The sequence below is a fragment of the Hyla sarda genome, chromosome 4 (genome assembly GCF_029499605.1).
Source record: "Hyla sarda isolate aHylSar1 chromosome 4, aHylSar1.hap1, whole genome shotgun sequence".
Classification (NCBI taxonomy): Eukaryota; Metazoa; Chordata; class Amphibia; order Anura; family Hylidae; genus Hyla; species Hyla sarda.
This window is the reverse complement of record NC_079192.1, coordinates 341,664,452-341,952,809: the sequence shown is the minus strand read 5'-3', so window position 1 is coordinate 341,952,809 and position 288,358 is coordinate 341,664,452. Positions and strand designations below refer to the sequence as shown.

The following is a 288,358-nucleotide window of genomic DNA, read 5'->3' as shown; positions in this document are numbered from 1 at the left end:
AAAGTTAAGCATATTTTTAAATTACTTCTATTAAAAAATCTTAATCCTTCCAGTACTTTTTAGCTGCTGAATGCTACAGAGGAAATTCCTTTCTTTTTGGAACACTGATGACATCACGAACACAGTGCTCTTTGCTGACATCTCTGTCCATTTTAGCAACCATGCATAGCAGATGCATAACAGATGCATAGCAGATGTATGCTAAGGACAGCATGGTGGCTCAGTGGTTAGCACTGCTGCCTTGCAGTGCTGGGGATTTGGGTTCAAATCCTACTAAGGACAACAATAAATAAATAAAGTGTTATTATTATAATAACGTCAGCAGAGAGAACTGTGCTCATGATGTCATCAGAGAGCATTCCAAAAAGAAAAGAATTTCCTCTCTAGTATTCAGCAGCTAATAAGTACAGGAAGCATTAAGATTTTTTAATAGAAGTAATTTACAAATATGTTTAACTTTCTGCCACCAGTTGATTTAAAACAAAAAAAGGTTTTCACCGGAGTACCCCTTTAACTAAATTATTGGAAGAAGCCTGATATATTGTAGAGAAATGCACATGTGAATGAATGGGTTATACATTGCTTTGAAATGTAGTTTGAGAATCATCTGTATGTCATGCATGATTGACCTGTGTGTTAATTTAGCTTCATACTGAATGGTTAGAAGATCTATTTTTGTTAAACTGCTGCTTGTGTAGTGTTTTAATCAAATGTGCGCTGTAACTCTCATTTAACAATAAGATTCCCAATCTGCCCAAGGACTATGCACTATTCAACATTGTAAATTAAGTTCTTTGGAGATAATAACTTTTAAATTTAATGAAATTACATAAGTACTGTACTTGAAAAGGAATAAAAATGTCCTTCTGGTGAATGAGTGCAGTCACATTATTGTTTAAATATTTCTCCAAAAAATCTTATTTTCAGTTTTCCCCTGAGTCTTTAATACGCTCCTCTAAATTTGAATGCAAGATAAGGTTTTGAGAAATGTGACACGACAATAGGTTGGCAAGTCAACTTTTAGTTAGACATGTACTATGTCTAATGTACTAATAAAACTTCAATGTGCAAATTGTATTCACAAAATCGGAGGTACAAACATGAAACAAAGAGAGTTATTAACTAATGTGTTTTTGATGTTTTGGTTTGGGGGTTTTGTGGCTAAATTTAGGCATGTGCCCAAAAAACCTTTAAACCCAACAATAACTCCATTTCTCCAAGAAAAAAAAAACCTGATAAGAGGGGTGCGGATGCCCATGGAAAGGAGGCATTGTCCCAAATAAATCGGTGTGCCCCCAACATATTTGCTAAGGTTTCCACTAAAATGTGTTAAATTTGAGCTCTGGAAGGTCCAACAGTTTTGAACTGTTGTAAAAAAAAAAAAAAGGCAAAACGTAGAAAACTACACTCCTCTTTTAGTAAATCCTCCCCAATGTGTGTAAAGCAAGGCAGAACATTTGGACATTGATTGTTTTTTTTTTTTATTTAACAAAAATGTTGTTTTTTTTCTTGAAACAAAAGAAAACTGAGATGTTATGTTGTATGTTAAAGATGTTTTCCAGGCAAATAAAATACTTTTTCATATACCTCCCTATGCACTTAAAAAGACAGCATACTTATGAGGGCCTAGACTGTTAACATTGTCAGTAAGCTCAGTTCTTCATGAGGAGGGCAATCAGGTTGATAGCCTGTTGAGAACATTGGTGACCACTTATTGACAATTCATTGACTGCCCACTGTCACCATTGATCAATTGTCAACAAGATGGAAGCCTGAACACATCCATTTGATGATTGTGTTTCTCTTACAGAAGACAGACCCAGCAGTATACATGCCTGCACTCAACACAATATTTTACTTTTATTTCCCACCCTGAGAACAGTAAAACATAGGGCATTTTTAACCTGTCCCCAGTGGGACCCTAGCATCCTTCCAAGATCTCTGTTACTGACCTGTTACTGAAGTATCCAGATGGAAATGTGTGCCAATAATGCAGCATAACTCTATGTTGAATTGTTTTCCATAGAAGTCCTACTCAGTTAAAAAAAAATTAAAAAAATAAAAAAAACTGATCAGCTCCTCCAATTTTTTTGTGTTTTTTTTATTTTGTGTTTGCAAGACTTAATAAGTATCACAGTATTATGTGAGGGCATTTGGAGCTATGTGCTAGAAAAAAGGGTGTGGCACACCAACCTCTATGAAGAGATGACTATACGGAGATAATGTAAGTATTGGCAAATCTACACATGACACCTTCTGGATCCTTTAAGAAATCCCATTGTAAAATCATAGGGATAAATATGGAGTTTGCCTCCTCCTTTTCAGTTATAACAGCCTTAAAGTTTTTGGGTACATGGTCTACAAGATTTTGAAATTCTTACCCATTCATTTAGAAGAACATTTGTTTATTTGTGGTTAAGAGGGCCTGACTCTTAACCCCTTAACGACCACGGACATAAATGTACGTCCTGGTTTGGCTGTACTTCACGCACCAGGACGTACATTTATGTCCTGTGTATGACCGCGAGCATCGGAACGGTGCTCGCGTCACACACGGCAGGTTCCAGCTGCTAGCAGCAGCCGGGGACCCGCCGGCAATGGCCGACATCCGCAATCACGTGGATGTCTGCCATTAACCCCTCAGATGCAATCTGAATCCATACAGATCACAGCATCTGCGGCAGTGCGGTACTTTGAATGGATGATCAGATTGCCCTCAGCGCTGCCGCGGCGATCCGATCATCCAGCATGGCGGCCGGAGGTTCCCTCACCTGGCTCTGGCCATCTCCCGGGGTCTTCTGCTCTGGTCTGAGATTGAGCAGACCAGAGCAGAAGATCACCGATAATACTGATCAGTGCTATGTCCTGTGCATAGCACTGAACAGTATTAGCAATCAAATTATTGCTATAGATAGTCCCCTATGGGGACATAAAAAGTGTTAAAAAAAAGTTGAAAAATGCCATTCCCCAATAAAAATTTTAATTGTCAGTTTTTCCCATTCTACCCCCAAAAAGCGTAATTTTCCCCCCTAAAAAGCGTAATTAAAAAATAAATAAACATATTTGGCATTGCCGCGAGCATAAATGTCCGAACTATCAAAATATAATGTTAATGATCCCGTATGGTGAATGGCGTAAATGTAAAAAATAAAAAAAGTCCAAAAATGCAGCTTTTTTTGTCACATTTTATTCAAAAAAAGAATAAAAAATTTATCTAAAAGTCTTATATATGCAACTGTGGTATTGATAAAAAGTACAGATGAAGGCACAAAAAATTAGCCCTCATACCACTCTATATATGAAAGATTTTTTTTAAGCAGTACTTAACCCCTTAAGGACCGGGGTTTTTCCATTTTTGCATTTTCGTTTTTTGCTCCTTGCCTTTAAAAAATCATAACTCTTTCAATTTTGCACATAAAAATCCATATGATTGCTTATTTTTTGCGCAACCAATTCTACTTTGTAATGACGTCAGTCATTTTGCCCAAAAATCTACGGTGAAATGGAAAAAAAATCATTGTGCGACTAAATTGGAAAATAAAATGCCATTTTGTAAATTTTGGGGGCTTCCGTTTCTACGTAGTACATTTTTCGGTAAAAATTACACCTTATCTTTATTCTGTAGGTCCATACGATTAAAATGATACCCTACTTATATAGGTTTGATTTTGTCGTACTTCTGGAAAAAATCATAACTACATGCAGGAAAATTAATACGTTTAAAATTGTCACCTTCTGACCCCTATAACTTTTTATTTTTCCGTGTATGGGGCGGTATGAGGGCTAATTTTTTGCGCCGTGATCTGAAGTTTTTAACGGTACCATTTTTGCATTGATAGGACTTATTGATCGCTTTTTATTCATTTTTAAATGATATAAAAAGTGACCAAAAATGCACTATTTTGGACTTTGGAATTTTTTTGCACGCACGCCATTGACCGAACGGTTTAATTAATTATATATTTTTATAATTTGGACATTTCCACACGCGTTGATACCATATATGTTTATTTTTATTTTTATTTACACTGTGTTTTTTTATGGGAAAAGGGGGGTGATTCAAACTTTTAATAGGGGAGGTATTAAATGATATTCATTCACTTTTTTTTTCACTTTTTTTTTGCAGTGTTATAGCTCCCATAGGGACCTATAACACTGCACACACTGATCTTTATCATTGATCACTGGTTTCTCATAGGAAACCAGTGATCGATGATTCTGCCGCATGACTGCTCATGCCTGGATCTCAGGCACTGAGCAGTCATTCGGCGATCGGACAGCGAGGAGGCAGGTAGGGCCCTCCCGCTGTCCTGTAAGCTGTTCAGGATGCCGCCATTTCGCCGCGGCTATCCCGAACAGCCCACTGAGCTAACCGGCAGCTTTTACTTTCGCTTTTAGCCGCGCGGCTCATCTCTGCGCGCTATTAGCGGCGCGTACCGGCTTCACTATGACGCCGAGCCCGCCGTGATATGATGCGGGGTTACCGTGTAACACCGCGTTATATCACGGGAGCAGGACCAAGGATGTACCGGTACGTCCTTGGTCCTTAAGGGGTTAAATATACAAAAATATAAAAGTATCTAGCCATGGGTATAATTTTAATCGTAATGACCGACAGAATAATGAACACATGTCATTTCTACCGTAAAGTGTACAGCGTGAAAACAAAACCCTCCAAAATGTGCAAAATTGTGGTTTTCATTTAAATTTTCTCCCCAAAAATTTATTGGGGGGGTTCGCCGTAAATTTTATGGTAAAATGAGAGGTTTCATTTCAAAGTACAATTGGTCACGCAAAAAAACAATCCCTTATATGGGTCTGTAGATGGAAATATAAAAGAGTTATGGATTTTAGAAGGAGAGGAGGAAAAAACCAAAACGCTAAAATATAAATTGGTCTGGTCCTTAAAGGGGTTATCCAGGGAAAAACTTTTTTATATATATCAACTGGCTCCGTAAAGTTAAACAGATTTGTAAATTACTTCTATTAAAAAATCTTAATCCTTTCAGTACTTTTGAGCTTCTGAAGTTAAGGTTGTTCTTTTCTGTCTGTGTTCTCTGATGACACGTGTCTCAGGAAACACCCAGTTTAGAAGCAAATCCCCATAACAAACCTCTTCTTAACTGGGCGGTTCCCGAGACGCGTGTCATCAGAGGGCACTTAGACAGAAAAGAACAACCTTAACTTCAGAAGCTCATAAGTACTGAAAGGATTAAGATTTTTTAATAGAAGTAATTTACAAATCTGTTTAACTTTCTGGAGCCAGTTGATATATATATATATAAAAAAAGTTTTTTCCTGGATAACCCCTTTAAGGTTAAAATGGGCTTGGTCCTTAAGGTGTTAAAGGGGTTATTTTGGAATATTGCTTTTTACATTAACCCTCTTAAGGACCCAGCCAATTTTCACTGTAGGACCCGGCCATTTTTTGCACATCTGACCACTGTCACTTTAAGCATTAATAACTCTGGGATGCTTTTACCTTTCATTCTGATTCCTACATAGTTTTTTCGTGACATATTCTACATTATATTGGTGGCAAAATTTTGTCGATACTTGCATCATTTCTTGGTGAAAAATTCAAAAACTTTATTTTACATTTTTACAAGGGGTAATAGGAGAAATGCCTCCCAAAATATGTTACTCATCTCTTCTGAGTATGGAAATACTCCATGTGTTGACGTCAAGTGCTCTGCTGGTGCACTACAATGCCCAGAAGAGAAGGAGTCACGTTTGCAAATTTTGCTGAAATGGGGGGCATGTCGCATTTAGGAAGCCCCTGTGATGCTAGAACAGCAAAAAAAAAACACATGGCATACTATTTTGAAAACTACACCCCTCAAGGCACGTAACAAGGGGTACAGTGAGCCTTAACACCCCACATGTGTTTGATAAATGTTCATTAAGTGGGATGTGAAAAGGAAAAAAAATATTTTTTTTACACTAAAATGCTGGGGTTATCCCAAATTTTTCATTTTCACAAGTGGTATTAGGATAAAATGTCACCATTAATTTGTAAGTACATTTCTTTGGAGTAAGGACATACCTCATATCTGGACATTAGGAGCTCTGTGGCTTCACATCCGTCTCTGAGGTGCAGGAGCGCAGTCAGTGGCCTTGAGCTTCTGTATTGCTGCCTACGGAGCCAGAACAGTGGGACCCACCCCTTAAAGAGAGGCATTACATGGGGTAAATAACTGGGGTACACTAAATAACTAAAATGGGGTAAAGTGGGATGTAAAATCATAAAAAAGGCTATGTTTCCAGAATGATGACTCAGAGCATAGCCAAAAATAAAAAATATGCCCACCCCAAAACCTATGCTCTGAATCATCATTCTGGGAATGTGATGTGTGTGGCCGTCCCTAACCTGTTGCCTCAAATGCGCACCCGCTCAGGTGGAGAGAGAGCGCTGCGCATTTGAGGCAACATAAAAAAGTCCCCGATGATAGTGACTCAGTGACCCATGACCGATTTTTGGAAAAAATATCGTTTTTCTAAATTTTTTATATGAAACATTTTTTGGGGCAATTTAGTGGTTTATGGGGTTAAAACTTGGAATGTACTCTGGACTTCGTACATTGGGGTCAAATTATGGAATATTAAAATGAAGTGGGACATTTTTTTACTGCATGGAAGTGTGATACTCCCTGAAGCAGTTTTTAATGCAGAGGCCCGGATGATCGGGGCAAGTGTCACATTGAGTGGTGATGTCCTTCCATATCCCCCTCTTGTAACACACTCTGCATCTTTTCTGGGTTCGTCCCTTCTTTCCAGTGTGGGTGACTTCACCTGGAAAGTGTTGGCCTGGGACGATCCTGGCACCTATAACTTCAGTTCCTTGGGAAGTCCGACCTGCTCGTTCCTGGTTGCCAAAGATCAGGACCTTTAGGACTTCTTCTTGGAACTGAAGGAATGTCCCTGTGTTGCCAGCGTACTGGGACAGTACAAAAGAGTTGTACATGGCAACCTGTACCATGTAGACCGCAACTTTTTTGTACCATACCCGTGTTTTACACAAGAAAGATCAACTCCCCCCATATACCGATTGTAGTCCAGAATACAAATGGGCTTGCGTACCTTGCACAGGCACAGGTGAGCTGCCGTTACCATGAATTGTGGTCAGCATAAGGACATCCCTATTATCCTTATACTTGACCAGCAACAGGTTTTCATGGGTAAGGGTACGGGACTCACCCTTGGGAATGGGTGTCTGGATAAAATTTAGAGGGAGACCTCTCTGTTTTTTCAGCACGGTCCCACAAGCGGACGTGGATCTGGCGGCAAGGGATGTGAACAGAGGGATGCTGGTATAAAAGTTGTCCACGTACACGTGGTAACTCTTATCCAGCAATGGGTGCACAAGGTCCCAAACGAGTTTCCCGCTAACACCCAGAGTGGGGGAACAATCTGGGGGTTCAATATGGGAATCTTGTCCCTCATATACTCTAAACTTTTAAGTGTACCCGGAGGTACTCTCACAAAATTTATAGAGCTTCACTCCATACTGCGTCCGCTTCGAGGGAATATACTGGCAGAATATGAGTCTCCTCTTAAAACTGATAAGAGACTCATCTACCGAGAGCTCCCTGAGCGGTACATAGGCCTCCAAAAATTTGGCTCCAAAGTGATCGATGAGCGGACTCACTTTGTAAAGCCGGTCATAGGTGGGATCACCTCGGGGTGGACATGCCTCATTATCTGCATAATGAAGGCATTTCCGAATGGCCTCGAACCGCTTCTGTGTCATGACCATACTGTAAAGTGGGGTCTGGTATGTCCCCGCTCCAGTACTGCCTGACACTTGGCTTTTTGACCAGGCCCATATGCAGCAAGAGGCCCCAAAATGTCCTCAATTCTGCTTCATCAATGGCGTACCATTCATTGGACCTGGCCAAAAAAGAATCAGGGTGGTGGGTGAAGAACTGCTGGGCGTACAGATTAGTCTGCTCCACCATGTGATTGACAAAGCTGTCACTGAAAAAATAACTGAAATAGTATATTTCAGTGAATCCAGCCGTGTCAATCCGGATTCCGGAGTCGCCAACAAACTCTGGAATCCGTGGCTGATAAGCCTCTGGGGGTCTCCAGACAGGTTTACCAGAAGGGGGCTCTGGTACACTTGGCTTGGGGGCCGGACTCCTAGTACGAGTGGCATTGTCGCTCGTACTAGTGCCAGCCACTGGGCCACTTTCATGGGGGGCGCGTGGCCTCGCCTGGCAGCATCTGTACAGGGGACTCATGATCATTACTAGATGATGAGGAGGACGAGGAAGAACACAGGAATGTAGGATCTTCCTCATCCTCACTGGCAGATTCGGAGTCGGAGGCAAGAAAAGCGTATGCCTACGCCGACGAAAATGCCTGGCGAGCCATCGCCTTTTTTCTTCGGTGGCGGCGGGGGGAGGGGGGAGTTATGTAGTGTGTGCTTGGTGTGACTGTAACTGTATGGGGGGGAAAGAAAGCGCTGCAGCCCCCAAAAAATGGGGGTCCAAATGCAGCGCCCTGAACCCCTAATAGGACCTTGGTAATGCTGAAAAATGTATTGCGGGCCCTTGGGGACCTATTAGGGGGTCAGGGGGGGGTTTACTTTATTTTTTTTTTTTTTTTACACTCACTCCTACCTTTCCCTGGATTATATTCTTTCCCTGCTCTCTCCCTGCAGATCTTCTTCCCTGAGGGGGCTCTGGCACCTTTGAGCAGCTCTGCCCGCCGACTGAACTCAGTAAACTGGCAGAGCTGTGAAAAGATGCTGTTAACTCCTCCCCGGGGATTTGCTGCGATCACCAACATGGGGGGTCTGATGACCCCCCTTGGCATTTGCACGGGATGCCTGCTGAATGATTTCAGCAGGCATCCCGGTCCAGTCCCCGCCCAGCAGGTGGCTGGGACCAGAATTCCCACGGACATACGGACAAACTACTTTCTTTCAGTCACAAGATCTGCTCCGCTTCCTCATAAACAACTCCCTCCCTGTTTGCAGTCTGACCACAGAGAAACACAAAGGGAGAAGCTGATTGGCCAGAGATGATACACATAACAATAACTCCTCCCATCACAATAACTAATCAATTAACTCTGAATGCTTTGCACAAATGTAACCAAATGTGTGTATGCATTAAAAAAGCCTATTTGACGAAAGCCCATCCTCCATTCTACTCTGCTCCTTGTCGTCCCCTCCCCCTCCCCCGTGTAAGGAATTTCCTGTCCTGGCCAACACCTGAAAGCCTTCCAAAAAATCTAACTGAAGGACCATACCTTATATGGTATGCCAAGGCTAAAAACACCTCCCTAGTGAGGGCGGGAACTTATGCTAATTGCAATGGGTATAAAACCTGGACGACTGTCTAATAAAGCTGGAAGTATTTAAAACTGACATGGCTCCGTTTGATTTACTTTGGTGCATATATTCTGATAACGAATTAAGACAGGGATCAGATAATTACTAGGTCACGAATCAAACCCATATCACTTTTGGCACCTGAACAGGGACTCTGGGTTACAGTACCGTGATGCAGTCGCGGAATACAAGGCATTAAGTTGGACCAAAGAGAGATGGGACACAGACAGAAGCTGATCATCTCCAAGAGTACGGTAGGACAACTGTCTTGTACCTAGCCAAAGTGCCACTGTCTCCCCCTTTGGTTTATCTTGGTGCCTTAAGACGACTGTCTTGCGACCAACAAAGGCAGGTAACCTCTTGCCCAGAGTCTGTTAACTGAACCTGTCATAAAGTAATTATCTGCTACCCGAGTGTGCATGAAGTGTGAGATAGTGAATAAGGGGGATCATAAGAGGAACTGGCACTGTGTCTCTCGGGGAATTGAGTTTTGGTGGAAACTGATGGTCCAGAGAGAGGATATTAGTGGATTTTGGCGCAGGTTGCCGGTTATAATGTCATAAGAAGACACTGCGGGAAGGCATGTCTAGGACAGAGTGTATACCAGAGGGTATGACACAGGACTCACTGAAAATAACATGTTTTTGGGATTTGGGACCCGTCCCATTGCAACTGATTGTATATGTGTCATCTCATGTCATGTCTTAATGTGTCCCTGGATTAATGTTAGCTATTTTAGAAGAAGAGAGGGAGTAGATCTTTCCTTTCTTTCTAGTACCAGACTTAATTAAAAAGGCAGAACTGCATTTAAATGTGTCTGTTAATTGAACCCTAATGTTTTAGAGATATTCCTAAGAAAAGGAGGGGTTGAGAGTGGTTTGTTGTTTGCAGATAGCAGAGCAGTTTGTGCAGCAGCTGGAGGTCCCACAAATGGGTACCACCTTGAATAGCACAAGGGGGGCCTGTGGGCCAGATGTTAGACAGTAAGAAGCAAAGGTCACAGAGCTGCAGTTTAGAATGACCTCACTGGTAGAGTTGTTGAAAGGAAATAGGAAGGGGGGCCAGACTTGAGGGGGATAAAGTGTGAAGCACGTAGCTGCTGCACAAATGTCAAATGGGTGACTGAGCTGTAGGAAAATCAGCAAAAATGCCAAGGGAAGGATGTATGAGTGTGCAAAGATGGGAAATGTATAGAGATGGTAATGAAAGCTGGAGAAACTGAAAAAGTGTGTGTGTAAAGGGATAATTAGAAGGTATGATGTTGTAGTACCCTCTGAAATTTCAAAACTGTGTCTGTGTTGTAAGTTAAGTTGTTAAGTAGGAGTGCCTAATTATCTCCTAAAGAATGTTCCTTAGTGGTATTGGATATAGCAGTTTGAGTAGACAAATAACTCCACAAGTTAATGATATATACAAGTGATAAGACAAGTAGTGTTGAGCTGCATAGGCCATATTCAAATTAGCTAATATTCGCGAATATATGGACGAATATTCGTCATATATTCACTAAATTCGCATATTCGTAATATTCTCGTTTTATTTTCGCATATGCGAAAAGTCACGTATGCGAAAATTTGCATATGCTAATTTTCGCATATGCAAAAATTCGCACGCCAGTCTCACACAGTAGTATTACAGCCTTCTTTACACCACACAAGCTGGAAGCAGAGAGGGGTGATCACTGTGATGGGCACTGTGAAAAAAAACAACAATATTCGTAATTACGAATATAAAGTGCTATATTCGCGAATATTCGCGAATTCACGAATATGCGATATTCGCGAACAACACTAAAGACAAGTAAAAGAGGAGCAGATTGTTGTTAGCAGCTTGATAGGATGAGAGAGAGAAACAAAATGGAGTCTCAGGGTTTTGATAGATACTAGAGAAACAAAATGGAGACTCAAGGTTTTGATGGAAAAGCATGTGGTGAGTGAAGAATGGACTATGAATATTAAGACAGTTGAAAGTTTGTAATATACTGATGGTCGATGGAGCTCTATATGCGGTATTCATATGCAACAGTGTGATTCTTGAGAAAAAAATATGATTTGCTTTGGTTAAATTGTAATCATCTGAACAGTTATAATTATAATCAAAACAATTAGGTAATTAAATTAACACTAATAGAGATGAGTGAACTTGTGAAAAATTCAAATTCAAAATTCAAATTTGGTTCGATCCGAATTTATTCGCAGCGAATCTATATTAAAAACGGCTATTTCTGGACTACAGAGAGCTGTGTTCTAACACGCATATGGAGTGTGCTGGGGTAGTGAAATAATACTGTTATTCAGTATGACATGCAGATTACAGGCATCACATTTAGAATTACTGCCTCAGAGCCTGGAGGTGGCATCAGTATGAGGAGACCATATAGTGCCTGAATGACATAGCATGGAAGTGTTGGCAGCATGAGGAGACCATATAGTGGCTGAATGGCACAGAGTGGAGGTGTTGGCAGCATGAGGAGACCATGTACTAGCTGAATGACACAGCATGGATGTTACGTTATGCGCTCCGGCCACACACGCTCGCTGTGAGCACATGGTTCGGTGGGGCTGGGATTCGCATCGTAGGACGCGCCCACATGCGAATGCCAGTACTAATGTTGCTCGCGAATATTCACAATGCAAATTTTATTTGTGAATATCGCATATTCGCGAATATTCGCGAATATAGTACTATTATATTCGCAATTACGAATATTCATTATATTTTTTTTCACAGTACACATCACAGTGATCATCCCTCTCTGCTTCCAGCTTGTGTGGCGTAAAGAAGGGTCTAATACTACTGTGTGAGACTGGTGTGCGAATTTTCGCATATATGAATTTTTGCTTATGCTAATTTTTGTATATGCAAATTTCCGCATATGCGAATATTTGCATGTGCGAAAGTAAAATGCGAATATTACGAATATGCGAATTTAGCGAATATATGACGAATATTCGTCCATATATTCGCGAAATATCGCAAATTCGAATATGGCCTATGCTGCTCAACACTACCCAGTACGTCACTCACCAGGTGCTTCTCTTGCCCCCGCCTCTCTGCTCCAGGCACGCGTGTCCCAGTCCCCTAGGTTGCACGTGCCAGAGCTTTAAGATTTAAAGGGCTAGTGCGCCCATTAGTGTAGTACACCTGTGGCTCATTGATAAATTCCTCCTCCTCCCACACTTCCCTGCCGGATCTTTGTTGCCTTGTGCCTGAGAGAAAGCATACCTGAGAGTTGCATCGCAGTGTATCTGATCCTTTGCTCTGTGACCTGACCTTGCTCCTCTGCCGCCTGCCTACTGACCTCCTGCTATGTCCTGACTACGCTACTGTGCCGCCTGCCCTGACCTTCTGCTATCCTGAGTACGAGCTGCCTTATCCCTCCTGTGCCTCGCATCTCCTCAGCTGCCTGTGTGGTCAAGCTGTGCCAGGGGTAGCATGCCTGGGCGCGGCCTGCCACAGCAAGTCCATCCCGCTTTGCGGCGGGCACCTTAGACTCCGCTCCCTATTACGGTCCGAGTGATCTGACACATAAGTCCAGCGGATCCACATCCACCGTTGTTCCTGTCTTTTGAAACGTGAGTATTACAGTAAGATCCGGCCATGGATTCCGCTGAGGGACCCCTGCCGGAAGTCGTGGATCTTCCCTCCATTGTGGTACGTCAGTCTCAACAATTGGCTCAGCAACTTACTCGACTGTCTGCTATGATACAACAGCTTTTGGCCTTGCAACAGCAGCAGAACCTGCAACCTGTCCCACTCCCTCCTCCAGCTCCTGTAGCTACATCTACCATTACCCTCTAAATATGAAAGTGATTCCAAGTCATACAGAGGCTTCGTTACACAGTGCTCCATGCACTTGGAGCTCATGTCTCAACTGTTTCCGACAGAATGTGCTAAGGTGGCCTTTGTTATTAGCCTACTGTCCGGAAAAGCCCAGGCGTGGGCTACACCCCTTTGGGGTGGCAGTGATCCGGTAGCTTTCAACTTGACGGCTTTTCTGGCCGAATTTCGCTGTGTCTTTGAGGAGCCCACACGTGCCTCTTCTGCTAAGACGAATTTGCTGAACCTATGTCGAGGGAATTCTTCTGTTTGTTACTACACAGTTCAATTCCGTGCTGTAACCTCAGAACTAGCATGGAATGATGAGGCCTTGTCTGCCACATTCAAAAAAGGACTGTCAAGCATTATTAAACCCCTTAAAGACCAAGCCAATTTTCACCTTAAGGACCAGAGCGTTTTTTGCACACCTGACCACTGTCACTTTAACCCCTTAAAGGGGTACTCCGGTGCTTACACATCTTATCCCCTATCCAAGGGAAAGGGGATAAGATGCCTGATCGCGGGAGTCCCACAGCTGGGGACGCCCGTGATCATGCTCCTGGCACCCCGTTTGTAATCAGTCCCCGGAGCGTGTTCGCTCCGGGTCTGATTACGGTCGACCGCAGGGCCGGCGGCGTGTGACGTCACGTCCCCGCCCCCGTGTGACGTCATGCTCCGCCCCTCAATGCAAGCTTACGGGACCGACCCAATATGATGCGGGGACACCGCATGACCCCGCGGCATATCGCGGGAGCCAGCGGAGGACGTAAATATACGTTATTCATCGTTAAGGGGTTAAGCATTAATAACTCTGGGATGCTTTTACTTTTCATTCTGATTCCAAGGTAGTTTTTCCGTGACATATTCTACTTTATGTTAGTGGTAAATTTTCGTCGATACTTGCATAATTTCTTAGTGAAAAATTCCAAAATTTGATGAAAAAATTTAAAATTTAGCATTTTTCTAATTTTGAAGCTCTCTGCTTGTAAGGAAAATAGACATACCAAATAAATGATATATTGATTCACATATACAATATGTCTACTTTATATTTGCATAATAAAGTTGACATGTTTTTACTTTTGGGAGACATTAGCAGTCTTCAAATTTCAACAGCAATTTTCCACAAAATTTTCAAAATCTGAATTTTTCAAGGACCAGTTCAGTTTTGAAGTGGATTTGAAGGGCCTTATTATTCGAAATACCCCACAAATGACCCCATTATAAAAACTGCACTCCTTAAAGTATTCAAAATGACATTCAGTAAGTGTGTTAACCCTTTAGGTGTTTCACAGGAATAGCAGCAAAGTGAAGGAGAAAATTCAAAATGTTCATTTTTTACACTCGCATGTTCTTGTAGACCCAGTTTTTGAATTTTTACAAGGCGTAATAGGAGAAAAAGACCCCCAAAATTTGTAACCCAATTTCTCTCGAGTAAGGAAATACCTCATGTGTATGTCAATTGTTCAGCAGGCGCAGTAGAGGGCTCAGAAGGGAAGGAGCGATAATTGGATTTTGGAGAGTGAATTTTGCTGAAATGGCTTTTGGGGGGCATGTCACATTTAGGAAGCCACAAATGTGACAGAACAGGAAAAAAAACACATGGCATACTATTTTGCAGTTTTTTTCCCCCAAATGGACCATTTTTACAAAGGTTAATGGGAGAAAATGCCCCACAAAATTTACAACCCCATCTCTTCTGAGTATGGAAATACCCCATGTTAGGACGTAAAATGCTCTGCGGGTGAACTACAATGCTCAGAAGAGAAGGAGTCACATTTGGCTTTTGGAAAGCAAATTTTGCTGAAATGGTTTTTGGGGGGCATATCGCATTTAGGAAGCCTTATTATTTTGGAAACTACACCCCTCAAGGAACGTAACAAGGGGTACAGTGAGCCTTAACACCCCACAGGTGTTTGACAACTTTTTGTTAAAGTCAGATGTGTAAATGAAATGAATAATTTTTTCACACAAATGCTGCCCCCATGGTGCCAGAACAGTGGACCCCCCCCCCATTTGACTCCATTTTGGAAGCAACATCCCTCACGGATGGGGGTGTATATGTAGTGTTTTACCCTTTATTTTGTGTTAGTGTAGTGTAGTGTTTTTAGGGTACATTCACACTGGCGGAGGTTTATGGTGAGTTTCCCGCTAGGAGCTTGCGCTGTGGCGTAAAATTTGCCACAGCTCAAACTTGAAGCAGGAAACTCGCTGTAAATTACGTACCCTGTAAATTCACATGGGGGGAACATCCAGCTGTTGCAAAACTACAACTCCCAGCATGCACTGACAGACCGTGCAAGCTGGGAGTTGTACTTTTGCAACAGCTGGAGGCACACTGGTTGGAAAACCTTCAGTTAGGTTCTGTTACCTAACTCAGTATTTTCCAACCAGTGTGCCTCCAGCTGTTGCAAAACTACAACTCCCAGCATGTACTGATCACCGAAGGGCATGCTGATGATATAGTTATGCAACAGCTGGAGGTACGCAACTACAACTCCCAGCATGCCGAGACAGCTGTTTGCTGTCTGGGCATGCTGGGATTTGCAGTTTTGAAACATTTGGAGGGCTACAGTTTAGAGACCACTGCGCAGTGATCTCCAAACTGTGGCCCTCCAGATGTTGCAAAACTACAAATCTCAGCATGCCCAGACAGCAAACTGCTGTGTGGGCATGCTGGGAGTTGTAGTTTTGCAAGATCTAGAGGGCCACAGTTTAGAGACCACTGCACAGTGATCTCCAAACTGTAGCCCTCCAGCTGTTGCAAACCTACAAATCCCAGCATGTCCAAACAGCAAACGGCTGTCTGGGCATGCTGGGATTTGTAGTTTTGCAACAACTGGAGGGCTACAGTTTAGAGACCACTGTATAGTGGCCTCAAACTGTAGCCCTCCAGATGTTGCTAGGCAACTGCTCACCGGCTTCCGTAGGAGCCATGTCATTGCCACCGCCGAGGATCGTCACCGGGGATCTTCGCCGAGGGTAGGTGACCTCCGGCGCCGGTCACCGACGGTTCCCCTGCTCTGCCCGGAGAGCAGTGGGTGGGCAGAGCGGGGCAACCGAACGTTAACCCCCCCCCCCGCCCCCGTTCTGCCATTGGTCAATCGCTTCTGATTGACCAATAGCAGGGATAGGAGGGGTGGTACCCCTGTCACCTCTGTCATATCCCTTCAGGAGCATCGTGGGTGTCTTGGACAACCCCGATCCCCCTTATTTTCCGGGTCATCCGGGGTCTCTGGAAACCTCCGGTGTGAATATACCGGTGATTTGCGGCGATCGCTGACATGGGGGGGTCTCATGACCCCCTTGGGCATATGCACGGGATGCATGCTGATAGATATCAGCATTCATTCCGGTCCGGTTCCCGTCCGACGCGCGTCGGGGACCGAAATTCCCACGGGTGTACCTGTACGCCCTTGGTCCTTAAGGGGTTAAAGATGCCCTGGCTGCTCGTGATCCTCCTTCTTCTCTGACTGAACTTATCCACCTGGCCACACGTATTGATGTGCGTTTTGCTGAGAGGCAGGAAGAACTGCTCTTAGAGAGGGAACACAGAGATATCCTCACATGACACCCTTGTTTCAACGTCCACCTCTACAGTTTCCTGTGCCTGTTGCCGAAGAGGCTATGCAAGTGGATAATTTCCGTCTTGCGCAACAGGAGAGATCACGACGACGCAGTGAGAATTTGTGCTTGCATTGTGCTAGCCCAGAACACTTCCTCAAAGACTGTTCTGTTCATCCACACTATCTAGGAAAACGCTCGCACCTAGGGCACGCAGGAGAGGTGTCCCTAGGTGTGAATACCACCTCTCCTCGCTTGACCATTTCTTTACAAGTCTTTGCTTCTGCCAAGTCTTCCTTCAGCATGACTGCGTTTTTGGATTCGCAGGTGACTTTATTGATGCCTTTTTCGTCCACAAATATCATCTTCATGTTACTCAGCTTGCCAAGCCTTTAGTCATCTCCTCTGTTTATGGACAAAATTTGGACTGTATGGTGCTATTATGTACTGAGCCTATTGTCATGCAAGTGGGTGTCTTGCATAAAGAAAACATTGATTTCTATGTATTGCCTCACTGTACTTCTGAGCTTCTTCTTGGCCTTCCTTGGCTCCGACATCACTCTCCGCAACTAGATAGGAGAACTGGAGAAATTATTCGCTGGGGACAGTTCTGTCAAAATCTTTGTCTCAGTCCAGTCCAGCCTAAAGTGGTTTCTCGTCCTCTCCTTTGTCTGGTCTGCCTCCACCTTACCAAGATTTCTCTGACGTATTCTGCAAGAAACAGGCTGAGTCTCTTTCTCCACATCGTCCCTACAACTGCCCTATAGATTTTCGGCCTGGCACCACTGCTCCTCGTGGACGGATATACCCTCTATCGGTTCCTGAGACCAAAGCCATGGCTGAGTATATCCAAAAAGGATTTATCCATAAGTCCTCTTCTCCTACTGGAGCTGTTTTTTTCTTTGTAGGTAAGAAGGATGGCTCACTCTATCCATGCATTAACTACAGGGGACTTAACAAAATCACGGTCAAGAACCATTACCCTCTACCTCTTATCTCAGAACTTTTTGATCGTCTACGTGGTGCCAAGGTCTTCTCCAAGTTGGACAAAAGTGGAGCGTATAACCTATTCGTATCCGCAAGGGAAATTGATGTAAAACGGGCTTCAATGCTCGTGACGGACATTTTGAGTATCTCGTAATGCCTTTTGGTCTCAGCAATTCTCCAGACGTTTTTCAAGAGTTTGTCAATGATATCTTCCGTGATCTTCTCTACACCTGTGTTGTCGTATACCTAGTAGTGTTCCTCGCAAATATTCGCAATGCGAATATTCGCGAATATAGCACTATATGTTCGCAATTACGAATATTCATTTTTTATTTTTTATATTCTTTTTTCACAGTACACATCACAGTGATCATCCCTCTCTGCTTCCAGCGTGTGTGGTGTAAAGAAGGATCTAATACTACTATGTGAGACTGGAGTACGAATTTTCACATATGCATATTTTCTTTTTATGCAAATTTTCGCATATGCAAATGTACACATTCTTGTATGCTAATTTTCGCATATGTGAATTTTAGCATATGCGAAAATAAAACGCGAATATTACGAATATGCGAATTTAGCGAATATATGACGAATATTCATCCATATATTCGCAAAATATCGCGAATTCGAATATGGCCTATGCCTCTCAATACTAATACCTAGATGACATCCTGATCTTCTCTTCCAAATTAGAGGAGCATCGTACTCATGTTCGTATGGTTCTTCAGCGACTATGGAAGAATCATCTCTACGTCAAATTGGAGAAATGTCTGTTCGAGAAGTCTAGTCTTCCCTTTCTTGGCTACATTGTCTCTCATCGGGGCCTGCAGATGGAACCAGATAAATTGTCTGCAGTATAGGAGACGCCTCGTCCTTCGGGCCTACGTGCTATTCAACGCTTTCTAAGATTTGCTAACTATTATCGTCAATTTATCCCACATTTTTCCTCCTTGGTTTTTCCAATTGTGGCTCTCACTAAGAAGGCTTCTCATCCTAAGTCTTGGCCACAAGAGGCTGAAGAGGCCTTCTTCCGTTTAAAGTCTGCGTTTGCCTCTGCTCCCGTGCCTACAAGACCAGATCCGGAGAAGCCCTTTGCTTTGAAGGTTGATGCCTCATCTATTAGAGGGGATACCATTCCATGCCATGGGCAAGCCTGTTACTTGTGCGTTCTTCTCCAAGACTTTCTCTCCTGCTGAGAGGAATTACTCCATTGGAGATATTGAACTCCTTGCTATCAAGCTAGCTTTGTAGGAATGGCGACAGTTATTGGAAGGTTCTTCTCATCCGTCAGCATCTACTCTGACCATAAGAATCTTCTATACCTTCAGTCTGCTCAGCGTTTGAACCCCCATCAGGCAAGGTGGTCACTGTTTTTTTCAAGGTTCAAGTTCTTCATCCACTTCCGTACAGCAGACAAGAACATCAGAGCAGATGCTCTCTCCAGGTCCCCTGACGTCATTGGTTTGCACTCCACGCCTAGGCATATTACTCCTCCTGACCGTGTGATTCCTGCCACTCCTGACGAAATTCAGCAACTTCCTCTGGGAAAATCCTTTGTGCCCGCCAGATTGAGATGCAAGGTACTGAAATGGGGTCATTCTTCCTTGACAGCAGGACATCCTGGAATACGCAAGACTGTACTTCTAATCTCCCGGTACTACTGGTGGCCCCATCTTGAACATGATGTTTCTGATTTTGGTGGTTCCTGTGAAACGTATGCCCGTGACAAAACCCCTCAACAGAACTCCATTCTGGAGAATCCCTGGTCCCATATTGCCATGGATTTCATCACCGATTTCCTACCATCTCATAATAACACTGTCATTTGGGTAGTTGTAGATTGGTTTATCAAGATGGCTCAATTCATTCCTCTACCAGGTCTTCCTTCTGCTCCACAGCTGGCAAAGTACTTCTTGCTGCATGTCTTTCATTTACATGGACTTCCTCAGCATATCGTTTTGGATCGTGGTGTGCAGTTTGTCTCTAAGTTCTGGCGAGTCCTTTGTAACATCTGGACATCAAGCTGGACTTTTCCTCGGCCTACCACCCTCAGTCCAACGGTCAGGTGGAGAGGGCTGATCAAATCCTTGAGACTTATCTTCAGCATTTTGTTTCAGCTCGCCAAGACGATTGGGTCGACCTTCTCCCCTTGGCTGAATTTTCTTATAATCATAAGGATTCCGAATCCACAAGGTTGTCTCCCTTTTTTGTTTTCTACAGACTCCATCTCATTTCTCCTTTTCCTCTCCCAGTTTCCTCCGGTGTGCCTGCTGTTGATGAGCTGGTCCGTGACTTCTCCAACATCTGGCAACAGACCCGACAGTCGTTATCCCAGGCAAGCTGAAAAAAGTAGAAGACCTCCTCTGTCCTTCTCTCCTGGTGACATGGTGTGGCTTTCATCCAAGGGCATCCGTTTCAAAATACCCTATTACAAGCTTGGACCTTGCTACCTTGGTCCTTTCCAGATTCTACAAAAAATTAATCCTGTCTCCTACAAACTCCGTCTACCTGCTATGTTACGAATTCCCAATTCCTTCCACGTCTCTCTCCTCAAGCCTCTTGTCATAAACCGGTTTGCTCAAAAGAATCTTGTTTCTGGTTGACTGGGAAGGTTATAGTCCTGAGGAGAGAACTTGGGAGCCTGAGGAGAATATCCTGGACCGTGACCTTCTCAGGAGTTTTCTGAGTCGTAAAAGGAGGGGGAAACCAAAGGGGGGTATTGTTACGTTATGCGCTCTGGCCGCATCTGTGAGTGCATGGTCCTGTTACCTGCTGCTGCCGGCAGGGCTGGGATTCGCATCGCGGGATGCGCCTGCATGCGAATCCCAGTCCATCACTCACCAGGTGTTTCTTGAGCCACCGCCTCTGCCTCTCTGCTCCGGTGCGTGTGTCCCCATCCCCTAGTGCATGCACGCACCAGAGGTTTAAGATTTTAAGAGGCCAGTGTGTCCATTAGTGTAGTACACCTGTGGCTCATTGATAAATTCCTCCTCCTCCCACACTTCCCTGCCGGATCTTTGTTGCCTTGTGCCTGAGAGAAAGCATACTTGAGAGTTGCCTTGCAGTGTATCTGATCCTTTGCTCTGTGACCTGACCTTGCTCCTCTGCCGCCTGCCTACTGACCTCCTGCTATGTCCTGACTACGCTAATGTGCCACCTGCCCTGACCTTCTGCTACCTTGACTATGAGCTGCCTTATCCCTCCTGTGCCTCGCATCTCCTCAGCTGCCTGTGTGGTCAAGCTGTGCCAGGGGTAGCGACCTGGGTGCCGCCTGCCGCATCTAGTCCATCCTGCTTTGCGGCGGACTCGGGTGAAAACCAGTGGCACCTTAGACTCCGCTCCCTGGTACGGTCCAAGTCACCTGCCCCACAGGTCCAGCGGATACACATCAACCAGTGTTTCTGTCTTCTGAAAACATGAGTGTTGCAATGGAGGTGTTGGCAACATGAGGAGACCATATAGTTGCTTAATGACACAGCCTGGAGCTGGCAGCAGCATGAGTAGACACTAGGGCTTCACAATCCCTAAGATTAAAAAATGAATTTTGAAATTTAAATTGAAGATTTATGCTAGCTAATGCTACCATAGAAATCTTTAGCCCCAGGCCCAGCAGCATGATATATTGGCTGGATCACACAGCCTGGAGGAGGCTGAAGCATGAGGAGACCATATAGTAGCTGAATGACACAGCCCGGAGTTGACTGAAGCATAATGAGACCATTGAAGTTTAAGATTTTTAAATAGAAATTTAAGACTTTGAATTGAGGATTTTGAAATGAAAATGGAAACTCCCAACTTTTAGTATCCCGGGCCCCAACATGTGGATACAAAGGACCAAGTCTAACAAGGAGTCACATGTCACATGGCAGCACAACGACAGAGCCTGGAGGTGGCATCAGTATGAGAAGACCATAGAGTTGTTGAATGACACAGCCTGGAGCTGGCAGCAGTATAAGTAGACACTAGGGCTTCACAATCCCTAAGATTAAAAGATGAATTTTGAAATTTAAACTAAAGATTTATGGTGGCTAGTGCTACCATAAAAAATGTTTAGGCCCAGCAGCATCAGTAAACCATATATTGGCTGAATAACACCGCCTGGAGGGGGCTGAATCATGAGGAGACCCTTTAGTGGCTGAGTGGCACAGCCTGTAGGTGGCTGAAGCATGAGGAGACCATACAGTGGCTGAATTTTACAGCCTGGAGGTGGCTGAAGCATGAGGAGAGACCATATAGTATCTGAATTGCACAGTGTGGAGGTGTTGGCAGCATGAGGAGACCATAATCTGGCAGAATGACACAGCCTGGAATTGGAATTTAAGGTAATCTCCCAGGCCCATCAGCATCAGTAAACCATATAGTGGCTGTATGACACAGCCTGGAGTTGGCGGCAGATGAGGAGACAATAGGGCCTCACGATCTCTAAGAATAAAAGATGAATTTTGAAATTTCCATTGAAGATGTATAGTACCTATTGCTACCATAAACATATATAGGTAATGTCGTAGGCCAAGCAGCATCACTAAAGCATTTAGTTGCTGAATGACACAGACTAGAGCTGGCAGCAGCATGAGTACACAGGAGGGCTTCACAACGCCTAAGATTAACCCCTTCAGGACGGAGCCCATTTTGGCCTTAAGGACCGGAGCGTTTTTTGCACATCTGACCACTGTCACTTTAAACATTAATAACTCTGGGATGCTTTTAGTTATCATTCTGATTCCGAGATTGTTTTTTCGTGACATATTCTAATTTAACATAGTGGTAAATTTTTGTCGATACTTGCATCCTTTCTTGGTGAAAAATCCGTAAATTTGATGAAAAATTTGAAAATTTTGCATTTTTCTAACTTTGAAGCTCGCTGCTTGTAAGGAAAATGGATATTACGAATACATTTTTTTTGGTTCACATATACAATATGTCTACTTTATATTTGCATCATAAAATTGATGAGTTTTTACTTTTGGAAGACACCAGAGGGCTTCAACGGTCAGCAGCAATTTTCCGATTTTTCACAAAATTTTCAAACTCAGTATTTTTCAGGGACCAGTTCAGGTTTGAAGTGGATTTGAAGGGTCTTCATATTAGAAATACCCCATAAATGACCCCATTATAAAAACTACACCCCCCAAAGTATTCAAAATGACATTCAATCAGCGTTTTAACCCTTTAGGTGTTTCACACGAATAGCAGCAAAGTGAAGGAGAAAATTCACAATCTTCATTTTTTACACTCGCATGTTCTTGTAGACCCAATTTTTGAATTTTTACAAGGTGTAAAAGGACAAAATTTTTACTTGCATTTGTAGCCCAATTTCTCTCGAGTAAGCACATACCTCATATGTCTATGTAAAGTGTTCGGTGGGCGCAGTAGAGGGCTCAGAAGGGAAGGAGCGACAAGGGGATTTTGGAGAGTACGTTTTTCTGAAATGGTTTTTGGGGGGCATGTCACCTTTAGGAAGCCCTTATGGTGCCAGAACAGCAAAAAAAAACACATGGCATACCATTTTGGAAACTAGACCCCTCGGGGAATGTAACATGGGATAAAGTGAACCTTAATACCCCACAGGTGTTTCACGACTTTTGCAAATGTAAAAAAAAAAAAAAAAATTACCTAAAATGCTTGTTTTCCCAATTTTTTTTTAAAAAGGGTAGAAGCAGAAAATACCCCTAAAAATTTGAAGCCCAATTTCTCCCGATTCAGAAAACACCCCATATGGGGGTGAAAAGTGCTCTGCTGGCGGACTACAGGTCTCGGAAGAGAAGGAGTCACAGTTGTCTTTTTGAAAGCAAATCTTGCTCTGGGGGCATGCCGCATTTAGGAAGCCCCTATGGTGCCAGGACAGTAAAAAATCCCCACATGGCATATCATTTTGGAAACTAGACCCCTCGGGGAACGTAACAAGGGGTTAAGTGAACCTTTATACCCCACAGGTGTTTCACGACTTTTGCATATGTAAAAAAAAAAAATTTTTTTTACCTAAAATGCTTGTTTTCCCAAAAATTTTACATTTTTAAAAAGGGTAAAAGCAGAAAATACCCCCCAAAATTTGTAACACAATTTCTCCCGAGTACGGCGATACCCCATATGTGGCCCTAAACTGTTGCCTTGAAATACGACAGGGCTCCAAAGTGAGAGCGCCATGCGCATTTGAGGCCTAAATTAGGGACTTGCATAGGGGTGGACATAGGGGTATTCTACGTCAGTGATTCCCAAACAGGGTGCCTCCAGCTGTTGCAAAACTCCCAGCATGCCTGGACAGTCAACGGCTGTTCGACAATACTGGGAGTTGTTTTGCAACAGCGGGAGGCTCCGTTCTGGAAACAGTGGCGTACCAGACGTTTTTCATTTTTATTGGGGAGGGGAGGGAGGCTGTGTAGGGGTATGTGTATACGTAGTGTTTTTTACTTTTTATTTAATTTTTTGTGTTAGTGTAGTGTAGTGTTTTTAGGGTACAGTCGCACGGGCGGGGGTTCACAGTAGTTTCTCGCTGGCAGTTTGAGCTGCAGCAGAAAGTTTGCGGCAGCTCAAACTTGCAGCCAGATACTTACTGTAATCCTCCGCCCATGTGAGTGTACCCTGTACGTTCACATTGGGGGGGACATCCAGCTGTTGCATAACTACAACTCCCAGCATTCCCGTTTGCTGTCGGTGACTGCTGAGAGTTGTAGTTTTGCAACAACTGTAGGCACACTGGTTATGTATCACTGAGTTTGTGACCTAACTCAGTGTTTCACAACCAGTGTGCCTCCAGCTGTTGCAAAACTACAACTCCCAGCATGTACGGTGCATGGTGTACGGTGACTGCTGAGAGTTGTAGTTTGCAACAGCTGGAGGCACACCGGTCGTGAAACACTGAGTTAGGTAAAAAAAAACTCTGAGTTTCACAACCAGTGTGCCTTCAGCTGTTGCAAAACTACAACTCTCAGCAGTCACCGACAGCCAACGGGCATGCTGGGAGTTGTAGTTATGCAACCAGCAGATGCACCACTACAACTCCCAGCATGCACTTTAGCTGTTTGTGCAAGCTGGGAGTTGTAGTTATACAACAGCTGAAGGTACACTTTTCCATAGAAAAAATGTGCCTCCAGCTGTTGCAAAACCATAAGTCCCAGCATGCCCATAAGGGAATGCTGGGAGTTGTGGTGGTCTGCCTCCTGCTGTTGCATAACTACAGCTCCCAGCATGCCCTTTTTGCATGCTGGGAGCTGTTGCTAAGCAACAGCAGGAGGCTGTCACTCACCTCCAACGATCCACGCCGGAGAGTCAGTCCCTCGTCGTCACCGCCGCCGCCGCTGCTCCTGGGGCCCCGATCCCAACATTGACGCCGGGGATCGGGGTCCCCAGCACCCGGGGTGCACGTCCCGCACCCGCTCACGTCCTCCGGAAGAGGGGCGGAGCGGGTGCGGGAGTGACACCCGCAGCAGGCGCCCTGATTGGTCGGCCGGTTATCCGGCCGACGAATCAGGGCGATCGTGAGGTGGCACCAGTGCCACCTCACCCCTGCGGGCTCTGGCTGTTCGGGGCCGTCAGAGACGGCCCAGAACAGCCAGTAATTCCGGGTCACTGGGGGCATAATGACCCCCCTGGGCGATATGCCGGGATGCCTGCTGAACGATTTCGGCAGGCATCTGGCTCCGGCTAGCGGTGGGGGCCGGAATTCCCACGGGCGTATGGATACGCCCTCGGTCCTTAAGGACTCGGGATGCAGGGCGTATCCATACGCCCTATGTCCTGAAGAGGTTAAATTATGAATTTTGAAATTTCCATTGAAGATGTATGCCACCTAGTGCTACCATAAACATATATAGGTAATGTCCTAGGCCAAGCAGCATCACTAAACCATGTAGTTGTTGAGTGACATAGACTGGAGCTGGGTGAAGCATCAGTAAACCATATATTGGATGAATGGCACAGCTTGGAGGTGTTGGCAGCATGAGGAGACCATATAGTGGCTTAATCAGACAGCAGGAAGGTGTTGGCAGCATGAGGAGACCATATAGTTGCTGAATAACACAGTCTGGAGTTGGCAGCAGCATGAGTAGACACTAGGGCTTCACAATCCCTAAGATTAAAAGATTCATTTTGAAATTTAAATTGAAGATTTATGGTAGCTAGGGCTACCATAAAATTTTTTAGGCCTAGGCCCAGGCCCAGGCCCAGAGGCATCAGTAAACCATATATTGGCTGAATGACACAGCCTTGAGGTGGCTGAATCATAAAGAGACCATATAGTGGCTGAATGGCACAACCTGGAGTTGTCTGAAGCATGAGGAGACCATATAGTCTCTGAATGGCACAGCCTGGAGTTGGCTGAAGCATGAGGAGACCATATAGTGTCTGAATGGCACAGCCTGGAGTTGGGAGAAGCATGAGGAGACCATTGAAATTTAAGATTTTTAAATTTAAGACTTTGGAATTGAAATTGAGGATTTAATTCCCAAGTTTTAGTGTCCCGGGCCCCGGCGTGTGGGTACAAAGGACCAAATTTAACAAGGATTCACATGTCACACGGCAGCACAATGACAGAGCCTGGAGGTGCCATCAGTATGAGGAAAACCATATAGTGGCTGAATGACTGCCTGGAGTTTGTGGCAGCACAAAGAGTTGCTGAATGGCACAGCCTGGAGTTACCTGAAGCATGAGGAGGCCATATAGTGGCTGAATGACACAACCTGGAAGTGGATGAAGCATGAGAATACCATATAGTGGCGGAATGAGACAGCCTGGAGGTGGCAGCAGCATCAGGAGTTCTGAAAGTGACCCTAATGCAGAGGAATTACTGAAACTGGGGACCAGCACCTTAATTATGTTTTGCAGTATCCATGGCAGCACAATGAGAGAGCCTGGAGCTGGTAGCATCAGCATGAGGACACCATAGAGCAGCACAATTAGAGAGCCTGGAGGTGGCAGCATCAGCATGAAGAGACCATAGAGCAGCACAATTAGAGAGCCTGGAGGTGGCAGCATCAACATGAGGAGGCCATATGGCGGCACAATGACAGTGCCAGGAGGTGGTAGCATCAGCATGAGGAGACCGTATGGTGGCACAATGAGAGAGCCTGAGGGTGCCAGCATCAGCATGAGGAGACCATAGAGCAGCACAATTAGAGAGCTTGGAGGTGGCAGCATAAGCATGAGGAGAACATATGGCAGCACAATGAAAGAGCCTGGAAGTGGTGGCATCAGCTGAGCTTTCTGACTGATATGGGCAACTAATCAACTTTTCCTCTGGACAGTTTTTATTAAATCTCCCCCAGAGTCTCTGCATCACCACATAGGAAATTTAATCCACCATAACACCCACACTAGGTCTCCTGTCTATGAGTTGTCCGGGTTCACTTCTCCTTTAGTCCTCTCTCAGTATTTTAGTAATCCAGCATGAGAAACACTGTACTGTACAATAACAGGCACAGGTCCTTGTGATACCAGTGTGTATGTGACCATTTGTGGTGCATAGACCTCCTCTTGGAAACTGGCACAATCTGTTGTTAATGCAACTGTATTTATAGGTGGCACCTCCACTTGCAAAAAGGAGTGCAAGTTAGTGCCTTCCAAAGCAAGTGGTCCCATTTGCCAGGTCAGTTTACCTCATGGAAAGAAACCCTCTCTCATGATAACTAATAGGCAGATAAAGGGACAACAGTTACACCAATGAAGTAAGACTTTGCATAGAAACTTAGGGAACTCAGTCAAAAGCATAAACATCTCACCATTAAATTGACAGTAAAGAAATAACAAACACATCACTTTTACATCAGATAATAAGTACAACATCAGTTCAACATCTACAATATCTTCTGTACATTATAATAATAATGCAAGTTTCTTGTGCCTTGCCACTTGGCCACTTGGAGCTTGCTCATATACTCGCACATAATACTGTCATCTAAGGGCATATCTAATATGTATCGAATATTGTCACAGATATTTAGCAACAACATTGTCCATAGCATCTTGTCCAAGATGATCTCTGAATAACATAAGGTGGCTTAACTTGAGCACATAGCATGAGATAAACAGGTGAACTAATTATTTTGGTAAGGAGTCCTCCAGTCCCCTAAGACTGCTGTGACCACCCCCTAAAGTAGGGTGTGCAGCAAGTTTACAGCTCTTTCAGTAAAGAAGCCTTCTTGCCCAATGTTAATTAACTGACATTATTTTACCCTTTGCTCCAAGTTACTCCGCGCCTCTTAACTCCAGAGCATCCTTTCTAAAAAGCAATGACCAAATTCCAGAAGTAAACATGAGGCCAAATGAATTCTATGCAAAGCCGTACTATGGAAATGTCCATCGGATTCCCGAAACGTTTGTTTAGACCACTGAATGTTTGACAGTGCTTTCAAAACTGTTGTGTGTAAAAAAATCACTTTTGTTTATTGTACGACTGCATTATCTACGGTACCTGACAAGATGGTAATAAATAGATGTCTTTGTGACAAAGTAAAGACCACAAGGGCACCAAGAACAATAAATATTGGCAAGACAACAAGGCAAGAAATAAAACCCTGCCAGTGATTAATAGGAGCCCTGTATCCTCTCACCTTTCCGCAGAGGCAGCATACCATAACCTGCACACGCTGCTAAGCTCATTCTGCAAACCTTCCTCACACTGCATAAATCGACTGACATTCTATAATGTTTTAGCTGCGTTAGGGAAAGGAACAGTCTTAGCCTAAAGAATAATGCAAGAGGCAGCCATTTCTAATTGCTCCCCTGGCCCCCAGCAAGCAAGGACCGCATTACGCAGCATGCATTCTGAGACGTTAATCAACTTTCTGGGCTTGAGAAAGAGCTGTATAAGCAATACTTACTTTATTTGCAGATAGTCTGTAACATAAGGCAAATGTAAGTTCTTTCTATGATAATGCAGACAAGCAATTCCACCCAAAATGACTGTTAATGTTTTGTACAACTGGTATCATCAATTCTATTCAAATATCTATAACATCTATGTGTGGTTACTATTATTCTTCAGACTAAGCCTGTTCTATTACAACAACTAAGACTGTTGTTTACATACAACAGATGATTTATATATTGTAAATTTTCATTGCACAGTGATAATATTTTGTGCAGCACATTACGACTACCAACATACTACAAATTATACCCTGCATAAAGAACAGGGGAAGTGGTACTGTGCAGTGTCCATGTATAAGTAGATAACTTTGTGGTATGGTGGGGTGTGAGGTGCAGGGCAGATATAATAACCCAAGGGGCAGATGGCAATAAGCCCTTGTGTTCATGAAACCATGGCGTGGTTTATCCTTGACCACCTGAAGGTATACCGCTGGATCCTGGGCTAGGCACAGGAACAATGAAGACACCGACGCCAAGTTGCGGACAGCGGTAAAGTGAGGATAGACAGTTGTTACAGTCTATGCAGTACAGCCAGGGCCCAATGAGGTGACCAGTGACACAGAGACCTCGCAGGTTTGCTGGGACTTGTAGTTGGACTGGAGAATTTAATGCAGGCCACACTGGGTAGACAGATGACTTTACTTGACTGACTTTTGACTGACAGGACAATGACTTTATCTTACTTGCACTTGACTTGAGGCCTCCACTACTCTGGACACACACTCTAGGCACGACTTGACTCGACCTCAGCAGGAAGCAAGAGAGCGAAGCTAGCTCCACCCAGGGCTTATATGGGGAAGACTAGCAGAGAGCCCATAGGTCACTCTGGGGGTCAGCTGGTCACTGGTACCCCATGGGTAACAATCACATGGTACGTTTTTTATTAAAGGTATAACACATCTTTTAAAATCTAACATATACAAATTGGCAAACCACTACCGGGGGCCCTGGGGACATAGTAACATAGTTCATAAGGTTGAAAAAGGACCAGAGTCCATCAAGTTCAACCTATATCCCTAATGAGTCCCTACTGAGTTGATCCAGAGGAAGGCAAAAAACCCTCATACTAGAGGTAAAAATTCCTTCCCGACTCCAAATATGGCAGTCAGAATAAATCCCTGGATCAACGTTCTGTTCCTATAAATCTAATATACATAACCAGCAATATTCTTACTCTCCAAAAATGCATCCAGACCCCTTTTTACAGAGTTCACCATGACCACCTCCTCAGGGAGAGAATTCCACAGTCTCACAGCTCTTACAGTAAAGAACCCCCGTCTGTGCTGGTGTAGAAACCTTCTTTCTTCTACACGTAGAGGATGCCCCCTTGTTATAGATACAGTCCTGGGTATAAATAGATCATGGGAAAGATCTCTGTACTGTCCCCTGATATATTTATACATGGTTATTAGGTCTCCTCTAAGCCTTCTTTTTTCTAAACTAAATAACCCTAATTCTGATAATCTTTCTGGGTACTGTAGTCCTCCCATTCCTCGTATTACCCTGGTATCTTTCTTGTACACTGGTGCCCAGTACTGTACACTGTATTCTATGTGTGGTCTGACTAGTGATTTGTACAGCAGTAGAATTATTTCCTTGTCGTGGGCATCTATGCCCCTATTGATGCATCCCATGATTTTATTTGCCTTGGCAGCAGCTGCCCAACACTGGTCACAACAGCTAAATTTACTGTTAACTAAAACTCCCAAGTCCTTTTCCACATCAGTTGTCCCAAGTGTCCTCCCATTTAATACATAATCCCAGCCCGGATTTTTCCTCCCCATTACATTTATCAGTGTTGAACCTCATCTGGCACTTCCCAGCCCAAGCCTCCAACCTATCCAGATCCATTTGTAACAGTGCCCTGTCCTCTATTGTGTTTACCGCTTTACAGAGTGTAGTATCATCTGCAAAGATTGCTACTTTACTATTCAACCCCTCTAAAAGGTCATTAATAAATATATTAACCCCTTAAGGACATGCGCCATAAATGTACGGCACTGATAAGAAGTACTTAGCGCACAGCGCCCTACATTTATGGCGCAGCTTTCCTGGATCACCGCGTCTCCGGACACGGTGATCGGAATGGGATGTCCGCTGATATCTATCAGCAGCCATCCCGGCATATCGCCCAGGGGGGTCCTGAGACCCCCCCCCCCATGTCGGCGATCGCGGCAAATCGCACGGCAATTCAGACCTGCGATTTTCCGCCATTCCGGGTCAACCGGGTCTCTGGTGACCCGGAAAAAAAGGGTGAATGGGACTGTCCAAGACAGCCCCATTCACCCATACCCAGCAGGAGTGAGGTGGCATGGGTGTAGCCTCATGATCACGTGACTGATCGGTCCGAATAACCGACCTGCTGGGCGTTGATCGGGATGGCGATCAGAGCGGAGATCGGCACCGGCAGGGGTCTCCTACCTTTCCCTGGTCCGGTGGGGGTCCCCTCAGGATCGTGGCGGCGACAGGAGCAGCAGGATCAGTCCCTGCAGCAAGATATAGCGGTGGCAAGATACGCCGGAGGTGAGTCCTGTTCCCCTCCTACTGTTGTTTAGCAACAACTCGCAGCATGCAAAGCCAAAGGACATGCTGGTAGTTTTAGTTTTGCAACAGCTGGCATTCCAACTACAACTCCCAGCATGCCCTTTGGTAGTCTGTGCATGCTGGGGGTTGTAGTTTTGCAACAGCTGGAGGCACATTTTTCTATGAAAAAGTGTGCATTCACTGTTGCATAACTACAACTCCCAGCATGCACAGACTACTAAAGGGCACGCTGGGAGTTGTAGCAGTGTGCCTCCAGCTGTTGGCAAAACTACAACTCTCAGCATAACCTTTGACTGTCAATGCATGCTGATTGTTGCAGTTTTGCAACAGCTGGAGACACATTGGTTGTGAAACCGAGTTTGTTACCTAACTCAGTGTTTTGCAAACAGTGTGCCTCCAGCTGTTGCAAAAATACAACTCCCAGCATGCACTGAGACTGTACATGCTGGGAGTTGTAGTTTTGCAACAGCTGGAGGCACACTGGCTGTGGAACACTTAGTTAAGTAACAAACGTTCAGTGTTTCGCAACCAATGTGCCTCCAGCTGTTTCATAACTACAACTCCCAGCATGCATGGTCTGTCAGTGCATGCTGGGAGTTGTAGTTTTGCAACAGCTGGAGGTTTGCCCCCCTCCCCCATGTGAATGTACAGGGTACATTCACACGGGTGGGCTTACAGCAAGTTTGCTGCTGCAAGTTTGAGATGCTGCAAATTTTCCGCCACAGCTCATACTCCCAGCTCAAACTCACTGTAAACCCAACCGTATGAATGTATCCTAAAAACACTACACTACACTACACTAACACATAATAAAAAGTAAAACACTTCATATACATATACCCCTACACAATCCCCCCCCCCCCCCCCAATAAAAAAAAGAAAAAGCCTTGTACGGCAGTGATTCCAAAACAGAGCCTCCAGCTGTTGAAAAACAACAACTCCCAGTATTGCCAGACAGCCACTGACTGTCCAGGCATGCTGGGAGTTTTGCAACAGCTGGGGACACCCTGTTTGGGAAACACTGCCGTGGGGTATTTTTGTGGCCAAATCCCCAATCTAGGCCTCAAATGCACATGGCGCTCTCTCACTTCGGAGCCCTATCGTATTTCAAGGAAACAGTTTAGGGCCACATATCTCTGAATCTCTGAACTCAGGAGAAATTGTATTACAAATTTTGGGGGGCTTTTTCTCCTTTTACCCATTATGAAAAGGTAAAGTTGGGGTCTACACCAGCATGTTAGTGTAAAAAATAATAAATGTTTACACTAACATGCTGGTGTTGCCCCATACTTCTAATTTTCACAAGCGGTAAAAGGAAAAAAAAGACCCCCAAAATTTTTTATGCAATTTCTCCTGAATACGGAAATACCCCATATGTGGGCGTAAAATGTTCTGCGGACGCACAACAAGGCTCAGGAGTGAGAGTGCACAATGTAAATTTGAGGTCTAAATTGGTGATTTGCACAGGGGTGGCTAATTTTACAGGGGTTCTGACATAAACGCAAAACAATAAATACCCACATGTGACCCCATTTTGGGAACTACACCCCTCACGGAATGTAACAAGGGGTATAGGGAGCCTTAACACCCCACAGGTGTTTGACAAATTTTCATTAAATTTGGATGTGAAAATGAAAAAAAAAAAAAATAATTTCACTAAAATGCTGATGTTACCCTACATTTTTCATTTTCACAAGGGAGAATAGGAAAAAAGGCATACTACAATACTCAGAAGAGAAGGAATGCCATTGGGATTTTGGAGAGAGAATGTGTCCGAAATTGAAGGCCTTGTGTGTTTACAAAGCCCCCATAGTGCCAGAACAATGGACCCCCCAACATGTGACCCCATTTTGGAAACTACACCCCTCATATAATATAATAAGGGGTGCAGTGAGCATTTACACGCCACAGGTGTCTGACAGATTTTTGGAACAGTGGTCCGTGAAAATGAAAACATTTATTTTTCATTTGCACAGCCCACTGTTCCAAAGATCTGTCAAACGCCAGTGGGGTGTAAATGTTCACTGCACCCCTTATTACATTCTGTGAGGGGTGTAGTTTCCAAAATGGGGTCACATTTACACGTTTACAAAGCCCCCGTGGTGCCTGAAAACGGGGTTACGTTTACAAAGCCCCCGTGGTGCCTGAACAGTGGACCCCCCGGTCCACTGTTCAGGCACCACGGGGGCTTTGTAAATGCACATGGCCCCCGGCTTCTCTTCCAATCATATTCTTTCACCAAACGCCCAATGTCGCTCCTTCTCTTCTGAGCATTGTAGTTTGCCCAAAGAGCACTTTAAATCCACATATGGGGTATTTCCATTTTCAGAAGAAATGGGGTTACACATTTTGGGAGGCTTTTTCTCCAATTACCCCTTGTGAAAATGAAAAATTATGGGTAACATCAGTATTTTAGTGAAAAAAATCAATACTTTAATTTTCCTGTCCAACTTTAGCGGAAATTTGTCAAACACCTGTGGGGTGTTAAGGCTCATTGTACCCCTTGTTACGTTCCTTAAGGGGTGTAGTTTCCAAAATAGTATGCTATGTGTTTCTTTCCACTGTTCTGGCACCATAGGGGCTTCCTAAATGCGACATGCCCCCCAAAAATCATTTCAGCAAAATTTGCTTTCCAAAAGAAAGATGTGACTTCTTCTCTTCTGAGCATTGTAGTGCACCAACAGTGCACTTGACGTCCACACATGGGGTATTTCCATACTCAGAGGAGATGGGGTTACAATTTTTGGGTTACATTTTCTGTTATAACCCATTGCAAAAATGTAAAATTTGGGGCAAAACCAGCATTTTAGTGAAAAAACTAAAATTCATTTACACATCCGACTTTAATGAAAAGTCGTCAAACACCTGTGGGGTGTTAAGGCTCACTGGACCCCTTGTTACATTTTTGCTGTTCTGGCACCATAGGGGCTTCCTAAATGGGACATGCCCCCCAAAAACCATTTCAGAAAAACTTACTCTACAAAATCCCATTGTCGCTCGTTACCTTCTGAGCCTTGTAGTGCACCCACAGAGCACTCGACATTCACCTATGAGGTATTTCCTTACTGCAAATTTTGGGGGCTTTTCATCCTTTTACTCCTTGTAAATTTTCAAAAACTGGGTCTACAAGAACATGAGAGTGTAAAAAATGAAGATTTAGAATTTTCTCCTTAATTTTGTTGCTATTTCTATGAAACACCTAAAGGGTTACCACACTTTCTGAATGTCATTTTGAATACTTTGGGGGTGCACTTTTTATAATGGGGTCATTTATGGGGTATTTCTAATATGAAGACCCCTCAAATCCACTTCAAAACTGAACTGGTCCCTGAAAAAATTCAGATTTTAAAAATTTTGTGAAAAATTTTAAAATTGCTGCTGAACTTTGAAGCCCTTTGATGTCTTCCAAAAGTAAAAACATGTCAACTTGATGATGCAAATATAAAGTAGACATATTGTATTTGTGAATCAATATATAATTTATTTGGAATATCCATTTTCCTTACAAGCAGAGAGTTTCAAATTTAGAAAAATGCAAAATGTTCTAAATTTTTATGACATTTTGGGTTTTGCACCATGAAAGGATGCAAGTAACGACGAAAATTTACCACTGTGTTAAAGTAGAATATGTCACGAAAAGCAATCTCGGAATCAGAGTAATCAGTAAAAGCATCCCAAAGTTATTAATGCATAAAGTGATAATGGTCAGAATTGCAAAAAAGGGCTGCGTCCTTAAGGTGAAAAAGGGCTCAGTTCTTAAGGGGTTAAATAGAACAGGACCCAAGACTGACCCCTGTGTTACCCCACTAGTAACAGTCACCCCATCAGAATAAGTACCATTAATAACCACCCTCTGTTTCCTATCTCTGAGCCAGTTACTTACCCACTTACACCCATTCTCCCCCAGCCCAATCCTTCTCATTTTATGTACCAACCTTTCATATGGCACCATATCAAATGCCTTGGAAAAATCCAGGTATGCGACATCCAGCAATTCCCCTTGGTCCAGTCTGGAGCTCACCTCCTCATAGAAGCTGATCAGGTTAGTTTGACAGGACCGATCCCTCATAAATCCATGCTGATATGGAGTCATACATTTATATTTATCAGTATACTCCAAAATAGCATCTCGTAGAAAACCCTCAAACAATTTACATACAACAGAGGTTAAACTAACAGGCCTATAATTCTGGGGTCACCTTTTGTCCCCTTTTTAAATTTTGGCACCACATTTGCCATGCGCCAGCCCTGGGGGACAGTCCATGTTACTATAGAGTCCCTGAATATTAAAAATAGGGGTCTGTCTATTACATTACTTAATTCAATTAGAACACGGGGGGTGTATGCCATCTAGTTTTACTCTCTATGTCAATGAGTCTTTCTAATGCTTCCTCACTGCCGTCCTTTCCTGCCCTGTCAGGCAGTGTCCTGGACACTGAGGGACACTGCCTGACAGGGCAGGAAAGGTGCAGGACAACACCATCCCGTATTGGGCTACCACAAACTCCCCTCTTAATTACAGTCACCCTTGATGTTCAGTCCTGGAGGACGGTGGACCAAAGTGACCACTAGGGCCAATGACAGTTCCTGAGGATTTTTTTTTAACACAATGTCCTTTCCAGGTCTAATGACAAACAGAAATGAGTCCATGTGGCATGGTGAATGTCTATACATCCTCTTAAACATATTGGTCATAAGGTCATATTACGGGGAATCATGACCTTGTAATTGTTTTCTTTACACTCTCCAACAACAATATGCATAACAATGATATGAGACTTTTCGGATTGGGCAGCCAGAGGCTATTTACCCAATACTGCGGTCCCTTGGTTTTACACACTTCCCCCCAGAACTCTATACATATCACTCTAGACCAGTGTTTCCCAACCTTTTTCGGGTCGGGGCACACCTCGAAGAAAAAAAAAATTCGGCGGGGCACCGCTACAGAGGTTGACGAGCAAAAAAAAATAAAAAAATAAAAGGGGGGAAATGGTAAAAAATGCAATTCACTATATCTATTTATCAGTGGGTATGTAGTTTAAAGTGCTGCCTTATACAGCAACTCTCCAATGACGTCTTCTCTAATTTGCAATGTTGCCTTCTCTTCTCCATTTGGTCCGGGCCATCATCACGATTTCTTCCACACACAATTCTTCACCGTTAAACCTGCAAAACAAATCTATTAGGCGCCAAACTTTTTTTTAAATGGGTGACAGAGGGGTGTAGAAGAGTGTACATGGGTGACAGAGGGATGTAGAGGGGTGGACATGGGTGACAAAGTGGTTTAGAGGGGGTGTAGAGGAGTGTAGAGAAGCGTACAGAGGGGTGTAGAGGAGCATACATGGGTGACAGGGGTGTAGAGGAGTGGACAGAGGGGTGTAGAGGAGCATGGGTGACAGGGGTGTAGAGGAGTGGACAGAGGGGTGTAGAGGAGCATACATGGGTGACAGGGGTGTAGAGGAGCGGACAGAGGGGTGTAGAGGAGCGGACAGAGGGGTGTAGAGGAGCGGACAGAGGGGTGTAGAGGAGCGGACAGAGGGGTGTAGAGGAGCGGACAGAGGGGTGTAGAGGAGGGGACAGAGGGGTGTAGAGGAGCGGACAGAGGGGTGTAGAGGAGCGGACAGAGGGGTGTAGAGGAGCGGACAGAGGGGTGCAGAGGAGCGGACAGAGGGGTGTAGAGGAGCGGACAGAGGGGTGTAGAGGAGCGTACATGGGTGACAGGGGTGTAGAAGAGTGGACAGAGAGGTGTAGAGGAGTGGACAGGGGTGCAGAGAAGTGGACAGAGAGGTGTAGAGGAGTGGACAGGGGTGCAGAGGAGTGGACATGGGTCGACAGGAGGGTGAACATGGGTGACAGATGGATGACAGAAGGGTGGACGGGGATGACAGGAGGGTGGACGGGGATGGACATGGGTGATGGGGGGTGAACGGGAGTGAAAGGGATGACAGCAGGGTGGACAGGGGTGACAGGAGGGTGGACAGGGGTGACAGGAGGGTTGATAATGGCGAACATGGGTGACATGGGTGAAAGGAGGGTGGATGGGAGTGAAAGGGATGACAGGAGGTGAACATGGGTGACAGGAGGGGGTGAACATTGGTGTGAACAGGGGTGACAGGAGGGTGGTGAACATGGGTGACAGGAGGGTGGATGAGGGTGAACATGGGTGACAGGGGTGACAGGAGGGTGGATGGGAGTGAAAGGGATGACAGGAGGGTGAACATGGGTGACAGGAGGGTGAACATGGGTAACAGGAGGGTGGATGAGGGTGAACATGGGTGACAGGGGTGACAGGAGGGTGGATGGGAGTGAAAGGGATGACAGGAGGGTGAACATGGGTGACAGGAGGGTAAACATGGGTGACAGGAGGGTGGATGAGGGTGAACATGGGTGACAGGGGTGACAGGAGGGTGGATGGGAGTGAAAGGGATGACAGGAGGGTGAACATGGGTGACAGGAGGGGGTGAACATGGGTGACAGGAGGGGGTGAACATGGGTGACAGGGATGACAGGAGGGTGAACATGGGTGACAGGAGGGGGTGAACGGGAGTGAAAGGGATGACAGGAGGGTGAACATGGGTGTGAACAGGGGTGACAGGAGGGTGGACAGGGGGGGGGCTGGATATGGATGACGGGGGGGGTGAACATGGGTGACAGGAGGGTGCACAGGAGTGAAAGGGATGACAGGAGGGTGGACAGGGGTGACAGGAGGGTGGACATGGGTGACAAGGGGGGCGGACTGGGTGACGGGGGGGCGGACTGGGTGCTGGGTGACAGGGGGGGGCGGACTGGGTGACGGGGGGGCGGACTGGGTGACGAGGGGGTGGACTGGGTGACAGGGGGGACAGACTGGGTGACAGGGGGGGGGCGCAGACTGGATGATGGGGGGCAGACTGGGTGACAGGGGGGGTGGACAAGGGTGACGGGGGGTGGACATGGGTGACAGGGGGGGACATGGGTGACAGGGGGGTGGACATGGGTGACAGGGGGGGTGGACATGGGTGACAGGGGGGGGTGGACATGGGTGACAGGGGGGGTGGACATGGGTGACAGGGGGGGGTGGATATGGGTGACAGTGGGGGGTGGACATGGGTGACAGGGGGGGGTGGATATGGGTGACAGGGGGGGGTGGACATGGGTGACAGGGGGGGTGGACATGGATGACAGGGGGGGGTTGGACATGGGTGACAGGGGGGGTGGACATGGGTGACAGAGGGGGGTGGTGGACATGGGTGACAGGGGGGGTGAACATGGGTGACAGAGGGGGGGGGGCATGGGTGACAGGGGGGGTATACGGTGGACCCGGGTGATGGGGGGGTTGGACAGGGTTGAGAAGGGGTAACAGAGGGGTGGAAAGGGTACAGTACCTTAAGTAAGCCGGTCCGCGCATCTTGCAGGTCCACGGCAGGCACGGGAGTCCGGCGCAGGTGAAGATCGTTCCGCCCCAGGGACCCATTTTCGGCTCACTGTGTCGCAAGGTAGAAGGGGGAGGGGGACGCAGGGGACGCAAGTGGGAAGGGGGAGGGGGACGCAGTGGGAAGGGGGATGCAGGGGACGCAGTGGGGAGGGGGAGGGGGACGCTGTGTGCGCAGTGCGCACGCAGGCTTCCCTTCCCCCCTGCGCCGCCAGTCATAAGCGCGCAGGCCGAGCCGGGATATTTAAAAAAAAATCAATACAAAAAAAATAAATTACAGCAAAATCCCGCGGCACCACGACCAGTGGCGAATGGCACACACGTGTGCCGTGGCACCGCGGTTGGGAATCACTGCTCTAGACATTAGTGTTACTTTGACATTTCGTTACCTCTGTCAATGAACGTGTTTTGTATAGCTATCAGGAATACCTTCTAGCCAGTATCCTAGACACTTGGACAGGAAGAAATGTTAGACATATATACATACATTTGAAACTTGTGGACTGGGACTACAAATAATGTTACAGTCCAAACTGATATATTTACAGGTATGTGGACTACTTTTACCATATGACTGGACAAGGTGTGGTCAGATTTTAATGTGAGTAAATCTTTGTACCTTGCTGGTAGTTGTCATGGTGGTGAGGTGATAGCTATGCATTTCCTGACTGGATCAGGATTCCTCCCCCATATATTGCCATGAACAAATACACTGTACACTTTTGCCATTTCTATACAAACACATTATGCACATTTTAATTACATCAAACCAATATCAGTATTTACTCGAGCTAGAATTTTGGGCAAAATATATAAATTTATTTATACAGATTTTCATGGTAGCGCTCTACAGCTCAGGTACATTTTGGAGTTCTCAGTAAAGGGTCATGGCTGAAAGCCGGGCAGGAACACTTACGCATTTGGTTACAAGTAAACTTCTTGACAAGTTTGTCAGGAACTTCTTGAACATTACAGGAATCTATAAACAACAACAATGTTTTCTAAACACAGTTAGTCTCACAACCCAATAGTGGTAAACATCTTTTAATCTTCAAATACTGTGGCCTGGCAACTTTCCATCCCAACCACGACGGTCACCTTGCTTTCTAGGCTGGGACATGTACCTAGGACCACAAGACTGTGCCCCCTCCATAAGGGCTGACATGAGTATCCCACGACACATGGGACAAACTAGATTCAATTATGGTTGTGCTCATGGTGACCACCACTTGAACAGCAGCAGCTTGCGCCACTGGGGGATCACATATAGGTGCTTGTTGGGCCGACCAAACCTCCTCCTCAGCAGGAGTAGACTGAGGCACTTTGGTTGGTGCCCATTAGTTAGGCCCATCCTCCTCGACAGCAGGAGTAGGCCTGGGCACATCTGAAGAAGACCCTCGACGCATATATCTGGGGTCCATAACAGGTGACTAAGGATACCATTCTTCTTGGACGACTTTCCCCTTGATGCTTGGTGGCAGGAGACCAAATGAATCTGAGTCCCAATCTTCAGAGGGGAAATTGGCAAAGGGGATATGCGTAGGATTATTGGATTGGTGACGGCTGCTGCCCATTCTCCTCACAAGCTCTGTACAGGTGTGCATTCTACAATCTCCCCACTCTCTAGGGAGTGTAGAGGTGGAGGGAGGTAGTCTCTCTTCACTGCTCTTTTGTTGACTAGAATAGTACCACCATTGTGGCAGTCCATTAATGTGCCATACCTCTCCACCCTGTGGAATTTGATGACTGTGGCTCTCCGCCACTCTAGGGGTGGCTCTCCCTCTTGGGGTTGTACTAGCCTTCTGATGTACAAGGCTTCAAGGCTCTTAGTGTCCTGCTGCTGGACTTGCGGACTTCATAAGGCATGTCTTGGGGACCATACTCTCTTCTCCTCTGCGCCCTTAATTCTTCCATGATGGCAGACACTTCAGCCTCCTGTTTAGCCTTCTTGGCCTGCGCAGTAGAGACAGAAGGATATGACTGTCAGGGACCGACCAGGGGACAGGGAGAGTGAGCCCGAAACTGACCCTAAAACAGCTCTCCCTGTCTACTTGCCCATCCACTCTAATCAGTGGATTGACAACTGGGCGTCGGTTCCCATCCTGAACTAAAGTGCAGGGGCCTTATAAAAACACATGCTAATAAATAGTTGGTCACAAACCAGAAACATAACAGGAACATAGAACTCTATAATATAAAGTTTAGAGGACACAGATCAGAGAGTTAGTACAGAGAACAGTGGACATGAACAGAGGACTCAGTGGTTGTGAACAGAGGACACTATAGATAAACGGTCATGAACAGAACTACAAAGATCTGAATAAAACGAATAAACATATAGGGGGAGATTTATCAACGGATCTAGAGAGTTTTTTCCTGTCTAAATTTGTCGCACAGAAAGTCGCAGTCTAAATATGTGCAACTTTTTAGCGACTTTTGCTTTAGAGGATTTTTAGAACATCCTTCTAGTCTATTTTAGACGGAAAAATGCATTGGTGCTGAATTTATCAAAAGCGACTTTTCAGCGACAAGTCACATCGGCTGAAAGTATGCTGAAATGTCAGACCATGCTGGAGCAGGTTTAAATACAGTCTAAAGCATTTGTGGTCAGGACTTTGCACCGTGCATGGGCTTACCTGTTATCTCCTGCCAAGGCCACCTGCAAGAAACTAGATTTACCAAGACCTAACACAAAACTCTACTTATAACATAGAACAGCGGTTGAGGTGTGCCTGAAAACCGCGTCGAGGGTCCGCCTATAGAGGGCATTCCCTTATGTATGGTGATGAAGAAAAGGGTGAGGAGGGTGGGTTTCGCCAACCCAGCATACGCCCAGAGGGAGGGGCCGATGGATGTTAAATAGCCAAAGCCCCTCCCACAAATTCAGCCTGATAGGCTTCCCACTTGTAGTCAGGACTTTGCACCGTGCATGGGCTTACCTGTTATCTCCTGCCAAGGCCACCTGCAAGAAACTAGATTTACCAAGACCTAACACAAAACTCTACTTATAACATAGAACAGCGGTTGAGGTGTGCCTGAAAACCGCGTCGAGGGTCCGCCTATAGAGGGCAAAAATACACCACCAGTTAGGGTAATTAAGTATCATTTATTTATAATGCCAAAAATTGAAATGCCTCTGCCATTTCCCTTGAGGGATCTGGGACATAAGTGGTATATGCATCAGAACGCCACCTCCCCAACTTCTGGATGACATGTACAGGCACCTTGTGCCTGGAGGCCGCCGATGCTGCTCCTATGCGGAATGAGTGACCTGAGAACTCTCTGGGGTTGTGTCCTAAATTGCCAAGCAGCGTGCGGACATGCGATGTGAAAAGAGAAGTGGTAAGAGCACCCCCACCGAAAGGCAACAGTGGCGACTCCGGAGGCTTATCATGGAGGAACTCAACCAGTTGTGCCAACACCGCCACCGGGCACCAGTTGTTGCCTGAAGGAAAATACTTAACCACCGGCCCCCACCTGCAAGTTTTTGTGACAGACAGTGAAACTTCGAACCAAGAACCCTGCCACCTTAAATGAGCCTTCTGTGGATGTGTCGCTCCCCGCCTGACACATGAAAATTCACCCGGCCGGAAGAAGCCATAAAAGGCTAGATAAATGGCAGATTTGATTATCAGACTGCGCTCGAAGCCAAACGGGTTATTGGCTAATGCGTCAGACATGGCTCGGAACAGCTCGCCGCTGACCGGTTTCCTGAGAGGTGGCGCTGTGGTGCTACGAGCCACCACCCCTCTGAGCGCAGCCTTGACAGCCTGAGATGATAGGATAGATAGCCTGTCTGGGTGGGATAAAGAAATGAAATGCTGAATGCCCGAAAGGTAAGATTTAATAGTGCTATGAGACAGGTGCAGAGAAGAGTGGCAGAAACCGATGAAAGATAGAATGATAGTGGTGTCGTAAGAAAAGGGGATGCTATGTTGCGACAGATATGACCTGAAGGTGTCGTGTGCTGCATGATAGGCCTTTCTGGTATTGGGGGCTAAGGCGTCCGACATTAACTCCCGGGCCACCTGTGTGTAATAATTCAGTCCAAGATTAATTGTGCCAGGCAAGGGGGTTGTGTTCCTACTGGTTCTGCTTGCGGAGCCACATGTGAAAAGAGACGGAAATTAGCTTTGGACAGAGCTTCTGCGGCCGTGTTGTCTACCCCCGGTATGTGTCTGGCTACAAAATTGAAGTTGTGTTGTAAGGACACCCAGACTAGCCTGCGCATGAATGACATGACAGTAGCATGCCTGGAACTGCCCTTGTTGACTATGGCCACTGTCGCCTGATTGTCACACTGAAACTCCACCGTCTGCCCTGACCACTTGTCGCCCCATGTCACTGCAGCTGCTACAATGGGGAAAACCTCAAAAAGTGCCGAAGTGCTGCTGAAGCCTGCCAGAGCCAATACCTGCTTGGACCATTGGCCCGCCATCCACCTGCCGCCCCACACTGCACCATAACCGGTGGAAGATGATGCATCGGTGCAGATCTTGGGGGACAACTCGGAGGCTGGCGGGACAAACATAGCCGTCCCATTCCATTGTGCCATGAACCTATCCCACATGTTCAGGTCAGCCAGGGCTTGGCAATCTAACCAAACCCTACTGTGTTGATGCGGGACACCATGCAGCAAAGACAATATTCTGGATACGAACGCTCTGCCCTGCGGAATTGCTCGCATAGCAAATGCCAGCATTCCCAGCAAGCTCTGCAACTCGCCCTTGGTTGTGACCTGGGAGACCGTGTACTTGTGGATAGTGTCTCTGATACGGTTGAGTTTGTCAGTGGGCAAGCTGACTTGCATTGCGACTGAATCTAGGATTACTCCCAGAAAGGTGAGACACTTAGTTGGACCGACCATTTTCTTGGGAGACACTGGCACCCCAATATCAGTGAACAGTTTCAGCAATCTGACCAACTGGTCCGGCTCTTCCCTCGGGCGACTGAGCAGAAGAAAGTCATCCAAGTAATGGATGACCTAGCTGCATCCAGAGACATTAACCAGCAGCCAGTGCAATGCCTGGGCCAGTTGGTCAAACAGCCACGGGCTGCTCTTGCATCCGAAAGTCAACTTGGAAGCAAAATAATATGCCCCCTGCCATTTGAGCCCAAACCATTGCCACTGGTCCCTGTGCAATGGCAGCAACTTGAAGGCATCAGTGATATCCGCCTTCGCCATCCAAGTCCCTGGGCCGAGCGCCAAGATGACCTGAATAGCCTGGTCTATGGAAGAATAATGCATGCTAAACTCCTCGGATGGAATGAGAGAGTTGATACTGGGGACAAGTGACCCATGAGGAGCCGACAAGTCAAATATCAGTCTCTTTTTCCCATTGAACTTGCCTGTTACCACCCCTACCGGACTGACCCTCCAAGACCTGAATGGAGAAACTAACAAGGGGCCCATCATATAACCTTTCATTAGCTCAGCATTTATTAATTCAGTGACAACAGCGGGATCATTTACGGCAGACAGCAGATTGTCGCATTCAAATGTGGCCTGCGGCAGTGTGACCATGCCGGCGTGGAAGCCTCTATCAAAACTATTGATCAACCATTGGACCCAATCTGGGTCCGGGTGATCCGCGAGCAGAGCGGCCAGGACTGGGGTACGTACCCCGCCTAGTCATGCTGGCCCTTTCTGCCTACATGCAGAGCCCGGATGTGCCCTGAAGCAGTAGAAGCAGACGTGTAATAACCTGCAATTGCTGAAATTGCACGAAGACATGTTATAGTTGTTACAAATTTGTGAGCCTCCGAGATAGTGTACTGGACGGCCCAACTTATCCACGGAAGGTGTGGACCTGCTGAAACTGTCCGTGGAAGTGGACGGTCTGGTGGCGCCCTGCTCGGCCTGTTGAGCCAGCCCTACACACCACGCCGTAGTATGCGTGATTGATTGACAGGCGGCACATGCGGGGAATTTGAGATTTGCGAAGTGGCTGCAGAACATCTGTAAATCTTCGATGCTCCAGTCCGTGAGGTACCCATCTTGGCTGAAGGCCGCCTCTGCCATGGCTGAGAAACTTCTATGATAATCGTAGAAATGGGTACCACCGTATTTGTATGCGTATTCAGTAACCCTCAGCAAATACAGGTCGAGCTCCTCTCTGCGCTCCGGCCTGGCTGAGCATATCACCTCCCTGTATTTGCTGAAGGCAATCACAAACTCGTGGATATTTAGCTTCCGTTTCAGCCTGGTGTCCTTACTTTTAAGGACAACAGATAAGTCAGCGCACGCTACCGTTCTAGTGTCCTCAACGTCGAAGGCAGATAGCAACAGGGCCGCCAAATTGATGTCCTTCCCTTCCAGTATGTCCTTTCTCAGGGCCGCTGGGACAAAATGGACTGGTGCCACAAAATAAATCCCCTAGGGGTTTCTGGGCCAATTTAAGTTCCACAAAACCTACTTGGGGAATAAATCCCCTCAGGATTAACCCTGACTAGAAATCCCCCATAAAAATTAACTTTTAATTGTACTCATTAAAATAGTGTCCAAACTAGAAAGTTACACATCTATTGCTTCTATTAACAGTGGTGTTTAAAATTATCAGTACTGTATCCAGTTAATTCCTATAATTTCATACAAATGCCTGCTGTGCAGACTATTGGTTTATCGTTACTGTCTAGTGTACCGCGGTGCCGTGCTGCAGCTTGGGCACTCGGTGTACTAACTAGAAAAGGTTTCTGGTACAGTCTGTGATTAAAACATTAATCCTCTCTTCTAAACGTTTTCGCCATTCTGAATGGCTTTCTCAAAGAAATGAGGCATGTCAGACTCACGAGTTTAGCAGGTATTTATAGACTTACCAATTACCATAGCTAATTGTTCGGCGTTCTTTACAGCCAATCACACATCGTAGTATCTCTGATGTCACTCCCTTTCATGATGCCTCTCTAACCAATCAAATTGCGTCCTTAGCGCATGCCATTAATCTTTTTATTTTCGGGCCGAAGACGGACTCTCTGCGCAAACTCGAGTTTCCGCGCAGGTCCGCGAACTTAGAAAAAAGTTGTGAATCTTTATATTGTGCTTTGCGCATGACCGAGTAACTACCCTTATATTCGGACTTAGTTTATTTTTTAGTCCTTCAACTGCGCATGTTTTTAAACTTAGATTAATTCCTAAGCTTTTCCATTTACTGCGCATGATTTTAGACTTTGTCTCATTCCAAACTAATTGATGGCATTGCGCATGTTTTGAATCTTAGATCATTTTACAAATCAGGATGTTATTTTTATGCGATTATTTTTTACATATATATGAATTAATTTGTTGATTTTTATTTATTATGCCACATTTAGCCCACAGTAAAAATCTAATTGAATATGTATTAAACAAACATTTTTTATTATTTCATAGATGATCTTTAAACATAAATTGATTGATAGATTGAAAGATTCACAACTTTTTTCTAAGTTCGCGGACCTGCGCGGAAACTCGAGTTTGCGCAGAGAGTCCGTCTTCGGCCCGAAAATAAAAAGATTAATGGCATGCGCTAAGGACGCAATTTGATTGGTTAGAGAGGCATCATGAAAGGGAGTGACATCAGAGATACTACGATGTGTGATTGGCTGTAAAGAACGCCGAACAATTAGCTATGGTAATTGGTAAGTCTATAAATACCTGCTAAACTCGTGAGTCTGACATGCCTCATTTCTTTGAGAAAGCCATTCAGAATGGCGAAAACGTTTAGAAGAGAGGATTAATGTTTTAATCACAGACTGTACCAGAAACCTTTTCTAGTTAGTACACCGAGTGCCCAAGCTGCAGCACGGCACCGCGGTACACTAGACAGTAACGATAAACCAATAGTCTGCACAGCAGGCATTTGTATGAAATTATAGGAATTAACTGGATACAGTACTGATAATTTTAAACACCACTGTTAATAGAAGCAATAGATGTGTAACTTTCTAGTTTGGACACTATTTTAATGAGTACAATTAAAAGTTAATTTTTATGGGGGATTTCTAGTCAGGGTTAAAATGGACTGGTGACACCCTTGGTGGCCCAGAGCGCCTACCTGGGTTGCCTACCGGAACAGGGGCAGACATCTGTGTAGGCGTTGGTGCCTGCAATGCTGCTGGAGCTGGGGGCCCCTGAATGCCCCTTCTCTCCAGAGCATCCAGCCTGCCCAACATGGAAGTCATCATTGCATGCAGTTCATAGAGGGTGGACTGGCCCGAGGTCCCCTCCTGACTGTCGCCAGCCTTCTGATCCGCCATGAGGAGTTTGTACAACTCTGCTTTTCGGGCGGTTGCTGGAAATGGAATTGCCCTCTTGCGCAACTCCTCCATCAACTTGGGGATCGTCCAAGCCCTGAAAGCTGCAGAGGAGGGCGTCCCTCGCACGGAGCTTCTAGCTGGTGTATCAGGGATGGACATCGGGTCCTCTATGTCTGACACGTGAGACATGACCTGTCCGGGCCGTAACGGGTGCCGGGGAAAAAACGGTAATCGTGAGTCACCAGATATGAGAAACGTTTACCCCCCTTGCTGAGTACTGACTGACCTTACCACCACTGTAACACAACAGTAAGACGCCTGAAACGAACAGCAAATCGACTGTAACCCTGCAAACAACCGAATACATACTTAATGTTAGCTTACAGCTGCAGACTGCCCGTGCAATGTGGCCGAACCCAAGAGTGCTGACCGTAGTGCCAGTGCGACCCAGAGTACCACCTGAATAGTTTGAAACGAGGCCTGACCGTGTGTCTGACCGAGAACGTGTGCATGACGCGTATAGTCATGAATAATTAAACCGTGAACACCTCCTGACTGCGAGTCAAGATTACAGTGTGCACCGTTTCTAACTAACTAGCGATGGCTCTGAAGACGTGTCAGCAACCACCGCAGGCAAGTGGTCACCCTTGAGGAAGAGTCAAGATCGCAGTGACCACTACCCGTGTAAACGAAATGCTCTGTATGCGTGACAGTAGCAATGACGCCTTGAACCCTATCTGACATGTCGAGTCAGATATACAGTGATTCAGGGCCTATGTGTAACAGCAGCAGTGCGTAACATTAACTAATGTAACAGGAGTATTAAGCATTTGACTGAAATGACGTGAACTAGCGTTTGCTAGCCAAAGTGATGACCACCGTGAAACGTAAATAAATAACATGAACAACCGCCGTACGGTTGGTACTGACCGTAGCCAAGTTTGCAATGACCAGGAACGTAACGACCACCTAACTGGATACAGCCCACCTAATCTGCAAGAGAAACTAACAGTGTACTAACCATATGGTTTACGCGCCACCTACCACCTCTGACCCATACATGCTGACACCCCCTAGCCCCCCCCCCCCTATGCCTGAAACTACCCCAACCCCACTAATTACTTGACTACCCCAAGCCTCTGACCCGGTACCCCGATATGCATGACCACCCCCCCCCTAAACCGAAGCCACAGTAATATGGATTATCGTATTATTAACTTTACAAGCTGCCCCTTGTCTGCGACAGTGCATGTGTCAGGAACTGTGGCCTGACACCGGTGCACCATAAGCCAGCCCCTTATTACTGCATGGTACCAATACACTCTATAAGCCTAACACATTTCCTCACACACACATTTTTTTTTTTTTTCAGCGCCACATGCTGGCCATCCGTGGAGCTATACCGCCGGCTCACTGGCATGCTGTGACTCCGCCCGTTCAGAGCCCCGTGTTACACGTGAGACGCCGGCACAGGGAGACCCACGTGGGTCGCGTCTCCCCGCGCCTGCCATGCCGCCAGCTGCCGCTGGATCCAGAGGCCGTGTTCACTGCGGCCAGCCCGGGCACACGCTGCACCGGCGGACCGCCGCCTACATAACACGCTGGGTGCCGGAGCCTGCCCGCCAAACGAGGGGAGCAATAGCAACAGACCAGGGCCCCAGTAAAAGAAACCTGCCGGTCACCCGGCACTTACCTGCACCACCACACACCTGACCCAGCGTACGCAACGAAAGAACCCCCCGCAATTTCGCCAACCCAGCATACGCCCAGAGGGAGGGGCCGGTGGATGTTAAATAGCCAAAGCCCCTCCCACAAATTCAGCCTGATAGGCTTCCCACATATCCCGAAGTCCGTGCACAGAATTTATCAAGAGCCGTGCACCTCTTGATAAATTAGGCACACAATAGACCAACCTAACACTCTGTAGTTTGGTCTATATTGATGCGGATATAGACAGCTTTGATAAATCTCCCCCATAGAGTTCAAAACACCAGACAGGAAACCGGATAAGACTGAACATACTCCAGAACAAAACAGGAATAAGCTTAATCCCCTAGAAAACCTCCGGTAGACACAGGAATAACAGTACCCTCTGAGCCCCCACGGACAGGTAAACGGGATCTATCGCTAATCAGGAATAATTGCAATATCTCCAAACACCTCCAGTAGACACGGAGTCACCATGGACAGGTAACAGGGATGCCAAGTTACAACTCAGAAAAACGGATACAACAGGATATAATTATAGAACACTGTTAACACTGAACACAAGACAGGAATAGCAATCCCTCCGAACACCTCCAGTAGACAAGGATTCCCCATGGAGCGGTAACAGGGATCTAACATAGGACACTGTTCACACTGGACACAAGACTGGACACTCCACTAACGAAGTAGCCATTAATAATAAATCCAAATAGACTACTGGCCAGCGGCACACTCCACAGTGTGGTCAGAAGCTGACCCAGTAGGAAAACAGAAATATAGAGAAAACACAGTGTGAACATACACATAGCAAAAAGAACATACAAATCCTAAAACCGAAAAATCCACTATAAGCATGCCACCTAACCATGGTTAAAACCAGAAAATACAAAGTGCATGCTAAGACAGAGATAGTAGATTAAAAGTTCAAATAAAGAGTGTTTCACCAAGAGCTCCCAGCAGCATGTCTAGTATGTTAGCAAGTCAGGATGTAATGAAGGCTAGACTGGGATGACTTTAAATATACATACCCTAGGAGCTATTGGCTAAAATGCCAAAGGCTATTAACTATTCCCTGACCAGGGAACATAAAACTGTTCACACACAACCAAACCAATAGCTGTGTGTGAACACAGGCCAATACAGACATGACCGTGACTTTCCTGGCAGTGGTAGGAGATGATCCCTCATGAACTGGATAAGTGCCGGCTCGTCGCCAAATAACCACTTGGGTAGCGGTGGTGACTGGGGACATGCTGGGGGCTGCAGGACCTGGGGCACTGGCTCTGGACTGGGGGTAGATGGAGGGGTAGAAAACGTGGGGTACTCACTTCCGTGTAGATCACCGCCCAGGATCCCCAGGTCTGATGGTGGGGTGACAGCCTCACCGGCAACAGCTCTCGTGAATACTTTGGCGTACCTTCCGCCAGGGTTGCAGGCCAGTCTCCATTGTCCTCTGGCAGCGGGACTTGATAGTAGGGTCCCTCGGCTCCAATGAAGATCTTCTGGAGACGGCCCGCTAAGTCTTCAAACATGTGTGTCACGGCGACTCTCCGGGACTCCGGCGCCATTTTGGGACGCTCTGCACATGTAGTCTGCTGCGCATCTGCCAATTTCTTTCTCTCACCTGGAACATCCGCAAGACTGGTGAGGTCTGGCTCCACTCTGCTCCGCTCTGCTTCTTATTCCAGCAAAATTGCCGGACGGAACTTCATCATCAACAGGGCCCGGGACCGGAAGTGACTCAGCAGTGTGTACTCTTCTTCCACCCCCTGCCAACAAGGGGCGGACCTTTAAAGTTTCACTTGGGACTAGGTACTATGACTTGACTTCCATGCCCGGGGGCGGGATGCTGGCCATGGCGGGATCCTTTTGCTGTTCTTCTAACAGTTTAAACCTTTCAGGTATATCTTGGAACATAACATTGCTTCAGTACGAATTTTGCACATAATGTTCACTACTTCAGGGTTATCCACCATAACAGTCTTTTCTTCACTTCCCCCTGTATTTCATAAGTGCTGCAAGTAAAACACTTTTCATAGACAAAGTCCCGTACGCTTTCTGGTGCAAACTTTATTCGCATCACCATGCTATTCTTGTAGACAATACTGGACACAGTTCAGACTAGGGGAGAGGACTTGTGGCATAAGGCACACACCAGTATCCTGTTTGTGACACCAAAAGTTGTGGTATGGCAGGGTGTGAGGTGCAGGGCAGATGTAATTACCCTCTAGGCAGATGGCATTAACCCCTTGTGTTTGTGACACCAGGGCGTGGTTTATCCTTAACCACCTGAATGTATACCTCTGGATCCTGGGTTAGGCACGGGGGCAATGAAGACACCAACACCAAGTTATGGACAATCATAGCTTTATTGACAGTAGACAGGTTTGCTGGGACTAGTAGTTGGACTGGAGAATTTAGTGCAGGCCACGCTGGGTAGACAGATGACTTGACTGACTTGTGACTAACAGGACGGTGACTTTATCTTACTTGCACTCTACTTGTGGCTGCAGGACTTGACTTGAGGCCTCCACTACTCTGGCATGACTTGACCTTAGCAGAAAGCCAGAGAGCAAGGCTAGCTCCACCCAGGGCTTATATGGGGGAGACTAGCGGAGAGCCAATAGGTCACTCTGGGAGTCAGCTGGTCACTGATACCTCCTCAGTAACAATCCCATGGTACATTTAATTAAAAGGTATAACACATCTTTTAACCTCTTCAGGATGCCGGGCGTGTGCATACGCCCTGCATCTCGAGTCCTTAACCTCTTCAGGTCCCAGGGCATATGGATACGCCCTCACACCCTGGCGTTTTCCGGTCCCTGCAGCGCGCCGGGCAGAGATTGGAAGCGGATGCCTGCTGAAATGCTTCAGCAGGCATCCAGGGCAAACGCCGAGGGGGGCCATGTCTGCCCCCCATGTCGGCGATCGCCGCAAATCATGAGGGAAATCGCCCCTGCGATCTGCAGCGATACCGGGCTGATTGGGTCTCTGGGACCCGACCGCCCGGTAATTTAGCATGATCCCGGTTGTCACAGACAGCCAGGACCATGCTGAAGTATAAGAGCGAGGTGGCAAGCCTGCTACCTCCTCCTATCCCCTGCAATTGGTCGGTTAGCTAACCGACCAATCGCAGGGGGGGGGGGCGGTTACTTCCTCCCGCCCTGCCCGGCCCCTGGAAGTCCGGAGAGAACAGGAGGAAGACCGGAGGATGCGGCGGGGGACGGGGGAGTGCTGGGACCCGGCCCCGGTACTTACCTCGTCCCTGAAGACCCGGATCCCGGCGGCACAGACGGTGACGGTGGCGACAGGTGAGTGGATCTTCGGCAGCGTTGCGGGACCTTTGCAGAAGTCCAGACCGCCGTAAAGCGATCTGGACTGCTCCATCTGGTCCCCTTACACTACAACTCCCAGCATGCCCAGACAACCCTTGGTGTCTGGGCATGCTGGGAGTTGCAGTTTTGCAACATCTGGAGGTCCACAGTTTGGAGACCACTGTGTCCTTCCAGATGTTGCAAAACTACACATCCTCAGGATGCCCTTACTATCCAGGCATGCTGGGAGTTGTAGTTCTGTAACATCTGGCCCTTCAGATGTTGCAGCACTACAACTCCCAGCATGCCTGGACAGTTTTGGCATACTGGGCGTTGTAGTTTTGCAACATCTGGAAGGGCACAGATTGGGAATTACTGCATTAGTGGTCTGCAAACTGTAGTCCTCCAGATGTTGCAAAACTACAACTCCAAGCATGCTGGGAGTTGTAGTTCGGCAACATCTGGCTCTAAAGCATGCTGGGAGTTGTGGTTTTGCAACAGCTGGAGGTCCCCCCCACCCCTGTGAATGTCCAGCGTACATTCAAATGGGCAGGGGGCTTACAGTAAGTATCAGTAAGTAAGTTTGCGATGCAGCAAATTTTGCGCTGCAGCTCAAACTTGCAGCGGGAAACTCGCTGTAATCCCCCGCCCGTGTGACTGTACCCTAAAAACACTACACTACACTACACTAACACAAAATAAAATAAAAATTAAAAAACACTACATATACACATACCCCTACAAAGCCCCCCTCCCCAATAAAAATAAAAAACGTCTGGTACGCCACTGTTTCCAAAATGGAGCCTCCAGCTGATGCAAAACAACAACTCCCAGTATTGCCGGACAGCCGTTGACTGTCCAAGCATGCTGGGAGTTTTGCAAAAGCTGGAGGCACCCTGTTTGGGAATCACTGGCGTAGAATACCCCTATGTCCACCCCTATGCAAATCCCTAATTCAGGCCTCAAATGCATATGGCGCTCTTACTTTGGAGCCCTGTCGTATTTCAAGGCAACAGTTTAGGGCCACATCTGGGGTATCGCCGTACTCGGGAGAAATTGCCTAACAAATTTTGGGGGGCTTTTTCTCCTTTCACCCCTTATGAAAAGGTGAAGTTGGGGTCTACACCAGCATGTTAGTGTAAAAAAAAAAAATTTTTACACTAACATGGTGGTGTTGCACTATACTTTTCATTTTGACAAGAGGTAAAAGGGGAAAAAAGCCCCACAAAATTTGTAATGCAATTTCTTCCGACTACAGAGATACCCCCTATGTGGGCGCAAAGTGCTCTGGGGGTGCACAACAAGGCCCAGAAGGGAGAGTGCACCATGTACATTTGAGGTGATTTTCACAGGGGTGGCTTATTGTTACTGCGGTTTTGACAAACGCAAAAAATAAAAAATAAAACACATGTGACCCCATTTCCGAAGCTACACCCCTCACGGAATGTAATGAGAGGTGCAGTGAGAATTTACACCCCACTGGTGTCTGACAGATCTTTGGAACAGTGGGCTGTGCAAATTTAAAATTTTGTACAGCCCACTGTTCCAAAGATCTGACAGACACCAGTGGGGGGTAAATGCTCACTGTACCCCGTGTTACTTTCCTTAAGGGGTCTAGTTTCCAAAATGGTATGCCATGTGAGTTTTTTTTTGCTGTCCTTGCACCATAGGGGCTTCCTAAATGCGACACGCCCCCGAGCAAAATTTGCTCTCAAAAAGCCAAATATGACTCCTTCTCTTCTGAGCATTGTAGTTTGCCCGTAGTGCACTTCAGGTCAACTTATGGGGTACCTCCATACTCAGAAGAGATGGGGCTACAAATTTGGGGGGGTATTTTCTGCTATTAACCCTTGAAAAAAATGTGAAATTTGGGGGGAAACATGCATTTTAGTGATTTTTTTTTTACATATGCAAAAGTCGTGAAACACCTGTGGGGCATTAAGGCTCACTTAGTTCCTTTTTACGTTCCTCAAGGGGTCATGTTTCCAAATTGGTATGGCATGTGTTTTTTTTGCACCATAGGGGCTTCCTAAATGCAACATGCCCCCCAAAAACCATTTCAGAAAAACGTACTCTCCAAAATTCCCTTGTCGCTCCTTCGCTTCTGAGCCCTCTACTGCGCCCGCCGAACACTTTACATAGACATATGAGGTATGCCCTTACTCGAGAAAAATTGGTCTTCAAATACAAGTATACATTTTCTCCTTTTACCCCTTGTAAAAATTCAAAAATTGGGTCTACGTGAACATGCGAGTGTAAAAAATGAAGATTGTGAATTTTCTCATTCACTTTGTTGCTATTCCTGTGAAACACCTAAAAGGTTAAAACGCTGACAGAATGTAATTTTGAATACTTTGAGGGGTGCAGTTTTTATAATGGGGTCATTTGTGGGGTATTTCTAAGATTAAGACCGTTCAAATCCGCTTCAAACCTGAACTGGTCCCTGAAAAATAGTGAGTTTGGAAATATTGTGAAAAATTGGAAACTTGCTGCTGAACTTTGAAGCCCTCTGGTGTCTTCCAAAAGTAAAAACTTGTCAATTTTATGATGCAAACATAAAGTGGACATATTGTATATGTGAATTTAAAAAAATGTATTTGGAATATCCATTTTCCTTACAAGCAGAGAGCTTCAAAGTTAGAAAAATGCGAAATTTTCAAATTTTTCATCAAATTTTGGGATTTTTCACCAAGAAAGGATGCAAGATACCAATAAATTTTACCACTATGCTAAAGTAGAATATGTCACGAAAAAAAATTTCGGAATCAGAATGATAACTAAAAGCATTCCATAGTTATTAATGTTTAAAGTGACAGTGGTCAGATGTGCAAAAAATGGCCGGGTCCTAAGGTGTAAAATGGCTGGGTCCTTAAGGGGTTAAGGACGTGGGGCATATGCATACGCCAGTGGGAATTCCGGTCCCCGCCGCTATGCCTTCTGCATTCGGACCAGGATGCCTGCTGAAATCATTCAGCATGCATCCCGGCACATCGCAGAGGGGGGTCCTAAGACCCGACCCCCCCCCCCCCCCATGTCGGCGATTGCAGAAAATTGCAAGTCAGTTCATCCATGTGATTTTCTGCTATTCCGGGCTGATCGGGTCTCTGATGACTCGATCACCCGGAAAATAGGGATGATCGGAGCTGTCAATGACAGCCCCGATCCTCCTGAGGGATAGTAGTGAGGTCGCAGTGCTGCGATTTCCTCCTATCCCCTGTCATTGGTCAGAACTGATTCTGACCAATGGCAGCGCAGGACACTGGGTTGCCATGGAAGGGGGCAGTAAGCGATATTTACTGCTGCTCTTCCTAGTGGGTGCTAAACTGCAACTCCCAGCAGGCAACTCTGGGCATGCTGGGAGTTGTAGTTTTGCAACATCTGGAGGGTCACAGTTTGGAGACCACTGTTATAGTGGTGCCCAAATGGTAGCCCTCCAGATGTTGCAAAACTACAACTCTCAGCATGCCTTGACTGCCCAGGCATGCTGGGAGTGTAGTTCTGTAACATCTGTCCCTCCAGATTTTGCAATTTTCATGAAATTTTAGAAAATTACTTCTCTACTTTGAAGCCCTCTAATTTTTTCAAAAAGTAAAAATATGTCCATTTAGTGATGCCAACATAAAGTGGACATATTGTATTTGTGAATAAAAATAAAATGTATTTGGAATATCCATTTTTCTTACAAGCAGAGAGCTTTAAAGTTAGAAAAATGCTAAATTTACAAAATTTTCATGACATTTTGGGATTTTTCACCAAAAAAGGATGCAAGTAATGACGATAATTTACCACCAAAATAAAGTAGAATATGTCACGAAAAAATATTCTCAGCATCAGAATATTCGGTAAAAGCGTTTTAGAGTTATTAATGTGTAAAGCGATGGTAGTCAGAATTGCAAAAAAGGGCTCAGTCCTTAAGGTGAAAAAGGGCTGCGTCCTTAAGGGGTTAATATCCAACATATAAACAAATGGGGAAACAACTACAGGGGGCCTGGGGACACTGAGGGACACTGCCTGACAGGGCAGGAAACTTACAGGGCAACACCATCTTGTATCGGGGCCACCACAACATGAATTATACCCAGCTTACAGGACAGGGGAAGTGGTACTGTGCACATAAGGGCACATACTGGTATGAGCAGTATTTATAGACACAGAAAATGAGCAGACAGTGAGAATTAAAACCAGCATACAGGACATGGGAGGTGGTACTTTCGGAAACCACCTTTCTGAGAAGACCATTCCATTATCCAGACCAGATTTCATGTGGCAGATTTTTAACCCAACATAAATTATGTGTAGGGGCCATGTTCTTTAAAAAGACCATCCCCATAGAAAACCATTTTTTTGATACAAAAATACAACCAGCAAAATGGACATGAGAAGTGGTACTGTGCAGTATACACATACACAGATTGAAGGGCACATATTGAGAATTATATAAAGCATAAAGGACAAAGGGAGTGGAGTCCATGTTTACATAATAAAGCAATGCACGGCAAGACCAGTATTACTGTGCAGTTTTCCAATATACAGAATAGAGCAAATTATGCTAATTACACTAAGCATGCAGCCCTCTATAGAACCATTCTCCTGTAAGTGGTACTGTGCAGTATTTATAGATAGAAATTATGAGCAGATACTGAGAATTAAACCCCATAGTGCACGTGCCCCAGAAGAAAAGAAGATATTAAGAATCTGATACTAAAAATGATACCCAACATAAATTACTAGAGAAGCGCTACTGCTAAGTGTACATAGAGAATAAGAGCACATAGTAAGATGTTATACCTGGCATATTGGACTAGAGAAGTACTACTGTGCAGCGTACATAGAGAATAAGAGCACATAGTAAGATGTTATACCTGGCATATAGGACTAGAGAAGTACTACTGTGCAGCGTACATAGAGAATAAGAGCACAAAGTAAGATGTTATACCTGGCATATAGGACTAGAGAAGTACTACTGTGCAGCGTACATAGAGAATAAGAGCACATAGTAAGATGTTATACCTGGCATATAGGACTAGAGAAGTACTACTGTGCAGTGTACATAGAGAATAAGAGCACATAGTAAGATGTTATACCTGGCATATAGGACTAGAGAAGTACTACTGTGCAGTGTACATAGAGAATAAGAGCACATAGTAAGATGTTATACCTGGCATATAGGACTAGAGAAGTACTACTGTGCAGCGTACATAGAGAATAAGAGCACATAGTAAGATGTTATACCTGGCATATAGGACTAGAGTAGTACTACTGTGCAGCGTACATACAGAATAAGAGCACATAGTTAGATGTTCTACCTGGCATACAGGACTAGAGAAGTACTACTGTGCAGTGTACATAGCGAATAATAGCACATAGTAAGATGTTATACCTGGCATATAGGACTAGAGAAGTACTACTGTGCAGTGTACATAGAGAATAAGAGCACATAGTAAGATGTTATACCTGGCATATAGAACTAGAGAAGTACTACTGTGCAGTGTACATAGAGAATAAAGAGCACATAGTAAGATTTATACCTAGCATGTAGGACTAGAGAAGTTGTACTGTGCAGTGTACATAGAGAATAAGAGCACATAGTAAGATTTATACCTAGCATGTAGGACTAGAGAAGTTGTACTGTGCAGTGTACATAGAGAATAAGAGCACATAGTAAGATTTATACCTAGCATACAGGACTAGAGAAGTGGTACTGTGCAGTGTACATAGAGAATAAGAGCACATAGCAAGATTTATACCTAGCATATAGGACAAGAGAAGTTGTACTGTGCAGTGTACATAGAGAATAAGAGCACATAGTAAGATTTATACCTAGCATATAGGACTAGAGAAGTTGTACTGTGCAGTGTACATAGAGAATAAGAGCACATAGTAAGATTTATAACTAGCATACAGGACTAGAGAAGTGGTACTGTGCAGTGTACATAGAGAATAGGAGCACATAGTAAGATTTATACCTAGCATACAGGACTAGAGAAGTGGTACTGTGCAGTGTCTGCAGCAGTGCTTTCCAAACTGGGTGTTGCCAAACCATACAGTCCCACAGTCAGTAGCAGCTGCCACTAGTCACTGTTCTTAAGTGACCATGGCCTCCTGCCTGATCTGAACAGGCAGCTGGGGCCAAAGCCACTTTTAATCAGTGGGCACATGAGTTGATAAAGAAGGGAATAAGATGGCACAGGTCATGATTAAGTGGTGAAATGAAATAGCACATGTGGTGATGAAGGGGGTAATGAAGTAATGCGGGGGTGTTGAAATAGCAGAGGGGGTGATGAAATGGCACAATGGCATAGCAGTCACATTTGTAATGCTGATACTAATATTTAAGATACTGTATATGTAGTTTACTATTGTGGCACGGTGGAGCTTCCTTACCATTGGTCTCTCCCCCAGGGCAATGTAGGACGCACAACATGATATGTGCATTGGGTGGTATGGTGAGGAGTGGGTCACAGAACTATGCATGTGCTTCTTATCTAAAGTGCTTCTTAAGTGTGATATCAAGAATTATACCAGAATTGAACCAGAAGGGAACAAAAGGGAACTAACTCAACATTATAACTACAAAAGTAAGTCACTCTTTTCAGAAAAAACAAAAACCAAACATGCACACACTTATTACTTACATCATTACGATACATTTTCTCTTCTATCCCCCACCGATTTCTCCGGTGGACTCTACATACATCTGTCCATGCCTCCTTCCCTCACCTATGTATTGCTCGCATATACTGCTCACCATCATAAACCACTCAAAGTCACCTCATTCCATGGTACAGCACAGAAGTCGCTTCATCACTTCACCCAGCCATCTGCTCTCCCTTTTCTTTCTTCTGCTTTAGCTGCTGGGGACATTGCTCCTAACCCTGGCCACCTTTCACTAACATTTGCTCTACACTACCTGCCTCTTGCGGAACCACTACAAACTTTAACTGCGCTCTCCTAAACTCTCGATCTGTGTGCAATAAGCTCACCCAGATTCATGACTTATTTCTCACTAATTCTCTTAATCTGCTGGCTCTCACAGAAACATGGATACAACCTTCTGACACTGCTTCTCTCGCTACTTTATCTTATGGTGACCTTCACTTTTCCCATAACCCCAGATCTGACACCAGGCATGGTGGAGAAGTTGGGGTGCTTCTAGCCCCACAATGCACTTTTCAAGTCATCCCCCCATTACCTTCACTCACGTTTCCCTCTTTTGAGGTCCACACCCTCAGGCTCTTCTGCCCATTGTCTCTCAGAGTGGTGGTCATCTATTGTCCTCCTGGTTCTCCCCAAATGTTTCTGGACCATTTTGCCACCTGGCTCCCTCACTTTCTTTCCTCAGAAACACCTACACTCATCATGGATGATTTTAATATCCCCATTGATACCCCAATCTCCTCTTCTGCCTCTCGGCTTCTGTCTCTAACCTCCTCCTTTTCCCTTTCACAGCTTACTGACTCTCCCACACACAAGGATGGGAATACACTGGACTTGATCTTCTCTAGACTTTGCTCTGTCTCTAAATTCACTAATTCTCCTTTTGAGCTCTCTGACCGCAACCTTCTCTCTTTCTCTATCAGTAACTCCTATCCTCTTCCGGACACTCCAACCTTGTACACTTACAGAAACCTGCGTGCCATAAACACTAGTCAATTTATAGACATTCTACAATCTTCACTATCACCAATCTCTTCTCTCTCCTGCCCTAATCTAGCAGCCAAACATTACCATGACACCCTAAAGTCTACCCTGGATCAAATGGCACCCTCTAAAAAATGAACCTCCCGACACAGACGGCAGCAACCCTAGCACACGCTAACAACCCGCTTTCTCAGGCGATGCTCTAGGTGTGCTGAACGTCTGTGGAGGAAAACTAAAACTTCTTCAGACTATCTGCACTATAAATTCATGTTTAAATCCTATTACTCCGCTCTTCATCTCGCCAAACAAACATATTTTACCTCCTCATCTCCTCTCTGTCTAACAACCCAAAATGCCTTTTTGACACGTTCAACTCTCTCCTTCAGCCTAAAGTACAGACCCCAATCACTGATCGCTGTGCTGAAGACCTGGCCAAATACTTCAAAACTAAAATCGATGACATTCGTGATGAAATCCTCTCCCAGTCCCCTAAAAGTTCTGATCCAATTCCCAGCCACATCTCCTCTTCATCACTCTCAGTTTTTGAGCCTGTAATGGAGGATGAGGTTTCCAGGCTCCTCTCCTCCGCCCGCCCCACTACCTGCTCTAGTGACCCCATGCCTTCACACCTCATCCAGTCTCTCTCTCCTGCTATCAGCTGTCACCTAACTAAAATCTTTAACCTCTCCCTCTCTTCTGGGGTCTTTCCCTTCTCTTTCAAACACTCTATCATAACCCCACTATTGAAAAAACCATCTCTGGACCCATCCTGTGAAGCCAACTAACGACCCGTGTCAAATCTCCCCTTTATCTCCAAGCTCCTGGAACGCTTGGTCTACTCCCGCCTTATCCGCTATCTCTCCGAGAACTCTCTCCTTGACCCCTTACAGTCTGCTTTCCACTCCCTTCACTCCACAGAAACAGCCCTAACCAAAGTTACTAACGATCTTCTGACGGCCAAATCAAATGGCAATTTCTCTTTGCTGATTCTATTTAACCTCTCTGTGGCTTTTGACACTGTAGATCACCAACTACTCCTCTGGTTTTCCTCCTATCTCTCTGGCCGCTCCTTTAGCGTCTCGTTTTCTTGCTCTACTTCTCTTCCCCTTGCTGTCGGGGTTCCCCAGGGATCGGTCCTGGGTCCTCTACTCTTTTCACTCTACACATCCCCCATTGGAAAACCAAACAGTAGATTTGGTTTCCAGTACCACCTCTATGCTGATGACACCCAACTCTATACCTCTTCCTCCAACATCACCCCTGCACTCCTACAGAATACCAGTGACTGTCTCTCTGCTGTCTCAGACATCATGTCCTCTTTATATCTGAAACTAAATCTTTTGAAAACAGAACTTCTTGTTTTTTCTCCATCAACTGATACTGTACCTAACCCTGACATTTCCATCTCGGTATGTGGTATTACCATAACTGCCAGGAAGCAGGCTCGCTGTCTTGGAGTTATACTTGACTCTGATCCGTCTTTCACACCCCATATTCAGTCCCTTTCACACTCTTGTCACCTGAATCTCAAAAACATTTCCAGAATCCGCCCGTTTCTCACTACTGAAACTGCTAAAACTCTCATTATTGCTTTGATTCACTCCCGCCTCAACTACTGTAACTCTTTACTAATAGGCCTTCCTTTCTCCAAACTCTCTCCTCTTCAGTCCATCCTTAATGCCGCAGCCAGACTCATCTTCCTCTCCAGCCGCTACACCGAAGCCTCCTCCCTGTGCCAGTCACTACACTGGTTACCAATTCAGTCCAGAATACAGTACAAAATCCTTAGTCTCACACACAAAGCTCTCCACAATGCACAATGCAAACCTCCCTACATCTCCTCTCTCATCTCCGTCTACCATCCTACACATTCTCTCCGATCTGCTAATAATCTCACACTAACATCTTCTATAATCCGAACTTCTCACTCCCGTCTCCAAGACTTCACTTGTGCTGCACCGCTTCTCTGGAATGCTATACCTCAATCCCTCAGATTCAACAACAACATCCATAGTTTCAAACGTGGCCTGAAAACACATCTCTTCAGCCAGGCCTATAACATTCTCTAATTGGCCTCAACATATCCTCAACATATCCCCACAACTCTTGTTTGAATAGCTATTGTGTAATATTATGTCTGATACTTGTCTTTGTTTGTACCCCATAATTGTAAGCGCTGCGGAATCTGTAGGCGCTATATAAATAAAATTATTATTATTATTATGTGTAAAGAGGGTGTCATGTAAATGAAAAGTTGGAAAGCTCTGGTGTAGATATACAGAATAAGGGCAGACATTGACATACATGGCACACACACATTAGTGCTTTAGATGGCAACATAATATAGTCACTTTTAACCTTTGAAATGTTTAAAAGGCAACAAGAATTTACTCTGTAACTTTAAAGGGGTACTCCGCCCCTAGACATCTCATCCCCTATCCAAAGTATAGGGGATAAGATGTCAGATCGCCGCGGTCCCACTGCTGGGGAGCCCTGGGATCCCCGCTTCGGCACTGCGCTCTCATTACAGTACAGAGCGAGTTCGCTCTGCACGTAATGATGGGCAGTACAGGGGCCGGAGCATCGTTATGTCACGGCTCAGCCCCTCGTGACATCACGGCCCGCCCCTTTCAATACAAGTCTATGGGAGGGGGCGTGGCGGTCATCACGCCCCCTCCCATAGACTTGCATTAAGGGGACGGGCCATGATGTCACGAGGGGCGGAGCCATGATGTCACGCTGCTCCGTCCCCCGCATCGCCCGTCATTACACACAGAGCGAACTCGCTCTGTGCTGTAATGAGAGCGGGGTGCCGCAGCGGGGATCCCAGGGCTCCCCAGCAGCGGGACCGCGGCGATCTGACATCTTATCCCCTATCCTTTGGATAGGGGATAAGATGTCTAGGGGCGGAGTACCCCTTTAAGAAAAGTAAAAGTTGTGTCTGTGCAGAGAAGCCACCCACCTTTCCACAGTCTGCAATGTTACTGCCCACTGGCTATAGATGGAGGAGGGCAGGAGTGGATAGCTCAGAGTTCACTCCTCGCAGTATCATAAAAGGGGATCAGATGCTGTGCCATTGCATGTTTTAAAATTTTAGGTGGCGGCATACCAATTCAACTAAGCTACTGATATGCTTTAAAAGTTATCACCTGATATATTAATTCTCAGTAGTGCAATATTTTGAAAAACTCATTTTTTTTATTTTTTTTAAATCAACTGGTGCCAGAAAGTTCAACTGCTTTGTAAATTACTTCTATTAAAAAAATCTTAATCCTTCCAGTACTTATTAGCTGCTGAATACTACAGAGGAATTTCTTTTCTTTTTGGAACACAGAGCTCTGTGCTGACATCACAAGCACTGTGCTCTCTGCTGACATCTCTGTCCATTTTAAGAACTGCCCAGAGTAGGAGAAAATCCCCATAGCAAACATAGGCTGCTGTGGACAGTTCCTAAACTGGACAGAAATGTCAGCAGAGAGTACTGTGCTCAAGACGTAAGCAGAGAGCACTGTGTTTTAAAAAGAAAATAATTCAGTAGCTAATAAGTATTGGAAGGATTAAGATTTTTTAATAGAAGTAATTTACAAATCTGTTTAACTTTCTGGCACCAGTTGATTTAAAAAAAAAAAAAAGTTTTCTACCGGAGTACCCCTTTAAAATAGTAGCGTGAGTCTAGTTGCGCATCTGTGTAAAAAGTATTTTTGCTGGGTATATATCAATATCCCAGTGAATCTGTGCCAGTTTATCCTTTTTCATAGCAGCCCATGGCCCAGCACAAAAATGTTGCAATTATAAGATGAAGCAGTGTTGAATTGAGCTATCCATATTTATGTAAGGTAAGGGATATCTATACTGCCCTGAACAACTTAAAACTAAGAACATACAGTATGTTGCACATTATTTATACATTATTCTGGGTAGATACTAATAACAGCCCAGTATATAGATACTATCTAGTGTTGTGGTATACAGGTTCCATAGTGGTTTTAATGTGTTGGTTTTCAGCGTCATAAAAGAGCGCATCGAACCCACAGGCCCTTTCTATGGATCATAACAATCCCTGATATTGGGGGTTTATTCTAACCACTAGCGGAGTACCCGGCGTTGCCCGGTTTTTCCTTCCTAATCCTTGTCGTGGAGGAAAATCAACAGAGGAAGCTTTTGACTTTATATCCCGTCCTCATATATTGTTGTCATATCCCAACCCCATATCCCGTCCTCATATCCCGACCTCCTATCCCAACCTCCTATCCCAACCTCCTATCCCGACCTCTTATCCCGACCTCCTATCCCAACCTCCTATCCTGACCTCCTATCCTGTCCTCCTATCCCGGCCCTCCTATCCCGTCCTCCTAACATGTCCTCCTATCCCGACCTCCTATCCCGTCCTCCTATCCTGTCCTCATATCCCGACCTCCTATCCCTACTTCCTATCCCGACCCGTATATGTGTACCCGGTATTGAAATATCTCCAGCCGTACAGAAGTTATGTGGGAACATACATTTCCCATTGATTTGCATGGGACTTTAAACAAAAACCCAGACACTCACAAATTGGGGTAGTTAAGGGTTAAATTAACTATCCTATATTTTCAATGGACATATCAGTAACATGTGACCAAGTATTATCGAAATATCTCCAGCCATTTGGAAGTTATGCAGTAACATATATTTCCCATTGACTTGTATGGGACTTTAAACATAAACATCGCCCCTGGCAAAAGGGGGTGAGTAAGGGTTAAATCACCTATCCTATGTTTGTTGTTGGCATATAAGTAACGTGTGCCAAGTTTCATATTAATATCTTTAGCCGTTTGGACGTGATGCTGGAACATACACACATACATACACACACACATACACACGTTGAGTTTTATATATATAGATTCTTTATGGGTCATAACAACCTCCAGGCAAAAATATTTTGTTAGACCAATTTTATTAGACCAATTAAAAAGTCATTTGGACCAAAAAATAAATAAAAATAGGTATGTATATTTATTTACACCAAAGTAAAAAAAAGCCAAATGGCATTAAGATGATAAATTTAAAATACGAAGGTAAGTGATCAGCGCAGGTGGTGGAGCTGATGTTGGCAGGGCAGCAGGCGGGCAGTAAAATGCTAAGCTTGCCCTAAAAGACTAGCCTTAGACCAACCTTCTTGGCAAGTGTTGCTTCACCCTGAGAAGGGCAGCCCCACATAAGAACCTGACCCAAATGCACCCTATTTCACCCTGTATGACCTCCCATAGTTTTTACAGGGTAAATAGGGTGCATTAGAGTCAGGTTCCTGTGTGGGGCCACCCTTCTCAGGGCGAAGCAACACTTGCCAAGAAGGGGGGTCTAGGGCTAGTAATTTAGGGCAAGCATATCATTTCCCTGCCCGCCCTCTGCCCTGCCAACATCAGCTCCACCACCTGCCCTGACCACCTTTTTTTTTTTTTTGGTCCAAAGGACTTTTTAATTGGTCTAATAAAAGTTAATTTTTATAATGCTTTTCCTCAGTAATATTTTTGCCTTGATTTTGATGTAAGGAATTCTATTCTGATTCGGGCACAGCATTCCAATTACCAATTGCTGTATACCATTATCATGACAACCTCTGATGTATATTAAAATAACCTCAAGGCCTGAGAAAAAGGTGAGTAGTCACTGGCAATTTCATGAGCCCTCATCACAGAGACTTAGTGTGACAAGCATTATATTATATTCCACTTCAGATCACTTTACGTGTTTCAAGTGGTTATGTCTGTATGCTACCACATTATTGACCAAGGGAACAACAGTTGGAGAGAAGGTGTTATAATAATCCTCCTCCACTATAACGTTATAATGAGATATAATATTCCATTATGTCCCTTTACAGCAGTCATTGAGCAGCTCCTGCATAATTAAAACGGTCCACAATGTACAGTAATTCCTAAAGACACTAATATGTACAGCGATATACAGGAGTGCAGGCTAAATTGTAACCCTCTGTAATCCTGGTAGCAAGCCACCTAAGATGATAGGCTCAATTAGCCCCATAGCTGGTGGACCCTTGCATCCTATTCAGCTGTCTTCACAGGTGACATGAATAGAAAAAATATGGAAAAAGGTAAGTCCCATGCAGCTTGCATGGAGACCTAAAATCAGCTAACCAGTCCTGGAATTAGTGCTGGAAATAGAAGAAAGGAATGTCCAGAGAGGATGCGCAGGTAAAAACGTGATTAATGTGAATACACAGGGTACGGGAGAAGCAGCAGTGATGCATTTCGAGTGCTATTGGCCCTCTAAGTCATACAAAGAGTAGAAGACAGATTTATTGAAGAATCATGTAAGTGAGAGAACCTCCCTCTCACATTAATCCTTTACAATCCAAAAACATAGACTGATACACAGCCACCGTATAAAGTGTGCTAGAGATTCCTATTACAAATTAAAAATTACATGAATAAAAATATAAATATCATTCAATGCCATCTTATCTGAATACTGCAAAGGAAAACAAGAGATCGATGAGCCTGAATGTCTATGAAAATGTTGGCCTAAAAATTATAAACCAGTAAATCAGAAAGCATGCGCTTGTGCATGAAGTGCACCTACCAGAATGAGGAACGTAATTACTTGAAAAGCAATGCACTTGAAAAGCAATAATTTCATTATTATTTTTAATTATTAATAACTCACATCTGGATAATGATACACATAAACAGACAAATAATTCCCCAGACAAAAAATACAGCAAACTTGAAAAGATGTAATGTTAAAAGTGTAGCATCACATCTTGACACATGTTCAAACCTCGAGGAGCCCTCATCCAAATTTGAGAATCCAAAAAATCTAAATATTTCCCAATATGCGGAGATCTCCTCCTTTTTCAATGCCACACACTTGCAATAAAAATGTATCTCCGGAGTGGCATTCTGTGCAATGCCTGGATACTGTGGAAATGGCTCTAGAGGCTAAGTGAGGGATGTCAGACAAATGTTTCCATTGCTAACTTTCAAGAAATTGGACATGCATCTCACTTATTGGACTCAGAACTGCAGATGTTACACGAAATCAAGTAAGCGACAAACTGCATGTTGCCATTATAATTAGGGATGAGCGAATTGAATCTGACGAATCCGAATTCGTTATGAACATCAGGAAAAATGTGTTTCCCATCAAATCCGAATCGCCACGATTCGATCGTACAAATCTTTTCATTAAACTCCATTTCATGCGGTCCAGGCTCCAGGGCATCTAAAATGGCGTATCCACATGTGAGGACATGGGGCAAAGAACTCTGGGAAGGCGGCAAGGCGGGTAGGCGGGATGACCCTGAATCACATGCAGCCTGTCAGCAGCCAGCCACCCCTGTGATGTCACAGCCCTATAATGTATATTCAGCAGCCATCTTGAGGCCAGTCACTTCAGCGTTTTATTTCAGAGAGAGCGCTTCACTGCAGGGAGAGATAGAGCATTGTGTGCATTGCACAGAAAAACAGCTTTACAGCAGCGATTTAGCACAAGCCCAAATCACTGCATAAAAGGAGAGAGAGAGAGAGAGAGAGAGAGAGAGAGAGAGAGAGAGAGAGAGAGAGAGAGAGAGAGAGAGAGAGAGAGAGAGAGAGAGAAAGAGAGAGAACGAGAGAGAACACTTTTGGGTGTAATACACAGCGACTCCACTGCTTCAGTGGTGTACAGCAACTCTAAAGCTTAAAGAGGCCAGTCAGGCAGAGCAGTAAAAGCCATTATCACCTGCTATTACTTCCTAATACAGTGGGGATGAAAAGTTTGGGCACCCCAGGTAAACATTTGTATTAATGTGCATAAAGAAGCCAAGGAAAGATGGAAAAATCTCCAAAAGGCATCAAATTACAGATTAGACATTCTTATAATATGTCAACAAAAGTAAGATTTTATGTCCATCATTTACACTGTCAAAATAAAAGAAAACAAAAAAATGGCATCTGCAAAAGTTTGGGCACCCTGTAGAATTTATAGCATGCACTGCCCCCTTTGCAAAGCTGAGACCTGCCAGTGTCATGGATTGTTCTCAATCATTATCTGGGAAGACCAGGCGATGTCAATCTCAAAGGTTTTAAATGCCCAGACTCCTCTGACCCTGCCCCAATAATCAGCACCATGGGTTCTTCTAAGCAGTTACTTAACAAATACCCCCTAGAGGATCTACGGGCACTTAATTATCAAGCAACAACTTTGGAGATATATGTCCCCTCAGGGAAACCCTGATTAGAGACCCTCTATGGTCTAAAACTTAACTTTTAATCAATTTTCAAATAAAAATTTTTGTGCTCGAATTTACCACTAGGTGGCAGTGTGTGCTTTAAAATTGCAGTCCCTATTTGTAGTGATTTTTATCGCATTCTATGAGGATGTATCCGATCACGGGGCTCTGTTTGCAGCACTCTGCTCTGACACCGTCTACAGACATAGTGTCATAGCGCTCCGTGATCAATCCACATTATGGGTACGGGGACTGAGCTAAAAACTTTCCTCCTCTGTCTCAACGTTTCGCTAGTTAGGTCTAGCTTTTTCAATACTCTTGTCTAGAAATCTGAAACTGAAAATAGTTGACGCTCACAAAGCTGGAGAAGGCTATAAGAAGATAGCAAAACGTTTTCAGATGTCAATATCCTCTGTTCGGAATGTAATTAAGAAATGGCAGTCATCAGTGAACAGTGGAAGTTAAAGCAGGATCTGGAAGACCAAGAAAAATATCAGACAGAACAGCTCGCAGGATTGTGAGAAAAACAATTCAAAACCCACGTTTGACGGCACAATCCCTCCAGAAAGATCTGGCAGACACTGGAGTTGTGGTACACTATTCCACTATAAAGAGATACTTGTACAAATATGGTCTTCATGGAGGAGACATCAGAACAAAGCCATTTCTACAGCCTCACCCAAAAAATCAGCGTTTGAACTTTGCAAATGAACATATAGACAAGCCTGATGCATTTTGGAAACAAGTTCTGTGGACCGATGAGGTTAATATTGAACTTTTTGTCCAGAATGAGCAAAGGTACGTTTGGAGAAGAAGGGGAACAGAATTTAATTAAAAGAACCTCTGTCCAACTGTTAAGCATGGGGGTGGATCAATCATGCTTTGGGGTTGTATTGCAGCCAGTGGCACAGGGAACATCTCACGAGTAGAAGGAAAAATGGATTCAATAAAATTTCAGCAAATTTTGGATGCTAACTTGATGCCATCTGTGAAAAAGCTGAAGTTAAAGAGAGGATGGCTTCTACAAATGGATAATGATCCTATACAAACCTCGAAATCCACGGGGGATTACATCAAGAGGCGTAAACTGAAGGTTTTGCCATGGCCTTCACCATCTCCTGACCTCAACATAATTGAAAATCTATGGATAGACCTTAAAAGAGCAGTGCGTGACAGACAGCCTAGAAATCTCAAAGAACTGGAAGACTTTTGCAAGGAAGAATGGGCAAAGATACCTCAAATTGAATTGAAAGACTCTTGGCTAGCTACAAAAAAGCGTTTACAAGCTGTGATACTTGCCAAATGGGGCAGTACAAGATATTAACTTTGCAGGGTGCCCAAACTTTTGCAGATGCCATTTTTTTTGTTTTCTGTTATTTTGAAAGTGTAAATGATGAAAATAAAATCTAACTTTTGTTGACATATTATTAGAATGTCTAATCTGTAATTTGATACCTTTTGGAGATTTTTCTATCTTTCCTTGGCTTCTTTATGCACATTAATACAAATTTTTACCTGGGGTGCCCAAACGTTTGATCCCCCCTGTAACATGGGTATCATTTTAATCAAACTGACCCACAGAATAAAGAAAACATGTCATTTGTACAGTAAAATGTACAGCGTGAAAACAAAACCTTCCAAAATGCGCTAAATTGCAGGTTTTCTTTTTAATTTCCCCACATAAATAAAACATTTTTGGTTGCGCCATACATTTTAGGGGGAAATGAGTGCTGTCATTACAAAGTTGAATTGGTCATGCAAAAAATAAGACCTCATATGGGTCTTTGGATGGAAATATCAAAGAGTTATTATTTTTAGAAGGCGAGGAGGAAAAAACGAAAATGCAAAAATAAAATTGCCATGATCCTTAAAGGGGTACTCCACTGGAAAACATTTTTCTTTAAATCAACTGGTGCCAGAAAGTTAAACAGATTTTTTAATTACTTCAATTAAAAAATCTTAATCCTTCCAATACTTCTCAGCTGCTGTATGATCCACAGGAAGTTATTATTTTTTTTAAATTTCCTTTCTGCCTGGCCACAGGGCTCTCTGCTGACACCACTGTCTATTTTAGGAACTGTCCGGAGTAGGAGAAAATCCCCATAGCAAACCTATCCTATTCTGGACAGTTCCTAAAATGGACAGAGGTGACCGCAGAGAGCACTGTGGTCAGACAGAAAGGAAATCCAAAAAGAAAAGAGCTTCCTGTGGAGCAAATAGCAGCTTATAAGTACTGGAAGGATTAAGCTTTTTAAATAGAAGTAATTTATAAATCTGTTTAACTTTCTGGCACAGGTTGATTTAACCTCTTAAGGACCAATGACGTTGTGGAACGTCATGGCACCCTGGGCTTTAAGGACCAATGACGTTCCACAACGTCATGGCATTTTCCGGTCTCTGCCGCTCGCCGGGCAGAGATCGGAACTGGATGCCTGCTGAAATCCTTCAGCAGGCATCCAGGGCAAACGCCGAGGGGGGCCATGTAGGCCCCCCATGTCGGCGATCGCCGCAAATCGCAAGGGAAATCGCCCTTGCGATCTGCGGCGATACCGGGCTGATCGGGTCTCTGGGACCCGACCGCCCGGTAATTTCGCATGATCCCGGCTGTCACAGACAGCCAGGACCATGCTGGAGCCTAGGAGCGAGGTGGCAAGCCTGCCACCTCCTCCGATCCCCTGCGATCTGTCGGTTAGTTAACCGACCAATCGCAGGAGGGGGGGCGGTTACTTACTCCCGTCCTGCCCGGCCCCTTGAAGTCCGGAGAGGACGGGAGGAAGACCGGAGGACGCGGCGGGGGACGGGGGAGTGCTGGGGACCGGCCCCGGTACTTACCTCGTCCCTGAAGACCCGGATCCTGGTGGCAGAGACGGCGGCGGCGGCGACAGGTGAGTAGATCTTCAGCCGCGGTCGGGCCCTTTACAGCAATGCACGTCGCCGTAAAGCGACATGCATTGCTGTAAAGGGACCCTGTAAACTACAACTCCCAGCATGCCCAGACAGCCCTTGGCGTCTGGGCATGCTGGGAGTTGCAGTTTTGCAACATCTGGAGGTCCACAGTTTGGAGACCACTGTGCCCTTCCAGATGTTGCAAAACTACACATCCTCAGCATGCCCTTACTGTCCAGGCATGCTGGGAGTTGTAGTTCTGCAACATCTGGCCCTTCAGATGTTGCAGAACTACAACTCCCAGCATGCCTGGACAGTTTTGGCATACTGGGAGTTGTAGTTTTGCAACATCTGGAAGGGCACAGATTGGGAACCACTGTATTAGTGGTCTGCAAACTGTAGTCCTCCAGATGTTGCAAAACTACAACTCCAAGCATGCTGGGAGTTGTAGTTCGGCAACATCTAGCTCTAAAGATGTTGCCGAACTACTACTCCCAGCATGCCTGAGAATGCTGGGAGTTGTGGTTTTGCAACAACAGGAGGCACACTGGTTGGGAAACATTGTCTGTTTCCTAACTCAGTGTTTCCCAACCCGTGTGCCTCCAGCTGTTGCAAAACTATAACTACCAGCATGCACTGATGGACTGTGCATGCTGGGAGTTGTAGTTTTGCAACAGCTGGAGGTCCCCCCCCCCCCCCCCCCCCCACTGTGAATGTACAGGATACATTCACATGGGCAGGGGGCTTACAGTGAGTATCAGGCTGCAAGTTTGCGATGCAGCAAATTTTGCGCGGCAGCTCAAACTCGCTGTAATCCCCCGCCCATGTGACTGTACCCTAAAAACACTACACTACACTAACACAAAATAAAATAAAAAGTAAAAAACACTACATATACACATACCCCTACACAGCCCCCCTCCCCAATAAAAATGAAAACGTCTGGTACGCCACTGTTTCCAAAATGGAGCCTCCAGCTGTTGCAAAACAACAACTCCCAGTATTGCCGGACAGCCGTTGACTGTCCAGGCATGCTGGGAGTTTTGCAACAGCTGGAGGCACCCTGTTTGGGAATCACTGGCGTAGAATACCCCTATGTCCACCCCTATGCAAGTCCCTAATTTAGGCCTCAAATGCGCATGGCGCTCTCACTTTGGAGCCCTGTCGTATTTCAAGGCAACAGTTTAGGGCCACATATGGGGTATCGCCGTACTCGGGAGAAATTTCTTAGCAAATTTTGGGGGTCTTTTTCTCCTTTCACCCCTCATGAAAAGGTGAAGTTGGGGGTCTACACCAGCATGTTAGTGTAAAAAAAAAATGTTTTTACACTAACATGCTGGTGTTGCCCCACACTTTTCATTTTGACAAGAGGTAAAAGGGAAAAACGCCCCCCAAAATTTGTAATGCAATTTCTCCCGACTACGGAGATACCCCATATGTGGGCGCAAAGTACTCTGGGGGCGCACAACAAGGCCCAGAAGGGAGAGTGCACCATGTACATTTGAGGTGATTTGCACAGGGCTGGCTGATTGTTACAGCGGTTTTGACAAACGCAAAAAAAACAAAACCTCACATGTGACCCCATTTCGGAAACTACACCCCTCACGGAATGTAATGAGGGGTGCAGTGAGAATTTACCCCTCACTGGTGTCTGACAGATCTTTGGAACAGTGGGCTGTGCAAATTAAAAATGTTGTACAGCCCACTGTTCCAAAGATATGACAGACACCAGTGGGGGGTAAATGCTCACTTTACGCCTTGTTTCGTTCCTCAAGAGGTTTAGTTTCCAAAATGGTATGCCATGTGGGGGTTATTTTGCTGTCCTGGCACCATAGGGGCTTCCTAAATGCGACATGCCCCCCGAGCAAAATTTGCTCTCAAAAAGCCAAATATGACTCCCTCTCTTCTGAGCATTGTAGTTTGCCCGTAGTGCGCTTCAGGTCAATTTATGGGGTACCTTCATACTCATAAGAGATGGGGTTACAAATTTTGGGGGTATTTTCTGCTATTAACCCTTGCAAAAATGTGAAATTTGGGGGGGAAACACACATTTTAGTGAAATTTTTTTTTTTTTTTACGTATGCAAAAGTCGTGAAACCCCTGTGGGGTATTAAGGCTCACTTTATTTCTTGTTACGTTCCTCAAGGGGTCTAGTTTCCAAAATGGTATGCCATGTGGGTATTTTTTGCTGTCCTGGCACCATAGAGGCTTCCTAAATGCGACATGCCCCCGAGCAAAATTTGCTCTCAAAAAGCCAAATATGACTCCTTCTCTTCTGAGCATTGTAGTTCGCCCGTAGTACACTTCAGGTCAACTTATGGGGTACCTCCATACTCAGAAGAGATGGCGTTACAAATTTTGGGGGGTATTTTCTGCTATTAACCCTTGCATACATGTGAAATTTGGGTGGAAACACACATTTTAGTGACATTTTTAAAACATTTTTTTTACATATGCAAAAGTTGTGAAACACCTGTGGGGTATTAAGGCTCATTTTATTCCTTGTTACGTTCCTCAAGGGGTCTAGTTTCCAAAATGGTATGCCATGTGGGTATTTTTTCCTGTTCTGGCACCATAGGGGCTTCCTAAATACAACATGCCCCCCAAAAACCATTTCAGAAAAACGTACTCTCCAAAATCCCCTCGTCGCTCCTTCGCTTCTGAGCCCTCTACTGTGCCCGCCGAACACTTTACATAGACATATGAGGTATGTGCTTACTCGAGAGAAATTGGGCTACAAATATAAGTATACATTTTCTTCTTTTACCCCTTGTAAAAATTCAAAAATTGGGTCTACAAGAACATGCAAGTGTAAAAAATTAAGATTGTGAATTTTCTCCTTCACTTTGCTGCTATTCCTGTGAAACACCTAAAGGGTTAAAACGCTGACTGAATGTCATTTTGAATACTTTGGGGGGTGCAGTTTTTATAATGGGGTCATTTATGGGGTATTTCTAATATGAAGACCCTTCAAATCCACTTCAAACCTGAACTGGTCCCTGAAAAATTGTGATTTTGGAAATTTTGTGAAAAATTGGAAAATTGCTGCTGAACTTTGAAGCCCTCTGGTGTCTTCCAAAAGTAAAAAATCGTAAATTTTATGATGCAAACATAAAGTGGACATATTGTATATGTGAATAAAAAAATTTTTTTGGGGAATATCCATTTTCCTTACAAGCAGAGAGCTTCAAAATTAGAAAAATGCAAAATTTTCAATTTTTTCATCATATTTTGGAATTTTTCACTAAGAAACGATGCAAGTATCGACAAAATTTTACCAATAACATAAAGTAAAATATGTCACGAAAAAACAATCTTGGAATCAGAATGATAGGTAAAAGCGTCTTAGAGTTATTAATGCTTAAAGTGACAGTGGTCAGATGTTCAAAAAACGCTCTGGTCCTAAGGTGTAAAATGGCCTGGTCCTTAAGGGGTTAAAAAAAAAAAAGTAGTTTTCCAGCGGAGTACCCCTTTAAGGCCAAAATGGGCTTGGGCCTTAAGGAGTTGAATATAAAAATATTTCTGAAGCGCACTGATGTAAACTACAGACTTGATCTGCAATGTGAGAATGACCCCTTATGCATAAATTCCTGCTATTAAATTTATTGCACCTTTCCAAATTACTTTATTTATTTTTACTCTTCTATTAATATAAAGCAAAAATTGGTTGATGGTTTATTTACAGGACAACTACAGTGGTATGACACTTATCCACTTATCCCCTATCCACAGGATAGGGAATAAGTGTTTAATTGCGGGGGTCTGACCGCTGGGACCCCCAGCAATCTCCCTAACGGGGCGCCGCCATTAGCGCTCATGGTGAGCGCTAAGGCGCGTAGCTTCAACCTAGAGGTCGACTGTGACGCCCCTTCTCCTCCCTGTCCCCATACAGTTCTATGGGGGAGACAGGGAGGCACGAACGCTGCCTCCCCGCCTCTCCCATAAAGATGTATGGAGGAGGCGTGCCGGCTGCAGCGTCATGCTGCGGTCGGCAAGCCCCCTGCATGGGACAGCCGCGGCCCCGTACAGGAGATCACAGGGGGTGCCAGAGGTCGGACCCCCCGCGATCAAACACTTATCCCCGATCCTGTGGATAGGGGATAAGTGTTACTCACTCTGCAGATGTCCTTTAATCATAATATCATGGTATTATTGGGGTATTTTGTGGGAATGTATCTAAATTCACTTAAATCATGGTTTTGGGAATCAACTCGAACTTTAAATACATTTTTATGTCTTTCTGATCATTTTTGATTTATAAGCTATATTTTATGTCAGCATTTTTGGCTTTATGTACACAAATATTTTTTGCAACATGTTTGGAATATGTCCCATAGGACTGTGCAAATAAATTACATTCTGATCCACAAAGTCAGCAGTAAAAATCCAATAAGCACCCCATGGGGAAAATAACAGTCTATTTATCCTATTGATTTCAGAACCAGTGTAACTTTCATTTGCAAATATATACATTTTTTTTCAATAAGTCTATACAAATTGACCTAAAAATAGTGCACTTTCCGGCTAATTGCTTTCATACAGGGATAAAATCAATACAAATGAACTAGAAGGGGTAGTTTAAAAAATAGAGTAAAAAGAGTATAGAGACTACCAACAAACATACAAACCAATGGTAGTGTGGTGAGAAGTGAACTAAAAATGCTCATAATGAATAATTTCCAGTTTCATAGGTCTCTTGGGTCCAGCCTTCATTTTAGGCCAATTTTGTACCTGAGTAAAATGCCACTAGTGTACCCGTATGTTAGATATCCCTCATTTTGTAGGCTTTTCACCCTAAGGTTTTAGAAGATTTAACCACATATTTACATTTTTTCATGCTCTTTTTTTTTGTCCATCGGGGAAGAAAATGTTAGGTCAAATGGGGCAGTCCTGACATCCATTTGTTATGACAGAAGTGGACACATTCAGGGCATTAATGGACAAGACTAGTAGTCACCACAATCCAGATTTAGCTAACATTGCAAAAGCAAATCCCCAGTATATTCTGTTTAGATCAGTGTTTCCCAACCCAGTCATCAAGGCACACCAACAGTCCAGGATTTTAATTTTTCCCTGTTCTACTCCAATGGAGTAACTGAAAAGACCTGGAATGTTGGTGTGCCTTGAGGACTGGGTTGGGAAACACTGGTTTAGAGGAGCAAATAAGGATATTGAAAGACAACAATATAAGATTGATTACATATTGTGCTGTGGTGAGCCTGCCTGCTCTTACTGAGGCCACATACTTAGAACTGATCACAGAGCGGAATAAGTGGGCATCGGGCTAACAGACATATAATTTAGCGACTGCATTTAGTATTAAAATAGGTCTAACTCTGGCAGAGACATCAGAGTTTTCCCCTGGGGAGCATGACAACTGGCATAAAGTATTTCATTTCTGGACTAAAACTTTACACAGATAATTAGTCAATATAACTTATGATTGCAGCAGGTTTCAGGAGTGAGACCCAAGGTTATCTTGCTTTCACCTCTCAACCTCTCCTTTACATACAGGGCTCTGTATAACTCACACAAAGAGGGACAGAGAAGCAAAGGGGAGCAAGGAGGCATGCCAGGCTGTGGCACTTGAGCAGCTCAGCCCACCTCCTTGACACATGGCTGATGAATAAAAAGACAACTACTACCCAGGAAAGGTACAGTTTGCTTTTATACCTTAACAGTTTTCTAATTATGTTACAATAGACATATTCACTTTAACCCCTTCCCGCTACATGACGTATGCATACGTCATGAGCGAGTTCCCTGTTAACCCTTCAGACGCGGCGATCAAAGTTGATCGCCGTGTCTAAAGTGAAAGTAAACTTTGCTGGTTAACTCAGTGGAGCTGTTCGGGACCGCCGCAATGAAATCGCGGTGTCCCAAACAGCTTGCTGAAAGGCTGGAGGGTCCCTACCTGCCTCCTAGCTGTCCGATCGCTGATCGACTGCTCCGTGCCTGAGATCCAGGCATGAGCAGTCAATCGGCGATAACACTGATCAATGCCCGGCTGTTGCCAGGTAGTGACCTGTGTAGAAGATCAGTGTGTTATAGCCCCTTATGAAAATAAAGTGTTAATAAAGATCATTTAACCCCTTCCATAATAAAAGTCTGAATCACCCCCCTTTTCCCAATAAAAAAATAAAACAGTGTAAATGCAAATAAAAATAAACATATGTGGTATCGACGCGTGTGTAAATGTCCTACCTATAAAAATATATCATTAATTAAACTGCACGGTCAATGACGTACACGTAAAAAAATTCCAAAGTCCAAAATAGCGTATTTTTGGTAACTTTTTATACCATAAAAAAGGGAATAAAAAGCGATCAAAAAGTCCAATCAATACAACAATGATACCAATAAAAACTTCAGATCACGGCGCAAAAAATGAGCCCTCATAATTCCCCATATGCGGAAAAATAAAAAAGTTATAGGGATCAGAATAGGACATTTTTAAACATATACATTTTCCTGCATGTAGTAATGATTTTTTCCAGAAGTACGACAAAATCAAACCTATATAAGTAGGGTATCATTTTAACCGTAAGGACCTACAGAATAAACAGAAGGTGGAATTTTTACCGGAAAATGCACTGCCTAGAAACGGAAGCCCCCAAAATTTACAAAATGGCATTTTTTCTTCAGTTTTGTCGCACAATTATTTTTTTTTCTGTTTTGCCGTGGATTTTTGGGTAAAATGACTAATGTCACAGCAAAGTAGAATTGGTGGCGCAAAAAATAAGCCATAATATGGATTTTTAGGTGCAAAATTGAAAGCGTTATGATTTTTAGAAAGTGATGAGGAAAAAATGAAAATGCAAAAACGGAAAATACCCTGCGTCATTAAGGGGTTAAGCATATATTGTAAATATCATTGGTGTTTCCGCTTGCAATTTCCTCACAACACACAGAGCTTCATAATATTCTGACAATTTCTGTTTGTCTTTCTACTGTAAAACATATGTATATCTGCTGCGATCACAACAGAGCATTGGCTCAGGAAAGATGACAGCCCCTTTATCCATTTACAGAAACTAGAATACATTTTTTTTTTTTAAAACAATTAGAAAATAAAAACTGATTGGAAATACAACTAATGCGTTTTTAATTTGTAAATACAATGTAGATGATTTATTCTCTTTATGTATAGCTGCACAATGCTTGACAAATAATTGTTCAAACTGGGAGTATTACTTTGTTATATTTTTACTTTTAAATTAGTTTGCATTGTTTCCTGGGGAAATATACTCCAAGAAAATAATTGAGTTGGATAAAACAAATTATCTGGAAAAACAACCAGGAACTATTACTGAGTGTCCAGAGAAATACATAAAAACCATTAAAAGCAATTACTCAGCTTGGCCTTGTAAACAGCTTCTACAACAAAAGAAACTTAGCCCACTACAGGGCTTCTGTTTGAGCTTCTCGGTTTTTCCCAAAAAATTTTAATCATCACATCACAGAATTGTTACATTTCTATATTTATTTATGCTTTCCTGAAAATACTTTTCATTCAGCTGAAAAATGCAAAAAAATCACTGTCAAAAGCAGTGATTGTTTTGACATAGGAAAAATATAGGAAACTTTACAGCTCACCCAATCTGTCGACAGGCTCTTAAAGGGGTACTCCGGCGCTAAGACATCTCATACCCTATGCAAAGGGTATATGGGATAAAATGCCTGATCGCGGGGGTCCCGCAGCTGGGGACCCCCGTGATCTTGCACGCAGCACCCCATTACAATCAGTCCTGTGTGATGTCACGCTCCGCCCCATCAATGCAGGCCTAGGGGAGGGGGCATGACAGTTGTCACGCCCCCTCCCATAGGGTTGCATTGAGGGGGTGGAACGTGACATCACACGGGGGCAGGGCCGTGACATCACAATGCTACGGCCCCGTGATCGCCAGTGATCAGACCCAGAGCGAACATGCTCCGAGGACTGATTGTGATGGGGTGCTGCGGCGGGACCCCTGCGATCAGGCATCTTATCCCCTATCCTTTGGATAGGGGATAAAATGTCTTATCACCGGAGTACCCCTTTAAATCTTCTTTCCTCTATGTGCATGGGTAACACACAGCCATATGTGGTAACACTCACATGGGAAGATAACACATGATCCTTTATTGTTTTCTCTTTAAAATTCTGTCCACTGGACAACAAAAAAATATACAGCTAAAAACACTGACCCGTTTTGTCACAATCTTTTTTCAAGGAATGATTTTTACAACCTCTGACTCCGAAAATATACAAACAATAACTCCACCCATAATCACCACCCATAATCACATTAGCACCTGTGTAGCACCAAGCCTCCTACTACTATTAACACTTTAAAACCTGGACTACATCTATGTATCTATAAAACATCTCCCTGCATACAACCAACCTCCTCTTAATATGTTATCTGAATGAGGATCTTGTTTTAAAAAAGGTAAGTATTACTGTATGATATTTTTCATTCTGGAATACTCTTTACTAAATCTAGTAGAAAAAAATCAGTGGTTTAATCTCACTACCTGTATTTTCCTGTTCAATGTTCTGTTTATTTATTTGAGAATCCGCTTGTTCTGTTAATGCTGCTTATGACTCCCTAAAAAAAAAACAGCTTTGGCAATAGCATTTTTTGTATTTGTGATCAGACCGAATGGGTAACCCTGTTCCCCTAAACGTGAATCAATGTGCATACATTCCTCTTCAAAGTCCCCCCTGGCTGTCCTGTAAGTAGTCCCCTGGGCGGGGTCATATACTTACCGTGGCCGGGGTCCCGCCCACTCATCTTGATTGACACTTTCTAAACCTGTCTCACAGTGCTGTCTTTTGTACTCTGGCTCTATTCTGATGTCACACATTCAAATGCACAATTTTTTATTATGGGTATTGTAAATTGATCATTGAATTGATTAGACAATTGTCAAATTATAAATTGTTCACTTGTATTATATAAATTATAAATTGTTGTTTCCTCTTAAAATAACACAATGTAAAGTATAGAGTGCATAGCCTGTAAAATCGTTGAACCCCTAAGGACTCGGGGGTTTTCTGTTTTTGCAATTTCGTTTTTTCCTCCTTACCTTTAAAAAATCATACTTTTTAAAATGTTGCACCTAAAAAAACATATGATGGCTTATTTTTTGCGCCACCAATTCTACTTTGTAATGACATCAGTCATTTTACCCAAAAATCTGTGGCAAAACAGGAAAAAAAATCATTGTGCGACAAAATTAAAGAAAAAAACGTCTTTGTAAATTTTGGGGGCTTCCGTTTCTACACAGTACATTTTTCGGTAAAAATGACACATTATCTTTATTCTGTAGGTCCATACGATTAAAATGATACCCTAAATATATAGGTTTGATTTTGTCGTACTTCTGAAAAAAATCATAACTACATGCAGGAAAATGTATACGTTTAAAATTGTCATCTTCTGACCCCTATAACTTTTTTACTTTTCCGCGTATGGGGCGGTATGAGGGCTCAGTTTTTGCACCATTATCTGAAGTTTTTAGCGGTATCATTTTTGAATTGATTGGATTTATTGATTTTTCATTATATAAAAAGTGACAAAAAATACGCTATTTTGGACTTTGGAATTTTTTTGCCCATACGCTATTGATGTGCAGCTAAATTAATTATATATTTTTATAACTCTGAAATTTCTGCATGCGGCAATACCACACATGTTTATTTTTATTTAGGTTAGGTTTCCACTTTTTTGGGGGAAAAAACGCTGCGGCCAGATGTTAGCTGCAAGTCAATAGTAAACTGCAAAATGCCAAATACACTTGGCGTTTTTCAGTTTGGCTTTTTTTTTTCATCCTTTTTGCGTTTTTGGGCTCCTTGGCAGTTTTTAAAAAATGACCTCTTGTCGAGACATTGGCGTTTTTTCGGGAAAATCTTGGCGTTTTTCTCCCATAGAAGCCTATGGGAGTGAAAAAACGCCAAGAAAAACGCCAAGAAAAACGCCAAGAAAAACGCCATGTGGGTTTTAAATTTGGTGTTTTTTCAGGCGGTTTTTATTCTCTTTTGGACTTTAGCGATCCAAAAAAGTGTTGGAGATACACTTTTTTTTTTAATTAAAATTTGTAGGGTACCATTAAAAAATAATAATAAAAAAGATACAGAAGTGTTGGAAACATTTTTGTATCTTTTTATAACAACATTTTAATTAATTTTTAAACAGGGATCAATTTATGTGTGCAGGTAGGGCACTAAATAATAAAAATGTAGCGTGTGTGTGTGTTTCACTTTTTTTTTTAGGTAGTACTACTACTCCCAGCATGGAACACACTGTTCTATGATAGGAGTAGTAGTTACCTGTACTAATTGACAGATTGCCAGGGTCCTGTATAATGTATAGATGCGGCCGCTCTTCTATGGTCTTCTGAACTGGCGTATATATACACATATTCATATTTCCTGCAGAGAGCTGTGATTGGTCAGATGGTTCCAGCCAATCCCAACTCTGTGGGAAATAGGAATATGTGTATATATACATCAGTGCAGGGGACCATAGAAGAGCAGCCGCCCGTATCTATACATTATACCGGAGCATCACAGCGGGTGTCAGGAGGAGTGACACTCGCTGCGATCTGTCTATTAATGCAGGTACTACAGCTCCCAGCAGAGTGTGCTCCATGTTGGGAGCAGTAGTGCCTGCAGTAAGGGACAGATCACAGCGGATGTCACTCCTCCTAACACCTGCTGCGATCCTTTCGCCTTTCGCCATCAGCTGTTCTCAGGGCTACAGAGCCAGGAGATCAGCTGATGCTGAGCAGTAGATATACATTGTATACCTACTGCCCAGCAAGAACTTACAGTGAGCCTGCAATGTGTATACAGTATTCACATTGCTGGCTCACTTAAACCCTTGCTGAGCTGTGCGCTAAGCCAGCCCAGCAAGGAAAGAGTTAACTTACACTGGACAGTGTAGGTTAACCCTTTGGGCGGTATACACTATATACAGCCAGGGCAGGCCTTAGGTGTTCAGGCACCCTGTGCGAGCTAACCTTGTGGCGTCCCCCCCCCCCTTATTACCCCATAAACATAAACAAAGAGGAAACAAATCTTTGTAAGGCTGCATTCACATCTCGTTTTGTACATACGGGCGCCGGATCCGGCTTGGGGAGGGGCAAACAGGGCGCTCCCGTACCCCAGCTGGATTAGCCTGTGACTACATTTACTTTAATGAGCCGACTGGAGTCAAACGGTGACTCCGGTCAGCTCAGTTTTGACCCGTATGCAATTTTGGACCGCACCTAAAACCGTAGTATATTACGGTTTTAGGTCCGGTCCAAAACTGCATACGGGTCAAAACTGAGCTGATTGGAGTCACCGTTTGACTCCGGTCGGCTTATTAAAGTAAATGGAGTCACGGGCTGATCCGGCTGGGGTACGGGAGCGCCCGGGTTGCCCCTCCCCCTCCCGGTTCCGGCGCCCGTATGTACAAAACGAGATGCGAATGCAGCCAAACAAATATATATATTTTTTAATATTTAATCATTCCCCTGCCCCCTTAATCAGTCCCATGTCCCCCTTCACCAGTCCTCTGCCCCCCTTAATCAGATGCAGTATAGTTCCCCCACATTAGGTGCAGTATAGTTCCCCCACATTAGGTGCAGTATAGCTCTCCACATTAGGTGCAGTATAGTTCCCCCACATTAGGTGCAGTATAGTTCCCCCACATCAGGTGCAGTATAGCTCCCCATATTAGGTGCAGTATAGCTCCCCACATTAGGTGCAGTATAGTTCCCCCACATTAGGTGCAGTATAGTTCCCCCACATTAGGTGCAGTATAGTTCCCCCACATTAGGTGCCATATAGTTCCCCACATTAGGTGCAGTATAGCTCTCCACATTAGGTGAAGTATAGTTCCCCCACATTAGGTGCAATATAGTTCCCCACATTAGATGCAGTATAGTTCCCCCACATTAGGTGCCATATAGTTCCCCACATTAGGTGCCGTATAGTTCCCCACATTAGGTGCAGTATAGTTCCCCCACATTAGGTGCAGTATAGTTCTCCACATTAGGTGCAGTATAGCTCTCCACATTAGGTTGGCAGTATGGTTCCCCACATTAGGTTGGCAGTATAGTTCCCCACATTAGGTGCAGTATAGTTCCCCACATTAGGCGTAGTACAGTTCCCCACATTAGTTGCAGTATAGTTATCCACATTAGGTGCAGTATAGCTCCCCCACATTAGGTGCAGTATAGTTCCCCCCCCACATTAGGTGCAGTATAGTTCCCCACATTAGGTGCAGTATAGTTCCCCCACATTAGGTGCAGTATAGTTGCCCCACATTAGGTGCAGTATAGTTCTCCACATTAGGTGAAGTATAGCTCTTCACATTAGGTTGGCAGTATAGTTCCCCACATTAGGTGCAGTATAGTTCCCCCACATTAGGTGCTGTATAGTTCCCCACATTAGGTGCTGTATAGTTCCCCACATTAGGTGCAGTATAGCTCTCCACATTAGGTAGGCAGTATAATTCCCCCACATTAGGTGCTGTATAGTTCCCCCACATTAGGTGCTGTATAGTTCCCCACATTAGGTGCAGTATAGCTCCCCCACATTAGGTGCAGTATAGCTCCCCCACATTAGGTGCAGTATAGTTCCCCACATTAGGTGCAGTATAGCTCCCCACATTAGGTGCAGTGTAGCCCCACATTAGGAAGAAGCAGGTTCCCCACATTAGGTAGTAGCAGGTTCCCCACATTAGGTATTAGCAGGTTCCCCAAATTCGGTAACATTGTCGTTCCCCCATCCCCCCCCCCCAAACACAGACAGACAACCACACATGCACACAGACAGACACCCACACATGCACACATACACATAGACAACCTTACCTGTCTTGCGCTGTGCTTCTCTTCTCTCCGGCGGCCTGACGAGTGACTCACTGACGTCCTGTGCGGGTCTGCGGAGGGACGTCACATGCGCAACGTCCCTCTTCAGACTCGGGCCGGCCAGCCAACTGGAGACGTGGAGGAGGGCGGGGTAAGTGAAGCCTTCCGGTGTAATGAAGAAAACTGTGCCCCTTAAGTGGAATGTGACCCTCCGCACAGGGACACAGTTGAGGGAGGGTAGTGGGAATGTAATGAGAGGGAGCGGCCAGCAAAGCAGAAAACTGTGTCCCTGTGCGGAGGGTCACATTCCGCTACAGGGCACAGTTTTCTTCATTACACCGCCATTTAGCGCTGCTTGCCCGAAGCAGGGCTAAATCCCTGGTGTCGGGCAATACAAATTATATATACTTGGTGCAAGCTGCGTCGGCCATCCGGCACCCCTGTTGCTATGGCGCCCTGTGCAGCCGCACAGCTCGCACACCCCTAAGGCTGGCCCTGTATACAGCTATCTATAAATAGGTTTAGGTAGACATTGCATTATGGGCGCTCTCCCCTGCAGAGAGCGCAAAAAATGTCCTAACTCTTTTTTTTGTGTTTTTTCTTCTCGTTTCAGATCTGTGTATGCAGAGGATTATGACGGATTCGATGGATTACGAAGGATGAACTTTATTTTTTTTATTTTTATAAAATGGTTAACGAGGGCTGTGGGGGAGTGTTTTTTAAAGTAAAATAATTTTTCCAATGTGTTGTGTTTTTTTTTATTGAATATTCAGGCTTAGTAATGGAGGCTGTCTAATAGACAGAATCCATTACTAAGTCAGGGCTTAGCGTTAGCCCCAAAAACAGCTGGCATTAACCCCCATTTATTACCCTGGTACCCACCGCCACAGGGGTGCCGGGAAGAGACGGTGCGAACAGGCCCGGAACATCAAAAATGGCGCTTCTGGGCCTAGGCGGTAACAGGCTGGCGTTATTTAGGCTTGGGAGGGCCAGTAACAATGGTCCTCGCCCACCCTGATAACGTCAGGCTGTTGCTGCTTGGTTGGTATCTGGCTGATACTGACAATAGGGGGAACCCTATGCATTTTTTATTTTTTTTATTTATGAATAAAAACGCATAGGGTTCCCTGTATATTCAGTATCAGCCAGATACCAACAAAGCAGCAACAGCCTGACATTACCAGGGTGGGCGAGGACCATTGCTTCTGGCCATCCCCAGACTAAATAATGCCAGCCTGATTCTGCTTAGGCCCAGAGGCGCCATTTTTGATGCTCCAGGCCTGTTGGTACCGGCTCTTCCCGGCACCCCTGTGGCGTTGGGTACCGGGGTAATAATTGGGGGTTAGCGCCAGCTGTTTTTGGGGCTAACGCTAAGCCCTGGCTTAGTAATGGACTCCGTCTATTAACTAAGCCTGAATATTCAATTAAAAAAATACACAACATATTGGAAACATTATTTTATTTATTTTAAAAAATCAAGTTCATCAGTCGTAATCCTCTGCATACACGGATCTGAGACGAGAAGAAAAAAAAACACAAAAAAATGGGTTAGGACATTTTTTGCGCTCTCCGCAGGGGAGAGCGCCCATAATGCAATGTCTATTTAAACAGTGAGCCTCCAATTGGTGCAAAACTACAACTCCCAGCATGCCCAGACAGCCTTTGGCTATAGATAGCTGTATATTCTGCATACCGCCCAAAGGGGCTATAGGAGCAGGGAGTCCTGTCAGTCTGGTGATAGGATTCCTGGCTCCTGTATAGTATACACGGGTACACCATGCCCCCCTGTATACGGCCGGGGGAGGTGAGTATTGATGCTATACATCTCATCTCCTTACACTCTGTGGACCGGGCGCTCAGCATCCGACCCACAGAGTGGTACCCTTAAGGCAGTGGAAAAACTGCCACAGGGGACAAATTTGGCTGTTTCCACACACCAGGAAAAACGCCAGAAAAACTGCCAAAACTCAGGAAAAACCTGTGGCAGTTTTTCTGGCGTTTTTTTAGGTGTACAAAAAAACCAAGTGGAAACCTAGTCTAATAGTAGAAAAATGGGAAGGAATAATAGAAAGAAATATGGTCGTAAACTACGAAGTCAAGATTTTTGGACCACGGAGTCCGACACTAGCGCCTCAGATGAGGCGTCTAGGGAAACTACAGGGGGAGCTTTGAGTATGCCTGGGCCCCCTTTAGATGGAGGTCGAGATGGGGTAGAAAAAGAAAAACCCAGAGCAAAGAAGTATCGTGGAAGGAGTAAGTTATGAGAATATTGTAGAGAATCTTACCGCTGTCATTTTCCGCGGAAATACTCTTAAGAGCCCTATCAAAAGGTCTGAATTTTGGGTTGATTGAGAATTTTGATTTGACATCCTTTGAAGTTGAGTTATTTAGGGCCGTTAGGAAAGTTAATTTAGTTTTTTGCTCACCATGTCAATAAGCCTTCATTGAATCCGACTGAATGTGACACACCTTGCAAAATAGGTAATTTGGGATTTAGCCCAGTGAGTGGTTTTGATATGGAAGATCTGAGATTTACAAATATGCTTGCAGAATTAGCAGCAGGGGAACAGAGATAGGAGGTTGATGTCTCTGAGTCTTCAGATTGTGGGAAATGTTTTACTGGAGGCAATCCCTCAACTTTTTTAACCCACCCCTGTTACCTGGAAGCCCTATAGACTTTTTTTTCAAGGCTGTTAAAAAAAATAATAATATTAAAGGGGTTATGCAGGAAAAAACTTTTTTTAAAATATCTACTGGCTCCAGAAAGTTAAACAGATTTTTAAATTACTTCTATTAAAAAATCTTAATCCTTTCAGTACTTATGAGCTTCTGAAGTTGAGTTGTACTTTTCTAAGTGTTCTCTGATGACACCTGTCTTGGGAACCGCCCAGTTTAGAAGCAAATCCCCATAGCAAACCTCTTCTAAACTGGGCGGTTCCTGAGACACGTGTCATCAGAGAGAACTCAGACAGAAAAGAACAACTCAACTTCAGAATCTCATAAGTACTGAAAGGATTAAGATTTTTTAATAGAAGTAATTTACAAATCTGTTTAACTTTCTGGAGCCAGATGATATATAAAAAAAAGTTTTTTCCTGGATAACCCCTTTAAAGCTCTTATCTATCCCCAAGCCACTAGCAATATTTCCCCTGAACAGATGGAAGGTCTCATTTGGATTGCTAAACAGGATGAATTCATTGTTTCTAGGGCAGACAAGGGAGGCAGCGTGGTGGTGTGGACTTCCTTACAGTATGACACAGAGGTAGTTCGCCAATTACAGGATTGTGGTACTTATGAAAAATTGGAATCCAATCCCACTCCCAGGATAAAAGAGAAACTTAGGTCTTTTTTGAGGAGTAATTTTGAGAAAGGGGTGTTAGATAGGAAGCTAGCTGAATGCCGTATACCTATACACCCCATGAGCCCAAGGTGGTACCTCCTCCCTAAGGTTCACAAGGCCCAAACTCACCCCCCAGGTCGTCCGATCATGGCAGGGGTGGGTTCTGTGACAGACTACCTGTCCAAATTTATGTATCGGGCTTTGAGACCCCTTCTGAATGAAATGCCATCTTATGTTAAAGGTACTGGCGATATCTTTAAAATTTGTACATTAGTGATGAGCTTCATAGGTCATATTCGAATTTGCGACATTTCGCATTGCGACATTTCATGAATATGTGGATGAATATTCATCCTATATTCGCGAATTTTGTATATTCGTTCAATTTTTTTTCATGCGAAATTCGTAATGACATTCGTAACATGTGCATGCACGATTATATCTTTCAACCAACTACTTTCCTATTGGTTGCTAGGGATGTTGCTAACCTCTGACAAATGTATTTGCATCCTTCTCATTGACCCAAAATCTAAAAGAAGGGAGGGATCAGTGTCCTCATGAAGTGCAGATATTCGTGAATTTTTGCATATTTGCCTTCTTTGGACTATAAGCTGGAAGCAGGGAGGGATTATACAGTACAAATCTCCATAGCAAACCTCTTCTAAACTGGGCGTTTCCCGAGACACGTGTCATCAGAGAGCACTTAGACAGAAAAGAACAACCTTAACTTCAGAAGCTCATAAGAACTGAAAGGATTAAGATTTTTTAATAGAAGCACTTTACAAATCTGTTTAACTTTCTGGAGCCAGTTGATATATAAAAAAAAATGTTTTTCCTGGAATACCCCTTTAATTCCAAGAGTGGATTTCTGGGGCGTGACTATGTGGTTAAAGAACTTATCACTTGTCGAAGCTCTTTTGTAGTTTACTATATGGTATGCAGTTGAAAGACAGAGAGACAGCTACGAGTTAGGATACGTGAGCACTTCTACTCCATAAATAAAGGCAGAGGATCTCCCCGATTTGTGCAACATACGCAAGAAATACATAAAAGTAGTTATAGAGACCTGAAGTTTGGGGACCTAGAGATTATTGATGGGTGTTCCAGAAGGATAGATAAGAGTTGGCTATTATCACAAGCGGAAGCCCTTTAGATATTGCGGTTAGACGCACGGGGCCCACTTGGGTTAAATGATAGGGTGGCTATGTCTCCTTTTCTATGAACATTTATGATGTTCTAGTATATTTCCGCTAATGTTTGCTTTATTATGCACTATGTTAAGGTGTTAGGTTTATTTTCCTTACTGGTATTTGCGGTAGGTCACATGATCACAGCATTGCACTATTTACCTGCACAGCGCAATGATGTTAACGAGGCCGGAGGAAGCGCACCACGCTGCGTGAAACTGCCGGCAGTCGCCTCTGAGCACCCCACGCCAGCCATGCCTGTCCGTCTGTGAGAGGTCCTGAGAAGAAGTCAGATGACCTTTACTTTTGCGGTGATTGCAGGAATTCCTTCACGCTCTGCTATTGTATATTATTTAATGTGGCCTCCTTCAGGAGGCGAGCAAGTTCTTTATCCAATTTGGAAAAAGAATCCTCATTGATGCTACAATAATAGTTTGAATCTTGAAGAATTTTTAATGCCTCTTGGTTATGTTCGAAATAATATTGTAGAACTCTTTATCTGCAGGGTGGATAACTATGTTCTCATTATTTTTCAGCTGGTTCATTGCTTGTTTTTCTAGTGAGGGAGCCTTCTTTGGAGGTCTGTATTTTATGCATGGATATTTTATTGGAATCTTGTGCTACTAGGTCATGGAAGGTTTTTATATGGTGACCTTGACTATGAAAGGGATAAAAAGTTGAGGTGGGTTTGATGTTCAAATGTATCTGATTTTAGCCCTTGGGGGGGGGTGTATGGTAGTTGGGGTGTTGTTTCGGTAGATGAGGGGTTAATGTTAACTCTATATAGTTCGTGACGCCAGGCTAAGGGCTAGTATGCTGAGGTAATTCTCCGGCCTATTGCCGCCCTTCCCAGTAACGATAGGTGCATGCATAAAATGACTGAAGGTCCACAAGGTAGTTGAACTTGAACTTGGATAACTTTACTTAAATGCTTGCGGTACATCCAATGAACAGTAACAGTCTCTGGAATACAGTCTTTATCTAGTGCAATGACTGACAGTTGTTGCGGACCTTGACTTCTCATAAAAGTCTCTGAATTAGGGAATATTGCGAAGATCCGTCCAGATTTAGGGGATAGATAAGGTCCGGTGATCTTGCAGAGTGTTTAGGGATTGACTCACAGTTTAGCAGATATCAGCCGTCGCCACAAGGCTCAGGCCTAAACACACTGATGACAGCAGCGCAGATCCTTCACCATCAACAGCCCACGAGGAAAGAGAGTGAGCAATGGCCGCCGCTCCCTTATATGGGCAGGGGCAGGGCCGTTTTTACTGGTCCAATCAACTGTCACTCACCGTTACAAGGAGTGATGGGAGCTAAACGTCACAAGGGCCTCCAAAGGTCCTTAAGCCTTAGAGTTCACCTGGTCACGTGACCCACAGGTCCTGTTACACTATGCACAGGTAATTAACCATCTATATACACTTGTACAATCATATATATATATATATATATATATACACAAATCCTAAGAATTATTAGATAACTAATACCTAGAGGTGACTAGGGGCGGGCTAGTTAAGAAGAACCCCGACGTCCTAGGGACTCTGGCTATGGGGACTTATATATAAAGGTACCAGATAGGATGCGGTACCGGGACACCACAAACCCCCTTACTTAAGATAAGTCGACCTCGACGCCTGTCCTCTAAGACAGAGGGACTAGGACTAGAACAGGATGATCTATAAATTTGCTATACATCCTAAGTAAACATTGAACACATTTACACTCTCTGATACTCTTACTAGTATCTGGACTAGACAATAGAAATCTATCTAGACATTGGTGCTATCTAGACATAAACGCTATCTAGACATTGGTGCCATCTAGACATTAACGAAGCTATCTATCCTTTAGTTTCTAGCGTCTTAAAGGGTACCTCTCATCAAAAAAACTTTTGATATATTATAGATTAATGTATGCAGAATAACTTTACAATTGCATGTTATTAAAAAAAAATATGCTTCTCTCTATTTAATTTTCCACTTTGAAGAAATGACCACTAGGGGTCTCCCTACCAGTCCTGGCAGCAAGTATTTCAGACTCATGCTGGAGTCCTAAACACTACGAGCTGCCAGTCTGCTTTGTTCACAAAGGAGAACACTCAGAGCTGCCAGCCTGCTTTGTTCACAGCCTGTTTGGCTGTGAACAAAGCAGGCTGGCAGCTCTGAGTGTTTAGGACTCCAGCATGAGTCAGAAATGCTTGCTGACAGGACTGATCGGGAAAAATACAATAGAAAGAAGCATATTTTTCATTAACATGCTATTGGAAAGTTATTCAACATTCATTAATCTAAAATATATCAAAAGTTTATTTGATGAGAGGTACCCTTTAAACATTCTATTAAACTTACTATACATTTTAAGGCTTACTAGACAATTAGGCAGCTATCTGACATGTGGTTGCTAGCTCCTAAGACATTTTATTAGCTCTCTACACATTTTTATGAGGCTAAACTGAACATTAGTACAGCTCTCTATACCTTTAGTTTCAAGCTGACTAGACAATTTTATTATCTCACACATTTTATTCGCCAACAATAAGTTACCTGTTAGTCACGAAAGGTTATACTGGCTTGCCGAAAGCTAAGTCACAGTAAGGGTGGCTGCTAGGGTCTATCGGCTACACGCTACATACCCCTAGAGCACTTTCACATAACCTAACTAGGTTACTTTAAGAATTACGTGTTTAATTCTATATTCGCAAGAGCACCTACTGGCCAGGCAGAGCATCTCACACATGCAATGAAGTAGAAGAAGAAGTGTACCTAACAGTGGCAGGAATTGGGTATCAATATGCTACAATTCCTAAGTGTTTTCTTAAGTGAGATATTTACTTTAGTATATATACTAGAGAAACTTGAGGAGTAATTTAGAGTACTGAAAAGTGATAGGCAGAGCATTGAAGTGGGTAACCAAAGGTACTATGTGTGTAAGTACCAAATGTGAGTCCTGGTACCTTATGGGTAGTTTGCCCTGTGTAGTCCTTTGAGACTGCCGCAACACCACGTCCGAGTCATCCGGAGTTCCCTCACTTGGGGTTTCTTCAAGAGCTTCAGTCCCTGAGGGACCAGCTGGAGGGCTGGAAACAGAAGCAATATCTTCGGTGGGACTGGGGGATTCTCTTAAGACAGGTGGAGTAGTGGCAACAATACTTGGAGCAGTCATTGGAGCAGGACTGATGCTTGGTGTAGCAACCAATGGTGGTTGACAGGTAGCAACACCTACTGGCAACTGGCTAGGCGGTACGGCTACAGGCAACTATCTGGGTGGAGCAACCAGTGGCGGCTGGCTGGATGGAGCTGGGAACAGTATACCCCAATACATGGTATGCTGCTGTGATGGGAACAAAGGAATGTCCATAGTGGGATGAATTCCTTCCCCTGGCACATATTCTCTCATTGGCCTTGTTGGAGGTGGAGTAGAAGTAGCAAGAGGAACAGAAGGAGTAAGAGGAGATGAGCCAAGCACATCTTCTTTCAGACACACTTTTATCCTGTTCCTGTGGACCACCTGTGGCTCGAACCCGTCTTTCTGTATCTCGTACACGTCCGTTTCGGGATAAGGGACTGCAGTAATGGTGTATGGCTCCTTTTCCCACAAGGAGTCCAGTTTATGGGTTCTAGGAAATTTTCTGAGCCACACTTTATCTCCAAGCTGTAAGGGCTGAGCCGAAGCGTGTCGATTATAATATTTCTGCTGGCGTTCATGAACTTCATCCATTTTCTTCTCAACAATGTCCTTGGCTTCCTCAATTCTTTGTTGATGCTCTGACACCCAACCTTGGGAAACCTGAGGAGATTTGTTGAAAGGTGCCTGTAATCCGAAGGTTCGATCCTTTGGCAATTGGCCGTGTCGGCCCATCATCAGGAAAAAAAGGTGTGTACCCCGTAGAGCAGTGGACAGTGTTGTTGTAAATTTCTAGGAGTTCAGGCTACAACTGAGGCCACTCTTCGTGCTTTGAAACAGAGGCAGCTCTAAGCATTTGGATGAACACTTGATTGATCCTGTCGCAGAGCCCATTCCCCTGGGGATGGTAGGCCGTTGTCCGGAGCTTCTTGCAATCATGCAACTGGCAAAGTTCCTGGAACAACTGGGCTTCAAAGGCGGTTCCCCGATCCGTGAGGACCGATTCGGGACACCTTAGAGGTTGGATCCAATGTCGATAGAAGAGCTGAGCGTCAGTCTTGGCGGTAAGATCCTTGACAGGGACCACAACCACCCACTTGGAATAATGATCCACCATGGTAAGAGCATGACAATAGCCAGATCGAGTGGGGGCCAGCTTCACATGATCCAAGGCAACAATTTGATTCAGCCTTTCTGTACAGATGGGATGTAAAGGGGCTCTTGCGTCCCTTCGGGGGTTCTTTATCACGTTGCACACGGAGCACTCGGCACACCATTTCTCGATGTCTCCCCGCATCCCAATCTAGTAAAATCTCCTTCTGACGGTGATCTCTGTTTTATGGACCCTGAAGTGTCCGGATTGATCATGATAGGCATTCAGGACCATGGCTGCATCTCTTCTGGGAACCAAATTCTGGTGTATGCTGTCTCCGGAAACTGGGTCCAGGGAATTTCGGTAGACCAGCCCTTTGTGCAGGAACAGACGATTCCTCTGCCGCCACAGACGCTTTAACTCGAAATCCCCGTGGGCCTTGCGCACCCGAGTGGGCACTTTCTTGTGGAGGCAATAGTCTAAGAGGTCCCCGATAACCAAGCTTTCATCCTGAAGTGTCTTCCAGGTGGATAGATCTTCAGGGGCTTTGGGAGATTCAGGTCCATCACCCGCCTGGGCATTTAGAGCACTCTGGCTCACGAACCTTCGGTAGAAGGGAGGCATTTTCACATCTTCCCACACATCTTCAGCTGGAGGTGCTTCTCCCGGGGCCATGCAAGAAAGTACATCCGCATTAACATTGGTTTTGCCGCTGCGATACTTAATGTTGAAATCAAAGTTGGCTAACCGAGAGGCCCAACGCTGTTCCAGCGCTCCCAACTTAGCAGAGTTCAAATGGGCCAAGGGGTCGTTATCAGTGTAGACCGTGAAAGGGGTAGCAGCCAGATAGTCCTTAAACTTCTCAGTAATGGCCCAGATCAGGCCAGAAGTTCCAGTTTGAAGGAGCTATAGTTGGCATCATTCTTCTCAGCACCTCGGAGATGCTGGCTGGCATAGGCAATCACCCTCTCCTTGCCATCTTGCACTTGAGATAAGACCGCCCCCAGACCTTCAAAGCTAGCGTCTGTGTACAAACGGAACGGCAGGCTGTAATCAGGATACGCCAAAATGGGGGATTCCGTGAGGAGGTACTTCAGGGCTCGAAAGGCATCTTCTTGTTCCTCAGCCCACTGTATGGGGAGCCTCCCATTATAATTATCACGGGCAGTCCCTCTCAGTAATTCGGTTAAGGGTCCAGCAATTTGAGCAAAATGAGGGATGAAGCGCCGGTAATATCCAGCAAATCCCAGGAAACTTCGGACGTCTCGCACCGTCCTGGGTGTAGGTCACTCCTTCACAGCACTCACTTTCTCTAGATCAGGCTGGACTCCTTGATCACCAACGACATGTCCCAGATAGTGTACTTGTGGCTTTAGCAAGTGGCATTTGTAAGGTTTAACCTTGAGTCCATGTTGGATAAGGACTTGGAAAACTTCTTTCAGGTGATCCAGGTGTTCCATCAGGTTAAAAACATAGGATATCCATGGACATATGACACACAAAAAGGAAGAAACTGACGCGTTTCGAGCCTAATCATCTGGCTTTTAGTCGTAGCACGACTAAGAGCCAGATTAGGCTCGAAACGCGTCGGTTTCTACCTTTTTGTGTGTCGTATGTCCATGGATACCCTATGTTTTTAACCTGATGGATTAAAAGTCAAGTTTTACGTATTTTTCCCCTCTCAAGTGGAGCAGCTGGAGGTCCGTGCTTTTTTGCCCTTTCCTTGTTCATTCCATTCCGGGACCCGGCCCGCTGTTTGCCTGCCCTGCTCTCCGCACCTTACAGGACTTCTGATCTTCCAGCATTGCAGTGTGGTGCAATGCTGAAATAATTTTTCTTCCTTTTTTTCATCTCACATTATTCATGCCTAAAATGAAATCAGCTGCCCCATCGTCCCTAACATTGGTGACAATCACACCCTGCCTTTCTAGGACTTGCTTTCACACCTGCACTGTGGGCTTTCAGTAGCCATGCCTGGGTACTGGTTTCCCGTTCCCTGCGATTACTCTAAACTCCGCTTCCTGAGGTTCACACTACCTTTCTGGGCCCCAATACTTATAGAAAAACCCCTGCGGAATAGTGGATACCTGAGACCCCGTATCTATCAGAGCTTGTAACCGGATACCTTCAACCATCACCTATACATAAGGACAAGAAGCTACATACATAGACAGTCCCTTCTTGTCACTGGTTGATTCTGGACCTTCAGCCGCTACTCCTGGGGTGCGGTCCTAGACCCCAGGGGATGCCCGTTTAAAGCCCAGCATTGGCTCTTCCAGTGTCCATTCTTCTTACAATAACTACAGACGGGTCTCTGACTCCCAGGTTATTTCACAGGAGGGGTACTAGGTGGACCAACAAGGCAAGGGTCAGCCTTCTTAGATGGTGGTGTTGCAGATCTAGGAGGATTTGGCCGTACAGCCATCTCTTTAAAGGCCTTGGCTAACTGTACAATGTCCTGTTTGATGTCTTGTAAGTCAGCTGTCCAAGGGCTAGAATAAGGTGTTGACGGGGCAGATTGAGAAGGGACAGGCGGCTGGGGTGAAGGCCCCGGAGATTCGGTAGCGGGAACACTAGTCTCTTCTGTCTGAGGTCCCCACTCTTACTTTAACCGCTAGTCTCTTAAAAGCTGGGAAAGCCATGTCGGGATTTTGCACGGCCAGCATCCTAAGTTGGGCCTTGTCCCATTTGTTCAGTGCCCCTTCTATAAAACGGTCCATCAGTACTCGATTGCCCTGATCGGGCGTGATGCCATCCAACTTCTGTACCGCCTCTAATGCGCTTTGTAAAGCTACTGCATATGCTCTGAGGGTCTCACCCGGCTTCTGACTTCATTCATCTAGTCTGAGGCGTACCTCTGAGGGAGAATGAGATTCAAACACTTGAGAGAGTCCTTCAAAAATCTGTCCCACTGTGGCTTTATCAGCCGCCGGCCAGGTACGCAATTCCTCCAAGGTGGGTCCCTGGAGCTGTCCCAGGAGCAGCTGTATCTGTTGGTGAGAGGGTAATGCATAAAATCCGAAGAGGCTGTAAAACTTTTCTTTAAAGTCTCTAAATGTAAAAGGGTCACCATTGTTGGTGGGAAGCACAGGATTCCCCAAGAAGACAGGCGCAGCAACAGGGGCTCCCAACACATAGGGAGAGACTGGAGGTGGACTTGCTGGGTCCTGCGCCACCGGTGATGGAGGTCTTGCTGGAATCACAGGTAGAGTACGTCTTTGTGAAGTAGAAGGTGTTGGTGAAGGTGGCAACACCCTTCTGACTTGGGTTGGAGACCCCATTGGTGGGGCCACTGGAGCATCACCCCCTTGCTGTTCCGATGGGGGCTGTGGGGCTGCAGGTTCTGACATTTCTGTATTTGGTATGCTGGCCCTTTAAATAGATCTCGAATTCCCAGGTCTCCAGAAGATACGTAGTTGTTCTCTGATCTGGAACTTGAGAGCGTAGATTTCAAATTTGAGGGTGGTGACTTGGAACTCAACAGCTTTTAATTGAAATTTGAGTGCGTTGATCGGCAGCTGAAGTGATTCTATATAGGACTTCAATTCAGCAATCTGGTGTCTCAAAGTCCCGTACTGTTCCGGCTCATTACAGCTTCCAACCCATTGTCGCACTCTGCGCCTTTTCCCGCGCTGAACTTCCTCTCTTTGTCAGTCTCCGGCCCTAGACTCCAACAAAATGGCCACCACGGCACTGAGGGTTTCGGTGGGCGGGGTCTCTGGATCACGTGCACAGGGAGGCCCCGCACTAACTTCAGTACTTTCTTTAACAGCTTGTAGCTCCGCTGTGCTATTTTACATGCGCACTTCCTCCACACAGCACCGTGTGCACAACCCCTTACTCCTGAGTATAAGTCACAGTACATGAATAAAGTTCGCTTTCTGGGGGGGAGTACACTTTCACTAGTGGCAACTGTAGTAGGCACACACCCGAATCCTGTTCGTGCAATGCCAAAAAGGCTTTGGGGTAGCCCTTGGGGGGTGTATGGTAGTTGGGGTGTTGTTTCGGTAGATGAGGGGTTAATGTTAACCCTATAGTTCGTGATGCCAGGCTGAGGGCGAGTATGCTGAGGTAATTCTCCGGCCTATCGCCGCCCTTCCCAGTAACGATAGGTGCATGCATAAAATGACTGAAGGTCCACAAGGTAGTTGAACTTGAACTTGGATAACTTTACTTAAATGCTTGCGGTACCAATGAACAGTAAGAGTCTCTGGAAAACAGTCTTTATCTAGTGCAATGACTGACAGTTGTTGCGGACCTTGACTTCTCATAAAAGTCTCTGAATTAGGGAATGTTGCGAAGATCCGTCCGGATTTAGGGGATAGATAAGGTCCGGTGATCTTGCAGAGTGTTTAGGGATTGACACACTCACAGTTTAGCAGATATCAGCCATCGCCGCAAGGCTCAGGCCTAAACTCTCGGATGACAGCAGTGCAGATCCTTCACCATCAACAGCCCACGGGAAAAGAGAGTGAGCAATGGCCGTCGCTCCCTTATATGGGCAGGGCCGTTTTTACTGGTCCAATCAACTGTCACTCACCGTTACAAGGAATGATGGGAGATAAATGTCACAAGGGCCTCCAAAGGTCCTTAAGCATAAAACCATAGACCCGCAGTCCTGTTACGCTATGCACAGGTAATTAACCATCTATATACACTTGTACAATCATATATATATACAAATCCTAAGAATTATTAGATAACTAATACCTAGATGAGAGGTGACTAGGGGCGTTCTAGTTAAGAAGAACCCCGACGTCCTAGGGTCTCTGGCTATGGGGACATATATATGTGGTACTGGATAGGATGCGGTACCGGGACACCACATATCCCTAAAATTTAAGTGTTGTCATTATTACGCTCAACTGACCCTGGTTGATGTGATGCCATAATGAAATGTCTTTGTTGGGTAAGTTTGCGTGTGAACCTACTGTATATAGGTCCAAAAACAATTCGAATTTATCAGGTTGGTTTGATGGTCTGTAGTAGAGATGAGTGAATCGAAGCTGATGAAACCGAAATCGTTAGGAATTTCATGAAAAATTTGATTTGCAAAGAATGCGAATATCGCCGTGGCTCTACCGCGCGAATTGCTTCATTAAACTCCATATAGTGCGGTCCAGGCTCCAGGGCATCTAAAATGGTAGATCCACATGTGATGACATGGGGCAAGGAACTCTGGGAAGGCAAGGCGGTAAGGCGGGATGACCCTGAATGACATGCAGGATGTGGCCTATCAGCAGCCAGTCACCCCTGTGATGTCACAGTCCTATTTAACCGAGAGCCATATTGCGGACAGTTACTTCATTCATTACACTGCACAGAGATAGTTCAGACAGCCTGTGTATGTGTGTTGCACAGAAAAGTTTTTTCCAGCAGTGTTTCACCTCCTAGTTACATCAGCATTCTGATGGACAGAGAGCAGTGCTTTTTTCCACTAAAAATGATTTTTACTGCAGCCATTAACCTCCAAGTCACCTTCTACAGCATTGTAATACAGAGAGGGGCAGAGAGCTGTGTGTTGCCTCATACATTTCAAGAAGCTGCCTCAACTTCATAAACCTTAGCAGAGGAGGCAGGGATAATCTTTCTGCTCAATTCTGTGTCTTTGCTCCACAACAAATCATCTGCTGGTTATACTAGTCTGTAGACAGTATAATACCCAGCAGTCCATTCCTAATTGTCTTTCACAGAGTGCAATTTTGGGTTTAGTACACAGCTTTTGTGTGCTCCAGCACTGTTGTGTACTGCTGGTGTGCAAAAATATGTTTTTTTTAAGCATACTGTAGCGTATTTTTCTGCCCTCCTAAGTGCATGCCACATTCCTACATCTAAGTAGTGTACTATGTTGTACCTGTTAATCTGTCAAGGGCCTATATACTGTGAAAGGACAGCCAAAAGTAGCCACCTGCTGCTGTTCTAGACAAATACTGTTTTAAGCGTAGTGAAGCTTATTTTACTCCCCTCATATACGCACAAAGTATGTCAGGCAGAGAAGTGCCAGGACATGCACAGAGGAGTGGCAGAGGTCGCAGCAGACAAGGGGCAAATGGTAGTAGGAGTCACAGCGAGAGGCCTGATCTCCTGGTATCAACTAGCTGTCGAGTCTTGACCAGCAGCCCATCTGCTGTCATTGATTGGTTAACACGGTCATCCACTTCATCACAAGTGACATCTGATACCCCCAGTCAACAGTCAGTGGGTTCCTCAGACACAACCCTCAGTTGGCATGGCCCAGGAGCAGTCCCTGTCCTCCCATCGCCTCTGTCATATGCTGTTCCCTCCCCTAAAGAAGTATCTTATGCTGTTGGTTCAGCTCCACTATTGAGTGAGGACGATCTAATAGAGGACAGTCAGCAGCTACTGCCCAGCCAAGAAGGGGAAAAGACATCAGCTGCTTCCTTCGCTAGGCGGGCAAGTAGTGATGAGGAGAGTGACGTGGGAGGCAGTGTTGCCAGCATTCAGGGTCCTGAAGCAGACACTTTTGAGGAACCTGATGAGGACATCAGTGACATGCAGACATAACTCGATGATGATGAATCCGATCGCACTTGGGAACTGGGTGCAGAAGGGGCTTCTTCATCATCAGAAGAAGAGGGTTGCAAGTGGCCCAAGGTTGCAAGGTAGTAGCATGATTGGTAGTCAGCATGGTGGCAAAAGTGGAAAATCTGTAGCCAAACCTGGCCAGGGGAGACCACCTGCTTCGCCTACTTTCCCAGGAGGTAGTGGAACAGGGGTTCCTAGAGACGGCAGCAGTAGCAGTCAATTAGTGCAGACTTTTGGTGAGAAAATCAGCTACTCGGCGGTGTGGCAGTTTTTCCGGCAGCATCCGGAGGAGGTTAACATTGCCACATGCAATATATGTCAGCAGAAGGTGAAGCGTGGCCAGGGTCCAATGTTGGCACCATGGCCAACATCAACATATACTTTGCCACCATAAAGCGGCCTGGGAGTACCGTGGCTCCGATGTAGTGGCCCAGCCTGCTGTGTGTCATACCCTCCTGTTGCTCCAGATGCTTCTGCTCCTCCTACTTTTAATCAATCCATCGGCAAAGCCATGTCCAAGAGACCACAGTATGCGCCCACTCATCAAACGGCGGAGAGACTGAATGTGCTCTTGTCTAATTTGCTGAAGCTGCAGTCCCTCCCTTTTCAAGTGGTGGCTCTGCACCTTTCAGAGAACTGATGGCTTGTGCCCAGCCGAGGTGAAGAGTGCCAAGACGTAATTTCTTTGCGAAAAAGGCAGTACCAGCCCTGCACAATTTTATGGAAGAGAAGGGGGGCCAGTCCTCGAGCCTGTCAGTGTGTACCAAAGTGCACGGCAGCACCAATGTCTGGAGCTGTAACTATGGTCATGGACAATACATGTCCTTTACGGATCACTTGGTGAATGTGGGTCCTCCACAGACACAACACCAACTTGGACAGGTTACGCCACTTCCTCCTTCATGCTCTCAGGCCGTTGGTCCTGTGACGGTGTGTGACTCCGCCTCCTCATCCTCCACTGTGTCCTCAGCCTCCACTGTCCAGACAAGTCTCAGTGCCCTTCAGCATACCATTTGTGTAGGGCACGGCGGTGTCACACTGTTCTTCACATGGTTTGACTTGGCGAACGGAGTCACACAGGAGGAACTGCTAAAAGTCATTCATAAAGAAATCGGAGCATGGCTTACTCCACAAAAACTGGAAATGGGAACCATGGTGACTGACAATGGGAAGAACATCTTGACTGTGCTGCGACTGGGAAGGCTGAGCCATGCGCCCGGCATGGCACACAAGTTCAGTCTGGTTGTCAAGCTGTTCCTGAAGTGTTCCCCCCATTTGCAAGACATCCTAACAATGGGAAGGAAACTTTGCATGCACTTCAGCCACTGTATGCCGCAAAGCACACCCTCGTGCAACGTGAGAACGGTGTCCCCCGACATAGTCTGATTTTTGATGTTGCCACATGTTAGAATTCCACCCTCCATATGTTGGACCGACTGTACGAACAGAGAAAAGCCATCACCAATTTATTGATGATCAAAGCGGATAGGGAGACTCCGCAGTGTAACTTCAATGTGAACCAGTGGCAGTTCATACATGACACCTGCCGTTTGCTCAGGCTCTTTGATGTAGCCACAATTGATGATGTCATTCCACTGCTTCATTTCTTACACGTGTTGGAAACTATGGCTGGTCAGGGCACTGGAGACGTTTCGCCTACATCTCACGGCCACATTAGCCCTGTGGGGGGCTGATTTGGAGGAGGAGGATGAGGGGCACAGTGGAGCACAGTTTAGGTTTCACAAATGAGCAGATTTTCGAGTAATCTGACAGGAGAGGAGGAGCAGGAGCAGCCAGAGGAGCTAGAGGGTTATGAGGAAGGTGGGACAGAGGACCCAGACACACCATGGCAGTATGCAGTGGAGATGGAGGCAGGGAGTCTCTCTGAGTCCCTTGCACAAATGGCACGATGCATACTCACTTGCTTGCGTAGTGACAGCCAAATTGTCAACTTTCAGCAGCAGGATGACTTCTGGCTCTCCACCTTATTGGACCCTCCCCACCGCCACAAAATAGGGGCCTTTTTTACACCCACTGAGAGGGAGGACAAACTGACCTACTACAGAGGCATCCTATGTAGTCAGTTGGCCGATGCCCTTCAGCACTATCGTCCATCCTCTCGCAGGTCTGAATCAGGGGACCCCCTGCACTCAACCTCCACTGCCATGGCTGCTGGGGAGGGGTGGGGTTGCAGGAGCAGTACCAGCTCCATCAGCAGCAGCCTGGGTCTACAGTCGCTGATGAGTACCTTTCTTCACTCGCATAGTGAAGCAACTCATCAGCAGCAGATAGACCTGGAGCAGGACCAAAACCATCAGGTGGTGGCATACCTTGATATGCCCATGCCAACACTTCATGAAGATCTGCTGGACTTCTGGGCAGCCAAAGTTGATTTGTGGCTTTAACTAGCAGAGTATTCCCTAGAAAAGCTGTCCTGCCCGGTCAGTAGTGTGCCATTAAAGCGGTTGTTTAGTGCTGCGGGGGCAATAGTCAGCCCAAGGAGAACTCATCTGTCCACGAAAAATGTAGAGAGACTGACCTTTGTGAAGATGAATCAGGCATGGATCAGCTAGGATTTCCATCCACCAATGCCTTATTCATCAGAGTAGATTGACCATGGTGCCACACCAACACTTCACAAATATGGATAGTGCCAAACAGATTTAAGGCGCTGCTCCCCAGTTACAAACATTCCTCCACATCAGACCTTTTTTCACCCACCTTCATCACCGGATACTGATATTGCCACCCACCGCACCTCTCTATCACCGGGTCACTTTGAGGACTCCTGATGATGCTGCTGCCACCTCCAGGCTGTGCCATTCAGCCACTATATGGTCTCTTAATGCTTCATTTCCTCCAGGCTGTGCCATTTAGCCACTATATGTTCTCCTCATGCTTCAGCCAACTCCAGGCTGTGCCGTTCAGCCACTATATGGTCTTCTCATGCTTCAGCCGCCTTCAGGCTGTGCCATTCAGACTCTATACGGTCTCATGCTGCCACAAACTCCAGGCTGTGCCATTCAGCCACTATATGGTCTCATCATGCTTCACCCCCTCCAGGCTGTGCAATTAAGCCACTATATGTTCTCCTAATGCTTCAGCCACCTCCAGGTTGTGCCATTCAGACACTATATGGTCTCCTCAGGCTGCCACAAACTCCAGGCTGTGCCAATCAGCCACTATAGGTTCTACTTATGCTGCCGCCAACTCCAGGTTGTGCCATTCAGCCACTGTATGGTATCCTCATGCTTCAGCAAACACCAGACGGTGCCATTCAGCCAATATATAGTCTCCTCATGCTTCAGCCAACTCCAGGCTGTGCCATTCAGATACTATATAGTTTCACCACCTTCAGGCTGTGCCATTCAGCCACTATATGTTCCACTCCTGCTGCAGCCAACTCCAGGCTGTTCCATTCAGCTACTATATGGTCTCCACATGCATATCCATATACATATATCCATTTACATATATTGTAACCACACGCCTGGGCCCAGGACATTAAAACTTTGAAGTGTGATCTTACATTTCAATTTCAAAATTTTCAATTTTAAAATTCATCTTTAAATCTTAAGGATTGTGAAGCCCTATTGTCTCCTCATGCTGCCGCCAGCTCCAGGCTGTGCCATTCAGCCACTATATGGTTTACTGATGCTGCTGGGCCTGGGACATTACCTCAAAATATTTTATGGTAGCACTAGCTACCATAAATCTTCAATTCCAATTTTAAAATTCATCTTTTAATCTTAGGGATTGTGAAGGCCTATTGTCTACTCATGCTGCCACAAGCTCCAGGCTGTGCCATTCAGCCACTATATGGTTTACTGATGCTGCTGGGCCTGGGACATTATCTAAAAATATTTTATGGTAGCACTAGGCTGTGTCACTGTGTCACCACATGGTCTCCTTATGCTGTTGGCACCTTAAATTAACCTTTTACATTTTTTAAAATCTTCAATTCAAATTTCAAAAATATCTTTAATCTTCTCTATTGTGAGGCCCTATGGTCTTGTTAGGCTGTTGCCACCTCCAGACTGGGTCATTCTGCCACTATATGGTCTCCTCGTGCTGGCACCAATCCCAGGCTGTGTCATTCTGCCAGATTATGGTCTCCTCATGCTGCTGCTACCTCTAGGCTCTGTCATTGTGCCGCCATGTGAGTCCTTGTTACATTGGGTTTTGTGGTCATACAGTATTAGTTCAAAGTAAACACCAGGACATTAAACTTGGGAATCTAATTTAAATCTTAAATTTTATTTAAAACAATTTATGTAATCTTTTCAAGACTGAAGCCCTATGGTCGTCTACATCATATTATCTGTGGAATTATCACAAGAATCCAATGGAACAGCTTGGAGCGATAACAATGAACTATAACTGATGAAATGAAACATTCGCACTTTCATAGACAGGGGGGCAATGAGAGGCAGGGGCTGGAACAGGTGCTTCATCAGGCTGATGATGCCTGATGAAGCAGTCTATCTGTGAAACGCATTGCATCATGGGTGAATAAACCTCAGATCCCTTTACTTGTGTGTCCTGCGCTTTGAATCCCTTCGACATGTTGGAGGTCCTATTCTTTTGTTACATTGATTTGGGGAGTCAGGGTGATTGGAACACAGAACTCAATGCTCTTTTAACTTATTAATTGTATCTCTAATTTCCAGTAGGTGTGCATGTATTTCCACAGGGGTGGGGGGTTGGGTTAATAAATGTGGTTTTACAGTCAGACAGGTTAGTATAAGTGCAGTTTCATGATTTACTATAGTCTCAGTGCTTGGACTCGGCGTCCAAGGTGTACTTCGTTTGCATTGTCGCTCTGTTTGTATTGTTGGAAGCTTGAACAGCTAGGATTATTTATATTTAAATTTTTATGCGTGACAAATTTTCTATTTGGAGCTGTGGTAGATCTTTGTGAGGAGTGGGGCTTAAAATTTCCGTGTTTTTTAGGCTGATCAGGGATTTTTTGTATGTAATGCTATACATTATTTTTAGATGTATGTGGTTGACCCGTGGTTGGTGTTTTTGCTGGTGATTTTTTTTACTTGGGACACTGTGTTCCTCGATGTTGGTAATTTATCAGTGGCTCTCTTGTTCCATGTTCTGTATACACCATTTAGTCTGTCTGATCTGCCCCGTTGCAATTTATTAGCCTTAGAGGCTATTATATCAACCTGAGCTCTGCTTATTTTTTCAGCTATACCTTGACTGAGTCTATTATAATCTTTATGAGAAATTAAATAGTTTAATTGTATGATAATATTTTGCAGCTCTTCATTAATGTTATCTGTTAGTTTACCTCTCTTTTTACAAATCTCCTGCATAAGGATATTGGCACACTCATTCTGTGCCACGTCGCAATTTGCAAAAAATCCGGGATCATCTTTAAACATGGGATCAACCAGCAACTCAGACATATACAGTAGATGTTTAAAAAGTCAATGTCAATACTGTGCCATAGTTCGTCATGAAGAAAATCATCTAGTTTATGGAAAAGTGTTGCCAGTTTCCTGAGAGTCTAATGGCAATGATTTTTTTGTGTAATGAGAGATTAACCTGGTGCGGTTCTGCATTCTCATTGTTAAATATTCCTTGCTCTGGAAAGTTGGGTTAATTGCACTAGAAGAACAATCAGAAAAAGGAGGGAGGATCCATTGCCCTACCTCCCCATAGGTAGATGGATAGTTAGTTAAGTGGGTAGGATAAGCCCCTCCCCCCAAAAAAAAATATATAAAAAAAAGTAAATAACTTACCTTACTGATCATGCCCACGCAGAGCTGTTCCGTCGGATCCAGTAACTTCTGTGTCAGGGTGCATTCACACGGAGTAATTCAAGAGGAATTTACTCAAGTAAATTCGCAGGCAATTTGCGTGGAATTTGCGTGCAATTTGTGCGGACATGGCTGAAGAACCCTTCACTTCTTTCTCCTCCATGTCCGTGCACAATTCCGTGCGCAAATCTGTGCGCAATTTTTTCCGCCCGTAAATTTTTCGGCATGAATTACTCTTCATTTACTCCGTGTGAACGCACCCTCATAGTGTAGGTGGCGCGATGCACAAGGTCCTGATACGAGTGTCTGGACCTTATGTGTTAGTATGGTTGAGCGGCCACAGGGCCCTGGAACCGCCCCCCTCCTTTATTCTCCCATACTCGAAACACTTGAAGTGTCATCCATAAAGCACAGTTGATAGCTGTGGATCCCAGAACCTTGTGATCAGTTTAGAAGATGATAATCCTTTAAATAATAGTTTAAAATATTCAAGTAATATACACACAAACATATAAACATATAACTGGGTAGCCAGAGAGAATTGCTATATTATACTCTTCTTCTTTATCCATTTTGACTTTTGTTATATGAACCATCCAGTATATCAAATACATTGCAAAATAGCAGTTTTAAAACAAAAGGCAAATATACCAAAACATAGACGCTTACAGTTCATGCTGCAAATGAGGAAGTGGTAAAGGAAATGTGCTGCTGGCTTTTTCTGAGAACTGAGAACCAGTAATATGGAGGAAGTAGTGACTATTCTAGAAGATGTATCAGCCTACTGTTCATACTGAAAAATAACAAGTCAGTGTCCTGGGCACCACTAGGCACTTTATCCTTCATGACCGAACAGCTAAAGCAATTCTGGATCATACAAAACAGATAAAGAACTGGGATTTATTAATGTATAGTCTGCTATGAACTAAACTCCAAGGCTATTTCGTCAACAAGAAAACAAATGGATTTTCGAAAGGTGCCGTCATGTGCTGAAGTGAGCTCCTGGAGCCCTCTAGCCCTCGTTGATTATTTCAGAGTGGTAAGTACCTTATGAGTATTAATAATGTTACTGTAGTTGACAAGACTATTTTATCTCACGGCACTGTATCACTCTAGATAAAAGTAGTAAACTAGTTATTTAGAACATTGCATGAAGCTTTATAGCTAGAAGTATGTATCCAAATCAGTAGGTACAGACAAGTCATGATACTAAGTGATAAAAATTAACATATCTCTTTATTTTTTATTTTTTTAGTGCAACCTTAAGGATTGTGAAAAGGTTGTTAAAAAGCAAGGAATTGATGGAAAAAGGTTTTTGGTAAGCTTCTAACCTAGCATGCTTTTATAAGTCAAATGCAATAGAACCCGACAACTTATGTATATACTTTAACATCATTTATATTACAAATATGTACCAGCCTGGTGCAAGGCCTGACTTTCCTGGCATACACCAGATATATATCAACACACCATTATTTTGCTGTATAGACGAGCATAGTCAGCTATACTATTCTCTACACAGGGTTAAAGTAAAAACTTTAACATACATTCTGTATATGATTTCTTATTGCTTCTTAATCAGAGGGCTCACACAGAGATGAAATCAGGGGGTATGGACTCCGCCATGACAGTTGTTAAGGCTCTTGATGCTATGAAAAAACATTTAAAGGAGAATTGTTGTTTCATAAAATTATTTATTTATAAAATCTTTCAAATAATCTGCTCTGTGCAGACATCTATGCCTCATTCGGTCTATTTTTGCATATTTGTGAACTTAGACTTTAGGTCTTCAAACAAAATTCAATTTAACACAAGAAACTGTTAAAGATCTTTCGCCTCTCATGTAGCCTTCATACTGCATTGCCAGGGGACTTCTGTTTTTACATCCTGGGAGCTTCTCTGTTGATGTCTGAGTTAAGTAGACTAATGTTTATAGCTGTTGAGACTTTTGACACTAAAGATCATTTTAATAATTGAACGCAAAAATAAAAAAATGTATAAAAAGCAAAAGTCTATATTACCATTACTTTTATTAAAGGACAACTGCAGTGGTAAACATTTTTATATGCCCATGCCTGGGCCTCAAAAATAAACAAAATAAACTTATACATACCTTCCTACGAGCCCCCGTTGGTCCAGCCTCACGGTCCGGCAGTGCCGACGTCATTCCACTTCCTGGGGACGGGGACACTGCAGAGCCATCGGCCTATCACCGGCTGTGGCGATGTCCCGCCCCGGTCGGTGATAGGCTTAGCCAACTGTCCTGTAAGGACCTCTGGCCGACTTCTTACATGACAGTGGGCTCAGCCTATCACCGACCGGGGCGGGACATCGCCACGGCCGGATGATACGCCGGCGGCTCTGAGGCATCCCCATCCCCAGGAAGTGGAATGACGTCGGCACTGCCGGACCGTGAGGCCTGTGCCGGACCAACAGGGGCTCGTAGGAAGGTATGTATAAGTTTATTTTTGAGGCCCGGGCACGGGCATATATAAATGTTTACCACTGCAGTTGTCCTTTAAGTAAAAAGATTAAAGTGAAAGGATGACAGGATTACTGTGAAAGGATTAGAGGATACTTGTAATTTCACATTGCTATTTATGTTCATTGGGGGAGATTTATCAAAGGATTTAGACAGTTTTTTCCTGTCAAAAATTGTCAAATAAATATGGGCCATTGTTCCAGAAGTCTTACAGTTTGTTCAGATGCAACCTAACTATTATTGCAGGTTTTTTTGCTGGTAACCCTTCCAAACAACCATACTTTTTTTTTTTTTCAAATTATACTGTTATGATCTTGAATATTTAAAATGCTAACTGAGGTTTGTAGAGTCTGATATGTAGCCCTTGTTTTACAATTTGTATGAACATTGCATGGTCTGTCGGACCTTAGTATGACAAATTTGCAGTGATGTCCACTCCTGGAAGGTTTTTAGTTGTCTTGAAAGTTTTTCCACTTATAAATTATCTTTTCTACTGCAGAATTTTGGACATGTTTAAAATGGCTGTAAAATCCTTCCCAGATTAATGGTCAACTACAATTGCTTGTCTGAGATCACATTCTGTATATTTGGCCATTGGGCTAACACATGCCTAAATGTTCCAGAACAGCAAGCTGGCAATTATTCTGCTATAAAGGGAACCAAGCATTAGTTTTTACCATATGTAACACTTGGCGACACATTATACTGTATGTGGTAAACTTTTCATCCTCACCATTTCTGGGGAACATCTAACTTTGTAAGTCTCCCCCTGTAATTAGTCCCCAGGGTGGGGAACTATACTTACTTAGTCCCAATGTGATACTCCCTCGGCATGATTGACAGCCCATGTCATGGCTCTGTTCCCTAAGCAGACAGAGCAATGACACGGACTGTCAATCACACCAAGGGGGCGTCACTATGGTTGGAGTGACCGGACTAGGTAAGTATAGCTTCCCACCCAGGGGACTACTTACATGGCAGCAGGGGAGACTTACAAAGTTCATATCCTCACCATCCCTGGGGGCAGAAATGTCCCAAGAATGTTGAGAATAATGAAGATTTTACCATATGTAATGCGTTGCCAAGCATTATATATGGTAAAAAGTAATGCTTGGTTTCCTTTAATAGAGATAGTCACACTTGCTGATGATCAATTAATCAAGGGAATTTGATTAGCAGCACCTGGCAATTACTTACCCTCTTAATTTCTATGAAAGAAGTAAATGTGTACTTAATTTTTCACACACTGATTCTACCTTTTGACCAAATTTTTGTTACATAGATAATAAAAGGGTATATTTTGTCATGTGTTCTTCATCTGAGGTTTTATATACCTAATTTTAAGATCTTCTACGGGGCAGATTTTAATTCTTTTATGTCTTGATATGTAAAACCATAAAATTGAAAGAGGGTGTGCTTTTTTTTTACTGTATGTCATTAGAAACATGCTTTTTGCTTATAGCTGATATCTGGTTATATTGTACTGAAAGCACAATATAACCAGATATGTTAAGAGGGAAAATAATGTGATGAGTAAAAATATATAGCGATAGGTGGCAAGACTATAGGATTTTTGCAAAGTATTTTACTCTTGGCATATATCAAAGATTACTTTTTTTAGTAAAATTTAAATTGAATTATTTGAGTGCCAGTGAAAACCAGCAACCTATAGGCATGAACCATAAGCTAGGTTACTATAAAATGTTCAACAACTACTAAAACTATAAGTAAAATAAAAAATAAGCAACAAAATATGCACATAAACCGATCGATTACTTAATTAGTGCAAAAAACATAATTCAAACATGTCAATGGCCTAAAAATCATCAATGTAAATACTCCATCACAGAGATAATTTCCTAAATAATGAAGAGTTATTAACCCCTTAACGACCACGGACGTAAATGTACGTCCTGGTTTGGCGGGACTTTCCACTTCCCGTTCCGATGCTCGCGTTATACAAGGCAGGTTGCGGCTGCCGGGGACCCACTCGTAATGGCCGATATCCGTGATCGTGCGGATGTCCGCCATTAACCCCTCAGATGGCGTGATCAATACAGATCACGGCATCTGCGGCAGTACGGTAATTTGAATGGATGATCGGACCGCCCGCAGCGATCTGATCATCCAGCATGGCAGCCGGAGGTCCCCTCACCTGGCTCCGGCCGTCTCCCGGGGTCTTCTGCTCTGGTCTGAGATCGAGCAGACCAGAGCAGAAGATGACCGATAATACTGATCAGTGCTGTGTCCTATACATAGCACTGAACAGTATTAACAATCAAAGGATTGCTATAGATAGTCCCCTATGGGGACGTAAAAAGTGTAAAATAAAAGTTGAAAAATGTAAAAAAAAAAAGTAAAAAAAAAAAGTGAAAAATACCCTCCCCCAATAAAAATGAAAATTGTCAGTTTTTCCCATTTTACCCCCAAAAAGTGTAAAAAATTTTTTTAATATACATATTTGGTATCGCCACGTGCGTAAATGTCCGAATATCAAAATATAATGTTAATTATCCCGTACGGTGAATGGTGTAAACGTAAAAAATTTTAAAAGTCCAAAAATGCTGCTTTTTTTTTCACATTTTATAAAACAAAATTAATAAAAAATGATCTAAAAGTTTTATATATGCAAATGTTGTATCGATAAAAAGTACAGATGACGGCGCAAAAAATGAGCCCTCATACCACCCTATATATGGAAAAATTAAAAAGTTGTAGGTGGTCAAAATAGGGCGATTTTAGATTACTGATTTTGTACAAAAAGTTTTAGATTTTTTTTAAGCGGTACAAAAATATAAAAGTATCTAGCCATGGGTATCATTTTAATCATATTGACCCACAGAATAAAGAACACATGTCATTTTTACCGTAAAGTGTATAGTGTTAAAACAAAACCCTCCAAAATGCGCAAAATTGTGGTTTTCATTTAAATTCCCTCCCTAAAGAAATGTTTTGGGGGTTCAACGTACATTTTGGGTTCATTACAGAGTACAATTGGTCATGCAAAAAATAAGCCCTTATATGGGTCTGTAGATGGAAATATAAAGGAGTTATGGATTTTAGAAGGCGAGGAGGAAAAAACGAAAACGCAAAAATAAAATTGGCCTGGTCCTTAAGGTGAAAATGAGCTTGGTCATTAAAGGGTTAAAATACCAGCAACAAATCACAGTGCAGCTTTCATTTTTTCAAGAGTTAAATAGGAAATAAAAGATGCATTGTGAATGGTTATTATTGGCAACAAAGACCATTTCAACAGTTTCATAATCTTCCCAAATATATCTACTTCCTGTGTCCTACCTGTTCACTTCCTTTCTCAGTTGGGTTTAGTTTTGGGTCCACTCTTGATTTTCTCTGTATGCAACTTTAGCTGCAGATATATTCAAAAAAGAAAAAGTACAGAGAATTGTGCCATTATATGGTTTTAAAGGTGAAGATGATAAAAGGGTCTCACCATATTGTGTTGCTCTTGCAGGAACAACACTGTTTATAGCTTTTAAAGTAGACCGGAGTTCTTTTTTCTGGGTCTGGGACAGTGGTTCTTAACCTGGGTTCGATCGAACCCCAGGGGTTCGGTGAGTCAGTCTTGGGGGTTCGGCAAGGGAGGACTGCCGTGTGTTTTTGCCTCAGCACATCCCTGTGTTCCGTAAGATGCTTTCGGAACACATGGACGCCTGACGTCCCTTGCGTGCGCCCATGGCAACGGAGTGCGGAGGAGCGGAGAAGAAGCAAGGACGCCCGCTGGCAGTTGGTAAGTGTTTACCAGCGGCACGTCAGCTTCGGTGTTCCGACCACCGATCCTCCGGTCCTGCTATGGCCGGACCAGAGGAGCGATGGTCGCAACACTGAAGTGGGGCAGTACACAGGCATACACCCTCCAGCCATACTGTATGGCTGGAGGCTGTATGTCTGTGGGGGAACTATACTGCCAACGTAATGTGGGGGACTATTTTGCACCTAATGTGGGGAACATACTGCCAGCCTAATGTGGGGGAATATATTGCACCTAATGTGGGGGGACTATACTGCCGGCCTAATGTGAGAGACTATATTGCACCTAATGTGGGGGAACATACTGCCAGCCTAATGTGGGGGACTATATTGCACCTAATGTGGGGGAACATACTGCCAGCCTAACGTGGGGGACTATATTGCACTTAATGTGGGGGGACTATACTGTACCTAATGTGGGGGAACATACTGCCAGCCTAATGTGGGGGACTATACTGCCAACCTAATGTGGGGGAACTATACTGCCAACCTAATGTGGGGGAACTATACTGCCAGCCTAATGTGGGGGAACTATACTGCCATCCTAATTTGGGGGAACTATACTACCAACCCTAATGTGGTGGAACTACAACCTAATGTGGGGGGGGACCTATACTGCCAACCTAATGTGGGGGGAGCTGTGCTGCGTACTTAAAGGGGTAGTCCACTAATAAGATATATAATTGTGCATAGGAATTTGTTCATAGTTTTTTTTGTTTTTTTTAACTATAGTCCGGCCCTCCAATGGTCTGAGGGACCATGAACTGGCCCCCTGTTTAAAAAGTTTGAGGACCCCTGCATTAGGGCCTAATGTGTGGGTTAACACTGCCTGTAAATATTCATTATGTTTTTGTGTGAAAATCATGTTTTCATGGTTTTGTTCTTTGTTCTTAATGGTTTTGTTCATTTTGTGCACCTATGTATAAATATATGCTTAAATATATACCTCCTATGTTTTGAATTTGAAAAAATCATATTTTATTTTTCCAATTAAGAGGGTTTCGGTGAATGCGCATATGAAATTGGTGGGATTCAGTACCTCCAACAAGGTTAAGAACCACTGGTCTAGGATCTGCTGGCCATCGGTTCAGGGTTCGTTGTACCAACACAACTTCAGTTGGGCAGATTATCAACAGGTTTGGCTTCTAGTATCATCTTAAGGCTGATATACATCTTTCTGGGACTAAAGAACACTAGGGACTGCAGACATCTCCTGTTAACATTTCAAACTTATTGTTTCTAAAACCGAGCTCCTTTTTTTCCTTCATCTTCTCCACCTTACCATGATGGGGAAATTTATTATAAGCTACAAGCTTCATTTACACAAAAATGTATGATTTCTGGCTAGTTTATGTGGCACTCATAACTTTTTAGTATGTGTGGGCCTTAGCTGGAAGGGTCATGATGACCTCACATGGCCGAGAAGTTGGTATAAATTATTGCTGATACCTATTCCAGTTCCTAGCTGGCACAGATTTCAGCATGTGACACACAGTAACAAATGTAGCAAAATTATTAAAATGCCTTAACCTTTACCTTAACACTCTACCATAAAAATAACTTCTACATTTCTTTGATTATTCCCTTTAATAAATTCCCCCCTAATGTCTCTCCTTATGTAATAACCCCACCCTCCCAAGGCATCAGTCACAATGCTTTGGAGCTATTTTTCGCTCTGATCTTCATTTACCTCATCCCATTGCTAAAAGCATATAGGGGAACATTTATCATTGTAGGGTATTTTTTTTTTTTACACTTTTTTGTATGCTAATAAAGTGTAGGTGCAACAAATTTATTAAATGGATGCAGGGCATTTGATACATTTTGTGCAGATACATATTTACTGGAATTTCCCGGGTTTAATCTTTGCACAAAATTTTGCAACTTTTTTTATCCTCCTGTGCAAAAAATTTTCAACTTTTCTTCACATACACCAAAAAGCTAAGCCAGGTCTGGGTTGGTATATTTTTGCAACTTTTTGGAAGTGTTTACACAAAAATGTGTGACTTTTTTTATTTTATTTTTTATGTCAAGGTTGATAAATTACCACTGCATAGTGTAAAGGATACATGGTGCACTGCAAGTAAACATTGTGAACAATGGAAAAAAGAAACAACACTGCGCCTAAACTGCACCAAATATAGACAACACAAAAACTCTAAATGCAATAAATGTCCCCCATTGCCTTCACCTAAAACATCTATATCTGTTCCTTCCTTGTAAGTGACACTGCTAAAACATTAAGGGGGACAGAAAATGTCATAGAGCAGCAAGAAATGCTAGCAGAATGCTTGGGTGTATAAGGAGAGGTATTAGCAATAGAAAGAGGGAAGTGCTCAACCCGCTATACAGGGAACTGCTAAGACCTATGGTGCACAGTACTGGAGACCATGGGAGATATTCATCAAGACCTGTGCAGAGGAAAAGTTGACCAATTGCCTATAGCAACCAATCAGATTGCTTCTTTTATTTTTCAGTGGCTTTTTTTAAATATAAGAAGCAATCTGATTGGTTGCTATGAGGCAACTGTTCAACTTTTCCTCTGCACAAGTTTTGATGAATCTCGCCCAAGTTTTGATGAATCTCCCCCATATCCATATCTCCTGAATGATATAGATACATTGGATAGAGTTCAGAGAAGAGCTACTACACTAGTTCATGGATTGTAGAATACAACTTACCAGGAAAGCTTAAAGGACCTGAACATATATATCTTAGAATAAACATGAGACAGAGGGGGCTTGTAGAAAAAAAATTGTGCATTTTTTACATCTTATGCTAATGCAGGAAATGATAAATTTCCCCCAAATTTGTTTTATTATTTTAGATAGATTGGGGTTTATTTACTAATATGATCCCGACTCTTTTTTGTCAGGTTTTGCACCCAAATAGTTTTGCATGGAATTTGCGACCAAAAAAACAAAACCCTCCATTTTACAAGAAAAACCCAAAAAGGGGGCATGTCCCTGACAGTTTTGAAAACTCTCAACATATTTACTAAGGTTTCCACAAAAAATTTGGTTAATTTTAGCTGGAAAAAACCTGACAGATCAGAACAGTTGTAAAAAAGCAAAATGTAGGGAAAAGTGCAAAATGCAGAGAAACCTTAGTAAATACCTTGGGAAAATACCTGTCGGAAATCAAAACCCACATAGAAAACTACACTCCACTCTTAGTGAAAAAAAAATTGGGGTGTATTTACTAAGAGTGGAGTGTAGTTTTCTTTGTGGGTTTTGATTTCCGACAGGTATTTTCCGACAGGTATTTACTAAGGTTTCCCTACATTTTGCACTTTTCCCTACATTTTTTTTTTTTTTTTACACATGTTCTGATCTGTAGGGTTTTCCTCAGCTCAAATCCACCACATTTTCTGTGGAAACCTTAGTAAATATGTTGGGATTTTTCAAAACGCCTCGTTTGTCAGGGCCACGCCCACCTTCTCCAGTGGCCACATCCTGTTTTTTTGTTTTCCTTGTAAAATGAAGGGTTTGGGGTTTTTTTTGGTCGCAAATTGTGACGCATGGAACATGTGACACAATTTGGGTGCAAAACCCGACAAAAAAGAGTTGGGATCACGTTAGTAAATAAACCCCATTGTGTTTGTCTTTAAAGGGGTATTCCGCCCCTAGACATCTTATCCCCTATCCAAAGGATAGGGGATAAGTTGTCTGATCGCCGCGGTCCCGCTGCTGGGGAGCCCTGGGATCCCCACTGCGGCACCACGCTATCATTACAGCACAGAGCGAGTTCGCTCTGCACGTAATGATGGGCGGTACAGGGGCCGGAGCATCGTTACGTCACGGCTCTGCCCCTCGTGATGTCACGGCCCGCCCCTTTCAATACAAGTCTATGGGAGGGGGCATGGCCCCCTGCCATAGACTTGCATTAAGGGGACGGGCCGTGATGTCACGAGGGGCGGAGCCATGACATCACGCTGCTCCGTCCCCCGTATCGCCCGTCATTACGCACAGAGCGAACTCGCTCTGTGCTATAATGAGTGGGGGGTGCCGCAGCGGCGATCCCGGGGGTCCCCAGCAGCGGGACCGCGGCGATCAGACAACTTATCCCCTATCCTTTGGATAGGGGATAAGATGTCTAGGGGCGGAATACCCCTTTAATTGGGATTTGTAATACAATCAGACCAAATAATGCAAAGTCCAGGAAATTCCAAAGTCTTCAACCTCTGGGAACATTTTCTGGGTTGTGATGTACCTTTAGAAAAAGTTTGAGATGAACTTCTCTAAAAAAAAATCTATTAACTATATCATAGTGAGTAAGATGAAAACGATTGACTGTTGTGATAGATTCTCTACACTATATATAAAGACATTTTAGGAACCACTTATTTCCTTCCTTGTGGCAAATATTTGAATAGCATTTATATTTCCTGTAAATATAAAAATAAAATACCACCAGAAAAGCTTTTGGTATATGTAATTGTGTATATGAACTGTAGCGGGTGCAGAGGAGACTGACAAAGATAATTGATGGGAGGATTACAGGACCAAGGCAGGATATCAAGCTCGGGGTTATTTAGTTTGGAGAAAAGACATCTTAGGATCTAATCTAATCTAATGTACAAATATATGAACGGACAGTACAGAGATCTTTCTAGTGATCTTTTTATACCTAGCCCGGTAACCATGACAAAGGGGGCATCCTCCATGTCTAGAGGAAAGAAGGTTATATCATCATCACATAGAAGGATTCTTTACTGTAAGAGCAGTGAGACTGCGGAACTCACTGCCATGTGATGTAGTGACTAGTGATGTCTGACTCAATTAACACATTTGGTTATGTGGATGTGGATGTTTTTCTTGAAAAATATTTATGCTACTATAAATGCCTTTCTAATAGTCTACATAGTCACAAGGCAGCATCTCAATGTATTTAGGCATGTAGATGTGGGCAAGACAACTAGGCATGTAGATGTGGGCAAGACAACTTGGTGAATTTCACACGAAGCATCAGAATGGGGAAGACTGGGAATTAAAGTGACTTTGAATGTTTTATGGTTGTTGATTCCAGACAGGGTGGTTTGAGTATTTTAGAAACTAGGGTTTAAAGACAATGGCCTGAAAAAGAGAAAATATCCAGTGAGCAACACTTGTGTGGATGGAAATGCCTTCTTGATGTCAGAAGTCAGAAGAGAATGGGCAGACTGGTTCGGGATGATAAAAAGTTAATAGGAAATCAAATAACCACTCGTTACAACCAAGACATGCAGAGTACCATCTGTGAATGCACAACAAGTTGAAACTTAAAGCAGGTGGGTTACAGCAGTAAAAGACCACACCAAGTGCCACCCCTAAAAGCTAAGGACAGGAAACTGAGGCTACCATTGGTACAGGTTCACCAAAACTAGACAATGAAAGACTAGAAGAACGCAGCCTGGTTTGATGAGACTAGATTCCACCTGCAATATTCAGATAGCAGGGCTAGAATTTGACGTAAACACCATAAAAGTGTGGATCCATCCAGATTTGTATCAATGGTTCCGGCTGGTGAAAGTGGTGTGGGGAACACTTTAATGGCACACTTTCAGCGCATTAGTACCAATAAAGCATTACCTGAGTGTTGTTGCTGACCATGTCCATCTCTTTATGACCACAGTGTTCCCATCTTCTGTTCACATTATCTCAAACTGGTTTCTTGGACATGACAATGAGTTCACTGTACTCCAGTTGCCTTCCCAGTAACTAGACCTCAACAGAGCACCTTTGGGGTGTGATTAAAAGGGACCAATCACAATTTTATGATGCAGTTGAGAATATTACATAGTTTATAAGGTTGAAAAAAAAAAAGATATGGGGAATCCAGGAAATAGTTGAAATCCTTCACACGACTTAAAGTGAAGAAAGGAATGGACAATCCGATCGTGGAAAACCGGAACGTCCAAAGGAGCGCAGACCTCCGTTGCTAGCTACCTGGCCACCATCTTGGAGAGGGCAAGGAGGAGCAGTTAGGTCTTAAACATCGGTGCTTGTTCTAGCACACAGTGGAGAGCCCATTTTCCAGGCTTCAGAGGTCTGCGCTCCTTTGGATGTTTCGGTTTTCCACGATCGGATTGTCCATTCCTTTCTTCACTTCAATTTACTGGACTCCATTACCAAGAACCTAGAGGAACCTGGATGCTGCGACCTTCTACTTCTCCAAAGCCACTGTAGGTGTTATGCTCTGAGCATAACACCCTAAGTTAAGGGACCATCCTGCTGGCCCGACCTCATATTTGTTTGCACACCATCATAACTTGGTTTACCTGCACGAGGTGTGCACCATTCTCTCCTTTTTTTTTTCCCTTATACTCACAAGGCTTAAAGGGGTACTCTGGTGAAAAACTTTTTTTTTATTTAAATGAACTGGTGCCAGAAAGTTAAACAGATTTGTAAATTGCTTCTATTTAAAAATCTTAATACTTCCAGTACTTATTAGCAGCTGTATGCTAAGGAGGAAATTCTTTTCTTTTTTAATTTCTATTTTTGTCTTGTCCACAGTACTCTCTGCTGACATATCCGTCCGTGTCAGGAACTGTCCAGAGCAGCATAGATTTGCTATGGGGATTTTCTCCTGCTCTGGACAGTTCCTGATATGGGCATCAGGTGTCAGCAGAGAGCACTGTTGACAAGACAAAAAATAAATTCAAAAATAAAATATTTTCCTCTGTAGTATACAGCTGCTAATAAGTACTGGAAGGGTAAAGATTTTTTACTAGAAGTCATTTGCAAATCTGTTTAACTTTCTGGCATCAGTTGATTTAAAAAAAAAAATTCCATCGGAGTACCCCTTCAACTTGCTAGGGAATTTGGAAAGTCCTGTTATGGGGCCTGAATTATGATGAAAGGCAGATTTGGTAGCAGGGCCTTTCATCTTCCTTCCAGGGTCAGTCCAGATTTTCAGATTGGCGCAGAAGTTAGCATAGGTGCTGAGGCCGATTAATACTGGACTTACAAAAGGTGTAACCAAGTCTTTATTGAGAGGCTGTGAGAAACCTCTGATGAGAGTTGGAGTCCTGATGTGGGTAGCCTCAAAAAGGGGACATTTATCTTGGGTGAGTAACACATTTCTGGTGACTGTTTTATTGGATGGCTGGTAGCAAGCAACCTGTATAAAGAACATAGTGTGCCCTTTTTAATTGTTACTACTGTATGCCTGTATTTGACTGGAAGCAATAAAAAAAAGCAATCTGATTGGTTGCTATTGGCAACTGGTCACCATTTCCTCTCCACAAGTTTTGAAGAATCTCCCCAAATGAGAGAAATTTGCATCAAAATCTGCTGTGGGAATCCACCATGAAAGGTCAAATAATTCCATTTTCACAAATGTCTCTGACATTTAGGTAGATTTTTATTTTTAAATAACATCTTTGCTTTTATCTTGCAACTAAAAAAAAAAACTAAAATAAAGATTTTTGGGGGAAATAAACACAGCTTGCATGCCAGTTTTCAGTTGTAAGAAAAGTTGCGCATTTTTGCACAAACCTCATTTTGCACACAAATTTGTGACTTGTTTTACCCTCATTTTCTAATAACTTCCTCCCTAAAACCTCTTAAAGTCCAGCTCTGTCAGAATTTGTTCTCTAGCTAGAAAAAGTGAATCTCTGCAACAGTATCTGTTGTGCATGAATCCACCCTGGGGTACACTCACACATGCATATTTTCTGCTGCAGATTTGCTGTGGTAAAATCTGCAGCAGAAACTCTAAAAACTCAAAAATATGTACGTGTGAATGTACCCTGGCACAGATCACACATAAAGGCCTAAGCAATATCTTAGACCTATTCTAAGCAATATCTGGGGCCTGTCAGCACTACATAGACAGCCTGGGTATATTCTATGCATGCATGATATTATAGATTTAATATCATTATTAGTTTATTTATTCTGTAACCTTTGCATAACCTTTTTATGTCCTACACTGCCAGGGCTCTCATTGCCACTCACAGCATTGTTCTGTTCTGTGTAGTTTATGCTTCACAGCACACAGGAGGAGGAAGCCAGTGTGGTAATAGCTGCCACTTGTTCCATGGGACTCCTGTATTGTGCTCTAAGTTCACTGATGGCAGGTCAGTGTTTGTTAAAGGGGTACTCCGCCCCTAGACATCTTATCCCCTATCCAAAGGATAAGGGATAAGATGTCTGATCGTGGGGGTCCCGCCGCTGGGGACCCCTGTGATCTCGGCAGCGGCACCCCTGCACAGAGCAAACTCTATCTGTGCATAATGACGGGCGATACAGGGGCAGGAGCATCGGGACGTCCCGTCTCCGCCCCCTCTGATATCACGACCCGCCCCCTTAATGCAAGTCTATGGGAGGGGGCAGAGTCGTGCCTTCACACTGCTCTGACCCCGTCGTTACACTCAGAGTGAGTTTGCTCTGTGCAGTGATGTCAGCAGGGTGACTCAGCCGAGATCGCGGCGGTCCCCAGCGGCGGGACCCCCGCGATCAGACATCTTATCCCATATTGTTTAGATAGGGGGTAAGATGTCTAGGGGTGGAGAACCCCTATAAGGACTTTACTGTTACTTGAAAATATGTATTCTCGTAGTCTATAAGTACTTTGTGTATAAAAGTACATATTAAAAAAAACACGTGTGAGGTTTCCCATCACACGAGGAATTTATTTTTAATTAAAAAAAACTTCCCCACAATCCCTGGTTAACAATTTTATTTTAAAAAAAACATATGTTGGTCATCTATTTAGTCCAACGATTCCGAAGTAGTCCTCTGCATCCATGAATCCATGAAAAAAAAAAAAAAAACACAAAATGGGTTTGTACATTTAGGGTGCTCCCATGGGGGGGGGGGGGGGAGAGCTCCCATGAAGCATTGTGTTCCCAAATAAGGAGCTGACAGCTGTTGCTAAACTACAACCTCCATCATTCTCAGAAAGTCTTTGGTGCTCAGTCCACACAGCGGAATTTCCATCACTGAGTCTGCTGGAACAATGAACATTTGTTAATTTTTTCGGCTAAATTTGAGAGCAAAGTTCTATTAATCAATCTGATTTACAACATTTTATTTCAGCAGCAAAGTCCAGGCAAAATAATCACGCAGAAAATAATTATGGGGCAGATGCACTATGGAAATTCAGCAAGTAAATCTCTCAGTGTGAACAAACCCTTCTAGGAAGGTTTTCTTTGTTGGCCATAGCAACCAATCAGAGCTCATGTTCCATTTTACCAGAGCAATATGAGACGTGAAAGCTGAACTGTGATTGGTTGCTATGGCAAACAAAAATAATCTTACTACTGTATAAGCCTGCCTTTTCAATTGAAATATTTTTTTTTAACCTGCCACTGCAGTTTTTAACCCCTTAAGGACTCAGGGTTTTTCCGTTTTTGCACTTTTGTTTTTTCCTCCTTACCTTTTAAAAATCATAACCCTTTCAATTTTCCACCTAAAAATCCATATTATGGCTTATTTTTTGCGTCGCCAATTCTACTTTGCAGTGACATTAGTCATTTTACCCAAAAATGCACGGCGAAACGGAAAAAAATAATCATTGTGCGACAAAATCGAAAAAAAAAACGCCATTTTGCAAATTTTGGGGGCTTCAGTTTCTACACAGTGCATATTTCGGTAAAAATTACACCTTATCATTATTCTGTAGGTTCATACGGTTAAAAAGATACCCTACTTATATAGGTTTGATTTTGTCGCACTTCTGGAAAAAATCATAACTACATGCAGGAAAATGTATACGTTTAAAAATGTCATCTTCTGACCCCTATAACTTTTTTATTTTTCCACGTACAAGGCGGTTTGAGGACTCATTTTTTGCGCCGTGATCTGAAGTTTTTATCGGTATGATTTTTGTTTTGATCGGACTTTTTGATCACTTTTTATTCATTTTTTTAATGGTATAAAAAGTGACCAAAATACGCTTTTATGGACTTTGGAATTTTTTTGCGCATACGCCATTGACCGTGCGGTTTAGTTAATGATATATTTTTATAGTTCGGACATTTACGCACGCGGCGATACCACATATGTTTATATATTTATTTTTTTACACTGTTTTATTTTTTTATGGGAAAAGGGGGGTGATTCAAACTTTTATTAGGGAAGGGGTTAAATGACCTTTATTAACACTTTTTTTTACTTTTTTTTTTGCAGTGTTATAGGTCCCACAGGGTCCCTATGGGACCTATAACACTGCAAAAAAAAAGTAAAAAAAAGTGCACACACTGATCTCTTGCACAGATTACTGGCGTGTATTAACACGCCTGTGATCAGCATTATCGGCGCTTGACTGCTACAGCCTGGGTCTCAGGCACGTAGCAGTCATTCGTCGATCGGACACCGAGGAGGCAGGTAAGGGCCCTCCCGGTGTCCGATCAGCTGTTCGGGACGCCGCGATTTCACTGCGGCGGTCCCGAACAGCCCGACTGAGCAGCCGGGTCACTTTCAGATTCACTTTAGAAGCGGCGGTCAGCTTTGACCACCGCTTCTAAAGGGTTAATACCGCACATCGCCGCGATCGGCAATGTGTGGTATTAGCCGCGGGTCCCGGCCGTTGATGAGCGCCGGGACCGACGCGATATGATGCAGGATCGCGGCGCGATCCCGCTTCATATCGCAGGAGCCGGCGCAGGACGTAAATATACGTCCTGCGTCGTTAAGGGGTTAAAGGAGTACTCCGGCCCTGAGACATCTTATCCCCTATCCAAAGAATAGGGGATAAGATGCCTGATCTCGGGGATCCTGACATTGGGGACCCCCGCAATCTTTCATGCAGCACTCCGCTTTCATCAGCCTCCGGAGCAAACATCGCTCCGGGTCTGATGAATCACGATCACGGGGCCGGAGTATTGTGACGACTTGCTCCGCCCCTTCAATGCAAGCCTATGGGAGGGGGCGTGGCAGCTGCCATACACCCTCCCATAGGCTTGCATTGAGTGGGCGGAGCATGATGTCACACGGGGGCAGATAAGATATCTTAGGGGATAAGATGTCTTAGGGTGGAGTACCCCTTTAAGGAAAAGGAATAGGAAATATGAAGGAAGGACTTATACTTCTCCTTCCTCATGGATCCTCTTCTGACCTTGGCCCAAAAACACCAGAAAAAAACCTGTGTGAGAATCTAGCCTAATTTGTACTTTTTCTCAGGAGATGTAAGGTCCAGAACCATGTTTAACCTGTTCAGAAATGTTGACATGCCATTGTACGACACTCATCAGTTCTTAAATATAGAAGGGCTCAGGAGCTAAGCCCTTTGTATATGTGTCAATCTCCTGCCTGCAAGAGACGGCATTGGATCACGGCTTTTGAATCAGTTTGAATCAATTTTGCACCTACAGATCCATATAAGGGCTTGTTTTTTGCTTCACCAATTGTACTTTGTAATGACATTGATCATTTAATAACAAAATCTGCTGCTGCAAAAAAAATAAAAAAAATAAATATATATATATATATATATATATATATATATACATATATATATATATATATATATATATATATATATATATTTGTGGGGTGAAATAGAAAATAAAATAAAATAAGAAAAAACACAATTTAGTAAATTTTTAGGGCTTAAATTTCTATACAGTGCACTTTTCGGTAAAAATGACACCTTATCTTTATTCTATAGGTCCATATGGTCACAAAGATACCCAATTTATGTAGAATTTAATGTTACCAAAGTTCTCTTTGCTGATACCTCTGTCCATGTCAGAAACTTTCCCGGGGCAGGATAGGTTTGACATGGACAGAGCTGTCAGCAGAGAGCAATGTGGTCAGACAGAAAAGAAATTCTAAAAGAAAAGAACTTCCTCTCTAGTATACAGCAGCTGATAAGTAATGGAAGGATTAAGATTTGTAAATAGAAGTAATTTACAAATCTGTTTAACTTTATTGCACCAGTTCAAAAAAAAAATTCCACCCCTTTAAGGAGTATAAAATTGGCTTATTTGTCACACAGTTAAATATTGCCATGTAACAGTCTCTGAATCACACTGCATCTTAGCTAATCTTAGTGAACGGGGTTGTGTTGCAAACCGCAAATCGCATCGTGACCCAGATCGCATTGTGACCCCATTCATGTTCATTAGCTGAGATGCAGTATGATTCAGTGAGTAACATGGCAATATTTGGCTACACAGCTGTTGACATGGTCACGGTAACAGTATAGCTGTAGCCTAATAGTCTCACCTTATAGAGTAATACACACTGCACACACTTAAAGGGGTTATCCAGGAATCAAAAAACAGTTATTATAAACTTATTTGTTTCAAAAACTGCTCCCTGTCTGTCACTAGGTTGGGTGTGGTATTAAAACTTTGCTCCATTTACTTCAATGGAACTGAGCTACAGAACCACATCCAACCTGGAGACAGACGGGGATAACCCCTTTAAAAAGTGATCTTCTCAGCGCCTATTGTAGGCCTCATACATCTCTTTAATGCCTCACACTGTAATAATGCTCCCTACAAAGTAATAATTCCCCCTTTAATGTATAATAATACCTAATTTATGCTACTTACAGTATAATAATTCTCTCTTTTTGTCCCTTACAGCTTAATAATGCTTCTTTTGTGCCCTTTAAATAATAATCCACACCTAAAATCTCTTTACATCTGTATTTACCCCACTGTATTGTTGCCAGTCTGAAAGCTGTATTCTTTATATGAAAAACAAATTGGAATATTTATTTATTGATTCATTTACAGGAAATGTCTGAAAATGACATGCAGAAATTCCCCAAAACAAGAGTACCGTAAGTATACAACACTACTTATATTTATTAATAATTACTATGGAGACATAAAACCACATTTATGTATGTTATGTTTTCTTTAAAGGAGATATCCAGTGCTGAAAAACGTATCCCTATCCTAAGGATAGGGGCTAAGGTTCAGATTGCGGGGGGTCCGACCGCTGGGGCCTCCCGCGATCTCCTGTATGGGCCCCCGGCAGCCAGTGGGAAGGGGGCATGTTGACCACCGCACGAAGCGGCGGCTGACACACACCCTCAATATAACTCCATGGCAGAGCCGTCGCACTGCCTTCGACAATCTCCGGCTCTGCCATAGCGATGAATTGAGGGGGCGTGTAGGCCGACACCCGCTATCTGGCTAGCGAACCGGGGCCCCGTACAGGAGATCGCAGGGGGCCCCAGTGGTCGGACCCCCACAATCTGAAACTTATCACCTATCCTTAAAATAGGGGATAAGTTTTTCAGCACTGGACTACCCCCTTAAGTTGGTTATTCTTAGAACTGGGACTTGACAGAATTTTGTATCAGAGAATGCATCAAGCCCTTATGCTGGGTTTACACATAGTATTTTGGTAAGTATTTGGTCCTCATTTGGTCAGTGTTTTAGCCATGGGTTCAAGTCCTACAGGAACACATGGGAACTGAGTTCCTGCACTTTTTTCATGGCAGTGTTCCTGTTTACATGAGCAGGAGTCTGCAAGTCCAGCCCTTGAGTGGAAATGTTGGGTAAGTTCCCAAACTTCTTTCCCAGGATATGACCCCTGTTTTTATCCAGAACCAGGAGTGGGCCCAAAACACAGATAAATATGCAGGAGTAGATTTATCAAAACCTTTCCAGGGGAAAAGTTGCTGAGTTGCCCATAGCAACCAATCAGATTTAAGCTTCTTTCATTTTTTAGAGGCCTTTCCAAAAAGAAGCAATCTGATTGGTTGTTATGGGCAACTCAGCAACTTTTCCTCTCAACAGGTCTTGATAAATCTCCCCAGCAAGTCTTTATATTATTGCTTTTTTTCTGTGTCGGTACCAAATACTGACCAAAATACTGCCTTGGGTCCCCCCCCCCCCCCCTCTCTCTTCTTCTTCACCTTCCTGTCTCTTTCTGGAGGTCCCTCTATAAAGAAAGATGGCTTCTAAAAAGGATAGAGTTAAAGGGGTTATCCAGGAAAAAAAACTTTTTTATATATATATCAACTGGCTCCAGAAAGTTAAACAGATTTGTAAGTTACTTCTATTAAAAAATCTTAATCCTTTCAGTACCTATGAGCTTCTGAAGTTAAGGTTGTTCTTTTCTGTCTAAATCCTCTCTGATGACACCTGTCTCGGGAAATGCCCAGTTTAGAAGAGGTTTGCTATGGGTATTTGCTTCTAAACTGGGCGTTTCCCGAGACAGGTGTCATCAGAGAGCACTTAGACAGAAAAGAACAACCTTTACTTCAGAAGCTCATAAGTTCTGAAAGGATTAAGATTTTTTAATAGAAGTAATTTACACATCTGTTTAACTTTCTGGAGCCAGTTGATATATAAAAAAAAAAAAAAAGTTTTTTTCCCTGGAATACCCCTTTAAGATTGGGGTCCTTGAATGTTAAGGGATTGCACAATGCTGGTAAAAGATCTATTTTGGGGAAATTGTTGAAAAGAGAAAAGCTTGACATATTTTTTTTACAAGAGACACATTATATGCAGCAACATAAATTTGTTTAACTAATCGACACTTCCCTAGAGTCTATCATAGCTTCACACCGATTGCCAGAGCAAAGGGGAACAGCATTTTGATCATACAGGATTTACCGTGGGAGTGGGTGGATAGTCAGATTAATGAATTTGGGTGCAACGTTTTCGTTAAATTGCATCACAACAATTCACACTAGCCTCTGTGTACTTACCAAACACAAAACAAAGTATACTGTTGCCTCTAAATAAATTATAGAAAAACTAGAAACATTTACAGAAGGAATTTTAATAGTGGGGGATGATTTTTATTTGGTCCTGGACCCCCAATGGGGTACGTTAAAGGGGTTTTCTCATATGAGTTCTGCGGCTATCAGGAGATGCAAAAAGGAGCTACATGGCTGTCAACTGCTGGACGCCTGGCGCATTCTTCATCCAAGAGAGAAAGATTTTTAATTTTATTCAGCAGCTCATGACTCTTTTTCTAGAATAGACAATTCTTTCGTAAAGCAGAGAGATGTGGAATTGCTTCAGGTGTCAATGATTGACAGCATTGTCTTTTCAGACCTGGGGGCTCCCCTGCAAGGTCTGCCCCTGTTGTTTCCAGAATGTTGTGTATATTGCTTTAATGCCTAGACAGTCTCCTAATGTATAGGTAGTACAAAGGACCTGTGGGAGGTCTAAAGGACCTGTGTAAGTCAGTCATATGATTCGTTGTTACATGTTCTCCCAGAGATCACCAGCTTAACCTATGACCCGCAGCTTGACCAATGGGCTTTAGTCCAGCCCCCCACTATATATAGGGGCGGCCATTACAATTCACTCTCTTCTCTTAGCTCTTATGCTACCTTACTGAGCACAGCAACCACCAGAGATCCCAAAAGCTACAGTCATTCCAGTAAGTCTCAAGTCTATGTCTGCTGTCACTGGAACTAGTCAAGTCCTGCATACAGTAAAGTCAAGTCCAATCTCAAGTCAAGTTAATTACAAGTATATTGGTCCAGCAAGCTGCGAGGTCCTTCTGGGTCCTGGCCACCTCTATGGGAAATTTGGCCTTAGCTGTGAAGATAATTCCATCTGTTTTATATTTTGTAAAGCCTCTGTTTGACCATAACTGGTTGTGGACTCTCATTTCACTACTAGCAACTGGTGTAGCGGAGAAACCGGGCGTGTGGTGTTCCGGAACCCTAAAACCACACTGGCATCACGAACACTAGGGGTTAACAACATCTTGCCCCCAGGGTTAATACCATCTGATCCCACCACTCAAACCGCTACATCCATGGTCCCGACATACACCCGTGGGTCACCACACTAATTAAAATAGAGATTAAAGTCCCGCTACTAGCCCCCAGACAATGGAACTGGAGGTTAAATATGTCACTATTGAAAGATAAGCTGGTGTATAATGATTTAAAAAATCAATTGGTAGAATTCTTTGATAAGAACGATACTGTAGAGATCTCAATGGGTAACCTATGGGAGGCTCATAAATGCTATGCTATGAGGGATTTTAAAGAGTACCTATAATGAACTAAACTGTCCCTAATCCCCCCCCCGCCCCATCTGTCCCTGACTCTACCTGATACTAACCCTTCATTTATTTCTTTTCTAAAAAATAAAAAAAAACTTTGTACCTTGTACCTTTTCTCTTCTTCTCTTCTCTGCTCACTCTGCAGTCTGTGTGGGGGGGGGGGGGGGAAGGGGGCATGGCCTTCCCTTCCTTCTCTATGCTGCGATCCCTCTATGCATGCATAGAGGCTGTGAACACAGCACAGCCAGCAGCTCCTGAGTCTCCTCCTCTCAGTTCACTAAAGCATGTATCTTACAGAAAGGAGGAAGATCGGAGCACAGAGCTGCCGTGCTGCTGCTGGAGTCTGATGACCTCTGCTATGCTTGCTTGTCAGCCTGGCTGCACTGAGATTTCAGACTCATGCCAGGACGGCATGAGTCCGAAATCTATGAGAAATAGACATGTAGGGAGACCCCTAGTGGTCATATTTGAGAATGAAAAATAAATATGTAAATAAACATTTTAGGTAATGACATCTAATTAGAAAGTTGTTAGGCAGACATTAATGAACAATATATTTAAAGTTTTTTTTGATGATAGGTACTATTTCATAAAGCATGGTTCACGCATTAAGAGGGAGACAATAGCAACTTAACACACAATTAGAAGATTTAAGCATGCTGGAAGCACAGCATAAAAGGCTAGAAGACCCTAATATAAAACATATATGGGGAGATTTATAAAAACCTGTGCAGAGGAAAAGTTGACCAGTTGCCCATAGCAACCAAGCAGATGGCTTTTTTCATTTAAAAAAAAAGGGCCTCTAAAGGATGAAAGACGCGATCTGATTGGTTGCTATGGGCAACTGGTCAACTTTTCCTCTGCACAGGTTTGGTTAAATTACATTAGGTTGGTAGTGTCCCCCCCCCCCCCCCCCCACATTAGGTACAGCATAGTTTTCCCCACATTAGGTGCAGCAGTGTTCCCTATCCATACCCCCTGTCCAGACACCCCCCCCCCCCCCCGGGCCATTTTTTTTGGTGGGGGGGTCTGACTGCTAAGACCCTCACCGATCACCTCGGTTGAAGAGGTTCTCCAGCTGTTGGAAAGCTAAAACTCCCATCATGTCTGAAAAGCCTCTGGCAATAGGAGTTGTAGTTTTGTAACAGCTGGAGAGACACAGATTGGACACAGTTTTACCCATCATCACTGCAGAACTTACAAGTGACTACAGCTCTGATGGGACAGTCAGGAGAACACACAATGATATTAGTGACCTGAGTGACGTCTTCTGACTTGAGTGATATCTTCTCTGTTATCTTTTCCTCTTCATTTGGTCCAGAGACCAGGTCTTCCTCCAGCTCCATCTTCTCTGCAGAGTCTGACATCCAGACATCATTGGCTCCTCACTGTCAGCAGATCCTCATCCTCTGCATGAAGACGGTAATCAGTATAACCTTGCCAGAAAGTGTACCCTAAATAAAATACTGCCACACACTGTACCCTAAATAAAATACTGCCCCACACTGTACCCTGAATATAATACTGCCCCACACTGTACCCTGAATATAATACTGCTACACACAGTACCATGAATATAATACTGCCCCACACTGTACCCCAAATAAAATACTGCCCCACACTGTACCCACTAAATATAATCCTGCCACACACTGTACCCTGAATATAATACTGCTACACATTGTACCCTGAATATAATACTGCTACATACTGTACCCTGAATATAATACTGCCACACACTGTACCCTGAATATAATACTGCTATACACTGTACCCACTAAATATAATACTGCTATTCACTGTACCCTAAATATAATACTGCCCCACACTGTACCCTAAAAAAATACTGCCCCACACTGTACCCTGAATATAATACTGCCATACACTGTACCCTGAATAAAATACTGCTTTACACTGTACCCACTAAATATAATACTGCCCCACACTGTACCCTGAATACTGCCACACACTCTACCCACTAAATATAATACTGCCATACACTGTACCCACTAAATATAATACTGCCACTCACTGTACCCCTGAATACTGCCACAAACTGTACCCACTAAATATAATACTGCCACACACTGTACCCACTAAATATAATACTGCCATACACTGTACCCACTAAATATAATACTGCCACACACTGTACCCTGAATATAATACTGCCACACACTGTACCCTGAATATAATACTGCCACACACTGTACTCTGAATATAATACTGCCACACACTGTAACCTGAATACTGCCACATGCTGTACCCACTAAATATAATTCTGCCACACACTGTACCCATTAAATATAATTCTGCCACACACACTGTACCCTGAATATAATGCTGCTCCACACTGTATCCACTGAATACAATACTGCCACACATGCATACACATCATATATACATATACACCCCCTATCATCCTCTGTGTCCTCATCACCCCCATAACCCCCCGCCAAACCTCTCCTCATCATTACTATAACTCCCCCCCCCACCTCTCCCATCACTACTATAACCAGGGGGGGTTATGGGGGGTGATGAGGAGAGGTGCAGGGGGGGGCATCTCTCATCACCCCCATAACACCCCCCCCCCTGCACCTCTTATCACCCCCATAACACCCCTGCACCTCTCATCACCCCCCATAACACCCACCCTGCACCTCTCATCACCCCATAACACCCCCCCTGCACCTCTCATCACCCCCATAACACCCCCCTGCACCTCTTATCACCCCATAACACCCCCCTGCACCTCTCATGACCCCCCTAACACTCCCCCTGCACCTCCCATCACCCCCATAACACCCCTGCACCTCTTATCACCCCATAACATCCCTACACCTCTCATGACCCCCATAACACTCCCCCCCTGGACCTCTCATCACCCCCATAACATTCCCCATAACACCCCTGCACCTCTTATCACCCCCATAACACCCCTGCACCTCCCATCACCCCCATAACAGCCCCCTGCACCTCTTATCACCCCTATAACACCCCTGCCCCTCTCATCACCCCCATAACACCCCCCATAACATTCCCCATAACACCCCTGCACCTCTTATCACCCCTATAACACCCCTGCACCTCTCATCACCCCCATAACCCCCCCCCATAACATTCCCCATAACACCCCTGCACCTCTTATCACCCCCATAACATTCCCCTGCACCTCTCATCCCCCCCATAACATTCCCCCTGCACCTCTCATCACCCCCATAACACCCCCCATAACATTCCCCATAACACCCCTGCACCTCTTATCACCCCCATAACATTCCCCTGCACCTCTCATCCCCCCCATAACATTCCCCCTGCACCTCTCATCACCCCCATAACATTCGCCATAACACCCCTGCAGGCTGCACCTCTTATCACCCCCATAACACCCCTGCATCTCTCATGACCCCCATAACACCCCCCCCCCACACACCCATCTCTCATCACCATTGTAGTCCCCTAACCACCATACAATCCAGCCCCCCCCTGCCAGTTTGCTTACCCTGCCGGGGATCGTTGCAGCGCGTGAGTCTGCTGCTGCTCCTGCCACTGCACGGGGAGGATGCTGGAGGTTCGCGTGGGGACGTAGGCAGGGACAGGTCAGGTGGTTGGAGTAGACGTGCGTGCCTGCGCGGGGCACGTGACGTCTCTACTCCCATCAGCCCCTGACCTGTCCGGCCCTGCTTTGTTTCTTAAGGGGCCCGCACCCTACAAAAAGGTAATTTAATTGAAATGTGCGGGCCCCCCGAAGTGCCCCGTCACTACAGGATGGACAAGCACCGGCTCTGCTCGGGGCCCCCAGCCGGCTAAGCAATTGCTTGGTTTGCTGGTCCGGTAGCGACGGGCCTGCTTCGGATGGGAAAGCTCCAGGACCAGATGGTCTTTCACTGGTTTATTATAAATAATTAAGAGAGATTGTGTCCCCTTGTTTCTTAAAGGCATTTAATGGGATTTGTCATGGGACTCCTCTTCCTAGGGATACTAGTAGAGCAATCATTGTGGCTATTTCGAAAAAGGGGAAGGACGGTGCCCAGTTCAAATGTTACAGGCCAATATCGCTACTGAACATAAATTTTAAATTGTTTTCTAAAATCCTGGCCCATAGAATGTCTGCTTTGATGGGGAAAATTATTCACATAGATCAAAGTGGTTTTATGGTAAACAGAGAGGCTAAAGATGACACCACTAGAGCCATAGATCTGATCCAGTTCATCCAATCTAGAAAGATTCCTACAATGACACTGTCTACAGTTGCAGAGAAGGCTTTGGTCCGTGTGAACTGGGTTTATATGGAGGAAACACTGAGATACCTGGGGCTCCAAAATAATTTTATATGTTGGGCACTAGAGCTAAATAAATACCCCACGGCGAGAATCCGGGTAAATGATAACTTGTCAGAGGAGTTAGAGATTCGGAACGGAACTAGGCAGGGTTGTCCCCTTTCCCCCCTGATCTTCATCCTGGTACTGGAGTCCTTTTTATGCAGAATCACGGTGAACAGAGATTTGGAGGGAATACCAGTTCAGGGGATAGTACACAAGGTGGCTGCATATGCAGACGACCTTGTATTCTTCATCACAAAACGCCTAGTCACTCTCCCTTTGCTGATGAGTGAATTCGAAAGATACACTCGTTTGTCTAATTTTAAAATAAAATGCGGCAAGTCAGTAGCTCTGAAAATATCATTAACAAAGGAAACTGTAGTCCTCCAGCAGAGGTCCTTCAATTTTAGCTGGGCCAAACAAGCCATAAAATTGCTTGGGGTTAGGTTTTTGGTAGATAGGAAGGACTTATAATCTAAATTTCCCTCCCTTGATTACGTCTGTATGCCAACAGTGTCGTAACTGGCCACCAAATCTCTTTTCGTGGTTTGGTCGTTATGCGTCATACAAGATGATGATTTTACCGAAGATTATGCATTATTTCCAGTGCCTTCCAATTAAACTTCCTACAGTTTTCTTCAGGGAGATGGTTAAGATACAACATGAATTAATATGAAGTGGAAAGAAAGCAAGAATTAAGAAAGAGACCATGTGCTTGCCCAAATATAATGGGGGAGTAGGCTTACCAGATTTGAGGGGTACATTTGGCTCGGGTGATAGAATGGTGGAAGTGCGCATATGTTAAACCATGGGTTTTGGTGGAAAAGGGAGAAACTAAATTAATGTTAAATTGCCTTCCATGGTCTAAAGGGAGGGAATGGACAGACCTTAAGAACCATCCAACAGTCAGTCCGACTTTGATGGTCTGTGAGGATGCTAAAGTACGTCAATATCTCTTCCCCCATAATTCACAATTAACCCCCATTATAGGCAACCCTGCTTTCCATCCAAGCCTGGAGGATCCCATATTTAAAAATGGATTGAATGTGGTTTATTTAGAGTCAGACACATGAGAAATGACGCCTCAGTTAGTTCTTGGTTAGAAGTAGCAAACATAACCACACCGACCCCCTTGGGAGCTTGGAGGGTTTTGCAACTAAAACATTATATGGCTTCCATACCACTGCCAGAATGGTACGCGACTGACAAAGGGGGAAAGGGACTTAGACCTACAGCTTTCTCCTGAAGAATGGTCCAATATTTTTAAAACATCACATAGTTCTGTTGTTAGTACACATGCCCAAGCTAATTATAAGATTATATCTCATTGGCACAGAGTCCCTAGAGGGAAATACGAAGTGGAAGGTAATAATGAAGCATTATGCTGTGGTAAAGCAGAGGGCACCTACCTGCATTTGCTGTGGCAGTGTGAACCTATTGCGGAATTCTGCGGGAAGGTATACAGGATCATTTGCAAGATCACTAGGTTAGAAGTACCATGGTCATCCACTTTCTTTTTTATTACAACACAATGATATACCACTGAAGAATTATAGATACTCCCTGCTCAGTTTCCTTCTATCAACAGCTAGAGGTTGTATAACTTTTTTTCGGAGACAAAGGAAGACCCCCTTCAGTTCCTTTTACGTATCTTGAAGATCTGAGACTTTCTAATAGTGACGCAGAGGAGGTGTTCACTAAAACATGGTCATTTGGAGACACTACCAAATGACATCAGAATATTTGAAGAGGTTAGGTGGAGGGAATGAACTGGGGGATAGAGGAGGGATAGGTTAGAATTCAGAGGGTGTGAGAAGGTTGGGTGTAGGAGGGGAAGGAGGAGGGGGGGATATAAACATAAATGCAGAATGGAAATAAGTCAGCATAGAGAGAGACAGGTGAAGCCTGTTTTTTCTCTCTCTTTTTTTTTTCTCTCTTTTTCTTTTTCTCCTTCTTTTGCCAATTGTTAGAAGTAGCACTGTGGTTCAGTTAAGACATTATTCTGATGCTTGCTTGTGGCTTCAGTTAGATTGTTTAAGGTGTGTAAAATAAAATAAAGAATGAAAAAAAAAACAGCCTTAGGGTAAATAGTGGGCAGACATGCTGTGGATTTGCATTGAGCAATGTGGTTTTTATGTATTACTAGCTGAGTACCCGGCGTTGCCCAGTTTTTCCTTCCTAATCCTTGTTGGGGAGAAAAATCTATGACTTCATATTCCATCCTCATATATTGTTGTCATATTCCAACCCCATATCCTGTCCCCATATCCCGTCCTCATATGTCAACCTCATATCCTGTCCTCATTTCCCGACCTTATATCCTGTCCTCATATCTCGACTTCATATCCCATCCTGCTATCATGACCTCCCATCTCAGCCTCCTATCCTGTCCTCATATTACAACCTTCTATCCCATCCTCATATCCCGTTCTCATATCGCGACTTCATATCCCGTCCTCATATCCTGTCCTCATAGCCCGACCCCATATCACGTCCCTATATCCTGTCCCCATATCCTGACCTCATATTCCATCCTCCTATCATGTCCTCCTATCCCGACCTCCTATCCCGTCCTCATATCACAACCTCCTATCCCGTCCTCATATCTCGACCTCATATCCCATCCTCATATCCTGTCCTTATATTCCGACCTCGTATCCTGTCCTCATATCCCGTCCTCACATGCTGACCTCATAGCCCGTTCCCATATCCCATTCCCATATCCTGTCCCCATATCCCGACCTCATATCCCGTCCTCCTATCCCATCCTCCTATCTCGTTCTCCTATCTTGACCTTCTATCACGTCCTCATATCCCTTCCTCATATCCCCGCCTCATATCCCATCCTCCTATCCTGTCCTCATATCCCGACCTCAAATCCTGTCCTCATATCCCGTCCTCATATCCTGACCTCATAGCCCGACCCCATATCCTGTTCCCATATCCTGTCCTCATATCCCGACCTCATATCCTGTCCTCCTATCCTGTCCTCTTATCTCATCTTCCTATCTTGACCTCCTATCCCTTCCTCATATCCCGGACTCATATCCCGACCTCATATCTTGTCCTCATATCCCAACCTCATATCCCGTCCTCATATCCCAACCTCATATCCCGTCTTCATATCCTGTCCTCATATGCTGTCCCCTACATACATTTCCTGTAGATTTGCATGGGACTTTAAACAAAAACCCCGACCCTCACAAATGGGGGTAGTTAAGGGTTAAATTAACTATCCAATATTTTAAGTGGACATGTAAGTAACATATGATCAAGCATTATTGAAATATGTCCAGCCGTTTGGAAGTTATGCAGTAACATATATTTCCCATAGACTTGTATGGGACTTTAAACAAAAACACCGACCCTGGCAAATAGGGGTGAGTACTGGTTAAATTACCTATCCTATGTTTGTTGTTGACATATAAGTAACATGTGCCAAGTTTCATGTTAATATCTTCAGCGGTTTGGACGTGATGCTGGAACATACACACACACATACACACATTGAGTTTTATATATATAGACTAGCTGAGTACCCGGCGTTGCCTGGTTTTTCCTTCCTAATCCTTGTTGGGGAGGGAAAAAAACAAAGGAGGAAGCTTTTGACTTCATATCCCGTCCTCATACATTGTTGTCCTATCCCAACCTCCTATCCGGTCATCCTATCCCGACCTCCTATCCCGACCTCCTATCCCGACCTCCTATCCCGTCCTCCTATCACGTCCTCCTATCCCATCCTCCTTTTCCGTCCTCCTTTCCCGTCCTCCTTTCCCGTCCTCCTTTCCCGTCCTCCTATCCCGTCCTCCTATCCCGTCCATCTATCCCGTCCATCTATCCCGTCCTCCTATCCCGTTCTCCTATCCCGTCCTCCTTTCCCATCCTCCTTTCCCGTCCTCATATCTCGACCTCTTTTCCCGTCCTTCTTTCCCGTCCTCCTTTCCCGTCCTCCTTTCCCGTCCTCCTATCCTGTCCTTCTATCCTGTCCATCTATCCCGTCCTCCTATCCCGTCCTCCTATCTCAACCTCCTATCCCGACCTCCTATCTCGACCTCCTATCCCAACCTCCTATCCCGACCTCCTATCCCGACTTCCTATCCCGACCTCCTATCCAGTCCTCCTATCCCGTCCTCCTATCACGTCCTCCTATCTCGACCTTCTATCCTGACCTCCTATCCGGGTCCTCCTATCCCGTCCTCCTATCCCGTCCTCCTATCTCGACCTCCTATCCCAACCTCCTATCCCGACCTCCTATCCAGACTTCCTATCACGACCTCCTATCCAGTCCTCCTATCCCGTCCTCCTATTGCGTCCTCCTATCTCGACCTCCTATCCCGACCTCATATCCGGGTCCTCCTATCCCGGTCCTCCTATCGCGTCCTCCTATCGCATCCTCCTATCCCGTCCTCCTATCCCGACCTCCTATCCCGACCTCCTATGTCGACCTCCTATCCCGACCTGTGACCAGTTATTGAAATATCTCCAGCCGTACGGAAGTTATGTGGGAACATAAATTTCCCATTGATTTGCATGGGACTTTAAACAAAAACCCCGACTCTCACAAATGGGGGTAGTTAAGGGTTAAATTAACTATCCTATATTTTAAGTGGATATATAAGTAACATGTGACCAAGTATTATCGAAATATCCCAAGCCGTTTGGAAGTTATGCAGTAACATATATTTCCCATTGACTTGTATGGGACTTTAAGCATAAACCCCGCCCCTGGCAAATGGGGGTGAGTAAGGGTTAAATCACCTATCCTATGTTTGTTGTTGACATATAAGTAACATGTGTGCCAAGTTTCATGTTAATATCTTTAGCCGTTTGGACGTGATGCTGGAACATACACACATACATACACACACACACACACACACACACACGTTGAGTTTTATATATATATAGATTATGTGGTTTGTATTGGACTATGATCATAAGTGCAAAATAATGCAGTTATGGATCATTTACCAGATTCAACATCTTGTTTCTTCCATGTTATTTTATCAGTCAATGTTGTTTACTTGCAGAAAAATAAGAATTACATGGAGACATCTGAAATGCAAGTATAGAGTTCAAATGGCTGGCTGTGTTTGGCTATGTTAAGTCAGTGGAATTTCTGTGTGGAATTGTGCTGAAAATTCTGTCAAAATTTACTGACAATTTACTTCTACTGGATTCCACTGTCCCATTCACACAGTGGAATTTCCGCTATGGCCATTCTACTGCAGAAAATCTTTGGAATTGCGGGCAGAATCCTATTGAAATTAATGGGGCTTGAATTTCGGCAGAATTTTTTGTTTAGAGAACATAGAACACTGAATTCTGCAATTTTTTTCTGCAAACTTTGCTTTGTGGTCGGGGCTCCAAGCGTGGACACGCTGCTTGACTAATAAACGACAACAATACATAGTAATGCTAACAACTATAATAGTAATCATGATAATAGAAATGACAATAATATAGATAACAATAAATAACATACTTGCAGCGGTCAGAAGTGTGCCCAAAACCGCGACCGTGGGCAAATCTATAGAGGGCCAAAAAAACTGGCAGTAATCAAGAACTAATTATCACGTACCTCATCCAAACACCAGAGCTTAGTCGATATTGGCCAAGCTATTATGAAATACCAGGAACCACGTAATGACAACCGGGTACCGGGGCGTACCAATGCTCATGTCTTATCCGATCGATAGGCTGTAAATGGTAAATCTGCACCTGTATGATTGCTGATACTAGCATGTTAGTTAGAGTCATAACCTCTTGCAGGGCCCTGTTCATAAAGGGCCAAAAACCCCAAACAATATCCTTTGATTCCCTACCACCACTTGTCAGTGATATTATTGTTCTGAAAAAAAGTCAGTAACAAAATTGCGCAGTGCTTTTCCCTGCAGATATGACAGTCATAACAGGTATACTACTGCCTATAAGTCGTGACATATTGCTCTGAAGAGGAGTCAGTAACAATAAATATGCAGTGTATCCCCCTGCAAACGTGGCAAGCACATCGGGAATACTGCCGCCTAAAAGCCTTATTATTGCTCTGGTTACGTGTTAGTAGCAAAATACGGAGGAGTGCATCTCCCTGCAGACGTGACAGGCATAAACAGTATTCTACAGTATATAGGACATGATATTATTGCCTGAAAATGTGTCAGTAACAACCATTGCAGTGCATCCCGCTGCAGGCGTGGCAGGCATAATGGGTATACTACCGACCTATGGTTTGTAATGTTATGCTCTGAAAGTGTAAATAACAATAACTACGCAGTGCATCCCCCTGCAGACAAGGCAGGCATATTGGGTATACTACTGTCTATGAGTCGTGATATTCTTGCTCTGAAGATGTGTCAGAAACAATAATTATGCTGTGCCTGCCCCTGCAGGCGTGGCAGGCCTGACATGTATGCTGTCATGTATGACAAACCTCTGAGTATGTATTAAAGTTATGTAAGGCTTTGATTTTTTTTTTCTTCATAAAGTTATATGTGAATGCTATGAACTCATGTGCAGTATAAATGCTAACAAAACGTAGGTATAATATGAACGCTACGAGTGTATGTACAGAATAGATGCTATGAGCATATAAACCTTGCAAGCGCGTATACAGTCAAAATGCTACGACCGTGTGTACCCTATTCTACTGGCGTATGACCAATAAATGTTATGAGGGTATGAATTGAATGATTGCTATGAATATATGTACCGTATGGAAGCTCTAGATGTTAGCCCGACCTAAATACTATGCACTACATACAGCACCAATGTTATGAGCCTATGACCCATGTAAACTATGCACTTGTGTATCGCACCACCCTATGCACAGAAAACAGCACAAATGCTGTGGGTGTATGTGCGATATATGAGCTATGAGCCTATATGCAGTATGAAGGTTAAAAGCATATGTGCAGTATAACAACAATGTGCGTACATGCATTATGAATGCTATGAGCGTGCGTACAGTATGAATGCTATGTGCCATATAAATGCTAAGAACATATGTACAGTATGAACTCTATGAGTGTCTGTGCATTAATATGCTACAAGCGTATGTACCATATAAAACTATTAAAACTATGATACAGTACCATGCTACGAGTGTGTATGCAGTATAAATGCTATGGGCATAAGTGCAACAAGAACGCTATGAGAAAATGTACTATGAATGTATGTGCAGTATAAGTGCTGAAAGTGTGCGAGCAGTATCAACGCTATGAGTGTGTATGCAGAATGACTGCTATAAGCATAAATGCAATAACTCAACTATGAGCATATGCAGTATAAATGCTGAGCAATGTGCAGTATGAATCCTATGAGAATATATGCCGTAATTCTGTTAGGGTGCATGAAGTGTAAATACTATCGGGGTGCGTGCAACATAAGGCAGTATGAATACTATGAGGTTGCGTACGGTATAAATACTATGAGCATGCATGCTGTATAAATACTATGAGCGTGCGTGCAGTATTAAATACTATGAGCGTGCATGCTGTATAAATACTATGAGCGTGCGCGCGGTATTAAATACTATGAGCGTGCGTGCAGTATAACTACCATGAACGTGTGTGCGGTATAACTACTATGAGCGTGCGTGCGGTATAACTACTATGAGCGTGAGTGCGGTATAAATTCTATGAACGTGCATGCGGTATATATACTATGAACGTGCGGTATATATACTACGAACTATCAGTTTGCAGCCCCCCTTGACATGTTTCACTGTTCACACGGCTTTGTCAAGAGGCAATGGGGCTAATTAGCCCCATTGCCTCTTGACAAAGCCGTGTGAACGGTGAAACATGTAAAGGGGGGCTGCAAACTGATTTTAAACACAGCGGTGTCCTTTCCTATCTGTATGGCACACTGCAGGTGCATACAGTATCTCAATAATTGAGTTACAGCAGTACTCATTGATCAATCTAACATATGGAAAGAGAGACACCCTGACTTTTTAATCTTTATTTTGTGTGTGAATCAATGTGAATTAATAAAGCTATACCTTTTAATATATGGTAAATCAGGGAATTAGTGGATCACTGCTGTGATCTTTTGGTGAATAGCTTGGATTAACCCTCCATATATTGGTCTTCTATGGATCAACATTTTTTTGTTAATGATTCCATAATTCTTATTGAGTAATGCTTTATTTTCTCCCTCATTGAGTATATCCATATTTTTTCCTCTACTTAATCTTGAGAAATATATTTTAGTAATTAAAAGAATTGACTTTTGTTTGTTTGAGGCATTATGATACCAGAATATTCAGCTATTAAACAAACATTGTTTTGTGTCATATCTGTGATTTGTATATTTGCTATGTAGTAAAAAATCTGGGAGAATATCCCCTAAATGTGGGGATTCCATGTGTCATGCCAGTCATTGTATGGGTGGTAAAATACTGGCTGCCTTTTGAGCTAAATTATCATATAATATATCAGGCTATGCACACAACCAAGAAAATTCAGAAAAAACGCATTTCAATAAATTATAAATTTTTTTGCATTAAATTACTCCACCCCTAGACATCTTATCCCCTATCCAAAGTATAGGGAATAAGATGTCTGATCGCGGGGGTCCCGCTGCTGTGGACCACTGCGATCTCTCCTGCAGCACCCCCGTATATCAGCAGCATGGAGCTATGTTTGCTCCGTGGCTGATGATGGGCAATACAGGGCTGGGGTATCGTGACATTATGGCCCCACCCCTCAATGCAAGCCTATGGAAAGGGGTGTGGCGGCTGGCTTTCTTACTGTTTTTATGTTCATTAAATCTCCACAAGGGGAGATCTTGCATGGAGCCCACAACCAAGGGAGATTGACGGTAATTTTGTGTTTCTTCCATTTGCAAAAAATTGCACCAACTGCTGCAAACTTCTCCCCAAGCTGCTTGGTGATGTCCATTCCAGCTTTGTGAAGGTCAAAAATCTTATCCTAGACATCCTTGGACAGCTCTTTGATTTTTATCATGTTTGAGAGTTTAGAATCTGATTGGTTTACTGATTGCATCTGTTGACAACGGTCTTTTATACAGGCAACAAGCTGAGATTAGGAGCACTCCATTTAAGAAAGTAAATGAATAGGAATTGGGTGGCTACACACAATGAGAACGAACGCTGTTTACACCGAGGTACTGATTTACACCCTACCCAAAGGTGCCAAAGAAACAGAAGTGCTAAAAAATAAGTGGAATCAGCCTTCTAGGTGTGAACAGGAATTACATTGTTCTGAATACAGTTTTATTTTTTATTTTTTTTAAAGAAAAAATTAGGATCTAGCTGGTTCTCTGTCATTACATTTATATTTTATTAGAAATAATTGAATACATTTATACAATAAGCATATACGACTAGAATCTGAGCAGGGCCCTTGCTACAGATTCAGATGGTTAATATCACAATATAACATATAATAAAATGCAATGTATATGCTGTTTAGTGAATGCAATCTGCCGCCTTACTGAACTTAAATCCAAATGGTAATTCTGGTACTAGGATCGTAACATGGATGTACATGTTGTTAAAACTGGTATAGTTACATATAAGGGCATCTTTGAAGGAAAAATAGCATCTTAGATAGTGCCGAGTGCTGATTTGGAACAGTTTATGGCCATCTGTTAGCACTACGGCACAAGCAATTTGAGATAGCAATAAATACAAAGGGAAAGAAAATTGTCATGACAAACTACTCATCTGTAATAGTTATGCCCCACAGGTTGGCACGAGCTGCTCCCGCCTTAAGTTGTCTTCAACCTGTGGTCCCGAAGTAGAGATCGCTACTTGTGCTACTCAACTACCATCATCCTGAGCCGGCCGCCGGTCCGTGCCACAGAGCAGCCAAGGGAGGCAGCACCTGCACGTTGTACCACACAAACAGCACTTCTCACTGTTATCTTCGCTTCACCCATACACAGCTACGATCTCTACTTCAGGGCCACAGGTAAAAGACATGTGGGGCATAACTATTACAGATGAGTAGTTTGTCATAACAATTTTCTTTTCAACTGGATTTATTGCTATCTCAAATTGCTTGTGCCGTAGTCCTAACAGACGGCCATAAGCTGTTCCAAATCAGCACTCGGCACTATCTAAGATATTATTTTTCCTTCAAAGACGCCGTTATATTGTAATTATACCGTTTAACAACATATGTACATCTCATTTTACGATCCTAGTACCAGAATTACCATTTGGATTTAAGTTCAGTAAGGTGGCCGATTGCATTCACTAAACAGCATATACATTGCATTTTATTATATGTTTTATTGTCATATTAACCATCTGAATCTGTAGCAAGGGCCCTGCTCAGATTCTAGTCTTATATGCTTATTGAAGAAATCTATTCAATTACTTTTTATAAAATATATGTTCAATGACAGAGAACCAGCTACATGCTCATTTTTTCTTTAAAAATAAAAACATTTTTAGACAGTTTTTGGAAGGAAGAAGGAAAAAAATTTTTTGGGGAGAATTATTTTTTTTACATTTTTGTTAAACATTTTTTAAACCCTGTATTCAGAACAATTTAATTCCTGTCCACACCTAGAAGGCTGATTCCACTTATTTTTGACCACTTCCCTTTAAGAAAGTGCTTCCTTAGCTTGTTATCCATTTAAAAGACACCTTGGAGCCAGATATCTTGCTGATATAAATGTATTGTACCTGCGGCAACTGCACTTCTGACACTAATAAATTATCTTATTATTGTACACATAAAGAAAGTTGCACTGCACGACATGGACATGAATTACATGTAATTTCAGTATATCGCATAAGTGAGTCCACCCCTTACATTTTTGTAAATATTTATTATACCTTTTCATGCGGCAACACTAAAGAAATGACATGCTACTACAATGTAAAGTAGTGAGTGTACAGCCTGTATAACAGTGTTTAATGTTGTGTCCCCTCAAAAAATTTAAACTCAGTGATTTGAGCACAATTTGCAATTTTCAAGGTCTAAGGTGTGAATGGGGAGTCGTTATCTTAAATTTGGTGTTATCACTCTCACACTCTCTAATACTGGTTGCTGGAAGTTCAATATGGCACCTCATGGCGAAGAACTATCCGATGATCTGAATAAATGAATTGTTGCTCTACATAAAGATGACCTATGCTGACAATGGTTTCACAGGATGGATTCCAGTCAGAAGAGCCCTCACCGCGGTTGACCAAAAAGTTGAGTGCATGTGGTAAGCGTCATATCTAGCGGCTGTCTTTAACAAATAGACTTATGAGTGCTACCAGCATTGCTGCATTTGCTCAGACCATACACTGCACACTGCATTAAATGCGTCTGCATGGCTGTCTTGCCAGAAGGAAGCCTCTTCTAAAGATGATGCACAAGAAAGCCTGAAAACAGTACATTGTACCTGACAAAAAAAGACAATCAGACTAAGGACATGCATTACTGAAACCCTGTATTGTGGTCCAATGTGACCAAGATATACCCATTTGGTTCTCTTGGTGTTAAGTAGAGATGTCGCGAATTGTTCGCCGGTGAACAGTTCCTGGCGAACTTAGCATGTTCGCGTTCGCATCGCCGAACGTATGTGAAGTTCGATTCGCCCCCTATACTTTAACATTGCGGTAAACTTTGACCCTGTGAGTCAGAGTCAGCAGACACATTACAGCCAATCAGCAGCAGTCCCTCCCTTCCAGACCCTCCTAACTCCTGCACGGATGCCATTTTACCTTCATTCGGCATGCTGCAGGCTTAGAAAGTGGAGGGACAGAGAAGCTGCTCCTGCTGTAATAGGGAAAGCGATGGCTAGGTTGCTGCTAGGTGGTGAATTCAGGGTCCACTTTACTCCTAAAGCACTAGTGTAACATCTGCTTTAAGGATAGCACCCAAAAAAGCCCTTTTTAGGGCTCAAATATCGTGTGTCTTGCTGGAGGCACCCTGGTTGGGAGGGAACCGCTGGTTAAAAGGGGTACTCCAGTGTAAAACTTAAGTTCCTTCAAGCAACTAACTACAGTATTAAAAGGGCTATAAGTTCAGTCCGTGTGTCTTGCAACTGCTGGAGGCACCCTGGTTGGGGACCTCTGCTTAACCCCTTGGGGACAGAGCCCATTATGTCCCTAAGGACGGGAGCATTTTTTGCAAATCTGACCACTGTCACTTTAAGCATTAATAACTCTGGGATGCTTTTACTTATAAATTTGATTTCGAGATTGTTTTTTCGTGACATATTCTACTTTATGTTAGTGGTAAATTTTCGTCGATAAGTGCATAATTTCTTGGTGAAAAATTCAAAGATGTGATGAAAAATTTGAAAATTTAGCATTTTTCTAACTTTGAAGCTCTCTGCTTGTAAGGAAAATGGATATACCAAATTTATTATATATTGATTCACATATACAATATGTCTACTTTATGTTTCCATCATAAAGTTGACATGTTTTTACTTTTGGAAAACGTCAGAGGGCTTCAAAGTTCAGCAGCAATTTTCCAATTTTTCGCTAAATTTTCAAAATCGGAATTTTTCAGGGACCAGTTCAGGTTTGAAGTTGATTTGAAGGGTCTTCTGGTTCAAAATACCCCATAAATGACCCCATTATAAAAATTGCCCCCCTCAAAGTATTCAAAATGACATTCAGTAAGTGTGTTAACCCTTTAGGTGTTTCACAGGAATAGCAGCAAAGTGAAGGAGAAAATTGAAAATCTTCATTTTTTACACTCTCATGTTCTTGTAGACCCAGTTTTTTAATTTTTACAAGGGGTAAAAGGAAAAAAATCCTCTCAAAATTTGTAACCCAATTTCTCTCGAGTAAGAAAATACCTCATATGTGTATGTCAAGTGTTCGGCGGGCGCAGTAGAGGGCTCAGAAGGTAAGGAGCGACAATGGGATTTTGGAGAGTGACTTTTTCTGAAATAGTTTTTGGGGGGCATGTCCCATTTAGGAAGCCCCTATGGTGCCAGGACAGCAAACCCCCCCCCCCCAACATCGCACACTAATATGGAAACTACACCCCTCAAGGAACATAACAAGGGGTACGGTGAGCCTTAACACCCCACAAGGTGTTTGACAACTTTTTGTTAAAGTCGGATGTGTAAATGAAAAAAAAAATGTTTACTTTTTTACAAGGGGTAATAGGAGAAAATGCCTCCCAAAATTTGTAACCCCATTTCTTCTGAGTATGGAAATACCCCATGTTTGGACGTCAAGTGCACTGCAAGCTAACTACAATGCTCAGAAGAGAAGGAGCGCCATTGGGCTTTTAGAGAGATAATTTGTTTGGAATGGAAGTTGGGGGCCATGTGCATTTACAAAGCTCCCCGTGGTGCCAGAAGGGTGGACCCCCCCATATGTGACGCCATTTTGAAACAACACCCCTCACGGAATGTAATAAGGGGTGAAGTGAGCATTTACACCCTACTGGTGTTTGACAGATCTTTGGAACAGTGGGCTGTGCAAACAAAAAAATTAAATTTTTCATTTTCTCGGACCACTGTTCCAAAAATCTGTCAGACACCTGTGGGGCGAAAATGCTCACTGTACCCCTTATTACATTTTGTGAGGGGTGTAGTTTCCAAAATGGGGTCACATGTGGGTATTTATTTTTTTGGGTTTATGTCAGAACTGCTGTAAAATCGGCCACCCCTGTGCAAATCACCAATTTAGGTCTCAAATGTACATGGTGCGCTCTCACTCCTGAGCCTTGTTGTGCGTCCGCAGAGCATTTTGCGCCCACATATGGGGTATTTCCGTACTCAGGAGAAATTGCGTTACAAATTTTGGGGGTATTTTTTTCCTTTTACCTCTTGTGAAAATAAAAAGTAAAGGCCAACACCAGCATGTTAGTGTAAAAAAAAAATTTGGGGTAACTTTTCCTTTTCATAAGGTGCAAAAGGAGAAAAAAAAATAAAAAAAATTGTAGTGCAATTTCTCCCGAGTACGGAAATACCCCATATGTGGCCCTAAACTGTTTTCTTGAAATACGACAGGGCCCTGAAGTGAGAGAGCGCCATGCGCATTTGAGGACTAAATTAGGGATTGCTTAGGGATGGACATAGGGGTATTCTACGCCAGTGATTCCCAAACAGGGTGCCTCCAGCTGTTGCTTAACTCCTAGCATGCCTGGACAGTCACTGGCTGTCCAGAAATGCGTGGAGTTGTTGTTTTGCAACAGCTGGAGGCTCCGTTTTGGAAACACTGCCGTACAATACGTTTTTCATTTTTATTGGGGGGGGGGGGGCAGTGTAAGGGGGTGTTTATGTAGTGTTTTACTCTTTATTAGGTGTTAGTGTAGTGTTTTTAGGGTACATTCACATTGGCGGGTTACGGTGAGTTTCCCGCTAGGAATTTGCGCTGCGGCGAAAAATTTTCCTCAGCTCATACTTGAAGCAGGAAACTTACTTTAAACCCGCCTATGTGAATGTACCCTGTACGTTCACATGGGGGGCAAACCTCCAGCTGTTTCAAAACTACAACTCCCAGCATGTACTGACAGACCGTGCATGCTGGAAGTTGTAGTTTTGCAACAGCTGGAGGCACACTGGTTGGAAAGCCTTCAGTTAGGTTCTGTTACCTAACTCAGTATTTTCCAACCAGTGTGCCTCCAGCTGTTGCAAAACTACAACTCACATCATGCACGGTCTGTCAGTACATGCTGGGAGATGTAGTTTTGCAACAGCTGGAGGCACACTGGTTGGAAAACCTTCAGTTAGGTTCTGTTACCTAACTCAGTATTTTCCAACCAGTGTGCCTCCAGCTGTTGCAAAACTACAACTCCCAGCATGTACTGACAGACCGTGCATGCTGGGAGTTCTAGTTTTGCAACAGCTGGAGGCACACTGGTTGGAAAACCTTCAGTTAGGTTCTGTTACCTAACTCAGTATTTTCCAACCAGTGTGCCTCCAGCTGTTGCAAAACTACAACTCACATCATGCACGGTCTGTCAGTACATGCTGGGAGATGTAGTTTTGCAACAGCTGGAGGCACACTGGTTGGAAAACCTTCAGTTAGGTTCTGTTACCTAACTCAGTATTTTCCAACCAGTGTGCCTCCAGCTGTTGCACAACTACAATTCCCAGCATGTACTGATCACAGAAGGGCATGCTGGGAGATGTAGTTTTGCAACAGCTGGAGGTATGCAACTACAACTCCCAGCATGCCAAGACAGCTGTTTGCTGTTTGGGCATGCTGCGATTTGCAGTTTTGCAACATCTGGAGTGCTACAATTTGGAGACCACTGAACAGTGATCTCTAAACTGTGGAATTCCAGATGTTGCAAAACTACAACTCCCAGCATGCCCAGACAGCAAACAGCTGTGTGGGCATGCTAGGAGTTGTAGTTTTGCAAGATCTAGCGGGCAGTATAGAGATCACTGTGCAGTGGTCTCTAAACTGTAGACCTTCAGCTGTTGCAAAACTACAAATTCCAGCATGCCCACACAGCAAACAGCTGTCTGGGCATGCTGGGAGTTGTAGTTTTGCAACATCTGGAGGGCTACAGTCTAGAGACCACTATAGTGGTCTCAGACTGTAGCCCTCTAGATGTTGCTAGGCAACTCACCGGCTTCCGTCGCATCCAGGGAGCTGTCCTCTTCTGCCGCACGCCGCCCGCAGATCTCCGTCGCCACCCGCCGATCACCGTCACTTCGCAGCCTCCGGACGGGTAAGTGGACGTCGGCGCCCGGTCCTCTTCGTTTTCCCCATTCTGCCCGGCCTATTGTGGGTGGGCAGGACGGGGAAAACGAAAGTAAAGCCCTCCCGCCCCTGATCTACTATTGGTGGTCGCGTCTAGACCACCAATAGCAGGGATAGGAGGGGTGAAACCCCTGCCACCTCACTCCTATCGCTTCAGGGGGATCGTGGGTGTCTTAGACAACCGCGATCCCCCTTATATTCCGGGTCACCATAAACCCATAATGACCCGGAATCGGCGCAAATCGCAAGTGTGAATTCACTTGTGATTTGCGACGATCGCCTACATGGGGGGTCTAATGACCCCCCTGGGCATTTGCACGGGGTGCCTGCTGATAGATATCAGCAGTCAGCCCGGTCCTTACGTACCAGGACGCAAGGGCGTATGCATACGCCCTTCATCTCCAACAGGTTAAAAGGGGAACTCCGCTGGCAACCTTTTTTGCTCATTGTCACACTAGTGCAAATCACATTTGGTGTGACAGTTGTTCAAATAAAATAAAATAAAACTTTTTTGGCTGTGAAATAAAACCAGTGCTGCCTAAAGGGGGGCTCTTACTATGTGCTGCCTAAATGGGGGAATCTATGTGCTGCCTAAAGGGGGGATCTAAATATGTGCTGCCTAAAAGGGGGCTCTATGTGCTGCCTAAAGGAAGGCTCTAACTATGTGCTGCCTAATATGGGGGAATCTATGTGCTGCCTAAAGGGGGGCTCTATTTGCTGTCTAAAGGGGGCTTTAACTATGTGCTGCCTAACATGGGGGAATCTATGTGCTGCCTAAAGGGGGGATCTAACTATGTGATGCCTAAAGGGGGATCTAACTATGTGCTGCCTAAAGGGGGCTCTATGTGCTGCTTAAAGGGAGGCTCTACCTATGTGCTGCCTAAAGGGGGTATCTAACTATGTGCTGCCTAATATGGGGGAATCTATGTGCTGCTTAAAGGGGGATCTAACTATGTGATGCCTAAAGGGGGGCTCTATGTGCTGCCTTTATTCCAAAGAATTTAGGAATAATAGGTGATTTATGCCCTTTATGGATTAAAACCAGACTCTGCATCAACTATGTAATTTTCCTTGGGAGTTTTGCCATGGATCGCCCACCAGCACGCCACAGTCCAGGTATTAGTCCCCTTGAAACAACTTTTAAATCACTATTATGGCCAGAAAGAGTCCCTGTGGGTTTTAAAATTTGCCTGCCCATTGAAGTCAATGGCGGTTCGCCCGGTTCGCGAACATTTGCGGAAGTTCGCGTTCGTCGTTCGCGAACCGAAAATGTTATGTTCGCAACATCACTAGTGTTAAGTGTGTGTGGCATCAACCATGTGATGAGTACAAAGACTAGTACGTCCTGACGTGCCGGCATCCCATGATCTCGGCAATCTGTTCAGGGTACGCAGGGAACGCTGGCACATCTGGACGTCCAGATGGACCGCAAACGTCATCAGGGGGCTGGCTTGTGAGGAAATACAAGAAATAGCCAAGCCCCCATATACCAGCTGCCGCCTAGAGCCACAAAGGATTGTGAGACAAACATCATATGTACCTGAGAGGAAATGCTAGACCTGGGAGGACCATATAATGAAGAAAAAGAAGACTATCCACGTCAAAGAGCGGTATAGCAAGTACATATATAACTAGCATAAATATTCATAATGGGCAGGGTAGTTAAAAGTTTGTTAACCTCGGAATACCCCTTTAAACACTGCTATGAAGTCTGTGCAATCACTTTTAGACATTATCGCAGTGTGCAATTTCTTTAATGTCACATGAAAATAGATAATAAAATATGCACACAAATGTGAGGGGTCTATTTACTTATGTGAGATACTGAATATAACATATAAAAAAAACATTTACATATAATAGTCACATAATTGACAGAGGTAGTTCATTTAATTTGGCTTTGTTCGCTTTTTTTCCTCATTACTACTTTTCCAGCAATTAAGTCATAAGTGTGTACACAATGCTTATGCACTGCATATAATGTGACTGTGAAGGCTTTCTTTTGTAGTTGTCTAAATGTCTCTTGCAGCCCAGCACCCATTTAGTTATAGATTAGCATAAACAGACATGTTGTCAGTCAGGTCCAGACTTGGTCCAAAAATAGGCCCAGGCATTTTTGACTAAGCAGCCCATTTGTTAAGTGGGGGTCTGACTGCTGGGAACCCCACCAATCACCTCGGATGAAAGTGACTCTCCAGCTGTTGTAAAGCTACAATTCTCCGTTCAATGTTTTTATTGAAGTTTTATCGTATAACAACAATACAGTACAGGACAAATAGCGCTGAACATAGCGCCAGATGACAAAAACAAACAAAATAAAAATAACAACAGTAATGATTGTTTGATCTCTGGACATCTCAATAAAGTTCACAGTTAAAGCTCGGAAATTCAACACTGTAGGGTCTGTGTTTCATTGCCTACCTTGACAGGTGTTAAATCAAAATAGTATCTTTTTCTTTATTATCCAATGTATGCCCTGGTCTGAATTGCTCCAGAAATTGGGTATATTATATTCGGTAACATACCTCAGACACATCATCCCTACGAAAACTTATATGGGGGGAAAAAGTGTACCACACCACTTTCAGAACAAATACTAGGGACTAGGGGGAGCTCTAGAGCGTTTAAATATCCACACTATTGGGAGAGGCGGACCAACTCTGCCATCTATCTGCAAAAGATTGATACCTGCCCGATCCCAGTGCTATTACTTTCTCAAATGAGTAAGTGGTATTCAATTTGCTAATTACATGGGAAATGCTTGGGACATGCAAGGTTTTCCAACCACTCAAGAGCACAGTTTTGGCTACTATACATATTATGCAATACAGGTCTCTAAAAGGGGGGGGGGACATCTTCTAAGTTTAAAAATAACAACACTTGTTGGGGGGACCAAGGCACCTGACACGGGAAAAGGGATTGCGTCAATAGTTTGCAGGAAACCCAGAAGGTTTGTATTAAAGGGCAGTTCCACAAAATATGAAAAAGGGTCCCCTTGTGTCCACACCCTCGCCAACATTTATCAGACGCTGTGGGATATGCTTTAGAAATTTTTTCTGGCGTAAAATACCATCTTAGAATAGTTTTAAAAGCGCTTTCCACATGGGATGAGCACTGGAAGGCCCTGTGAATAGTTTTAAATGCCTTTTCCCAGGTACAAGCCTCTATCCTACGTCCCAAGTCCCTTTCCCAAAGTCTAAGAGGGTACTGCCTAGTACATTTATCGGAACCTATTAATAGTCTATAAATCGGTTTCAAGCCTTTCTGAGTGCCAGATAAATATATTTTAGTCAGGGGATCTATGCCTACAGAAGGGTTGTTCAATGAATTAACCAGGTGTCTAATTTGTAGGTATTTGAAGAAATCCCTAGTGGAGATGGGAAACTTCTTGCGAATATCCCCAAATGACATTAGACTACCTTCTCTGCATATGTGTTTCAAGCTACCCACTCCTAATTCTCTCCAGTGTTTCAAATCCAGATCAGGGATGGTGGCCTGCAACAATGATAAGGAAAGGTCATCTATCTTTCCCCTTGATTGTGAACCTACATGTTTCAAATAGAATTCCCAGGCTTGATAGGAAGCTTTCACAACAGGATTATGCGTTGGCGGAGGGGATAGATTCCATATAGGAATGTGCATTACGTCATGTAGGGAGTAAGGGTAAACAGACTGTCTCTCTATTTGCGCCCAGGGGGAGGTGCTATCATCTTTCCACCACTGTCTGAGGGCAGACACCAGGGTAGAGATATAATATCCCCTGATGTCAGGAGAACCCAGACCCCCTGCTAATTTATTTTTAATAAGTAGAGCTGGAGACAGCCTCGGTCTCCCTCCTGCCCAAATCAATTTAGATAGAAGTCGTTGTGCAGTAACAAAAAAAGAATGTGGTACTGGTATCGGTAACGTACGGAAAACATATAAAAGCTTAGGCAGGAGTAACATCTTGAATGCCGCCACTCTGCCCACCCAGGACATTAAGTGCTTGGAGATAGCGTCAGCCTCAGTAGCCAGGGAAGACAAGAGAGGGATATAGTTAGCATTGTATAGTGCAGATATGGGATATGTGAGGTGAACTCCTAAATATTGGATGTTAGATTCTCTCCAGTCAAAATTATAGGTAGTCTGAAGGAAGTGTGCCTCTTCAGGCAACAGATTCATAGATAAAGCCTGTGTCTTGGCATTGTTTAAATGATAGTAGGACAATAAACCAAATTGCTCAATATGATCCATTACAGCTGGTAACGACCGTTTAGGGTTGGAAAGAGACAATATGACGTCATCGGCGTATAACGATATCACATGCGATGTTCTCCCTATCTGTATACCCCCAATCTCCCCGTCCAATCTAATAGCTTGCGCAAGGGGTTCGATAGATAAGATATAAATAAGGGGAGAAAGGGGGCACCCCTGTCTGGATCCATTGGTGATTGCAAATTCATCCGATACTGCACCATTTGCAAGCACCTTAGCAGAGGGGTTGGAATATAGAGAGACGATTGCCTGTCGTATATTGCCCCCAAATCCCATTGCCTCTAATACCGAGAAGGCGAAGGACCACCGAAGGCGGTCAAACGCCTTCTTGGCGTCCAGGGCCAACGATACAGCTGGGACAGAGTCTCTTTCAATATAATGCATCACATTGATCAATCGCCTTGTGTTATCGGAGGTTTGCCTCCCAGCCACAAAACCAGCCTGATCCAATGAGACCAAGGATGGAAGGACCACCGCTATTCTGGAGGCTATCAATTTAGCGAATATTTTTAAATCCTGGTTGAGTAATGATATAGGTCTATAGTTTTGTGGCAAATCATCCGATTTGCCGGGCTTGGGTAGAGTCGTAATCATGGCCTGAAGATTTTCCTTCGGGAAGGAGCCAGCTACTATCGCCTCCTCACAGAAGTCAAGTAAGTGTGGAGATAGTATGTCATTGAATGTTTTATAGTAGGCGCTGATAAACCCATCTGGTCCTGGAGCCTTACCAGCTGGGAGGGAGCGGATTATTTTCTGTATTTCACTAATCGTGATGGGGCTATTTAAATCAGATATTTGCTGCATAGATAAAGTGGGCAAATTCAATCGAGCCAGATAGTCCCTAGTAATAGAAATATGGTCTAATTGCTCGGGGATAGAGTCCTTCAAATTATATAAATGGGCATAAAAGGATGCAAAGCCATTGGCTATATCCTTGGGCGTGATCAATTTTGCGCCAGAGATAGGGTGTATGAGTCCAGAGATACGTGTTTTCAGTTGTCTAGTTTTCAGTCTGGCGGCCAATAGCTTACCAGATTTGTTATCTTGCGAGTAATAATGGGCCTGCAATTTCCGATGCGATTTCTCATAGCTGGTGAGCATATAGCATCTGAGTTCTCTACGTAATTCCGCTAGTTGGAGAGCCAAAGAATCAGATGGGGATTTTTTATTTGATTCTTCCACACATTTTAACTTGGCAAATAGTTTCTCCATCTTCTCCTCCCTATCTTTCTTGAGGACAGAACCGTATTTAATACACATTCCCCTAATTACCGCTTTGTGGCAGTTCCAAAGGGAAATCCTGCTTTTGACAGAATCCCCATTAAGTTGAAAATATGTAGTGATATCCTGCCTAATCTGTTGAGAAAATTTAGGGTGAGATAATAGGAACGGGCTAAGTCTCCACATATAAGTAGGAATGCTATGCAACTTGTCTTCCATAACTACCGAGACCGCCGCATGGTCCGACCACCTTATCGAGTCAATAGAGGATTCTCGCACAGAGGTTAAAAGGTGACTAGCGACCAGTATCATATCAATCCTAGAGTAAGTGTTATGTACCCCTGAATGGAAGGTGTAATCTCTCTCCGTTTCATGTTGGATACGCCATACATCATACATCCCAGATTCCCACACCCAGGGGGAGATATCTAGGGAGGACAATCTGGAGGACGAGGAGGTATCTAGAGTGGAATCCATAATAGAGTTGTAGTCTCCACATATCATAAGGGAATCCCACTTGGTACTATTAGCCTTCCTAAGTACCCTCTGTAAGAACCGAAGCTGTCCTGAGTTGGGGGCATATATAGAAACAATGGTAAGAGGGACAGCATTAATTGTACAGTACAATATAATATATCTGCCATTAACATCCAAAATCATATCTGACAATGAAAAGGAGACTGTGTTCCTTATTGCTATCATAACCCCTCTAGATTTGGTAGTGAAGTGGGAGTGAAAAATGTGGGGATATTGGGGGTGTTTAACCCTATATGCATCTTTTGCTAACAGATGTGTCTCCTGGACACAGATGACATCACTTTTAGTAGTCAATGCTTCTTTCCTTAGGTACGAACGTTTGTGGGGAGCATTCAGACCGTTAGCATTAAGACTAGTAAATTTTATAACCATAAGGACATATAAAGATGATACACAACATAGCAAGTAAATCAAAATAATAGTGGAGATGCGTGCCCCCCAGCCAGCACACACACCTCCTGAATATATCGGTAAGGCAATTACAGTGAACAAAGTAAGTTAGCAAAGTAAAAAGCAACAAAACAATAAAGGGCCATAACGTATATAGCAATATAAAAAAAAGAAAAAAGAGGCTCACGGAACAAGAGCCCACATTGTGGAAGAGGGCAAAGTCCACCTTGAAGCCCATAGTGAACAGTTAGCTCCATGCCTGAAACAAGGAAAAAATCAGATATACATCCGAGGAAAAAAATAAAAATAAATGACAAGTCACCTCTCATCTCACCCGACTGACCAGTCCTTTTTCACCCTGCGAGGTCGTGATCTGGGCGGTAAACCAGAGGGGGGAACAGCTTGAAGATTCCATTTGGAGAGCAAATCCTCGCCCTCCGTCAGCGATTTAATAACATGCATGGTGTCCCCTCTGCGTATAAGCAAGCGAACAGGAAAGCCCCATCTGTACGCCACATTAGCTGCTCTGAGAGCCTGAGTGATAGGCAGAAGCAGCCTCCTGGCTTGTAGAGTGGCATTAGAGAGATCCGCATATACAGACACATGGTGATAGGGTGCGGGCAGACCCCCATTTTTTCTCGAGAACTCCAATACCTTCTCCTTCACCGAAAAAAAATGGATCCTAGCCAGGATATCCCTAGGAGTGGAGTCATCCAAATGCTGGGGTCTTGGGATCCTATGAGCCCGGTCAATCTCCAGTTCCTGCGCAGTAACCTCTGGTAGTATAGCTTGTAGTAAGGAACGAGCATATGAAGGGATGTCAGCGGTGTGCACTGATTCAGGGACCCCTCTAAGCTTTAGATTGTTCCTTCTACTTCTATCTTCCAGATCAGCTATTTTTGCTCTAAGTGCTGCAACTTCCTCATCCAGATCTGTATGAGATTCCACAAGTGTGTTATGGAGTTCAGAGAATTCCTCTAGCTTCGTCTCTATGTGGGTTACACGGTCTCCAAGCTCCCCCACTGATGCCTGCAGCGGAGTTATGACCTCAGCTATGTCTGACAGAAAAGTCTGCCTGAGGGCTAACAACATGCTCTTCATAGTGGTATCAGTTAGTGTGAGATCAGCTACCGGGAGAGCTTCTAGCTTAGAGGGTGTAGCTTTACTGACCTTCGTGGTGTCTTTTCTTCCTTCAGTCCGGCAGCTCTCCTCCGGATCTGTCAGTCTTTGTTTCTGTCGCATCGGACTAGAGAATGGCGATATCGCCGCCTTCTGTGCCCCGCCATCTGTGCGGTCCGGCCAATCCCCGCCATCTTGTCCTCCTCCATCACTGCACACAGAGGTCCCCACTCGTGTCTGCGAGACATTATCCGCTCCCTCCGCTTCAGCAAGGCAATGCAGAGCGGGATCAGACAGAGAGCGACGCGCGTTAGACAGTCCAGGAGTGAAACCAGGGAGTGATCTTTCAGTCGGAGAAGCCGCGAGAGGAGAGCCGCGTTGGCCGCCGCCGCCATCTTGGGAGGAAGGTATGCGCCTTGTAAAGTTGAATTTAACAAGGGTTTCTTGTTTGGAAACCCTCTTCCGGCGTCCTCTCATGGTTAGGGACCGTCAGGTAGCTGCAGGTGGTCAGATAGGAGTGTCGGAAGTTAGGTATAATAGCTGTTTCAGGCCGGGAAGACGGAGCTCACTCACAGTGCGACCATCCACCTAGGCTGCCAGGCCACGCCCCCAAAGCTACAATTCTCAACATGCCTGAAGAGCCTCAGGCATCATGAGAGTTGAAGTTTTGACAGCTGGAGAGCTATAGATTGGGGTACAGTTTCACCCATGATCCCTGCAGAACTTATAAGTGACTACAGTACTTATGGGACAGTCAGGGGAATGCACAATAATATCAATGAATCGCAGGTAATGTCTTTATTTTGTTCATCTTCATCTTCCGGCACTATGACTTCTTCCAGCTATATCTCCCCTCTGCTGAGTTGACTCCTGAACATCATTACCTTTCCGCTTTGTCAGCAGATCCTTATTTTCTATATAAAGACAATAATTATTTTAACCCTGCCAGACACTGTGCCCCCTGAATATAACCCTGCCAGACACTACGTCATTGAAAATAATATTACTGAACACCCTGTCCCTATTTCCAGTGTACCCCCAGACCACTCTGTCCTCCAGACCCCTCTGTCCTCCTGCAGATCCCTATATCCCTCCAGACCCCCATATCTTCCTCCTCCAGACTTCACTGTCCCCCCCGACTTCTCTGTCCTGACACAACGGCCAATTACTTGGTGGGCTGAGCCAGACCCCTCTTTCAACTTTTCAGACCCCTATGTCCACCCAGACCAATCTGTCCACTCCTTCAGACCCCTCTGCGCCCCCCTCCCCCCCCCCCCCCCGACTCCTTCCCAGATTCTTCTGCTATACCTTTCAGTTGTCAGTCATAAAACATTGTCACTCTGGCTATCATGGTATGTGCATATCATTTTTACATAGACAAACTCACTTTAGCAAAACTGATGTGACTAGTGTAAACCTTGGATAATTCTCATGTAAAACATTTTGAATATCTGATGTGAACTTTTTGGCGACAAAATTTTGGCGCAAAACATGAACTTTTTGATGTGAGGAGTTTTGAATATGACGCCCACTTTGTCTGAAAGCTTAAATACATTGGTGAACAGCTTTGTCATATAACATGTTCTTCAGTAGTGTTTCTTTGTGTTCTACTCAACATGTAGCCACAAACTGAAAATTCTTTTAGCCCTGGATGAGGAAGGATGTAAAACCACTGATAGAAAATGTCAGAACAAGTTATTTTGCAACAGCACAAAATGCTTGTCGACATGCTTCTCTTTCTACAGTGTTCTTTATAGCGATAGAATAAGACAAATATTTTATTGCAAAATTGGGGGGGGGGGGGGGGCTGTGTTTTGTGCTTCTTTAGTTTACTGTAAGGTACACAAGGGGTGTTTTATTACACTTTTTATATCACTTTGAGTGAATGCAAATTCAAGTGTTTATAGACATTACAAGCATGATGCATTGTTTGTTTGCTTATCTTTGGAGCATGCACGGACTGTGGTATATTGTTCTTACAACATGAAAAAAAAATAATAATAAAAAACACATGTAAAGAATAAAGGGGACTGGTGGACACAGTAGGAAAGCAGGATTCACCATAACAGGATTTGGAGGATAGGCAGACACATAGAGGAGGAAGGAGTTAGGGGTGGAGCAGATTGATAAAATGTGAGAGAAAATTTGTGGGGACATTTATCATTGTTGCTTTGGTAAGCGCGTTCTGTAGCACTGAACAGTATTAGCATTTAAATGACTGCTATAAATAGTCCCCTATGAGGAGTCCCCTATGAGGACTATTAAAGTGTAAAAAAAGAAAAAAAAAACAATGTAAGTAAAACAATGTAAAATAAAAAAGTTAAAATATGTGAAAAATCCCCTCCCCCAATAAAAAAGTAAAACGTCCATTTTTCCCATTTTACCTCAAAAAAGCTTTAAAAAAATCATTAATACACATATTTGGTATCGCCGCGTGCGTAAAAGTCTGAACTATTAAAATATATTGTTAATTATCCTGTATGGTGAACGTCGTAACCAGCTTTTTTGTCACAATTTATTAAACAAAAAATTAATAAAAAAAATTAATAAAAACCTAAGCAAAAGTGGTATTGATAAAAACTACAGATAATGGCGCAAAATATTAGCCCTCATACCGCCCCATATACGGAAAAATGAGAATGTTATAGCTAGTCAAAATAGGGCTATTTCAAACATACTAGTTTTGTTTAAATGGTTTGAGATTTTTTTTAAGCGTTACAATTATAGAAAAGCAGATAACTATGGGTATCATTTTTATCGCATTGACCCACAGAATAAAGAAAACATGTCATTTTTACTGGAAAGTGTACAACGTGAAAACAAAACCTTCCAAAATTTGCTAAATAATATTTGTTTGGTTGCGCCATACATTTAACCCCTTAACCCCTTAAGGACTCAGGGTTTTTCCGTTTTTGCACTTTCGTTTTTTCCTCCTTACCTTTTAAAAATCATAACCCTTTCAATTTTCCACCTAAAAATCCATATTATGGCTTATTTTTTGCGTCGCCAATTCTACTTTGCAGTGACATTAGTCATTTTACCCAAAAATGCACGGCGAAACGGAAAAAAAAATCATTGTGCGACAAAATCGAAAAAAAAAACGCCAGTTTGTAACTTTTGGGGGCTTTCGTTTCTACGCAGTGCATATTTCGGTAAAAATTACACCTTATCATTATTCTGTAGGTCCATACGGTTAAAATGATACCCTACTTATATAGGTTGGATTTTGTCGCACTTCTGGAAAAAATCATAACTACATGCAGGAAAATTTATACGTTTAAAAATGTCATCTTCTGACCCCTATAACTTTTTTATTTTTCCACGTATGGGGTGGTATGAGGACTCATTTTTTGCGCCGTGATCTGAAGTTTTTATCGGTATGATTTTTGTTTTGATCGGACTTTTTGATCACTTTTTATTCATTTTTTTAATGATATAAAAAGTGACCAAAATACGCTTTTTTGGACTTTGGAATTTTTTTGCGCGTACGCCATTGACCGTACGGCTTAATTAATGATATATTTTTATAGTTCGGACATTTACGCACGCGGCGATACCACATATGTTTATTTTTTATTTTTTTTACACTGTTTTATTTTTTTTATGGGAAAAGGGGGGTGATTCAAACTTTTATTAGGGAAGGGGTTAAATGACCTTTATTAACACTTTTTTTTTACATTTTTTTTGCAGTGTTATAGGTCCCATAGGGACCTATAACACTGCACACACTGATCTCTAATGCTGATCACTGGCGTGCATTAACACGCCTGTGATCAGCATTATCGGCGCTTGACTGCTCCTGCCTGGATCTCAGGCACGGAGCAGTCATTCGTCGATCGGACACCGGGGAGGCAGGTAAGAGCCCTCCCGGTGTCCGATCAGCTGTTCGGGACGCCGCGATTTCACCGCGGCGGTCCCGAACAGCCCGACTGAGCAGCCGGGTCACTTTCACTTTCACTTTAGAAGCGGCGGTCAGCTTTGACCGCCGCTTCTAAAGGGTTAATACCGCACATCGCCGCGATCGGCGATGTGTGGTATTAGCCGCGGGTCCCGGCCGTTGATTACCGCCGGGACCGACGCGATATGATGCGGGATCGCGGCGCGATCCCGCTTCATATCGCGGGAGCCGGCGCAGGACGTAAATATACGTCCTGCGTCGTTAAGGGGTTAAGGACACAGCCCATTTTCACCTCTAGGACGCAGCCCTTTTTTGCACATCTGACCACTGTCACTTTAAACATTAATAACTCTGGAATGCTTTTACTTATCAATCTGATTCCGAGATTGTTTTTTCATGACATATTCTACTTTAACATAGTGGTAAATTTTTGTGGTAACTTGCATCCTTTCTTGGTGAAAAATCCCAAAATTTGATGAAAAAATTGAAAATTTTGCATTTTTCTAACTTTGAAGCTCTCTGTTTGTAAGGAAAATGGATATTCCAAATATTTTTTTTTTTTGGATTCACATAAACAATATGTCTACTTTATATTTTCATCATAAAATTTATGAGTTTTTACTTTTGGAAGACACCAGAGGGCTTCAAAGTTCAGCAGCAATTTTACAATTTTTCACAAAATTTTCAAACTCGCTATTTTTCATGGACCAGTTCAGGTTTGAAGTGGATTTGAAGGGTCTTCATATTAGAAATACCCCATAAAAGACCCCATTATAAAAACTACACCCCCCAAAGTATTCAAAATGACATTCAGTAAGCGTTTTAACCCTTTAGGTGTTTCACAGGAAAAGCAGCAAAGTGAAGGAGAAAATTCAAAATCTTCATTTTTACACTTGCATGTTCTTGTAGACCCAATTTTTGAATTTTTTCAAGGGGTAAAAGGATAAAATTTATACTTGAATTTGTAGCCCAATTTCTCTCGAGTAAGCACATACCTCATATGTCTATGTAAATTGTTCGGCGGGCGCAGTAGAGGGCTCAGAAGCGAAGGAGCGACAAGGGGATTTTGGATAGTACGTTTTTCTGAAATGGTTTTTTGGGGGCATGTTGCATTTAGGAAGCCCCTATGGTGCCAAAACAGCAAAAAAAAAAAATGGCATACCATTTTGGAAACTAGACCCCTTGAGGAACGTAACAAGGAATTAAGTGAGCCTTAATACCCCACAGGTGTTTCATGACTTTTACATATGTAAAAAAAAAAAAAAAAATTCACTAAAATGTGTGTTTCCCCCCAAATTTAACATTTTTGCAAGGGTTAATAGCAGAAAATACCCCCCAAAATTTGTAACCCCATCTCTTCTGAGTATGGAGGTACCCCATAAGTTGACCTGAAGTGCATTACGGGCAAACTACAATGCTCAGAAGAGAAGGAGTCATATTTGGCTTTTTGAGAGCACTCGGGGGGCATGTCGCATTTAGGAAGCCTCTATGGTGCCAGGACAGCAAAAAAAATGACATGGCATACCATTTTGGAAACTAGACTCCTTGAGGAACGTAACAAGGGATAAAGTGAACCTTAATACCCCACAGGTGTTTCACGACTTTTGCATATGTAAAATAAATATATTTTTTTTTACCAAAAATGCTTGGTTTAGCAAAAATTTAACATTTTTAAAAAAGGTAATAGCAGAAAATACCCCCCAAAATTTGAAGCCCAATTTCTCCTGATTCAGAAAACACCTAATATGGGGATGAAAAGTGCTCTGCTGGGGCACTACAGGTCTCAGAAGAGAAGGAGTCACATTTGGCTTTTTGGAAGCAAATTTTGCTCTGGGGGCATGTCACATTTAGGAAGCACCTATGGTGCCAGGACAGAAAAAAAAAACCACATGGCATACCATTTTGGAAACTAGACCCCTTGGGGAACGTAACAAGGGGTAAAGTGAACCTTAATACCCCACAGGTGTTTCACGACTTTTGCATATGTAAAAAAAAAAAAAAAAATTTACACTAAAATGCTTGTTTTCCCCCAAATTTTACATTTGTACAAGGGATAATAGCAGAAAATACCCCCCAAAATTTGTAACCCCATCTCTTCTGAGTATGGAAATACCCAATAAGTGGACGTGAAGTGCACTTGGGGCGAACTACAATGCTCAGAAGAGAAGGAGCATCATTGAGCTTTTGGAGAGAGAATTTGGCCATGTGCATTTCCAAAGCCCCCCCGTGGTGCCAGAACAGTGGACCCCCCCACATGTGACCCCATTTTTAAAACTACACCCCTCACGGAAGGTAATAAGGGGTGCAGGGAGAATTTACACCCCACTGGCATTTGACGGATCTTTGGAACAGTGGGCTGTGCAAATTAAAAATTTTATTTTTCATTTTCACAGACCCCTGTTTCAAAGATCTGTCAGACACCTGTGGGGTGTAAATGCTTACTGTACCCCTTGTTACATTCCGTGAGGGGTGTAGTTTCCAAAATGGGGTCACATGTGGGTATTTATTGTTTTGCACTTATGTCAGAACCGCTGTAAAATCAGCCACCCCTGTGCAAATCACCAATTTAGACCTCCCTTCTGAGCCTTGTTGTGCGCCCCCAGAACACTTTGCGCCCACATATGGGGTATCTCCGTCCTCAGGAGAAATTGCGTTACAAATTTTGGAGGCTTTTTTTCTTTTACCACTTGTGAAATTTTAAAGTATGGGGCAACACCAGTATGTTAGTGTACAAAAATGTTTTTTTTTACACTAACATGCTGGTGTAGAGCCCAACTTTACCTTTTCATAAGGGGTAAAAGGAGAAAAAGCCCCCCAAAATTTGTTAGGCAATTTCTCCCGAGTACGGAAATACCCCATATGTGGCCCTAAACTGTTGCCTTGAAATACGCCAGGGCTCCGAAGTGAGAGAGCGCCATGTGCATTTGAGGCCTAAATTAGGGATTTGCATAGGGGTGGACATAGGGTTATTCTACACCAGTGATTCTCAAACAGGGTGCCTCCAGCTGTTGCTAAACTCCCAGCATGCTTGGACAGTCAATGGCTGTCCGGAAATGCTGGGAGTTTTTGTTTTGCAACAGCTGGAGGCTCCATTTTGGAAACACTGCTGTAGGATACGTTTTTCATTTTTATTGGGGGGGAAGGGGTGGTGGTGGGGGGGGGCAGTGTACGTGTGTATATGTAGTGTTTTACTCTTTATCTTATGTTAGTGTAGTGTAGTGTTTTTAGGTTACATTCACACTGACGGCGGATTACACTGAGTCTCTCGCTAGGAGTATGAGCTGCGGCTGCAGCTCAAACTTGAAGCAGGGAACTCACTGTAATCCATCGCCAGTGTGAATGTAACCTGTACATTCACATGGGAGGGGGGGGGGAGAACTACAACTCCCAGCATGCACTGACAGAACGTGCATGCTGGGAGTTGTAGTTTTGCAACAGCTGGAGGCACACTGTTTGGAAAATACTGAGTTAGGTAATAGAACCTATTACCTAACTCGGTATTTCCCAACCAGTGTGCCTCCAGCTGTTGCAAAACTACAACTCTCAGCATGTACTGATTGCCAAAGGGAATGCTGGGAGATGTAGTTATGCAACAGCTGGAGGCACGCAAGTACAACTCCCAGCATGCCGAGACAGCCATTTGCTGTTCCTGAATGCTGGGAGTTGTAGTTTTGCAAGATTTAGAGGGGCCCTCCAGATGTTGCAAAACTACAAATCTCAGCATGCTAAGACAGCAAACTGCTGTCTGGGCATGCTGGGAGTTGTAGTTTTGTAATATCTGGAGGGCTACAGTTTAGAGACCACTGTCAGTGATCTCCAACCTGAACCCCTCTAAATCTTGGAAAACTACAACTCCCAGCATGCCAACACAGCAAACAGCTGTCAAGGCATGGTGGGAGTTGTAGTTTTGCAACATCTGGAGGGCGACAGTTTAGAGACCACTCTCTAAACTGTCGCCCTGCAGATGTTGCTAGGCAACAGACTCTGGACACGCGGCATCATACTTACCTCCACCGCCGCCGTAATCACAGCCGCCGCCGCCGGGTAAGTGACCGCCGCTGCCGCCGCCGCTATTACACGGTTCCCCCCGCTGTGCCCGGACACCGATGGGTGGGCATAGCGGGGGGAACCGAACTTTAACCCCCCCGCCCCCAGTCTGCTATTGGTCGGCCGCTCCGCCGATCAATAGCAGGGATTGGAGGGGTGGCAACCCTGCCACCTCACTCCTATCTCTTCTAGGGGGATCGAGGGTGTCTTGGACACCCCCGATCCCCCTTATTTTATTGCGGCGCCGCGATTGATGGGCAGGGGGAGAGCGCTCCCCCTGCAAACACCGTAGATGCCGTGATCAGAACTGATCACGGCATCTATGGGGTTAATGCTGCCGGGACCGGCGCGATCGCGGCCCCGGCAGCTGCGGTGGGACTCCGGCTGTGATTGACAGCTGAGTCCCACCCGCGATCTCCTGCGCTGCCCGCGGCAGAGCAGGAGATCGCTTGGACGTATGCATACGTCCATTTGCGCGAACAAGTAATTCGCCTGGACGTATGCATACGTCCAATAGCGGGAAGGGGTTAATTGTATAATAAGTGATGTAATTACAAAGTAAAATTGGTGACGCAAAAAAAAATTCCTCATATGGGTCTGTAGATGGAAATATAAAAGAGTTATATAAAAGGGTACTCCGCCCCTGGCATCTTATCCCCTATCCAAAGGATAGGGGATAAGATGTTAGATCGCCGCGGTCCCGCTGCTGGGGACCCCGGGGATCGCCGCTGTGGCACCCTGCCATCATTACTGCACAGAGCGAGTTCGCTCTGTGCGTAATGACGGGCGATACAGGGGCCGGAGCAGCGTGACGTCATGGCTCCGCCCCTCAAGACATCACGGCCTGTCCCCTTAATGCAAGTCTATGGCAGGGGCGTGACGACCGCCACTCCCCCTCCCATAGACTTGCATTGATGGGGGTGGGCGGTGATGTCACGAGGGGCGGAGCCGTGATGTAACCATGCTCCGGCCCCCGTATTGCCCGTCATTGCGTGCAGAGCGATCTCGCTCTGCGCAGTATGATAGCGGGGTGCTGCAGCAGCGATCCCCGGGGTCCCCAGCAGCGGGACCCTGGCAATCTGACATCTTATCCCCTATCCTTTGGATAGGGGATAAGATGTCTAGGGGCGGAGTACCCCTTTAAGGCCAAAATGGACCTGGTCCTAAAGGGTTAAATGTTTTTTGCATAAATAAATAAAAATGTAATAAAAAAAACGCATAGGGTTCTTCCTATTTTTATTCTCAGCCAAATACCAACCAAGCAGCAACAGCCTGACGTTACCAGGGTGGGCAAGGACCATTGTTACTAGCCCTCCCCAGCCTAAATATTTGCAGCTTGTTGCCACCTAGGCCCAGGAGTGCCATTTATGATGCTCCGGGCCTGTTGGTACCGACTCTTCCTGGCATCCCTGTGGCGGTGGGTACCGGGGTAATAATTGGGGGTTAGCACTAGCTGTTTTTTGGGGCTAACACTAAGCCCTGGTTTGGTAATGGACTCCGTCTACAAGACAGCTTCCACTACTAAGCCTGTAAAGTAAATTTAAAAAAAAACACAACACGTTTAACCGCTTCAGGACGGAGCCCATTTTGGCCTTAAGGACCGGAGGGTTTTTTGCACATCTGACCACTGTCACTTTAAACATTAATAACTCTGGAATGCTTTTAGTTATCATTCTGATTCCGAGATTGTTTTTTCGTGACATATTCTACTTTAACATAGTGGTAAATTTTTGTGGTAACTTGCATCCTTTCTTGGTGAAAAATCCATAAATTTGATGAAAAATTTGAAAATTTTGCATTTTTCTAACTTTGAAGCTCTCTGCTTGTAAGGAAAATGGATATTACGAATACATTTTTTTTTTGGTTCACATATACAATATGTCTACTTTATGTTTGCATCATAAAATTGACGTGTTTTTACTTTTGGAAGACACCAGAGGGCTTCAACGGTCAGCAGCAATTTTCCGATTTTTCACAAAATTTTCAAACTCAGTATTTTTCAGGAACCAGTTCAGGTTTGAAGTGGATTTGAAGGGTCTTCATATTAGAAATACCCCATAAATGACCCCATTATAAAAACGACACCCGCGGTAATCCGGCCGACGAATCAGGGCGATCGTGAGGTGGCACCAGTGCCACCTCACCCCTGCAGGCTCTGGCTGTTCGGGGCCGTCAGAGACGGCCCCGAACAGCCAGTAATTCCGGGTCATCGGGTCACTGGAGACCCGATTGACCCGGAATCGCCGCAGATCGCTGGACTGAATTGTCCAGTGATCTGCGGTGATCGCCGACATGGGGGGGCATAATGACCCCCCTGGGCGATATGCCGGGATGCCTGCTGAACGATTTCAGCAGGCATCCGGCTCCGGTCCCCAACCGGCTAGCGGTGGGGCCGGAATTCCCACGGGCGTATGGATACGGACTCGGGATGCAGGGCGTATCCATACGCCCTATGTCCTGAAGAGGTTAATATACTTTTATTCCAAAAAATACTTCCTAACAAGCCCTCGTTAAGTATTTTATTGACACTAAACAAAAAAAAATGCTGGTCATTGACGTACTCCACCGAATCCGAAGTAGTCCACAGGATACACGGATCTGAAATGAGAAGAAAAGAAAAAAAACGGAAAATAGGTTAGTACATTTATGATTACCCACCCACACATCTCCCCCCGCTGCCGCATGACTACAACTCCCAGTATGTCCTCACTGTAAGGGCATGCTGGGAGTTGTTGTCATCCGACAGCAGGTTGGCGGGAGAAGTGCAGGCAGGTGACAAGCAAGCCAGAGAAGCTTGTCACCCGCTCACATATCTTCTGCCACCCATGCCGCAGGACTACAACTCCCAACATGCCCTTACAGTAAGCCCATGCTGGGAGTTGTAGTCATGTGACACAGGCAGGTGGGAGATAAGCTTGTCACCTGCCCCTGTGGCACGACTACAACTCCCAGCATGCTGGGAGTTGTAGTCATGCGGCATGGGTGGGCGGAAGATGTGCGGGTGGGTGAACAGCTTGTCACTCGCCCTCACATCTTCCGCCCGCCCACGCCACACGACTACAACTCCCAGCATGTCCTTACTGTAAGGGTGTGCTGAGAGTTATAGTCGTGCTGCGCGAGTGGGTGACAAGGAAGCCAGGGAAACCGACAGCATTGCGCTCTGCTCCCTGGCTTCCTAGCGGGGAAAATGAAGTTACAGCAACTTCATATTTTCCTCTGGCAGCTGGGATTGGCCAGGAAGTCCGGGTCAATCACAGGTCTGCCCGGGAAATATGAAATTACAGTGCTGTAATTTCATATACCTGTCGGTTGGCTACGCTCCCCAGCCACCTGTAATTTCATATACCTGTCAGTCGGCTACGCTCCCTGGCCACCTGCCCGCAAGCTGTTGGGACTACAACTGCCAGCATGCAACTTTTTGTAAAGCTCCGCTCCCTGGCCCCCTGCCCACATCTACCACCCACCCACTAGCTATTGCAGGACTACAACTCCCAGCATACCCTTTCAGTGAGGAGTGAGCTGGGAGTTGTAGTCCCAACAGCTTGAGGGCCCGTGCTAGCTGTGAGCTGGTGCCAGGGAGTGGAGCTGCGCAAAAAAATCACACAAAAAGTCACAACCTTTTGAAAATGCTGTAAAAAAAACAAGTTTGTATGCCAGGTCAGATTTTTCTTTTCTTATGTGCAACTTTCACACTTAATTCCCGACCACTACAAAGTGAAAACTGAAAATTGCTTAAGTAGGGCTGATTGGTATTTTTTGCTTACCCAAAAAGTCGCACAAAAATTTGCTTAGGCGCACGTGCGACTTTTGTAAGCAAAAAAATGCCTCTAAATCCCTTGATAAATCTCCCCCATGGTGTTTCTGCTGGGCCTACTCCACTAAACAGACCCAGGACATTACTTCTCATTTTATAGTAATATTTTACCTTGATAAAAAACATGCTCACAATTAAAGTTCATTATGGAATTTGGCTGGGTTCACATATATCAGTTGCTTATCCAGAACTGTCCACAAGTGATGCCACAACTGATAGCAGAAGTGTATCAGTTGTCACCAGACTTTTCCACTCTTTTCTACAGAAAATGCATCGGTTGACATAATGTGCCATCAGTTATCAGTTTTTTACCATCAATTTGTTTAAATAAAGAACACTTTTTGTCAATCACATTTATTGAAGATATCATAATATGTTCCCGTTATACGTTAACATCCGGTCAAATAGGATTGCTAACATATACCACTGCATACTGGTAGTGGCCTCTTTCACTTTAATGACTCAAATTTTGTCAATTATTGGCTGCATTTGGGATATTTCCCACATCTATATGTTTATTAGCAGGACTCAAGTGTAACATTTCATATAAGTACAGGAAATATCCCCAAATGTAATCACTAGTTGAATTTGTTTAGGCCATTGAAGTGCATTTTATGGTCTCTAGCATGGCTCCTTACTTATTCCTCGAAGTCCACAACATGGCTCCTATCTCCTTCTCATATTCATAATACCCTCTTATTCATAATCCACAGCATAACCCCTCTCATCCCTTGCCCCCATCCTGGCTCCTCTTTCACTTCTGGCCCTCAGAATGCTTCTCCCTCTCACTTCTGGCCCTCAGAATGCTTTTCCCTCGCACTCCTGGCCCCCATCCTGGCTCCCATCTAATTTCTGGACCTCAGAATGCTTCTCCCTCGCACTACTGGCCCTCAGAATGCTTCTCCCTTGCACTCCTGGCCCTCAGCATGACTCCTCTCTCATTCCTGGCCCCCCAGCATTGTTCCTCTCCCCAGTGCAGCATGACAAGGAGTGCACACTTCCTGTCTCTGATAAGCTCCTTTCTCATCTTTAGTGATACTTCCAGTCTCTGATAAGCTCCTTTCTCATCTTTAGTGACACTTCCTGGAGCTGGAAATGTCTGTCCTTCTACTCTCTCATCTCTAATGATGTGGCTCAATGCTGGCAGCATCTATCCCTAGATGTGACACCTTTTTGTTCTGGTCTAGTGTGCAGCATAGTGCAGTTCTGCATACACATGATTCAGAGCACATATAATCCCAATGCATTGTCTTTTCAACAAGTTCACACAGAAGAAATTTATAAAGTGGTCTTTGGTAGGATAAGGGGGTATACTCTATATGGTTACATAATAATTTTATAGAGTATATGGGTGGCATAATTTATGTATTTCATGTTAATAGTGGGTTTATATGTGTAATTTTTTATGTCAATAGTCTATTTTGGTATGTTTTATATGTAAAGTTGCTCCCATGAACCTTCCTTTTAAAGAGTACCTGTCATATCCCACAAAAACAAAATGTTATTTGTTACTTAGTAACTTATATATTTTTATGTGTCTAGAACCTATATTTCTCTGACCAATTCCTTCTTGCTGTGCTCACTTGGTTTTTCATCCTGTGCATCAGGGAGGGGGGGCATGTCCTCAATCTGCATGACTCATCTTCCTCACTAAGTCTGCTGTGCTATACTGGGTCTCTTTATCCAATTACTGCAGGCTGCTCCTTAACCCCCTCCTCTCTGTTGAGACTGAAGTCCGATAGAATAGGTGTTAGCACAGAGAAGTGCTAATTCCACCCTCACCTACTGGACTTTGTCCCTTCCTGTAATTCAGCAGGGACAAAGATGATGCTGCAGCCAGACAGGATTATGTTTTGGATGGTATGGGGACCCCTACTGGTGTTTAAGCCATGATCTCTATATAAATAAAATACTATTTTCTTATGACATATATTAGAAAGGAAGTGTTTTACCAAAATGTACAATATATAAAAGGTTTTTGATTATGACAGTGCCCATTAAAGAAAATCCCACATTCATCCATGGGCCTAGGAAAATAACAGGCCCCATTATTTTCTGGTAAATGAAGGTAAATTTGTCTATTGTAAATGTAGCTGTGGGTAACGTTATGCTTGTCTACAGATGCCTCTGCATACGGTTTATATATTACATTGGAAACAGGAAATGGAAGTTAGGTCTAGATGACTAGATGCAGAAATCTTAGATAAGCAGCCTAACTGACTGTACCATAAAATGTCTCCCTGTCTGTCAACGGCAAATACTAAGCACCTATGCAGCTGAACTATGTACATTCAATACAAATTCCCTATATTTGAGTATTGTATGCATACAGGACTAAAAAATAGTTAACATTGTTTAGCTGCTATTGATGTAACCTGTGTTGACAGAAAGGAAGAATGAACAACTGCATTTAATGAGGGAAAAGTATTTGTAATATTAGTCTGTTAAATAAAGAGCCCAATGACTCCTGCTATAATGTGGAAGGTCAGATAACCAGATGTTTCACCTTCTCCAGTCTCAGGAGACTAAGGGAAACTTGTTAAAGAGGCAAAGAAGAGGTGTAATGGGTAAGGCCATGTTCACACCTCGGAATTTCCATGCCAAATTCCACATTGGAATTCGGGATGAAGATTCCGCTGCAGCAGAGTCCTGTTAAATTCAACTGGATTCTGCTACGCTGTGCAGGCATTGAATTTACATGCCAGATATTTCTGCCACGGAAATTCCAATTTCCGTGTCTGCTTAAAGAATGAACGTGTGTTGGTAATAATGTTAAAGATGTTGACACTTGAAAAACTATTTTGAAATTGTCCACATTAATTTATAAAGCATTCAAGAAGGCCAATCAGGCTAATAAAAGTATGATCGTGACAGATAACGGTAGTAGTAGTATACATGCCACCCCATGTTGGGGGTGGCAGCGGTGTGGATGATCGAAGTAGTGGAGTTGTGTTTGCTGTAAATGTTGAGCATGATGGGAGTTAAAGTTAGTGTAGTTAACCAATCAAATGCCACTGTAGGAGCGGCAGATATTACTGCAAATAGAGCTGGGGTGTCTAATGTTGCCAATGGGAATAATGATAATGTTATTGTGCATGCAAGAGATAAAGGTGCTAGTGAGTCAGAGTTGGGTCCAGTTTCCCTCCTGGCTGCATTCAGGAGTAATGCAAGTATGGCAGCTGGGGGACCAAGGAGATCCTCACCTCAACCCCCCTGGGGTGAAGGTAACTTGCAACAGTGCCTCCTGGAGGCACTAAGGAAAGGAGATAGATCACTCCACGTAGAGGGTAGGATAGTCGACCTTTCCTTCTGGAAAGATAGACATAGGCATGGGGCCTTCCGAGAAAACAATGGGGAGTGGTATGGTCGCTTCCAACACCTTGGCAGGAGACAGGCCAAACTTGTTTGTAGGGAAAGTGATGTATATCCCAAAGAGAAAGTGGTGGAGCTTCTATACCAGATGGGTTAAAGATGAATTACCTTTTTGGCTCCTTCAAGTTTTATATTAGCTTTGTAAGGCCAGAGGGTCTAGAGTTCTTCCGGTCTAACTATGAGCTCATAAATTCCCCCTGTGCACCAAGCTCCTCATAAGCATATGGAGAAAAAGGAAGAATACCGCTGAAACGGAGGCATGGATCGGGAAACGATATCAGCCACACTACAAGCCTTTACCAATAGGTTAGTGTGGATGATACTGATAACAGATTCCCTTTAAGCTACTTTTGGTTTGTTTTTTTTTACATTATAAAAAATAATATTAAAAAAAAAATCATGGTAAGGCCCTAATGATTTATTTGGTGTGAGAACAGTGGTGGAGAACTAGTTTAGTAGATTATGTTAATATAGAAGTGGTGCTAGCTTCGGTTTGACTGATTTATTAAATAATTAAAGTATTGGTGTTATCTTTATGTGGTTAGCATGTATGTTTTAATTATGGCTGGTTAAGCCTTGATAATACTTATGTTGTATTCATTAAAGTTTTTTACTTTTCTAATAAAAAATATTTGGAGTATAAGGCATGATGTGACAGCAGCTCAGTAGGTGACTGGAATAGTAGAAATGCTACACACAGACATTACTTACACATACATTTCTTATACATACAAATGTCATGTGATTTGGCAGGTCCTTAATCACTCTGCAACAAAGAGCTGTGCAGGGAATATTTCTGTAGATGGGCGCCACCCTCCTCCCTCCTACTTACACTCTTGGCAAGTGCCCCTTAGCTATGCCCCTGCACTGGCTCTTATGTGCTGGCCTGTGGCTGTGCACAAACCCATCCCCCCACAAGATGTGCAGGAAATGTAGCACCAACAATAATCCAGAGCCAATTGACACAGCTGCAGCTAGTAACAAAAAGGAGAAAAGAGGTATCTCTTGACTTTCTTCACTGTACTCTAATATGACTGCTCTTTCCCAATGGAGTGCCGGATATACCCATGCACTGTACTTCCAGTGCTCTCATAGACAGTGAATGGAGAACATGCCGATATACTGCTCCATGCAGTGAGGAGAGACGGGGCCATTCTGCAGATCAAAGGGGGGTCCCATTGGTCGGACCCTCCGCTATCAGACACTTTTAGTATTTGCATTCATAGCTGTATTCTCAAATAATGAAAGAGTTACAGTAAATAAAGTAAACTTTTGACATAACACACAGACATATAAAAGTTTGGATTAGACAGTGCTGAGAGCCCTACTATCTCTAGATGTGGCTGGCAGAAATGTGCAACTGTGCACTTCTTTTCTCACTCACCACTCAATCTGATCAGCCCACCTTCTGAAATTAGTCTGTCTGAGCAGCGAGCTGAGAGTGAAGCCCACATCTGCATATTTCTCTTATCTATAGCTCTGGTACTGTGGTGGACCAGGGGAGTAACGGTGACTAGGGTGTTGCAGTGGTAGTGTAGGGTCTGGTGGTATTAACCCTTGAATGTCGTGACGCCAGGGTGTGGTTTCCTCAATAGTAATGTTCCTACAGCCAACTGTCCCACAAACGGCAGGGAGAAATAACGGAATGTCCACAGCAGATTTCAGGAATAAACTCAAGAAACTTTACTTGCAGAATTTATGAACCTGTCTTTTCAAGAGTGAACCGGGATACAGGTTCCTCACAGGTTTGCTGGGACTTGGAAGCAATGAGCTTTTGATGCTAGCCACTGTGCTACTAATTTAGAAGATTTGAGCTTGCAGTAGTCACACAGGATTTGAGAGATGGAGCTTTGAGTAACTCACGTTTAGTGGCTGCAGGTTCTTAGGCTTTGGGCCTAGATGAACTGAATTGATGCTGATGAGAGGCTTGTGCTTGCTTGATAGTCCGTCAGGAAGAGAGAGAATTTACAGCCTACAGCCCTATATATAATAAGGGGCTGGACTAAGCTCATTGGTCAGCAAACCTGTAAGTTATGAACCCAGTGAACTCTGGGTACATCACATGACTTGGCAGGTTGATATAGCTAACCCGGAGGTTCCCTGTAAGTACAACAATACTTGTGTTAAGGGAACTGTTCCTATAGTGTGGAGTGCAGGAATGATAATTCTAGGCACTTCTGGAATGTGAAAACAACTTGGAGCTTTACTGGACATCCTGAGCAAATTCAATTATAACACCATCTTAATGTTACACGTTTAAAGCAGATGAGTAATTAGTTGGTCACTGTCCCTTTACGAGTCACTTTTACAGAAGAGATACTAAGTAGAAAGTCTTTTTTGCAAGTTATACCCCTTTAAGGAAGCCTAAGATTAAAGAAAATGGTGTAAATATGCACATTTTTTAATATCACTTTTTGCACTTTTTTTTAGAATGCTGATAAGAATTCAACAAGAAATTTTTAAAAAAGAAGAAAAGAGAGGATTCTTCCCATTAAGGTATGTGTTTACTTGTTTAGTGAGGGTATGCATATGTGGTGAGGGTGTGGTGAGGGCAGATGTTATAACCCTATCGGGCAGATGGCATTAACCCCTTGTATTCGGGATGCCAGGGCGGGGTTTTACCTCTACACCACCCAAAGGTATGGCTGCTGGATCCTGAGCTGGCACGGGGCAATAATGACTCCAACGCCAAGTTATGGAACAACGGTAGCTTTACTGAGGTAGACAGATGGAATAGTCTTTACAGCTCAGTTAGGCCCAAGGAGGTGACCAGTGGCTTTAGAGACTTGCAGACTCGCTGGGACTTGTAGTGGACTTGGATTAATTGCTGCAGACCCACACTGAATTTAGACAGGCTGATTTTGACTGACTTGACTAGGACTGACTAGACTGACTGACTAGACTTCACTCCTCGTGAAGCTTACCAGGTTTTGACGTTCACCTGTGGGGCACTTGGTTTGTGGAAGTGTGGCTGCGTGGTAGGCCTTGGGTCTCCTCAGGACACAGACTTGACTTCACTGTAGGTCAGCTAAGACTCACAGGGTTTATATGGGGGAGACTTTGGAGGGGTCGTATAGGTCCCCCACAAGTCATTTAGTCACTGACACTTTTCCTGGTTACAAGACATGGTAACAAGATTTAAAGGAGTACTCCGGTGCTTACACATCTTATCCCCTATCCAAAGGATAGGGGATAGGATGCCTGATCACGGGAGTCCCACAGCTGGGGACCCCCGGGATCATGCACGCGGCACCCCGTTTGTAATCAGTCCCCGGAGCGTGTTCGCTTGCATTGAGGGGCGGAGCGTGATGTCACACGGGGGCGGAGGCGTGACGTCACACGCCCCCGGCCCTGCGGTCGCCCGTAATCAGACCCGGAGCGAACACGCTCCGGGGACTGATTACAAACGGGGTGCCGCGGGCATGATCCCGGGGGTCCCCAGCTGCGGGACTCCCGCGATCAGGCATCTTATCCCCTATCCTTTGGGTAGGGGATTAGATGTGTAAGCACCGGAGTACCCCTTTAAAGGTACATAATATTATATACATTACAATAGATAACATAGGCACTAATTAACCATTTAACATACTCAGCTTAAGGGGGGACTCCGTGGACACTGAAATACAGTCCGCCAGACAGGACAGCAAGGGAACAGGGGTGCAACCCCTGTACTGGGCCACCACACATATTTTTGGGTGAAAAAATGCTGTCCCTGCAGCTACTGCATGTGTGTATCTGTGAGGAGAGCAAATATAGGAAGTGAGGGCAAGACAAGCAGGTCCTCAGTGTACAGAGCCCTGCTTGTCCTCAGTGCACAGAGCCCTGCTTGTCCTCTGTGTACAGATCCCTGCTTGACCTCGGTGCACAGAGCCCTGCTTGTCCTGAGTGTACAGAGCCCTGCCTGTTCTCAGTGTACAGTCCTGCTTGTCCTGAGTGTACAGAGCCCTGCTTGCCCTCAGTGTACAGAGCCCTGCTTGTCTTAAGTGTACAGAGCCCTGCTTGTCCTCAGTGTACAGACCTCTGCTTGTCCTCAGTGTACAAAGCCCTGCTTGTCCTCAGTGTACAGAGCCCTGCTTCTCCTCAGTGTACAGAGCCCTGCTTGTCCTCAGTGTACAGAGCCCTGCTTCTCCTCAGTGCACAGAGCCCTGCTTGTCCTCAGTGTACAGAGCCCTGCTTGCCTCAGTGTACAAAGCCCTGCTTATCCTCAGTGTACAGAGCCTTGCTTGTCCTCAGTGTACAGATTCTTGTTTGTCCGCCTATACTTCCTATATTTTGTCTCTGCACACAGGCAATAGCTGCAGGGACAGGCCAGGATTTTTTCACCCCAAAATATAAAATTTTTAAACCAATGTCTATTAGATGTATGACAAGTATAGTTTAAAAACTAAATAATTACTCAGTAAGTAAAAATACTGTACAATATTTTGATTACTTCTATAAAATCTGAATTACAGTTTTCATGAAAATACTTAACCACTTCCAATATTTGACATACTGTAACGCGGCTTCCCCGGAGCACTCACGGCGTTCCGCTGACAGCAGCGCTCCGGTCTCTGTCTCTGACCGCGAGCGCTGCTGTGTTCGTGCCGGCGGGGACGCGATCCGCGTGGCGGGTCATGCTCGCACGCGGATCACGCCCCGTTCCACTCACCCTCCTCCTCCGGTGTCAGTCTCGTCCCGGCGCGCGCAGCCCTGCTCCCTAGGGCGCGTGCGTGCCGGCTTTCTAAGATTTAAAGGGCCAGCGCACCGCTAAATGGTGCCTGGCCCAATCAGTCCAATCCCCTCCCTAAACATAAATACTCACTTCCCCTTCCCGTCCTTGCCGGATCTTGTTGCCTTGTCCCCAGAGAAAGCGTTTTGTGTATTTGCCTAAGCCTGTGTATCTGACCTTCTGCCATTGCCCCTGACTACAAACCATTGCCGCCTGCCCTGACCTTCTGCTACATCTGACCTTGCATTTGCCTTGTCCTTTTGTACCACGCCTGTCTCAGTGGCCAGAGGGGTCGAGTCGCTACTGGGGGACACGACCTGGTAGTCACCGCCGCAGCAAGTCCATCCCGCTTTGCGGCGGGCTCTGGTGAAGACCAGTAACTACTTAGAACCGGTCTCCCGGTACAACATGCGCCATCGCCTCTCTGGCACAGAGGATCCACCTCCAGTGTCATCGCCAGCCGCTAGTCCGGACCCTGACACATACTATTACCTCATGATGTTGGGAAGGGAATACGGAGTAGGCTCTGGTCTTAGCCTTCACCATGCAACGAAGATGTGGTAGCGGGGTGTGATGAGGGCAGATGTTGTTACCCTATGGGCAGATGACATTAACCCCTTGTATTCATGACGCCAGGGAATGGTTTAGCCTAAAACCACCCGAAGGCATACTGCTGGATCCTGGGCTAGGCATGGGGGCAATAAAGACTCCAATGCCAAGTTACGGACAGCGGTAGCTTTACTGAGGGTAGACAGTTGGTAAAGTCTATACAATTCAGCCAGGACCCAAGGAGGTGACCAGTGACGCAGAGACCTTAAGGGCTTGCTAGAACTTGTAGTAGGACTGGACAATTGAATGCAGACCACGATGACAGGGACTGACTTGACTCATAACACCTGTATTTTTCAATTTAGAGTATTATTAGAGTATATTAAAAAACAACAATGAAGTACTTAAATGGGCACTGTCATGAACTCCCTCGGGTACAGAGATGAGCAGTGGAAAATAGACTGACATGTCCCCGCTGTGCGCTCTAATTGCGCTTTGAGCAGGGCTGCAGCAGGGAGTCTATTCCATGATGGGAGTAGTACTAGTCCCTCAGCACTGCAGGAGTCTGCTGATGTCACCTCTTCTGAGCATGCTTAGAAGTAATAATGGATATTATAAACAAATGGATGACATTAAAGGCTCATCCGTTTGCCATAGACTTCAATGTTAAAATTATAACGGCCATTATTCCACCGTTATTTTTGGCGAAAGAAAAATGAGTGCATGTGCCATTTTTTCTTCCGTCACAAATAACATCCGTTATTCATGACGAGCTTTAAAGGATCTTAACAGATAATCAAAAAATCCCATAGACTTTAATTGTATTTTTGTAACAGCCGTTTAACATCCATTTTTAAGGCTTTTCTAACAGAAGTTTATAACAAGTCTTTTAACGGTGCAACTTTATAGTGTGAAAGGGGCCTAATGGATGAAAAACTGATGCAAATGGATGCCACTAAAGGGCATAACTTTGCATCAGTTTGCATCCATTATTAGAATGGTCCATTTAGGAGGCAATAACGGAGAAAATATGAACTTTAGCGATCAAAAAAAGTGATGGAGATACCTTTTATAATAAAGTTTTGTAGGGTACCATTAAAAAAAATATTAAAAAGATACAGTAGTGATGGAGAAATTGTATTTAAGGAAATATATCTTTATTATAACGAAATTTGAATAAATTTTTAACAGAGATCAATTTATGTGGGCGGGCAGGGCACTAAAAATGTAGTCAACAATAATAAAATGTAGTGTGTGTGTGTTTTTCACTTTTTTTTTTTTACTTTTTTTTTAGGTAGTGCTACTACTTCCAGCATGGAACACACTGTTCCATGATGGGAGTAGTAGTACCTGTACTAATTGACAGATCGCCCATGTCACTTCTGACACCCGTTGCGATCCTCCTGTATAATGTATAGATGCGGCCTGCTGCTCTTCTATGGTCCCCTGCACTGCTGTATATATACACCTATTCATATCACCCACAGAGAGTTGTGATTGGCCAGATGGTTCCAGCCACTCACAACTCTCTGCGGGAAATATGAATAATAGGTGTATATATACGGCATATACTCATACTACAGTGGGACCAGAGAAGAGTGGCCGTCCGCCTGCATCTATACAATATACAGGATGATCACATCGGGTGTCAGAAGTAACACTCGCTGCGTTCTGTCTATTAATGCAGGTACTACAGCTCCCAGCATGGAGCAGCGTGTGCTCCATGTTGGGAGCAGTAGTACCTGCAGTTGAGAACAGATCACAGCTGGTGTTTCTCCTGAGACCCGATGTGATCGTCCTACCTATTACAGAAATACAAGCGCAGGAGAAAGCTGCTCGCATCTATTGATTATACAGGTCGATCGCAGGGGTGTCGCTAATGAAGAAATTTGTTATTTAAAATTGAGTCGAAGTTTGGATTTGGTCTGAATCTAATTTTTCATGAAATTCGGAATGAATTTGACTTTGTCAGATTCGATTTGCTCATCTCTAATAAAGAAAATAGTATAGGCTTATAATAAGGGTTGTAGTATCACATGGCTGGAGTGGTACAACCCTGTATCGTTCTAAAAAGCTTTACTCCATACACAAGTGCCTGGGAAATAAAACCTTTACTTCTGGTGCAATTTATTACAGTGACAATACTTTCGCGTATTTCAGATATGTAGAACTGTTCTTTAGGATACACTTAGTTCAGCAGCAAGCAATAAGGTGTCCCTAGTCACTTTTCGGAAGATGTTTGCAGATATTAATTTTGGTTGTGCTGGTGCCTGTAGTTCTACTTTTCTTTGGTTATGGTTCTGATTGTGACTTGGCCAGTACACTAAGTTAAGTCCAGTATAACTGAGAAAGCTATCAAAGGTCTTTACAGGGGTGGTCTGTGGTAAATGTTTGCAAGGATCCCTTCCCACTTACTGAATGGGCAAATCTGTGACACGACTTTCTGAGCGCATCCAGAAGGCAATCCCCATAAGTTTGTCTGCCAATAACTAGGCCAGGTCCTAAATAATAAATGCACCTAATTCTTTATTGCAATAAGGCCAGTCAAAATATGTTTCTCATTAACGCTACCTCTTCTTGTACCTCTGTAGCAGGACACTCTAGACAGGACAACTTGACCTGTCTAGCCAGAACTAACTAGAAATCAGGGTTTGGCACTGTCTATGCTGGGAATAAAGGTGGAGGGGGACAGTCCTTCTTAATTGGCTAAGGTGTAAGACATGTGACAGGACCACTGCTCTTACATAGTGAAAAAGGGTGTCGTGACGGGGTGTTACATCTGTCAAACCGTAAGACTGCAAAGCCCTACAACTTAGGAACGAGGAATGTACAAAAAAGGTATATGATCAGGATCCACTAAGCTATCTAAAGAATAAACTAATACATTTTGTATGTTTTTATGAGTGATCATAGGTCTTTAAGAAAGGGCACATGTTCTTGTTCAGTAAATAGTTTTTAGCATTGTGTCATATTCTTGTGCTACTCCTTCTGGATATGAATGAATACATTCAGAACTTCGCATCATCTTCCTACACACTGAAAAGGGAAATGTTAATACCCAGTTGTCAATTGATTTATGCATTTTCAAAGGAATAACACAATGCATTTTAGCCAGCATTATTATTTCATGGGAAATACACATTTACTACATATCAGGGGGGCTGCCAGGTCATCTTTCAACCTACAAAGACATTTCTTTTTTTCATCTTACAGGACAGAAACACAGAAAGGTTACTCCTCTGGAAAAATGCAAGTAGCGTATCCTCCACCAAGTCATGATACAAGTAAGTCAGTTTAACAGCTGTAACAGTTTTGGAGGGTTCTATTAAGCTTTACGAACATTGTTAAATAAAAGAATCACAACTGCAAGTCCCAGCCTGACCCCAGATAAAATGATCCAGACTGTCAGTTTCATAGATCACTGTGATGCTGACGGTTCAGATCAATAGACCTTTTATAATAGCCCACTATATTGCTGACAGTTCAGGTCATCAGATGTCATCATAGATCACTATGATGCTGATAGTTTGGGTCTTCAGTACTGATTACAACAACTGTTGCAATGCAACGCTTCTTGTGGATGACCGCTGGGACCAGACCAAAATGGCGGATGGAAATCACCTAACCTGCCTCTGCCTCTAATGATTGCTATAAATAGTACCCTATGGAGGTGTAAAAGTGTAAAATTAATGTTAGAACTAAGGTTAACAAAAATGTTAATAAACCCCTCCCCCAATAAAAATGTTATTATAGCTGATGGTTTGGCTCACTAGACCACTATGATGCTGATGGTTCGGGTCATTAGGCCTGTCATCATTAGATCACCATGTTGCTGGCGGTTCAGAACACTAGGCCTGCCATCATAGATCATCATGATGTTTTTGCTTTGGGTCAGTTGTCCTGATATCATTAGATCACCATGATGCTGACGTTTCAGGTCATTAGGTCTGCCATCATTAGATCACTATGTTGGTGATGATTCAGGTCATTAAGCCAGCAATCATATATCACCATGATGCTAACGCTTTGATAGACCTGTATTTGGGCCATGACTTACGGTGGTAAAAAAAAAAAAAAAATGGCCATATTACTCTTGTTTGAAACAGGGCTAAGGGTGGGTTCACACCACGTTTGTAGTGTACAGTTGCTGGATCCAGTTGGGAGGGGCGAAAATCAGCCGCTCCCGTATCCTAGCCGGATCTGGCCCGAACCCCATTCATTTCAATGAGCCGACCTGAGTCAAACGCTGACTCCGGTTGTCTCATTTTTCCCCATATACGGTATACCACGGTTTTAGTTCTGGTCAGAAAACCGTATAAGGGGTAAAAATGAGACAACCGGAGTCAGCGTTTGACTCCGGTCGGCTCATTGAAATGAATGGGGTTCAGGCTAGATCCGGCTGGGATACGGGAGCGGCCAGTTTTCGCCCCTCCCAACCGGATCCAGCAACCGTACACTACAAACGTAATGTGAACACACCCTAACACTGTGTGCAGTAAGCTCCTCCTAGCAGCAACTGCAGGTCATCAGAATTTCCTGGGATCCTGGATTTAGAAGCAATCACCAAGTTTTACAAATATATATAAAAAAAAACACCTTATTTTTCTTTCCTAAAGGCATGTCTGAAAGCTTTGATGAAACAGACTCAGACTCATTTGTAAGTATTTACTGTATGTAATTTTTCTATATTACAATTTTTATTTAAAAAAAAAACACAAAATGCAAAAGACCATCTAAGTATGCAAACATTGACTATGCAGCGGATGAAAGAGCTTAGAATCCTATAAAAAGATAAACTTAATTATGTTTAAATGTAATTTTAGAGAATACCTCCTGCTTAAACGTCTCAATATAAGAAATATTTGATCAGGTTAGTATACTTGTTCTCATGGTGTTCTAGATTCCCTTATTCAATACAGTATTCCTATTTGAAGCAGTAAAGTTAGAATGACGGACCTACAGCTATAACAGCCTAGAAGACAGAACATGAGAAGAACATTAATCCATTTATATAAAACACTGATGAATATGTTTCCTTTTGCCCTCAAAATAGGTATCACCAAGATCAACTGTCAGTGCCCGTGATGACATACATTTAAGTTAAAGGGGTTATCCAGGAAAAAACTTTTTTTTATATATCAACTGGCTCCAGAAAGTTAAACAGATTTGTAAATTACTTCTATTAAAATAATCTTAATCCTTTCAGTACTTATGAGCTGCTGAGGTTGAGTTGTTCTTTTCTGTCTATGTGCTCTCTGATTACACCTGTCTCGGGAACTGTCCAGAGTAGAAGCAAATCCCCATAGCAAACCTCTTCTACTTTGTGCAGTTCCCGAGACAAGCAGAGATGTCAGCAGAGAGCACTGTTACCAGACAGAAAAGAACAACTCAACTTCAGCAGCTGATAATTATTGGAAGGATTAAGATTTTTTTTATAAAAGTAATTTACAAATGTGCTTAACTTTCTGGAGTCAGTTGATATAAAAAAGGTTTTTTTTCCTGGAACATCCCTTTACTTCCTAAAGCTATGTCCACACATAGTTTTTCTGGCCATTTTGAAACTTAAAATGGTATAAAGAGATATATATGTGTATATATATATATATATATATATATATATACATATATATATATATATATATATATATATATATATATATAGTACATTATAATTTAGTTGTGGCCCCAACAGAGAACACTGGGTCATTTTGAAAGAAGTGCAATTGTGGCATGAAAAACATTACTTTGTTGTCTAAACTGTCCATATTTAACCACATGACCTTGTAATTGTGGAACATATAGATACATTTTAAAGGGTATTCCAGCCCTAAAAAGAGCCGGGGCAACCTAAAACTTATCCCCTATCCTGCAGATAGGGGGATATGTTTTTGTACATGATACTTCTCCTTTAAGAAGTTACAAGAGAGTTAAGTACCCTCTTTGTAAATATCAAGGAATCAATAGGAATTTGTTTTCCATTTTATGGGGATTTTGGTGTCTTCAATTTAAAGGAGAACTGTCGGCAGAAAAACAGGGAAGTAAATAAGTACACGACTAGATAAGGATAGTCATTAGGACTCCAAGCATACCATTTTTTTTTCTCCATATTGTAATTTTAGAGAATACCTCCTGCTTAAACGTCTCAATATAAGAAATATTTGATCAGGTTAGTATACTTGTTCTCATGGTGTTCTAGATTCCCTTATTCAATACAGTATTCCTATTTGAAGCAGTAAAGTTAGAATGACGGACCTACAGCTATAACAGCCTAGAAGACAGAACATGAGAAGAACATTAATCCATTTATATAAAACACTGATGAATATGTTTCCTTTTGCCCTCAAAATAGGTATCACCAAGATCAACTGTCAGTGCCCGTGATGACATACATTTAAGTTAAAGGGGTTATCCAGGAAAAAACTTTTTTTTATATATCAACTGGCTCCAGAAAGTTAAACAGATTTGTAAATTACTTCTATTAAAATAATCTTAATCCTTTCAGTACTTATGAGCTGCTGAGGTTGAGTTGTTCTTTTCTGTCTATGTGCTCTCTGATTACACCTGTCTCGGGAACTGTCCAGAGTAGAAGCAAATCCCCATAGCAAACCTCTTCTACTTTGTGCAGTTCCCGAGACAAGCAGAGATGTCAGCAGAGAGCACTGTTACCAGACAGAAAAGAACAACTCAACTTCAGCAGCTGATAATTATTGGAAGGATTAAGATTTTTTTTATAAAAGTAATTTACAAATGTGCTTAACTTTCTGGAGTCAGTTGATATAAAAAAGGTTTTTTTTCCTGGAACATCCCTTTACTTCCTAAAGCTATGTCCACACATAGTTTTTCTGGCCATTTTGAAACTTAAAATGGTATAAAGAGATATATATGTGTATATATATATATATATATATATATATATACATATATATATATATATATATATATATATATATATATATAGTACATTATAATTTAGTTGTGGCCCCAACAGAGAACACTGGGTCATTTTGAAAGAAGTGCAATTGTGGCATGAAAAACATTACTTTGTTGTCTAAACTGTCCATATTTAACCACATGACCTTGTAATTGTGGAACATATAGATACATTTTAAAGGGTATTCCAGCCCTAAAAAGAGCCGGGGCAACCTAAAACTTATCCCCTATCCTGCAGATAGGGGGATATGTTTTTGTACATGATACTTCTCCTTTAAGAAGTTACAAGAGAGTTAAGTACCCTCTTTGTAAATATCAAGGAATCAATAGGAATTTGTTTTCCATTTTATGGGGATTTTGGTGTCTTCAATTTAAAGGAGAACTGTCGGCAGAAAAACAGGGAAGTAAATAAGTACACGACTAGATAAGGATAGTCATTAGGACTCCAAGCATACCATTTTTTTTTCTCCATATTCCATATTCCTCAGTGCTGAAATATAAGTTTATTATGTTATTGTGCAAATGTGGCTGAAAAGCCAAAGGGGGTGTTTCCCTTCAGGGCAAGAGGAAGCAAGCAGGTTCATGGACTGTAATAAAGAGGACATTGGTTGGACTTACCTGGGCTCTTGCCATGCTGGAGAATGCTATCTGGGCACTAGCACAATATCCTAGCACTAGCATAATATATCTTGTCACTAGAAAAGACTATAGAAAAGACTATAGAGATAGAAAAAAGAATGCCTGATGACAAGCCCTAGTCCTTAGATTGTCAACACCCATATTTTTCTGCTAACAGGTCCACTTTAACGAGTGTTTTTTATTTACCTTCCTCTGGATCAACTGATGGACTTTTGGTGATCTTTTTTTTTTAACCCACTAACGATGTAACTCTTTGTATAAGGAGGATGATGACTATGAGAATCCAGATCCAGATGAGCAAAATGATGACTATGAATCCCCAGCTCCAGATGATGAAGATAGTGGCAACAGTGATGGTTATGAACCACCCCCTTCCAATAATGATATTCTTCCAATCAATCCTCCTAAAATAACTTCTTCCAACCCAGATTACATTGGTAAAGCATTTTAATATATTCACTCATTGTGTAATAATTTCATTTCATTTTGCATGTTGTCGAACATGGGCGTTTGATGAAAAAGGTCTTTCACCAAAAAAAAAATAATAATAATAATAAGATTGGTCATATTTTAGCTGTAGTACATCATATACTATAGACACACAGGAGGCATAAATAAAATCTGTCTAATTCTTAGTGTAAATTCAGCTCAGGCTGTTTAAACATCTGGTACATCTTAAAACCATCTAGTCTAAATTTAGATCCTTTTTAGGTTGGCATACTTTGAAGCATATTTAGGTACATGGCATCACATTTAAGGCACCCTTCTTTCGATAAAGCCACACCCACTTTCCACCAAGACACTCCCTTTGATGTGCAAAGCTTACAACTTCAATCTTTCTGGCAAACTGAACCACAATTCTTGTGAACACACTTTTATTTAATCCAACCAAAAAAGACCCAAAACAGTGGCACCGAAACCTATAGCCCTCAACACCACGAGATGGAGATACTCACTTCAGGCAGGAAACCAGATACAACCAAACACGGCGGTGCTAAGACAATAAACAGGAATCAATAATGTACAAACTGTAGAAAAGGACAGGAGTACTGCACACACCGCGTAAGATCTTGTTATTCAGCTCCCATCTCGGCCCGCTCCTCCGGTAGGGAAATCAGGACAGCTCAGAGCACCCCACGCTGTCCTGATTTCCCTACCGGAGGAGCGGCCCGAGATGGGAGCTGAATAACCAGATCTTACGCGGTGAGTGCAGGATGCCTGTCCTTTTCTACAGTTTTTACACTTTTATTTAATTTCCCCACTGTCTACATTTTTCCGAAGTTAGTTTGCACACTTTTACCCAGTGACCAATACCTGTCAGACTCCCTACAGAACCAATAGCCCCATAGAGCTGCCCTGAAGGACCATAAAAATGTTGGGATAAACATGCTAAGTATGGTGTTTGTTATTTTATAGTCCTAGGAGGCTGTAGTATGTTTTTTCACTAAATTAGAATACCCCTTAAGGGTAAGTTCAAATCAGACGTACAGGATCTTCTGAATATTTTGCTGCATAGTGTGTGGGTGGACAACTTTACTATTGGTTGCTAGGGATGTTGTTGCTAACCTCTGACAAGTGTATTTGCATCATTCTAATTGGCCCACAAGTGAAAAGAAGGAATATGCAAATATTCACATATGCGAATATGCGCATAGGCGAATATTCACATATGTGAATATGCGCATATACGCAAAAAAGTGAATATTCATAATTTTTAATATATAGCGAATATATTTGCAATATTTGAGAATTGGCATATTTGCGATATTTGCGATAAAAATTTGAAATGCGAATATTTGTGCCCAACACTATTCAATAATTGCTAATTGATGGATGAAGCTGAGTGGGTAAGTGAAGAACACAGGTAACTCCTCACATCTCATTAAAGTGTACCTGTCATTAACAAAAACTTTTTGTATAATGTAGAAAATTACATTATATGTTTATTTGTAATATACATTGGTTAAAAAATGTGCATAGTTTTGTCCCTGCAGCTTTTGCCTGTGTGTCTCTGTGAGGAGTCCAAATACAGGAAGTGTGAATATACAAGCAGAGTTCTGTGCAATGAGGCTTTATGACATGTCCCCGGCTCACACAGCAGAATGATTGACAATTCGGGAGCCTGCTCAGAGCCCTGCTTGTCCTGCCTATAGAGACACACAGGCAACAGCTGCAGGAACAGCCTTTTCACCCCAAAATTTACACATTTTTTAAATTAATGTATATTACAAATGAACATATAATGGCTTTATCTACATTATATGAAAAGTTTTTGTTAACGGCAGGTACACTTTAAGTTCACTGTGAAAAACATTTATTTTGTTGATGTACATTTGTGTTTTTTTCCACATTACTGTTAAATTATTGTATATTTTATGTATTCATTTTTATTGAACACTTTATACGCTGGATGATTAATTTATCAATAGTGTTGCTCGCGAATATTCGCAATGCGAATTTTATTCGTGAATATCGCATATTCGCGAATTCGCGAATTTTCGCGAATATAGCACTATATATTCGTAATTACGAATATTCATTTTTTTTTTTTTATCTCAGTACACATCACAGTGATCATCCCTGTCTGCTTCCAGCTTGTGTGGTGTAAAGAAGGCTTTAATACTACTGTGTGAGACTGGCGTGCGAATTTCATATTTCATTTCAATTTGCATATGCTAATTTTTGCATATGCGAATTTTCACATATGCTAATTTTTGCAGTTGCTAATTTTCGCATATGCGAAAATAAAATGTGAATATTACGAATATGCGAATTTAACGAATATATATGACGAATATTCGCCCATCTATTCGCGAATATTCGCGAATTCGAATGTCGAATGATACATATGTCAGTCATCTGGCGGCATTTTCCTCTGGAGTTTACCTGAGGTAAACTGATTGCAGAACCAATCCTATTTATTTGAATGGGACAGTTTACATTCATCCGGCATTTTAATTTGGACGCCAGACAGTTAAATATGCTACATGGGTGCCAGACAGGGGAATGTATCTTGCTGTGTTCTCCTGTATGGTATTCACAATAATGAATGCCCGATCCTGAAGGACTGATGACAACTGATGCACTTCTGTCATCAGTTGTGGCATCAGTTGCGGCTGAGCCAGATGCCAGACATATGTAGCCTTAGTGGCCCACCAAGAAATTCAATAGGAAAAAAATTTAAGGCAACACTCTAGAAAATCTTCAAAACAGCAGTGGTAGATTATTCACCTATAATTCCCATGCAATGTTTCAAATGTCACCATGGAGATGCTAAAATATTTCCTACAGTAAGATTTCCTGAAGAGCAGCTTTCAACTTTTTTGCTGTTGCGTTATTTAGCTGCTGTGTTCAGTCAGTAGTTAAAGGGGTACTCCGGTTGAAAACTTTTTTTTTTTTTTAAATCAACTGGTGCCAGAAAGTTAAACAGTTTTGTAAATTACTTCTATTCTTAATCCTTCCAGTACTTATAAGCTGCTAAATACTACAGAGGAAATTATTTTATTTTTGGAACACAATGCTCTCTGCTGATATCACGAGCACAGTGCTCTCTGCTGACATCTCTGTCCATATTAGGAACTGTCCAGAGCAGCATATATTTGCTATGGGGATTTTCTCCTACTCTGGACAGTTCTTAAAATGGTCAGAAATGTCAGCAGAGAGCACTGTGGTCATGATGTTAGCAGAGAGCTCTGTGTTCCAAAAAGAAAAGAATTTCCTCTGTAGTATTCAGCAGCTAATAAGTACTGGAAGGATTCTTCTTTTTAATCAAAGATATTTACAAATCTGTTTATCTTTCTGGCACCAGTTGATTAAAAAAAAAAAAAAAAGTTTCCCCCCCTTAAATAAACTACTACTTTATATCCAGGGATGTATTGGATATGTGTGGTCTGTACAGTAGTGTAAAGGATTAGTTTTAGGTAGTATGGCCCTCAGTAAGTGAGAAGACCATGTAATGCAGAGAGGACAATTTGCGATGATGACAATATTTAATATTTTTAAGTCTGTATTCATTTAGTGTCGTTCTCATTTCCTTCTATCATTTCTGTAATAATATAATCTCTTCTATTTTAGACAGACCAATGGCAAGTAATTCTGTTACACATCCTCCAAATCCTCCACAAAGACCTGCAATTTGTACTCCAAGAAGCAACACAGTATGTCTATTTTAATAATACAGTATATTAATGTAGCACATATTGATCAAACCTTTAAATGATTTAACTGTGGCTACTTTGTAATTGAAAGTTGCTGACCATACATTTTTACTGCTTTTAAAACAGAGATAATATGTGAAATATAAGAGAGAGTCAATAATCATCTACAATATAACTATTAACTTTATTTTAATAAAAATGGAAAACCTCACACATTTTTCAGTAACACCCCTTGCTTTTCAATGTACTCCCATTGTTTCACTAACTTCTTTAAGACCTAAGGTAAAAAGCTTTTTTTTTTTGGCTAAGCTGCAAGCCTTTCAAGCGCCGCTTCCTTCAGTTCTTAGTCTGAGGTAAAACGACGACCTTTTAAAGGTTTGTTCACACTACATGACCACCGAGCCTGAGCCCCCTCTCAGCAGTGCCCTGAAGCCATGTGATAGTCCCAATGAGACAGAGCATATGCGTGAGACCTCAAATAAGCCTTAGCTCTATGTGACTGCTAAGGGGCGGCTCAGGCTAGGAGGTCAGGTGGGAGTTGGGAGTGGTCCTGCTACTGCCTCATTGCACCAAGGAACTGTTAGGCTAGGTTCAGACTACGGAATCTCTGGGCAGAAAATTTTCGCATGGAGATTCCGAGTGCGGCCAGCGCTGACTGAATCAGTCGGCGCTAGGACCGCGCGGACACTGCAGTCTCCAATAGACTGCAATGTGTTCCGTGCGGATTTCCGCCTGAAGAAAGAGCAACGCCATGCTTCAGGCGGAAATTTCCAAGCGGATTTTCCGTTCACAAATTTCGCTTCACAAATTCCGAAGTGTGAATTTGTGAACGGAAACCCATTTACTACACTATACATTTTAGCAAGTGGAATTTCTGCCTTCAATTCCAAAGACGAATTGCATGCGGAAATTCCGTAGTGTGAACCTAGCCTTAGAATACAGAATAAACAATGGATTAGCATGGAACGGTGCATTTACATTACAAGGGTATCACTATGAAGGAAATTTATCAAAGCTACTAAGTGACTTTTTTTGCTTATTTTATGCGCATAAATTGTCGCATGTGCGCCAAAGCAACTTTTATGCGACTTTTTGAGGGTATGTGATCTTAAGCAAGTTTTGTTAAAATTCCTAGGTAAGCAAGTTTTCAATTTTTCACTTTGCAATAGTAGTGAATTTATTATAGCTACATTCGCAAAAAAAGTTGCATGTAAGTAAAAAAACAGCACAGCAAAGCAAAATTAAATCCTATCTTTTGAATTTCACGTATGTACGCAATATCAATGGGGCTGGTAATCTGTTTCTGAATTAATGGCGATTTCACTTGAATTTGTGCTATTTATTAAAAAATGTTTTCACAAAACTCTACAATCTAAAAAATCCCCACCAGCGCATTTATAATGTGACCCCCCCGTCACAGTTGTCAACCATGCAGCGCTATATGTGAATAGTATGTCTATCAGAACGCATCCAGCAGCCGCCCGGCTGATGATCCTGATAGATATACTTATTCATTCACAGAGCGGCAGCTGCATATGTATATAGATGTGCTAGGGGGGGAAGACATATAGCGTTATCTGCCCCCCACAGCGCTTCTATATACATATGCAGCCGCCGCGCTATGAATGAATAGTATATCAATCAGGATCATCGGCCAGGCGGCTGCTGGATGCGCTGCTGACAGGCATACTTGTCACATATAGAAGCCGGCGGCAGCGCATTGTAGTCAAATGTACCGCCGGCTTGTTAACTTAATAAATGCGGATCGCAGCGGGTCTCTGCAGAATGACCCGTTGCGATCTGCACCTCAGCCCCTGGACTATAACTCCCATCATGAGTCTGTCCATGATGCGAGTAGTAGTCCTAAAAGTCCCGCAGCCGGGGGATGTGCAAGTGCCATCCCTCAGCAGCGCCGTGGTACTACAACTACTTCCATCATGGGACAGACTCCCATGATGGGAGTAGTAGTCCAAGGGCAGATCGCAGCAGATCATTCTCCGGAGTTCTGCTGTGATCCGCATTTATTAACTCTTATAATTAATAATTCTTATAATTCTTATAATTCATAATCCCCGCCAGGAGATGTAACGCCGGCTGGTATAGTTAATAAATGCGGATCGCAGGAGAGTGAACTGCAGTGATCTGCCCCTCTGCCCTTGGACTACTACTCCCATCATTGGACAGAGCCTGTCCCATGATGGGAGTAGTTGTAGTACCGCAGCGCTGCTGAGGGATGGCACTTGCACATCCCCCAGCTGTGGGACTTTTAGGACTACTACTCCCATCATGGACAAACTCTGCCCATGATGGGAGTTGTAGTCCAGTGGCTGAGGTGCAGATCGCACCGGGTCATTCTGCAGAGACCCGCTGCGATCCGCATTTATTAAGTTAACAAGCTGGCGGCATATGCGTCTACACTGCTCTTCCGCCGGCTCCTATATACACTGTCATAATTCATAATCCCTGCCGCCAGGAGAGGGATCTCTGATTGGTCAATAGCTATTAACCAATCAGAGCTCCTCTCTCCTGGCGGGGATTATGAATTATGACAGTGTATATAGAAGCCGGCGGCAGCACAGTGTAGACACATTTACCACCAGCTTTTTAACTTAAAGGGGTACTCCGGTGAAAAACTTTTTTTCTTTTAAATCAACTGGTGCCAGAAAGTTAAACAGATTTGTAAATTACTTCTATTAAAAAATCTTAATCCTTCCTGTACTTATTAGCTGCTGAATACTACATTGGAAATTCTTTTCCGTTTGAAACACAGAGCTGTCTGCTGACATCATGAGCACAGTGCTCTCTGCTGACATCTCTGTCCATTTTAGGAACTGCCAGCGTAAAAGGAAATCCCCATAGCAAACATATGTTGTTCTGGACAGTTCCTAAAATGGACAGAGATGTCAGCAGAGAGCACTGTGCTCTTTATGTCAGCAGACAGCTCTGTGTTTCAAAAAGAAAAGAATTTCCGCTGTAGTATTCAGCAGCTAAAAAGTACAGGAAGGATTAAGATTTTTTAATAGAAGTAATTTACAGATCTGTTTAACTTTTTGGCACCAGTTGATTTAAAAAAAAAAAAATTTCACCGGAGTACCCTTTAATAAATGCGGATCGCAACAGATCTCCAGTGAATGATCTGCTGCGATCCGCATTAAATTTGAAAAGCCGTCAGTACATGCAGCTACACCGCGCTCCTGTGCTCCAGAATAAGCTGTCATAATTCATAATCCCCACTGCCGGGAGACAGGAGCTCTGATTGGTGAATAGCTTTTCACCAATCAGAGCTCCCATCTCCCGGCAGCTGTGATTATGAATTAAGAACTGTATATAGGAGCCGGCGGGAAGCGCAGTGTAGCCTCATGTACCGCCGGCTTTTTAACTTAAATGCGAATAGCATAACAAGCCGGCGGTACATGCGTCTTCCCCGCGCTGCCACCGGCTTCTATATACACTGTAATAATTCATAATCCCTGCTGCCGGAAAACGGGAGCTCTGATTGGTCAATAGATATTGACCAATCAGAGCACCCCTCTCCCGGCCACGGGGTTTATAAATTATTACAGTGTATATAGAAGCCGGCGGCAGCGCAGTGTATTCAAATGTACCGCCAGCTTGTTAACTTAATAAATGCGGATCGCAGCGGGTCTCTGCAGAATGACCTGTTGCGATCTGCACCTCAACCCCTGGACTATAACTCCCATCATGGGCAGAGTCTGTCCATGATGGGAGTAATAGTCCTAAAAGTCCCGCAGCTAGGGGATGTGCAAGTGCCATCCCTCAGCAGTGCCACGGTAGTACAACTACTTCCATCATGGGACAGACTCTGTCCCATGATGGGAGTAGTAGTCCAATGGCAGAGGGGCAGATCGCAGCAGATCATTCTCTGGAGATCCGCTGCGATTCAAATTTATTAACTCTACAAGCCGGCGGTACATACGTCTACACTGCGCTCCTCGCCAGTTCCTATATACAGTTCTTATAATTCATAAACCCCGCCAGGAGATGGGGGCTCTGATTGGTCAATAGCTATTGACCAATCAGAGCTCCCCTCTCCAGGCCACGGGATTTATGAATTATTACAGTGTATATAGAAGATGGCGGCAAAGCAGTGTAGTTAAATGTATAGCCAGCTTGTTAACTTAATAAATGCGAATCGCAGCAGGTCCCTGCAGAATGACCCGTTGCGATCTGCACCTCAGCCCCTGGACTATAACCCCCACCATGGGCAGAGTCTGTCCATGATGGGAGTAGTAGTCCTAAAAGTCCCGCAGCCAGGGGATGTGCAAGTGCCATTCCTCAGCAGCGCCGCGGCACTACAACTACTTCCATCATGGGACAGACTCTGTCCCATGATGGGAGTAGTAGTCCAAGGGCAGAGGGGCAGATCGCATCAGATCATTCTCCGAAGATCCGCTGCGATCCGCATTTATTAACTCTACAAGCCGGCGGTACATACGTCTACACTGCGCTCCCCGCCGGCTCCTATATGCAGTTCTTATCATTCATAATCCCCGCCAGGAGATGGGAGCTCTGATTGGTCAATAGCTATTCACCAATCAGAGCTCCCCTCTCCCGGTGAGGATTATGAATTATGACAGTGTATAGAGAAGCCGGCGGTACATGCGACTACACTGCGCTGCCTCCGGCTCCTGTATACAGTTCTTATAATTCATAATAGTAGCTAGGGATTCCTGACTTTCAACTGCAGCTCCATCTTCAGTCATTTCTAGTAATAACTGCTGAGCTGCACTTGGTGGTTCTGAATGTTTTTTTTTTTTTTTGGACTTATGCTTGCAAAAAGATTGAGCCATGGCAAGGATTATACTCAGGTAATGTTTTAAAACTTGAAAGAATTACGGAAAAATTAATTCACACTTGACAGTGAAGTAACAAAGCTTGGGGAATGATGAGGAAAGACTTTCTAGATTCTTGCTTAGTAGTATACCTTCTGAAGTTGCTTTGTGAGGTGATATTCAAAGTTTGACTTTCGTGCGCAAAATATACTACTGCTGTGCGACATTTTGATAAATCATGAAACACGAAAGAAAAACCAAAGCAAAAAAAAAAAAACGACATAGATAATGACTTTCAGAAGCAACATTTGATAAATTCCCCCCTATATTCTTTAGCAATGGTAGTGCAGTATATGGGAAAATGTGCTCTTACTTACCCTTTATTCTGTGTCGACTCCATATGATTTCTGCTCTATTTGCCATGGAGCAGAAAGGTGTGAGTCCGAAGAAGAATTAAGTGAGGGAATTTTTCTTGCTTAATTCCATAGTATGAACATACCCTAAAGGGAATCTGACACAGTACACTTTTTATCCTGTTTGAACCAGGAGTGGTGGTCCTGGTGGCTTCTGCCTGCTCCTCTAGCCTTGATTGATAGCTCTTTCCCTGTAACCAAATGGAGAGAGTTTTCATTCAAGCCTAGTGGAGCGGGGAGAAGCCGCCAGGGACTGTACCAATTACTTTGGCAGTGTTTAGGCAGTGATGATAAGTTCACTTTAATGTCTGCTTGAGTGGACCAAACAGGTTGTGGTGTGAATCAGTAATACTGGGGCTATCGGGAGGTGGAATCAATAAACTTTAGTTTTTGGGAGATTTCAACACTATGGGCAGCAGAATGGGAACGGACATTGTCATGCAACAACAATGTTATACAACAATTGTTCTCAGCGTATTCTTTAGATTTCAGCCTGTCAGTAAGCATCTCACTGTAAGGAGTATAGTATTTTGTTAAGCCTCTCTGCTGGTTATGTTCCAATACTAAACCATGTGAGCCCTACAGACCTGTAACCATCAATTTTTCTGCTATTGGTTGGCTTTTGAACTTTTTCCCTTAGAACCGGCACAGGGGGCTTGTGATGTAATTGCCCTGCCCTCTCGTGACGTCACATCTGCCCCCTCAATGCAAGCCTATGGGAGGGGGCATGATACTTTCTTTCATTAAGGTGCCAAACACCATGTATTCCTCATCCCTTCTGCTATCATTATCGTTATTACCAGGCTTGCACGATTGCCTGGCAATTTTGAAAAGCTTAGAGCGAGACCAGGATCGACTCTCTCATCTCTAGTCTTGATTCTTCTTGGTGTAGTTTTCAGACAAGAATGAGATAATTTTAGTATGCAGTAAATGGTTGTGAACCCAGCTTTAGAAAAAAATAAATAAAAAACAAGGTTATGGTTCCCTGAATAGTCATGGATTGTTAGCAGTGGCACTGGGACAATAGTGTTATGGTCAAAAACATAAACATCACCAGAATAGCAGCCAGGAGTCAGGCCACAGGGAGTAACATACTCAACGCTCAGAACCAGGAGTCAGACTACAACTACCAGGCAGAAATTTTGAAAAATACAAAAGCAATGTAAGGAAAATAATTGAGGTCAGGATAATAAACAGTAGCAAAACACAGAAACCAGGAAACCAGTTTTGACAAAGAAGGAAGCCAGGAAAGCAGTCAAGGAGGAAGCTCTCTACCACTTCTCTCTGAATTGCTCAGCTCATGAGACATATCTCTCCCTATTTACACATAGAAAAAAACACAACCTATAGAAAAAATAAACAGGGTTCTCTCTATCATGTGATAAATATTTTGTGTTATTATTGAGTGTTTGTTATGTAATGCTGTATTCACATTAAGGCCACATATGAAATTGCAATATGGAAAGAAAGTCCAGCACTTAGGAGTGTAATCCAAATGCCTTTGCTTTTATTCAACAATATATACCAAGGTACAGACAGGAGGTAAAAACTTTCTGACAGAAATTAAATACACATTAAAATACTGTGAAACCACGTCCTTTTTCCGGTGACGTGGATTTCCAATTAGACATAATCCTCTCAGACAGGTGAGTTCTCCTGCATGTTAACCCTTGCAGCCTACCGTCCAGGTGCCCGTAAAAAATCCGTATCATTCATTATATATGTTAAATTGGTAAATCCCTACACGGACAATCAAGCTTACATGCGGTTTACAACAGCAAAGATAAATGTATCATGTGATTCAGTCATGGCAACCAACTGGAAAATGTTACCAAAACATTAACATGTATTGTTCAACTTCATTCTTGGAAAACCGCTTAGTCTGAACAGACACTGAACCTTCTAATATGTGGTAAAGATCTAACCTTCTATTCATTCCGGAAGGATGTCTCGTGCTGAGCACTAACATCCAGTAAGTTTCATGATAGTATAATCTCTTCCTAAGGTCTCCTCCTCTGGACTTGATACATACCTTCGTAATGCCACATACTCTGATGGAATTAGTGTCTCCTGCATGGACATCTCTAAAATATTGCGACATGGTGGAGATGTTAACACTTAGATTTTTTGCATCCAATATGTGTTCCCTTGCCCGAACCTTTAAAGCATTGCATGTGCATCCTACATGTTGGACATGGCAGGACATGCAGGATTCTAAATACAAAATGGATGATGTTTTACAATTAACCCCTTAAGGACACAGGGTTTTTCAGTTTTTGCACTTTCGTTCTTTCCTCCTTACCTTTTCAAAATCATAACCCTTAAAATTTTGCACCTAAAATTCCATATTATGGCCTATTTTTGTGCCACCAATTCTACAGTACTTTGCAGTGACGTTAGTCATTTTACCCCAAAATCCACGTCGAAACAGAAAAAAAATTCAAAATTGAAGACATTTTTTTTTACGGGCACCTGGACAGAAACCTGCAAGGGTTAACATGCGGGAGAACTCTCCTGTCTGAGAGGATTATATCTGATTGGAAATCCACGTCACCGGAAAAAGGATGTGGTTTCACAGTATTTCAATGTGAGTTTAATTTCTGTAAACTATTCTATGACCAAGCACTACTGGCGTGAAACGTGTCAAAGTTTTAACCTCCTGTTTGTACCTTGGAATATGCCGTTGAATAAAAGCAAAGGCATTTGGATTGCACTCCTTAGTGTTGGACTTTCTTTCCATATTGCTTCTTCTATTAGCCGGAGACAAAGCCTAGCACAGGCGTGCATTGAGTGGAAGGGGTGAGCTGTCACCTGTGGCTGCTTTTTGAACAGTGATTGGAGTCTATGAAACAATGTATCCATAGACTCCAATCACATATGTCATATTGGCCTCCATTCATTGGATTTCCATTGGGATTATCTTTTGTTTGCTTTATGGAAGAACACAGACTTGCATAGTTTTATAAAACATAGAAAAATATATTTTCCTTTATAAATTTTTCCATTTTAAATTCACTGGCCTGCTATACTGCAAGTTCATACAAGCAGATCAACAGCATGTATTTATGGACAGCAAGAGCAATAAAAATGAATGTGAAAAATGATACCACTATATTTTTTGCAGTTCCCAGGAGTCCAGCCATCTTTGGGTCAAGACAGCCCTAGATTATCAAAGCCAAAATGTATGTGGTTTACTTCAATTACAACAGTTAGAAAACGACAAGACTGGTAAAAAAATGTTGACTAACAAGGACCTATATTTAATACCCTCACTAAAAGGTTAAAGGGGTATTCCAGGCGTTATTCTCTTTCAGCCATTGAGCCTATGATGGCAAGTTATAATACTGTGTATTATGCTTTTATTACCTCCATGTGGCGCTTTGTTCTGTTTTTATTTACTCGACCCATAACTACTTCTTTAGTGTAAGTATTTTTATTTTGTTGTCTCTGACCTTTCCCAGCATTCCATGTGGCCAGTATCAATATGTCATAAGTCACATGGTCTCCAGAAGGCGTGGCTATGCTGCAGTGGGTGAGTGGATAGAATTTCTTTAGTGAATCCCTTCAACCCTGCTATCCACCTACCTACTAAAGCATAGCCACACCCCCTGGGGACCATGTGCTTTATGACATATTGTCTCTGGCAGCATGAAATGCTGAGAAGAGTCAGAGACAACAGTAAAATAAAAAAGATTTTTACTGGACAATCACTTTAACTACTGAACTCAATATTAAAATGACTGCTTGTGCACACACATGTGTCTATGCAGAGAAATGTACAGATCTCTTGGCCAGCCAGGTGGAGGAGCACAATGCTGTCTGCTTCCCCAGCTAATAACTCTTGATCACAACGGGTCTCAGGAATAAGACTTGGTGCGCTCACAACGGGTCTCAGGAATAAGACTTGGTGCGCTCACAACGGGTCTCAGGAATAAGACTTGGTGCGCTCACAACGGGTCTCAGGAATAAGACTTGGTGCGCTCACAATGGGTCTCAGGAATAAGACTTGATGCGCTTGCAACGGGTCTAAGGAATAAGACTTGGTGCGCTCAACAACTTTTGACATGTCTGATCAACATGTCAAAATTTTTTATTAATGACAGAAACGCTAAAGGGTTAAAAACAGAATTTTATAAAAATTTATTTATTTTCTAAAATAATAATCCAAGTGTTTTGATGTCTTCCTATACTAATGAGAATAAAGGAGCAATACAAGTGTAGGAACAGTACAATCATTACACCTACCTATTCCCATCCCATACTGCTTCCCAGCAGGACATATGTTCTGTCTCGCTCAATATCTGGTTAGGGGAATTCACAGTTGTCTAATTAGGAAAACTGAAATTGTTTATTTTACTAAATGTAAAAAAAAAATAGTTAATTCACAATATGTTTCCTATCTCTGTCCTGACTTAGTTTTTTGAGGCAAACCCAAAAGGGGATGTAGCCTTATCCCTTGTAAAATCTTTTGACATGTTGTCCAGATTTGTCAAAAGTTTAGATCACCTTGGGTCTCAGTCCTGAGACTAAATGCAATTGTGTGCAATAGCTGGTTGAAGTGCTCAGCAGCGCACTTCACTCCCTGGCCGGCAGCCCAATCTGACTCTTTCATCACATTGTAGTGAAAGACTTGGATTTGATTGACAATGGGGGAGACTAAACTTTTGACATCTCTGGGTAACATAAGTTTTTACAGATGACACTAATGCTTTAAGTCTTTCCATTATATTTCTCAGTGCCGATTTTTATCATATTTCTCAGGGTTTTTAAATCCACTTGGTTTAAAAAAAACTGATTAAAAACTGGCAGAAAACTGCAGGTTTTTTTTTTCCCTCTAACTTTACCATAAACTGCCACTAAAGCTGTCTGTGTGATTCCACCCTCAATGTTCACCTGTTGTACATTTGTTTACTTCTCTATTACTTCTCTATAGTACTAGCTCCAAGTGTAGACAGAAATACCAAGCCAAATGTTGGAAAACTGCCTTCCACTTCAGGTCAGTGAACAAAAAAGTGCTCACTTGCTCCATATACTGTAACACAGTTCATTTCTGATTTTGAAGGTCATCTTGAAAAGAGCTAGGATGAATTCATACACAACAAATTGTTTGCAAATATTTCTGTGGCTATATTAGGGGAATGAAGAAATCCAAGTGGGTGCAATTGAAACAGTTCAAGTACATATGAGTAGGTAACCGATAATGCAAATACAATACGCCAATCTAAACCACCATGCAAACTAATTGTAGGAGCAAGGACTCATGTCAAACAAAAGGAGTGCCTGCTACCTAACTGTACAGGTAGCCAGTGATGCCTGATGCTTTGCCTGCATGCTGTCAGTAGAACTTTTGCTGCCACAGAATAGAGTATAGGTGGCAATGCTATATGTATCGCTCTGTATCTCATGTCTCACTTCTCAGTAGTGTACCACGTATACTGTACACTACAGGAGCAGGGACCCCTTTCTTTAGTTTTTGCTCTTGTTTCTATGGCAGCCTTTGCTAATAGGGTAAGGTGTCCGGAAAAAGACAGGAGTCACTGCTCCTTCATTTCATGCTACACTGGCAGGGTACCATTCTTTGGGACAGATGTAGCACGCAAGCCATATAGTTGGTGAAGATTACATCTATATGCTGCCAATGTCCACTGCTCAAAAAATGTTTGGGAACACTTAAACAACACTTTAGTCAATCACACTTCTGTGAAATCACACTGTCCACTCAGGAAGCAACACTGATTGATAATCAATTTCACATGCTGTTGTGCAAATGGAACAGACAACAGGTGGAAATTATAGGCAATTAGCAAGAGAACCCCAATAAAGGAGTGGTTCTGCAGGTGGTAACCACAGACCACTTCTCAGTTCCTATGCTTCCTGGCTGAGGTTTTGGTCACTTTTGAATGCTGGCAGTGCTTTCCCTCTAGTGGTAGCATGAGACGGAGTCTACAACCCACACAAGTGGCTTAGGTAGTGCAGCTCACCATGGATGGCACATCAATATGAGCTGTGGCAAGGTTTGCTGTGTCTGTCAGCGTAGTGACCAGTGCATGGAGGCGCTACCAGGAGACAGGCCATTGCATCAGGGGACGTGGAGGAGGCCGTAGGAGGGCAACAACCCAGCAGCAGGACTGCTACCTCTGCCTTTATGCAAGGATGAGCACTGCCAGAGCCCTGCAAAATGACCTCCAGCAGGCCACAAATGTGCATGTGTCCACTCAAATGGTCAGAAACAGGCTTCATGAGGGTGGCTTGGGGGCCCGACATCCACAGTTAGGGGTTGTGCTTACAGCCCAACACCGTGCAGAACGTTTGGTATTTGCCAAAGAACACCAGGATTGGCAAATTCGCCTCTGGCGCCCTGTGCTCTTCACAGATGAAAGCAGGTTCACACTGAGCACATGTGACAGACGTGACAGAGTCTGGAGATGACATGGAGAACATTCTGCTGCCTGCAACATCCTCCAGCATGACCGGTTTGGCGCTGGGTCAGTAATGGTGAGTGGTGGCATTAATGGTGAGTGGTGGCCACACAGCCCTCCATGTGCTTGCCAGAGGTAGCCTGACTGCCATTTGGTACTTAGTTGAGATCCTCAAATCCCCTGTGTCCCTTGTGAGACCATATGCTAGTGTGGTTGGCCCTGGGTTCCTCCTAATGCAAGACAATGCTAGACTTCATGTGGCTGGAGTATGTCAGCAGTTCCTGCAAGGAAGGCATTGATGTTATGGACTGGCCCGTCCGTTCCCCAGACCTGAATCCGATTGAGCACATCTGGGACAACATGTCTCGCTCCATCCACCACAGACTGTCCAGGAGTTGGCGGATGCTTTAGTCCAGGTCTTGGAGGACATCCCTCAGGATACCTGATTTCCATTGATAATTTTTGTGGGATTTTGTTGTCAGCACATTCAACTATGTAAAGACAAAAGTATTTCATATGATCAGTGAATTCATTTAGATCTAGGATGTGTTATCTCAGTGTTCCCTTTATTTTTTTGAGCAGTGTATGTTATCCTTATACAGTGCAAAAGAAATTCCAGAAATTGTCAAGTAATGCTCTTATTCCATTTTTTTTACATAAAAGATATTACTTATTTAAAAGAATCACATGTAAAATACATTACTAATATTTTATATCTCTTGATGACTGTTCCAACAAAAACTTTTCATATAATGTAGATAATACCATTATATGTATATTTGTAATATACATTGGTTAAAAATGTTGTATATTTATGGCTGAAAAAGTGCTGCAGCTATTTCCAGTGAGGAGTCCAAATACAGGAAGTAAGGACGGGACAAGCAGGGCTCTGTGCAGACTCCTGGCTTGTCATTCATCCTCATGTGTGAGCCTATAGCATGTGACAGAGCCTCACTGCACAGAGCCCTGCTTGTCCTCACTGCACAGAGCCATGCTTGTCCACCCTGACTTCCTGTATTTGGACTCCTCATAGAGACACACAGGCAATAGCTGCAGGGACAAAAATATACATTTTTTTTTTACCAATGTATATTACAGAAATACATATAATGGTATTATTTACATTATAAAAAAAAAGTTTTTGTTGATGACAGGTACACTTTAAATTCACATTGAAAATCCTAACAGTAGTGTTTGTGAGTACCAAATATACCACAGGTTAAGCTGTGCCTTGTATTCTGCTGGTCTACACTGTTACAACACTTTTTAGAGGTTTGTGATTTGTTTTGTTAGATGTCTATATATTGTTAAAAAAAATGTATTTATTTTTTCCTCCCAGGGAAACATCTGACAAGCCACCCAAAGGTAAGTATGAAAGATAATGATAACTGTCCTTTATATGCTGGTGTTATAGAAATAATAAATAATAATAATAATAATAATGATAATAATAAATGTATTATTAGGATACATTCACAGGTAGAGGATCTGCTGCACATTTTCTGCTGCTGATGGATAGCAAAATTAGCAAGATATGCGGCAGATCCTGAATGCGGAATATAAGAATTGTCTATTTACAGACCTCAACAAACGACACAGTTCAGGCTACAAATATCAGCGACTGCTAAGGGTTGCTCTCTTCCTTCTTCTTGTCTGTATCATTGTTTATAATAAAGGTATTATTTCTGCAAACAGCAAAAGAGAGAAGCCATACAAATCCATGTCCATTAGAGGGCACCATATCCTAAGAAATTTGCTGCAGATTTCTTTAGCCATTGTCATTGAAAAAGATTTTAGCTAATAGACGATCTTACTTCCATAATGGAATGATGTAGAAATGTATTATAGAATAACTTTTATTATCTTTACATCAGTGGCATAACACATTAGATTGTATAAAATGCTTACAGGGTACTGGTGGGTTTGCAAGGTACAATATATCAGTTACAATGGGGGAGATTTATCAAAACCTGGCCAGAGGAATAGTTGCTGAGTTGCCCATAGCAACCAATCAGATTGCTTCTTTCATTTTCAACAAGGCCTCTGCAAAATGAAAGAAGCGATCTGATTGGTTGCTATGGGCAACTGGGCAAATTTTCCTTTGCACAGGTTTTGATAAATCTCCACCAATATGAAGATGATGAGAACATTTCAGGGGCAGGTTCTATGAAATTCTCTAACAGTCTATCAAAGTGAAAGCTTTGCCTACAATGCCACTTGAGGTCTCGGGGAAGCTACCCCTGCCACCTCCTGGGTTGCACCAGCCAATTTTGGGGGGATTTGCCCCTCACCTTCATAGGTCCTTTTTTCACTATGTTTAACAAATTCCTCGACCACCTACATCTGCAGACATTGCATCTGCTTTCACCAGAAGCACAACCCCCGAAAAGAGGCAAACAAAAAATTGTTCTTCTTCCAGTCATACAGAATTGGTCACAAATTCACCTTTTGTGTCTTGGGTGAGAAACAAGACAAGAGTTAGAATGTGATCACAGCTTCAAAGGATTCATGCAAAGGTAAATATTAGATTCTTTATTGTAAGTCACAAAACTGTGTTTCGGATCTGGAAAAGACCAACAAAATAAGAAGGTGTTTAAATAGATGCCACTGGAGTCACATTCTCACCTCCAGTGCACCACAGAGCTCTTTTGCATATTGAAAAAAAAAGTTTTCTCAGATAATAACACATCATACACTAAAAGTAGCATTTATTACATAATAACATGCTCTAGTACCAGCAGATTAATTTCGCCAAAACTGGTGGTAGACTCTTCTTAGGCTAGGTTTCCACACAGGTTTTTTTAGTTGTCAGAAGTGGATCCAATAGGAAGGAGAAGTATAAGTCCTATATATTTCCCATTCCTTTTAAATACACTTCTGACTTTGGCTCGAAAACTGCAGTGGCAGTATTCCACAAAACAACAGAAAAAACCTGTGTGGAAACCTAGTCTAAGAAGAGAGTCTACCATTTGTTTTGGCAAAATGAAACTGCTGGTACTGGAGGATGTTATCATGTAATAAATGCCAGGAATAAAACGTGTGTGGAAACCTAGCCTTATAGTGGTAGTTCCAATTTTATTTGTATGTTTATATTATGGTTTAAATAGTTTTATTCATAAATTAATGTAGCCCCGCCCTCTAATAGGACAAAGGGGGCTTGTTTAAACACCGTCTTATGCCATGTATTTTATGCGCTTACTTGATAATGGACCTTTCCAGATTTGAAACATTTTGTTTTGTCCCTGTAATAATAAGAAGGAAACCAATATCTACTGCCTGCATTCTGGTCCATGGTTTTTATCTCACCCAAGACGTGGGAAGTAAATTTCGGACTGACTCATTGCAGCTTACAACATACAGTAGCCATATATTTGCAACAATATGTTTACATAGATAAATGTATGCTTCTAATACTCAGTGCAATGCATATATATACTGTATACAGAAGAGTGATTATAAGAATTTTTCTTACTCGCTTGGATTATTTCCACAAACCTATTTTTCTGGATTAAACATTCAGACCTCTCAATAGGCCTCAGAGTTACACATTTAATACTAATGGCTTGGCTGTCTGTCCTCTGCTCTAATACAGTGGCTTACAGCACTTTCAATCCACCTACATCCCAGCAATGGCTCGAATGCTAACAAACTCTCAGGAACTCAACTCACCAGCTCCTCTTCAGTGACGCCCCTCAGGTCTTGCTGTTCAGACCGCCACCAAGAATCTCACAAAGGCTACTTGGTATCCCTCCTGCCACTTCTCAAAGCATCGGCCACTGCTCTCTATCTTTAGCCCACCAGCAGCCTCTTTGGTGGCTCTAACCAAGCCCACCCTTCTAACAAACCTAGAGCATGCTTCTTAATCACCACATGTGGTTTCACTGCACACTCTCTCCATAAGGCACAAAAACACACTTTTCGGGGAGGTTTTCCAGCATTCACTTCAATGGGTCCACAGTCAGTCTGAAAATCTATCACTACTACAGATTTTCTGCTGACCCTTTGAAGTGAATAGTAGCAAAACCTGCTGCAAGTTATGAGCACGTGAATGTACCCTTAAAGGGGTATTCCGCCCCTAGACATTTTATCCCCTATCCAAAGGATAGGGGATAAGATGTCAGATCGCCGCGGTCCCGCTGCTGGGGACCACCGGGATCCCCGCTGTGGCACCGCGCTATCATTACTGCACAGAGCGAGTTCGCTCTGTGCATAATGACGGGTGATACAGGGGACGGAGCCGCGTGACGTCATGGCACCGCCCCTCGTGACATCACGGCCCGTCCCCTTAATGCAAGTCTATGTGAGGGGGCTTGACGACCACCACACCCCCTCCCATAGACTTATATTGAAAGGGGCGGGCCGTGACATCACGAGGGGCGGAGCCATGATGTAACGATGCTCCGGCCCCTATACCGCCCATCATTACGTGCAGAGCGAACTCGCTCTGTGCTGTAATGATAGCGGGTTGCTGCAGCAGCGATCCCCGGGGTCCCCAGCAGCGGGACCGTGGCGATCTGACATCTTATCCCCTATCCTTGGGATAGGGGATAAAATGTCTAGGGGCGGAAAACCCCTTTAACCATTTCTATCTGTCCCTTCCTACCAACTTTTTGAAGCAGAATTCAGAATCCCAATGCATACTGCTGTGTCAGCATTGGATGCAACCTAGGCCTGTGCTGATGCTGTCATAGAGGAAGAACTGGTACCCATGTACTGAGTAGTTTTTTGATACCCAATGACTCTGACATGATACAATGCACATGGTACACTGCACACACTAACAACAGCAATGCATGTAGGAGTACAACAAAACATTACACATCACACTTCACAACATAAACTTTTCTTACATAAATAGGGAAATAGGGGGTTCACTACCTTTACATAACTATGCTGGCAACATCTGTTTTTATTGTCATAGTAACATAGTTCAAAAGGTTGAAAAAAGACCAGAGTCCATCAAGTTCAACCTATACCCCTAATAAGTCCCTACTGAGTTGAGTTGATCCAGAGGAAGGCAAAAAACCCTCAAACCAGAGATAAAAATTCCTTCCCGACTCCAATATGGCGGTCAGAATAAATCCCTGGATCAACGTTCTGTCCCTATAAATCTAATATACATAACCAGCGAAGTTTTTATTCTCCAAAAAATGCATCCTTTTTTAACTCTTTTACAGAGTTCGCCATGACCATCTCTTCAGGCAGAGAATTCCGCAGTCTCACTGCTCTTACAGTAAAGAAACCCCGTCTGTGCTGGTGTAGAAAGGTCTCCCCTAAGCCTTCTTTTTTCTAAACTAAATAACCCCAATTCTGATAATATTTCTGGGTACTGTAGTCCTCCCTGTATTACTGTGGTTGCCCGTCTTCAAACCCTCTCCAGCTCCACTATATCTTTCTTGTACACTGGTGCCCAGTACTGTACACAGTATTCTATGTGTGGTCTGACTAGTGATTTGTACAGCGGTAGAATTATTTCCTTGTCATGGGCATCTATGCCCCTATTGATGCACCCCATGATTTTATTAGCCTTGGCAGCAGCTGCCGGACACTGGTCACTAAAGCTAAATTTACTGTTAACTAAGACTCCCAAGTCAGTCATCCCTAGTGTTCTCCCACTTAACACATAATCCCAGCCCAGATTTTTCCTCCCCATGTGCATTACCTTACATTAAACAGAACAGGACACAAGACTGACCCTTGTGGTACCCCACTAGTAACAGTCACCCAATCAGAATAAGTACCATTAATAACCACCCTCTGTTTCCTATGACTGAGCCAGTTACCCACTTACACACATTCTCCCCTAGCCCAATCCCCCTCATTTTATGCACCAACCATTTATGTGGAACCGTATCAAATGCATTGAAAAAATCCAGATACACGACATCCAGCGATTCCCCCTAGTCCAGTCTGGAGCTCACCTCCTCATAAAGGCTGATCAGGTTAGTTTGACAGGACCGATGCCTCTTAAAGCCATGCCGATATGGAGTCCTGCTAACCTGTCTGAACTTATCCATTTGGCCACCCGCATCGACATGCGTTTCTCTGAAAGACGCCAGGAGCTTAGACAGGAAAAGGATCTTGTTCGCACCAGGCGATTTCTCTCCCCGGCTCCTCTCTTCCCAAGTCCTTTGCAATCTGTTCCTGTGCCTTCTGCCGAGGAGGCTATGCAAGTGGATCGGTCCCGCCTGACCCTACAAGAGAGTACTCGCCGCCGTAACGAGAATCTATGCCTGTACTGTGATAGTACCGAACACTTCCTAAAAGACTGTCCTATCCGCCCTCCGCGTCAGGAGAGACGCACTCCGTTACCTCACAAAGGTGAGACGACTCTTGGTGGGAATTCTGCTTCTCCACGTCTCACTGTGCCTGTACGGATTTCTCCTTCTGCCAACTCCTCCTTCTCTGCTAGGTTACCGCACAGAACCCCTGCTTATGAGCATTGGACTGCATCATGAAAAAATTTAATTTCTTGTTCTGCCCAACTGCACCTCTGAAGTCCTCCTCGGTCTGCCATGGCTCCAACGTCATTCTCCTAATCTTGACTGGACCACCGGGGAGATCAAAAGTTGGGGGCCATCTTGTCTCAAACGATGCCTCACGTCTGCTTCCACTTGTCAAACCCCTGTGGCTCCACCGATACCGGGTCTTTCCAAGGCCTACCAGGGCTTGCTGACGTTTTCTGCAAAAAACAAGCAGAGATCTTGCCTTATGACTGCCCCATTGACCTCCTTCCTGGTACCACTCCACCCCGGGGCATGATCTACCCTCTGTCTGCCCCAGAGACTCAAGCCATGTCAGACTATATCCAGGAGAACTTAAAAAGAGGTTTTATTAGGAAGCCCTCATCCCCTGCTGGAGCGGGGTACTTCTTTGTCTCTACCGCGGTTTAAATAAAATCACCATCAAAAACCACTATCCCCTGCCTTTGATCTCTGAACTCTTTGACCGTCTTTGTGGCGCCAATATTTTCACTAAATTGGACTTAAGAGGCGCATATAATCTTATTCGCATCAGGAAAGGTGATGAGTGGAAGACCGCATTCAATACTAGAGACATTTAGAATATCTAGTTATGCCCTTTGGGCTCTGCAACGCCCCTGCAGTCTTCCAGGACTTCGTTAATGAGATTTTTCAGGACTTATTATATACCTGTGTTGTTGTTTACCTGGACGACATCTTGATTTTCTCCTCTAGCCTGGAGGAACACCATCGTCATGTCCGCCTAGTGCTCAACCAGCAACCCATCTGCCATCATCAATTGTTTAACACGGTCATCCACTTCATCACAAGGGACATCTGAGACCACCAGTCAACAGTCGGTGGGTTCCTCAGACACAACCCTCAGTTGGCCTGGCCCGGGTGCAGTCCCTGTTTTCCCATTGCTTCTGTCCTATGCTGTTCCCTCCCCCACAAAATATCTTATGCTGTGGGTTCAGCTCTACTATTTAGTGATGACGATCTAGAGGACAGTCAGCAGCTACTGCCCAGCCAAAAAGTGGAGGAAACATCTGCCGATTGCTCTGCTAGGCGGGCAAGTAGTGATGAGGAGAGTGGAATGAGAGTTGGTGTTGTGAGAGTTCAGGCTCCTGAAGCAGACACTGTTGAAGAACCTGAGGAGGACATCCGTGAGGTGCAGACACAACTTGATGATAATGAAGCCGATCGCAATTGGGAGCCGGGTGCAGAAGGGCTTCATCATAATCAGGAAAAGAGGATTGCAGGTTGCCCGTGAGGCAGCAGCTGATCCAGCAAGGTGGAAGCACAGTTGGCAGTCAGCATGGTGGCATAAGTGGAAAGTCTGCAGCCACAGGTGCCCGGGGTAGACCACCTTCTTCGCGGCAGCCTACCTTCCCGGGAGGTAGTGGAACAGGGGTTCCTGGAATCAGTGGCAGTAGCAGTCAATCAGTGCGGACTGTTGGTGGGAAAATCAGCTACTCAGCGGTGTGGCAGTTTTTCATCAAGCATCTGGAGGATGTTAACCTGGCCACATGCAAGATGTCGTAGAAGGTGAAGCGTGGCCAGGATCCCAATGTTGGCACCACGGCCCTACGTCAACATATACAGCGTGGTGGTAAAGCCTGCTGCATCACCCAGTGGCACACTGCTCCCTGTTTCAGCCATCCAATGCTCCACCACCTCAGCCGAAGGGAGCTGTGTGTCATAACCATCTTCTGTCCCTTCAGATGCTCCTGCTCCTCCTACTTCAAGTCAATCATTCCGCCAGCAATACATCGGCAAAACCATGTCCATGAGAAAACAGTATACGCCCACTTATCCAACGGTGCAGAAGCAGAATGCGCTCCTGTCCAAGTTGCTGGTGCTGCAGTCCCTTCCTAGTGCAAAACATATTTAAGGTGCTGCTCCCCAGTTACAGACATTCCTCCGCATCAGACCACAAGTAAGCATTGAGGATGTGCATTACGTAAAACGTAACTTTTAATACTATTCTTAGGGTAAAATATATGTACCCCAATTTTTTTTAAATCAAACAAAAGGAAAAGTGTGCAAAAAACACCATGTGCCACCTACACCACCAAGTATTGATGTGATGCAAAGACCTCTAAAAGGTGGAAGGGAACAATGTATGGTCCATTGTAACTGGTAGGGGAAAAAAACTTCCCCTGTAAGGCCCTACTCTCATATTATTAATCCCCTTCTTGGCAAGTGTTACTCGCCCTAAAAAGGGTGGCCCCACGCAGGAACCTATCCCTATTTCCACCTACAAACACTGCCATTTCACAGGGTTTTTAGGTGGAAAGAGGGAGAGTTTCCTGTGTTGGTCCGCCCTTTTTAGGGCGAGTAACACTTGCCAAGAAGGGAATTAATAGGGCGAGAGTAGGGCCTTACAGGGAAATTTTTACCCCTCCCTCTTACAATGGACAATACGTTGTTCCCTTCCACCATTTCGAGGAAAGTACTGATTTTAAACCACAATACAGCTACCCATTCTAAAAAGGGGGACTGCAGACCCCAGCATATGTATAAGAGTGGGTTTATTCCTAATCCATTTGGAATATCTGGGGCTGTACTGCATAGTTTTTAAAGTGACTGGTCACTTTGATTTTAAAAACAATCAAAGAAAAGTTACATTTTAATAAGGGGGGTTTTCCTATAAAGGATTTTGTGGTCTCCTCATGCTGCTGACACATTAAATAAAACTAATTAGGTTCATCTATTTGAAATCTTCAATTTCTTTAATGTTTTCATTGTGAGGCCCTATGGTCTCGTCAGGTTGTTGCCACCTCCAGGCTGGGCCATTCAGCCACTATTTGGTCTCTTCATGCCGTCACCACCTCCACGCTGTGTCATTCAGCCACTATATGGTCTCCTCATACTGATGCTACCTCCAGGCTCTGTCATTGTGCTGTTCTGCGACAATGATTTTAATCGCGGTGCCTCTAATCCCCATGTCATACTAAATAACAGCATTATTTCACTAACCCAGCACACTCCATATGCAAGGTAAAGTTTTCTACAACCCTATTGAGGCTTTCTGTAGGCCAGATATAGTCGCTTTTAATGCAGATTCGCCGGGACAAATTTTTACGAAAAATTCGGCAAATCGGCCGAATCAATTTTTTTTTAAATTAGCTCATCTCTAAAACTTTTCAAAAACCCTCTGTCATTACAATAATGTACCAAATTGTTCCACTGCACCAAACAGCAGTTGCTTTCAGACTATGTCTACCACAGTGTTGGTGTACAGTGTATTGCAAACCCTACAAAATGCAGTATACATAAAGAATCATGTCAAGGGGATTTGCTGTGCACAATTTGTGTGTTGGTTATATAGAGCATTCTGCAGGTGCTCCATACTGTTTGTACAAAAAAAACTGTGAAGGACATAGCTGGGAGTGGTTACAAAACTTACAAAATTACCTTTTTATTTCTCAGCCAAGAGTCAAGTAAGAGGGGCCGAGCTGCTCAAGTGCCATAGTCTGGCACACCTCCTTGCTCGCCCTCCTCTTGTCTTGTCCCACCTACACTTCCTGTATTTTGTCAACACACATTTTGAGACATACAGGCAATAGCTGCATAGACAAAACAGCCTTTTTTAATCCAAAAATACGTGGGGCAAAAATACGTGGGGCAAAAACACACTGTTGCTGGTATTTTGGCCCATTCCTCCATGCAGATCTCCTCTAGAGCAGTGATATTTTGGGGCTGTCGCTGGGCAACATGGACTTTCAACTCCCTCCAAAGGTTTTCTATGGGGTTGAGATCTGGAGACTGGCTAGGCCACTCCAGGACCTTGAAATGCTTGTTACGAAGCCACTCCTTCATTACCCGAGCGGTGTGTTTGGGATCATTGTCATGTTGAAAGACCCAGCCACATTTCATCCTCAATGTCCTTGCTGATGGAAGGAGGTTTTCACTAAAAATCTCATGTTTCCACCCCCATGCTTCACAGTAGGTATGGTGTTCTTTGGATGAAACTCAGCATTCTTTCTCCTCCAAACACGACGAATTGAGATTTTACCAAAAAGTTCTACTTTGGTTTCATCTGTCCATATGACATCCTCCCAATCCTCTTCTGGATCATTCAAATGCTCTCTAGCAAACTTCATACGGGACCGGACATGTACTGGCTTAAGCAAGGGGATACATCTGGCACTGCATGATTTGAGTCCCTTGCGGCGTAGTGTGTTACTGATGGTAGCCTTTGTTTCTTTAGTCTCTGCTCTCTGCAGGTCATTCACTAGGTCCCCCCCAATTAGCCATGGCCATAAAGCTGTTATATTAGTGTATATCACTTTTTTGCATTAATATTAATCTCTCACTTGACAGCTGTTTCCTTCTATGTAATTAGTAGGAGTACTAATAAGGTTATTATGTAACAGTTCCTGATGTTATTCTCTTCCTGTTGCCGGGGGTGGATCTGTCACAGTATCGCTAGCGGCAGTAGTGTCCCGCCTCAGCCAATAATTGGCTGTGTAGCAATTTGATGTATTGAGCCACATCACCTGCAAAAAGACCAGGGCTGGGGCTCAATACATCACATTGCCTTTCAGCCAACCCCTGGTTGAGGCAGGACATCACTACAGCTATTTGCTGAGCTTCACTGTGACAGATCAATACCGGAGGCACCAGGGGGAGCGCAGGGGGTAAGTAAAGGTGTATATCTTTTTTTTTTATAAGGGAAGGGACAGGCTGGGCATCTTTAAAAAAAAAGAGTACCCCTTTAAGACTATACCACTAAAACCAAAAAGTTGTCACATGTGATCATTGGTTGTGGTTTTATAAGTGTATAATGAATAACTGTAATGTTTGTTTTTACTAGGCTGTCACACTACCTGCAAATATTAGGTAAGTGATTTTACTTTAAAAAAGTGCATGGGTATTCCCCCCTACATATGGTAGTAAGACATATAATTCAAAACTTTAACAGAGATTCTAAATATTTGTTGAGTTATTTTATGCACCAAAAAAAAAAAAAATTCCATACTTAGAGAATGCTGCATTTTGTGGAAAAAAACAAACACCACTGGGCCAAATCAAAATTCTTTGTATGTGATGTTTATAATTTATTATAGACTGGAGGCTGCAGCATGTTGTGCCCAATACAACAAACACTACATTAACATGGACTACATTCCAAAAAACTCCCTGTGTGATCTAGGATGCTGTTAGTTTGGGTCAATCAGACCCACAGGCCAAACAAAGAGCAGCAATATGGGCGCAGAAATGCCCCTGTACTACACTGAAGTAAAACAAGCCTGTCTCATGCTCCGTACTATGGTTGTGGACAGTGGTTGTCTAATAGAATAGTCTGATCTAAATGCTTCTATTGAACTCATGTTTGTGCATACTGTGTGCGTAAACAATATAAACAATTACATGTTTAGGCCTGCAGGAAAGCCAGAGCATTTGAGGAAACCTGCATTGCCAGGTCAGTCTTCAGCCAGTAAGTCAAGTTATTCAAGGTAAGAACGATTCTGAAAAAGGCATCAATAGGAAAGACCATCATAGCAAGCCAATCTGTAAAACAATCCTCGTATATTGTACGCATGCTTGTTATTTAATTTTTAGTATACTTATTTTTTGTTATCTGTTGGGAAAATACAAGGTACATTTTATTTGTAAGCAGCTTATCAGGTTATGTGTAATTTCGTAATATAGCACATTGAGAATTGACATTATTAATAAGATGTACAAAAAGGCTTCTCATGAATTCCAAAAAATTCCTTAGTCTCACAGTTTTTACAGTAAAGAACCATTGTCTTTGAATTATTGGGAATTGGGAAATGCCTCTTACAACCAGACTGATACACACATTTCTGTGCTGTTCATTTGTATAGCTATACATAAGTGATTTTTTTCCATAATGAATAACTCCAAGTTTGCTAACCTGTATTGGTAGATCAGTCCACTAATAAAAATTGTGCCGTAACAGGCTTTAGGCAACAAGGACAGTTTTCTACCCCTTTAGTCTGTGTGTTCTGACCAGGGGTGACACTCACTGCTGAGTACACACCACAACCCAGTTCTGTCCTCCAGCAAACAGATCCAGCAGAAACAAAACTCCTCCCATATCAGTTAAGCTCCACCCTCATCCAAATGAATCTGCAATCTAGCTTATGCCTCAGGGCCCTGCTGCAATGTATTACTTCTAAGGTTAAGTTTACATTGCCATTGTGCTGTGTCCTGTTCTGGGTCCATTCTTCTCTTTTTTTTTCACCAAACGGTCCCAAAACAGGTCTCGACAGATCCCATATTTTACCAGAGTGGAGAAAAAAATAGGCCATGCACTATTTCTTTTTTTCTACCGTTGTTCTGACGGACTAAGCGACAGAGCTCCATTTACCGGAGCCCAACGGCAATGTGAACAAGCCCTTAAAATGTATTCAGAAAGCTTCTCTCCCCTCTGGGCTTCTGTTCTGCAAAGACTGCAGAGGTTAAACTGTGTGTCCACCCCTTTGTCTGACTAATGTTTTGTATAGGGTAAGAACTATGTTCTTGCTATGTGCACCTATCCCTCTTTTACATATACTTCCCATAGTTTTATTTGTCCAGGCAACAACTGTCTGGTAGTAGTCATTATAGTCAAAGGGATATTCTGGAGGGGAATAAAAAATAAAATCAAATGGTGCCAGATACAGATATGTAAATTACCTTGTGTCAAAAATAAAACCTTTTAGTACTTATATGCTCTGGTGAAAGTTGTAGAGTGCTCCCCGCTGCCACATCTGTGCGTGTCAGGAAGCCTCCAGAGCAGGGGCAACCCACAGGGCAAACCTCTCCTGGTCTGAACAGTTACTGACATAGACATAGATGTGGCAGCGGGGAGCACTGTGTTAGATTGAAAAGAACTACATGACTGTATTCAGGGAAGACATGATTTATTTATTTAGTTATTTTTTAAATAGAGGTCATTTACAAATCTGTATAACTTTCTGGCACTAGTTGATTTGAAAACATATATATTTTTTGTACTGAGTTCCCTTTCAGGTCCCTAACAGTGACAGTTTTATGTATTGTGCTAGTATAATAAGCCTTAGAGCATACCCAAAGACCATAGGTTCCATCAAAAACCATCTGTTATATTATATATTTTTTGTGTTACTATAAACTGTATATTTTTTTACAATCCAAAAAGACAACAGAGCCCAAAACTGACCATTTATATTCCCTTGTAGCCATATTCCAGATGCTGACATTGCCTCAGTGAGTACACAATTTCTTTATGTAGACTTGTTATTTTTCTATAGATATTTGTTGTTATTTTCATTTTATCACTTGTTTTATAGGGATAGAAAGATACAGGGAATTTTAATGACATATATTAAAGTTTTGAAACTATATATTAGACATAAAAGAACTGTTCCTTCATATACTCTGTAGCATGTTTGTTGTAGAAGTTTATGCAACTGAAAATAAGTTTGATTTCAGCAGCCAGCATGTACAGTGTATTTCTGAAAACCACATTCAGTTGAACATGACAGATCTCTTGCAAGGATTGCATGCACCTGTTTATTACAATGTGGGTTAATTCGCTACTACAATAGACTCTGTAGAAATTAAAGGGGTATTCCGGCTTTAGACATTTTATCCAAAGGATAAGGGGAGAAGATGTCTGATCTCAGGGGGGCCCCTCTGCTGGGACTCCCTGTGATATCCCTGCAGCACCCACATTATGTGCGGAGCTGCATCTCCAGGCTCGGAAACCGGAAGTTTCCGGGACTGGAGACGTTACGTAACACCACCCACCCCCCTCACTTCACGACCCCTCCATTCATGTCTATGGGAGGGGGCATAACAGCCATTACGCCCCCTCCCATAGACATGAAGGGAGGAGGCGTGATGTCATGATGGGGGCGTGGCGTTACGCCCCATCTCCAGTCCCGAAAACTTCCGGTTTCTGTGCCTGGAGATGCAGCTCCGCACATAATGCGGGTGCTGCAGGGATATCACAGGGTGTCCCAGCGGCAGCCTCCCCGCGATCAGACATCTTATCCCCTATCCTCTGGATAGGGGATAAAATGTCTAAGGCCGGAATACCCCTTTAGGGTACATTCACACGTAGAGGATCCTGCGCACATTTGATGCGCAGGATTTGTAACTGCCGATTAGAAGCTGTGCTCAGTGATTTAGTGTACATTGAAATTTGATGCAGAAAATACTGTGCATCAAATCCTGCGCATCAAATCTGCGTACGTGTGAATGTACTCTTAAAGAGTTTTCCAGTATTTTTAATTGCCTGTAGAAAAGACCCAGTGGGGAAACAAACTATACTCACCCCTCAGTACTTTAAAGGGGTTCTCCGGTGATTACACATCTAATCCCCTATCCAAAGGATAGGGGATAAGATGCATGATCGCCAGAGTCCCGCAGCTATCACGCCCCCTCCCGTCGACTTGCATTGAGGGGCGGAGCATGATGTCACACAGGGGCAGAGGCGTGACGTCACATGCCGCCGGCCCTGTAGTCGCCTGTAATCAGACCCGGAGCGAACACGCTCCGGGGACTGATTACAAACGGGGTGCCACGTGCATGATCACGGGCGTCCCCAGCTGCGGCACGCCCGCGATCAGGCATCTTATCCCCTATCCTTTGCATAGGGGATAAGATGTGTAAGCACCGGAGAACCCCTTTAAATAGTGCTCACCATGACAGATATACAGTCACGGGGGAGAAGACCCCCTCCCACCATTGAGGCTTGATTGACAGCCTGAGTGCAGGGGTTCTCTCTATACTCACGCTGCCAATCAAGTCGGTCTCAGTAGGAAGAGGGTGCAGCTGTAACTGGAGCCATAAGTTCCCTCCCCAGTGACTGGATGTCAATAACTGCACTCTCCGTTTAAAGTTTTTTTTTTGTTTTTTTTATCTATGTGTGCCATTGATGAAAGCTCAGGAAAACAGTGTCAGAATGTTGTTCTTCTCACTTGTTAGGCCCTGGGTCAGTGTTTGGTTTTACCATGAAGATAAATAGGTCTAAACTGATGCATTATATAAAATGCTATATATTTGTAATTACAAATAATTATAAGAACTCAACCATTTTTGCTAGACAGCCTTACCAATATAGGCTGGATGCCACGAGATACGTCCTGCAGGCAGTTTTCTCTTGTGGTCAGGCATGCTCAGTTGCTCAGTTCTCTTCACACACAGTGAATATATAGCCAAATAGATTGCAGCATATATACGGCTGATGCACTGCATACAGTTCACTCACATACTTATGTACAAGAGATTCTAGCTGAACATTTACTGGTGATTATTGGGTAAATATACATTAGGTACTACTAACATGGGGGGGGGGGGTATTATTCAGTATAACACTGTATGCTGTAGGAGAAGTTGGAGAAAAGGGATAACTTTGCCAAAAGGGTATGCTCACACTACAGGATTTATAGAGAAAATTACTCCCCCACACCTTAATTCCTCTAGAGACTCAAAACTTTGTGCTCCATGAGAAATGTAGCAGAAATTATGTAATATCGATGCTAATTTTCTTGTCAAATTGCTACCGAAATAAGCGCTGAATAAAGGGAAAGTGATACATTTCCCCTGCCACTTCCACTGCTAAAACATATGTGATACCTTAATAGTGTAAATGTGCACTTTTCTTGGTGCACTGGGGGAAGTTGCACAGACCACTTCATCTCCTCCTGTAGCCCCACATGACCACCAAGCCCGAGCCACCCCTCCACTGTGAGGTGGATCCATGCATGCGCTGTGTCTTGGTGGAACTATCACATGGCTTCATTGCTAAGGGGCGGTTTGGCCTTGGTGATCAGGTGGGGCTATAGGAGAAGAGGAGAGTGTTGTTATTTGGTCTGTATTTTAACAGTATTTGAACAAAAATGACGACTGGAACTGACAAAAACCTTTATGGAAAGATTCCACCTATTTTTGTGTTTTGGACCCATATCTGGTTCATCTGTTCAAATGCTTTTCAGTCCTTTTTGTCTCCTATTTACCATTAAAGGGAAGCTGTCATCTAGAAAATATAGCTATGAGAACAGTGTGACTAACATTACCTTTATTACACTTGTGATTGGCTGTGATTTTCAAAAAAATTACTTTTTATTGCTGCTCTGAAGTATCAAATTTGTGTGACACTAAGGTGTTCCGAGCTGTAATGCCTTTCCCTGCTCTCCTAAACTGCTCTCTTCCCCCTTTCCTTTTTAATTTACAGACAGGGATCTCCAAGTTCTAGCATACTGACAGTGATGGCACACATGGGGTGTGAGTGCCATCGCTTCATCATGCACGCACTGCAACACATGCACAGCATTGCTCACTTAGCCCTGTCAATTAAATAAAAAGAGGATGGAGAAAGCCAGGGGCAGAGCTATGGGGGTGCAGAGGTAGCAGTGGCACCCCAAAGCACATCTGCCCCATAAGAGACCAATATTATTAGGAACGTGGGGCTATGTTGCAGATCTTGTCTCAGAAGCTACAAGTTATGCCAGTAGAAGAGCTGAAGCAGGGCTGGCCTTAGGGGTGTGCGAGCAACCGGGGCAACGGGCGGCCGACACATCTCGCAGTGTAACAGGCCGGCCGAAGATGGGGAGAAGCCATAGGCACACACCCTAATCAAGCCCGGGGGGGGGGGGGGAATTCGTGGCCACCACTAAGCAGCCCGCAGGGGCCTCTGTCACATTCTTGTACATCATCTTCAGTGTTTGGACCACCACTCCTCCAGTCCCAGAACCTACTGCTATGGTCTATAGGCCATAGCAGTAGACCGTGACCCTGGAGCGTTGGTCGGAACACTGAAGTGGGGCAATACACAGACATACAGACTCCAGCCATACACTGTATATGGCTGGAGGCTGTATGTCTGTGGGGAAACATACTGCACCTAATGTGGGGAACTATAACGCCAACCTAATGTGGAGGAACTATACTGCACCTAATGTGGGGGAACTATGCTGCACCTAATGTGGGGAACTATATGGCACCTAATGTGGGGGAACTATACTGCACCTAATGTGGAGAGCTATACTGCAGCTAATGTGGGGGAACTATACTGCACCTAATGTGGGGGAACTGTATTGCCCCTAATGTGGGGGAACTGTACTGCGTACCTAATGTTGGGGAACTGTACTGTACCTAATGCGGGGAGCTATACTGCACCTAATGTGGGGAACTATACTGTACCTAATGTGGGGGAACTATACTGCACCTTATGTGGGGGAAATATACTGCCAACCTAATGTGGGGGAAATATACTGGCAACCTAATGTGGGGGAACTATACTGCACCTAATGTGGGGGAACTATACTGCCAACCTAACGTGGAGAGCTATACTGCACCTAATGTGGGGGAACTATACTGCACCTAATGTGGGGGAACTATACTGCACCTAATGTGGTGGAACTACACTGCACCTAATGTGGGGGAACTATACTGCACCTAATGTGGTGGAACTATACTGCACCTAATGTGGGGGAACTATACTGCACCTAATGTGGGGGAACTATACTGCACCTAATGGGGGGAACTATATTGCACCTAATGTGGGGAACTATATGGCACCTAATGTGGGGGAATTATACTGCACCGAATGTGGAGAGCTATACTGCACCTAATGTGGGGGAACTATACTGCACCTAATGTGGGGGAACTATACTGCACCTAATGTGGTGGAACTATACTGCACCTAATGTGGGGGAACTATACTGAACCTAATGTGGGGGAACTATACTGCACCTAATGTGGTGGAACTATACTGCATCTAATGTGGAGAGCTATACTGCACCTAATGTGGGGGAACTATACTGCATCTGATTAAGGGGGGCATGGGACTGGTGAAGGGGGACATGGTACTGATTAAGGGGGCAGGGGACTGATTAAATATAAAAAAAAAATATTTGTTACAAAGATTGTTTTCCTCTTTGTGTATGTTTATGAGGTAAGGAGGGGGAGGGTGCCACAAGGTTAGCTCACACAGGGCGCCTGAACACCTAAGGCAGGCCCTGGCAGAAGGGCTGCTACCTTGCAAGGCACCTCAATGTCTTGGCCACACATTAGTGTAACAATGAAAAGCATTTTTAAAAGCAGCCATAACAAAGTGAAATAAAGGTAATGTTAGTAATATTGCCCCCATAGCTATGTAACCATGTCAGAAGTTTGTTAACAGTTTCCTAGATAACAGATTCCATTTAAAGTCCATGAATTCACCCTCAATTCCATGGCCTTAAATAATCATTTTATTTGTGCAATTGATGTAACAGCAACAGCTTTTCCTGCACATCACAGGGCTGACAGCAGTTGTCACACTGTCACCATGCCCAGACTACTCAATATTCAGCATCTTCAGCCAATAGCAGCAAAGCTTCGCTTTGGGATGAGTTGTTAATATTCCACATACAGTATGTGTATGGCTTCCAATATGTTACAAAGTTGTGTCATTATATATCCAATAAATGACTTAGGGATGAAACAGAATTAAGTGCAGTGTAGACAAATACATTACGTCCAAACATGACATTCCATAGATACCGTATAAGCCGAGGCCCCTAATTTTACCCCAAAAACCCAAAGTTATTGACTCGACTATAAGCCTAGGGTGGGAAATACATCATCCCCCCATGTAATCATCCAGACCCCCGTCATCCTTACCCTGTCATCATCCCACCCCTTCATGATCACCGCCTGTCAATCCCTTCATCAGTGGTCTTCAACCTGCGGACCTCCAGAGGTTGCAAAACTACAACTCCCAGCATGCCCGGACAGCCATCGGCTGTCCAGGCATGCTGAGAGTTGTAGTTTTGAAACCTCTGGAGGTCCGCAGGTTGAAGACCACTGCGGCCTTCGTCATCATCTCCCCCCCCCCCCTTCACCATCACCGCCTGTCAATCCCTTCATCAGTGGTCTTCAACCTGCGGACCTCCAGAAGTTGAAAAACTACAACTCCCAGCATACCCGGACAGCCATCGGCTGTCTGGGCATGCTGGGTGTTGTAGTTTTGAAACCTCTGGAGGTCCGCAGGTTGAAGACCACTGCGGCCTTCGTCATCATCTCCCCCCCCCCCCCCCCCCCCTTCACCATCACCGCCTATCAATCCCTTCATCAGTGGTCTTCAACCTGCGGACCTCCAGGACAGCCATCGGCTGTCTGGGCATGCTGGGTGTTGTAGTTTTGAAACCTCTGGAGGTCCGCAGGTTGTAGACCACTGCAGCCTTCGTCATCATCCAGCTCCCCCCCCCCCCTCCTTTTGTTTTGTACTCACCTCCCCTCGGCGGGAAGTTAGGGTGAGCTGGTCCGGGCCATCTATGCTGCAGGGACCGTCCGGTGGGGATGGTTAGTCGCTGCGGGCTGTCCATTTTCACCGGGGGGGCCCGGACTAGTGACGTTGCCTTGATGACGACTCACAGGGACGTTGCGCATGAACTTCCCTGTGCGTCGTCGTCCGGGCAACGTCACTACTCCGGGGCCGGGCCCGAAGCGCGGAGAAGAGGCCCCCCAGGTGAAAATGGATAGCCCGCAACAACTAACCATCCCCACCGGACGGTCCCTGCAGCATAGATGGCCCGGACCAGCTCACCCTAACTTCCCACCGAGGGGAGGTGAGTACAAAACCAAAGGGGGGGGGGGGGGTGCTAGATGATGACGAATGGCTGTCCGGGCTTGCTGGGAGTTGTAGTTTTGCAACATCTGGAGGTCTGCAGGTTGAAGACCACTGATGAAGGGATTGACAGGCAGAGAGTTCACGCGAGTATAAGCCGAGGGGGGGCGTTTTCAGCACGAAAAATCGTGCTGAAAAACTCAGCTTATACTTGAGTATATACGTTAAGTATGTTTTCAGCAGAACATGTATGTTACCTACACAGTAAAAAGTGCAGTGAATTGAAGACAAAGCAAAAGAAACTAACATAAATGCATAGGTTTATTGAAAAGTCTAATGCACATGTTACATTTTCAACTGTCTTATGCTTATTTGCAGCCTGAAGAAAATGGTAAGTATAGGCCTCTTTCTCTCGTAAGTGTACAGTGTTTGTGTCATAAAAATTTCAAGAACTTACCACTGTGCATAGAATTGAATGCAAAATTCTGTTTGCTTTTGTTCTTCTAGATAAACCAAACTATTCTACAACTATATATAAAAATGTATGTTGAGGATGTCCATTGAGCTTTTTTTGTAAATATCCAAATCACAAATATGAAACAAAACTATGTAAATATTTAGAATGTTTAATAATTCTAAGTAATTTAAGTAAACCAAAAACATACTGTATGTTTTTACAGAGCAAATAGAAAAAAAAGTATATATATATATATGAAAAATGTAATATCAAAGGCCAAGGCTTAAATGGGCACTGTCAAATACAACAACTTTTTAAAAATGTTACATCTTGGCAAAACATTAAACTTTCTAATATACTTCATAAGAAAATGTTATTTCCTTTTTATAGAAATCATTGCTTATAAAATCATGGCTTTGTCTAAGCTGAAGGGCTAGAACTCTTCTGTCTGATAGGACAGGAGAGAGCACAGAGGAGTCCTATCAGAACGGAGAGAGCACAGAGGAGTCCTATCAGACAGGAGAGAGCACAGAGGAGTCCTATCAGACAGGAGAGAGCACAGAGGAGTCCTATCAGACAGGAGAGAGCACAGAGGAGTACTATCAGACAGGAGAGAGCACAGAGGAGTCCTGTCAGACAGGAGAGAGCATAGAGGAGTCCTATCAGATAGGAGAGAGCATAGAGGAGTACTATAAGACAAGATAGAGCACAGAGGAGTCCTGTCAGACAGGAGAGAGCACAGAGGAGTGCTATCAGACAGGAGAGAGCACAGTGGAGTGCTATCAGACAGGAGAGAGCACAGAGGTGTGCTATCATACAGGAGAGAGCACAGAGGAGTACTATGAGACAGGAGAGAGCACAGAGGAGTACTATCAGACAGGAGAGAACACAGAGGATGACTATCAGACAGGAGAGAGCACAGAAGTGTCCTATCAGAAAGAAGAGAGCACAGAGGAGTCCTACCAGACAGGAGAGAGCAAAGTAGAGTCCTATCAGACAGGAGAGAGCACAGAGGAGTTCTGTTAGACAGGAGAAAGCACAGAGGAGTTCTATCAGACAGGAGAGAGCACAGAGAAATGCTATCAGACATGAGAGAGCACAGAGGAGTCTTATCAGACAGGAGAGAGCACAGGGGAGTCCTATGAGACAGGAGAGAGCATAGAGGAGTACTATCAGACAGGAGAAAGCACAGAGGAGTCCTGTCAGACAGGAGAGAGCACAGAGGAGTCCTATCAGATAGGAGAGAGCACAGAGGAGTACTATCAGACAGGAGAGAACACAGAGGATTACTATCAGACAGGAGAGAGCACAGAAGTGTCCTATCAGACAGAAGAGAGCACAGAGGAGTCCTACCAGACAGGAGAGAGCAAAGATGAGTCCTATGAGACAGGAGAGAGCACAGAGGAGTTCTGTTAGACAGTAGAAAGCACAGAGGAGTGCTATCAGACAGGAGAGAGCACAGAGGAGTTACTATCAGACAGGAGAAAGCACAGAGGAGTCCTATCAGACAAGAGAAAACACAGAGGAGTCCTATCAGACAGGAGAGAGCACAGAGGAGTCCTATCAGACATGAGAGAGCACAGAAGTTTCCTATCAGACAGGAGAGAGCAAAGAGGAGTCCTATCAGACAGGAGAGAGCACAGAGGAGTCCTATCAGACAGGAGAGAGCACAGAGGAGTCCTATGAGACAGGAGAGAGCACAGAGGAGTGATATCAGACAGGAGAGAGCATAGAGGAATACTATAAGACAGGAGAGAGCACAGATGAGTGCTATCAGACCGGGGAGAGCACAGAGGAGTCCTATCAGACAGGAGAGAGCATAGAGGAGTATACTATCAGACAGAAGAGAGCACAGAGGCGTGCTATCAGACAGGAGAGAGCACAGAGGAGTGCTATCAGACAGGAGAGAGCACAGAGGAGTCCTATCAGATAGGAGAGAGCACAGAGGAGTACTATCAGATAGGAGAGAGCACAGAGGCGTGCTATCAGACAGGAGAGAGCACAGAGGAGTGCTATCAGACAGGAGAGAGCACAGAGGAGTCCTATCAGATAGGAGAGAGCACAGAGGAGTACTATCAGACAGGAGAGAACACAGAGGATTACTATCAGACAGGAGAGAGCACAGAAGTGTCCTACCAGACAGGAGAGAGCACAGAGGAGTCCTACCAGACAGGAGAGAGCGAAGATGAGTCCTATGAGACAGGAGAGAGCACAGAGGAGTTGTTAGACAGGAGAAAGCACAGAGGAGTGCTATCAGTCAGGAGAGAGCACAGAGGAGTTACTATCAGACAGGAGAAAGCACAGAGGAGTACTATCAGACAGGAGAAAACACAGAGGAGTCCTATCAGACATGAGAGAGCACAGAAGTTTTCTATCAGACAGGAGAGAGCACAGAGGAGTCCTATCAGACAGGAGTGAGCACAGAGGAGTCCTATCAGACATGAGAGAGCACAGAGGAGTCCTATCAGACAGGAGAGAGCACAGAGGAGTCCTATGAGACAGGAGAGAGCACAGAGGAGTCCTATCAGACAGGAGAGAGCACAGAGGAGTCCTATGAGACAGGAGAGAGAACAGAGGAGTACTATCAGACGGAGAAAGCACAGAGGAGTCCTGTCAGACCGGAGAGAGCACAGAGGAGTCCTATCAGACAGGAGAGAGCATAGAGGAGTATACTATCAGACAGAAGAGAGCACAGAGACGTGCTATCAGACAGGAGAAAGCACAGAGGAGTGCTATCAGACAGGAGAGAGCACAGTGGAGTGCTATCAGACAGGAGAGAGCACAGAGGAGTACTATCAGACAGGAGAGAACACAGAGGAGTACTATCAGACAGGAGAGAGCACAAGGGAGTCCTATCAGACAGGAGAGAGCACAGAGGAGTGCTATCAGACATGAGAGAGCACAGAGGATTACTATCAGATAGGAGAGAGCACAGAGGAGTGCTATCAGACAGGAGAAAGCATAGAGGAGTACTATCAGATAGGAGAGAGCACAGAGGAGTGCTATCAGACATGAAAGAGCACAGAGGAGTCCTATCAGACAGGAGAGAGCATAGAGGAGTAATATCAGACAGAACAGAGCACAGAGGAGTGCTATCAGACGGAGAGAGCACAGAGGAGTGCTATCAGATAGGAGAGAGCACAGAGGAGTGCTATCAGACAGGAGAGAGCACAGAAGAGTGCTATTAGACAGGAGAGAGCACAGAGGATTACTATCAGACAGGAGAGAGCACAGAGGTGTACTATCAGACAGGAGAGAGCACAGAGGAGTGCTATCAGACAGGTGAGAGCACAGAATAGTCCTATCAGACAGAAGAGAGCACAGAGGAGTGCTATCAGACATGAGAGAGCACAGAGGAGTACTATCAGACAGGAGAGAAGAGAGAGGATTGCTATCAGACAGAAGATAGCATAGAGGAGTACTATCAGACAGGAGAGAGCACAGAGGAGTCCTATCAGACAAGAGAGAGCACAGAGGAGTCATATCAGACAGGAGAGAGCACAGAGGAGTCCTATCAGACAGGAGAGAGCACAGAGGAATGCTATCAGACAGGAAAGAGCACAGAGGAGTACTATCAGACAGGAGAGAAGACAGAGGAGTGCTATCAGACAGAAGATAGCATAGAGGAGTACTATCAGACAGGAGAGAGCACAGAGGAGTCCTATCAGACAGGAAAGAGCACAGAGGGAGAGAGCACAGAGTTATGATTTTATAAGCCATGATTTCTATAAAAAGGAAATAACATTTTCTTATGAAGTATATTAGAAAGGTTAATGTTTTGCCAAGATGTACAACATAGAAAAAGTTTTTGAATCTGACAGTACCCATTTAAGGTAAACTCCATTAAATTTTAGCTGTATAATCCAGGAAGAAAAGAAGTGATGCCCTAAAAAATAAAATTAGACATTTAACCAGGTTCAAATGACATTCACTCCTGTGTTCTAACAGAGTTTAGAAATGACACAAACTGAACCTTATTTGGAAAACACTGCACTACAGATTCTCAAAATATTACAGTGTGTTTTCAGCTGCTGCAACACTCCCAGCATGCCCGGCCAGCCAAAGACATATACAGACACTCATCTATATCGTGCTACGTCATACTGTACTTTGCTAATCTGCCTCCAAAAAGAAAAAGAAATATCAAAAAGCCATATGTATTTTAAAATGGTACCAATAAAGTTAAAAAAAAATCCTGTTAAAAAAAAAAAAAAAAAAAAAAGCCCTAACATAGTGCAGGCAGGCAAAAAAAAAAAAAAAAAAAAACACAGTTATGAGCAATCCGCTATTTTATTTTTAATTTTTTTTCTATATTAACAAGGTAGCTATCAACCACCCAAGAGGTTCATGTGGCTTCTTAGTCACTGGCATGCTAAGAGTTGTAATTGTAGAACAGCTGGAGGGATACTGTTTGGAGAACACTTGTGTATACTATTGATACTATTTTCTTTTTTTTTTTTTTTTTTTTATTTAAATCATTTTTAAATCATTTTAGCCCCATGGAGATTGCATCCTCACCATTCAAACACATTTCCTTCAATATCCCCGAAACCCCTCATCAGGATTATGGGGTCAGGATCAATCACTCTGCCTAATACAGATATGTATGTATACTTTATATATATATTATATACTGTTAATGTATTTTATCTATCCTATTCAATGGCAGTGTGATATATGTATATGGTGAGTGGGCATTTATTTTAAACATTCTTAGACTTCTTTTACACTGCCGTTGTGTTCCATCGAGAACAGTTGTCAAACTTATTTTTTTGTTTTTTGATGGGGCACTACGGACAACAGCAGGTCCCGATGGACCACATTACATTCAATGGGGCCCATCGGGCACTGCTGTTTTTCAGCGGGAGTAGTGGGAGCAAAAGTTGGCGCAGGCCCCCCTACCGTGGGACAACGGGATTGTGAAAGGGGCCTTATCATTCCTTATGGTTTTAACAATACTCAGCTTGTGTTTATTCAATTGAAAACATCATTGTGTATTTCTAATGGATAAAAATCTGTCCTGGCCATGTGCAGCGGTACAGCAGTACACCTACAGATGTGTTCACCTTTACCTTCTCTTTACTTTGGTCAAAAATACCAAATTCTCATGAAAACTTTTCAACATAATGCTGCAGATTTGCTATTACCGTCCGGACTGGTATGTGGGGACGACACAGGTAGTGGATCCTCTGTGTCAGTGAGGTGATGGCGTGGGCCATACCAGGGGAACAGAATCTAAGGGGTTACTTGTTTTCACCAGAGCCCGCTGCAAGGCGGGATGGACTTGCTGCGGCAGGTAACCCCCAGGTCGTTCACCCCAATAACGACTCAACCTCACTGACTGCTAAGTCAGGCGCGGTACACAAGGACTAGGAAAGAAGGAAGGTCAGACATAGCAGAAGGTCAGGGCAGGCGGCAACGGTTCGTAGTCAATGGCAACAGTCAGGAAACACATGCAATGGACACACGGGAACGCTTTCTCTGGCACAAGGCAACAACATCCGGCAGGGACAGGAAGGGGAAGTGGGTTTTTATAGTGTAGGGAGTGCTTGGAACTAATTTGGCCAGGCACCAATTAATGGTGCACTGGCCCTTTAAATCTGATAGACCCGGTGCATGCGCGCCCTAGAGAACGGGGCTGCGCGCGCCAGGACTGAGCAGGAGGACGGGGCAGGTGAGAGACACGGGATGCGACCCGCAGGCAGGCACGTCCTGCCACGGGGATCGCATCCCCACCGAGAAACACAGACCAGCGCTCCCGGTCAGCGAGTCTGACCGGGGCACTGCAAGAGGAGAATAACGTCGTGAGCGCTCCGGGGGAGGAGCGGGACCCGGAGCGCTCGGCGTTACAGTCCCCCCCCCCCCTTGGGTCTCCCCCTCTTTTTGAAACCGAGGAATCTGTGGATGAGTTCCTTGTCCAAAATATTGGCCTCGGGTTCCCACGATCTTTCTTCGGGGCCACAATTCTCCCAATCCACCCAAATTTTTTTTTTTACCTCGAACGACCTTGGAGGCGAGAATTTTCTTAACGGAGAAGACATCAGAGAAACCAGAGATAGGAGCAGGAATAGTGACCTTGGGAGAAAGGCGGTTAAGTACGAGAGGTTTGAGAAAAGAAACATGGAAAGAGTTAGGAATACGAAGAGAAGGAGGGAGATGAAGCTTGTAGGAGACAGAATTGATTTGATTCTTGATTTTGAAAGGTCCGAGGTACCGAGGACCAAGCTTGGAACTAGGGACCCGGAAACTAATGTATTTGGCGGAGAGCCATACTTTGTCACCGGGGGCAAATACAGGAGGAATTCTTCTCTTTTTATCCGCATGTTTCTTCATACGAGATGAGGCCAGTAAGAGACTTTTGAGTCTCCTTCCAGATGGCAGGAACTCCAGATGAAGTGGGAATGGGGAGGGGGGGAAGCGGGTGACGGCTGTACACCACAAAGAATGGAGATTTGGAGGAGGACTCAGAATTCTTGAAGTTGTACGAGAATTCGGCCCAGGGCAGAAGGTTGACCCAATCATCTTGACGGGAGGAGACAAAGTGCCGCAAGTAGTCGCCAAGAATCTGGTTAACTCTCTCCACTTGTCCATTGGATTGAGGGTGATAGGAGGAAGAGAAATTCAATTTGATTTTTAATTGATTGCAGAGTGCCCTCCAAAATTTTGAAATAAATTGAACACCTCTATCAGAGACTATATGCGAGGGAAGCCCGTGGAGACGAAAAAATTGTAGAAAAAATTGTTTCGCCAATTGTGGCGCAGAAGGTAGACCCGGAAGAGGAACAAAATGAGCCATTTTGGAAAAGCGGTCAACGACCACCCAAATGACAGTGTTGCCATGAGATGAAGGTAGGTCAGTTATAAAGTCCATAGCTGTATGAGACCATGGCTGTTCAGGCACAGGCAGAGGAAGGAGAAGACCAGCCGGCTTCTGGCGTGGAGTCTTGTCTCGAGCACACACTGTACAGGCCCGTACAAAATCGGTCACATCTTTCTCCAAGGAAGAATACCAATAGTGTCTGGCAATTAGCTGTATGGACTTTTTGATTCCAGCATGACCCGGCAGGTGGGAGGAATGACCCCATTTGAGAGTCTGGAGGCGATGAAGTGGGGGAACATAAGTCTTTGGTATTGGTAGCAAAGAAACTGGGGCAGAGATGACCAGACACTCAGGAGGAATGATGTGTTGAGGAGGAACTTCAGATTCTGAGGCATCGGTGGTATGTGATAGAGCATCAGCATTGACATTCTTGTCCGCAGGATGGAAATTAATTTGAAAATCTAAACGGGCAAAGAACAATGACCATATAGCCTGGCGAGGATTTAACCGCTGGGCGGATTGAAGGTAAGAAAAATTTTTGTGGTCAGTGAAGATGGTGATGGGATGCAAGGATCATTCTAAAAGATGTCTCAACTCCTCAAGTGCCAACTTAATGGCCAATAGTTCACGGTCTCCAATGGAATAGTTCTTTTCAGGAGGAGAAAAAGTATTGGAGAAAAATCCGCAAGTGATATTTTTTCCTTTAGCGTTTTTTTGGAGAAGAACAGCTCCGGCACCAACTGAGGAGGCGACAACCTCAAGGAAGAAGGGTTTCAGAGGGTCTGGCCTGGACAGGACTGGAGCAGAAGTGCAGGCGGCTTTAAGGTGTTTAAAGGCCTCCTCTGCCTGCGGTGGCCAGGATTTCGGATTAGCATTTTTCTTGGTCAAGGCCACAATAGGCGCAACTATGGTGGAGAAATGAGGAATGAATTGCCGATAATAATTTGCAAATCCGAGAAATCGTTGGATGGCTCGTAAACCAGTGGGCCGTGGCCAATCTATTACTGCAGATAGTTTATCCGGGTCCATTTGAAGACCTTGACCAGAGACTATGTATCCCAAGAAAGGAAGACTGCTGCGCTCAAAAAGACATTTCTCAATCTTGGCATAAAGATGATTATTAGGTAGGCGTTGAAGCACTTGACGGACATGGAGGCAATGTTCCTCTAAGTTGGAAGAAAAAATGAGAATGTCGTCAAGATAGACCACCACACAGGAATACAGCATGTCCCGGAAAATTTTGTTGACAAAGTCCTGGAAGACCGCTGGGGCGTTGCATAGACCAAAGGGCATGACAAGATATTCAAAGTGTCCATCTCTGGTATTGAAGGCGGTCTTCCATTCATCACCTTCACGTATACGGATGAGGTTATAGGCGCCCCTTAGATCAAGTTTGGTGAAGATCTTAGCTCCACGCAATCGATAAAATAGTTCCGAGATGAGTGGTAGAGGGTAACGGTTTTTCACTGTGATCTTATTGAGTCTGCGGTAGTCTATACAAGGGCGAAGAGATCCGTCTTTCTTGGCCACGAAAAAGAATCCAGCTCCGGCTGGAGAAGAAGATTTCCGAATAAAACCTCTTTTGAGGTTTTCTTGGATGTACTCTTTCATGGCTTGTGTTTCCGGGGCAGAAAGTGGGTAAATCCTACCACGGGGCGGTGTGGTACCAGGGAGCAAGTCGATAGGGCAGTCATAGGGTCTATGTGGAGGTAAGACCTCTGCTTGCTTTTTACAAAAAACATCCGAATAGTCCTGGTAGGCCTTAGGAAGACCTGGCAATGGAGTAGCAAGGGAGACTTGGCAGGAAAAAACTGGGTGGAAACATCGCTTGTGGCAAGAAGATCCCCAACTCTTAATGTCCCCGGTGGCCCAGTCGAGGCTAGGTGAGTGACGTTGGAGCTAGGGCAAGCCCAGAAGAATTTCAGAAGTGCAGTTGGGCAGCACAAAAAATTCAATATGTTCATGATTGTGAACTCCAACACTCATGAGCAGCGGTTGAGTGCGGCAACGCACGGTGCAGACCAGCCTCTCTCCATTGACGGATGAAATGAAGAGAGGTTTGACAAGACGGGTAACAGGAATATTGAATCTGTTGATTTAAGGAGGCTTCAATTAAACTTCCTGCTGAACCAGAGTCCAAGAATGCCACAGCGGAGAAGGAAGTAGTATTAGCGGGTATAGCAATCCGCACAGGTATAGACAATCGTGGAGAGGAAGAATTCACACCTAGCAATGCCTCTCCTACGTTAACTAGGTGTGTGCGTGTGTTTCTAGGACGCAGAAGACGAATAGGAGAGTCTTTTAGGAAATGTTTGGTGCTTGCACAGTATAGGCACAGGTTTTAATTCCTACAGCGAGTCCTCTCTTGTTGGGTCAGACGAGACCGATCCACTTGCATAGCCTCCTCGGCACGAGGCACATGAACAGATTGCAAAGGAGGTTGGAAGAGAGGTGCCAGGGGAGGAAACCACCTGGTGCAAACAAGATCCTGTCCTGACGAAGCTCCTGGCGTCTTTCCGTGAAACGCATGTCGATGCGGGTGGCCAAATGGATGAGTTCAGATAGGTTAGCAGGAATTTCTCGTGCGGCCAGGACATCTTTGATGTGACTGGATAAGCCTTTCTTGAAGGTTGCGCAGAGGGCCTCATTATTCCAGGATAGCTCAGAGGCGAGAGTGTGGAACTGGATGGCGTATTCGCCCACTGAAGAACTCCCTTGGACAAGATTCAGTAAAGCAGTCTCGGCTGAGGAAGCCCGGGCTGGCTCCTCAAAGACACTACATACTTCTGAGAAGAAGGACTGGATAGTAGCAGTGGCAGGATCGTTGCAGTCCCAAAGCGGTGTGGCCCATGACAAGGCCTTTCCAGACAGCAGGCTGACCACTGGGACAGGAACCAACGGCACAGTTTAGAGTCCCCATCAAACTTGTCAGGTAGGGACAGGCGGAGTCTGGGAGCGGCCACTCGCTGCGGAGGTAATGCAGGAGCTGGCGGAGGAGATGGTTGCTGTTGTTGAGGCAGAAGCTGTTGTAGCATAGCAGTCAACTGAGTCAGCTGTTGTCCTTGTAGCGCGATCTGCTGAGATTGCTGGGCGACCACGGAGGTTAGGTCAGTGACACTGGGCAGCGGGACCTCAGCGGGATCCATGGCTGGATCTACTGTCAGGATCCGGACTGGTATGCGGGGTACCACAGGTAGTGGATCCTCTGTGTCAGTGAGGTGATGGCGTGGGCCGTACCAGCGGAACAGAATCTAAGGGGTTACTGGTTTTCACCAGAACCCGCCGCAAGGTGGGATGGACTTTCTGCGGGAGGTAACCCCCAGGTCATTCCACCCAATAGCGACTCAACCTCACTGACTGCTGAGTCAGGCGCGGTACACAAGGACTAGGCAAGAAGGAAGGTCAGACGTAGCAGAAGGTCAGGGCAGGCGGTAACGGTTCGTAGTCAATGGCAACGGTCAGGAAACACAGGCAATGGACACATGGGAACACTTTCTCTGGCACAAGGCAGCAAGATCTGGCAGGGACAGGAAGGGGAAGTGGGTTTTTATAGTGTAGGGAGTGCTTGGAACTAATTGGGGAATCTGAGAGACCTGGCGCGCGCGCCCTAGAGAGCGGGGCTGCGCGCGCCGGGACTGAGCAGGAGGACGGGGCAGGTGAGAGACACGGGATGCGACCCGCGGGCAGGCACGTCCTGCCGCTGGGATCGCATCCCCACCGAGTAACACAGAGCAGCGCTCCTGGTCAGCAAGTCTGACCGAGGCGCTGCAAGGAGGAGAAGAACGCCGCGAGCGCTCCGGGGGAGGAGCGGGACCCGGAGCGCTCGACGTTACAAGAGCACTGCAAAAACTTCACTTACATAACAACCACTGGGTAAGATACATAGACAAACATGGTGTATACACTTAGTGACAGAAGAAGGAATAACTGTTTTATTGCTTAATAGATTTGTACTCCACATCCCTTTGGTTAACCCTCTCTGTCATTTCGTATATTATAATGTCATGATGTCAGGAAGAGATGATGGTGCAGAGCTCAGGAGCTGTGTGTATTACAACTGACAATCTAAGGCTTTTGTCCTTCAGGGCAGAGCTTCTTAAACTGAGGCACCCCCTAGTCATTGGTGAGGTCGTTGGGACGGCCGTTTCCTCTGGCTGCAACTACTACTGTTATTTACTTGTTGTATACAGTTTAGGAGACAATAAAAGGAATTTTGCATGGCCTTAAAGGGGTATTCCAGGCCACAACTTTTTTTTATATATCAACTGGCTCCGGAAAGTTAAACAGATTTGTAAATTACTTCTATAAAAAAATCTTAATCCTTCCAATAGTTATTAGCTTCTGAAGTTGAGTTGCTGTTTTCTGTCTAACTGCTTTCTGATGACTCATGTCCCGGGAGCTGTGCAGTTCCTATGGGGATATTCTCCCATCATGCACAGATCCCGGGACGTGACATCATCATTGAGCAGTTAGACAGAAAACTTCAGAAGCTAATAACTATTGGAAGGATTAAGATTTTTTAATAGAAGTAGTTTACAAATCTAAAAAAAGGAAAAGAGTCTCAGCTCACCTGGGGCGTGCACGGCTACCTCCAACCAAAGTAGAAAAAAGTAGAAAAAGGCCAGCACGGCTGAATGAAATCTTCAAAACTTTATTCACGAATCCTCGTTAAAAACCTTCATGGTGGCAGAAAGACACGGACATATACAAAAGTAGAAATATTGCACATGGAAAAACAGTCCCAAACAAGGCTGACGCGTTTCAGGTTGCTATACCCTTACTCATAGCTTGCCAATACTCAAATGAGAATGCCTTATATACTGCAAGGCCATCCCTTCCATTAGGAAGGGGAGGGACATCTTATGTCAGTGTGCAATCCAACACAAGTAAAACCAGGAAAATACATGTATCATTAAAAAACTCACATATAAAATCCAATAGGACTATATAACAGCTATGAGAAACAAAACAAATGATGGACTTTTTAGTAATGTAGTATTAAGTCCGTCTTGTTATTCAGGCCATGCGGATATGTACAATTCAACAAGTAAATCCACATAATCTCTCTATTATGAAGAATGCGTATAAGATCACCTCCTCTTTTACTTCTTTTGATTTTTTCAATGCCATAAAAACGACGATATGTCTGAATTATGTTTAAGAAAAAAATGTTTTGAGACATTAGACATGCTAGGTATCAAAGGACCTGCAGCATGCCTGATATGCTCCTGCATTCTCTTTTTTAAGGTGCGTTTAGTGCTACCTACATAATCCATTTTGCAAGTAGTGCAGGTGACTCTATATATTATGAGGGTACTATCACAGTTAATAAACTCGCGAATCATATGGATTTTACCATCTATTGTACCTTCTATTTTATTGCCCTTTGTTGCATAGGGGCACACCACACACCTTGCGTTACCGCACTTATGGAAACCTTTAATTTTCAGCCAGGTTGACTGCTCCTCCTCTACACAAACCATACTAGGAACAAGCAGGCTCGATAGAGTTGGAGCACGTCGGGCAGAAAACCGGATCCCTGGTTTGATGATTTCCCCTACTACTGGATCTGCTGCCAGTAGAGGTAGATGTTTGTTCACAATCCTTTTTATTTCATTGAATTCCATACTATAAGTGGTGACGAAAGTCACTTGATCATGAGTACTGGAATGTTTCCTACCTGTTAACAGGCTGTTGCGGTCCATATGATCGACCCGAGCCCGGGCTTTGTTCAGGAGCCAAGGGGAATATCCATGAGCTGTCAAGCGGGTGCAGACCCTTTCGGCTTCCCTCTGATACACTTGTGATGAGGAACTGTTCCGTTTCATACGGATCAATTCCCCAACTGGTATGGCAGAAATGGTATGCTTAGCATGGCAAGAATCAGCTCTTAAGATAGTATTGCCCGTAATATCTTTGCGGTAAGGTTCTATTTCTACTTTTCTTGTTATGGAGTTACCCCGCAACAATAGATCCAAGAAGGGAACCTCCTGTTTGCTGTATGTGTACGTAAATTTTAGATTACAATGATTATCATTCATATATTGTATGAATGCAAATGCCTCCTTTGGATCGGATTTCCAAACCATAATCACGTCGTCCACATACCTCCCGTACCATGAGAGGCATGTGGAAAACCGATTCTGATCACAAAAAATGAAGTGCTCCTCCCACCAAAAAACATAAAGGTTGGCTAACGCAGGTGAAGATTTGGCCCCCATTGAGGCACCTGTGCGCTGTAAATAAAAATCCTTGCCAAACAAAAAGTAATTGTGCTTCAAAACATAATCCACCACCTCTATAATAAATTGCTTTAAATCAAAAGAATAATCTGAAAAATGATCCAAGATTTCCAAAATGGCAACCAGAGCCAAATTTTGGGGGATGCATGAATAGAGCGACTCAATGTCGCAGGTAATCCACGACAGAGAGTCGCTCCATGTGAATCCATCCATAATACTTAAAAGATGTTTCGTGTCTTTGATATAGCTTGGACAGAGGTTTACAATGGGTTGGAGAACAGAGTCCAACCACTCACACACATGTTCATTTAGAGAACCGATCCCCGCTACGATGGGACGCATCGGCGGCGGGAATCGGTTCTTGTGCAATTTTGGTAGTGAGTGGAAGATCGGCAAAATTGGCGTCGGCACAAACATATTGGGGGGCATTTACTAAGGGGTTTAGTCATTTTTTTCTGACTATTTTTGGCGCAAAATTGTCGCAATTGCGCCTACCCTATAAATTGTGCGACATTCCCTAGCAAGAGCTAGAAAGTCAAAAAAAAATTTCCCGCTTAATTTACGCAAGTTTTCAGTTTTGACTTGCAGTGGTCAGGAATTTATTAACTGAGACAGTCGCAGTTGCGCAATAAACTGTCGCAACGGCCATAAAAATTGACTAAATTTACTCCAGCCCCAACATGGAGCAGGAAAAGCTACTGCCGCCCGGGCTCCGACATACTTTCTCCCCGCTACCCTCACTGCGCTACCGGGACACTACAGTGATTTACATCCCACCCCTCTCACCTGCCAGCGCCACACAACTCCCATCTATCTGCTGTTGCAAGACTACAAGTCCCAGCATGGCCTTACAGTGAGGACACGCTGGGAGTTGTAGTCTTGTAGCAGCGGGAGCTGAGCGGCGCGGGCGGGAGACCAGGGGGGGGGGGGTAGCGGGGAGACCGTACGAGGAGCCCGGGCGGGAGACAAGGGGGGTAGCGGGGAGACCGTATGAGGAGCCCGGGCGGCTGCACTGTAATGTCAGCCCGGGCTCCTGCCCTGAGAGCCATAGGCTTTGGCTGTCAGGGCATGCTGGGTGTTGTAGTTTTGCAACAGCTGGAGGGCCACAGTTTGCAGACCACTGGTGTGTGGTCTGTAAACTGTAGTCCTCCAGCTGTTGCAAAACTAAACAGCTGAAGGGGACCGGCGAAGAAGTTCACTTACCCTTCCGAGGCTCCAGCGACGATCGCTGACGGAGATCGTCGCGCGGCAGTGTCGCCCGGCAGTGTCGTGCAGCGCTGGATCCTACGGAAGCCGGTAAGTTGCGCAAGCTTCCCAACCAGGGTGCCTCCAAATGTTGCAAGACTACAACTCCCAGCATGCCTGGACACCCTTTGGCTGTCCGGGCATGCTGGGAGTTGTAGTTTTGCAACAGCTGGAGGCACCCTTGTTGGGAAACACTGGCCTAAAACAGTTGGGAAACACTGGCCTAAAACAGTGTTTCCCAACCAGGGTGCCTCCAGATGTTGCAAGACTACAACTCCCAGCATGCCTGGACAGCCAAAGGCTGTCAAGGCATGCTGGGAGTTGTAGTCTTGCAACATCTGAGGGCACCCTGGTTGGGAAACACTGTTTTAGGCCAGTGTTTCCCAACCAGGGTGCCTCCAGATGTTGCAAGACTACAACTCCCAGCATGCCTGGACAGCCTTTGACTGTCTAGGCATGCTGGGGCTTGTAGTTTTGCAACATCTGGAGGCACCCTGGTTGGGAAACACTGTTTTAGGCCAGTGTTTCCCAGCCAGGTTGCCTCCAGATGTTGCAAAACTACAACTCCCAGCATGCCTAGACAGCCTTTGACTGTCCAGGCATGCTGGGGCTTGTAGTTTTGCAACATCTGGAGGCACCCTGGTTGGGAAACAGTTTTAGGCCAGTGTTTCCCAGCCAGGTTGCCTGCAGATGTTGCAAAACTACAACTCCCAGCATGCCTAGACAGCCTTTGACTGTCCAGGCATGCTGGGACTTGTAGTTTTGCAACATCTGGAGGCACCCTGGTTGGGAAACACTGTTTTAGGCCAGTGTTTCCCAGCCAGGTTGCCTCCAGATGTTGCAAAACTACAACTTCCAGCATGCCTAGACATCCTTTGGCTGTCCAGGCATGCTGGGACTTGTAGTTTTGCAACATCTGGAGGCACCTTGGTTGGGAAACACTGTTTTAGGCCAGTGTTTCCCAGCCAGGTTGCCTCCAGATGTTGCAAAACTACAACTCCCAGCATGCCTAGACAGCCTTTGACTGTCCAGGCATGCTGGGACTTGTAGTTTTGCAACATCTGGAGGCACCTTGGTTGGGAAACACTGTTTTAGGCCAGTGTTTCCCAGCCAGGTTGCCTCCAGATGTTGCAAAACTACAACTCCCAGCATGCCTAGACAGCCTTTGACTGTCCAGGCATGCTGGGGCTTGTAGTTTTGCAACATCTGGAGGCACCCTGGTTGGGAAACACTGGCCTAAAACAGTGTTTCCCAACCAGGGTGCCTCCAGATGTTGCAAAACTACAAGTCCCAGGTTGGGAAACACTGTGCCCGGCCTCCGCCCCACCTTACTGTAAGGGCATGCTGGGAGTTGTAGTCCTGCAGCTGGGGGCAGGGGACAAGCTTGTCACTTGCCCACACATCTCCTGCACCACACAACTACAACTCCCAGCATGTCCTTACTGTAAGGGCATGCTGGCAGTTGTAGTCGTGCGGGGCGGGAGATGTGTGAGCAGGTGATAATAAATGTACTAACCCATTTTTTTTATTTTCTTCTCATTTCAGATCCGTGTATCCTGTGGACTCCTTCGGATTCGGTGGACTACTTCAATGACCAGCGTTTTTCTTTGTTTGATTTTAATAAAATGGTTAACGAGGGCTTGTGGGGGAGTGTTTTTTGTAATAAAAAATTTTTAAAACCTGTTGTGTTTTTTTCTTACTTTACTAGACAGGCTTAGTAGTGGAAGCTGTCTTATAGACAGAGTCCATTACTAACCTGGGCTTAGCGCTAGCCACAAAAACAGCTAGCGCTAACCCCCTATTATTACCCCGGTACCCAACGCCACAGGGGTGCCGGGAAGAGCCGGTACCAACAGGCCTGGAGCGTCAAAAATGGCGCTCCTGGGCCTAAGCGGTAACAGGCTGGCGTTATTTAGGCTGGGGAGGGCCAGTAACAATGGTCCTAGCCCACCCTGGGAACGTCAGGCTGTTACTGTTTGGTTGGTATTTGGCTGAGAATGAAAATAGGGGGGACCCTATGCGTTTTTTTTTTAAATAAATAATTAAATATATTTAAAAAACGCATAGGGTCCCCCTATTTTTATTCTCAACCAAATACCAACCAAACAGTAACAGCCTGACGTTCCCAGGGTGGGCGAGGACCATTGTTACTGGCCCTCCCCAACCTAAATAACGCCAGCCTGTTACCGCCTAGGCCCAGGAGCGCCATTTTTGACGCTCCGGGCCTGTTGGTACCGGCTCTTCCCGGCACCCCTGTGGTGTTGGGTACCGGGGTAATAATTGGGGGTTAGCGCTAGCTGTTTTTGTGGCTAACGCTAAGCCCGGCTTAGTAATGGACTCAGTCTATAAGACAGCTTCCACTACTAAGCCTGTCTAGTAAAGTAAAATAAAAATAAAACACAACAGGTTTAAAAAAAAATTTATTACAAAAAACACTCCCCCACAAGCCCTCGTTAACCATTTTATTAACATCAAGCAAAGAAAAACGCTGGTCATCGAAGTAGTCCACCGAATCCGAAGGAGTCCACAGGATACACAGATCTGTAGAAGAAGTAACCAAAAAAAAAAAAAGTGTAAGTACATTTAGGGAGAAAAAAACTGTGTTAAAAAAATGTAATAAACACACACACTAAACGCCGTTTACCACTTCTGAGCCATAACTACAATTTACAGTGATCCCTCAACTTACAATGGCCTCAACATACAATAGTTTCAACATACAATGGTCTTTTCTGGACCATCGTAAGTTGAAACCAGACTCAACATACAATGCTACAGACAGTCCAGATCTGTAAAACGTGTCAATGGCTGGAAGAACCAACCAATCAAAATGGGCATTCACTGGTAAAACCCCTGTATTACTGAAGTGTATGCACTGACTGGTGTCTGGTATTACATGTTCTGTACACTTTACCTGTACCAGGGTTAGCTGCTCTTTTGGACACCAGGTGAGGGCGACTCCATTACTTGTTTGGGACATTGCCTGTACTGTACAGGACCCCTGAAGAAGCTCCTGTCCTCTACATAGACAGTGTTTCCCAAGCAGGGTGGCCCCATCTTTTGCAAAACTACAACTCCCAGCATGCCCGGACAGCCTTTGGCTGTCCAGGCATGCTGGGAGTTGTAGTTTTGCAACAGCTGGAGGCTCCCTGCTTGGGAAACACTGACATAGACAGTAATTTACAGCTCCCAGCAGATCTTTATTACTTTTATATGTAAGGATTTGCTTTATCTATATCAGTTATCTACTTATTTTTCTTTGTCACTTTTTCCTATTTTGGATGACATTTTGGTGCCTTTAGAACCAATTACCACGTTTCCATAGAGTTATGGTCTCAACATACAATGGTTTCAACTTACAATGGTTTTCCTGGAACCAATTAATATTGTAACTTGAGGGACCACTGTAGTTATTGAATTATTTAGATGTGGTGAAAAAGCTAAAAAAAAACTCAAAAACAAAAGATCCAGAAGGAAACCAGCAGCCAAACCTATTCAGACAGCTGGAAAAAGGAACAGACTATTTTTTCTACTACATAAAGTAAATTTCCCACTTTTGCCTATGTGTGCCAAATTTATTAATGCCGTGCAGCAATTTAGTAAATTTGTCGCACATAGTCAAAAATGAAGTAGAAAAAAACAGGGTAAAAACCAGACTACATAGTAAAAGATTAGTAAATGCCCCCCATAGTCCACTTCCTTCTGTGTTAAAATGGATCTTGACCTTCCCTCCTCCAGGAGTACTTTCAAATCCTTTTTAAATGTCTCGGTGGGATCCCCACGAAGTTTGAGGTAAGTGTCTTCATCTGACAAAAGATTTTTATTTAGTTCCACGTAAAGTCCAGTATTGAGGCATACAATTGACCCGCCTTTATCGGCGGATCGAATAGTTAAGTCCTTGTTTTATTTTAGTTTTTTAATTGCGTTAGTTTGTTTCTTGGAAAGATTGTTATGTTTTACTTCACCTGATGTTTTTGCTTGTAACGTTATTAAATCCTTCATAATTAAATCCTGGAACCGATCAAAAATAGGAGGCCTAGTTTGTACTGGATAAAAATCACTGTTTTTTGTGAAAATCACTGTTTTTTGTGCAAATCTGTTTAACTTTCCGAAGCCAGTTGATACATAAAAAAATACGGCAAAGAACAAGCCCACAAACAGCTACATTAATTAACAAAATGAATGTAATATACGCTTGATTCTTAATGGCCGAATAGGCTAGGTCATTAGGGGTTAATCTAGTGTTTTCCTAACCAGTGAGCTTCCAGCGTTTGCAAAATGACATTTAATAATGTAACCTTGTTTCTTACAGCTCCCACAGTGTCGGCCCACTACAAGCTTCTGGATGCATGCCATTCCCTCCTTGTAAACCCGGTAAGCTATATTTATTACATTTTTTATTTTCATACTTAAAAAAGATCTGTATTTTAGGAGGTAAAAGCCACAACAAAGTTGTTTTTTTACACCTTGTCTACTTATTCAGGACCAACAATAGATATTGGTCAGCACAACAACAGTAAATAATCTACTACATATGTGCTTACAGAAGTTTTAAAGGAATTAACTATTGATGGCTTGAAAGATTGCTGTATGCTTGTTCACTGATTTTTTTACTTCTATATAGATAAACGGTTTTCGGAGGGATCACTGAATGGTAGACCACCAGCATCTATTCCTAACATACCAAATACCTCAACGCCTGGAAATGATGTAAGACCTTTATATTATTCTTAAAGGAGAACTCCAACCACAATGAACTTATCCCCTATTCACAGGTATCCGACTGCTGGGACCCCCGCAATCTCCGTAACGGCACCCCAGCTCTCTAAGTGAGGAGCGCGTGCCGTCTACCAGTAGACAGCACACACTCCATTCATTTCTAGTGCTATACTTGCGTCTTTTCTGCACTCCCATAGAAAGGAATAGAGAGCATGCTGTCTGCAGCACATGCACCTCACTGAGAGCTGGGTCCCATCATGGAGATCGTGGGAGGTCCCAGTGGACGGGCACCTACCGATTAGCTACTTATCCCCTATCCTGTGATTGAAGTTCTGGGGGGGGGGGGGGGCGGGTAATTTATCAAGAAATATGAACAGGTTTTTTGTGTATATTTGTCACAAAAATGTTGCATGTGCGACTTTTTGTGCGACTTTTAGGCTATGGTCCCACTACTGAAATTCCGCCTGCAATTCCGCTTTGAAATTGCAGACAGAAATTCTGCTTACTAAAATGTACATGCAAGTCATTGAGTTTTCTGTGCACCTATTCACACTTCGGAATTTTTGAAGCGGCATTTGTGAACGGAATTCCCGCTTTCAAATGGTGGTGCTCTTTCTTTAGGTGGATTTTCACAGCAGAATCCCATTGACTTCAATGGGACTCTCATTTGAAGGCGGATTTTTACCCAACGCGGAATGGAGACAGATTAACTGAAAATATGCTTTGGAGGCGGAAATTACTCTAACAGACTTTTCCAACAGACAGGTGGAATTTCAGTAGTGTGAACCTAGCCTTAGTAGTACGACAGCCTGCATAATTTATTGTCACTGAACAAAAAACCTACACCAGAACAGACATGGCTTACAAAACTAGATGTCAAAAAGTATCACGGGTGGCCATACAAAGTGAAATTTCACAAAAATGTGTACAAGTCCCATATTTATCACATGCCCTGCTCCATTTAATACATTTGGTGCATGTGCATGTACAATCCAACTACACCATCAAAACCTGTGTATAAAATCAGTGCTCCTACACTGACTTTGATAAATCCTCCCCGCTGTGTTGTTTCCAACAAGGCTTTTTTTTTTTTTGATTGTGAAAAGTGAACCTGGTCGAAAAACTTTGCTTCTAAATGTAATACTAACAATGAAAAACAAGCTGCAAACCGTATTGTCACGATGCCGGCTGGCAGGTAGTGGATCCTCTGTGCCAGAGAGGGATTGGCGTGGACCGTGCTAGTGGACCGGTTCTAAGTCACTACTGGTTTTCACCAGAGCCCGCCGCAAAGCGGGATGGACTTGCTGCGGCGGTAGTGACCAGGTCGTATCCACTAGCAACGGCTCAACCTCTCTGGCTGCTGAAGATAGGCGCGGTACAAGGGAGTAGACAGAAGCAAGGTCGGACGTAGCAGAAGGTCGGGGGCAGGCGGCAAGGTTCGTAGTCAGGGTGGATAGCAGAAGTACTGGTACACAGGCTTTGGACACACAAAACGCTTTCACTGGCACAAGGCAACAAGATCCGGCAAGGGAGTGCATGGGAGGAGGTCAGATAAAGGCAGGGAGCAGATGGAAGCCAATTAAGCTAATTGGGCCAGACACCAATCATTGGTGCACTGGCCCTTTAAGTCTCAGGGAGCTGGCGCGCGCGCGCCCTAGAGAGCGGAGCCGCGCGCGCCAGCACATGACAGCAGGGGACGGGAACGGGTAAGTGACCTGGGATGCGATTCGCGAGCGGGCGCGTCCCGCTGTGCGAATCGCATCCCCGACGGCCATGACAGTGCAGCGCTCCCGGTCAGCGGGACCGACCGGGGCGCTGCGGAGAGAGAGACGCCGTACGCGCTCCGGGGAGGAACGGGGACCCGGAGCGCTAGGCGTAACAGTACCCCCCCCCTTAGGTCTCCCCTTCTCTTTGTCCGGTAACTGCCTCCCCTGGGATGAGGACACCGGGAAAGGATGGAGGGATTCCTCAACGGCAGGCAGTACAGCAGGAGTGGGAATGGGGAGGGAGGGCAGAGGGCGAGGCCTGGCACGGGGCAGTGTGACACCAGGACGAGGGCCATGAGGAGGCACCGAGGCTTGCCTGACTGGACTGGGAGGGGGGGAGAGGCACTTCTTAAGGCGGGCAGAGTCCATAACGACCTTAGGGAGACCGGATACAGGAGGAACCACAGGGTCACGGCAGGGAGTACTGGTAACCGGTTTAAGGCAGTCCTTGAAGCAAGAGGTACCCCAGCTCTTGATCTCCCCTGTGGACCAATCCAGGGTTGGGGAATGGTGTAGAAGCCAGGGTAGTCCAAGGAGAACTTCAGAAGTGCAATTGGGGAGGACCAAAAACTCAATTTTCTCATGATGAGGTCCGATGCACATTAGAAGGGGCTTCGTGCGGAAACGCACGGTGCAATCCAACCTGGCTCCGTTGACCGCGGAAATGTGGAGTGGCTTGACAAGACGGGTCACCGGGATGCGGAATTTATTCACCAAGGACTCCCGAATAAAATTCCCAGAGGCACCAGAGTCCAGGCAGGCCACGGCTGAGAGGGAAGAGCTGGCTGAAGAAGAAATCCGTACAGGCACCGTGAGACGTGGAGAAGCCGACTTAGCATCAAGAGACGCCACACCCACGAGAGCTGGGTGCGAGCGTGCGTTTCCCAGACGTGGAGGACGGATAGGGCAATCCACCAGAAAATGTTCGGTACTGGCACAGTACAGACAAAGATTCTCTTCCTTACGGCGATTCCTCTCTTCCAGGGTCAGGCGAGACCGATCCACTTGCATGGCCTCCTCGGCGGGAGGCCTAGGCGCAGATTGCAATGGAGACTGTGGGAGAGGTGCCCAGAGATCTAAGTCTTTTTCCTGGCGGAGCTCTTGATGCCTCTCAGAAAAACGCATGTCAATGCGAGTGGCTAGATGAATGAGTTCATGCAGGTTGGTAGGAGTATCTCGTGCGGCCAGAACATCTTTAATGTTGCTGGATAGGCCTTTTTTAAAGGTCGCGCAGAGGGCCTCATTATTCCAGGAAAGTTCAGAAGCAAGAGTACGGAATTGTATGGCGTACTCGCCAACGGAAGAATTACCCTGGACCAGGTTCAACAGGGCCTCAAAGACACTTCGAATTTCCGAGAAGAAGGAGTGTACAGAGGCAGTGACGGGGTCATTGCGGTCCCAGAGCGGTGTGGCCCATGACAGGGCTTTTCCAGACAGAAGGCTGACTACGAAAGCCACCTTAGACCTTTCAGTAGGAAACTGATCCGACATCATCTCCAAATGCAGGGAACATTGCGAAAGAAAGCCACGGCAAAACTTAGAGTCCCCATTAAATTTGTCCGGCAAGGACAGGCGGAGGCTAGGAGTGGCCACTCGCTGCGGAAGAGGTGCAGGAGCTGGCGGAGGAGATGGTTGCTGCTACTGTAGCTGAGACTGAATCTGCTGTAGCTGCGACTGGAGTTGCTGAGTCATGGTGGTCAAGTACGACAGCTGGTGATCTTGTTGGGCAATCTGTCGGGCTTGCTGGGCGACCAGTGTGGGGAGGTCGGCGACAACAGGCAGAGGAACTTCAGCGGGATCCATGGCCGGATCTACTGTCACGATGCCGGCTGGCAGGTAGTGGATCCTCTGTGCCAGAGAGGGATTGGCGTGGACCGTGCTAGTGGACCGGTTCTAAGTCACTACTGGTATTCACCAGAGCCCGCCGCAAAGCGGGATGGACTTGCTGCGGCGGTAGTGACCAGGTCGTATCCACTAGCAACGGCTCAACCTCTCTGGCTGCTGAAGATAGGCGCGGTACAAGGGAGTAGACAGAAGCAAGGTCGGACGTAGCAGAAGGTCGGGGGCAGGCGGCAAGGTTCGTAGTCAGGGTGGATAGCAGAAGTACTGGTACACAGGCTTTGGACACACAAAACGCTTTCACTGGCACAAGGCAACAAGATCCGGCAAGGGAGTGCATGGGAGGAGGTCAGATAAAGGCAGGGAGCAGATGGAAGCCAATTAAGCTAATTGGGCCAGACACCAATCATTGGTGCACTGGCCCTTTAAGTCTCAGGGAGCTGGCGCGCGCGCCCTAGAGAGCGGAGCCGCGCGCGCCAGCACATGACAGCAGGGGACGGGAACGGGTAAGTGACCTGGGATGCGATTCGCGAGCGGGCGCGTCCCGCTGTGCGAATCGCATCCCCGACGGCCATGACAGTGCAGCGCTCCCAGTCAGCGGGACCGACCGGGGCGCTGCGGAGAGAGAGACGCCGTACGCGCTCCGGGGAGGAACGGGGACCCGGAGCGCTAGGCGTAACACGTATCTCTGCCACTGAGCTGAATATAGAATAACAGTGGATACCTATCCTTACCTCAGTCATCATTGAAGGGTAACTCCACAGTTTTCTTTACTATTATGCAGCCCAGGTCCATCCATAGGAGCCAGGTGGCACCTTCACAGGGACAGCAGAATGCCGCCCCAAGAAGAGTTTTAAAGGGGTATTCCAGGCACCCAGCTGATCAAACTACTCATCACTATCATGTGATTTTATATTTTATCAAGACATTAATAAATGTTAAGTTTTATTTAGCACCTCCCTTACCACTATTTTTTCTCACATAGTGTTATACCTTTTGTATTCCAGGCCAAACATTTTTTTTATATATATCAACTGGCTCCGGAAAGCTAAACAGATTTGTAAATTACTTCTATTAAAAAATCTTAATCCTTCCAATAGTTATTAGCTTCTGAAGTTGAGTTGTTGTTTTCTGTCTAACTGCTCTCTGATGACTCACGTCCCGGGAACTGTGCAGTTCCTATGGGGATATTCTCCCATCATGCACAGCTCCCGGGACGTGACATCATCATTGAGCAGTTAGACAGAAAACTTCCGAAGCTAATAACTATTTTTTAATAGAAGTAATTTACAAATCTGTTTAACTTTCCGGAGCCAGTTGATATATATAAATAAAGGTTTTGCCTGGAATACCCCTTTAACAGGCAGGGGCAAAATAGGATAGAGCAGCAGTCAGTACAGGACAGGTGGTAAGTTCAGGACGGGGGCAGCTGTAAAGCTCTGTCATACACTGATATGATGCAGATTAATGTCAATTGTATTTCTGTGAAGCTCTTGAATATGCAGTGTAATTTTATACATCAGTACAATAAAGAATATGCAGTGTAATTTTATACATCAGTACAATAAAGAATATGCAGTGTAATTTTATACATCAGTACAATAAATAGAACAGTTGCATTTCACTGTTGGACCCATGCAGCATAATGTCTTGGGTAGGCCCTGATGCAGCACATAGTGCAACAGTAATCCCTCTAAATCTGAGACTTTTTAGGTAACAGTAAAAGGGCTGGACCCAAAGCAGTTACATTACACAAATTCTGGGCCTTGTGCTGGTATGGTTACCTAGGAAATCAGCGGTAGTCTCTAGTAGTGTTGGGCGCGAATATTCGCATTTTTGAATTTTTATTGCGAATGTCGCAAATTTGCGAATATTGCGAATATATTCGTTATATATTCGAAATTACAAATATTCACTTTTTTCCACATATTCGCATATGTGAATATTTGCATATTCCTTCTTTTCACTTGTGGACCAACTAAAATGATGCAAATTTACTTGTCAAAGGTTATCAACAACATCCCTAGCAACCAATAGTAAAGTAGCCCGCCCCTTCACTGTTTTCTTCCTCAAATATGCGAATATTCACATATGCGACTATAACGAACACGCGATATTCACGAATATAGGACGAATATTCGTCTATATATTCACGAAATATCGCGAATTTGAATATGGGCAATGCCGCTCATCACTAGTCTCTAGCACATAGTACGCTTTAATCTAATTAATTACTATTGTACTGCAGGATGGACTATAGTAAAAAACAAACCAAAATAAACTACAGTGGAGCTACACTTTAACAGATTCTCACATCACAGGTCCGTTGCGTGTTGGCAGATGCGTTGATCGAATAACCCTGTAACGCACATGTACATAGATGTGTGCTAAGTACCAGGGCGCAGCAATGTACATTGTGTGTTCTCTAGGAGTTAAATCTGTAGCTATATTTGCATTCAAATTTGCCTGTAACATGTAGTTTTTATTGCAGATTTTAGTATTTAATGGCTCGTTCACATGGGCAGATCCACAGCGTATTTTACGCTGCGGATTTGCCAACGATGGACCCCTACAGTGTGGCTCAGATGTGCCTGCTCGGAGCACAATCTGCTGCTATTAGCGGACACACTGCTGCTCTCAGTCTAGCTCAGGGCGCAGGGGGAGCGGCTGCGATGTGTGTGAGTACACCGCGCATGCACACAATGACTCACACAACTCGCAGCAGTGTGTCTGCTCGTAGCGGTGGATTGCTGCTCTGAGCAGGCACATCTGGAAGCATACCTTAGGGGTCCATCGTTGGCAGATCAGCAGCGTAAAATATGTTGTGGATCTGCCCTTGTGAGCAAGCCTTTTACCTGGATCAGCATTAAGTTTCATGGTTTTATGTTTTTTTCATTTATCTTAATAATAATGTAAAACCCCTTTATGGATCTATTCACATGTACATGTATCCTTGATTTATAAATTATATACATTTATAAATTAAATACAGTATCCTATATTTGATGCACAGGATTTAAAGCTTCAGATTTTAAGCTGTGTTCAGTCATTTAGTTCACATTCTACTATGCAGCATAAAATCAGCAGTTTCAAATCCTGCACATCAAAGATGCTCAGAATACTGTACGTGTGAACAGACCCTAAAGGGGTATTCCAGGATTTTTTTTTTCCTTCGGCCCTTAAGCCCAGGATGCCAAGTTATAATTAGTTATTTTCGGAAGTGCTGTAGTGAAAGGCTTTTTATTTTAGTGTTCTCTCTGACCTTTCCCAGCATTCCATGCAGCCAGAAACAATATTTTATAAGTCACATGGTCTCCAGGGGCTGGAGAAAAAAAATCCTGGAATACGTGGTTTCACCCTACTGTAATATGAAAGCATTTTTGAAAACTGACTATAATACGGATGAAAAAATGTGTCTATTTTAAGCTATTGTTAAGCCGTTCTAAAGAGGACAGCAAGTAAAAACCATAGCAAGCTACAATAAACAAATTATTATTAGGTCCAGAAAAATCCTCGTGTCACTTTTTTTTGAGACACATGTTATTTTGATCTCTCTGTTTTAACAAATAAGTTTGGTATTTTCCGAAAACAGTATTGCGTTTTACTGTACACATTAATCGGTATGTATTTTAGGATATCTTTTCAGAACAGTGGTATTTGGGTAGCATATCAAGAATGGATGCAGAGCATGCTTTAAGATCTGTCAATAAGGTAAGATAGTGGATTCTTTTTCTATAATTTCATTTCACCATTTTTATTTTAAATGTCTTAATTCGCTATCTTTATCTATTGAAATATGTTGCATTATTACTTTCAATATTCAAGAAATATTTTCATTCATAACACAAATGCAAAACCATATGGCGGAACTACTGCCTGTGAATAAAGGACACAGGTATTGTACCAAATCATTTTACTTGTCACTTGGAAGACTTAGGAGTCATTTACATGAATCTGGATACCCCTTTATTGTTATCATAAGTGTTATATGTGTAAAGGAATATTATTAGTGTAGTATGCGGTTAATAATGTGTTGTTATGCTGTTTGTTCATGCTTTGTAGTGTTTCTTGGTGATGCTTCTGATTACAGGACAGGGAGGATGTTGGGAATTCCCATTTTGCCTAAAATGATTGGGTCTGGTGATGGAGAGACGTAGCTTGCAGCTTCTGGGCCCCGATGCAAAATCTGCAACAGGGCCCCATATGCCAATTAAAATACTGGTCTCTTATGGGGCAGATGTGTTTTGGGGCCCCCTTAGGCACCAGGGCCCTGGTTCGACTGCTACCTCTGCCCCCTCTATAGCTATGCCCATGTATACAGGGAATATGGCTTAGGATATACAATTTGAGTTTGCATTATAAAATACTTTAAGGCTTTGTTCATATAATTTATTTCCAGTACATAAACATCCAGCTCATTTCGGTGTGTAAATATGAATGTGAGCAGGACCAGGCCTAATATATATTTCTATGGGTAATTCTTTCCAGCAACTTGCCTTTTTATGTACAGCATGAAGGATGGAAATAGAAATTTACATGTAAAAACTAATAAAGACAGACTCCAGAGTCTGGAGCTGGGGGAGAACTTGTTTTCCCACAATATGCATTTGTTAATGTACTGTCTTTACTAGAGATGAGCGAACATACAGCGATTCGATTCATCACGAACTTCTCGGCTCGGCGGTTGCTGACTTTAGCCTACATAAATAAGTTCAGCTTTCAGGTGCTCCTAGGACTGTATGTATCCACCTTTTTCAGCCCACCGGAGCACCTGAAAGCTGAACTCATTAATGTAGGCTAAAGTCAGCAACTGCCGAGCTGAGAAGTTTGTGACGAATCGAATCACTGTAACTTCGCTCATCTCTAGTCTTTACACAGTACTGTATATTTTTGTATTAAAAATACATTTTTTAATTTTTTTTTATTTATCATAGGATGGTACGTTCCTGGTGAGAAACTGTTCTCAATCAACATTATCCCAACCATATGTTCTCATGGTGTTGTATAAAAATAAGGTCTATAATGTACGAATTCGCTATGACCAGAAGAATGAAGTATATCTCTTAGGATCAGGGGGACATGAGGTACAGTACAACGTAATGTAACTATTTGCACTGTTTTAAAGGCAGAATTACCAGTCTTGGTGGAAATTAGAGATGAGTGAAGTTACAGTACTTCGTTTCAGCACGAACCTCGCGGCTCGGCGGTTGCTGACTTTAGCCTGCAACATCAAGTAAACAAACAAGATTCCACTGTATCTATAACTACACATTAAGGCTGGGTTTAAACACTGCAAAATAAAATCAGTTTTAAAATAGGTATAACAATCTTCCATTAGTTTTTATTATATTGGATTATATGAGATTATAATGTTTTTTTATTACAGTCTATTGAAAAGCAGCCGCCGCTGATTCCAGTGCTGTTTACTTTTTTATCCTACTTGTCCCCATTCCAGAGTGGTGCCTGAAAATCCATACATGCCAATAAAGTGCTTTGGTGCACTGGGGGACGTTCTTAGCCCCTTGCGCCGTCTTCTGCCCACCTGACTAATCTCTATACAGGGAACATATGTTCGCCACTCTTGATTGGCCCGGACCACTCCAATCACATGATGATAATCCTCATTACAGGTCCTCCAGCCACATTCTTTTCTTTCCTGCACTGCTGATCTCCTCCTCCACATATACTGGTCACATGATTGGGACATGATAACAGGTCCTACACCTCCAGCATGTAGCAGATACAGAGCAGGTCCGGGCCAGGCCTTCTCTGCTGTTGTATTGTGTGTGGAGATCTCTGCTTCCACCAGAACCTGTTCTGTATCTGCTAGATGCAGTACATATTGAGATCACCAGTGCAGTATAGAAGAAAATGTGGTAGAAGGACCTGTGGTGATGATGATCATGTGATATAAATATTCATGGAGCTGAGCTCCATTCTAAGGGTGGGCACTACACAGGGTGGATCCGGGCAGGTAATAGAGTGCACCAAGATGTTAGAAACACTCCCAGTGCACCAAAACACTTTGCATATTTGAATTTTCGGGCATAACTCAGGAATGGGGCCATGTAAGGAAAAAATGGTAAAAACACGTTAGTGCAGGTGACGCTGGTGACAGATTCACTATAAGATAACACATTATTAGGCTGGGTTTACACTGTAAAAAATGTAAAATAGGGCAGTAGAATAGGTAAAAAAGGGCCATTTTTTAAAGTCTGATATTGTGTTCTATTAAAGTCTATGAAAAAGCAACTTCGGCCTGCTAACATCCAACTAGATTGACAACCACTAGATAAGGAGTACATGGCCATGCAAGAAACATCCGATGGACACTTGAGCCTCATTTACCCAATAACAAAAAAGCCCTAACTAGCCATGTGCTTATTTACACCCCTGTTATACTGCTGACAGGTCTGCACATTTCTAGTGCTCTAAAAGTTCAGAATATCTATATACCGTATTTTTCGCCGTATAAGACGCTCCGGCATATAAGACGCACCCAATTTTAAAGGAGGAAAATCTAGAAAAAAAGATTCTAAACCAAATACAATGTAAAGTATATGACAGTGATCTTCAACCTGCGGACCTCCAGATGTTGCAAAACTACAACTCCCAGGATGCCCGTACAGCCGTTGGCTGTAGTTTTGCAACATCTGGAGGTCCGCAGGTTGAAGACCACTGGTATAGGAGGTAATACTCATGTGTGCCCGGCCGCTCCGGACCCGTCACCGCTCGTCACCGCTGCCCTGGATGTCGCCCTCCATCGCTGTCGCCGCGTCCCCGGGGTGTCCCCGTTGCTCCGGAACGTCTTTACTGCCCGGGATCCTCGCTCTCCGCCGCCACCATCACGTCACACATGCAGGGGATCCTGGCATGGAGCAGACACCGAGGAGGCAGGTAAGGTCCCTCCCAGTGTCCTGTAAGCTGTTCGTGACGCCGCGATTTCACCGCGGCGGTCCCGAACAGCCCGACTGAGCTGAGTCGGGTTAGTTTCACTTTCGCTTCAGACACGGTGGTCAGCTTTGATCGCCACGTCTGAAGGGTTAATACAGGGCGTCACCGCGATCGGTGATATGACAGGGTTTTAATGTGTATTTGCCGTATAAGACTCACCAACTTTTGGGGAAGAAAAAGTGCGTCTTATACGGAAAAAAATACGGTAAATAAAATGTTATATTAAATTGAATCTTAAAACACTTATGGACTGTTTAACATTAGCAACATAAAGTAAAGTTTGTTTTATGGTTTTCCTCTATAGACATTTGAATCTGTGTCTGAAATTATTGACTACTTTCGCAAAACTCCTCTACTTCTTATTGATGGGAAAGACCGAGGTTCAAGACAACACTGCAAGCTTACATGCATTGCTGACCGGAGCTTTCTGTAATGCTCGAAACCCTGTTGTTTGGCTTTTATTAGCCGCATTATAAGAGTGGATTCGATGAACACTTGTGAATATGATACATTTTGTTGGATACATAAGTGTATTGAATGTTTCCAAATATTATCAGTCACTATTCACCAACTTAGAATATTTTTTTTCCATTCATTCTTTTGTGTACACCTAGCCAGCCCCTATTTTATGTAGACACAATTTATTTTCTTGTATTTTATTGTGTTTTTCTTCACCATGTTTACATCCAGTAACTCCATTAAAATAATGCATGGTCAGGTTAGTCTTAAATAAAGACTGTTAGAGTTAGGTCAAGGGTTAAGAGCATTTCTTGGCTTTTTGCCTTTTTTTTTTATAACTTTAAACTGAAGTTGAGAAAATATCTGAAAGAGGACTCTTTTCCAAAGAATTGAGCAGTTTGAAGAAGAAAAGCTTCATGGCACCTGACCACACAGAACAGGAGAATCTTAGGCAGAATTAAATGTCTAATTTATATTTTTATAAACACACAGTAACCGTTAAAAAAAAAATAATCATGTTACTGTAAGTTACTCACTTGACCACTTTTGATATTAAATCACTTGTAAAAATAAAGATTTATTATCTCCTGTTGTATTATTTGGCTGATAAAGTATCCAGATACATTTATTAATCATTATTACTACACACCAGTATGTAACAGTTGAAATACAACTGGTGACAAAGCTACTGCATCAAAATAGTTTCTATAATTGTTATCTAAGTTATAAGCCATAACTCCTACTTAGGAAATAACTGCTGTGTTCTTTGCCCACAATTTTTGCAAAATTTAGCTGAACACAGCTTACCTGATTCCTAGTTTTGGAGGAACTTTTTGTAAATAAGGAGGTCTTTATCTCAACATGGAGTCCCTTGTGGTCAAGGAGGGAATCATTAAAAGAGATATCTCATGGATAAAAACATATCAACGATCCGTGGGATAGGGGATAAGTTTTAGATAGTGGTGGGGTGTCTGAACGGTGGGTCCCCCCACAATCTCCTTTATGGAGTTCTGTCTCACCCCTGGAGCGGCGGTCCTGACCCTCGCCTGAAGCAGGGGCCACCACGCTCCCTCCATATATCTCTATAGGAGAGAGCCCCAGTGCTCAGACCCCCCGCAATCTAAAACTTATCTCCTATATGTTTTAATCCATGACACTACTCCTTTAATAAAGGACACACAAACATAATTATTAGTATTCAACCCCCTTGTAGAGCATCCAACTAGCATTGCTGTGATCCTTCATCAATCAGTATGGCTTCTCACATGAACTAGTTAATGTTCACTGAAGTGGTAAATAGTATCAGCTAATGTTCCCGTATAATATACAGCTGTATAATAAGCCTGCTGTTTGCAGCAGGATAAGAATACATATGCTAGTTAAAGGAGTAATCCAGAAAACCTGAGCTAATTTCTTTCAAAAACCGCTTCCCGTCTGTCTCCAGGTTGGGTGTGGTTCTTCAGCTCAGTTCCATTTAAGTGAATGGAGCAAAATTGTAATACCACACACAACCTGGGGACAGACGTGGTGCTGTTTTTGAAAGAAATTAGCTCTGTTTTTTTCTATTCCTGGATAACCCCTTTAACCATGTCTGCCCATTCTTTGTCTGACATAATGAACCCAAAAGGAGGAATGGATGCCGGGCGCTTCCCTTCTCAATGAAAGTCTTGATCTTAGGCAGGTAGTTCCATAAAAGAAATTTAATCGCAACAAAAAATTTCGAGTCTTATGCCAGACTCTTCTTCAAGCATATGGCAAAGGGTTACAAACACACATTTAAAACACCCGGGACCCAAACTAGTTCCGGGTGAAGGGTCACAGAAACATTACACTCAAATGACATAAAAAATGATAAAAAAAAACTAAAACACATACTCTGCACCATAATAACCCGACAAAAACTGGTCAGTTTCAGCTTAGTAAATGAGGCCCATTAAGAATATAGAATAGTGTATACAAACATTCTCAATATATAAGACCAGTGTACAATAGACCAACATAAGTCCATGCTTACACAATGGTAGAGTGGTGACGGGAGAGTAATGGTGTCTGGGGTGTTGCAGTGATAGTGTAGGGTATATTGGTATTAACCCTTAATTGTCATGACGCCAGGGTGTGGTTTCCTTAATGTAATGGTCCTTCCACCAACTGTCCCACAAGCGGTAGGGAGAAATAACTGAATGTCCACAGCAGATTTTGATGAATAAACGGAAGAAACTTTACTGCATATTTTATGCAATTGCATGGAACATAGCAGTCTTTGCAAGAGCGAACCGTGGAACCGCTTCCTCACAGGTTTGTTGGGACTCTGGGATCAATGAGCTTTGGTGCTAGCCACTGTGCTACTATTTTGGAAGATTTGGATTTGTACTAGTCACACAGGATTTGTAGGTTTAGCTTGGATAACTCACGGTTTTGTGGCTGGTAGGTATCAGGCTTCAGGCCTAGCTTGAATTGATGCTGAAGATATGAGATGTGCTTCTCTGATAATCCGGAACTAAGAGAGGGAATTTAGTGGCAGCAGCCCCTTATATATTAAGGGGTGGGACAAAGCTCATTGGCCAGCAGACCTGTAAATCCTGACCCAGTGAACTCTGGGTATCACATGACCTAAAGGTCCTTAAACCATAATACAATTTAATTAAAGGCACATGACCTCTAAGTTCCTATACAGAGGTATTCCTATATAACATATTACATTTATATATACATTTCATTAAACACCATTTTTATGAGGCGACTAGGAGTTAGCCCTACAGGAGAGTCCTATTGACATGGAGGGACTCTGGCTGAGGGGACTTTAGACAAAGAGACAGGACCAGGTCCTGTACCGGGACACCACTGTAGTTTAAAGGTCTGACATAGTAGGGATCAGTTCTCAAGTCCAACTCGCAATATTATATTTCAGTTTAGTAGAAAAACAGTGCAGCATTCAGAATATTTTTATTCGTCAAAGCAGATAAAGACAAACCAGGCAAAAGCCATTTCATTGTAAGGATAACTTCATCAGGGATATGTTTCAAAAGGTTTTGCTTGATTGGTTTTTCTAGCACCATGTGACTTTTGCAGAACCTTTTGAGGAACTAGTACAGTGGTAACACCAGAAAACTGACCCCATTTTGGAAATTACACCTCTTAGGGTAAGAGCGCATTAGACTGATGTGCTGCCGTAAAATCTGCATGAATTTTGCTGCAGTTTTGTGGTGTAAATGTCACAGATTTTGTTTGGATTATTATTTATCTCATGGCCATGCATTTGTACAAAATATCCCCATTGTTTAATCTATAGCAGCACAAGGCCCCATGGGCACAACATGGGGTCTACCAAATGATAATGTGGTGTTTTGGGCGATAATCCGCATCGATGCATTAAGAGAACTATAACATTAACATTTTTCTTTTGATGTAGCAGTATGAGGTTTGTTTTTGCATTTTTATAGAAACCTCTCTGGGGTACATATAATGGATTGTTTGTTTTTCTGGAGGTTGGAGAAAAAAAAAACTCAACTCTACCATAGGCTTTGGGGTCTGTTTTTATGATGTTTTGTGCTGTAGAAATGACACACTAAGGCTGGGTTCACATACATCAGGCGTCCGGCATAGTTTAACTCTGGCGTGCATCGGAGGGAAACTGATGCTAGAACTGATCCCCTTCAATGGGACAGCCCACGATCATCCAGCGTCTCAATTTTAAGCTGGATGGTTGGACACGGACCGGACAGGGGAACGCAGAGACAATAGACGCTGGATGCCATACAACTGATGACAACTTGTCGTCAGTTGTGGAATCAGTTGCCTCAAGATCTAGGCTAAATTCACCTATGCTGGATGCCGGACATATATGAACCCAGCCTTACTTTACTCTGGGGGTATGACTACAGTGGCTTTTTATGTTTTATTATTTTGACAAAAAAATTAAAACCTTATAGGTAATGTGTCAAAAAATTACTTATTGTCTCTTTAGGCAGCAGTTGCTTGTATGTATTAGTAGCAATACAAATATTTTACAGGCAGTCTACCCTTGGTAGTTTGTTTAGAACATTTCATGGGAATAGTGTGTCCCGTCTCTGCGGAATGTTGCTCTCAGTCTCTTTGGCCCTCATCTGAGATGGAGACATTTCCAGTAGTTATTGGTACCAAGGAAACAGCTGGCAAGGCAGGGTCAAATCATAAGCTGTGGGGATCAGAAACTGGAACAGGTCCTTGAGATGATGGTACAGATACAACTCTGCAAAGAGACCCTTCAGAAATATATTCATTTTTTGCTGCTTCTACGCTGCAGCATAGGCTATTATCAGAGAATGATGTAGAGGTTCTTGTGTTAGCTTTGTGCTTATCTGTTTTAGCTAATGTTGCAGACAGAAGTTTTCCGCCATACTGATTGCAATTTCATCACCATAATGATTTCTTAATGCTGCCTACATTTCCCATGAATCCTCTGGCTTTATTGAGATCACCTAGCTAGAATCCAGCAGCCTAAACTGCTGAGACTAGTGGCTGTGGTTGGTTCACATTATGTGCAGTTTTGATGTGTTTTCTTATTTAAAGTGAATTTTTAAACGTGATTTGATTTATAATCACAAATGACCTGTTTTATGAATATTTAAAATCTTTAGACTGTGTTCACACTTTGATAAAGCTACCAAGCAATTGTATTCCTCTCTCTATCTCCTTGGTCTCCTTGTTTTTGAGCCTTTCTAGATTAATTTATTTTCTTTAGTTTGCCAGAATTTTCCACTATATTAACCTATGCAATGTATTTTATTTTAAATTCTATGAATATCAGTAGGTGGCGGTGTCGGCTAACAAATTAACTTTTTGAACTATTTTATAGTGTCTGTGCCATTGTGGTTTGTTTTTGCGTTAACCTTAAGGGTATGTTCACACGGTAGGAAACGTGCTAGATGTCTGCTCGGAAAACACGGGGGGGGGACGGGACAATCCGTACATTTGAAAGTCCAGCGGGAGCTAGGACCGTTCAGAAATGTGCTGTCTCATAGATGACAATGCATTTCCAAGCAAAATCTGCAGAAAGAATAGACAAGGAACAGTACAATATGTCATGAAAACACTTTCTCAGAATCAGTAAGAATCAGCGATCAAAAAGTCACATATATGCAAGAATGGTCTCAATAAAAGCTACAGATTGTGGCCATAGGCGTGCGCAGCCTATTGCATTAGGGTGTGCACCCTAAAGCACAAACTCACTCTGCGCACGCGTGTGTGTGTGTTTATGTATATATATATATATATATATATATATATATATATATATTTACATACATACATATACACACACACACTCCTGCTTGCATAGTGTAGGAGGATTGGATCCAGGGCCAGTTTTAGGCTTAGCATGGCCCTGGGCAAAATCAGAAGTGGGGTCCCAAATGTCGTAATAGTGCACTAATCAGATTAGCACATTTTTGGTCACTTCAAATACCATAAAAAATATCTAAAAAGCAAAAAAAAAAAAAAAAAATGGTACCGATAAAAACTACAAATCACAGCGCTAAAAATGACCCTCATACATCCCCATATACAGAAAAATAAAGTGCTATAGGGATCAGAATAGTACAATTTTATATTTTTGTATTCACATTAGGTTGGCAGCATAAATCTCCCACATTAGGATGGAAATATATTTCCCCCACATTAGGTTGGCAGTATAGTTCCCCCACATTAGGTGCAGTATAGTTCCCCCACATTAGGTTAGTAGTACAGTTCCTCCACATTAGGTGCAGTACAGTTCCCCCACATTAGGTTGGCAGTATAGTTCCCCCACATTAGGTTGGCAGTATAGTTCCCCCACATTAGGTTAGTAGTACAGTTCCTCCACATTAGGTGCAGTATAGTTCCCCCACATTAGGTGCAGTATAGTTCCCCCACATTAGGTGCAGTATAGTTCCCCCACATTAGGTGCAGTACAGTTCCCCCACATTAGGTGCAGTACAGTTCCCCCACATTAGGTGCAGTACAGTTCCCCCACATTAGGTGCAATATAGTTCCCCCCATTAGGTGCAGTATAGTTCCCCCACATTAGGTTGGCAGTATAGTTCCCCCACATTAGGTTGGCAGTATAGTTCCTCCACATTAGGTTGGCAGTATAGTTCCTCCACATTAGGTTGGCAGTATAGTTCCTCCACATTAGGTTGGCAGTATAGTTCCCCACATTAGGTACAGTATAGTTCCCCCACATTAGGTACAGTATAGTTCCCCCACATTAGGTTGGCAGTATAGTTCCTCCACATTAGGTTGGCAGTATAGTTCCTCCACATTAGGTTGGCAGTATAGTTCCTCCACATTAGGTTGGCAGTATAGTTCCCCCACATTAGGTACAGTATAGTTCCTCCACATTAGGTGCAGTACAGTTCCCCCACATTAGGTGCAGTACAGTTGCCCCACATTAGGTGCAGTATAGTTCCCCCACATTAGGTGCAGTATAGTTATAATTGTAGGGAGGAGGACGAGTCTAGAATTTACCATGAGGCTTACGGGACTAATTCTACCCCTGATCTTATATTTGCCAAGGGGTTCAATGGGCGGAGCCAAAGGGTTGTCAAAATTAGCTTTTGCCTAGAGTGTCAAAAATCCATGCACCAGCCCTGACTAGACCTCCCACTTGTGTGTATGTTTGCTGGTGTTTATAGGGAGGCATTTGATGTGGATTTGAAAAAAAATAGTAGTTGAATGGTAAAACTCATGTTTTTCTTTACTTGGCAAACAGAAGAACGCTTTCACTATAAGATGGTGGCACAGAGGGGGGAATATTCCAAATAGAATTTTTTTTTTCACCAGATTGGTTGAAAAAGTGATGCGGCACCCAGCAAGCTTGGAGCAGTGTGCACGTTGTAGTTTTGGGTCTGCAGCTGACCACAAACTAGGACTCCCAGCATGTTACACCATAATCTAAATTGTACTCCTATACAGTGCAAGATGTGTGGAGTTGTAGTTTTGGTCATCATAGATTGTATCAGGGCATGCTGGGAATTGTAGTTGGTAAATGCACCTCCCAGCATTGCATTCCTTCAAGGAATGCAATGCTGGGATTTGCAGTTACCAACTACAATTCCCAGCATGCCCTGATACAATATATGGTGACCAAAACTACAACTCCCATTATGTTGCACTATACTATAGTATAGGTTATGTGGTGCTACATGCTGGGGGGAGCTGTAGTTTCGGTTCAGCTGCCGAGATATAGGCTGGAATCTGGAAATTTCTTGATCCAGATTCCAGCCTATATCTCTGCAGCTGAACCGAAACTACAGCTCCCCCCAGCATGTAGCCCCATATAACCTATATTATAGTATAGTGCAACATAATGGGAGTTGTAGTTTTGGGTCAGCTGCAAAACATAAGCTGCATCAGGGCATGCTGGGCATTACAAATAGTAACTGCAACTCCCAGCATGCCCTGATACAATCTTGGTCTGCTCTGCAGTTTTCCCAAAATTAATGCATTGCTTCCCCAGGACTCAGGAGTATAGTGCAACATAATGGGAGTTGTAGTTTTGGGTCAGCTGCAAAACCATAGACTGTATAAGGCTGATACAGCCTATGGTTTTGCTGCTGACCCAAAACTAATTTTGGGACAGCTGCAGAGCAGACCGAGATTGTGTCAGGGCATGCTGGGCGTTACAGTAGTAACTGCAACTCCCAGCATGCAACTCCCAGTATGCCCTGACCACACCACACATGCCCAGGCTCACAGCTCAGGACTACATCCCCATCATGTATGATTGTGACTGTCTATTATATGTAGCCTACATATAATAGACAATCACACATGATGGGGATGTAGTCCTTAGCTGTGAGCCTACATATAATAGACAATCACAATCATACATGATGGGGATGTAGTCCTGAGATGTGAGCCTACATAATGTAGGCTCACAGTTCAGGACTACTTCCCCATCATGTATGGCAGCAGGCCAGCAGCCACTTACCGGCACTTGCTGCTGCTGCAGGACTCTCTCTCCTTAGCCGCCCTCTCCAGCAGCCCAGATTCCAGAGCTGGGGGCCCGGGCTTCTCCTGTCCTTGCCCTGGCAGCGGGCCTCTCCTGTGCGGGCTCTCCAGAAACAGTGCGCGCGTGCGTCATGACGTCATGTGCAGCCGTGCGCACTGACGCCTGACCCATCAGCCCCCGCGCTCTTAAAGCGGCCCCGGGCGGCATGTAAGGTCAGTCAGTGTAGGGCTAATGTGTGTAGTAGTGGTTGCGGCGCCGAGCGGGGGGTGGTGTGTGGGTGGGGGGTCGGGCTGGTGATGTCGGCGAAAAAAAAAAAAAAGAGTCCTGCAGCAGCGGGCCGCGGTGATTAGGGTGTGCCTGTGCACACCCGGCACACCCCGTGCGCACGCCTATGATTGCGGCAAAATATTATCCAGCAGCCCCGAATACAGAAAAATGAGAGAGTTAGAAGGGTCAGAATAGAGAAATTTATAACATACTTATTTTATTTAAAACGGTTCATTTTTTTAAAGAAGCACTATAAAGCAGTAAAGCGTGTAAAAATGGGTATCATTTTAATTGTATTGACCCGCAGAATAAATATAACATGTAATTTTTTGCCAAAAAGTACACTGCGTTAAAACGAAAGGAAACAAAAAAAATATACATATACCTACATTTTCAAGTTTTCTCTATCATTTCATTAAGATCCTCAGGAAATAACATATTTAATTTGAGTGTGGATTTATTACTATTTATTTGCCATTGGTTGTATTTTTATCATTATAATTTTTAGTACCGTATTTATCGGGGTATACCACGCACCGGCCTATAACACGCACCCTCATTTTACCAAGGATATTTGGGTAAAAAAAGTTTTTCACCCAAATATCCATGGTAAAATGAGGGTGCGTGTGTGCGCGTGTATACCCCCATACACCCCCAGGAAAGGCAGGGGGAGAGAGGCCGTCGCTGCCCGCTTCTATCCCCCTGCATTTCCTGGGGTCTAGAGCCCTGCTTCTTCCGCTTCTCTCCCGCTGGCTATCTGCGCCGCTGCCCATTCTCTCCCCCTGACTATCGGTGCTGGCGCCCCATTGCCGGCGCCGATAGCCAGGGGGAGAGAAGCGGCGCTGACAGCCAGGGGGAGAGAAGGGGCCGCGGCACCCGTTGCCGGCGCCGCTGCCCTGTTGCCTCCCCCGATCCCCGGTTGCATAATTACCTGTTGCCGGGGTCGGGTCCGCGCTGCTTCAGGCCTCCGGTGTGCGTCCCCTGCGTCGTTGCTATGCACTGCACTGCACGGCGCGGCGCATGATGTCAGTGCGCTGCACCGCGCAGTGCATAGCAACCTGATGTCACAGCCCTATATAATCGGCAGCCATATTGCGGCCACTCCCATCAGCGTTCTATTGCAGAAAGAGAGTGACAGAGAGCAGAGTGTTGCACAGAAAAGCTTTTTTACAGCAGCGATTCACCTCAAGCCCAAATCCAGCCTAGAAGTATTGATAGGGAAGGCAGAGAGATTGAGAGAGAAAGTGCAATTGTGGGTGTATTACATCAGTGATTCACCTCAAGCCAAAATCCAGCCTAGAAGCACTGATAGGGAAGAGAGTGAGATTGAGAGAGAAAGTGCAATTTTGGGTGTAATACACACCGACTGTGTGCTGCAGCACTTGTGTGTACAACAACTGAAAAGCTAATAGTAGCCAGCCAGTTAGGGTGAGCAGAGCACTAAAAGTGTATTGTCCTCTATTAAGTGTAACCTGTGCGTACATCTAAGTGGTGTACCACTTTGTTCCTGTTAAAGTCTCAAGGGCCTAGATACTGTGAAAGGCTAGCCAAAAGTACACATCTGCTGGTGTTGTAGACAAATACTGTTTTAAGCATACTGAAGCGCACTGAACCCCCCCTCATGAGTGCATATCACATACATATATCTAAGTTGTGTACCATTTTGTTTCTGTTAATGTCTTAAGGTCCTAGATACTGTGAAAGGCCAGGCAAAAGTACACACCTGCTGGTGTTGTAGACAAATACTGTTTTAAGCGTAGTGGAGAGCATTGTACTCCCCTGATAAGTGCATAACACATACGTACATCTAAGTGGTGTACCATTTTGTTCCTGTTAAAGTCTCAAGGGCCTAATTACTCTGAAAGGCTAGCCAAAGGTACAAACCTGCTGGTATTGTAGACAAATACAGTTTTAAGTGTACTGGAGCGCACTGTACTCCCCTCATAAGTGCATACCAAATACGTACATCTAAGTGGTGTACCATTTGCTCCTGTTAAAGTCTTAAGGGTCTAGTTACTATGTGTCTCCTACTGCCACCATATGTTCTCCTCATGCTGATGCCACCTCCAGGCTGTCTCATTCTGCCACCATATGTTCTCCTCAAGTTGATGCCAGCTCCAGTCGGTCTCATGCTGCCACTCTATGTTCTCCTCATGCTGATGCCAGCCCCAGGCTGTCTCATACTGCCATCATATGTTCTCCTCATGCTGATGCCAGATCCAGGCTGTCTCATACTGCAACCATATGTTCTCCTCTTGCTGATGCCAGCTCAAGGCTGTCTCGTACTGTCACCGTATGTTCTCCTCATGCTGATGCCACCCCCAGGCTGTCTCATGCTGCCACCATATGTTCTCCTCTTGCTGATGCCAGCTCCAGGCTGTCTCATACTGCCATCATATTTTCTCCTCATGCTGTTGCCAGCACAAGGCTATCTCGTACTGCCACCGTATGTTCTCCTCATGCTGATGCCACCTCCAGGCTGTCTCATCCTGCCACCATATGTTCTCCTCATGCTGATGCCACCTCCAGGCTGTCTCATACTGCCACCACATGTTCTCCTCATGCTTCTGCCACCTCCAGGCTGTCTCATTCCGCCACTATATGGTCTCCTCATGCTGCCGCCAACTCCAAGCTGTGTCATTCAGCCACTATATGGTCTCCTCATGCTGCCGACAACTACAGGCTGTGTCATTCAGCCACTATATGGCTGCCACCAACTACAGGCTGCACCATTCAGCCACTATAAGTTCTCCTCATGAATCTGCCACCTCAAGGCTGTGTCATTCAGCCACTATATGGTCTCCTTATGCTGCCGGCACCTCCACGCTGTGTTGTTCATACACTATATGGTCTCCTCATACTGATGCCACCTCCAGGCTCTGTCATTTTGCCGCTCTGCAAGCGATTCTAATAGCGACGCCTCTAATCTGCATGTCATACTGAATAACAGTATTATTTCGCTAACCCAGCACACACCCTATGGGTGTTACAGCAAACAAAGTGTTCTACACCCCTATTGAGGCTCTCTATAGGCCAGAAATAGCCATTTTTAATACAGATTCGCCGTGAATAAAATAAAATAATAATTCTTACCGAACCAAATTTTTTAGGAAAATTTTGCAAATCGGCCGAATCAAATTTTTTCATAAATGTCTAGTCAGGCGCCATCCTATCCCCAGCCACATAGCTGTGTTCCAGGACACTATGCTTTTAAAAGGTTGGTGCATGGACATGCTCTCATTTCTAGTTAACAAAAACAAATAAAAAATGTAAACTGAGATACTTTACTTTCTTTTTCCCTTTTATTTAAATAAAGATAAAGTCTAACAAGCTGATCGTTTTAATGATAACTTTTATTGAAAAAAAATACTATTACATTAAACTTCTTTGGAAAGAAAAATACACAACACTTTAAAATAACATTTGCAGATCACAGACAGTTGTATGGCCTATTCTTCTGGTATCTTCCTTATAACACATGTATCATCACTCTCTATTGCTTCCTTAGGTTGGCTGCATTCTAAATTCAACTCACATAGTAGGAGGTGTGATTCCTCTGGAGATCAAAAAAATAACTTTTAACTATATTATGCACATTTCCTTCAGATGGATGAATAGAACAAAAAATGTAATTCTTGTGCTTAGGAATCAAGCTGTGCTTACGTAAATGACTTACGTACACTTTTTTCCATTGTATAAGTGTTTCTTACGTGTGACACATTTATCATACTTTCACAGATAAATTTGGCAAACATAAGCAAAAACACTTTTTTAGCATACATAAGCAAAAACCAAGAAATGACTTCAGAACACCACTTTGTAACACCACCTCTTCTCCTCTGTGACTTTTCTGCTCTAAGGCTGCATTTGTGAAAAAAAATTGCAATATATATGTATTTATTAAATTTTTTACCACTTTTTACCACTTTTTTCCCCTGAACTAACCCATTTTTTGTATGTTTTTTTTTCTCATTTCAGTTCCGTGTATGCAAAGGACTACTTCGGACTTCAGACTTTTTGTTTAATATTAATAAAATGGTTAAGAAGGGCTTTTGGGGGCGTGTTTTTTGGAATACATTTTTTTTAAATGTGTGTTTTTTTTTTCCGTTTTCTTAACAAGATTAGTAGTGGAAGCCCTCTAATAGACGGAATCCATTACTAAGCCGGGGCTTAGCGTTAGCCACAAAAACAGCTAGCGCTAACCCCCAATTATTACCCTGATACCCACTGCCACAGGGGTGCCTGAAAGAGCCAACACCAACAGGCCTGGAGCATCAAAAACGGCACACCTGGGCCTAGGCAGTAACAGGCTGGCATTACTTAGGCTGGGGAAGGCCAGTAACATTGGTCCTCACCCACCCTGGTAATGTCAGGCTGTTGCTACTTGGTTGTTATCGTGCTGAGAATGAAAATAGGGGGAACCACACAAATTTTTTGCATAAATACTTAAAAAAACACATATGAAAACACCTATTTTCATTCTCAGCACAATACCAACCAAGCAGCAACAGCCTGACGTTACCAGAGTGGGATAGGACCATTGTTACTGGCCCTCCACAGCCTAAATAAGCCTGTTACTGCCCATGCCCAGGAGCACCATTTTTGATGCTCCGGGCCTGTTGGTACCGGATCTTCCCAGCAACCCTGTTTTTGTGCCTAATGCTAAACTCGGCTAAAGAAATGCTGGTCATCAATATAATCCACTGAATCCGAAGAAGTCCTCCGCATACTCGGAACTGATATGAGAAGAAAAGAACATGAAAAATATGTTAATACATTTATGGTGCCTCCAGCAGTTGATAAACTACAACCCCCATGACGGGAGTTGTAATTTAGCAACAGCGAGCCTCCAGTTTGACAACAGCTGGAGGCACCCTGTTCCTAAACTACAAGTCCCATCATGGGAGTTGTAGTTTAGCAACAGCCAGGGAAGCCAGCTTATCTCCCATCCACCTGCGCCGCATGACTACAACTCCCAGCATGCCCTTACAACAAGGACATGCTGGGAGTTGTAGTTGTGTGGTGCACGGGCGGTGGGTGGTATGTGGGGGGGGGGGGGGCGCATGCTGGTGGCATATTGTGGGTGTATGTGGAGGGCAGCGGGTGTATGTGGGGGGTAGCGAGTGATAGATGCGGTCGGGAGCGGAGCCAGCCGTCCGGCCGTGAACCTTGCATATAATACTACGGCATTGCCATTTCCTATTCCCCGCCTGGAGCTGTGATTGGCGGAGGGGTCTCGGCAAATCACAGCTTCAGAAGGGAAAAATTTAACTATAGTGCCGTTGATTCATACTCATGGTAGCCTGCCTTGGAGAGCGCAGCGCTAGTCACCTGTGCCGCCTGAATACAAATCCCAGCATGCCCTTACTGTAAGGACATGCTGGGAGTTGTAGTTGTGTGGTGCACACAGGTGACTGACAAGCGCTCCACTCACCTGTCCGCACCACACATCTACAACTCCCATCCCAGCATGCCCTTACAGTAAGGGCATGCTGGGAGTTGTAGTCATGCGGTGCAGGTGACAAGCCCTCTGCTCCCCAGCCAGCTACCATGAATATGAAACTGTAGTTTCATATTTCCCTACTGAAGCTGTGATTGGCTGAGACCCCTCGGTCAATCACAGCTCCAGGGGGGGGAATATGAAATGATAATGCCATAGTATTATATTCATGGTTCCCGTCCGGCTTAACTCCACACCGCCAGCCCACATCTATCACCCGCTGCCCGATGCATACACCCACTGCCCGCAGTATGCCACCACGTCATGCAAAGTCTCAGGAATATCTTTGTGCTTTACCCTTGACCTCAGAGAGGAAGTGTGGATTTTACTGATCATATTCCACAGACACAGCATCTACTGGAACTTGTAAAGGGATGCATGAGGAACAGATGATGCTACACTTGCTTGGGACCAATTAATCTGACCAATTTTCTGAATACTATTATTAGTCCCTGGTCCTGTGTTATATAAGGATAGCCTTATACATACACAGTTACATACATAGTTCATAAGGTTTAAAAAAGACCAGAGTCTGTCAAGTTCAACCTATATACCTACTGTGTCCTTACTGAGTTCATGCAAAGGAAGGCAAAAAAAAAAAAAAAACTTCTGAAGCCAATTGCCCCATACCAGGAGGAAAAATTCCTTCTTGACTCCAAATATGGCAATAAGAACAAATATCTGGACCAATGTTCTGTCCCTATCAATCTGTCCCTATCAATCTATCACTATTCATAATCTGTAATATTATTACTCTCTAGAAATGCATCCAGGCCCCCTTTGAATAGTTTTATTCAGTTCACCATGACCACTTCCTCTGGCATAGAGTTCCATAGTATCACTGCTCTTACAGTAGTGAACCCCCATCTGTGCTGATGTTGAAAGCTTTTTTCCTCTAGACATAGAGGATGTCTACTTGTTATAGATATAGTCCTGGGTATAAATAGATCATGGGAGAGACCTCTGTACTGCTCCCTGATATATTTATAAATAGTTATTTGGTCACCCCCAAGCCGTCTTTTTTCTAATTTTGATAATCTTTCTGGGTACTGTAGTTCTCTTATTCCCCATATTACTCTGGTTGCCTGTCTTTGAACCCTCTTCAGCTCCATTATAGCTTTCTTGTACAACGGGCCCAGTACTGCACACAGCCCAAGCCTCCAACCTATCCAGATCCATTTGTAACAGTGCACTGTCCTCTAATATGTTAACCACATTACACAGTTTAGTAGCATCTGCAAAGATTTACACTTTACTATACAACCCCTCTACAAGGTTATTAATAAATATATTTATGGTATGGCGGGGTGTGTGGTGCAGGGTAGATGTTGTTACCCTAGGGGCAGATGGTATTAACCCCTTGTATTTGTGACACCAGGGCGTGGTAGCTTTACTGAGGGTAGACAGTTGGCAAAGTCTATACAGTGCAGATAGGGCCGTAGGAGGTGACCAGAGACCTTGCAGGCTCGCTGGGACTTGTAGTAGGACTGCTTATTTTAGTGCAGGTTTAGCTTACTTGTACGTGACTGTGGCTGCAGACTGGGCTTGAGGCCTCCAATACTCTGGACACACACACACTGAGACAGCTTGACTGCACTGGACCTCAGCAACAAGAGAGAGAAGCTAGCTCCACCCAGAGCTTATATGAGGGAGACTAGCAGGGAGCCCATAGGTCCCCCTTGTGGTCAGCTGGTCACTGATACCTCCTGGGTAACAATCACACGGTACATTTTATTAAAGGTATAACACATGGTATAATACAAAACATATGTACAAATGGGGGAACAACTACAGGGGGCCCTGGGGACACTGCCGGTGAGGGCAGGAAAGGTACGGGGCAACAGCCTCCTGTACTGGGCCACCACACGAGAATTTTATCCAAAACTGACCCCCAGCTTGCACAGTCACCCAATCAGAGTTGTACCATGGGTGGTTAACTCACTGTTTCCAATCCCTGAGCAAGTTACTTACACACACCAGTGGAAAAAAATAGAGTTATAGCTTTCAAAAGGAAGGGATATAAAAAAAATTAAGGCCAAAACTGTGGCAAGATAAATCACTTATCCACAGAATAGGTTAAAGTGTAAGAATACTAGTGGTCCGACTGGAAAGACACATCTGAAAAGACACAGCCAAAATAAAATCTCACCGCTGAGATTGAGTTCTAGAGCAAAAACTAACCCATGAGATGAAAAAAAAACTGCCTTTAAAGCTCAGAGACAGGATTGTGTGAAGGCACAGATCTGGAGAGGGGTACAAAACAATTTTGCTGCACTGAAAGTTCCCAAGAGCACAATGGCCTAGTCCATAATTCTTAAATGGGAGAAGTTTAGAGCAAGCACTTTTTTTGAGCTCATCACCCCACCAATTGAAGTAAATGAGAGAGGTCTTGGTAAGGGAGGTGACCAAGAACCCAATGGTCACTCTGGCGGAACTCCAAAGATTCTGTGTGCAGATGGGAGAAACTTCCAGAAGGTCAACTATAACAACTGCACTCCATCAATCTGGGCTTTATGGTAGAGTAGCAAATATGTTTCTCCCCAGTGAAAGACACATGAAAGCCTGCCTGAAGTTTACAAATAAAAATGCACCTAAAATCAAGATCAAGTATTTTAGCCTCAATTATAAGTGTTTTCAGTCTGAAGGAAAGCTCAATACCTGGGAGAGGCTGGTACAGGAAGACTGGTCAAGGTTAAGAGAAACCTTAAAGGGGTATTCCAGTTTTCTTTTTTATTTAACTATGCTACAGGGGGTGTAAAGTTAGTGTAGTGTAAAATAGTGTCTATACCTGTGTTTGATGGCTGGTCTCACAATTTATATGTGATCTTTTCCATGAGTCTCAGGTTTTCCGAGGTTGCAGCGTGGCCCGAGACATTACATTACTAGTCAGGTGTTTAAAGGGAGCCTGTCTGCTTCAATGGGGGGAGTGACTGCTGGGTGGGAGATCATTCTCCACAGGGCTGCAGGGATTTGTTTCATGTGTGTGTTATAATCCATACTCCAACTGTGAGCGCCGGCCATGAGCGCATAGCCCTGCTCTCCCCTCCAGCCGGCATGGCTGGGATTCGCATGCGGGTGCATCCTGCCTCTAAGCTCCGGCACGAGTGTGCCCGTCTCCTAGGGTGTGCAAGTGCCAGAGCTATAAGATTTAAGGGGCCAGTATGCCCATAATTAGTTTTCTCACCTGTGCCTCACTTATAAATCCCTGCTCCTCCCACACATCCCTACTGGATCTTAGTTGCCTTGTGCCATTGATAAAGCGTTATTCTGACTTGCCTTGCCGTGTTTCCTGACCCCTTATTCTGTGACCTGACCTTGCTCCTGTGCTGCCTGCCTACTGACCTCCTGCTATGTGGCTGACTACTCACCTGTGCTGCCAGCGCTGACCTTCTGCTATCCTTATTACGAGTTGCCTGTGCCTCTAATCTCCTCAGCCGCCTGTGTGGTTGAGTCATGCCAGGGGTAGCGACCTGGGTGCTGCCTGCCGCAGCAAGACCGTCCCGCTTTGTGGCAGGCTCTGGTGAAAACCAGAGGAGCCTTAGACTCTGCTCCCTGGTACGGCCAGCATCATCTGCTACACAGGTCCAGCGGATCCACTACCTCCTGTTTTCCTATCGTCTAACTGTGAGTGTTACAGTGTGCTTCGATTGATGGGGTGGCTGATGTGTGGGAGGGAGAAACGTGAACTCACATCTACTAACAAGGGATACTGGGACTTGTAGTTGGAGGGAGGGAACTCCAACAGGAAATAGCCATTTCACAAAAACATAGCAACAGCTTATGGTGGACTTAAAGGACAGCCATTTATACACAATACAAGAATTCTTTCTAAAAATGTCCAATACTGTCTGAAAGGTAAGTACTAAAGTCACCTCATGGTAAATAACTCTTTAATTAAAATCTAATCTAGAGTGCTCTGGACCTCAGACTGAGCCGAAGGTTAACTGTCCAATAAGACAATGGGGGAAATGTATCAAAACCTGTCCATAGGAAAAGTTGCCCAGTTGCCCATAGCAACCAATCAACTTGCTCCTTTCATTTTTAACAATGCCTCTGTAAATGAAAGAAGCAATCTGATTGGTTGCTATGGGCAACTGGGCAACGTATCCTTTGCACAGGTTCTGATAAATCTCCCCCTATGACCTTAGGCACACAGCCTAGACAGCAGAAGAGTGGCTAGGGACAACTATGTGAATGTCCTTGAGTGGAGACTGAAAGCACAACTGTCATGAAATGTTGGTGCAATAACCTGCACAGAGCCTTTGTACTGTGTGCAGGTGGTGGGTATAGCAATATTTGCAGGCTTTCATGACTGAAAAAAATGCTTTTATTCAAAGCCACTGACGGTCGGATAGGCGTGGCGCGAGGTACGCGATGCCCCACCACTGCCACGCCCACCCCCATGCCTACCCCGTTTGTCAGTGCTGGGACCGCTGTGTGATTGACATACAGGTCCCAGCGCGTGCACCCTTCAGCTAATCTAACCTGCGCGCCGCTGTGTCATCCAGCAAGTGCTCGCTTCTGCCCCCGTCTTCCTCCTCAGTGCGCCTGCGCAGAGCAGCCGCAATCAGGATAGTTCTCGATACTAGGTGCAGAGAGGAAGCGTGCTCTCTGCACCTAGCACTGCGGAGGCGCACTGAGGAGGAAGACGGCATCGGGAGCGAGCGCTTGCTGGATGACATACAGCGGCGCGCAGGTTTGATTAGCTGAAGGGTGTATGTGCTGGGACCTGTGTGTCAAACCCACAGCGGTCCCAGTGTTGACATACTGGGTAGGCGTGGGGGTGGATGGGGCAGCGGCGGGGCATCGCGTACCTCGGGCCACGCCTATCCCTCCGTGTATCTCTATGGGAAAGCCGGAGATACAGCATTCATGTATCTCTGGCTCTCCCATAGAGACACACGGAGGGACGTGTCAGCCATGCATGGTGCTGAGGTCGCTCCATACATGAGAAGAGCCAGGGTGCATGGCACGAGAGAGTGGGGGGGGGGGTCCCTGCGGTCGGACCCTGCGGATAGGGAATAATATGTTCTGTATCGGAGTTCCCCTTTAACAAAACACAATTCCTGAGGTAGGGGCCTCCGTTGTCATGTCAGCTAAATAGGACCCTGCATCACCCCACGTAGGTCCCGATCAGCCCCCCCTAAAACCCACTGGCACCAGTAATTTGCAATTTTAGATGCCGCAATCAACTTTGATCACAGCATCTAAAGTGTTAGTTACTGACATTGCTGTGATCGCCGAGGTCTGGCATTAACTGCATTCTGGCTGCTGATAACAGTCATTACTTACCGGCTTTGAAGCGAGTTTAGCTCCATATCTCACTTAAAAGTCTTTTAGCATCCTCTAGATGTTCAAAAATTATATGTATGCAATAATAAAAATGGACTAGATAAATTGAATTACAAATAAAGACTAAAAACTATAATACTATTACTTCACATTTGACAGGTTACACTGTCATGAATGATACCTCCAAATGTCTGCTGCAGCTGCACTAGGACAGCAGGCTCTCTCCCTGAATATGAGGGTCCCTACCTGCAGCCATGTCCGTCCGATCAGTGATCTGCTGTTTCATGCCTGCTCAGGTGGCTGAAGCAGCAGAATGCAGATAACACTGATCAATGCTATGCTATGGCATAGCATTGAACAGTGTATACAATCAGAATATTGCATATAATAATTCCCTATGGGGACTAAAAAAATGGTGTAAAAATAGTTAAAAAAAATTAAGTTAATAAATGTGATTTAACTCCTTCCCTAATGAAAGTTTGAATCACCCCCCTTTTCCCCATTTAGAAAAAATGTAAACAAAAATAAACCTAAACATACATGGTATCACTGCGTGCGTAAATGCCCAAACTATAAAATTGTAATGTTAATTAAACTGTGCAGTCCATTAAAAAAATTCCAAAGTCCAAAATTGGTATTTTTGGTCATTTTGTATACCCTAAAAATATGCATAAAAGGCAATCAAAAAGTCCCATCAAAACTAAAATTAGTGATAAAAACTACAGATCAATAAATAAATACAGAAAAATAAAAAAAAGTTATAGGGGTCAGAAGATGATAATTTTAAACATACTCATTTTGGTGCATGTATTTATAATTTTTTTCAGTAGTATAATAAAATAAAACCTACATAAATTGGGTGTCCCTGTAACCGTATTAACCTAGAGAATAGATATAAGGTGCAATTTTTACCCCAAAAGTATACTGCTTTGAAACGGAAGCCACAAAAATTAACAAAATGGTGTCTTTTTCTTCAATTTTGTCCCACAAATTTTTTTTGTAGATTTTGTGGTGAAATGACTGGTGTCATTACAAAGTAAAATTGGTAGCGCATAAAACAAGTTCTCATATGGGTCTGTTGGTGGAAAACTGAGAGGAGGAAAATACAAAAGTGCTGTTAAGTGCTGTTTCTGTTAAGGTGTAATTATCCATATGAGGGCTCATTTTTACGCCGTGATCTGTAGTTTTTATTGGAATTTTTATTCACTGCTTATACAGTTTTTTCTCATACATGAAGTTATAAAGAATCTGCAATTCTGGACTTTAGATTTTTTTTGTTACTTTTATGCTATTTACAGTGCAATTTAATAATATATTTAAATAGCTTGGACATTTCCGCACGTGGCGATACCACATATGTTCATTTTTGTTTACATTATTTCATTTTATTAGGTAAGTTTTATTAGGTAAGGGGCTTATTCACATTTATTAACACTTTTTTTGAAATATTTTATTCACTATTTTGTATCACCACCTCCAGTATTCAGGGAAACAATGAACTACAACTCCCATTATGTAAAGTGACAATGCATTTCAAGCTCAAAACCTCCAGGACACTAGGCAAGATGGCACTACAGACTGTGCAGTGCCTTCTTGTCTTGTGTGCAGGAGGTTGTGAGCTTATAATGCACTTTACATACTGGGGGTGGTAGTGCATTGTCCCTTTCCATGCTAGGGGTTGTACTGCTTTAACCTTTTGCATATTAGAGTCTGTACTACAAACTTCAATATGTATGGTGACAAAGCACTACAATCCCCAGCATGTATAGTGACAAAGCACTACAATCCCCAGAATGTATAGTGACAAAGCACTACAATCCCCAGCATGTATAGTGACAAAGCACTACAATCCCCAGCATGTATAGTGACACAGCACTACAATCCCCAATATGCAAAGGGACAAGGAACTACAATTGTTGTAGTGCTTTGTTCCTTTGAATACTGAAGTTCACACATAAGAAAACCACTAAATTAAAACTATTACCGGGGCAGGCAGGGCCGAGGGCAGACAGATCACCGGAGACACTTCAGGAATGCAGAGGGAAACAGGAGCGTGGACTCCTTTGCTGTAATGATGCTGCTGGGGTCACGTGACCTAGCAGACGTGCGCACGTCATTTACCCAGACAGCCCCTGCGCTCTAATGTACGGATCCTGAGAGCAAGAGGACTCCTGGGAGCCTCAGGATAGGTTCAGGGCATGTTGCGCTGGCCAGACTGGAAAGAGAGAGTGAGCAGACCAGAGGGGGAGGGGAAGGAGAAGGAGTGGGGCTCGGGGTTGGTGGGTTATGTGAATCAGGAGTTTTGCTGACAACCTGCCCGGACTTGAGCAGTGCTGTAGATGAACAAAAAGAAAAAAAGGCATTAAAGGGGCAGCTGCAAAAAAGGGCAGGGGCTAGAGCCCCCTTTGAAGCCTATGTGTGCACGTCCCTGTCTGGAGGGCTACAGTTTGGAGACCCCTGATCTACATGAACAGAAAAGAACTTAGGACTCTTTCCACTCACCGGTGAGCTTTTTTAAGTCAAGCGAAATTCCTTCCAAGATCTTATTCATTTCTTTGAGGTCAAATTGCTTCATATCAGATTCTGAACTTTCTTCAGACATCTGAAGAAAAAAAAAAGGATTAACTACAGTAAAAAAAAAAAAAAAAAAAAAAGTGGTGTACTGCTGGGATAATATATGTACATATAGTAAGGAGGCACAGGGATCAGGGGCGTAGCTAGAAACCACAGGGCCCTGATGCAAAAAATTGCCCTGGGCCCCCTACTAACCTTAAAGCTCCTGCGCTCCCTTTATAGCCGAGCCTTAAATACACGGCACTAAGTGTGAAGTGACATGCTTCAGCGCCGTATATTTACAGCATGCCATGTCCTTAAAGGGAACCAATCAGCATATTTTAGCATATATAATGCTTGCCAATGTGTTATATATGCTAAAATCATTATCCACACCATCCCCATGTGACATTTGTGCCCCCAGTGATTGGTAAAGTTATTAAGTTGTAAAGCAGATGGAGCAGAGCAGTGACGCGAGACGTTATTCAAGCCGTTGGGGCGGGGCCACGGCCGCAGCCAACGGAGCTGTTAAGTGAAAGTCCCCACCCAGGGGACTTTACAACTTAATATCTTTATCATCCCTGGGGGCACAAACATCTCCCGGGGATTGTGAGGATAATGTTTTTAGCATATATAACCCATTGCCAAGCGTTATATATACAAAAATGTGCTGATTGGTTCCCTTTAAGGGATAAAGCGGCCATACCAGCTGCGGCGGGCTGGCCAGGATAGTGGTTTGGACGAAGAGGCATGTCAGTTGTCTTCTCAAGTGCAGGGCACACAACACACTAGAGGAGGAAGGGCAGGGGTTCCTGGATGGGGCTTGTGTGTGCCCTGCTCCTTCTCCTCTCCACTCATTTAATGTGGAAAGCAGGGCCAGACTGGGACTAAAAATAGGCTCGGGCATATTAGACTATGCAGCCCATGTCTTTTGGGTGGGGGGTCCAAGCAGTTGGACCCCCACCAAAATAAAATGGTCTGCATAGTCTAAAATCACCTTTGTTCAAGTAGCTTTCCAGCTGTTGCAAAGCTACAACTCCCATCATTCCTGGAGAGCTTCAGACATTATGGGAGTTGTAGTTTTGTAACAGCTGGAGAGCAGCAGATTGGGCTATATTTTGACCAATAACCCCTACGAATCTTTAAGTGACTACAACAATGATGGGAAACAGACAGACTAAACAATGATATGACTCACAGGAGACGTCTTCTCTGTTGTCTTTCCTTTTCTTCTTCATCTGTCCCAGAAGCCAAGACTTCTTCCTGCTACTTCTTCCTCTGCCGAGTCTGATGTCAGGAAATTAGTGGGTCCTCACTTTGTCAGCAGATCCTCTTTCTCTGTATGACAACAATAATTTTATAACCCTGTCAATCACTGCACCCCCTAAATATAATCCTGCCTCACACTGCGCCTCCTAAATAAAACCCTGCCACCACAAAATGTGCCCCCTAAATATACCTCACCAGACTTCATAACCCTGAAAATGACCCTCTAAGTCCCCCTAGACCCATCTTTCCTCTCCTTTAGACCCCTAAGGGCTTGTCCGCACTGCAGACATTGTCCACAGCAGAATGTCCACTTGCAGTAGGCGCCGCCAAGGTATCAGCATTAGGACCACAGGATGTGGCAGAATAAACATGTATATTCTTTGGGCAGATTTCCATTGGCAGAATTCCGCTGCAGTGACTCCCCAGTATGCACAGAGCCATAGGCGTGCGCACGGGGTGTGCCAGGTGTGCCCAGGCACACCCTAATCAAGCCCAGGGGGGCATCCGAGGCCACCACTGAGCAGCCCACAGAGGACCCCCCCGTCACATTCGGGACATCCCTGTGTCCCGAAAGATCTTTTCAGGACACAAGGATGCCCCGGTTACCTTTCTACAGCGGCCCCCGCGTTAACTATAAAAACAAAGGGGCCGCCGGGAAGTAGCGCACGCAGGGACGTCATTGACGTCCTGTGCGTGCGCCCATAGCAACGGAGGAGCGGAGATTGAAGGAAGAGGATGCGCGCGCCGGCCGGAATGGTAAGTGACCAACACAATCTGGCAGCACGTCGTCTTCAGTGTTCCGACTACCGGTCCTCCAGTCCCGGACCTACTGCTATGGTCTATAGGCCATAGCAGTAGATCGTGACCCCGGACCGGAGGACCGGTGGTCGGAACACTGAAGTGGGGCAGTACACAGACATACAGCCTCCAGCCATACACTGTATATGGCTGAAGGCTGTATGTCTGTGGGGAATATACTGCACCTAATGTGGGGAATATACTGCACCTAATGTGGGGAGCTATACTGCACCTAATGTGGGGAGCTATATTGCACCTAATGTGGGGGGACTATACTGAACCTAATGTGGGGGAACTATACTGCACCTAATGTGGGGAACTATACTGCACCTAATATGGGGAACTATACCGCACCTAATGTGGAGGAACTATACCGCACCTAATGTGGAGGAACTATACTGCACCTAATGTGGGGAATATACTGCACCTAATGTGGGGAGCTATACTGCACCTAATGTGGGGGAACTATACTGCACCTAATGTGGGGAACTATACTGCACCTAATGTGGGGAGCTATACTGCACCTTATGTGGGGGAATTATACTGCACCTAATGTGGGGAGCTATACTGCACCTAATGTGGGGGGGTATACTGCACCTAATGGGGGGAACTATACTGCACCTAAAATGGGGAACTATACCGCACCTAATGTGGAGGAACTATACTGCACCTAATGTGGGGGACTATACTGCACCTAATGTGGGGAGCTATACTGCACCTAATGTGGAGAACTATACTGCACCTAAAGTGGGGAATCATACTGCACCTAATGTGGAGAACTATACTGCACCTAATGTGGGGACCTATACTGCACCTAATGTGGGGGAACTGTACTGCACCTAATGTGGGGGAACTATACTGCACCTAATGTGGAGAACTATACTGCACCTAATGTGGGGAACTATACTGCACCTAATGTGGGAGAACTACACTGCACCTAATGTGGAGAACTATACTGCACCTAATGTGGGGGAACTGTACTGCACCTAATGTGGGAGAACTGTACTGCACCTAATGTGGGGAACTGTACTGCACCTAATGTGGGGGAACTGTACTGCACCTAATGTGGAGAGATATACTGCACCTAATGTGGAGAAAACTATACTACACTTAATGTGGGGGACTATACTGCACCTAATGTGGGGGAACTATACTGCACCTAATGTGGGGGAACTATACTGCACCTAATGTGGGGGAACTATACTGCACCTAATGTGGGGGAACTGTACTGCACCTAATGTGGAGAAAACTATACTACATCTAATGTGGGGAGCTATACTGCACCTAATGTGGGGGACTATACTGCACCTAATGTGGAGGACTGTACTGCACCTAATGTGGGGGAACTATACTGCACCTAATGTGGGGGAACTGTACTGCACTTAATGTGGGGGGACTGTACTGCACCTAATGTGGGGAAACTATACTGCGCCTAATGTGGGGAACTATAGTGCACCTAATGTGGGGGACTATACTGCACCTAATGTGGGGGACTATACTGCACCTAATGTGGGGGGACTGTACTGCACCTAATGTGGGGGAACTATACTGCACCTAATGTGGGGGGGACTGTACTGCACCTAATGTGGGGGGACTGTACTGCACCTAATGTGGGGAAACTATACTGCACCTAATGTGGGGAACTATACTGCACCTAATGTGGGGGACTATACTGCACCTAATGTGGGGGTCTATACTGCACCTAATGTGGGGGACTGTACTGCACCTAATGTGGGGGAACTATACTGCACCTAATGTGGGGGAACTATACTGCACCTAATGTGGGGGAACTATACTGCACCTAATGTGGGGGACTGTACTGCCAACCTAGTGTGTGGGGACTTATACTGCCAACCTAATGTGGGGGGACTTATACTGCACCTAATGTGGGGGACTTATACTGCACCTAATGTGGGAGAACTATACTGCACCTAATGTGGGGGACCTATACTGCACCTAATGTGGCGGGACTTATACTGCCCCTAATGTGGGGGAACTATACTGCCCCTAATGTGGGGGGACTTATACTGCACCTAATGTGGGGGAACTATACTGGACCTAATGTGGGGGAACTATACTAACTGTGTGTATGTATATATATATATATACACGCGCGCGGCGGGAGTTTGTGCTTTAGGGTGCACACCCTAATGCAATAGGCTGCGCACGCCTATGCACAGAGCAGCAGAATGCCATTGAAAACAATAGCTAAAACAAAGGAAAGCGCTCCATAGTGTGAAACCGTATAAATGTATGATAGGTGACAGTAAGGGATATTGCTCACCCGCAATAGTTGCACTCAGCCAAGTACAACAATGGTGAAGACATGTGGAGACGTCAAGTCTCAAATCAGGCAGCCGTTCCTGGGATGAAATCAATCGATTGCAAAATTCCTCCAAGGTGAACCACAGGATAAATTAGGCGCCACAAACTTGTAAGAGGCAACAGTTTACCCACAATCGAACACGTTTTGTGGTGAAGACCGCTTCATCAGGCATATCATATGCCTGATGATCCGGTCTTCACTGCGAAAAGCATTGCATTGTGCGTAAAATAAACTGTTGCCTCTTACAAGTTCGTGGCGCCTGATTTATCCTGTGGTTCACCTTGGAGGAATTTTGCAATCGATTGAACACAATAGGACTCTGCTGAAAGCGGATTTCCGCAGCAGAATTCCGCCAGCAGAATGTCTGCAGTGTGGACAAGCGCTAAGTCCCCCAGACTCCTTAGTCCTCCTCCAGATCCTTTAGTTTTCAGACCCCCCTATCTTCCTCCATGCTCCTTTTACAACCCCTCTCTGTCCTCCTCAATATTCCTTGTACAACCCCCCCCCGTCCTCCTCCATGTTACTTTTACACCCCCCTGTCCTCCTCCATGTTACTTTACAACCCCCCCCCTCTGTCCTCCTCCATGTTACTTTTACACCCCCCCTCTCTGTCCTCCTCCATGTTACTTTACAACTCCCCCCTCTCTGTCCTCCTCCATGTTACTTTTACAGCCCCCCTCTCTGTCCTCCTCCATGTTACTTTACAACCCCCCCTCTCTGTCCTCCTCCATGTTACTTTACATCCCCCCTCTCTGTCCTCCTCCATGTTACTTTACAACCCCCCCTCTGTCCTCCTCCATTTTAATTTACAACCCCCCCCTCTGTCCTCCTCCATGTTACTTTACAACCCCCCCTCTGTCCTCCTCCATGTTACTTTACCACTTCCCCCCCTCTGTCCTCCTCCGTGTTACTTTACAACCCTCCCTCTCTGTCCTCCTCCATGTTACTTTACAACCCCCCCTCTCTGTCCTCCTCCATGTTACTTTACATCCCCCCTCTCTGTCCTCCTCCATGTTACTTTACAACCCCCCCTCTGTCCTCCTCCATTTTAATTTACAACCCCCCCCTCTGTCCTCCTCCATGTTACTTTACAACCCCCCCTCTGTCCTCCTCCATGTTACTTTACCACTTCCCCCCCTCTGTCCTCCTCCATGTTACTTTACAACCCCTCCCCCTGTCCTCCTCCATGTTACTTTACAACCCCCCCTCTGTCCTCCTCCATGTTACTTTACCACTTCCCCCCTCCCCCCTCTGTCCTCCTCCATGTTACTTTACCACTCCCCCCCCCCCCCCCGTTCTCCTTCTCTAGCCAGCAAATGCTCCCCCACCCCGCCCGGCACAGCCACTCTCACCTCTGACCCTCCGACCCTCTTCAGCTCCTGTCCACCTCCTCACCTTGCGGGATGTCTTCCTCCTCCTGCGCAGCCGGGGCATGCAACGTCTTCTGCTCTTAAATGGGCACTGTTACCAACTTTATTTTTTGATATGTTGTAGTACTTATGTACTACAACATATCTCTAATATACTTTTATTATTTTTTTTTTATTAAAATTGTTTAATTTACATTTGAAAACCGGCCACTAGGGGTCTCCCTCCTAGTGGCCGGCTGCAGCCTGGCGTGACGTCACGCCTGAAAAAGGACTGTTGCGGCCGGGCATCAGTCCTTTTTCATTCAGCCTGCGCCTGCTCCCTGCCTGTCAATCAGACAGGCAGGGAGCGAGCGCATTGGCTCCTCGGCCACTGGCTGGGAGACCACTCCTCCCGCACATCGCCGTTGCCGCCTCCACCGCCTCTGCCTTGTCGCCGCCGCTGTCCCTGCACGCCCGCTGCCAGACTCTGCAATAAGTGTAATGGGGGGGGGGGGGGGGTGGGGGTTTGTGATGGAGGGAACGGGGTATGGCGCGGGAGGGGGGGGGAGGGGGAGGGAGACGAAGGGGACGGGCTAGCGCCGCATGTAACTAACTAATAGTTTATCTACACAGGGTGCCTCCAGCTGTTTCAATACTGCAACTCCCAGCATGCCCTGACAGCCAATAGATGTCAGGGCAAGCTGGGAGTTGTAGTGATGAAACAGCTGGAGGCACCCTGTGTAGATGAACTAAGGGCGGAAGTCCCCCCCAGCAGGCATCAGTGACGTGGTGCCTTCTGGGGAAGTCTGCCTGGTAGTGAGCACACTGCCAGGCAGACAAAAGGCATTTTTAATATAGTAAAAATTAAAATTAAAAGCAGGGAGGGGGTTAGGGATAGATTGGCAATAGGCAGGGACAGAAAAAAAAATAATAGGATGGTGAGAGCTACTCTTTAAAGCCGAATTGAGAGAGGACCCCTTCAGCGCCACCAGAGAAGGGGGCCCCAAGTTTAACCCATTCCTGCACAACAGACTGCACGTAAGTAAAGTAAAAACTACAATAGATTAGATGAAATATAGAACAATGTACTGCTGTAGATCCTATGCAGACATGATCACCCGCTCAGCAAAAATAATACATCTCTGTGGAATAACTCAAGCTCTGTCTGACTATTCTTTTGCGCCAGAATGTTGTAGCAATGGCTATTCTGTACAGGGTGTACGGACATTTGTGACAATTTTGCATCACTTTTCATTTTTATAATTTTGGGCTGAAAGCATGACTCCTTGGGGTATTTTTTGAATTGTCTCTTTTTTGGTGCATATTTTGGCACATTGGGGGAAATTTATCAGAACCTATGCAGAGGAAAAGTGTGGATGCTGCCCATAGCAACCAATCAAATCACTTCTTTTATTTTTTAGAGGCCTTTTAAAAATGAAAGAAGCTATCTGATTGGTTGTTATGGCAACAGCACCACTTTTCCTCTGGACATGTTTTTTTATTTTTTTTTATTTCTCCCTATGTGTTATAAGGGGTTAATAAAATATACAATTTTGGTGGAAATTTTAGCATAATGACACAGTCATAGAAGAACTGCATCTGAGATATTATACATAGATTGGCAGTTTTCTGGGTTCACACATAGGACCAGATTTATCAATCTGTCTGATGATAAAACTGTCTTTGTTTTCCATAGCAACCAACCAGCTTTCATTTTATCAGATCAATTTGAGAAATGAAAGCTGAGCTGTGATTGGTAGCTATAGACAACATAAACAGTTTGCGTCCTCATATTGATAAATCTGTGCCATAGTATCCAGTCAGTATTTTTTAGCTGAAACAAACCTTTGGGGGAGATTTATCAAAACCTGTCTAGAGGAAAAATTGCTGAGTTGCCCATAGCAACCAATCAGATTGCTTCTTTCATTTTTCAGAGGTCCTTTTCAAAAATGAAAAAAGCGATCTGATTGGTTGCTATGGTCAACTCAGCAACTTTTCCTCTGGACAGGTTTTGATAAGTCACCCCCATAGTGTGGAACCAACACAGAGAAAAACTTTTAAGGAAGCTGTTTTAGACCCTGTATTGGTTAAAAATATTGGCCAGAATATTGGACAAAAAAAAAAAAAGTGTGAACCAAACGCAACATTGTTCTAAGAAGAATCCTCTTAAAATCCTTACTCCGCAACATTTCTGTCATCACAAACACATTCCCTTTAGAATTGAATATGAAAGCTTGTAACAACTGTAAGGTAAAAGAGACTTTGAAATCTCTGAGCCTCGATGCCACATTTTGCTCCACTACCATGAGGTACAGGGTCACTGGGCCTTCTCTTCTCTTCACAATCTCTACACAAACTGTGTGAGAGAAAAAGTGGAGTGATTTTCCCACAGCAACCAATCACAGCTCAGCTTTCACTTTACCAGAGCTCGTTAGCTGAGCTGTGATTGGTTGTTGTGGAAAAATCACTTAACTTTTTCTCTCACACATTTTGATAAATCTGGGCCACTATAACTACTGCTTTGGCAAATATATATTTTCCGTACAATGCCCAAGGCCTACAGCAGCTAAAGAGAACAATGGTTCATGTGTCCTACGCTGACTCTTTACCTTATGTTAGTTAATGCTTATGGGAGCTGTAAAGGTGGCAAGTCCTGTGTATAGAGCTGGACACAAGCAGAAGAGGACTGCAATAGCAATGGGATGCAGGCGGTTTTAAGTCTCGAATGGATGGGAGCGGGAGGTCAAAATTGAAAGTCTAAGTCAAATTATTTCAGAAGAATCTCCTATAGTCCGAGCTAATTTACCCTTATTAGGAGCTTATTAGGAGCTAAAGGGAGCAATAGAAACCTGGCATAGGCAATACACAAAGTGGTAAAAAAGGAGGTAAAAAACACACTTGCAGGTAAAAAACTTGTACACAACACAAATATAAACCCGAGGAATAGAAATAAAATACCAGTATCAAAACCTTGTAGGTTGCACTATATTTAAATATGGTTGTCCGAACTGAAGTGACTGCTCGGCATGGCTACCTTCAGAGTCGGTGAGAAATCGTCCTGGTCTTAGACAACAGCTATGTTCAGGTATATACAAAACAGCCTCCAAAACAGCTTGTAAATTAGCGCAGGTTTTATCAAAATGTGTGAAAAAAAAAACAGGAGAGATTTTCCACAACAACCAATCACAGCTTAGCTTTCACTTGAAATATATCTCTAGTTTTTCTCTCATACATAAATGCAATGGTTTAGTACGTACAGGCATTTCTGGACCCTTTTTTACAGGATTTTTTATTTTACCAATGTCTGATAGGCTAAGTTTCCACTTGCTTTTTTCTGGCAGTTTTTGGAATAACGCCACTGTAGTTTTTGAGCCAAAGTTAGAAGTGGATCCATAAGGGAGGAGAAGTGTACGTTCTTCCTTTATATGTCCTATTCCTTTTAAATACATTTCTGGCTTTGGCACAAAAACTACAGTGGCAGATATCCAAAAACTGCCAGAAAAAAACAAGTGGAATTCTAGCCTTAGGCCTTTGGAGGCATGGTGGGGGATGGTTTATAGAAGAAGAACTACAGTGGTCCCTCAAGTTACAATATTAATTGGTTCCAGGACGACCATTGTATGTTGAAACCATTGTATGCTGAGACCATAACTCTATGGAAACCTGGTAATTGGTTCTGAAGCCACCAAAATGTCATCCAAAAATAGAAAAAAAGTCAGGATTAAACAAAAAAAAAGTAGATAACTAATATAGATTAAGCAAATCCTTAAATATAAAAGTAAGAAAGAGCTACTGGAAGCTTTAAATCACTGTTTATGTCAGTGTTTCCCATCCAGGGTGCCTCCAGCTGTTGCAAAACTACAACCCCCAGCATGCCTGGACAGCCAAAGGCTGTCCAGGCATGCTGGGAGTTGAAGTTTTGCAACAGCTGGAGGCACCCTGGTTGGGAAAGCCTGGTCTATATAGAGGACAGGAGCTTCTTCAGGGGTTCTCTACAGTACACGCTAAATGTAGCCACCCTCATCTGGTGTCCAAAGGAGCAGCTAACCCTGGTACAGGTAAAGAGTACAGAACATGTAATACCTCCCTGTACTGTAGGAGGTGCTACCAGACAGTCAGTGCATGCACTTCAGTAGTACAGGTGTAAATGCCCATTCTGATTGGTCAGTTCTTCCAGCCATTGATACGTTTCACAGATCTGGACTGTCTGTACATTGTATTTTGAGTCTGGTTTCAAGTTACAATGGTCCAGAAAAGACCATTGTATGTTGAAACTATTGTATGTTGAGGCCATTGTAAGTTGAGGGATCACTGTATTCAGCAAGGTTTTGGAAGTGAGTCAGTCACTTAACTTGGGTATGAGGGAATATGATAGAGAATTTTAAATACATAAAGGGAATCAACACGGTAAAGGAGGAGAGCATATTTAAAAGAAGAAAAACTACCACAAGAGGACATAGTTTCAAATTAGAGGGGCAAAGATTTCTGCAGTAATACTTTACTAAGAGCGTAGTGGATACATGGAATAGCCTTCCTGCAGAAGTGGTCGCTGCAAATACAGTGAAGGAGCTTAAACATGCATGGGATAAGCATAAGGCTATCCTTCATATAAGATAGGGCCAGGGACTATTGATAGGATTCAGATTATTGGGCAGACTAGATGGGCCAAATGGTTCTTATCTGCCAATACATTCTATGTTTCTATGGGGGAGATTTATCAAAACCTGTGCAGAGGTAAAGTTACCCATAGCAACCAATCAGCTTGCTTCTTTCATTTTACACAGGCCTTGTTAGGAATGTAAGAAGCAAGCTGATTGGTTGCTATGGGCAACTGGGCAACTTTGACTCTGCACAGGCTTTGATAAATCTATGTTTCTAACTTCAGCATCCCCTGGCTGATCATGTAGCTACAGTTAGAGGCCCAAAAAAGAATCAATCATCCACCGTACATCTCTGCCTTTAATAGAGAATGTGCAGCTAATAAGTGATAACACAAAAGGCCTGCAAAAATGATGCAGTAATAGTTCATGCAACCCTCCCAGCCCTGACATGATGTAAGCTCAGGAGGTGACTGGGGTATGACATTACTTATACAGTGATCCCTCAACTTACAATGGCCTCAACATACAATAGTTTCAACATACAATGTTTTTTTCTGTAGAAAAGATAGAAGAAAAAAACAAGGATATGCGCCCCTAGTGAAGGATGTTTATAGGTGAGATGAAAACAGGTTAAGTTGTAACACTCACCTATTTTTGTTGTGCTGAGAGCACAACATCTGTGAAAGCCTTAGGTGATGTCTCAGGTCTGCAGCCACGGTCCTCTGGAACAAAGGTGATGTCCCAGCAGTGTAAGTAACAAGGAAAAAAGCAAAGTTGGGCCGTTGGTGGCGCTGGTCCTGATGGAAAGAAAGCTCTGTAGACCCTTCTCAGTGTCTAAACGTGGTTTTATTAGCACAGAAAGCAACGCGTTTCTGGTCCGAACTGGACCCTTCGTCTGGCAGTGTGCACACTGCCAGACGAAGGGTCCAGTTCGGACCAGAAACGCGTTGCTTTCTGTGCTAATAAAACCACGTTTAGACACTGAGAAGGGTCTACAATGTTTTTTTCTGGACCATTGTAACTTGAAACCAGACTCAACATACAATGTTACAGACAGTCCAGATCTGTGAAATGTGTCACAACTGGAGGAACTGACCAATCAGAATTGGCATTTTACTGGTAAATCACCTCAATTTCTGAAGTGCCTGCACTGACTGTCTGTCTGGTAGCGCCCCCTACAGTACAGGGAGGAACTACACGTCCTGTACTACTCTTTACCTGTGCCAGGGTTAGCTGCTCCTTTGGACACCAAGTGGCTCCATTTGGGACACTGTGTGTACTGTATAGGACCCTGAAGAAGCTCCTGTCCTCTACATAAACTATTGTTTCCCAACCAGGGTGCCTCCAGCTGTCCGGGCATGCTGGAAGTTGTAGTTTTGCAACAGCTGGAGGCACCCTGGTTGGGAAACACTGACATAGACAGTGATTTACAGCTTCCAGCAGCTCTTTCTTACTTTTATATGTAAGGATTTGCTTTATCTATATTAGTTATCTATTTATTTTTCTTTAATCCTCACTTTTACCTATTTTTGGAGACATTTTGGTGGCTTCAGAACCAATTACCAGGTTTCCATAGAGTTATGGTCTCAACATACAATGATCATCCTGGGACTGATAAATATTGTAACTTGAGGGACCACTGTATATACACACATATATCACTTATACAGACAGACATTGCCTATATACATAGACATCACTTATATACAGAAATCACTCATGTACAGACAGACAGATGTTACTTACACAGCTTACTTGTCAGTCCTCTTCCTCTATACAGTGTTGCTTGAGGACCTGCAGTCATGTGACTCATCAGTAACACCTTAAAAGGGTGAGGCTAGGTTTCCACTTTACTTTTTTATTTATTTTTTTTGCAAAAAAATAAAATAAAAATGGCCATTCTGCCACACTGCGGCCAGATGTTAGATGCAAGTCAATAGGGAACTGCAAAATGCCATATCCACTTGTTGTTTTTCAGTTTGGCGTTTCTTTAATCCTTTTGGCGTTTTTTTTTATTTATTTTTTATTATTTGCAATTTTGGGCTCCCTGGCAGTTTTAGAAAAACAACATCATTTTGAGACTGGCGTTTTTTCGGGAAAATCTTGGCGTTTTTCCTCCATAGAAGGCTATGGGAGTAAAATGCCACAAAAAAGCCAAGTGGGTTTTAACAGTGGCATTTTTGCATCCGGTTTTTATTTTATTTATTACTTTAGCAATCTAAAAAAGGGATGGAGTTAGCTTTTTTTTTTTTTATTCAATTTCATAGGTTACCAGAAAAAAAAAATAAAAAAAAATACAGTAGGGATGGTAAAAATTGTGGGGAACAAAATTTATATTTTTTTGAAGATATTTTTTTTAATTTTCAACTAGGGAAACACTTATGTGAGTGGGCAGGGACTGAAAAATGCACCTGACAATATTAAAGGGGTACTCTGGCGCTAAGACATCTTATCCCCTATCCAAAGGATAGGTGATAAGATGACTGATCGTGGGGGTCCCGCTGCTGGGGACCCCCGTAATCTTGCATGCAGCACCCCGTTACAATCAGCCCCCGAAGCATGTTCACTCCGGGTCTGATTACTGGCGATCACGGGGCCGGAGCATTGTGACGTCACAATGCTCCGGCCCTGGGATCGCCAGTAATCAGACCCGGAGCCTGTTTGCTCCAGGGACTGATTGTAACGGGGTGCTGCGTGCAAGATCCTTTGGATGTCTTAGTGCCGGAGTACCCCTTTAAAAATGGCTTAGGGGGCCATTTGATTTTTAAATTAAATTTATTCTTCTATTTTTTTGTTAACTTTTTTATTAATAATGTGTTTAATAATGTATATAAAGTCTTCAATACAGAGAGTGCCAGCCAATCACCGCTCTGAGTGGCAAATATGATTCAGTGATGTGAAGTTCTATTGACATCACTGGCTGGCTGGGGTACAGAGCAGAGATGGGGAGTGCTGCAGTGCCGCCCATATCTCAAGAATATAAGGGCCTATTGCAACGGGTCTCAAGAGTGAGACCGGGGGCGATCTGTCCCTCACTGCAGGTACAACATGGAGCACACTCTGTTCCATGCTGGGAGTAGTAGTAGGAACAAAATAATGTGTGGACTTATAGTTTAACCCCTTAAGAACACAGCCCATTTTGACCTTAAGGACACAACCAATTTTATTTTTGCATTTTCGTTTTTTCCTCCTCGCCTTCTAAAATCCATAACTCTTTTATATTTTCATTCACAGACCCATATGAGGGCTTGTTTTTTTGTGTAATGCCATCACTCATTTTACCGTTAAATGTATGGTAAACCCCCCAAAAATGTTTTGTGTTTGGAGGGGTTTTGTTTTCACGTTGTTCACTTTACGGTACAAATTACATGTTTTCTTTATTCTCTGGGTCAATACGATTGAAATTATACCCATGGTTACATACTTTTCTATTATTTTACTACTTTAAAAAAATCTCAAACTTTTTTTTACAAAATCAGTACATTTAAAATGGCCCTATTTTGACCACCTCTAACTTTCTAATTTTTCCTTATTCAGGGATGTGTGAGGACTCATTTTTGTGCCATGATCTGTAGTTTGTTTGTGTATAAGTGACTTTTTTATCACTTTTTATAAATTTTTTTGCAATTTGATGTGACCAAAAAGCTAAAATGTTGGACTTTTTTTTTTTTTACGTATACACCATTCGCTGTAGGAGATCGTTAAAATTATATTTTTATAGTTCGGAAATTTACGCATGCGGCAATACCAAATATGTTTATTATTTTTCATTTTTTATGCTTTTTTTTATTAAAATCGGGTAAAGGGGTGATATTTACTTTTTTTTACATTTATTTTACACTTGTTTAGTCCCCATAGGGGACTATTTATAGCAATCTTCAGATTGCTAATACTGTTTAGTGCTATGCAAAGACCTAGCACTGATCAGTGTTATCAGTGATCTTCTGCTCTGGTCTGCAGGAAGGCAGATCAGTGCCGAAGACCCCGGGAGATGGATGGAGGCAGGTGAGGGGACCTCCGTTCACCATCTTGGCTGATCGTGGCAGTGCAACAGATGATCAGAAAAGGAGCAGAAAAATACGGAACCTTGTGTAGGCGCTGATGGCAGAATCCAGATCATTCAAGATCAATTGTGTCAGAAAAAAGTGCCAGGAGGCACTATCTTTATTAACAAACTTCCAATGACGCGTTTTGGAGGGTATTTCCTCCTTCCTCAGATTGGCAAGGACGAAATACCCTCCGAAACGTGACATTGGAAGTTTGTTAATAAAGATATTGCCTCCTGGCACTTTTTTCTGACACAATTGTGTTTTGAATGATCTGGATTCTGCCATCAGCGCCTACTCAAGGTTCCGTATTATTCTGCTCCTTTCCTTACCTGCATGGGAGTAAGATTCTATCCTCTCCTTGCAGTTCGCTCCATCTCTACACCAAGTACCCCTAAGGGGTGATATGCCTGTTTTATCCTCTGGTGAGCGACTAATCTAAAGAGACCTCGCTACTCCAGTCCCGGCCGGGACCCTGGTGTCTAGGATGAGGCTGGGTCCACACTACGTTTTGTCCCATACGGGAGCGCATACGGCAGGAGGGAGCTAAAACCTCGCGCTCCCGTATGTGACCGTATGCGTTCCCGTATGCCATTCACTTCAATGAGCCGACCGGAGTGAAATGTTCGGTCCGGTCGGCTCATTTTTGCGCCGTATGCGCTTTTAAACCGGACCTAAAACTGTGGTCAACCACGGTTTTAGGTCCGGTTGTAAAAGCGCATACGGCGCAAAAATGAGCCGACCGGACCGAACGTTTCACTCCGGTCGGCTCATTGAAGTGAATGGCATACGGGAGCGCATACGGTTACATACGGGAGCGCGAGCTTTTAGCTCCCCCCTGCCGTATGCGCTCCCGTATGGGACAAATGTAGTGTGGACCCAGCCTTAAACACGAGGCACTGTCCTCTCTCTTTTTTCTCCCTCTACGGATGATCAGATCAGCCATTTTAAGTGCCGCACTGCCGCAGATGCCGTGATCTGTATTGATCAAGGCATCTGAGGGGTTAATGGTGGACATTAGTGTGATTGCTGATGTCTGCTATTACCAGCGGGTCTACAGCTGCTGACAGCCACCGGAAACCGCCATGACTGAAGCGAGCGCAGCTGTTCTCGCTTCACAGCCACGCCGTAAATGTACTGCGCTGTGCGCGAAGTATCTTTCTGCAGTGCTGTACATTTAAAGCATGTGTCCTTAAGGAGTTAAAAAAAAACATTACACTGTAATGATTTTACATTAAATAGGCTTTATATACATTATTAAATACATTATTAATAAAAAAGTTTACTAAAAAATAGAAGAATACATTTTAATTTAAAATTCACAAAAATCCCCTTTGCCATTTTTCATATTGTCAGGTGCATTTTTCAGCCCCTTCCCGCTCAGTTAAATGATTCCCTGCTCAGAAAATTTAAAAAAATAAATTGTTCTGAAAAATATAAAATTCATTTCCTGCAATTTTTCTCATCCCTACTGTATCTTTTTTTTATTTTTTTTATTTCATACCCAACAAAATTCTTAAAAAACACTAGCAGGGAAACTGCCAAATGGGGGGAAAAAATGCAATGTCCACACAAAGGAAAAACGCCAGATAAAATGGCAGAAAAAAATGCTAAAATGCAGGGAAATTGACTGGTAGTTCTGGCATTTTTTTGTTTAAAAAAAAAAAAAAAAGCCAGAAAAAAAACCTCAGTGGAAACCTAGCCTGATACTAATTAAAATGATACCACATTATACTGTTTGCTGATCCACGCCTCCATTCTATTATAATCCCTAGTCTTCTGGATAAGGAAATTACCTGCTTGCTGCATAGGGGGTGTTTCTAAGCTTCCTGTGCACAGTGATTTCCGGCATCATTATTTTCACGTCCTCCTTTGTGCTGAGCTTTCTATACTGTAAAGGGGAACTCCACTCTGCAGCATAACACCTCTCCTCCAATTGCACAATAGCCTTGACCACAGCCGTTATGCTGCAAAACTGGAGCTCCATTCTGTAGCACAGTATGTGCAGCAAGAGGCGTGACAATAAAATTGGTGGCGGTCACTGTGCACCATGCAGGTCAATGGCATATCCAGAAGACCTGGGATTATAATGGAATGGTTGAAACAACCCCTTTTATAAAATTAATGTGTCTTACTCCAGCATGATATACCTTAACCCCTTAAGGACACCACCCATTTTGGCCTTGTGGACGCAGCCAATTTTCAATTTAATGCGTTTTTTTTTCCTTCTTACCATAAATCTTTTATTTTTCCATCTACATACCCATATAACTGCTTGTTTTTTTTTAATGGCCAATTGTACTTTGCAATGACACCTTTCATTTTACCATAAAAACAGAAAAACCCTTACATTTATTATTTATAGTGGGATATTGAAAAAGAAAACCACAATTTAATTTTTTTTTCAGGGGTTTTGTTTTTACGCAGTACATTTTATGGTAATAATGACATGTAAAATGTATTCTGTAGGTCAATATGATTAAAACGTATGGTCCTGAAACGTGTCCAGCCATTTATTGCCATTTTGTTACAACCACCATTACAAGTTTTAACATTTTCAGGCCGAAATGCAGCTTCATTATACAGGTGCCTGTTGTCAATCATCGAGCGATCACTCGTCTACCACGAAGACGCCAGTTTGCACATCCTGCAAGTAATACCACTCTTTCCTGTGAAGCTCTATCTGCTGCAGCCCTCATAGCAGTGCCCGCATTCCCATCTGGCAAAAGCATGAGGAGCCAAGCACTAAAGCCATGTGAGGTACCAGCAGGCAAGGACCAGCCTGCATCCTCAAAACATCAAGGTTAGGTGAGTGGCGCATAGCACCTTTTCCAAAGTGACTGGAGATTCCCATTTGGTAAGTGGTGCATAGTACCAACATGTGTACTTACAATCATATGACACCAGAATTATCGTTACTTTATTTGTTATTATACCATTTCTGATTACGTTCGTTCACAAGGGCCCTGTGATCTGTGCTAACCCTTTAACCACTTAAGGACCAAGCCCATTTTAACCTTAAAGCGCAACTGTCATGACATTTTAGTGTAATAGCCTTTGTACTGTGTGCAGGTGTTGTGTACAGCAATTATTTTACCTCATATTTGCAGGCTTTTGTGACGCTAAAAAATGCTTTTAATCAAAGCCACTGACTGTCAGATAGGCGTGGTGCAAGGTATGCGATGCCCCGCCGCAAATGCCCACCCACACGCCCACTTTGTATCTCAGTGCTGGGACCGCTGTGTGATTGACACACAGGTCCCAGCGCATGCACCCTTCAACTAATGTAACGTTATCCTCCCGCCAGCGCTCGCTCCTGCCGCCGTCATCCTCCTCAGTGTGCCTGCGCTGGGCTAGGTGCAGAGAGCGCGGGAGCGAGAGCTCGCTGGAGGAGCAAGTGCTTGCTGGATGACACTCAGCAGCGCTCACGTTACATTAGTTGAAGGGCGCATGTGCTGGGACCTGTGTGTCAATCACACAACGGTCCCAGCACTGAGATACAAAGTGGGCATGTGGGTGGGCATGGCGGCGGGGCAATGTGTACCTCGCACCACGCCTATTCGACCGTCAGTTGCTTTGATTAAAAGCACTTTTTAGCATCACGAAAGCCTGCAAATATGAGGTAAAATAATTGCTGTACACAACACCTGCACACAGTACAAAGGCTGTGTGCAGGTTATTACACTAAAATTTCATGACAGTTGCACTTTAAGGACCAGGCCAATTTTTTTTTGCGTTTTCGTTTTTTTCCTCCTCGCCTTCTAAAATCCATAACTCTTTTATATTTCCATCTGCAGACCCATATAAGGACTTGTTTTTTGTGTGACCAATTCTACTTTGTAATGAAACCTCTTATTTTACCATAAATTGTATGGCGAACCCAAAAACATTTTTTTTAGGGAGCAAATTTAAATGAAAACAACAATTTTGCACATTTTGGAGGGTTTTGTTTTCACACTGTACACTTTATGGTAAAAATGACATGTGTTCTTTATTCTGTGGGTCAATACGATT

General features: G+C 43.9%; 1 protein-coding gene across 1 annotated transcript; it reads left to right on the top strand.

Moving 5' to 3' along the window:
- Positions 1–105,224: 105,224 nt before the first annotated feature.
- LCP2 (lymphocyte cytosolic protein 2) lies at positions 105,225–249,095 on the top strand. The gene is made up of 21 exons (XM_056516522.1): positions 105,225–105,483; positions 105,700–105,762; positions 123,368–123,414; positions 171,674–171,739; positions 177,717–177,787; positions 179,120–179,160; positions 182,335–182,509; positions 186,147–186,229; positions 194,560–194,617; positions 196,369–196,431; positions 199,194–199,219; positions 209,138–209,163; positions 209,703–209,780; positions 211,494–211,521; positions 218,252–218,264; positions 222,826–222,934; positions 236,950–237,011; positions 237,262–237,347; positions 244,595–244,672; positions 245,896–246,045; positions 248,220–249,095. Exons 1-21 carry the CDS (start codon positions 105,406–105,408, stop codon positions 248,346–248,348), a joined length of 1,530 nt encoding a protein of 509 aa, XP_056372497.1. The 5' UTR covers positions 105,225–105,405; the 3' UTR covers positions 248,349–249,095.
- The last annotated feature ends 39,263 nt before the right edge of the window (positions 249,096–288,358 follow it).

Bases quoted from the DNA above. Each gene is read 5' to 3' on its own strand.
- LCP2 (XM_056516522.1), top strand. From the start codon at position 105,406: ATGGATTTTCGAAAGGTGCCGTCATGTGCTGAAGTGAGCTCCTGGAGC. The intron at 105,484-105,699 runs GTAAGTACCTTA...TTATTTTTTTAG, and splicing joins TCGTTGATTATTTCAGAGTG to TGCAACCTTAAGGATTGTGA. The intron at 182,510-186,146 runs GTAAAGCATTTT...CTTCTATTTTAG, and splicing joins TTCCAACCCAGATTACATTG to ACAGACCAATGGCAAGTAAT.